At 35.0% G+C, this 288358-nt stretch overlaps 6 protein-coding genes and 4 long non-coding RNA genes across 23 annotated transcripts in view; 5 read left to right on the top strand and 5 right to left on the bottom strand.

The window, feature by feature from the left end:
- Window positions 1-9044, top strand: part of LOC127865908 (fibropellin-1-like) — a 68537-nt gene extending 59493 nt beyond the window's left edge. Inside the window, exons 16-18 of the mRNA XM_052405973.1 lie at window positions 5334-5447; window positions 5862-5975; window positions 8998-9044. Of these exons, the coding sequence (XP_052261933.1) occupies window positions 5334-5447; window positions 5862-5975; window positions 8998-9044 (275 nt within the window). The remainder of the gene's footprint in view (window positions 1-5333; window positions 5448-5861; window positions 5976-8997) is intronic.
- A 41177-nt stretch (window positions 9045-50221) lies between these two features.
- Window positions 50222-53090, top strand: LOC127864644 (uncharacterized). The gene is made up of 3 exons (XR_008042171.1): window positions 50222-50749; window positions 52007-52194; window positions 52581-53090. It is a non-coding gene; the product is annotated as an uncharacterized LOC127864644 (long non-coding RNA).
- Window positions 53091-54855: 1765 nt separating this feature from the next.
- On the bottom strand, window positions 54856-68108 carry LOC127864611 (EF-hand domain-containing protein 1-like). The gene is made up of 12 exons (XM_052404390.1): window positions 67941-68108; window positions 65843-66064; window positions 64958-65108; window positions 63698-63834; window positions 62762-62989; window positions 61661-61767; window positions 60921-61155; window positions 59307-59447; window positions 58524-58818; window positions 57596-57686; window positions 56915-57107; window positions 54856-55439 (listed from the first exon to the last, which is right to left on the bottom strand). The coding sequence occupies exons 1-12, from the start codon at window positions 67986-67988 to the stop codon at window positions 55362-55364; spliced, it is 1926 nt and encodes a 641-aa protein (XP_052260350.1). The 5' UTR covers window positions 67989-68108; the 3' UTR covers window positions 54856-55361.
- An 86-nt stretch (window positions 68109-68194) lies between these two features.
- Window positions 68195-92782, top strand: LOC127864623 (gamma-2-syntrophin-like). Its single transcript, XM_052404472.1, has 14 exons — window positions 68195-68346; window positions 72893-73048; window positions 74143-74301; window positions 75463-75598; window positions 76824-76846; window positions 79388-79506; window positions 81023-81152; window positions 82049-82087; window positions 83101-83217; window positions 85585-85656; window positions 87667-87819; window positions 90533-90625; window positions 91614-91724; window positions 92534-92782. The coding sequence occupies exons 1-14, from the start codon at window positions 68329-68331 to the stop codon at window positions 92633-92635; spliced, it is 1428 nt and encodes a 475-aa protein (XP_052260432.1). The 5' UTR covers window positions 68195-68328; the 3' UTR covers window positions 92636-92782.
- Window positions 92783-98649: 5867 nt separating this feature from the next.
- On the bottom strand, window positions 98650-224705 carry LOC127864615 (transmembrane and coiled-coil domains protein 2-like). Of its 13 annotated transcripts, none has more exons than XM_052404417.1 (19): window positions 224634-224705; window positions 213367-213502; window positions 201343-201479; window positions 147962-148169; window positions 142549-142729; window positions 139003-139144; window positions 135963-136040; window positions 134245-134289; window positions 132302-132334; window positions 130445-130524; window positions 128642-128668; window positions 127697-127763; window positions 125745-125765; window positions 121343-121390; window positions 115744-115969; window positions 113698-113829; window positions 108210-108299; window positions 103465-103643; window positions 98650-103120 (listed from the first exon to the last, which is right to left on the bottom strand). In XM_052404417.1, coding segments are annotated over exons 3-19 (1686 nt in total). In that variant the 5' UTR covers window positions 201345-201479; window positions 213367-213502; window positions 224634-224705; the 3' UTR covers window positions 98650-102993. The 13 variants fall into 13 exon arrangements, with proteins under 13 accessions (XP_052260377.1, XP_052260378.1, XP_052260379.1 ...); XM_052404418.1 differs by having other exon boundaries at window positions 224584-224676; XM_052404419.1 differs by lacking the exon at window positions 213367-213502.
- Window positions 141860-142499, bottom strand: LOC127864645 (uncharacterized). Its single transcript, XR_008042172.1, has 2 exons — window positions 142306-142499; window positions 141860-142143 (listed from the first exon to the last, which is right to left on the bottom strand). It is a non-coding gene; the product is annotated as an uncharacterized LOC127864645 (long non-coding RNA).
- On the top strand, window positions 162926-176933 carry LOC127864640 (uncharacterized). The gene is made up of 3 exons (XR_008042166.1): window positions 162926-163210; window positions 174949-175097; window positions 175686-176933. It is a non-coding gene; the product is annotated as an uncharacterized LOC127864640 (long non-coding RNA).
- Window positions 224706-230679: 5974 nt separating the features above from the next.
- LOC127864628 (uncharacterized) lies at window positions 230680-242954 on the top strand. Its single transcript, XM_052404481.1, has 3 exons — window positions 230680-231805; window positions 240015-240320; window positions 241740-242954. The coding sequence occupies exons 1-3, from the start codon at window positions 231556-231558 to the stop codon at window positions 242159-242161; spliced, it is 978 nt and encodes a 325-aa protein (XP_052260441.1). The 5' UTR covers window positions 230680-231555; the 3' UTR covers window positions 242162-242954.
- Window positions 242955-244116: 1162 nt separating this feature from the next.
- LOC127864605 (uncharacterized) lies at window positions 244117-254116 on the bottom strand. The gene is made up of 5 exons (XM_052404369.1): window positions 254057-254116; window positions 252836-253391; window positions 252110-252268; window positions 248241-248676; window positions 244117-247145 (listed from the first exon to the last, which is right to left on the bottom strand). The coding sequence occupies exons 2-5, from the start codon at window positions 252917-252919 to the stop codon at window positions 244495-244497; spliced, it is 3330 nt and encodes a 1109-aa protein (XP_052260329.1). The 5' UTR covers window positions 252920-253391; window positions 254057-254116; the 3' UTR covers window positions 244117-244494.
- A 10915-nt stretch (window positions 254117-265031) lies between these two features.
- Window positions 265032-285944, bottom strand: LOC127864633 (uncharacterized). 2 transcript variants are annotated; one of them, XR_008042157.1, is made up of 9 exons: window positions 285773-285944; window positions 285026-285093; window positions 283431-283519; window positions 280987-283346; window positions 280347-280416; window positions 280094-280141; window positions 277878-278005; window positions 274481-276920; window positions 265032-265828 (listed from the first exon to the last, which is right to left on the bottom strand). It is a non-coding gene; the product is annotated as an uncharacterized LOC127864633 (long non-coding RNA). The 2 variants fall into 2 exon arrangements; XR_008042156.1 differs by having other exon boundaries at window positions 280987-283519.
- Window positions 285945-288358: the final 2414 nt, after the last annotated feature.

Here is a 288358-nt window from a genome sequence, read left to right as displayed (position 1 = left end):
GTTGATCAAATGCTGTCAGTTGTAAAGCATATGAAATGTTCTTGTGTTAATATGTGTACATTTCACAACTTTTGTCGTTCATTCCGACGTTTCCATTAACACACCTGATTGTGGGGAGTTTTCATAGCATGCTTCAGAGGCTTGTTTATTAGCGATTTCATAGTCGCAAGTTATACTTGCCTTCCATGGCCGTTAGAACGTTTTTTACCTTGTTATAAACCTTTTCTATAATGGAACCTTCTAGACACTACCTGGGTTTTATGATAAAATATTGACCTCAACTTTTTTCCGGCCATGAGTTTGTAAATATCGTTTATGTTTTACACGTCTGTAAATTAGTGACTGAATTTCTTATAAATAGTAAATGTCACTGCTGGTTATATTGTAAATATTGTTAATTCAAGACAAATGCACAGGCTACCTTTATGCTTAACGTCGTCTCTCAGTTGTACATGTCCAAAACGTACAATGCCTTTAGACAGGTTTTGCTTGTTGTACATGTCCAAAACGTACAATGCCTTTAGACAGGTTTTGCTTGTTTTATATGTTTGCCTTTTGTTTTATCAGAAGAAAGTAAATTGAAGCGTTATTTTTGATATAAACAAATGCGCACGTGCCACGTGTAAAACACGTGATAAATGTTCACAAGTATGTTACTACTAATATCTATCAGCATGTTCAAACATCAATCTATGAGAGTTTCAGACTTTAGTGTTCCACATCTAATCCTTTTCTCACCATGGCTAACACTCAAACAAGGTGTTTCTATAAACATGTCCCTTGATATGGCATTCTATACCCCTTAAAGATGTCCCATGACATTCTCTTCCTTTAAAAACTTGTCATGTACACGTTCGGGAATTTTGTCCATTTATTTTACTTAATAGATGCTGAATTTGGAATTATTGAGTTTGTGTAGCAACACAGAAGTGTGTTAATATACGCGTATCTGATATAGCGGTCCATCAACGCCCCTTTCTGCTCGAATATACATAAAAAAGTAATACGGCCTGTCAACCCGTAATTTAACGTTAGCTTGACAGAAGCTAGTTTGTTAAAATTTAACACCACCGAGTAGTATTATACACTACCGAGACGTTGAAAACACCCTGAAATTGCTTGGCCACACACAAATAAACACACGCGCACACACACGCGCACACACTCACACACACATACGTGCAAGCGGGCTTGGCTTGAATGAATCATCCTGTTTGCTGTACAACAGGATCAAACGTAAATTTTTATTATGAACACAAATATCCACAATTTTAATTATACAATTTCAAGTGTGTTGTTTGTCTTACCATTGACTGATTGCTGATTACCATTTGCTAATTGAGCTGCATAAAAACTCATCCATATCATTTGTATTTCAAATTTTCGGCAAAAACAATAATAATATTGTCAACCATTATTAAATAATTTCGCAACATATTTTAGAAGTATAAAATAAATTGTTTAGTCCATGCTTACCGATTCTAAATCGAATTAAAATGTAAAGCATTTGAATTTAACGATTACACGTACACGATGTGTACAGCTAGTTTGAAACATATTATGAAGAACATGCGTAAAAATGTGTCTTTTTATTTTCGTTGTCGTTTTTCTCTTCATGTATGTTCCATAACAGATGTAATGTTTTTTTTCTGTGGTTAATATTTAATATATCTTAAAAATGCCTCAGAAAGACAACTATCCCAGTTTAAAAGCATGCGATTTAGATCTAATAGATTGTGATGGAATGTTAACTGCATAAGTTTGCATAAGTGACCATATTGGCTGACATTTTTGGTATAACTTTGAATGCTGATTTCATCAATTAATTTTCAATCAGAAAGCATCATAACAACATTATAATTTAGGTAACATACCTAGATACATGTAATTGATAAAGGCATGATTATATAACCACATATATATTTATATATGTATTTGTCAAAATACTGAAACGGGCGGTCAACTTGGAAATCGTCTTGGAAATCTTATGACTCTCAATGATACCAGACTGGCATCATTCATATTCATGATCGAGGATATGTTTCTAACTATTAATCCACTATTCACAACCAAATCCGGGTGTGTAACGTTTTCTACCGGATTAGCGATGTGTTGCTGTTTGTTCAATTTTACGCTTACATGGCGAATTTATATACATAATTTCATATGTGTCGATACGGTTTGTTCTGAACCAATAATGGAATCACGCTGATTAATTTAGAAACTGATTTGTGTTGTGTTTATCGTTCAGATACCAAAGAATGCGCAATTGCGCCGTGTAAGAACGATGCCACGTGCACTAATTTTCAAAATGCGTACTCATGCACATGCTCACCGGGCTGGCTAGGCAACAACTGTGGCCAGGGTATGGCTATAAACTGCTTGACAATAAACATACTTGGTTTATTTCATTTCAGCTACTTTTCTTTGACAAAATATAACATAGCATACGCAGCCTGTAAATGAGTGACCTTATTTATAATTAGTTTATATCATTGCATAAACTCTATCTATCTATAATGCCCTCGGCGGGGTGCAGAAACTTGCCAAAAGGAGGGCTTGAACGGAAGAAAGTGTGTATTAACAAGGCGATTCACGTGCCTTTCAAGCCATGTTATGTGCTTTTCATATCAATAAACTGGTCCACTCGCAGTTACTTCCCATTTTTAATTTGATTCAATGAAGTTATTATGAACTTTGTTGATAACTCCAGCCTTCGTCGACTTTCCAAGCATAAATAGGGAACTGAATAAGCACCGGTTTCCTCGTGCATGCAGGGATACAGGCAATGACTATTTTAATCCACTTTTCAAATTATACCATCTGCACTCTCTTGACAACAGCTTTATTTATTCGCAACGTCAATGAAGTTAAGGTTATTTACTCAACACGTTTAAAAGACTATGCTGTAAATGTAGATGTTTATGTACGTTCAACGTTCCTGCTGTTTGCTTGAAATACTTCAGTTACAATCTGTTGGCAATATTAATTTTAAAAAAATGGAACAAAATAAGATAGACATGTACGAAAGAAACATTTATGAAAACAATGACTTATTCTGACGATATATATATCCGTCACGACCAGTAACTTCCAAAATAATTCCTCATTTCTTCTTTTGCGCGGCTGCATTCTTTTTCGCGGCTGCATTTCAACTTTGCATTAATCCACTGTGGTCACTAGGGCAGGAACGTGAAAAACATATAGTACAGCAGATCAATCTATTACATAACATGTTATATAATGACCAACACGTCTACTTGTAATTGTTTTAGCAACCGCTTTGAAGTTTTTGTATCTGCGTGTTCCTGTTTCAGAAAGAGTAGCAGTAGGTACCAAAGTCAAACCATGTCTAATACAAAGTTAATGTCACATTCCTGGGAACTATTTTGTAAGCCAATCAATCTTGAATTGATAAGATATATGTCTTACACTTTGGTGTCTGAAACACTAAGGTGCTTTCTGGACACGAATTGGATTTCAACTTTATTAGATATTGTTAAAACCCTGGACGCACTTTAAGACAATTTTTGAAAAAGCGAAAAAATGTCCAATGTATTGTTTATTTTCCAGCAACAAATGTCACTTTAAGATAATTCACAAAACTGATTCTAGCCTGTATATGTAATTATATTGACTGGTCATTAAGTATTTAAAAAGTCAGCAATAACTATAATGTTGCCTGGCTAGACTGGGCAACAATTAAGGTGTGCAATAGTGAGTCATGCAACACAAAACCGTGGTATTAAATTAAACAATTCATGATACATGTAATGGTTAACATCACTAACAGAATGATTACCACTGGGGTATATCGATATTGACCCATACAAATGTTCTGGCCATGAGTTTTTAAATGTGTCATTTGGGTTTAAAAAGCATCTATGACTTGATAAACATTAACAGTCGTTGGTGTTATTGTTCCAGGCGGAATGTTCATCGTCCTTACTAGATGAATGATTTCGATTTAACGGATCAATACATTTTGTCAACTTGTTTGACTACTTTGCTTAATCCTCAGCATCTGCACTAATCCTCCCATGTTTTTGCTATTTGCTTCAGGTATAAATGTCCACAAATCTGTTACTACTTAAATCTCTCAGCTAGCCCAAACGTCAATCTATGAGAGTTTCGGGCTTTAGGGTTGCACCTCTATTCCTCTTGTTACCGTGGCTATAACTCACACAAGGGGTTTCTATAAACACGTCGCTTGATATAACATTTCATACCCTTTAAACATATCCCATGACATTCTCTCCATTTAAAGACTTGTCGAGTACACTTTTAGGCATTTTGTATTTATTGTACTTAATAGATGCCGAAATTTTCATTATTGAGTTTGTGTAGTAACAGAGAACTATGGTAATATGCGCTTAACTGATGTAACGGTCCATCAACGTCCCTTTCTGCTCAAAGATACATTATAATCAGTAATACGACCCATCAACCCGCTATTTAGACGAACGCCTGGCAGAAGCTTCGTTTGTTAAAATATAACACTACAGACTAATTTTATACACTAATGAGACATTGTATAACATCTTCAAACTGCTTGGCCACACACAAATACACACACACGCACTCACGCACGCACACGCACACACATACGTACATGCGGGCTCTCCTTGAGTGAACCATCCTGTTTCTTGTACAACAGGATCATGCTTGAATTTTACAATTAGCACAAATATCCACAATTTAAGTTATACAATTCCAAGACTGTTGTTTATCTTACGATTGATTGATTGCTGATTACCATTTGCTGATTGAGCCGATTAAAAACTCATCCATATCATTTTTATTTCAAATTTTGGCAAATACAATAAAGATGTTTTTAACCAGTATTGAGTAATTTCGCAACATATTTAATAATTAATATAACAAATTGTTAATTCCATGCTTACCGAAAAGTGTGTATAAGCGAACATATTGGTTGACATTTCGGTATAATCTTTAATTCTAATTTGATCAATTTACTCTCCAACCACATATATCACACTATAGATATATTTGTCAAAATGCTGAAACGGGCGGTCTACTTGAAAATCGTATGGGAAATCTTTGGGCTCTCAATGATACATTGTACCAGACTGGCATCATTCAGATTCTTGATTGAGGATATGTTTCAAACTATAAATCCACTATTCACACCCAAATCCGGGTGTGTGACGTTTTCTACCGGATTAGCGATTTTGTTGTTGCTTGTTCAATTTTACGCTTACATGGCGAATTTATACACATCTTTTAATATGTGTCGGTACGGTTTGATCTACATCAATAATGTAACCACGTTGATTAATTGAGACATTGTGATTGTTGTGTTTATCGTTCAGATACCAACGAATGCGCAACTGCGCCGTGTAAGAACGGCGCAACATGCACTAATCTTCAAAACACGGACTCGTGCACATGCTCACCGGGCTGGCAAGGACACAGCTGTGATCAGGGTATGGTTATAAAGAACCTGTGACCATCCGTGTTAAATTCCCTTTAAATATGTTTCCGGTGGCTATTTTTTCACACAGCTATTTCATACCCAGCCTGTAAACGGATGGCTTTTTATGATTAGCAAATTGTGCCATACAAGTCAATCGCGTATCGAATTGTATTACCGTTTCGTAACATTATACATTTGTTAAATACTTGTCTTGGCGTGTTGTTAAATGGATCGATGTGGCCACAAATGCATAGGCTACGTGTGGCGCTCAAAGTTATCACTCTGTTGCACATGCTCAAAACGAACACTGCGTTTGAAGCATTATTGCTAAATTTAATATGAACGCCCTTTGTCCACTATATTCAATGTAATATAAGCGTTTTTTTCCAATAAACATAATTGAATGTAAACGAATGTATTTCAGATATCAACGAATGCGTACCCGCCCCGTGTAAGAACGGCGCCACGTGCAATAATCTTCAAAACGCGTACGCATGCACATGTTCACCTGGCTGGCAAGGCAACAACTGTGATCAGGGTATGGCTATACATTGCTTGAAAATAAACACACTTCTTTGATTGCATTTCAGCTATTATTATTTTTCTATAACAATATCTTACAAAACTTTTGCATACACAGCGTGTAAACGATTGGCCTTATTTTTAATTATTAAATATTTCTATTGCTTATCAATGGTTTTGATAATGGTACTGTCATTTCACAACTTAATATAGGTGTTAAATTATGACCATCGCGTATGTGGTTTAAAGTAGGGAAATGCATTTTGTTATGCATTATGATGTCAGTTTAAATGTGTTATTCATATTAAATATGAATTACGGAATGGACATTATAGTGTTTTTTTAATGAGAAAGATGGCGTCCAAAATGGCTGCTTAAGTCAATATACCTCATCAAAACTTGCTGCCTAAACCAAGATCGTATCCCAAATTTGGCTTAAGAATAACGCATGTAGAAACATTACAACTGTATTAGAACTTAAGTGTAAAATACGTGTCTGATTAAATGAATGTTAATATAAACTGTGCAGAGTATAGTATTACATGATCATATCACCATGATCCTTACATAACGATATAATTTATATCTTTGTATAAAGCACACTCTATGAATATATGATTTATAATAAATGAAAATTTACCGGTGTTATGTCAAGGGGCAAATTAGCTATCAATTGAAATACCATAAAACGTATTCTTGTTTAACTTTTGTTCATTTAGATCCTGTAGTATTTGTGCGAGTTGATCTTGCGCTGTCAGTTGTTAAGCATATGGATATGTTCTTGTGTTAATATGTGTACATTTTACAACTTTTGTCTTTCATTCCGACGTTTCCATTAACACACCTGTATGTGGGGAGTTTTCATAGCATGCTTCAGGACCAACTAATTGTTTTTAATGAAAATTCAATACTGCTCCAGCAGCTGGAGTTTCACTTCTTTATATTGTTTATTAGCGATTGCATAGTCGCAAGTTATACTTGCCTTCCATGGCTGTTAGAACGTTTTTTACCTTGTTATAAACCTTTTCTATAATGGAACCCTAATGTTCTTTCTAGACACTACCTGGGTTTCATTATTAAATATTGACCTCAACTTTTTCCGACCATAAGTTTGTAAATGTCGTTGATGTTTACACGTCTGTAAATTAGTGACTGAATTTCTTATAATTAGTTAATGTCACTGCTGGTTATATTGTAAATATTGTTAATTCAAGACAAATGCACAGGCAATATTTATGCTTAATGTCGTCTCTCAGTTGTACATGTCCAAAACGTACAATGCCTTTAGACAGGTTTTTCTTATTTTATATTCTTGCCTTTTGTTCTATCAGAAGAAAGTAAATTAAAGCGTTCTTTCAGATATAAACAAATGCGCACGTGCCACGTGTAAAACACGTGTTAAATGTTCACAAGTATGTTACTACTAATATCTATCAGCAAGCTCAAACGTCAATATATGAGAGTTTCAGACTTAAGTGTTGCACATCTAATCCTCTTCTTTCCATGGCTTACAACTCAAACAAGGTGTTTCTATAAACATGGCATGTCGCTTGATATGGCATTCTATATCCCTTAAAGATGTCCCATGACATTCTCTCCCTTTAAAAACTCGCGTGTACACGTTCAGGAATTGTGTCCATTTATTTTACTTAATTGATGCTGAATTTAGAATTATTGAGTTTGTGTAGCAACACATAAGTATGTTAATATACGGTTAAATGATGTAGCGGTCCATCAACGCCCCTTTCGGCTCGAATATACATAATAAAAAGTAATACGGCCTATCAACCCGAAATTTAGACGTTAGCTTGACAGAAGCTAGTTTGTTAAAATTTAACACCACCGAGTAGTGTTATACACTTACCGAGACGTTGAAAACACCCTGAAGTTGCTTGGCCACACACAAATAAACACACGCGCACACACACGCGCACACACTCGCGCACACACTCACACACACACATACGTGCAAGCGGGCTTGCTTGAATGAATCATCCTGTTTGCTGTACAACAGGATCATACGTAAATTTTTAAAATGAACACAAATATCCACAATTTTAATTATACAATTCCAAGAGTGTTGTTTGTCTTACCATTGACTGATTGCTGATTACCATTTGCTGATTGAGCTGCATATAAACTCATCCATATCATTTGTATTTCAAATTTTCGACAAAACAATAATAATGTTGTCAACCATTATTAAATAATTTCGCAACATATTTAATAAGTATAAAATAAATTGTTTAGTCCATGCTTATCGATTCTAAATCGAATTAAAATGTAAAGCATTTGAATTTAACCATTACACGTACACGATGTGTACAGCTAGTTTGAAATTAATGATGAAGAACATGCGTAAAAATGTGTCTTCTTATTTCCGTTGTCGTTTTTCTCTTCATGGATATTCCATAATAGATTTAAATTTTTTTTCTGTGGTTAATATTTAATATATCTTAGAAATGCCATTCAGAAAGACAATTATCCCAGTTTAAAAGCATGCGATTTTGATCTTATAGATTGTGAGGGAATGTTAACTGCATAAGTTTGCATAAGTGACTATATTGGCTGACATTTTTGGTATAATTTTGGATGTTGATTTCATCAATTTATTCCCCAATCAGAAAGCATCATAACAGCATAATAATTTAGGTAATGTACGTAGATACATGTAATTGATTGAGACATGATTATATAACCACATATATAATTATATATATATTTGTCAAAATACTGAAACGGGCGGTCAACTTGAAAATCGTCTTGAAAATCTTATGACTCTCAATGATACCAGACTGGCATCATTCATATTCATGATCGAGGATATGTGTCTAACTATTAATCCACTTTTCACAACCAAGTCCGGGTGTGTAACGTTTTCTACCGGATTAGCGATGTGTTGCTGTTTGTTCAATTTTACGCTTACATGGCGAATTTATATACATCGTTTCATATGTGTCGATACGGTTTGTTCTGAACCAATAATGGAATCACGCTGATTAATTTAGACATTGATTTGTGTTGTGTTTATCGTTCAGATACCAACGAATGCGCAATTGCGCCGTGTAAGAACGATGCCACGTGAACTAATCTTCAAAATGCGTAATCATGCACATGCTTACCGGGCTGGCTAGGCAACAACTGTGGCCAGGGTATGGCTATTAATTGCTTGACAATAAACATACTTGGTTTATTTCATTTCAGCTACTTTTCTTTGACAAAATACAACATAGCATACGCAGCCTGTAAATGAGATACCTTATTTATAATTAGTTTATAATTGCATAAGCTCTATTTATAATGCGCTCAGGCGGGGTGCAGAAACTTGGCAAAAGGAGGGCTTGAACGGAAGAAAGTGTGTATTAACAAGGCGATTCACGTGCCTTTCAAGCCATGTTATGTGCTTTTCATATCCATAAACTGGTCCACGCGCAGTTACTTCCTATTTTTTTCTATTGGATTCAATGAAGTTATTATGAACTTTGTTAATAACTCCAGCCTTCGGCGACTTTCCAAGCATAAATAGGGAACTGAATAAGCACCGGTTTCCTCGTGCATGCAGGGATACAGGCAATGACTATTTTAATCCACTTTTCAAATTATACCATCTGCACTCTCTTGACAACAGCTTTATTTATTCGCATCGTCAATGAAGTTAAAGTTATTTACTCAACACGTTTAAAAGACTATGCTGTAAATGTAGGTGCTTATGTACGTTTAACGTTCCTGCTGTTTGCTTGAAATACTTCAGAAACAATCTGTTGGCAATATTAATTAAAAAAAATGGAACAAAATAAGATAGACATGTACGAAAGAAACATCTATGAAAACATTGACTTATTCTGACGATATATATATCTGTCACGACTAGTAAATTCCAAAATAATTCCTCATTTCTTGCGCGGCTGCATTCTTTTGCGCGGCTGCATTTCAACTTTGCAATAATCCACTGTGCGCACTAGGGCAGGAACGGATTTTTCGAGCGCCCTCGAAAACGTGTATTATTCCTATATTCATGGCTTTTCAAAGGGTTTGCTTATGGTACTGTTATTTCACAGCTTAATATATTTGTTTAAGAATAGTAATTGCGTATTTGGTTTAACGTATAAATATGCATTACGGTATTTATCATAATGTAATCGTGATAGTGTTGTACATATTAAACATAAACTACGGAATGCCAACTATCATACAAAAGGAGGAATATGGCGTCTGAAATAACTTCCAGAATAAAGATAGCTACTCAAAACGTGCTGCGTAAAACAATATCTTATCCGACTTTGGCTCAAGAATAATAAAAATGTACAAATAATACATTTTGTAGCACTTAATTACTAAATCCGTGTCTGATTTAATAAATTTCAATATAACATTCGCAGAGTATAATATTACATGAACAAAGCGACCTGATCCTGACCATAAGATACCATTTATATATTTGTATAAAGCACATTTTACGAATAAATCATTTTTTTAGATGAAAACATACCGGTGTTATATCAGGAAACACATTTGATATTTATTGAATGCCATGATATGTTTGTTTTAACATTTGCCCATGAAGGTTAAATAGCATGTGTACAATTTCATCTTATGATGTTAGCTGTTTAGCTTACGGTGATGTTCTTGTGTTAAATTAAATATCAGTTCATTTCACATATTAATTTTTGTCTTTCATACCATAGATGGCATAACAAAATACATTTAAACTAGTATACATGTAGCTGTCCTTTTTAAGGTATTTTATAAGCCAGCCATTTGGTGTCTTCTTAATGTAACATTGAACATGTTTGTATTATGTTAACCTTAACCTTTTGACAAACACAACATCTGGCACACGTAGTCGCACTTTATAACATGAGCACCGAATTGTTGAACATGGGTTATCGCTTTTTACATTTGCATTATATCATTTTAAACATAGTGGGTGGAGCTTAAGCAACACTTGATGCTACTGTAATGGTAAAATAGAGTGTGATGTCTCATCATTTCTCCAACAGTAAACATATTGATTCGGATTCGGGGGATTTGCATATATTGCATGTTTCCATAAACACGCCTGTATATGGGCACTTATAATATTTCCATTGCTTGCTTCCGAGGCTTGTCAGCGAGCGATTGCATAGTCTTAACCTACTTGCCCTTCTTGGCTGTCAACACGTTTTTTTTAATGAACATTCCCTCTGTACCAGGCTTTCCGTACCATGCTGAGACAAACCTGGTCGATTCCTTCACAAAGTCCTTCATACTAGCTGTCCTTTCGCCTACTAGTATGTTCAGAGTTGCTCGCGTTCATCATCTTAGTCATTTTACCTTTATATGTACCACAATATCCAGCAATATGGCTGCTTGCAGATATAGCGTGTGAATAGAGAGCAAGTCGGTCGCGAATAGACTATGCCTTTAAACCATTTTTCGAATTTTCAATGTAATCATGTATATTTCCGTCTATTGGTCAGTGAATTAAATTAAGTAAAGCAGATCAATTTGTTACTGAGCATTAGGTCTAATAAGCAAATTGTCGTTCAACCACTTTTACTTTTAATAGTGTTTTAGCACCCGATTATGAGATTCCCCTGTTTTAGTAAGCATAGCAATAGGTACTGGATTCAATTCATGGATTAGAATATAGTTAATGTTAATTTTCATTGAACTCTCTTGTTAGCCAATCACTCTTAAATAAATCCGATTTATGCCATACATTTTGGTGTCTGCAACCCTTATGTGCCTTCCAGACACACCGTGGGTTCCATCCGTATCAGATACATAACACATTTTCTGTCCATGAGTTTTAAAAGTGTGTCGTTGCGGTTTTTTCTAATATATATTGCTTGATCAACTTTAACAGACGTTGGTGCTATTATTCTAGTCGGAAAGTTCACTAGATCGGGTGGATGATTGCATTGGATCAAACCGATCTATACATTATGTCAACTTTAATGATTATCTGCTATATCTTGAGCACCTGCACTAATCGCCCTCCGCATTTCTTCTGTCTGGTTCTAAACAAAGTCCGCGTAACTGGCTCTACTAATATATCCCAGCTCCTATATCATCTTGCTGCACATATGGAAGCTCAAACTTCAAACCACCTAACTCTACTAATATATCCCAGCTCTTATATCATCTTGCTGCACATATGGAAGCTCAAACTTCAAACCACCTGGCTCTACTAATATATCCCAGCTCTTATATCATCTTGCTGCACATATGGAAGCTCAAACTTCAAACCACCTGGCTCTACTAATATATCCCAGCTCTTATATCATCTTGCTGCACATATGGAAGCTCAAACTTCAAACCACCTGGCTCTACTAATATATCCCAGCTCTTATATCATCTTGCTGCACATATGGAAGCTCAAACTTCAAACCACCTAACTCTACTAATATATCCCAGCTCTTATATCATCTTGCTGCACATATGGAAGCTCAAACTTCAAACCACCTGGCTCTACTAATATATCCCAGCTCTTATATCATCTTGCTGCACATATGGAAGCTCAAACTTCAAACCACCTGGCTCTACTAATATATCCCAGCTCTTATATCATCTTGCTGCACATATGGAAGCTCAAACTTCAAACCACCTGGCTCTACTAATATATCCCAGCTCTTATATCATCTTGCTGCACATATGGAAGCTCAAACTTCAAACCACCTGGCTCTACTAATATATCCCAGCTCTTATATCATCTTGCTGCACATATGGAAGCTCAAACTTCAAACCACCTGGCTCTACTAATATATCCCAGCTCTTATATCATCTTGCTGCACATATGGAAGCTCAATCTTCAAACCACTAGAGTTTCAGCTTTCAGTGCTGCACCTCTTATCCTCTTATTACCAAGGCCATACCTCATACAAGTTGTTTCTATAAACACGTCGCTCAAAATGGCATTCCTTACCCCCTTTAACATGCATAATAAAATGATCTCCCTTTAAAAACTTGTCAAGAACACGTTCAGGCATTTGCGCCATTGATTTTATATAATATATGCCGAATCTTGCGTTTTTGAGTTTGAGTAGGACAACAAAGAAATATTGTCACATGATCTTAACTGATGCCAAGTGCAACGGTCAACACCCTTCTCTTTCTGCTTGTCGATACACAATTGTAAGGAATATGGCCTTAAACAAACAACTAACCCACAATTTAAACGTACGACTGGCAAGAGCTTGATTCTCAGAAAATATTTAGATCATCAAATGAATGAACATTATTTTCAGTAAATACCTTTCGCAAAAAGTCCTCTTGCTTGTATTCCTAATGTCCGTACAGATGTGGCAATGTTTTCCCATGCAAGAATTGTGAGACTATTGACTCAATTAGCTCCTCCATCTCTCTATTAACCAAAATCGTGCCCACTGACCCCACATAATTCATCAGATAGTGCACGCTACCGAGACATAGTTTTAAATTCTGAAACTACCCCGCCATACACACATACACACACAAACATACATGCACACTCACCACACCGCTTGAATGAACCATTATATTTCCTGTTCATCAGGATCACAAGTGTTGTTTGACATTTGGCACACATATCCACAATTCATTGATAAACATGCGATAATGTTGGGTAATAAAATGGTATGGGAATATAAACTACTATATGATGTTGTTTGTGTTACCATTGACTCTACGTTAAAAACTCACCCATATTAGTTGTGTTTTCGGCAGAAACAATGTGGTCTTGTAAACTGTAATTTTCTATATTCGGAACATAATCAGTAATTAAACTGAATTTCATTTTGTAGTCCAGTCTTACACGGTGTAAATCAAATTTTCACATTCCTGTCAGTGGAGGTTACCGTAGGACGATAAGTTAATGGCTACATGTTTTACCACGCTTTTATGTATAACAATGATAGCGAAATACATTTCCTGACATCCCTGTAAAATTAGCGTATTCATCGACTTCATTTTAAGTGACCAATCGCAAGACGTTGTGTTAATCACATGTCTTGCATAACATACAAGTACTTCACAACAATACATTACTTAAATGATTTATACAAAATATTTGGGTAACAAAATATTTTTGAAAAGGCTCGCCTGTCGTTACCGTCCAGAAATCGTGTAAAACATAAAAATATACACTTATTACTTGTGTCACACCTAGTTATAGCTCAAGTGTTTTGCTTGAATTGGTTTTAAGTCAACGTTAATTTCATTTTTGTTTCCTATAGTTCATGAGAAATTTTAAAGACAAGAGAGCTTCTATTAGTTTAGCTCGATTGCATCGAAAGCCTTAGGCTTATTGAAACGCTCACGTGTACGTATTCCTAATTTGTTTTAAGATAATGAATGTTGTATTGTATTTGCACATTTAGTGCTGACCGTTTAGTATAATTTACTTATCATTAAGATTACATAATATTTCATGAAATTATTCAAGAAGGTCGGTACAACGTTAAACTATTAAATACTGTACTTATAGACATTGATTTAACTCTTTCAAATAAACTGAACTAAAAAAAAGTTTCCGATGTTGACCCCATCATCGCTTGCTATTAACATTCCCATAATATTTGTCAAGACACTATATACTTTTGCATGTGATCGTACCTCCACCAAGAGATAATTGTCAATACATGCTTAATACTGATATGAACAGGGGTTTAATCATGTATTCAACGAATGGTGAGCACCTGTCAAAAATAAAAAATAGCGGGTGTTAATAAGAATGTTTATGTTGAGTTTCAGAATTCCTATGCATTTAGAGAAATGTGTTTACTTTTTTTTCTTAAAACAAGTTGCCTTTGAATTAAAAGTCCAATAGGTACTGCGTTTGGATAAACAAAATGGTACGTAGAATATGTGTATGAATCTCACCATTCAGAGTTCCAAAAGCATATGTATCACAACCATATTTAATGCTTGCCACATTGACCCTTTCAAATGACTTATTTTTTTCTTGTCAAGTGGACTGAAGACAATCTGTTCCGAGGCTCATGGCTACTTGGGTTATCGACGTAATATTGATTTATGATTTTTACTGCCTTGAAAAAAAAATATCGCTTATATCGCAATTGAATAGTTGTATCCATGTTATAGTTCTAGATTGAGAAACTTCCGGTTCCGATTAAGAACAGACACGGAAATGTAAATTTAAAATAAAAAAGGAATAAAAGCTATTTATCGGTGTTCAAACTATAAATTTCATGGATTTATAATGTGTATAAACTTAAGCCAGAAGAACAAGTATGGTACTTTGTTTGTAAATGAAACAGAAAATTAAGTATTTATAAAAAAAGTAATGCCTTTTCATTTTTCGCCGGGTGGGGGGTTGGATTTATTTGAACTTGTCGGCGAAAACCGGTTCATATCAACATCCTAGTTGACTGTTATTTCGTCACGCATGATCAAACCAATTGATGAAATATGCGACCAACCCTCGAATGCGGCAAAGCGTAGCCAATCTACCTAATATGTTCACATTTATGTAAGCGATTAAAACAGTGATTAAATTACACTCTTATATCCAGAGCAAAGTGCAGCGTTCTGTGTTAATAAGAATGAATAAAAGGGCGTATTCTTCCACAGCAAGTGAAGGGGCGGCTAGTGACAGTAGTCTTTTGGAAACGTCATTCTTTGACACACCCAAGGAACCAAAACATAACCAAAAATCTAATAAAAAGAAGACTGACAAAGTTACATCTGGCCAGAAAATTATAACAGAATTCGTGACAACCAAACAAAATGAAATCCAACCAAACCGTTCAAAACCATCATCTATTGAAAAGCGACTGGATGAAATATGCTCCAAACTTTCAAACGTCCTCACAAAAGACGATACTGGCATAATAAGAAAAATCATAATATATACGGTTGAAGAACTCAAAGAGAAATTGCTAGGATCAGTCGTAAAACAAATAGAAACAATAGAAAGCAATATGTTTGACCAAGCGAAAGAATTGGCGTCGCTAAAAGAGAAGCTGAATGAGAAAAAACAAGGAGATACAAATTCTAAACAAGAGCACCGCCTTGCGGGTGCAGACCGCTCATCTATTTTCTTTTTAAAGGTGGAGGGACTCTCATTTTCAATCACAAAGGAGGGAGGGGTGGAGTGAAGAGGGGTGTATAGTGTGGGGTTGTGGACATTTAATACATTATCTTCTAAAAAAGCGTAAAAAAAAAAATCGGGGACGGGGGGGGGGGTGGGGGTGGGGGGGGGGGGGGGTGGGGGGGCGGGCGATGCGGGGGGGTATTTTTTGGGTGCGATGGTTGGACGGTATTTCAAACATAACCGTTTAAAAAAAAAATTGGTGGGTGGGGTGGGGTATAGTGTGAGGGTGTGGTGGTAATTTGTGAGATGATCTTAAAAAAAAAATGGGGGGGGGTGGGGTGAGGGGGTGGGGTGGGGGGGTGGGGTGGGGGTATAGTGTGAGGGTGTGGTGGTCATTTGTGAGATGATCTTAAAAAAAAATTAGGGGGGGGGAGGGAGGGGGGGAGGGGGGGAGGGGGGAGGGGGGAGGGCACGGGGGATGGGCGGAGTCTATTGTGGCATGTCAGGTAAGAGTAGTTTCGTCAAAGTATCAATCAAATCTAATCATAAATAAGGAAGTTATGGCAATTTTAGCAAAATTTAATAATTTGACCTTGAGAGTCAAGGTCATTCAAAGGTCAAGGTAAAATTCAACTTGCCAGGTACAGTAACCTCATGATAGCATGAAAGTATTTGAAGTTTGAAAGCAATAGCCTTGATACTTAAGAAGTAAAGTGGATTGAAACACAAAATTTAACCATATATTAAAAGTTACTAAGTCAAAAAAGGGCCATAATTCCGTAACAATGACAACCAGAGTTATGCAACTTGTCCTTTTACTGTACCCTTATGATAGTTTGTGAGTGTTCCAAGTATGAAAGCAATATCTATGATACTTTAGGGGTAAAGTGGACCAAAACAGAAATCTTAACCAAATTTTCAATTTTCTAAGTATAAAGGGCCCATAATTCCGTCCAAATGCCAGTCAGAGTTACATAACTTTGCCTGAACGGTCCCCTTATGATAGTTAATAAGTGTTGCAAGTATGACAGCAATAGCTTTGATACTGTAGGAATAAAGTGGACCTAAACACAAAACTTAATCAAATTTTCAATTTTCTAAGTATAAAAAGGGCACATAATTCTGTCAAAATGCCAGTCAGAGTTACATTACTTTGCCTGCACAGTCCCCTTATGATAGTTAGTAAGTGTTGCAAGTATGAAAGCAATAGCTTTGATGCTTAAGGAATAAAATGGACCTAAACACAAAACTTAACCAAAATTTTCAATTTTCTAAGTATAAAAAGGGCACATAATTCTGTCAAAATGCACGCCAGAGTTATCTTACTTTGCCTGCCCAGTCCCCTCATGATAGTAAGTAAGTGTACCAAGTTTGAATGCAATAGCATTGATACTTACTGAGAAAAGTGGACCTAAACGCAAAACTTAACCAAAATTTTCAATTTTCTAAGTATAAAAAGGGCACATAATTCTGTCAAAATGCACGCCAGAGTTATATAACTTTGCCTGCCCAGTCCCCTCATGATATTTAGTAAGTGTACCAAGTTTGAATGCAATAGCATTGATACTTTCTGAGAAAAGTGGACCTAAACGCAAAACTTAACCGGACGCCGACGCCAACGCCAACGCCGACGCCGACGCCGCGCCAAGGTGATGACAATAGCTCATAATTTTTTTTCAAAAAATAGATGAGCTACAAAATGCAACGAATCCTCCAAACAAACCTACGATGCCGGTATAAATGATCTTGAGCAGTACGGGCGCAGAAAAAGTGTCCGTATATCTGGCCTATCAAATGACGTTGAAAATCAATCGTCAATTGAAGTAACCGACAAAACGGTCAAAATGATGAGCCAACATTTAGACAGTCATCTTGAATGCAAAGACATTGATGTCTCTCACAGGCTCGGCAAGTACTTTCCGAACAAGAATAGACCAGTAATAGTGAAATTTGTGCGGCGACGAAAGAAAATTGACGTCATGAAGAGAGCCAAACTTCTAAAGGGCTCCGGAATTTACATTATCGAGGATTTAACAAAGAAAAACGCGGAAGTGATAGCATCTCTGCGCCTCAAAGAAACGGGTTGTGTTGAAAGGGCTTGGTCGTACGAAGGCAAGCTGTTCGTGAGGTATAGGGTTAGTGAGCGTAATGAACAGATACATTTTAATCATTACCAGAGCTGGCTGAGTAAACCATGGCAATCAAAGAACCGACCACATACGCTCAGAAAGTATCGCCTACTGTTGCAAGCAGCCGACCACCAAAACATAAGTAATAAGAACTTCGTAAAACTTGTGTTTCCTCCTAAAGCAGCAGCAGTCTTGTAAGCATTCATGTACCATATCGTGATGAAATTCGCATTTATAAATTAATGAATACTTTGTACATACAATAAGTAATAACTGAATTTACAAGTTTGACGATTGAAGTTATTTATGTTAATATTTAATTTTTACGATGATATTTTTAATATAGACTGCGCACTGTGCAAGTCTTCTGATTACATATGTGTCCTTATTATGTTTCCATGTACCTAACTCATTGTTTAGTTTTTGGAACTTACCTTTGCTAATACTTACGTAATTACCTTCCGGCTCCTTCCCCCTATTCATTCCACTCTTGCGTATATGCATATATACCTTCCAACGTATCTATATTTAATACGCAGTTACTTAATAATCGACCTGGCAGTGTGCTTATCTCCCTTACAAATCCCCTACACACACAAATGTTTTGCTGCGTACGTATTGTAAAATTACCCACCGTCTTGTTTACTTACACTAGATACCAGACGGTCTTTGCACCATTAACCTACCAGTTGTCCTAGGTAAATGTCTTCACTCGTACCTTCGAGCCTTTTTATAATTATATTTTATAACTTATCATTCTTTGTACTTACCGTCTTTATGGCTTTTAAACCATGCTGCTTGCATATATTTAAATGCTAATACCACATCGCTATTGCCCGTCATGAATTAATTATAATACAATTATGGTACGTATTTTTGTTTTTGATATCAATGGATTCAATACATAAGGTTTTCGCCAATTACCTTGTAAGCATAAGTTTTTTTATATCAAAATATGAGAGTATTTATAAATAAACAAAAATTTGTTTTGGTAATTCAGTACTGATAAAAAGTCTAAAAACTAAAAGGCCTAGTAATAATGCTCGCCAGTATAAATCTGGCTATGATCTTATTGTAAGAATCTATTAATGTGCCGTTACGACGAAGGCATTAATCTTGTTAACTGTAGGCGAGGGTAATCAATGGATTATTTCCTCGTGAATTACATTGTTTTCGCCACATAAAAATCGTGCATCACGTGCACGAACAAAACTGATCGTAAAAGAATAGAACATTTATAGTGCAAAATGCAAAATACAAGTGGAGTTCAAGGATGCCGGAAAATGCTTTAGAGCTGAACAAAACAATAGCCAGTGTGTACCTCCTTTTTTTAGTCTGTTCATAGAGGTTAAGTCTGCTTGATCGCAATATCAAAATTGTCAAATAGATTACAGTGGTTTGTCTTTATATTGTGTACTTGGTATTTAAAGGACATGTGCATGTATTTTTGTATTGTTGCGATGTGAGTTTTTTTTTTCTGGCACACGTTACGTATAGTCTAAAGAGCATGAATAATGTAATTTTATTGTTGCATTAAAGATAAATCTGTCACTAATCTTAATCAGTGAACATATAATAAGCACCCCAACGCTAAAGCAATAAAGTCGTGAATTACAAGCAATTTTAATAATCATATCTTACTAGGGTATTAGGTTATCGCCAACGAAAACTCGTGCAAAACGTGCAAAAATGAGAATAAATGGTATCATGTATGCATAAAATGTTAAATGCTAATGAAGCTTACGGGTGCCGGGTCAATGGTACTAAGCTATACACAACAAGTTTTCATTGTGAGTTGTGTTGTTGTTTTTTCTTTCGTGCGTTTTTCATATTGTTAAGGTTGCTTTATTGTTAGCAATATATAACAGTCCTTAACATGACAACGACTACTTTTTTGTATTATTTGGGCGACTTTTTCTGTCTCACTGTACATATATTTTCTTGTACACGTTGAAATATATATAGTTGGATCCGATTGTATCTTTATTCCTATTGATCTGTCGTGTCCATTCTTGTACTATTAATCTTTTTTATTTTCCTGTTTTTGTTTATTGTGTTGTATTTTTTTAGTCTAGATACTTTTCCAGTTAAAACAAACGTCCTTATTTATTTTAACTTTTCCAAGGCATGGGTAATCGATTCTCGTATCATTACTCTAACATTAATTTGTTTATTGCTAATGTACGAAAGTGCGTTTTTATGTCTCTATTGGGGGCCAGTCGTTTATTATTGTTTTTGGTCTCACTTATGTGATCATTTATTTTTACCTCTTCATTTCTATATTTATCGTTTTGTATCCCCTTTTTGTATTTTCCTTTTTGTTTGTATGTATGGACATCGTGTGTCTTAAAGGAACCAACTGGACATATTTTTTAAAGAAACTTACTGGACAAGCACACACAAATAATCATATTCATCATCCTACACCTCTTTAAATGATTACATTATGTACTTTGAATGTAAAAGGGCTAAACAATAAAGACAAATGCATAAAATTCGTTAAATGGTTAGACGAAAACAAAAGTATATGCCTATGACAAGAAAGTCACTTGGCACATATTTTAGCACAAACCTTAAAAGATGAATGGGACGGAGACATCTATCTCACTGGGCAGCATTCTAATAAACAAGGCATTACCTTTCTGATAAACAAATAATATAGGGATCACAGTCGATAACTTTAACGAAATAATAATTGGCAGACAAGCACGTATAGATATTAAAATACACGAAACACAACTAGCATAAATCAACGTTTACGGCCCTAACATTAATGATTCCACATTTTACGAAACATTACAATCCTTTATAATTAATAACCAAGATAAAAAATATATAGTCGGTGGTGATTTTAATAAACACAGTATTAGATAAAAAGAAGGGAAACCTTTATACTCATCCTAAAAATAGAAACATTTTAAATAACATAAACGAAAACCACAATATGATAGACATCTGGCGTACAGTTAATCCGAATGAAAGCAATTTCACCTGGCACCCAAACACAAAACCAACAATATTTTGTAGATTGGACTATTTTTTAATATCTGACTCTCTTTGCAACAGCATTGACACATGCAGCATAAAACCTGGATTCATGACTGACCACTCTCTAGTTGAACTTAAACTGCACAACATACAACCTGAAAGCGGCACAGGATACTTTAAAATTAATAACAGCATCTTATTAGATACACAATATCAAACGCAAATAAAACAAGAAATATTCAATACAGATCAAAATAATAAAGATGCGAACCCAAACACCTTATGGGAAGTAATTAGAGGAAATATAAGTAACAAGACTATTAGATATACATTCATTTAAACAAAAGAAACACACAAACTTGAAACTGAAACCATCAAAATCATTGAAACACTTGAAAAAACAATAACATGAAACAAACACAAACGACACTAACGCCATTGAAAACGAAATAACATTACAAAAACAAGTATTATAAGGAATTCATCATACATATCTCAATGAAATAATACTACAAGCACGTGCACAGCATGTTGAACACAATGAAAAAAATACAAAATATTTTGCAAACATCGAAACACTTAGAAGTGAACAAAAAACTGTACACAAATTAGTAGTCAATGGCGAAGATATAACAAGCAGAACTCAAATACTAGAAGAACAACGTTTATTTTTCGAAACCCTCTATAAACGAAAACATGTTGAAAATAACACCTTTTTTAAAATACACAGCATGCTTTAAATCAAGAGGAAAAACAACTGTGCGACGGATTACTTAATGAATATGAATTTGGATTAGCTCTAAAAGAAATGCAAAATAACAAAAGTCCAGGATCTGATGGCATCACAATCGAATTTTATAAAATATTCTGTAATGATATAAAAACACATCTTATTAATTCACTTAACTATTCATTTAACAACGAAAACTTAACTACACTACAAAAACAAGGTATAATATCACTCATTCCAAAACATGGAAAAAACTTAGAATCCTTATCAAACGGGCGCCCGATTAGTTTACTGAACAATGATTATAAAATTGCAACTAAAAGTATATCAAACAGAATAAAAAAAATATTACCATCAATCGTCTCAAGATCACAATCTGGTTTCATTAAAGGACGTTACATTGGTGAAAATGTACGTCTGATACAAGAATGCATTAATTATTTCAACCAACCAAACAATTCTGGCCTAATTTTCTTTGCAGACTTTGAAAAGGCCTTCGATTCACTAAACCATTCTTTTATGCTCTCTTGCTTAGAAAATATGAATTTCGGTGAAAGTCTCATTAAATGGAATAAATTATTTTACACCGATATTAACAGTGTAATTATTAACAATGGCATTTTCTCAAACAGTTTTAACATCGAACGAGGGGTAAGACAAGTATGTCCACTTTCATCCTCGCTATTTATTATATGCATCGAGTATCTATCTCACTATATCCAATCAAACAAACATATAAAGGGAATATCGCTAAAACCCGACGAAGAAATTAAACAGTTCCTATTTGCTGACGATACATCTTATTTCTTAAATGACAGTATTGACTCATTCGATAATCTTATAGAATCGCTAACCCTTTTTTATACAGCATCTGGTCTTTAACTAAACATGAGTAAATGCACTATGCTACGAGTAGGTAAATTTAAACAAAGTAATATTCATCTTAAAAAAGAAATAAAATTCAACTGGCCATCAGATGAAGCAACAACGTTAGGAATAACCTTTACAAACAATAAAAATGAAACAATTCTAAAAAACATATTACCTAAATCACAAAATTTTAAAAATTGTTTAAAATCATGGCAGCAACGTAAACTTACACTTATCGGAAAAAACACAGTGTTGAAAACGTTTGCACTCCCTAAATTAATGTATACACCAACAGTTCTCCCAAACCCACTAAATGATATTATTGAAGATATAAAATCAGAAATATTTAATTTCATATGGGACGGTAAACCTGATTAAATTAAGCGAACTCAATTAGTTCAATCAGTAGAATATGGATGTATCAGAATAACAGATATAGATTCTTTCCTGAATGCAATCATATGCAGTTGGGTCAAAAGATATTTAGATAACACCAATACGAGTAAATGGATATTATTCTACCAGAAAATCCTTAAAACATTTGGTGACTCCTTACTTTTTGAATGTAACATCGACAACAACATCATAGACGAAATTTCAACCAAAAACATATTACTATCGAATGTTCTATCGGTATGGTGTAAAGTTACTCAACTCAAAATTTAGAACCAAAATAAACAGTAAAATCATTTTAGGGAACAGTTAAGACAGAGACATACGACTACAAACAGAATAAACAACTTCTATTCCTTTGATTACTTATGCTACATATTCGGAGAACCTGCACGTAATTTCCTGATGTACTACACATTGATCAAAAGTATACCCAAACATATTAAAGCTGTTACCAATACAAATAACACATCATGTACTCAAACAACTTTCGTAAAAAACATAATTGCAAAACAAAACAAAACAAACAAAATATTTTACACACTTCAAATTAAAAACCCTGCCGAAATCTCTAAAGCTCAAACTCAATTGCCAAACCTTCTTCGAGAAAATGAATTTAATTGGAAACAAATATTCGTCATGCCATATAAATCAACTACTGATAGCACACTAACAGATTTTCATAATAAAAAATCCAGAGAATCATAGCTACAAATAAATATCTTTTTAAGTGCAACCTAGCTAATACAAATCTATGTGGTATGTGTAGTGAACATATTGAAACAATAGAACACCTTTTCTGGAAGTGTAAACATATTCAATCTCTATGGAATCAATTGATAAGCTTTCTAGAGAAACAACAATTAAATGTTAAACTATCTCTCTTAAACGTCAGTTTAGGGGTTTATACCTTCAAAATACAAGAGGTTAATAATGCTGTGAATTGCATAATTATATTAATGAAATATTTCATATTCAGTTTGAAATACAGACACATAACACCTACAATGAACTGTTTTATCAATTATTTAAAACTGAAAATTCAAATTGAAAAAGAAATAGCCCTAAACAATGATACACTTCATATATTTGAACAAAAAATGGAAACGCATTAAATTTTCAACACAAGTTCAGTATGCTTTCTACCCACGTCATACAACTCATCCTTATTCATAATTATTCTGTTGTTTTTCTTTTTTTCTTTTCTTTCTTTTCTTTTCTCTCTTCTCTTTTAAAAAAAGAATAAATAAGCGTATCTTGTATGACATGTTTGAACATTATTGTTGCTACATGGTATCAATTTGTTTTATGATCACATACATGTAAACATTGATTGTCGTATATTGAATAAATAAAAAAAAGTTATAGTTCTAGTATCGGCAACAACCGTCAGTGTTACCAGTTCCCGGTCATATTGTAAAAATCAACTTTGGGATCATATTTAACTATATTTTGTCGCAGTGTTCGATTTGTGAACGTATTTCGGTCACCTATAGACTAGTGGATATATAAAGTAACCGAATTTCGGTTAGACTAAGGCTAATTCAAAACCTCAAAAAGACAACGTCTATCACAGTGTACCGTACTAAGTAATATATAAATTTATAATCGTAGCGTTTGCATTAAAATCCTGAGAATTGAGTTATGTAAATTGTTAAATGTAGATTGTTCTTTAAAGTCATTTGATATATATAGTAGACGAGTAGTGTCATTGAAACCTGTCCGGCACAAAAGATAACTATTATGTACTGTCGACATTTTTTTAGACTACACTATCGTTTATTGACTTTGTATCAAACTGTGCACAACGCGTACAGATAACAAATTCGTATATATATTTAATGTTTTATTTTTCGTGTCTGTGCGAATTTGTTAAGTTTTGGTTGGTATTTTGATTCACGTTTTCATATTGACATGCTTTGGTCGATCGTCGTCCAGTAATCACAGTATGCAACACAACGTCATTATTTATTAACAATTTTAGCATAATTATGTAATTTAATAATTCATTTAAATAATCAGCTAGTATTGCCAAAGAAGAAGAATGAAAATCAGTTCACAAATGCAACCACTTGGCCTGGCGATTTATATTTGACCTTATTTTATAATATTCCGATGCCTTATTCCCACAACCCTCGGGTATGTTCTATACAATTGTACATAAAGCGATTTTCCCTTTACGATGTTTGTTAACATATTTCCAAAGTTGCAGCCCAATACATGGATTGGATTTTTTTAATCGTTTTGTTATGTTGTTACTTACGTGCTTTTTAGCGGCAGGGCAATATATCGTTGAAATCAATATTTGTTTTATCTCACTAAACACTTCAGCCGCGTCAAGAGGTCAAATCAATATATACATATATGTAATATCCCCACGATCTTAAAATGAAACCATCTACTGTGACCAACATATTGTTAATGACGTTAAAAAAACATGCAGCGTTGTGATTCCTTTATAGATCTAACGGTATGCCATCAAACAATCGATTATGGGATCGGTTACTAATACTTCAACTGCCTCCATCACATGTGTCTCTCTGTCAACGTGTAACAAATTTAATTATATTTAGCTTTCGCAAAATGAAAAACATAACACGTGTTCCAAAGACAGACACTATTGAAGCCTGAGAGAAATAGTTTTACTTTCGCAGCAATATGAACTGTTAACACACGCCTTTTTGAGTGTGTATAATAGCTTTTTGTTTCAATAACAAGGCCCATCGACCACTGAAACTTTGATATTTGTGTACATCGGCATTGGGCTCGGCGTCTTTGTGTCGGTTGTCATCAGCGTAGCGGTTATTGTCATCATTATTGAGAAGTAAGCTTATACGTTACTAGTTTATATTACATATATGTTGAATGAGAAATAATATATATTGTAATACGTATAAATGGTGTACTGTATAAAATTGCACTAAATACATCAGATGCAATTCAATTATAATTAATTCATAATGTGATGTACGACATTAGAATTGTGTACGTTCTTAGAAATTAGAGTGTCTGATTGCATTTGCTTATCTAAAAATAGTATGGTTTGAACGTTTTTAGCCTGCTCCATCATCTGCACGTATTTATCGGACCCAATAAACTTCTTCAACTCCTTTGTGTGTAATAGTAACGCCACCAAGCAAATGCGGGACGAATTCATAAGGGGTAGTTTTTGTCTCTCCTTCAAAAGTGACTCATTCGCCCCAGTAACTATGTATATTGTACAATAAAGGACAATGTGACCTCGGGGTTAGGTTCCTGTATCTATTTTTTCCGAGTCTACGATATGTGAGGAAAGTAACAATAGGTGATAAGTCAATTAATATTCTATATCGCTGGACTGTGTCCGCCATTTTCTTACGTCGGACAATTCCGACCATTACTATTTTTCCTGGAGGCACCAATGGTATCTTTAGCTTTGGGTTGCATTGCAAGTTACAGGAAGTTTGATTGCTGATGGTTATAAACTTTGAAAGTCATTTTCATGTGTTACTTTCTTCCAGAGAATATCTGCTTCTTCCTTGCTTTGTTGTGCTCAGTTGTTTTGTGTTATCAGTGATTTCAAATTATGTATTTATATATTTATTTGTAATTACTTAATGCATTATCTTTTGCATTTATTTATTTATATGTTAATGTATTTCTTTTTATTCATATTTCTGTAATTTACATTAATCCTATGTGAAAGAAGACGCCGGAGGCATAATACCCCAAGCTATCCGATGACATACTCCAGGGGCATGCCGCTACGCGTTCCCTCTCGATTACATGCTGTACGTTGCAACGCATTGATACAAACACGTTTACGTATATGATATTGCTCTAGAACATCCGTAATATTGATGATACAACACAATCGTACAATTATGAAAACAATTAGTTATTGGGGAAAGTCGAAGATAGTTAAAATGAGCAACTTTTCCTAAATATTTTGCTCACTCTCTCGTTGTCTGCCGAACTTGTTCTAGATGATCGCTAAAATACAAGGTTTGTTTAAAATATTAAGCGACTACCTAGCATGCAACGAGTAATTGAGCAAATATTTAGGATTTTTGTTGTGTTCATTCCAAATTTAAAACTTTGATCTGGAAATATGAAATGGTGTGTCTTTCGCCCAAACCACCATTTAACAAAAATAACATGTGTTACTGTAATGACCACTATACATAATTGACTGATTCGTTCTTAAACTAAAATATGCAAATATTGGAATAATCCATATGTAAATATATATGTATTGCACGGTTGAGTAAATGAAAACCAGGACTGCAGACGATTCTTCGCTCAAACTGTAAAATGACATCATTTTAGTATTCAATGATGATTGCCATCTGATAGTTTTTAATTGCTAAAAAAAGACGGTTTTAAAATAATTGCAATCAATACCAAGGTTGTGAATGTTCGAATTATATAGTATTTGATTTGGTAAGTATTCATACACGATGATATTTAAAAACCCAAAACGATACAAATCTTCCATGTATGTAAATAACCTAGAACCGCGATGAACATAAGCCATATCACACTTACCTTATTATGCAGGTGAGGGAGTATTAAACACTGGCAGACCGATGACTGCAAAGCTGTCAACTAAAACCAATGACTGCAAAGCTGTCAAGGGACATATCAATACCACTGAAATTAAAGGACTAGCAGTTACGTTAAACGAATGTCACTTGCAACATAACACCATTTCAACAGAGCTTTCAATGGGTATACATGCCCCGCTTAAAAAAGACAAGCGATTGTCCCTTCGCACAAACATCAAGGGCTTCAGCTGCTTCTATCTACATGTATGCAACCTTGTTAAGTGGGGAGGAATAGTTTATATTGTAAAAGATAAACATCACACAATGTTACTTATTTACATTCGTATATATGCATTAAATATCACAATAACTAATAATAAATAAAGATTTAATTGCGAAAAACATGTTTATTTATTTTGTATTATCTCAAAATGTTTGTTGATGTTTGCGACAAATTTTGTGTGTGGGCTTTTTCCGTACAGGATATTGTAACAGTAAATTATATTTTGACGTTTCCTTTCGTGATGTGAATTCTGTTTATATTATGTTTATTCTTGATGTACAATAACGCTGTACAATGTTCATGAATGCTGATGTATGTATATTTTACGTTTATCGCAATGCCATGCGGCAAAAATACTCAAAACAGCTGTCACTTTTTTAATTGATGACTTTCTTCTTTTGACAGAATGCGATTTTAGCGCACTTGTTTGCTGAATAAGGTAAACAATAAAGTTTAAAACCGGTTTTGGTATTTGCATTACTGAAATTAAAAGTTTACAGACTGTTTGCTTAATAGTCGTTGTCCGGATAGTGCTAGATGTTGGACGAAACACACACTAAATTTTGGCAATACAAATAAATTCGACCATTGTCACATGTAATTCATAATGAAAGCTGATACCTTATCAAGTGTAATTATTTCAAAGAAACAACCATTGTTTTATAATATGCATTATCGTTGTTTGTTATTTCCAATGGAAATATGTTTTCTAGAAATATGGAGTTCCAGAGGTCCGTTACAATTTCGAGCAATTTTGCCAAGAACTATTTTGCTGTTTTTATACGCTTTAATTCCTTTTTCCCTTTTCTTGAATTATTTAAGCCTGTAAGTATGGTTTTATTTCATATTGATTGATTGATGGAAGTTAGTATAGCAAACTCAAATATACAATACTCATATGAGTTTTGAGTATTCATGTATGTATCTGTATAGTAACATACATGTAAGTGTTATTCTTAGCGTGTCAAATTTAAAGGCGCCTTTTCATGTTTTGGTATATTGGCAAAATTAAAAATAATGTTGTTTCAGAATCGCAAATTTTCGTTTTAGTAATGATATTTGTGAGGAAGCAGTTATATTGAACATTTACCATGCTCTTAAATAGCCATTACGAGAGGCGCCCAGATTATATTTGAACAAAATCTGTATACACGTTTAGACAGTACCGCATGAACAACTCGTAAAAATTGCTTTTACTCTATCATGTACAATCATATTATTGATGTTTCAACATTGATATTTGCCATTTATAGCATTGTTCGTCAAACAATTAGTGAACAAGTGGAAGGTAGGCTGGTTGGACTTTTGAAGACTCAACACACGTATAGGAGTATTCAAAATTAGTTGAAAGCAATGGGATATTTGATTTCCTTGAGCTCCATCAAGAACATTTGTGATAATAATGGACATCAACGCCAAAATATCGATGCTGGCCTTTCTATGCCAAAGTTTAGATATCGTCGAAATATGGCCACACCGAACCTCATCAGAAAAATCGTATGATCGACAAAGTCAATCCAACAACCCAACGTGAAATGTCGTCTATGTTAGGCATCTCTAAAGAAACTGTATATAACATTATCACACAAATATTGGAAGCTAAACTTTGAAAAAAATGCAAAGGTCATCAGCTTAGCATGGTGCAAATTAAGAAGAGGAGGACTAGATCATAGCAGTTATACATGAAGTTAAGAGATGAGATGGAAGAACTTTGTTACTTCTGATGAGGCAATGTTCTATTAAGATGGGCCGTAAAGGCGATGCAAAGTTTGCTACATGAGAAAAGGCGAAACAATAAGCGACAAATTTAAGTTCGTTAAGCGGGACTCTTTCGCCAAGGTTTTCATGGCATGGGCTGGTTTCTCTTATAGAGGAAAAACCGAGATTCGCATTATCAACAAAGAAACTTAAGTTAATCGCGACTTCTATATCAATACGATATTGAAACCGTTTCTTCGAAATGACGTTCCGAAACTGTTTCCAGAAGGTCGGAAGTCAATGGTGTTCTATCAGGACAGTGCCTCAAGACACACATCTAAACAGACCCTCCAGTTTATTAAGAAGGAGAAAGTGAACTTTATTGATCGTGACGAATGGGTGCCGAAGTTTCCGGATGCTGCTCCAATGGACTTTGGTATATGGGGAATCCTTAAACGCCGTCTACAGAAGCGCCATGTTAACTCTGTAATAGTTCTTTAAAACGCTCTTAAGGACGAGTAGATAAAACTGGACCAAAATATTATTAACAAGACTCTTGAATCTTGGTTAAAAAGGTGTAGTCTTATTTACGCATGTCATGGATCTCATATTGAACACTTACTTCAAAAAAGGTTATTTTGCAATTCTTATTTTGCGTCATTAATTTTTGTGAAACATAATCTGGGCGCCTCTCGTATATGCATCTTTTGACGATTTAAAACCCTAAAATCTCTTGAATCTTGGCTAAAAAGGTGTAGGCTTATTTACGCACGTCACGGATCTCATATTGAACACTTACTTCAAAAAAGTTTTATTTTGCAATTCTTATTTTGCGTCATTAATTTTTGTGAAATATAATCTGGGCGCCTCTCGTATATGCATCTTTTGACGATTTAAAACACTAAAATTATAAAACGTTGCAACGCGAAACGATTAAATAATTTGGAGAGTTCTGTTGCTGTCCAAGTGGCCTAAGTGGTAGACTTTTACTCCATGAATCCAGGGGTCAGTGGTTCAAGCACTGTTGAGGGTTACTTTTTTTTCTTTTTTTAAACTGTATTCTTGATTTGTTACTATAGCTTTTAAGATCCAATGTCTACATTTATCAATATAAAGCATTTAATGACAAACTTCAATGAAGGCCAAAATCTGTGAAAAGGCCACTTTAAAATTGCATATTGTGTTATACATTACGAAAGTAAAACATGTTAATATAATTGTTGCGATTCGTCAAAAAGTTGTTTGATCAATGGTTTACTTACGAAAATACATGCGTGCGTACAAACTTGACTGAATCAATTATCAAATTCAGTCGTATTTTAATATTACACAATATTACTACTTTCGACTGATAGAGTGGTTTGTTTTTGCATGTTATTAAATACATATATTGCTTTGATAATAGTTTAATACCGCTTTATCTTTTTGACATGCATGATTTTGTTACACTTGATGAATGTGTTACGCAATATTAGAAGTGTTAATATTTCTATGTGTGTATTGTCCGAAAAAAATAGAAATTGATATCATGTTTATGTACAATAAATCTATATATCCTTCTTTTCTATCGGTTCGTGAATTTGTATTAATTCGTGATTTTTTATGACGTTTTTTTTAAGCTGTCCGTGCACTGCACGCGTCCGAATTCGATACAGTTACAACCCGAATATTTTTCACTGTCCACAAAATAAAAAAAATGGACAATGAAGGTAAGAAGTTGTGTTTTCACCATAATAATTAAACACACAATGTACACAAACACCAAATAAATGAAATAAATCACCTTTTATGTACAATATTTCCAATATGTACGTTTTCGAATAATCCGGGTTCCTGTGCTCGCATTTGTTAATGTCATTTTACTGTACATTATCGACTCAGATCGGCGTTGTCGTATAATAGAGGGGTTTATGGTATCCACACGAAAATCAATTAAAATTTTATAAATGCCACGCGGATTTTTAACGTTGTAGACCAAAAAGTGACATACAAAAGTTGCACGGCAACATTGTTAGAGAAGACTCTGATACCGTATCGGACACGGACACGGACGATTCCAAAAACTGTTGCGTATGTGGACAATTAAGTCCAACAAATCTGGACACGAGACCGCACATAAAAATCGTTAATTGGGGGCAGTGCGACGAGTGTGGGCATTGCGTCCACCTTTCTTTCTGTCATACAAAATCGTTGCTGCGAAGAGGAGACAGTTTCCTTTGACCACACTGTTGTTAAAATTAAAATGTGTTTTGCACCGTTTATGTTATGCATTCGTTAATAATTGTTAAATCGTTCAATGCTGACCATTAAAGATTCATTACATTCGCTTGAATGTATCATTTGAATGCGTTCAATGTTCATACTTAAAACGTTATGTGTTAAATAAGTTCATTATGTATAGAGGATAGAGTAATTGCAAGATAGAGAAATGAAAGACTCTGCGTTTGTCTCAGCAATTTCCCCACACAGAGCCTCACAGTAGAGCGCGCGCGTTCGACCAATCGAATTCACGAACCTATAGGAAAACGTCTAGGAGATATTGACTTCCAGCTGTCAACTTCAACATGTAAGTTGTTTATGTTACGCATGTTTCTTGACGATTTTTTTATTGTTTTATGAAACATGGATATTTTCCTTTTTAAATCTCACATTTTTCTTAGTAATGCAGACGTTCATAGTACGCATGCGCGAGTTTGAATGCGTAGGTGGCCGAACCAACAGGAAAAGTGGCTACAATATATCATGAACAGCTTATATATTCCTTTGATAAACGGACTGTATAGTGCACGTAGATTGCACGCACATATTTCTTTGTAACTTTTTCCTTAAAACAATGTTTTCATGTGCATGTATATCTCTAACGTATATATCGCCCAGCTAGTTTTTCCTAAGATATCTGAACATATGTTTCGATGTTATTTATCATTCAGATAACAGAACTGGTACAATGCTTTAAACTTTCTTTGTTATACATTATTGAGGCATAGATAAATAGTATATTGAGAAAATCGATTTCGATATCATTGGTAAAAGAAATAAATAATCTCTATCGAACATATTTTCTTGGATATATGAATGTGATTAATGTATAACTAACGTAAGTATTGAGATGTTTTCCTGATGTAAATCTATGTACATATTTGATGGCTCACTTTTCCTGACATGGATCAACTATTGAATACATGAATTTCGATTTTGTTTAGTTTTTGTTTTTCACATAAATACATTACATTATATTATGAATATGTATTTTGATTTTTTAAAATAATATAACTGTATAAATTTCACATGCATATTGTTGGTTTGGAGAAAAATGAAATGTCTATTGTGTACATATATTTTTACTTTATGTTTTCCTTCAACTAAATAATTGTATATTCATCAAATGTATGGAATATTGGTGTACATTTCCCTGATATGTAAAACTGTAAATGGTGCAAATGTATATCGATTGTATTCATGAGCTGTATTGGGCAAATATACATAGATATTATATTATTGTATATGATTTAGATGTAAACAATCTTAATTTAAATGAATTTAATAGTGCGCATATGCATTTCGATGTCGTTTGTTTTCCTGATGATAATTTAATCCGTTATCTACACGTGAACAGATGTAAGATGTTCTTGCAAAAATCTTGAGTTACAAATGCGTGTAAACTATATTACTTATAGGCTGCAGATGTTTTTGTATATATTATCAATCGTCTTTGGTTATATTTGCTTGTGTTTTAAATGACTAATAATTGTTTGATTGGGATTGACCATGAACTGCAGTAGTTTTTAGGGATAAGCTATTACTTATAATCGGAACAACAAAAACACTTATAGTGCATTAAAATTACTGTTCACACATGTTGAAAAAGCTACTGTTTTACCTTACATTTCTTTGTAGCATATACATATTTTTGCCTTAAGCTTATTTTATAGGTTTGAAATTAATATAAATATATGAACTCAATCGTGGGAACAATTACTTTATATAAATAAATACAGCTACAGCTGTAAATAGGCATTGGATGATCGATTTTCTAAATAATCGAACCATTCAATTTCTATCATGGCAAACAATAAAAAAATACAATAATTCAAATTATTATATAACATTTATTATCCTATCTTCATTAAACTAAATAAACTAAAAGTAAAAACGCACTGTCATATACAAATTCGAACCTTTGCGATAAAAAGGGTGAACGGGTTTCGTTTCAAAGCATGAGTAGTTTCATTTAAGCAGTGTATCATTTATGAGAGTGCATTAAGCTTGTGTCGCCTTTTCGAACACCAAGAGTGAGAAAACACATATACCAAATGTGTATGTAAACTTGACTTGTGGAATGCACAGGTGGTAACCGTGTGTCATTGATATTAATTAGTAAAACAAGAAAAAAATCAAATTAATATAACGGAATATCAATTTCTCTTAAAAAATATTTCACTATCATATATCTATAGCCTCTTGGAATAGTCCCCATACCCAAAACGCTTCATTGACAACAACTGACAATAATTAGTAGGATAAATAAATTGTTTAAAGAAAAGTAAATGGTTTCTATACGAAAACGTATTTTTAATCTCAGAAAAACAGGCTCGAGATCGGTGCGACGTACACAGAGTTTCCCTATTTCAGGGCAAAATACATGCCCACCTGAACATTATAGCCTGTCCCAACTAGTTGAAAGCAAATAGCACATATCAAACGTATGTGGTACGTGTATACATGTTTTTCTTTGATGTATAGCTTAGTAATGATTTAATACATGTCTTTTTGTCGAAAGTCTGTGCATACCTAAGTATTTATTTTTTTCTGTGTTACTTTGGATTTCTAATGTAAGCCAAAAAGCTGAATTTGACGAAAGACTATTTTAGGATTAATGTTTGCCATGCAAGCGTGAAAATATTGATCTATAAAATTATGGTATAGGTATTTTACATTTTGTTAAAACTAAGCACTTTTTAAACAAATTAATTCATACTTTCAGTATATGATATATACAAAGTTAACAATGATTTTGTGTTGAACCAATACATGTAAAACATATTCTGACATAATTACTTAACATTTAATTAAATTATTTTTTGTCTAACGTGTGTTGTGTACAACACTGACAGGGATATTATGTTTTTGAAAAAACACCTGTTAAACATGATTCGGTATATAAGCAACTGTATTTGTATTGTTTTCATGTTTAAACTCTTGTATTTCTACAAAACTAACATTGGTACTGTGTTAATAAATACTTGTTAATCAGAACCCCGGCTTATCACCAAATGCTCTTATATCGTTTTTTTACTTTCCTTTCATGGATAAAGCGTAAACATGTATATTCAATTTATGTATAATTCCTTAAATATGCTCTATAGTTAAAACATTGAATAACCATATTACATTGTTTATGAATACAAAGTAAATATTGATATTGTGTTTGACAATATTTGTTAATCGGAAACCGGCTTATCACCAAATGTACTTGTGTTGTGTTTAATATATATTTTCTGTAATGGATATAATACAAATATGTATATACATTTGATTTAAAAATCCTGAATATATATAATACATATACCAGTGTCACCTGTATTATGTATATACATAAACCACAAACATATTGTGTGTTTTTAACCTACATACCGAAAAGTAACGCCTTATATTTAGATTGACTTAATTTCTCAAAATTATAAAATACATACTCCAGTCAAATCAATATTATTACCCATATCCATTTTTTTCCTTTCCTTTAAACACACTGATGAAAAACAAATCACCTTTGACATTTAAGTAAGACATAAGCGAATAATAATTGTAAAGAAATATTAGTATTGTCATATGGGAACAAGAGTATAAAATTCACAGTTAAATCTTCCCAGGCGTTTGAAGTCACAGTACGGAAATTTAAGTTAATCATCTTTGATGTGGTACTGATACAAACACCTTAAACCAAGAGGCAATTAATATGTAAGCCACACTTTATCTTGTAATTGGGTTTCACAATCCGGAACAATAGCTGTTTGTCCAAGGAAGTTAAAGTTAAAAGTTACAGAGAAGAAACAATGATTCACTAACTTTGATCGTGAATATGTTGAATTTGTACTTTGATTTTCCACTTCTTTGCATGTGGTTTGCATGTAAAACACTGGTGATGGGGGATTATGGTCAAATTTTAAAAATAACAAATAAAACCTGCTACACACAATTACGATTAAAGGGTGTTAACTAAAATTCATTATCTTTGACCTCGGATTGAGACCTAGACCGTTGCTATTTCAGCATGAAGGTTGGGTGCAACACATTGTCTGATCCTGGGAATTATATTCAGAAGTTATATTAACATCCTCTAGGGAATGTAAATGTAACAGAACGGACATAAATCCAAACGACCAGATCCACACAAACAGACCCACCACCCAACCTCATACGGATCGTGCAACGACTATATGCGCTCATTCAGGGGCTTAACAATAACGCAACGCTTAAGCGCAGGATAATTTAAATTGCACATTTACAATGTCATTTCAAAATGAAGAATTAATGCAAGCCCGACTGTTTTCGTTTAAAAGTTTTGGAATGCATAGTTGGTGAAGTTTATGTCTCGAGACAGACGGACGGACAGACAAACATACAGAAACATACATAAAGTGGACAGACGGACAGATAGACAGACAAACAGACAGAATTACTGAAAGATAGACAAAGAGGCATGCATGTTTTGTTGAATGGCATATAATTATTGTGAATACTGAAATTACAGCGTTTGTTTACCTCATTTAACTGTCTACCAAATGTTTGAAATTCTTGCTTTTGAACCAACTTTAAAAAATTGGACAACTGCTTATTCCAGCGGCTTTTCGGAATTCTTTCGATGTGAATAAACTTCACCTTAATGTTGGTATCTGGCAAAAGGAATCTGAGACTCTTGTAAAATGAAGGAATGCGTTCGTTTAAATAATTTGTAAACAGCAATACCATTTAATTCTGCCATTACAAAGTGTGAAATCCATTCACAAAACTTAATATGCTTTCAAAGGAGAACAACTTCTCACTGGCGTTGCATTTTTTTCTCCTCAGTTGCTTTCCTATTCATTCGAATTAAATAAGAGATATATCGGTAGCAAACAGGCGTCATAAAATCCACAGCAATTAAGACAAATTAATCTTTGGTAAACGTGAATGATATTTGTTTTTTAATAAATGAAAACAGCCCATGTGTTGGTATGGCAATTTGGTTGCCTGTCTTGTGTGTCTGTCAGCCTGAAACTGCAACTCAGACCTTCTGTCTTTCAATTACGTTTGTCTATCGGTAAGACCGTATGTTTGTTCGCCGGCCCGACCAGGAGACCGAAAAAACATCCGCACGAACCATGCCCACCGGTCAGTCCACCTGCTTGTTTCCTACCTTCGCATGCTTCTTTATGTATGTGTTTATATTGTCTGTCTTATCACTCATGTGTGACTTGTCAAACAATTGTGTTTGTTGGTCGGTTTGTTCCTTGTCCGTCCGTCCGTTATTCCGCCATTCCTTCTGCCTATCTATTTATATCTCTGTCGGTTAGTCCATCCGTCTGATAAAAGTGTGTGTTTTGAGAATATTCAGTAAAATCATAATGAATACAATAAATGTAAGATATATACCTCCATATTTGTTTGAAGTGCTTGATCCCGCTTTATGTTCAACAACTTTGATGTAGTGAACTAAATGCACAATCTTCTGACAAAAACAGAGCTCTCATATTGTGTTGCAAAATAAGCAGTAGTTAGTTTATTATACAAATGCAAACATAACAGTTGTAATGGCAATATAAGAAATACTATATGTATGATTGCTATTATTCGTCGGGAAAATACAAGTACAAACCTTTTTCTGTATCCATGAATTCCGGAGCGAAGCTGAGCTTTAACTTGTTCGTGTCCTCGTCTTGTAGTTCTGTAAATTTGAGCAACCTAAGTTTTACAATAATTAAGAGTCATTGCTTGGCGTTCTAAAATAATTTTACGTTGTTTCAAAAGTTTTAAAATTTGGCACAAACGACAATCAAATACGGAGCAATATATTTCTGAGCAATGTACATTTTTCCTGTCTAAGCTTTTAAGTATTTGATATTGTAATACGAAACATTTATTTTTGTGTATGAGCAAAAATATTTACAAATTATTTTATTTTATTTTATTAAATTTTCGGACATGGAAGACACTATGCCATCGTAAAGAACCCCAATCCCCATAGGGGTTATTTTTTAAATGTATAAAACAAGAATATAATTGGGCATAATAATGCTGGCTTATTATAACGGCGGCTACAACTCGCTAAAAATATAAAAAGGAAAACGTAAATGAATTATGAGATATAAATCTTTAGATAATCTTGGGCCTGTTTGTATTTCCAGTTTTATAGGAACGTTAAAATTTATAGTAGTGTTTATATCAATATGTCTGGAAAGGTAAATTATCAAGTGAGAATGCGTGATTTGGTTAAAGTAAAGTCTACTGTCTTCTGTCTTTTTTTGTATAGCTGTTTATTCATGCGTTCCATCGCAATTTTTTCGGACTTCTTGCTTATTTGTTGTTGTTTTTCGCTCATTTTATAAAATTGATTCTGTTTTATCTTGATAAATATGTTTATGAAAGTGAATTTATATAACAATATAAAGTTTATACTTCAGTGGAAATCCAACTTGTCCTTGCCATAGACCATTTAACTATACTAATGTGTTGATGTGTTCGAAAACCGTACAAGATCTATTTAATTGGCGGATGTTCGTTTCTGTTCCGTTCGCTAAAACTATTTTAAAACACCATTATTTAATGTCAACTTAAAAATACGTGCTGGACCAAATGTAATGATGCTCTTCTCACATTAGAAAAATATATAAAACTATTCCAAATATAAGATGATGACCAAAATGGTGATGATGATTAAGAAAATGATCAGAATAATAATAAGATAATAAGACTGAGAAAATGAAAAGATGTTGCTGATGATTCGCGAAAATGGAGTATGTCTAATAGATTAAGTTGCATAAGCGCTTTCAACCAAAAATATAATTGAAACTGATCGCTGTTAGAGGCCTTGAGGTGCACGCGTGTCTTCAATTTGCTGTAACAAATACACTGAATAATATTTTTACGCGACACTTACATATATTCCAATAAAATCATTATATTCTCATTCACTATTCAAACAAAACACATAAGGCAGTTTTCAATTTATATCTTAATAACCAAGAAACATTCGCTAAAAAATGTGTGTACACATAACTGCAATAACACATTTAAGCAAGGTTTCTTAAACATTTTAGAAACTGATGGTAAATGTAAATTTTAATATTTATTGCATTTTTATTACTTTTCAAATGCTCAAAACACTAAAAAAGAATATATTTTTTGCGACTTTTCATTCAAATGTTACAAACACGTACTGACGCCTGATTATTTACTGGAACTGATTAAAAGTGATGAATGGATGAATAATATATCAATAAATCATTCAAAATTACTGCAACAATTGTTTTTGTTCTCTATGAATCCGAATCATTTATATTGATTTTACAACAAAACCGGTCGCTTCATAGTTTTCTTTTGATTCCCAAAGAATGAAACCATGTGTTTGCGTTCATGTTTAAAAATAAATTTTAAATGATGAAACCATTCAATCGCTGCAATTAAAAGAAAAATTGTAAAGTGCTTATTATATTTCAAGTGTTGACTGATTTTTACACAAATGCATTCAAAACATGAAATGATTTTTTTTTGAAGAATGATGTCAAATGCAATTTTTATATTTTATGCATAATGCATATTATAACGTGTATTGTGTGTATTGCTGTAAAAATGTTCAGTTAATTTAATGACACGTGCAGGCCTAAACACATCTTCATGCACAATTGTATAAATATTAGACTGTTTGAGCGGTACACTTTGGAATAATCGGTGCCTTTGAATGCTTAGAAATTTTCTGAGTATATACGTAGAGCTTCCAGCGACTCGGAGGGTTGAAGCTGGTTGTTGGATTATTGCAAAACATCTATTTCCGAAAAATATAAATAATTGCTTAATAAATGTTTTATTAATTAATATAGTAATTATAAACATTAATACTTACTCACTCGGTCATTTGTGTGTATCATTACAACCCGTGTATGCCTTCTATTCGTTCTATCAGGTTTGGTGACAGTCGCCATTCTTCGCCCTTGTAATAACTGTCTTGATGTCCTGCAGGTATCAAGAAACAATGAGCTGCTCGTGCAGCATCAAGAAGCTGGCCAGGCGGCCAGTGTTTACCATTACATCCGTCTATCCAGTGTTGTATTTCCGGAAGAGGTTTGAGTACGGGCAATGCTTTCACATAGTCCATGTTAGGAACAAAGCCGACAGAAAGTCCATTTTTGATTGCTTCTCATAGATCTTTTAGACAATGCTCGAAGTTTTGTTTCATTCGTTCAGCGCTCTATAGTAATTGTCCAGAATCTTTTCTTACACATATATCTAAACACAGACTGGTAATCGGTTCCGGTGTTTCCTTTCGGATGACTTGCAGCAAGTATTGCTGAGGTGGAGTGATGTCATCGTTGAGCATCAGAAGGTTTATTATCCCAGCCTTCCAGTCTCTCCAGCATATCATGAAATTCGCATAATCGTCACTTGATAGTACATCGATATCAGAAACGAGACCGGGAGTTGTCGTCCCTTCCGATTGGCTCCCAAAATGATAATTTTCGGAAGAGCCTCCTTGTAATCGAATTGCTATCGTCGACATACTCTCCCTCGACAGGTACGTTCGTCTCCGCTTCATTACGGTAGCTTTCCCAGCTCCACAGTCATCTAACGCTTCAGACATCCGGATCGACAATTATGTGAAGTTTTCTGGACTCTTAATATACACCTATTATTACACTTCTGATCAATATGAGTATTTCTGATATAGCAGTATTATGTTGGTACGAATATATTCTTCATAGTAATATAACATGGCTGATACAGATGTTTATGTCATTTGCTTAAATTGAAATAAATGATATAACATGTTTCTTGATTACTCTTTCCTAATGCTTCTTTTTTATTGTTTTGTACCAAACACGCAGTGGGTGTTACATATGAAACCAAATATATTCACAGCTTTTGCGATTACTTATTATTTTAAAGTCTGATCGTTGAAAAATAAATAGTCGGTAAACATGTACACTAGCATTCATAAAAAAAAAATGCACAGATAAACATAAATTAGGTATCATGCATTTGCTAATTGGAAGAAGTCTGTTTTAAACTGTGATTTTCTATGTTTTAAGAGAAATCAATCTTTGGTAAACGTGAAGGATGTTTGTTTAAAAAATAAAACAGCGTTTGTGTCGGTATGCAAATTTGGTTGCCGGCTTTGTTTTTCTGTCCGTCTGTCTGTTTGAAAGTCCCTTCTGTAACTCAGACTTTCTGTCTTTCAAGTATGTCCGCCTCTCTATAAGTCCGTATGTCTGTGTCAAATATCCCAACGATCGCCCGCCGTAATGATAGTGCCTGCACCAACCATGCCCATCCATCCACCCACCTGCTTGTCTACCTGTCTTCCGTCTGCTTCTTTATATATGTGTATATATTGCCTGTTTTGTCACTCAGGTGTGTCTTGTTGCAAGAATGAATTTATTGGTCGAATTGTTCCTGTTTCCGTCCGTCCGTTAATCCGCCATTCCTTCTGCCTATATATCTGCCTGCCTCTCTGTCGGTTAGTCCATCCGTCTGATAAAATTGTGTGTTTTTAATATGTTCAGTATAAACATAATAAATACAATAAATGTAAGATGTATACCTCCATATTTGTTTTAAGTGCTTGATCCCGCTTCATGTTCGACAGTTTTGATGTAGTGAACAAAATGCAAGATCTTCTGACACGAACAGAGCTCTCCTATTTTATTGCAGAATAAGCAGCAGTTAGTTGATTGTATCAATGCGAAATTAACCGCTTGTAATGGGAAAACAAGAAATACTATATGTATGATTGCTATGATTTGTCGAAAAGAAAACACAAACCTTGTTCTGTATCCCTGATTTCCGAAGCGAAACTGGTTTTTAACGTGTACACGTGTCCTCGTCTTGTTGATAACACCGTGTACTCCTTTCAACTTGTGCAACCTAAGTGTTACAAGAATTAAGAATTATTGCTTGGCGTTCTGCGATAATTGCACGTTGTTTCAAAAGTTTTACAAATAGGCAAATACGACAATGAAATACGGAGCAATATATTTCAGAGCAATATAAATTGTTCCTTTCTAAGCTTTTAATTGTGTGATATTGTATTACGAAAAATATAGTTTTGTATGAGCAAAATAAATTACAAATTATTTGATTTCCATTTTCGGACATGGAAGACACGATTCCATCGTAAAGGCCCCCATAGGGGTTATTGTTAAAATATATACAACATGTATATAATTCGGCAGAATAATGATGGCTTATTATAACGGTTACAAATCGCTAAATATAAGAAGGAAAACGTTTCTGCATTCTGAGATATAAATCTTTTGATAATCATTGGCCTGTTTGTATTTCCATTTTATATGAACGTCATCATTTATATTAGTGTGTACAAACATATATTGGACAGGGTCAATTATCAAATAAAAAAAAGTGGTTGGTAAAAGTCAAGTCTAATGTAATTTTTGTATAAAGATGTTTATTCGTGCGTTTAATAACCACTTTTTCTGACTTCTACCTTATTTGTTTTTGTTTTTTCTCATTTTATATAATTGATTCTGTTTTATCTTGATAAATATGTTTTTGAAAGTAAATTTATATAACAATATACAAATTATAGTTCAGTGGAATTCCAATTTTTCCTTTCCATAGACCCTTATACTATACTGATGTGTTGATGTGTTCGAAAACCCTAAATAATCTATTAAATTGGCGGATGTTCACTTCTGTTCCGTTCGCTTAAAATATTTTAACAATTCATTTTATAAATGGCAACTTAAAAATACGTGCTGCACCAAATGTAACGATGATGTTTTCACTTTAAAAAAAAATATAAATATAAATATATATAAAAATAAGATGATGACGAAGAAGGGGATGCTGCTGATGAAGAAGATGATAAGAGAAAGATGACAATAAACGAAGAAGAAAAGAAGAAAAAGAAAAGAAGAAGGAGAACAAGAAAAGATGCTGCTCATAATTTGCGAAAATTGAGAATGTGTACCATATTTAGTTGCACAAGCGCTTTCAACCAAAAACATAATTGAAACTGATCGCTGTTAGAGGCCTTGAAAGCAACTTGTGTCTTCGATTGGCTGTTGAAAATACACAGAATAACATCTCTTAGCCGACACTTACACATATTGTAATATAATCATTTCATTCTCCAATCACTATTTAAAACAAAACACATAAAGCAGCCGTTAATGTACAATTGACTACCAATTCGTGAGCATGTCCGCATATATTTAACATGATAACTAAATAACCAAGAAACATTAGCGAAATGATGTTTGTCCACAGAAGTGCAAAAACAAAGCAAGTTTTCTTAAAATGTTTAGAAACTAAAGGTAAATGTTAATATTTTTTATGTTTCTTTGTTTTCAAATGCTCAAACAACTAATAAAAGAAATATACTTCGAGAATTTTCAAACATATGATACAAACACTTTCTGTTGCCTGGTTCTTTAGTAAAGCAGATAAAACAAAAGATGACTGGATTAATACTATATCAATAATAAATTATTCGAAATTATTGAAACAATTGTTTTTGTTGTCTATACATCCGAATTGATTTAGATTGATTTTACAACAAAACTGCTTGCTACAATAGGTTTCTTTTGATTCTCAAAATATATTTCGCTAATGTTTAAAAATACATTTGAAAAGATAAAACCATACAATCGCTGTTATCAAAATGTCATTGTAAAGTGTTTATTATATTTAAATTTATATTTATATTCATATTATATTTAAAGTGTTGACTGATTTTACAAAACAAAACATTCAGAACCGGTAATGGACATTTTTTCGAAAATAAAAGTCCATTTCAAGATTTATATTTTATGCAATATGTTTTTATGTAAAGTTTTTATGTTCAGTTAAGTTGTTGGAGTATTACAACAACTTCTATTTCCGAAAAATATAAATCTTTGCTTAATAAATAATTTATTATTAAATATATTAACTATAAACAATAATACTTACCCGTTTGGTCATTTGTGTGTATCATTACGACCCATGTATGCCTAGTGTTATATCGAAAGTTGATTTGGTTTAGACGGGAAATTTTCATGACGCACAGTGGTTTGGGGTAATTCCCGATCACTTATGTATGTTTGTGAAGGTAACTTCAGCAGATTCAGTATCATACTTAAGTATTTTACATTAAAAGTAGATGCGTTTCTTCTCTGATGAATAAACCCTTGATTGTTACATTAAACATACGATCACATTATTTGTAAATGTTTAATAACGTCAGTTCTGTGTCATATCCTGTAGTTGGTGCTAAATCTGGGATTGTTCTCGAAACATTAGGATGAAATGTTACGTGGCACTAGATTTAGAGTAGTTGTAGACTTTAATGCTAACATGCTTCAACTGTAACCTTTATGTATGTTCCATTTTCATTGTAATATCAATTTCTGCATCCACATTTTGAACTGGGATTAGCGTTTGTACTTTTGAACACTCGGGAGCAATGGTTATTAATATTTTTCCAATAAATCACAAAACCAACATAAAACTTTACTTAAGTAAATACTCCTACATATCGTACACATTATTAAATGAATCAATGTTATTTTTACTTTTGTTTTGCTATGAGGTCATATGATTTATGATTTAATACCAGCTATCATCATATGTGCACTTATTAATTATAATACTTTACAACTTATAAATATGGCCAGTGTCAGTTACTATACCATCGTTTTTTCCCACAAAGTTGTTACGATGCAAAGTATGACACATGATCTCCAGAACAGACATGACGCAATTAGAAAGGAAACTTTTTAAGAACTGTCCGAGCTTCCTTTAAAAAAAGAATTACAAACAACCAAACTAATTTTTCTTCAAAGTCAGTCTCCGGTTGAGAAGAAACTGTTTATTTAATTTGATTTTGTATATGATTTTCCTATGCATTTTCTGTTTACCACCTAAACATTGACTTCATGTAAGATACTATGTCACTCCATACTATATATCTTAAATGTCATATTTTGTCCATCATCTGGTAATTTCTTTAATGACCAAATTGTAGTTGCATTGAAACAGCTTGACAAATATATGTAAATTGTAAACATGCATAGTCAAGTTTGAAGGCATATTGAGACACGCTCGAGTCCGTTTTCGGGGAGCCGTTACCAAATGCCTTTGCAGAAGAGCGCTGCCATAGAGAAAATCGAACTGTAAGATCCCGCTATGAGAGTGTTATAACACGAGACCAACATATCACTAGGCTGAGATCATATCTACTAACCATCATTACTCTAAAAATATCAGAGGTGTACAAATGAGTGTTTTTTTACCAAAAGCAACAAATTAAAAGCATACTCCTTTTCAAACTTTAACTTCGTGAATACATGCCCAGCTTACTTACAAACGTGTTTTCTATCCAATTGACCATAACGGTAGACGAATATATGACATCAATTGCAACTTTTAGAAAGTATAATTATAACAGCATATAACTGTTGTAGCGTATTAACAGCGTTCATGAAATATGGTAGCTTATTTATAAGGAAAGTCTGATGTGATTTTATGTTTCATTGGACTGACATGTTTGGGATGTTCAAAGAAATAAACAACCATTTTGACAATTTGAAACGTATATTGCATTTAAAGTTAAAGAGGAAAGGCATTATTTGTAACATATTTGTACAAAAAATGTGAAATGTTTTGTCAATGTACATAATTAATATGATTCAGTTCAATATACACAATATGCTGATGCAGATTTATACAACTGTTGTAAGGAAACATTTGCTCCAGCTTGCACCTTTAACTCGAATAAGCTTTTGTCGACTTAAATATTGTTCTGTCTTATTGCACGGTTTGTGAACATCACTGGGACGCTAAACGCATAATCTAATTTGAATGACCTTAGCATTACTTTTTAAATATTTGTATTTTAATTTTTGCAAATATAACTAATAGTCTAATATCGCTAACTGACTAATATTAGCATTTTGAATATGTTCGTTTACTTTGCGTTTTATGTTTTGCCACGTCGTATGTTTATTAAATTTAAGTTTGTAAATCGTTTTAATATGCATGTTTTGTTTCGTAAAAATAATGTATGATGAAGGTCCTATTTTATAGATGGGTGAAATGCCAACATCACAAATGTTGAAAAGGATTCTTATAAGTTTGTATTTGTTTTAATGCAACTAATTTAAAAGAAATCCCTGCCGGGAAAAATCGAAAACAACCATTAGTAATAATCTGGTTATACGATTTGCCTTAGTAAGGGTTTCTTTTAAGCATTACTGTGGCAGGAAAACTGAGGAGAACTTGTGTTTTCCCGTCAAGATTTGTAATGATTGTATACAAATGGACACAATAATCATATGAATAATAACAGGACATTATTGTAAACAAGTATGTGATATTTTAAGTTTTTTTTCGCTTAAAATGTAAATTGGTTGTTATTGAATGCATGAGCATCGATGCACTTAAAAGCAACACTAAGCTATCTGTCATGTACAGAGTATGCTGCACATAAAGGCAGCACTAAGCCATCTGTCATGTACAGAGTATGCCCATCGATGCACTTAAAAGCAGCACTAAGCCATCTGTCATATCGATGCACTTAAAAGCAGCACTAAGCCATCTGTCATATCGATGCACTTAAAAGCAGCACTAAGCCATCTGTCATATCGATGCACTTAAAAGCAGCACTAAGCCATCTGTCATATCGATGCATTTAAAAGCAGCACTAAGCCATCTGTCATATCGATGCACTTAAAAGCAGCACTAAGCCATCTGTCATATCGATGCACTTAAAAGCAGCACTAAGCCATCTGTCATGTACAGAGTATGCACTTAAAAGCAGCACTAAGCCATCTGTCATGTACAGAGTATGCCCATCGATGCACTTAAAAGCAGCACTAAGCCATCTGTCATGTACAGAGTATGCCCATCGATGCACTTAAAAGCAGCACTAAGCCATCTGTCATATCGATGCACTTAAAAGCAGCACTAAGACATCTGTCATATCGATGCACTTAAAGCAGCACTAAGCCATCTGTCATATCGATGTACTTAAAAGCAGCACTAAGCCATCTGTCATATCGATGCACTTAAAAGCAGCACTAAGCCATCTGTCATGTACAGAGTATGCACTTAAAAGCAGCACTAAGCCATCTGTCATGTACAGAGTATGCCCTTAAAAGCAGCACTAAGCCATCTGTCATGTACCGAGTATGCACTTAAAAGCAGCACTAAGCCATCTGTCATGTACAGAGTATGCCCTTCATGCACTTAAAAGCAGCACTAAGCCATCTGTCATGTACAGAGTATGCCCTTAAAAGCAGCACTAAGCCATCTGTCATGTACAGAGTATGCCCTTAAAAGCAGCACTAAGCCATCTGTCATGTACAGAGTATGCCCTTCCGTTAAAAGCAGCACTAAGCCATCTGTCATTTACAGAGTATGCCCTTCCGGCACTTAAAAGCAGCACTAAGCTATCTGTCATGTACAGAGTATGCCCTTCCGGCACTTAAAAGCAGCACTAAGCCATCTGTCATGTACAGAGTATGCCCTTCCGGCACTTAAAAGCAGCACTAAGCTATCTGTCATGTACAGAGTATGCCCTTCCGTTTTCAAGATCTGTTTGACGCTCCTCACCAGTGGTTATTTCCGTTGATCAGAAGCGAAATACCAAATTGAGTCTACACACATTTATATATTTAAAGTATACACATTCCAAAAACCTGTTTTTGTCCCCAAGATGCATATAGTGAGTGTTCCGTCCGTCCGTTTGTTCGTTTGTCCGTTTGTTCGTTCATTGTTCCATACACATTTAACACAAAGGGTACGTTTGTTATAACAACGATATTGCTTACTACAGAGATACGATAATGGCTTTGATGTTGTGTGTACACTATGAACACACGAATCAACCTGACCTCATTTTGACCTTTACATGAACCTACTTTAAGATTGCTTGGACTACACAGCTTTGAAAATTGCAAGGATGTTATCAATGAAAACTCTCAATACACCCATATATCTTGACCTTATTTTGACCGTGATATTGACCCACCTCTGGTCGAAGACTCATCCTTGCGGTCAGCATTCGTGATATAAATCACCAGCAATACCGACACATCAATATCACATCACCATCATCACCGCCTCATCACTATCACATCACCATCAACACTGCCAGATCAAAAGCACAACACCATCAATACCACCACAACAAAATCACATCACCATCAATACTGCCACATCAATATCACATCACCATCAAAACTGCTACAGCAATATCACATAACCATCAATACAGCCATATGTTAATTTTTAATTTGGGAAAAAGGTTACGATTTAAAAGAAATTAACCTTGAAAATTTTCCATTTCCTAGGGGTACACATTTGAAGGGGACTAAATAAGAACACCTTGTTCTATATAAACAATAAATTCCGCATTTCGTATTAGATTGTATTAAGGTTGCCGTGGCGTATCGGATATGGTGCACTTAAAATAAATATGTTTAGACTAATGAAACTACATTGGCATGCAAAATCATTTTGATTTTATTATTTTAATAATTTTACTGCAGTAACAGTAATATTAAAAATGTACATTAAACAGTCTCAGAATATTAACAAGTTAAACATATTAAGCTAAAATATTAACCTATAGTTCAAGCTATAATACTCACACAAATGTTAGCGTCGGTAAAGGTAAACGTGCATTTTCTCCATATTTAACTGTTCCTATGTGTATGTCTGTATATGAATGTATGTATGTCACTCTGTCTGTTTGTGTGCAACTCTGTTTGTCTGTCACTCTATCTGTCTGTCAGTCTATTTGTCTGTCTGTCACTGTGTATGTGTGTCTGTAGGTATGTATGTCACTCTGTGTGCAACTGTTTGTCTGTCACTCTATCTGTCTGTCAGTCAGTTTGTCCTATATATTCTTTTATTTTCTTAAAAGCGATTTATGGCATCTTCATGTGTAGTACATGTGATATGTGTCATACTGTTTGTAAATGGGTTTCTTGTCATAAATAGGACTACCTGTTATTATAAGGCTTTGTTCCTGTGGATGAAGCTGCATGTTAATATGGGGTAAAGTGATCGTGAGTCGGACAGTGTTTCAGTTTCGAAGGATTTGCATTCTATACATAGATGGCGACGTCACTTCGTTAGTGTCACCTCTATGCTAGGACGCATCACATTCTCCCTGATTTGGGGATTTGTGCTTCCGCCAAAATAGATCCGCGTAGGAATGAAGATTTTTCTATAATGAGAAAAACGGTGTTAAATATGTGTTTAAAATGGAATGGTGTTTAAAGAAATGTTATTTAGTATGTTTAAATGAGATTTTGAATCTCTATTAAGACTGATAGCGATTTTCAGAAGCACGATTATTTGACTTACTTTCGCTTTTACTTTTCACTTGAAAAAGAAGTGCTACCCACAATTCCTTGCGCGTTAGTACACAGGTCAGTAAGACCGGTGTGTACACAATGGAAGGATTTGAGCTATATTTAGAACTGTCAGGTTTCTCCATACTGGTACCCAGCCTAGTATTCCCGCTACGCGTTTCGACGGTTTTTGCAGGCAAAACGTTTTAGATTTCGCCTATATGTGTAGCTGTACACAGCTACTCCAGTTCGAGAGTGAGTCGGACAGTATTGATATTGAGTCGGACAGTGAGATATGTCAGTGTAAATGACCATATATTATATGTTTTATACTATTAAAAAAAATAAGTCAATAATGCAAATTATTATCTGTTCTATTTATGTCTGTCAATATTTGGTCTATATTGAAATGAATTAATCTAATGATTATACTAGTATGTAAAATTACTTATACTATTACGTTATCGACCAGTGGTTGCTACACGCGCTTGCAAGCTCAGCGACCCGGGTATGATCTCTGCTCCCTGTGCATACCAGTTCGATTGGTGGTCGCCATACTACACCAGCATGCTATGATAAATTTATTTTCCCACTATTTATCGGGTTTATATAGAGAATATATGGTTGGTGACTTTTGATATCATGTGATATAAGACGAGTCTGATATGGCGTAGGAAAAGGCGAGGCTTGCCGAGCCTTTTCACACGCCATATCGGACGAGTCTTATATCACATGATATCAAAAGTCACCAACCATATATTCTATTTATTATGCCACATTTTAAAGTAAATAAGAAAATATTCACAAAACAAACAACCGCTAAATTCATTGATGTAGATACGGTAATAAATATGCAAATTAGTAGCAACCTGATTACATCCGCTAGCGTCTATGCATATATATTTACACATAAAAAATAGTTCGAAAATAAGCAACAAACAATCAAATTTAAACGCACATAATACAAAAATTGAAGCGAGAAATCGAAACTTAAAAGAACAATTTCTGCACTAAAAACACAATACCAATATTTTTTAACACATAACACATTCGACATGTACTTCCAAGAGTGTACACACCAACCGCTATTTTCAAAGCGAATGTGTAGAGTGAACATTTCAAACAATAAATACAATAATCAAATGGAACGGGATTTTAACGTAGTGCGCAATTTGGAAGTGATAAGAGTGATTTATTTTTCAACTTGTCCATCTCCGTAATATACGTTTAGTTGTGAGATGTTAACAGTTTTCCCCAAAAAACAAGCCTTCACGTGCGAAGTCAAAGTGGGTGGGGAACTCGACTACTTGTGTATTTCGAGTCGCTGGAACTTCATAATGAAGCTGCTTTTGTGCAATATTCAGCGACGTTACCAGCTGTGTGTTAGACGAAACGAAAATGCTTTGGTTTTGCATCGTGTTTTGAGACTGTCAGGGTGATATGATGGATTAATTGGTGTTTGACTGACAATAAATGAACATGTTTGTGTTTGGAGATTGCTGAGGTTAATAATTGGGAAATCCATACATAAGTTGACTGCCAGTTTGACCACTGATCTGCATAATCAGCTTCTTCACCATATGTTTCCTGGCTGAGTGGTTGGTAAGTTTCATTGAATTTGTTATGTATACATGCTTAAACACACATGTGTCATTATTTGTGCCATTTTTTTACACCCATTCTCATGCTGATGAACCAATGATCAGTGCCAGTTGTTCTACTGTCGCGAACTGTTTATTCAAAATTGTGGAAAAATGAGTTGCAAACTGTTCGAAATTGTGAAAAAATGAGACATGCACTGTACCAAAATTTGAAAAAATGAGTCGCGCACTGTTCAAAATTGTGGGAAACATTAGTTGCCCACTGTTCATTCTGTTTTCAAAATTGTGGAAAAATTAGTCCCACACTTGTCATAAATTAAATTTTGAAAAGAATGAGTCACGCGCTGTACACAATTTGTAAAATGAGTTGCTCACTGTTCAAATTTTTGCAAAATAATAAGTCATGCACTGTTCATTCAAAAATTGTGGAAAAATGAGTTGCGCACTGCTCAAAATTGTGAAAAAATCATGTCACGCGCTGTACAAAATTTGGAACAATCATTTGCGCACTGTTCAAAAATGGGGGACAATTTTGTGGGGCACTGTTCATTCAAAATTACAAAAAATAAGTCACAAACTCTTCAAATTGTGAAAACACATAAGTTGCGCACTGTTCAAAATTTGTTAAAATGAGTCGCGCACTGTTCAAAATTTGGAAAAAAATGAGTCGCGCACTGTTAATTCAACATGGTGGAAAAATGAGTCATGCACTGTACACAATTTTAAAAAATGAGTTGCACACTGTTCAAAATTGTGAACAAATTGAGTCACGCACTGTTCATAAAAAAATCACTGTTGAAAACTGTGAACAAATGAGTTGCGCGCTGTGCAACTTTTTTGAAAACATGTGTCGAAAACTGTTCAAAATTGTGTCGCCCACAGATCAACATTGTGAAAAAATGAGTTGCAAACTTTTTTTAAATTGTGAAAATTTGAGTCGCGAACTTCTTTAAATTGTGAAAATTTGACTCGCAAATTTCTCAAATTAGGAAAACAAACACCTATTCCCTTAATAAGCAAAAAAAGCCCCGAGTCCATAATAAAAATATTTTAAGTTAAAAGAAATTCTAAATTATTTTTATATAAAGTGGAGTTTATACATTTTCATTTTGTATTAATAATATTGTGTCTATTAAAGTTGTAATTTGTTCAAGTTGTGCCATAAAAATGTTATTAAAACACTCTATTTTGAAATGTTATCTCCTGTTGGATTTGTTTTATTTTATTATAATATGAAATGTTTTTCTTTTAATGGCAGAAAGTTGCGACAACACATTCCATGGGTGATGATATCTACCAAAATTCTTGGCGGCACAGTTCTACCCTCGTCAGTTGCACTTGTCCGAGTCTTTCTCTGCCTCTCAACCAACTCGAGATATTCCCCCCCCCCCCAACTACATGCCGGCACAGCTTCACATCAACCCATCTAATTAATTTGTCGGAAAGGTAATACTTTTTGTCGACAAATTTATTTTTGAAAGTATTTATGTAATTGTTTTATCTGAACATGTTATAAATCTATATGTAACTATATTTATAAAGTTTAAATTTTAATACAAATTATATATCTGGATTTTTATTTTTTTACCATTTGCATGCTGGGAAATTTGTCTGCTAAAATGTCGTCTGCTGAATTTGTAAAATAAGCATTTTCTTAATTTTTTTTAAAGATTACTATCAGAATAGCAAACAAAATGTGGCGTCTCATCTGGATCCAAACTGTTTGCAAAGGCCTTCAAAATTCGGTTCCAGCACTGAAAGGGTTATAGCAGTTATGCAATGAATGTTTGATGATATTTTTTTTTCTTAAGGATTCTTTATTTTATTTTCAGGTTGACTACACAAATTTCCTGTTTGGTTGTGGAGATAGAATCATTTTTTGTGAAAGTTTGATTTTAGACATTTAAAAATTGAAATTGTCATGTATTATTAGGCATGTCAGGCATCAGCAAAGCATCTCAATCAAGTATTAATTATTTTACTTTGTCAATGTCAATTCATTGTGTATGCTATTCATCTGTTTGCCTTGCATTTTATAAGAATGACACAAACAAGGAAGCATTTGTAAAGTATTAGTTAATTTTTTTTATATATAATCTTTGACGAGATGTTTAGTGAATATTTGTCATAAATTCTTCTTTAACTTGATCAAATCTGTCATATTTTATTTAAAACGTGTTAAGTATATTTGTGTTACGTTTTAAATGTTTATCATTACTGTTTTACATTGTGTTCATCTGCAGCCAGTGAATGGTAGCGGTGCACATTTGTATTTGTTTAATTTTTTTCCATTGATTAATGCTCATTTAATTTATATTTCCCTATATATATATATATATATATATATATATATATATATATATATATATATATACTTAATAAGGTGTTAGTTTTGTTTAAAAAACAACTTCTTGTTTATTCATGTTCTAACTTCTGAATAAAATATGAATCGCTGTTTGTTTCCATTTAAATTAAAGAAGCGACATACCACGCCTACAAAAAAGTAGTTCTCAGAATGGGCGGGGCTAAAACATAGAACGCTAAAAAAATTCATTGAGTAAACCAAATATGGGCGGAGTTTTAAAACGGATATTGATGGGCGGAGCTTAAAACTGTTATCGGATGGGTATCCGATAACACTTTAAAATATCATGTCAGCGTCTCCAACGTAAAAGCGCTGTCGTGGCATAATAAATTGGGTAACTATATAGTTACGATGCCTTGCTTAATGCAGTACGCCTGTGGATATGAACGTCTATGAAGCCCCTGAGGTATCGAAAACAAGTTGAAGATTTGTGTTTTCAAGCTAAAGACAATTACAATTAACACCACAATTTCTAATTCGTATTTATGGGTAATCAAGTTACAAAGCCACCCAAACATGTATGTACGCGACTTTTTTTCTGTTAGTGCATTACATGTCATGGCCGTGTGCTGTTTGCTGCAGTTGCTTCAGGGCTTCGCAAGGAGAACTCCGGGTTCCGAGCTTTCAGCTTTCTCCACCACATATCCTCTAAGGAGCCTGTTCTTAATATTAAACCCTAGATTCCAGAGAGCATGTTCTAAAGACTAAACACTAGATTCTAGAGAACCTGTTCTAGAGATTAAACCCTAAATGCTAGAGAGCCTGTTCAAAACACTGAACCCTAGATTCTAGAGAGCATATTTCAAAGATTAAACCCTAGATGCTAGGGAGCCTGATCTAAAGACTAAACCCTAGATTATAGAGAGCCTGTTCTAAAGATTGTAAACTGAAATTCATGAACTTTGACCTTGAATTGATGACCTTTACCTTTGACCATTGAGCATGGAGGTTGATTTCGACACAGTGTCTTGTCATGGGGAATTATAACTGGAGGTTATATAAAAGTACCCCAAGGAATGGAGAGTTACAGAACAGAATTGAAATCTAGATGCCCGGCACACACCAACCGACCCATACACTCATACGCATGTTGCAAAAAGTATATGCACTCCTTCAAAGGCATACAATTGGCGCATTAATGAAGCAAAAATTAGCTTAGTATAAAAAACAATTGCTCAATCAGGATGTCATATCATAAGAAAAAATGCATTTATGTTTTTATGACGTTGGTTGAAAAGTGTAGGAGTACTAAGACAGAGTTTGTATCTATGGACTGACATACTTACAGACTGATATCTAGGTTGAATCCAGTATAATTATATTTTTATCATTTAAAACCAGTCACACTCAATCGTTTACTCATTTAATATCACAGAATATCATAAAGTTTTATAAATTATATTTTAGTGAAAAACATTCAACTCACAAATTAGCAAAAAAAAAATAACGTATAAATGTGTTATTGTTGTAGCATATTATCGCATTTACTTGTTTTTTAAAATAACCTGTAGTAACTATGGTATTAATACTATATACTCTGAAAAAAAGTATCAAACAAAATTATTTAGGTATGCATGTGTTCCTTACATGTTCGTTTAGTGGATCAATTTATATAAAATCCCACTAATTTGAATATTCATACATACCGCTACATAGTATGTATTTTACATACAAACATGTTTTTCAATCATGACATGCTTCATAGCTACATCAATTCACCAGTACTCACAACATAACAAATATTGGTTTTAAATTACCTTATATTATTTTGAAATAAAGCACATTCAAAATGTACAAGTACACACAACTTTATGGTCCTTTTTATAAAGATGCGAGAAAAATATTTTCATTATGTTTTGAAATTAACAAAGCAAATAAAATACAAAAAGTCATGTATGGAGACACACAGTCCCGGAATATAATGCAATAAAACAACAAATGCATCTGGCAGTAATGTTGCAAATCAAAGTCCCCAAATTAAGTTATTTTACCATTTAACAGGATTTCTTGATGCATTGCAATGTAAGGTTTAGAGTTAAAGTTTGTTTAATTAAAACCCTAGTACACATTAATAACATTTTGTCTAATTGTTTTTGTATTAAAGCTTCACAAAGCTTTAATAATCTTCAATAATAAAACAACCAGATCAGCTTTTCTTTTATATCAAGCATACATTTTAATACATATTCTGAGGAAAAAACATTATTTGTAAATTGTAAAAATAAAAAGTCTTTTCAAGGGAGATGATTCATGAACTTTCCACAAATCTTCTAAAATCCTCCAGGCTTATCTTCCCTTCAGGGTTGTCTGTGCATTCTGCAACAAGCTGAAAGGAAAACAAAAATATGCATCATCCCATACTTCCATAATATCTCAATGTAAAGATTTTGGCAAGACTGTTCTGCTCTTTGGATGTTTGTCCTTCTGTCTCCATAATTATATTGATAACTTCGGTAAAGTGGTGAATATTGATTGTAATAAATGTTTTTAACATGTGTATAATGTCAATTAAAGCTCTAATTTTCTTTTTTAAAAAAGAACGTCTTTGCTGTAAGCGCACTTTATGGAGTTGAAATAAAGTAATTGTATGGTGTCCCGTAACAAACTAAAATGTCTTTCCAGTTTTCATGACATGTCTAAATTTGGCCTGAAATTCTGGCATGAATAATAATACCTTTTTTCCAATTTAAAGCCAATAGTACTAAAATTCCCAAGTTCACAGGTCATATATGTTACATTCACATAATGGTGTAGACAAGAAGCTGGGTTCAAGAAATGCATGGTGGAAGCCATGTCAATATTAATTCATTGGCCCATTTGATTCAATGCAAGTCCAAAATTAGGTCAAGGTCAAATAAAGTTTTGTGAGATGTTTGTTTTCCAAGAGTAAAATGGAAGTTTCGAAGCTGTTAAGAAAGAAGTATTGAAGTTAAGAAACGCTCAATTTAGGTTTACCAATAATTGTCTTCCTCCTGAATAAGTCCTAAAGTAGGTCATTCTCGAAGTCAAAATGTGGTCAGGTGATGTGGGTGTATTGACAGTGTTCATAGATTATATGCATGCAAGTATTAAGCTTTTGTAGCAAGTAGTATTGAGATTAGACAAAATGCGTCATTTTGAAATTAACAATGAAAGATATAAATGAATTCATTGTTATTTGGCTGCCTTGATAGTGTTCAAGGACATCATCAATCTTGATAGTGTTCAAGGACATCATCAATCTTGATAGTGATCAAGGACATCATCAGTCTTAATAGTGTTCAAGGACATCATCAATCTTGATAGTGTTCAAGGATATCATCAATCTTTATAGTGATTAAGGACATCATCAGTCTTAATAGTGTTCAAGGACATCATCAATCTTGATAGTGTTCAAGGACATCATCAATCTTGAAATTGTTCAAGGACATCATCAATCTTGATAGTGTTTAAGGACATCATCAGTCTTGATAGTGTTCAAGGACATCATCAATCTTGATAGTGTTTAAGGACATCATCAATCTTGAAATTGTTCAAGGACATCATCAATCTTGATAGTGTTTCAGGACATCATCAGTCTTAAAAGTGTTCAAGGACATCATCAGTCTTAAAAGTGTTCAAGGACATCATCAGTCTTGATAGTGTTCAAGGACATCATCAATCTTCACAGTGTTCAAGGACATCATCAATTCAAGTATAGAAGCTTTGTAGGAAGCATTACTTATCTTGTATGAAACAAGTAAAATTGGGTTATTCTCATACAAACGGAGGAATGCGTAGTCTGTAAATGACTGGGACATAGAAAGCTATGGGACTACATACAGCATTAATGACATCATCATCCGCAGGCAGCTGTAGACGTCGGCACAGATCCCGCATGTTCAGTGCGTCGATGGCGCCAGTCCTGTTGCTGTTGTAGCGCAAAAACATCTCGTCGACTCGCGTTTTGTCTGTGATCGCGATTTTCTTCAGCTGAGCACGAACTTGTTGCACTAAGGTGGCTAGGTCTCCCTCACTGTAAAATTAATTTTAAATATTTTTTATTCAAAAATTTTAACGTATTTTTAAAGAATTTAGCTTGGAAATGATTAAAAGTTAAGTACAAAGTGGAAAGAATTTTATTAAGTGCCATTAATAAATTTAACAATATCATAGCAAAAAATAGCCCTACTTATTTGAAGGTGGCATAATAATTCTAACTTTTTTAACAATCTACAGTTCTCATTTGTAGTTATAAAGTAACCAGTTTTTATTAAACACAATTCAAAATAAAAAGTTGCGAAACATTTTTTAACACATTATTATTGCAACACATTAATACCATAAATAATTTAAAAGCACACATTATTTATCAAACTTTCTTTTAAAAAACACCTCTCTTTTCTCAAATCCCATTATCTTCACAAAATATTCCAAAACATTAATATTTCTCTGTTCATCCCTAAAATATTTAATACTACAGGAAAACTAAATAAAAACCCATTTAAATTCTTGTTAACTTACGTTCTCTTCACTTTCATTGGTGCGCCTTTCACTGTTTCACGCATGAGTGATCCCTCAGCTAACCTCTGTCTCAAGGACTCAACAGTGCTGCCTGGTAACAGTAATCAAACATTTCATATATAATTTTAAATATTTAAGCCTCGCTCTGGGAAAAGAGGGCTTAATGCATGTGAGTGAAGTGTCGTCCCTGATTAGCCTGTGCAATCTGCACTGGCTAATCAAGGACAATACTTTCTGCTTTTATGGTATTTTTCCCTTAATTGAGGTATCTTCTTAGCAAAATAAACTGGAGGAGGAAAGTGTCATTACTGATTAGCCTGTGCAGACTGCACTGGCTAATATGTAACCTGACTTTATGCACATGCATTTAACTGTTTTTACAGAGCCAGGCTCATATAAATAATATAACACATGACATAGAGTCATCAGTTAAAATGATGATTAATATTGCTACACTTCGAACAAATTAATATGTGCATAATATTATCAACAAGCTACTTTTATTGCCACTACTTGATTCAATTTGCATAGGTGCAGTGGATATGTCTGCCCAGCAATCAAAAGGTCCCAGAAAAAGGACTCAATAGTTTGTTAATTAGCCTTTGGCTTTTGGTGCCATCAAGCTAAAATAAATTGTTTCAATCCAACAACATAAAGAAATAAATAGGCACTGCAATTGATGGGTATTAGTTTCATACAGTATATAAACTTAATTACTCATGAGGTTGCCATTGCATAGTGGATATGGTGTCCGCCTAGCAACCTGGAGGTAACAGGTTTGATCCCCACTGTGGAAGAATTTTTTAGATCTCCCCCAAAGACACTTCATACTGGTTCTACCCAACAAACAGACTCCAGAGCCCTTAAATAATTCCTAGGGGTTCGATGGAATCGAGCTAAAATAAACAGAAACGTTACAAAAACTTACTTGGGAACTGATCTTTGTGCTCTTCCATGAATTTGAGGACGTATTCATCAGCATTTGTTATCACGAAACGATGGCGGAAAACTTCAATGACCGCCCCGATGTAGAAATCCTGGGGCCCGTAGAAAACTGGCTGGTCAGGTGGGCAGTTGGGTTTCGCAACACGGGTACGTTCAAGGAATTTTCCACCAATGATTCCAGAATTCCTGACCGGGGGCTCGTAGATTGTCATCATGTCGTCTGCTAGTCGATATGAAATGATGAACCTGCGACCCTTGTCCTCAGGTCTAACAGAATCCTTTAAAAAATATAGCAAAAAACTTAGTGCTTCGTTTATATTTTAGGACTTACTTTCCAATATTGAGCTTTCTACAACACCTTTAACATTGAGTCTCGTTCTCGGAAAACTGGAATTAATGCATGTACTTTATTTGTCTTTCCAGATAAGCAGTCCCATCAGGGACCACAATTTGGGTTTGTATAGTATTTTTCATTTTAAGGAAGTCTCTTCTTCGCAAACGTCCAGTTTAAGCAGAAAGTGATGACCCTGATCAGCCTGTGCAATCTGACCATCTCCTCTCACTCCATGACATGGGATATTAGTAATAATAAGTATTAATATTTTAGTCATGAGTAATATTTACAAAATAATATTTACAAAATCATTATTTACAGACTCTATTCAGATGGGAAAGTTGAGCTCAGACTAATTACATGTAAATTAAATTTCTTTCTCTTTTCAGCTAAAGATGTTAATTATGTTGAGCACAAAAAAGATGCACGCACCATCATGCCCTCAAATCGTAGAACCCTGTGGTCATTCTCCAGCATCTTAATGAAGTCTTTCTTCGGGGGCTGGGGAATCAGGGACAGACAACTCTGCAGAGAGTCTTCCAGGGATCCAAACTGATTGAATGGTGGGATTTCCTGTTAATCAGAAAGAAATCCACAATGTGTTAAATCTAGAAATATGTGGTGGTTCTCCAAAAATGCATTAACAAAACTTGAACAGAATAAAAAAAAGGACAAATGTTGACATGTGTAGGCTTGTTAAGTTCTTGCAAAAATGATTTTCTTAAAAAAGTCAATTACATTTCATCTAAGGTCAATACAGTATCATTACAAGGTTAATCGAATTTGGTCATAAAGATCAATGAAATCACAAAAGGTCAAAATAATCTATTTGTAGGGTTAAACAAATCTTCTTTGGGGTCAATCTAATATTTTCATAAGGACTCGATCAATTGTAAGGTAAATCAAATCTTGTCACAAGGTTAATCAAATTTTGATTTAAGGTCAATTATATCTTGATTTCAGGTGAATATCTTACAGTAAGGTCAATAAAATCTCGTCGTAAGATTGATAAAATATTGTTGTAAGGTAAATCAAATATTTTCACATGATCAATCAAATTATGTCATGAGGTCAATATCGTAATACGGCCTATCATAACTCATCATAGAGCCATTCAAATCTTGTCATAAGGTCAATTCAATCTTGTCATAAGATTAATCCAATCTTGTCATAACATCAATCGAATCTTTTCATAGGATCAATAAAAAATTGTCATAAGATCAAGAAATTCATGAAATAACGTCAATAAAATTATTTCATAAGATTGATTGAATATCATTCTATGTTCAAGCAAATCTTGTTGTAAAGGTAAAATAAAATCTTGTTGCTAAGGTAAAGCGTATCTTGTTGCTAAGGTCAAGCAAATCTTGTTGCTTAAGTCAAGCAAATCTTGTTGGTAAGGTAAAGAAAATCTTGGTGCTAAGGTAAAGCAAATCATGTTGCTAAGGTCAAGCTATTTTTGTGTTAAGATTCAGCAAATCGTGTCAGAGTTTGATTGACAACAGATCCCACAAATCGATCAATCTGCCTATTTGGTTATCTGTCTGACAAAGCTTAGTTTTAACTTTTCTTACAAAATGAAGGCCATAAAGCAATTTTTGATTGACTGATCAGAGATATTTTTGATTGACTGATCAGAGATATTTTATTGATTGATCAGAGATATTTTATTGACTGATCAGAGATATTTGATTGAAAGCTTGCAGGCCTTTTCATGGCGTATCTATGGGTCTGTTTAGCAGACCAATTCACAATGCAAAATGGTAGCACAAATTCCCAGTTGGAAAAAAACAAACAATTTGATTTTTTTTCCAAATCAAGTATAATTTCTAAGTGTAATATCTAAATTTTATTTTAATTATTTCTAACAAAGTATACAACTTTAATTCATATGATTTTTTTTTCGGTTTGAAGTATTACAAAGATTATGGTAACTTAGTTTTTCCCAAATCAGTAGACTTCTTAGCAAAAGAAAATTCCTGATCCCAAAACTGCATTTTTCCGGAAATGGCCAGGAAAAGGACTAGCTTGGGAATGGACAGTTACCATCTTGGGCAGATCTTTCAGCTTCTGTTTCACATCCACTGTCTGGAACTCTGTGACTCCAAATGTGTGGTAGTAGAAACTCTTCGTGAAGTTGTCGCAGTCGTAGATGAGGAAGCGACGACCATAGACCATGACAGTGTCGCCCACACGGAAATCTTTTGGCGTGAAGTACTGCTTGATCTCATGAGACGAGAGTTCCATCACGACCGCCGGGAAGGACGTGTCTACATTGTACCTGCATAAAGAATATTACACATGAGTCTTTCTTTAGCAAAACAGCTATAAATAAATGAGTGTAAAGTGTCGTCAAGGCTTGAATAGGCTATTCAGGGATGAAAATGTTTGCTTTAACTGGTTTCTTGTTAAGTAGATACTTCCTTTTAACGAAAAACATAGCATAAGAAAGCAAAGAGTTGTCCCTAATTAGCCTATGCAGACTGGGCTTTGTCCTGATAGAAAACTGGGCTAAATGCATGTGCTTAAAGTTTTGTTCCAGATAAGCCTTTGCAATCCGCAGAATCTAATCTTGTACGACAATGTTCGATTTTATTGTATATTTTTCTCTTTTAAATGAAAATTCTGCCTGTGTTATACAAAAAGTGTTGTCCCTGATAATGCTGTGCGTACTGATAGAAAACTGGGCTTAATGCATGTGCCTAAAGTGTCATCCCAGATAAGCATGTGCAGTCCATACATGCTTTAAGCCCTGTTTTCCCAGAGTGAGGCTCACATGTACGTACCTGTCCTTGGGCACCTTGTGTCTACCAATCAACACAGGGAACGGGTCGCGACCGTCGTTGGCCGTGTGCACCTCTCGTACCTCCAGAGTGTCATCCACAAGGAAATACTGGCAATGAAACCCAAACAAGGGAAATTATGGGGCCATTAATGCAAATGAGATACTATTTGCAGCATTTTGTTTAGAGAACATGACCATATTTGCCCCCCCCCCCCCCCTCCGACAGCGATAAATCATAACACCTGCATGGATGAAATAACACCCCATGGTATCAACTTATAAAATATGTACAAAAAAGGCTTGCTACATTATTTTATACAAAGTGTTGGTATATTTAACATGACCACTTTTGTTCCCTCTTCACAGTGACACTGCATAAAATGTATCCCACCATAACACCAGCATGGTATAAACTTTAAAAATATGCACACACAAAATAATATAACACCTTAATGAACCCCTCTTCAATATACAGTTGTTTTTTTCACTGTTTTGGGAATGGGGTTGGGTCCCTACGCCTTCGGATTGAGAAAATTTGCGGCGCTAATTGACTAAAATTGGGAAATTAGCGTTGTTGTTGTTTTGCTAATAAATGCTTAAAAATTGAGGATACAAGTGTGTCCAGTATTATATTTACAAAGGTTGAACTTAAATGGTTGGGAGATGAACAAAATATTGAGATCTAAAAAAAGAATTATTTTTTTTTTACTCTTCCATTTGGAATTTGTAGCTCCCATTTGGAAAAAAACAAAACTTTTTACCATTGGGAAAGGATCCGATTACCATACCCGATTTTAAATGAAAACAAAAGCTGTGTTTGTGAAACACTATGACCCCCACTGCGCCGCTTTGAAGCCATATATTTGACCTTTGACCTTGAAGGATGACCTTGAACTTTCACTTCTCAAAATGTGCAGCTCCATGAGACACACATGCATGCCAAATATTAAGTTGCTATCTTGAATATTGCAAAAGTTATGACTTACGTTAAAGTTTTGGGACACACACAATGACAGACACATACAATGACAGACAGACAGGCAATGAACAATATACCCCCAATCATTCAATCCGGGGGCATAAAAAACACTGATATACATACATGTATAACAAACGGACGCATCTCTCCGAACATGTTATCCCGGTCATCCCAAACACAATAAAAGCGGAGCACTTTTCTGTCAAGCTCAAGGAATTGTTTCTGTTTGTCGAAGGATGACGGCGTGGTGAAGGTCCTCAGAGCCGCTGCGTTCTTGCGTCGCTCTATGTAGGGGTCAGTTGGCAGGCCTTCGCTCGGGTTTACGATTATACCTTCGCTATCCAGGAAATTCTGATGATCACAGATGATATATATATATTAATATGAGATCATACAAATTAAGCTATTAATCATTTATTGATATGCAGTGAAATATAGAAGTTAATTTGTAGAATTAAAAAATATGATCATAAGTTTAAGTAAAATTATAAACAATATATTATTCACTGTGAAAAAAATATACTTAAATAAAATATATATTGCAATACTTTTTCTAAAACCACTATCAAATTTTCATGAAGTAAAGAATAAATAACTAATAATGTGAGTGTTACATGCTATTTGTAGGTAGTTTGTATCTTGATTGCACATACCGAAAACAATTAAAACTGAATTTTAATTCAAAGACCAAATGAGAAAATACACATTCAAAGATAAAATTATAAATAATTTCAACCCGTTTTAACTTCAATAATAAAAAGGTGGCTTTTTTAATGAATATTGCGTGCAGCCAAAGCCAAAAGTCTAATACACATGAAGACTTCATAATTTACGCTGGTGAATTTGGGGAGAAAGTTGAATACACGCTGAAGATTTCAGGGAGAAAGATTCATTAACATACAGACTAAGTAACTTACGCTGGTGATTTTGGAGAGAAAGGTTAGATAACATACATACTCAGTTATCCTTACCCTGGTGAATTTGGAGAAAAAGATTAATAAACTTTTAGACTTAGTTACACTTTCTAAGATTAGTTATCATAAAGACTAAGTTACTTACGCTAGTGAATTGGTCCATGTTGACGATATGGAACACCTTCCCGTAGAAGGTGACGTTGACCCCGTTGTTGAGGTCCTTCCAGTGCCAGTGGTCGCCCTGGTCATTCTTAGGCAGGCGCTGTCGCTTGATTAGCTTGCCTGCAAAGTGTGGCCACAAAATGAGCCCCGTTCTGGTAAAACTTGGCTTAATGCAAGTGGGTAAAGTTTTGTCCATGATTAACCTGTGTTGTCTGCATAGGCTTATCAGAGAAAACACTTCTGCCTACACAAGATTTTGGTTCAGAAAAGACCAACTCTCAACAAAAAGTGTTATGCCTGAATAAGTCTGTTTGTTCTACACAGACTTACATGGGATGACACTTAACGCACATGCCTTAAGCCCAATTTTCCGATAATATGGCTTTAATCATGAAAAACTGGCTGCTTCCAAATATAATAAGAATCCCTGTGTGGCAAACAGATACATCTTATAATGGCTGTAGCACCATGGTTCTTTTTTAGCAAATATTGACTGTAGGGTAAAATCCTTTATAATTGTATTGTCATGACATGAGCATTTGGGGATTTCTGATTTTAGGGAAAATATAAATTTGGTCTTTTTCTGATGTTTTATTGTTGAAGTCGTGTCATTTAACCCACCCAATTAAGAAAAATTAATGACCCATTCATAAAAATGATTTTACAGCAGCTTGCCTGAAATATAGTGAACGAAGTAGCCATAGCAAGCTAGGATACAGATTCTGTGCTATTTCTTGATCAAAATACTTAAAGCAATTGTAATTATTGTGTTATAATAGATATAGTTGTACTTATTGCATTTTTTGGCAATTATAAGCATGTCGGTTTAGGGCTTTTTTAGGTCCCTTCCCCCAAGAGAAAGGCCCCTTCCCCTCTGAAAATTCCTTTAAAATAAAACAATTTTCCCCCAGGTCCAGAGTGTCAATCACACATGGGACCTCAGATTGCTAGCTTGTCACCGCTATCTTGTTAGACACTGTTTTCTTCCACTGCAGGGCATTTTTTCTTGATTTGGGAAGGGCCTGGCTTTCCATTTTAGGGAAACAAATTAACAACAAAACTGAAAAAGGGGAAGAAATTTCCCAAAGCAAATCGAAATTTGGGGAAAATTGCATTATTTAAAAAAAAATCTTTCAGGGGAAGGTGTCTTTATCTTGGGGAAGGGGCCTAAAAGAAGGAAAAAAGGCCCTGTAAACCCCATTATCCCAGAGCAAGGCAAAATTTTATTTATTAAATATGATACCTTGAGGCATGCCACTGTTTTCTACATGGGGTTCAATAACTGCAATGCTGTCGTCTTCAAGGTAGTAGAAAATATCCACTGGGCGGACTCTGAAATACTCGTCTTTCGACTCGTGGACAGTCTGTTTGAAGTAGGCATTGTAGCGTAACACCTGCAACAGTAAGTTTCTATTAAATGATTTATGTTTATGCTTCACTACATTATTTAGTTTTCTGAAAACATACATGTTACAATCATGTAAACAAACATGCAGATTCACGAATTTTTTCAAGCAAGCATTACCCAAAAAAATATGGTTTTCAAATTTATGTTTTTGAAGGATGAATGAAACAACTGAGATCCTTGGTTCAATTGGATCCATTAAAAACATGATGTACTCAAGTTCACTTGTATGTTTTAGGGAGACACTGTGGTTTGTTCTGGTTAGCTCTACTGGCAGATGTCAAGAGAACTTTTCCCATAAAAGTTGCACAATTTCTACAACAGTGATTGAAACAAATCTTTGAAATTATTAATTATCATTCCTTAAAATAAGGAATTGATCTATAAAAAAATGTTAGAAATTTGATATTTTATAACATATTCACTGTGGTAAAAGAAAATAAATTATACTGCCTTGGTTCAATAACAAAGGAACAGAAAATATTTCTATTAGAAAAGGATATTATTATTTGTCTGGCTAGATACCAAGGGTTGTGATTTCAATTTAACTTATGCCCTTAGGATAAGTTCCAGCATTCTACTACATTAAACATATTTAATAATAATATATAATCAACATTGAGGGTTAAGCATGAAACTTTTGCATCTGTTTAACATTTCTATGTTAGATGCAATAGTTTCAAGCTAAACCAATTATCTTTTACATAATATTTGGGTACAAACCTTCTTGTCCCAAGCAACATGACCCGGCACAAAATCTTCCGGTGGGGCCTGCTTGGCCTGGCCGTATGTCAGAGTGGGGTTGAAGTTGGCCAACTCATCAAGTTCCTGTTCAGACAGCTGATTGTAGATCAACGGCTCGCCACCGATGCCTACAGTCGGGTGTGTTGGAAGCGCATAACCATTTTTATAGTTCAACGAGTGACTCCTGTGATATTTAGATCTCTGAAATATTAAAGAGGGATGTGTAATGATATTCTCTAGTAATGCTCTGATTTTTTAATATTTCAGATATCACACAATAAAAACTCAGCAACCTAAAAGAAATCTCAGCTATGGGTTAATTTGTTAAAATGCAGAAAACCCAGATTGCTGTGCTTTTTACATAAAGTATTGTTAACTTCTGCACAAGACACAAAATAAAGTTTGTTCGCAAAAATAAAATACAAAATTGTCCCAATTTTAGTCATAGCAACACATTTTTTTCCTATCCAAAAGGCAATGCAGCATTACCAAAATGATGAAACAATGGCCCTGCAAATACTACCAATAGAGAGGTACTGGTATTTAAACATTCACAAAGTGTTTTACCGGTTTTGATTACCAGAATATAGCCCCAAATATATAAGAAGGGTTAGAAGCACTTAATTTGTTGCATTTCTTCTGATTGATAAACAACACCTTGAGCCATACTGACAAGAAGAAAAAATCCTCAAATAAATATGAGCTGAGCTTAGAGAAAAGGGGGCTTAATTCATATGTTTAAATTAACATCCATATTTGTGTGTGTTGTCCACACACACTAATGTGGGATAAACTAAGTATCACCCAGATCGGATATTTATATAGAAGAGATTTCCTTTAAACAAAAAAGTATAAAAAAGAAGCATTAGAACAAGAGCTGTCACAATAGGATGACTTATGCCCCCTATAAACGCTCGATAGAAGTTTTGAGCTTTTTTCGAAACCTTAATGCAGATTTCGAAACCTAAACGTGGACCCTAAGTTCAAGGTCAATATCACAGGGGTCAAAATTTGTGTGGGTATGGAAAGGCCTTGTCCATAAACACATGCATGCCAAATATGAAATTGCTATATCTAAAGCGACATAGAAGTTATGAGCATTTTTCGAAACCTAAACGCAAAGTGTGACAGACAGACAGACAGACACACAGTCTGATCACTATATGCCCTCCTTCGGGGTCATAAAAAGTAAACTGATAGACTGCAAATGAAGTCTCCATTATCAACCACTAGCACTACCAGGTTGACAATATGTTGGCTACTGTTTAAAGACGCACAACTTTTGTTCCTGTAAATGTGCCCTAGCACACTAGTCATGGAAGTTAAATGTAATGTAGTGAAATAAGGTCACTTCCAACAGCCTTGCTGTTGGGCTAGCTCTTTAGCAACGTGGTTAAAGTGTCGGACTACCACTCTGGAGGTCCTGGGTTCAATCCCCGACTTGAGCTCAGTATTTTCACACTAATGGCGACGAGGTAAAAAGGTACTGTGAATGCGGGAGTCGGTCGATCTGAGCTGTTTAATGGTTTCTGGTAGGGCCATGCGGTAGCAAGACATGCTGTAGCAAGTGTGTCTGGGCCTTGAATCATTAAAAGAAGGAGGAGTGTAGTGAAATAAGGTCACTTCCAACAGCCTTGCTGTTGGGCTAGCTCTTTAGCGACGTGGTTAATGTGTCAGACTTCCACTCTGGAGGTCGTGGGTTCAATCCCCGGCCTGAGCTCAGTATTTGCACATTAGTAATGCGCCCATTGGTTTGCTGATTAAAGTTATGTCTTCAATACAAGATGTATTAAAAGAACAACGGTTAGCAACTGTGGTCTGAATGGTAAAAAAACGATACCTCTATCGGTAATTGTGAAGTAACCATACATTTGTTCCAGATCTAAATTATTACACTAGACCTACCAAAAAAAAGTGTTGATACTGTCAGATCGTGAAAAACCTCAGAACGTAACTTTAACGTGATCGGCAAGTGGGACTATGCACCAAACAATTCTTTCACACACAAGTGATCATTTTATTATTACATTACGTTTAAATAAACAAAAATATTGTGAATACATTTCATATAACATACCGTTGGGTCTGAGAAAGTGTTTCCAGGTAGAAAAGGCAAACCTTCCATGTTTACTGTGTGATTAAATGCTACTTCTTATGTTTACATGAGATGTTGTGGTACTTTTCAACACACACAGCAACGTTGCTAAGACGGTTACTATGCAAACAACAATCTCGTGCCTATTCGCGAGATTTAAAACCGGAAGTATCCGAAACTGATCTCTTATGTTTCAATCGCACATTCTCGGCCCTTTCCGTCAAACATCGGATAATCTGCGAGGGGTACCGAATGTCTTATGTTTATTTAATTGCAACAAATTCGGACAGCGTAACATTCTCGAATAACAAAATTACAAACAAGATAGTCAACAAAAAGTTCGCATGAGATATGCGAATACTTTCTAAAAATGGCTTCTCCGTCTGAGGTGATACATTATTTTCTTTTGATTTGCTTTTTTATGCAAAATAAACAAGGAAAGCCGACAGCGGCTGATGACTCATTAATGCAATCAAAAAGAGAACATTTATTTCGGACAAGACCATATTTCGGACGTCTAAACGTATTCCCGAAATAGCAGCAGTCAAAGATTATTTGTATCAAAATGAATTAATCAGAGCAGTGTTATCTGTGAAATGTTTATTTATGTTCATGCTTGTTCATTGCATTATTGCAACATTAAATGCACTTTATGAAAAAATAAGTTGCGAACTTGTCAGAATTGTGAAAAATTGAGTGGTGAACTTCTTAAAATTGTGAAAAAACGAGTAGAGAACTAATTAAAATTGTGAAATTCAAAGTTCAATGCATTAGTAAAGTTAAAGCATGTTAAACACTTGAATATTATCAAAATTTCATTTCCTTAAATAATGCAATAAAGGCATATTTTCTTTCTATTCACGATTTCGACATTGTTAAATCACGCGTAACGAGACTGCCGAGATAACGCGAGATTAAGGGTTCAGGGGGGGGTTCTGCCAGTATTCGCTCTACAGTATACACACCTTACCTATCCGCTATATTGACTTTATAAATAAAATGAAAGCGATAAATTGCCGATTTGTAACTAATAAAAGCAATCTTTATTTTTATTATAACGTTCAACGACCATCTGCTCGATAATAGTTCAGTACCATTGTAATTAGCGGCGCCGTAATTAACTACTGACAAAAATAACATGATCCACATTTCAGTAAACCTAAGACTACTTTATTGTTAAATATGTTTGATTTGTAAAACCTGACTGTAAAATGAATACTATCATTATAAAGATTTTGTTGTTGGGATGAAATATTATAAATTGTAATCTCTATGATTAACACAGAAAACATGAACCAAACGCTAATTCCTGTTGATGTAGCAGAGCCAAAAGACCTGGAAGTATAGATGGTTAATGCAGGTTTTTTTTCCACTTTTTGGGAAGAAAGCCCATGGCTTTGGAATTGGGAATTTTATCAGCATTTTCATGAAATTGGGAAAATAAATTCATTAGCCTTTTTTTCCACACGAAAAGTCCACTGATTAGGGAAATACTAAATTTGATTTAACTCTTTATAATCATTCAAATTAAAAGAAAAACATCATATAATACTTTGTATATAATACTTTGTTAGATGTAATTGAATTAAAATTGAGATAAAATACACATAAGACTTCTTTCTGAAAAAAAAAAAAAAAAATTTTTTTTTTTTGGCAATTGGGAATTTTTTGCCACATTTTGGGAAAAAAGTATACTTTTTGGGATTGGGAACATAGCCGAATTTCGGCTATAAAATCGGGCCAAAAAAAACCCTGTAATGGATGATGTTCCTTATGAAAGTACTAGTAGGTACTAGTTGGTTTGTCTGTTTGATACATCTAATAGTATATTTAATTTTTTTCATTAATAATATGGTGTTAACTTAGTTATCCTGCTCAGTGGTTGAATCTTCAGGAAATGTTAACATAAACACATACATTGTATTTGATACATGTATGTCGGTGACCCTCAAACAATTTGGGTTAGACAGGGTAGCCTAAGGTGTAATTATTTCTAAGAGATGAACCCGAGTTGAGGCTTAAACTTACCAACCCATGAGCGAGTCAGAGATCAGCACTCTACCGGTTGAGCTGGCTGTCGGTCAAAAGCTATTCATAGCTTATCTTATAATGTTTGTATACCATACCGACAATAAATAAATATTGATTTGATTTGATTTGGGGGACTTACTTTTGCTTAATAATGATCTTAAATAATATTATAGTTGTCAACAATATGATTTTTATGTATTTTAAAAACACAACAAGTTAGGCTTGCAACAGAACTAATAAAAAATATATAGATTATTATACAATTTACAAATCAAACATATTTAACTTACATTAGGCTTGCAACAGAACTAATAAAAATATATAGATTATTAATTTATTATAAAATTTACAAATCAAACATATTTAACTTAAGGCAACACAAAGCATTAACCCATGTTGTTTTAAGAAATGCAACACTTACAGTGTTACTTGTTACATACATGCCAGATATATTGATGTCCAAATCAGAAAATTCCATTAAAATTGTCGGGACAAAAGCAGGACACCTTAAACGATCTATCACCTCACCTTTACTGTAGTCAGTAATCAGTATATTACTTACCAACATCATCATTTCTGGCAAATATTGACAAAAAATGTGTTTAAGAATTTTATGAACACAGACGTTCTCCATTTTCTGGAAGTAAACCCACATGTGCACTTTGCGGATGAATCCATAACATGAAATGTGGGGCATGCCTCAATTTGACATCCATTTAGGACAGAAGCATGTGTAATTGTTCAACGCAATGAGTGCTCATCGAGCACTGTTTTTATTCAACATAAACTTTATATTTAGATTGATTCAATATTATATGTACAAATTATTTTCTGAAAATCAGTCAAAAATGATAGTAAATTTATGTGAAACATCAATGTGTATCGGTCAGTGCTGTACTTGTTTGAAACACAAAATTGGTGTTTTGACATGTTTTTAGCCTAATGTTGCATAGTATACAGAATACCTTATAATTCTTTTTATTATCATATCTTTGGACTTGATTTGGGCCATGAAATACAAAAGCAGTCTGCTTTTAATTCACTACGATGCATCTTTCGCTAGCAATTAGCGACCCCTATCATAAAAACACCATGGTGTGAATGTCCGATAAAAGCAATTATTTGCCAATAGATCGCTGATAAGGTGTCAAAAAAACACTGGATTGCTCGATTAGTAGCTATGGTTTGTTAATAGGGGGCAATATAGGGATTAGCGATGGTTATTTTTAAAAGCCGGACGGAGCTTGAATAGCGAATATTATTGTGAACTTATAGAACGTATGTCGTTTTTTTACGAATGTCTAGACAAACTGTGTCACATCGGGCCACTGGGACAAACACCCCAAAAGCAGGACTGTCCCGCTAAGATCGGAACGTCTGGCATGTATACTTGTTATTCAGGCTTACTTTGTTTGGCCATCTTACAACAGAAAGAACACTTCACAGCAACAAAAGATTTGTTTATACTTTATAAAGGATTCCTGAAATCACCTGATAAGCATCAATATTTTTATGCCCTCCATGAAATTGGAGGCAATAACCATTTCACTTGTACATACAAACATCCTGAAGCTTGCTCAAGCTCTTTAACTATGAGGTGGATTTCTATCAAACTTCCACCATGAAATGACCTTAATGTATAGATGATTGTAAAAAAAGGAATTTAGGCTGCAAACCGTTTTGACAGTATTATGGCACTTTCAGTTTTTCAATATTGAGAATGTCAGTCCCAAAATGTTGTGTTTTCATTTCTTTAACAACTAAGTGTACCTCGCTGAAACTTTCACAGCAAAATGACTCTTATGTGTAAATTATGCTTAAATAAAAGGGCAATTTGGCTGCGATAAGTTTTGGCTGCATTTTGGCCCTTTGTCAGCTTTCAACTGTTCAATATAATTACAGTGGGGATTTGTCCAAACAAGTGATGTGGGGTCATTAGTGTCTGTTACTTTTTTTTTAAATATTTTCCTCATATTGATATACTTGCAAAGATCATATTATTCCTTATCAGTGATTTTTGTTCCTTTTTTATAAAGTACCGGAAAACTGCACTTTCCCAATCTGGGTAAAGCTACAAATTTCTCAATTGCTGTCTGAAAAAAATACAATTGAAGGTTTAAAAAAACAACACCTTCAGGGCCCTCATTTGGCCGTTCATGGGGCTGAAATGTGGCCCCATTCCCCCATTTCGATAGTATACTTTTTTCCCCTATTTCAGCTAAAAATTTCCCCCTCAAAAAAAAGTTTATTTTTTATTTTTTACTTTTATACCTATGATACCAGCTGGTATCTTGCTACTTACCTTTGATTAAATGTATATTTATGTAAATTACATTAAAATATAGCAATTTTAAGTGTTGAATGGTTGGTAAAATTTTAAGACCTTCTAAAATTCCCTTTTTTCGCCCAAAACGACGTGAAATTCCCCCATCTAAGGGCACCTGCCTCAATTCCCCAAAGTGTAGGAATGGCCATGACCTTTTTTGGGGTTAATAAAATGCAACATTTACTTTAATTCCATATGCAGCTCTATGGCTTAAACCTGAGTAAATATAATATTGACAAATTGGCAATACTTTATTATCAATTTTAAAGTATTTTATAGAAAAAAATCGAAAACACTAGTTTCCCTTTTTGAAGAATTCACAACGCATATTTTTCCAATTTCATTTTTTTATTGCGCTTTAAATAATTTTTTCCAATTGGGCTGGTAGTGGTACTTTTTCCAATTGGACAAAAAACATTGCTGTTTACATGCATATATTGAAATTTGGTGCTCACTTTCATATTATTTTTGTTATAAATCTGTAATTTAAACTTTCATACAAAAACCATTCCAAAAAATTTTTTTTGGAAAAATTTATATTCTTTATTTGCTGAAATTATTATTTTTTTATTTGTAGGCAAAAGTTGGTTTGGCAACTTTATGTGATGGTCGATCATCAGGTGAAGTAATTCAGTTGAAGTTAACCCCAGAAGTTCTCGTCCTACTGAGAGAAGAGTATGTCCACAGAGATGCACCGGCTGAAGAAAATGGCAACAATTCCATTCTTGATGTGGTATGCTGCTTTTTGTCCTTCTTCATTACCTGATATATACCTTCTAAATCGACAACACAAAACCGTGCATGGAAAACATAGAAAATCACAATTTTTGTGTACAATAATACAGAGTCATCTTTTTTACTTCACTTTCTCCTTGTACAAATGTATTTACTGCCCCAAAATACTATTAGTATTATATATTAGTAATATATAATATATTATTACAGCGATTTTCCTCCTTCTTTATAAAGTACCGGTAAACTGCACTTTCCCAATTACGAAAAAAATACAAATTTCCCAATTGCTGTCCTTAAATTCCCAATAAAAGGTAAAAAAAAAAAAAAAAAAAAAAATATTATTATTTTTTTTTTTTTTTAAGCAACATTTTGTAAGTTTCCCTTTGCAGCTCTATAGCTTGAACCTAGGTTTATATAATATTGACAGCTTGAAAACACTTGGTTATCAATTTTAAAGTATTTGGGAGCAAAAAATCAAATACACCAATTTCCCAATTTGAGGTTTTCACGACTTGATTTTTCCCAATTTTGAGGGTTTCACGACTCGATTTTTCCCAATTGGACCGGTACGGGTACTTTTCCCAAATGGACAAGGAAAATCGCTGTATTATAATATATTATACCAAAGTTGCTTTAAATGTAGCTTGAATTGAATTTTTGTCTGTGTTATACGCTTTTAGGAAAAAAAATGTTTTAAAGAAAAAATGTATTTGTTTCTGTTTTATGCCTTTATTGATGCACTTTGTTATGTTCAGCTTATTTTGTGGGAATTGAACTTTTTGTGTAACGAATTACACATGAACAATGAAGCATCAATATCAAGGCAAAAAACAACATAATAATTACACTTTTTGAGAAGCCTGTAATCATGCAAGACAAAAACATCAAAAGGCATCGGAAAATTCACTTGTCTGCTCAAATCTAAAGTGAAGTTTTTTTAATACTTGTTTCAGTTACAATCCAGTTAGGAGGAAAGTGTCGTCCCTGATTAGCTTTTTCGGACTGCGTAGGCTAGAATAGTAGGACACTTTAAGCATTAAGCCCCGTTTTCCCTGAGGGAGACTCAAATAGAATTACGAATCTCTCACGTAGGTGCGCACGGTGGAGGTATGCCGGGACACCGAGGGAGGTCTGGGACTAAGCGTGAAAGGCGGCTGTGAACACAAGTTACCTGCCCTTATCTCCCGAATCATACCCGACCAGGCAGCAGCCAGAACCCAGCAGCTGTTTGTAGGGGACGCTATCTTGAAGGTATTGTTCACTCTTTACCACTTATATACTTATTTTGACGCATTTGTAGTCGCCTACAAAGTTGCATTTAATTTAATACCTTTCTTACTTTCAAAGGCTTCATTTCCGAACCTTAGTTACTGATGAGCAGCAGCCAGCATAAAACCTGAACAGAATGCGAGTTACTTGCAGGCTGTTCTGGTTTTATTTTGGTTGCAAAAGCCATTTTCACTTTGCTTTTAATGGGGGAATGGTTAAAGCAAAAATATAAGACTTAGAAAACACATTTTAATCTTCTTGATCATACACTAATACATAAATATCAGGCCTTTTTCTGGCCATTTTGGGAAAAATTCAATTTCTGGATTGGGAATATTTTCAGGCAAATTGTGCACTGACTTGGGAAAAACTCATTTAACAGAACTCCTTATAATAATTCATGTTATAAGGGAAAACTCATTCAAACTATAGTAATATACCTTGTTTGATGTAATTCAAATACTAGTGAGATATATCTGCTATTAATCATGAGACACTTTCTTAAATAAAAAAATAATATCAAATTGGGATATTTTTTCAAATTGTGAATTTGTTAACCATTTTACTTTGTCCGTTTAACAAACCTGTAGTCAAAGTGAATAAAATGAGAGCAAGGAATGTTAAATAAAATAAGAGTAACTACATTGTAGCTGGTTCAAGCAATTACAGCTTATGTCTTTGAACATGAAAGAGTTTTCAAAAGTACAGCAGACAATAACTTGAAATTGTATACAACACTGATTGATTTTCAGGAATTTCTTTTGTCCTTTTACTTGTGTTTTTTCATTCATCAACATATTTTCTGTTTTTAAAAAATATAACAATAATGTTATATATAACAAAATACACTGACAGACATAACATATCACTAAATCAAAAAATGATGCCTTATTACTGAACATTAAAATAACGTAATTATAACAAATGTTTACACGCCAACATATTGTCATTATGAAGGATATGTAAATATCTTAAATCAATTGTCAGATTGTAAAAATTCTGAATAATAAAACAATTTCTCAGCGTGAAGTACTGAAATTCTATCTGGTCTTTTGTATTTGATACCAAAACCATCTCTTTCTTAAACAATACAAATGTTAACCAGAGGTTGTTTGTGACCATTGACCCCATTTATTTCACCAGGTCAATGAGGAGAGCATAGAGGGGCTCTCACATGATCAGGTGATTGAGGTGCTGAAGTCGGCTGGCGACCATGTGACCTTGACCGTGAAGTATTTCAAGCCTGCTGCAGTCTTCCTGAACAAGTCACATGATGCTGGTAAAAAATAGTCTGCTTTGTCATTACATCCACTTGATTAAAGATCCTGCGATTGTTTTCCTTCTTAATAAAGTGAGAGTAAAAGGCACTTTCCCAAACAAGGAAAAATTACTGATTTCCAAATTTCCGATTTCCATCTTTAAAAAAAATATTGAAAAGATCGATAATTCCTAATCTGAAGATTTCATGACGCAAATGTTCCCACTTGCAGGATTTTCACACTTACAAATTTGATCGGTACGGGTACTTTTGCTAAATACCAGATAATGCACTTTCTTGGTCACAGTGTATCTCTACACCTGCAGTTGCGGGCAAACAATAAAAAAATGATAATAAAAGCATAACAATTTGATATTACATATCATTTAAATAAAGATATTAGAACATTGAGAATCATTCCAGGAAAGCTTGTTTGTGATTCAAATAGCTTATCTTTTTAGGTCCTCTGAGCATACTCGTATCCGGCCCCATTCCCAATTCTAAAAAGTAAATATTTTTCTCAAATGAGACCTAAAAATTCTTAATTGAAGGTTTAAAATTTTTTTTTTATTTAGAGCAACATTTTGTTAATCTCCCATGCAGCTCTACAAGATACACTTTATTAAAGTTAATTTATAAAACACTAATTTTTGAAGCATTTGTTAGCAAAAAAACAACAACACTAATTTCCCAACTTTGGTCAAAACGCCACTATTTTTCCCATTCCCAAAATGGTGAAAAAAAACACTGCATATATATTGCTCTAGGGATGTGATGTCAGTTTTCTGTCTGCGAGTGCTTGTGTGATAGTCTGTGAACTTTTTCTTCAAATCATTTCTCTTAACCTGCTATTCAGATTTTCATGAAACTTCACTGGCATGATCTTAGGAATACCCACTTTCAAAACGTCTGGTCTGTTATTAATTAGATCAAGGTGCCAATTAGGTCAAGGGGCCAAAAAAAGGTGTTGAAACGATGAAAACTTCAAAAAGCTCCCTTTTACATAATTGGAGTCGATAGATTATTTGTAAAACAATATATTGTCAAATTTGGCACCAATATTTAACAAATACTTGTTATACAGAAATTTTATTTGATTAAATAGATGTTAGAAAATCTGTTCGTTCTTTTTGTTAACGCATGGAAGCATATTTTACAATTGAAGTTTGGAAAGTTTGTAATATTATAATATAGAGTTAACATGTAACTTGTTCTCTTACAATGAATGTGATTATTTGTTTTTCAGAGCATTTTAACGACAATGAGAGGGTATGTGCATTTAGATTTTACCTCTTTATACTCATCTTGACGCGTTTGTAGACCCTTAGAAATCAAATTAAACCTGAGACATTCTTACTAAATTCAAGTTCTACAGCCTCCATTTCCAAACCTAGGGTACTGATGAGCAGCAAAAAGCATAAAACCTGGACAGACTGCGAGTTATTCACAGGCTGTTCTGGTTTTATACTAGTTGTATATAGCCATTTTCACTTTGCTCCTGAGCTGGAAATGGTTTACACATTCTGAGTTTTGTTCTCCTGCTGATAGAAGCCAGTCATTTGGTCTTGGTATTTCTTCACAAACATGATAGCCATCATGGGTCCAGTTGTTCGGAAATGTAACAGTTTTATTAACCATGGTTTAAAGCCGGATCTCAATTGCTTGATTTTGCGGTTGTAAAATGTTAACCTGCATTAACTAGTGGGCTGGGTTTATCTGCCTGTGATTTGCTGCTAACATTCAAGTGTTTATAAATAGAAACACGTGTTTGAGCAGACAGCTTTGTTAAAACTGTATCTACATGTAAACTTGATTTGAGTCATTTGCTAGCGACTGGCTGAGAGAAGTTCATAACTTTTCAAGTGGGCGGTGCTTTGCATTTGCAGGGAAATTTGAATTTCAAGCAGACAACAAAAAACTTTTTCTGTAAGTCAATAACTAAATAACTTTCAACCACCAAATTACACATACATATTGTTTGTATTCTAAAGTATATGTATGCCAAATTTAATTGGAATATATTAATTACAAACTTAAATATTATGAAAATAATCATTTTTGTTTTCTGCTGTTAACACACCAGTGTACAACTGAAAAGTAGACATTTTGTGAGTTTGGGGCCCTCCGGTGTTTAATATCTCAGAGATGTCCCAGGGTATCATAATTTCTTGGTGTGAAGCACATCATACACTGCACTAGAGGATATTTTAGTACACTTCAACACCGTTATTTCGAACACCGATAATCAGAAGTCACCGTTATTTCGAAGTATTTTTCTGGTCCCGATTTTGATACTTGTTTGTTTAATGAAAAATTTCATTGTTAATCCGAACTTTGTTAAACCGAAGAAATCGTTAATATTAAATTATTCTGTCGGTCCCAACACTGTAATTCCCACCTAATTATCAATCTTAAATCCAAAGTCATAACTGCAAAATACTGAGCGTAATTTCACAGCTTTGTCGTGGCGCGTCAAAAGCCGATAATTACACCTTTGTCGTCTGCGCAAACGCCGGTCTTCAGAGAGACATTGCGTATTATTAAAAAAAAGGTTAATTCATTTCTGAAAATGTATGCATATGTATGTTTGTCTGATAATTTGTGCTATTCGTTTTATTTTATATGTTCTGTAATTAGAGAAAAAAAAAAACAAGAAAAAGAATCGTTTTATTCCCCCGTTGGTTACGAGTAGAAATATATTGCTATCTGACTAGTTGACGTTTTTAAGTAAGCGTGTAACCGAACCATGCAAATTCTACAACGTTTTATTTTTAAGGAATCAAAGAAGTCTTCTGTCAAATGTTTATTTCGAATTATTGTTAATCCGAAGTTTTTTTACGGTCCCGACGACTTCGAAATAACGGTGTTGAAGTGTAGTACCAAACTATCTTAATGCAAGGTGTGTGTGTTTCACTGCACTGACTAAATACCAGTGCTGGTTTAGCACTGTGGAGGAACATAGGCAGTGAAACTTTTGGGGCCTGTGCAGGGGTTTTCATCTGATTTTGGGGAAAGGGCCTGGCCTTTTTTTAGGGGAAAAAATCACGCAAAACGCCAGATTTTGGGGGAAAAATCACGTGAAACGCCGGATTTGGGGTAAAAAAAGGAAATTCTTAAATAACCAATTTAACATATTTTACTGTTTTTAAACAAATTCAAGGCAACAGATAATTTAAGAATGCAATATTTTTCTATTTTCTACACTGGATCAGGTTAACTTATATATTTAAAGGTTTTTGGGGTGGGGGGGGGGGAAATAACGAAATCTAGGGGAAAATTAACCAGCTGAGGGGAAAAAAAATCTGAGGGGAAAGGGCTGTTTTTCGACGGGTCAAAAAGAAGGAAAAAAACCTGCTGTGTCCCAGGCCCGTAGTCGGCCTAGTGCGTACTAGAACGTCTGTGCCAATTCGATTTCTTTAGTTATAATTAAACTACCAGTGTCAAGGCTGGCAAGACATAAATATGACCTTCTAGTAATACAATTTCATAATATAGCGTTTCCAATATGACTCTATAATTTTTAGATTAAGAATTTAAGAAAACAATCACGGATTGTCACTTGGTAATATCAAAGACCTATAATACACTATATAGAGTCTTTGGTAATATTATTACCAAGCCTTTATTGGAACAAACAAATGATATATATTATTTGGCTTTGTAAAGTCATAAGATCAGGCTAATCAAGTAAGAATTATTTCGTCATGGTCTCATGGGGCTGCTAAAGGCCTCGGGGCCCATAGGCAGTTTCATACTCTGCCTCATAATGAATAATCTGGGAATGCTAAATGCTTTCTCATATATTTGTAGACTGCTTCTCCGCCGGGAGTCATTTTGCCTCGAATCGAGAAAACCTGGGTCGTGTATTCTTCCATTCCACTGTTGTATGCCTATCTGACCAGATACAGGTCTGGCACAGATCAACTGAGGTAAAAACAGTTACAAATAGGCCGTGCTCTGTGAAAAGAGGGTTTAATGCATTTGCGTGAAGTGTCGTCCCAGATTAGCCTCTGCAGTTTGCACAGTCTAATCAGGGACGACATTTTCCGCTTATATGATATTTTTATGTCCCCCACTATAGTAGTGGGGGACATATTGTTTTTGCCCTGTCTGTCTGTTGGTCTGTCTGTTGGTCTGTCTGTTGGTCTGTTTGCGCCAACTTTAACATTTTGCAATAACTTTTGCTATATTGAAGATAGCAACTTCATATTTGGCATGCATGTGTATCTCATGGAGCTGCACATTTTGAGTGGTGAAAGTTCAAGGTCAAGGTCATCCTTCAATGTCAGAGGTCAAATATATGTGGCCAAAATCGCTCATGTTATGAATACTTTTGCAATATTGAAGATAGCATTTTGATATTTGGCATGCATGTGTATCTCATGGAGCTGCACATTTTGAGTGGTGAAAGGTCAAGGTCAAGGTCATCCTTCAAGGTCAGAGGTCAAATATATGTGGCCCAAATCGCTTATTTTATAAATACTTTTGCAATATTGAAGATAGCAACTTGATATTTGGCATGCATGTGCATTTCATGAAGCTGCACATTTTGAGTGGTGAAAGGTCAAGGTCAAGGTCATCCTTCAAGGTCAGAGGTCAAATATATGTGGCCCAAATCGCTTATTTTATAAATACTTTTGCAATATTGAAGATAGCAACTTGATATTTGGCATGCATGTGTATCTCATGGAGCTGCACATTGGGAGTGGTGAAAGGTCAAGGTCATCTTTCACAAGGTCAAGGTCATCCTACAAGGTCAAACATCATATAGGTGGACATTGTGTTTCACAAACACATCTTGTTGTTCAAGAAAGTCTATTCTAAGCAAACATCAAGTTTTTGCGTAAAGTGTCATCCCTGAATAGCCTGTGCAGACTTCACCGGCTCATCTGGGACGACACTTTACGCAAACACATTAAACCCCTTTTTCACAGAGCACTGCTAAAATATTTTAATCGGGCTGTTGTTTTTAGCTCGCTTGAGCATGAAATGAATCAAGCAATTCTATTGGTCAATTTTCGTAATGATGTTATCTGTTTTGATATTGAAACTGTGTTATTTGTAAGATTCACTGTAAAAAGCGAATGTTTAGTGTGAAAATATCGTATTTAATATCACTATGTTAGGCAGATACAATAGTTTCGCACTTCACCCAAGAAACCTGAGCCTCCTTCTGCCAACCTTTATGCATGTGCGTAAATTTCCCTCCCATATTAGCCTGTGCAGTCCTCACAGGCTAATCATCGACAACACTTTATGCTTTTATGGAGCATTATATTTAAAGGAAGTCTCTTCTTAACAAAAATCCAGTCAAGGGGGAGATTGCCATTCATTATATATTAGTTTATGCAGACTGCACAGGCTAAGCTAAGATGACACTTTATGCACATGCATTAAGCCCAGGTTTCCCAAAACGAGGCTCATAAGCTCTCTGTCTGATTCCAGGAGCAATGCCTTCGAGCTGGTTGGGATTGACGGGAACACATCCGGGGTGCTCCAGTTTGATGACAATCATTCCCTCGCTGAATGGCTGGCCGCCATCACCAACAATATACACGGTCTGCTCAGTCAAATGGTAGGTAGTGGTGTGACACATTACAGATTTGTGTGACGCACGTTACTCAAAAAGTGTAAATTACAGATTTGTGTGACAGATTTTACTCAAAAAGTATAAATTACAGATTTGTGTGACGCATGCTACTCAAAAAGTATAATTTGTTTAAACCTATTTATTTTAGCTAGATTGCATCGAAAGCCTCAGGCTTATAGAAACCCTCTCGAGTCCGTTTTCTAGGCCTATAACCGGTACTTGGTGTCTTTCGGGAAGATCTAGAGAACGCTTCCCGAGTGGGGATCGAACCTGTGACCTCCAGATCACTAGGTGGACACCTCATTTATTACGCCACGATAAACTTTAAAAGTATAAAGTATAACTGCTGGAGTGATAAAACTTTAAAATATTTTAGCCCCGCTGTGGGAAAATAGGGCTTAATGCATGTGAATAAAGTTTCGTCCCAGGGGCTGATTAGGGTGATCCTTTGTGCAAAGACTGGATTTTCCTTTAAAAAAAAAATTCTTAAAAGGGACAAGTTTTGTCCCTGTGCTGACAGCAGGTGCTAATCTGGGACAACACTTTACGCACATGAAGTAAGTCTTTTTAATTTATAAGGATGGAAATTTGCTGATCAGAGTATTTATGTTCAATTTTATTTTGACACAATACAGAGTTTGGCCCTTTTTTATATAAAAAATACAACATTTTTTTTACTTGTGTTCGAAGTCCCAGAGATTCATAAAAGCAATCCAGATAGAATGATAAATCTGCATTAGGTTCATTGTTAGTATGTCAACTTGTTTTTTTTTAACAACATAAGCTTTGTTTTGTGACAATAAGCAGAAAGTGGTTTCATCTCTGTCCCACGGACTCATTCCTAGTGTAACTAGAAAACGTATTTTTGTTATATTCTGCAGATCAAAATGATGAACACATTGCTGTTGCCAGAAGAACAAGTGAGTAAAAAATGGGCTTATTAAAAAAGTTTATACACATAAGTGTTTGCTTTATTGGTATATTCTTAATAGTTTTTATGCCCCCGGATCGAAAGACCGGGGTATATTGTTTTTGGCCTGTCTGTCTCATTGTGTCAGTCAGTCATTGTATGTGTGAGTCACAAAACTTTAACCTTGGTTAAAGTTTTATAACTTTTGCAATATTGAAGATATCAACTTCATATTTGGCATGCATGTGTATCTCATGGAGCTGCACATTTTGAGTGGTGAAAAGTCAAGGTCAAAGGTCAAATATCATTGTATTTTTCGTTCCTAAAACTTTAACCTTCATTAAAGTTTGGTCATAACTTTTTGAATATTGAAGATAGCAACTTGATATTTGGCATGCATGTGTATCTCATGGAGCTGCACATTTTGAGTGGTTAAAGGTCAAGGTCATCATTCAAGGTCAAAGTTTATGGCTTCAAAGCGGCGCTATAGAGGGCATTGTGTTTCTGACAAACACATCTCTTGTTCATACTAGCTCCTGTAAAAGAAAATTCGAAAGTCATATTGATTGACTCTAACTTGAATACTCGATACTTTATGTATAACATGTTAACATTCAAGCTTATATATGTCATACATGGTTTATCATTTTTCAATTGTAAATGTTATTTTTTATAAATGGATATTTTATGTATTGAACTGTTGTATATGAGCCAAGCTGTAGGAAAACCAGGCATAAAGCATGTCTGTGAAGGCTTATCAGGGACGATAATTTCTGTTTTAATGGTTGTTTTCTTGTAAAGGAAGTATTTTTTGTGTAAAGAAAGTATTTTTGTGGGAAAAATTCCTGTCTAGGCAGAATGTGTTGTCCCTAATGAGCCTGTGCCAACTCCACAGCCTAATCTGGGACGACACTGTACACACATGCATTAAGCCCTGTTTTCCTAATCTGGGACGACACTTTACACACATGCATTAAGCCCTGTTTTCCCAGAGTGTGGCTCAAATGCATTCTTTACTTGCAGATACAGTTCATGGGTTGGAGTCAACAAAGGGGCTCCCCAGGCAAACGCACCCAACCCTGGACCCCTAAATATGTGGCCCTAAAGGGGCCAGATATATACCTGTTTGATGTGCCACCAGTAAGTGCAATAGGACTACTTTTACAGAGCTCCAGATAAGGTTTTGTGAAATTCTTAAATTACTACCAGATTTTCAAAAAGAATTCTTAACTCTGAAATTTTATTCTTATTGTTACTTAGTTTTGGAAAATAATTCTTATTTTTTATAAATGACCTAAAATTAAATAATAATTGTTATTTTCATGCAAAAAAAATAAAATAAACATACTAGCAACTTTATTTATATGAGTTCAACAGTGTCTTCAGTAGTATACAATTTTATTTTTCAAATACCTTCATATGCCCAAACTGTGCTTAGATTGCATGCCTTAGATGAATTTTTACATATTTCACAATTAAAACGGGTCTCCCCTTCAATCTTTTCAACGATTAGCCACGGGACTTGTCCCTTCCACTCGTTCAATGTTTTTGTTTGTGTTTAAATTTGAATCCGTCGTGTCACGTTTTTGTTTAGCTTTTCCGACTGTGTCGACAACTGAACATACAACATCGTATAAGATCATTTCTATAATTTCTTACTAAACATTTAACTTCGGCTCACTTTGCGTACAATATGTTAAAAGCGTCTTTTTTGGACGCTTTGCAGTTTTTTAGGACGCTCTCTGGGCGCCGCCATTGTTTTTTGACAGATAGACTGTATACGCCGCTTTTATTGGGAAAAAAAGCGCTTTGTTTAACAAACCCGATAACCATTCTATATAAGCACCACAAAGATCTTTAATACGCGAAAAGAACTCAATAAAAATCAATACGAACCGATGTAAAAATAATATTCGTAACTTGCTTTTGTAATTCTTTATGGTACGACAAGATTTTAAAATAAATACGTAACAGACTTGAAAATAATTCGTAATTACGGAAATACGACCCTTATCTGGAGCTCTGCTTTTATATATTTATTATTGAAATTATAAAAGGATACATTCTGATATTCTATATAACTGAATTAGCTGATTATTTGAAGATTTGTAAATGGCATTTTCGGATCTTCAGTGTAGTGGACTTGTATTTTAAGCAAATTATATACATTGTAAAGTATATAAATGTGAATTTAATTATCTTCTAAAAAGACAAGTATTGTTCAATAAAATGTGTTACGAAAAACATAATTTCAAATATATTTTGTTCTCATATTTACCCTTTGGCGAAATTCAATGGAGTCTATGGTATGCCAACCAGCTGGTCATTTCTTTTTTTAAATCAAAAGTATTATAAACATGGTTTAAAAACAGAGTAAATGTTAGTTTAATGAATTAGCTCATCACAGCCAAAACCTGTAAAAGTGTCCTTTTGATAATGTATATGGGCCGAGCTTTGTAAAAAGGGGTATAATGCATGTGCATAAAGTTTTGTCCCAGTTTTAATATAGCCTGTTCTGTCCGCACAGGCTAATCAGGGACAACACTTTTTGTCTAAACTGTATTTTTGCTAAGAAGAGACTTTCTTTAATAGAAAAATATCATAAAAGCGGAAAGTGTCATCACTGATTAGCCTGTGCATACTGCACAGGCTCATCTGGGGCGACACTTTACGCACATGCATTCAACCCCCTTTTCACAGAGCAAGGCTCATATATTTTTCTGTCTCTTTAATAATGTGCATGTATCATTTATACTCCTTGGCAGGAGATCGAGCAGTTCTCTAAAAAACACACCGCTAAGTTCACCTTGTAATTCACTCTTAGTAGTGCATTTCATTGCAAAACAAAGGCAGAAAATTTGTGTAGTTAATATAAGATAATGATTTCTTTTATGCGTACAGTAATTTCGTCATTGAAAAATTTAACATTTGAAATATAGAGAATAATAGGTGAGTGTTGATTATAGATCAGGTTTATCATGTAAGGTTTAGAAAACAAAAATCACGATCTATTATTTTATTTATCCCACTTTTTATTCAGTAAACCTTTTTATTTAAACAAAATTAGGTTTACTGGATAATTTTGCTGGATTTATGACGTCATTTTGTCGAAAAAATGCGTCATTTTGTGCTGTGGTTTATAGCAGAAATTTAATCAACGGGGCTTTAATCAACCGAATTCGTTGTAAAAGTGGGATGAAATTATTTGTCTGACTCTTAAATTGATGGGTCTACCCACACAATCAACAAAAATGAACCAGTTACCACTTAGATAGGTATTTTTACGCATATTTAGTCTGTTAGAAAGTTAAATTTAATTCAAGACCTCTCTTACTAGATTCAAGTTTTAAAGGCTTCAATTCCAACCCTTAGATACTGAAGAGCAGCAAACAGCATAAAACCTGAACAGACTGTGAGTTACTCGCAGGCTGTTCTGGTTTTATGCTGTTTGCACATAGCCATTTTCACTTTGCTTCTGAGAAGATAAGGGTTGTATTTGTTTTTCAGATGCAGGCTAAAGATTGGTTCAACTGTGACACCGTCTTCCATGTTTACGAATGCATGTTCAAAGTTCTGCAGGTAGATTTGTAATCAAGTTATGTGCACTTGATCTCCAGCCATTGAAATGAAACTTAAAAAATGTCATCACCACGATGTAAACATATCATAGACACTTCCACGTGACAGGTTCCTGAGTTATGTGCCCTTTAATTCAGCGATTTTGATGACAGAAGCAAAGATTTGTTTGTCAAAAATATGCTTCTTATTTTTTTCAAGGGATCAAAAGTAAAAATTGAAAAAGCCATGCTTTAAAAGTTTATACCGGTATATGCAAGACACTGATTTCATGCTCATTGATCTAGTGATGTCCCTGAGTTATGTTCCTTTGAATTCAGCTGTATTTATATATATGATATTATATGTGAGCCATGCTCTGCGAAAACAGGGTTTAATGTATTAACATTAAGTGTCAGCCCAGATAAGACTGTGAAGTCTGCACAGGCTAAACAGATATAGCATTCAACGCTTTTCCTGGATTTTTGCTGAAGAGACTTAATAAGTCAAAAATACCTTTAAAGCGGATAGAGTTGATCGTGATTAGCCTGTGCGGACTGTACAGGCTAATTTGGGACGACACTTTAAGCACATGCATTAAAAACCATTTTTCCAAGAGCCCAGTCCATATGTATAAATTTTAGTATGTTTATTGTGTTTGTTTTATTATGCCCCCCTTCGAAGAAGAGGGGGTATATTGCTTTGCACATGTCGGTCGGTCGGTCGGTCGGTCGGTCGGTCTGTCGGTCGGTCCGTCCACCAGGTGGTTTCCGGATGATGACTCAAGAACGCTTGGGGCTAGGATCATGAAACTTCATAGGTACATTGATCATGACTTGCAGATGACCCCTATTGATTTTGAGGTCACTAGGTCAAAGGTCAAGGTCACGGTGACCCGAAGTAGTAAAATGGTTTCCGGATGATAACTCAAGAACGCATATGCCTAGGATCATAAAACTTCATGGGTAGATTGATCATGACTTGCAGATGACCCCTATTGATTTTTGAGGTCACTAGGTCAAAGGTCAAGGTCACGGTGACCTGAAATAGTAAAATGGTTTCCGGATGATAACTCAAGAACGCATATGCCTAGGATCACGAAACTTCATGGGTAGATTGATCAAGACTGGCAGATGACCCCTATTGATTTTGAGGTCACTAGGTCAAAGGTCAAGGTCACGGTGACCCGAAATAGTAAAATGGTTTTCGGATGATAACTCAAGAATGCTTACGCCTAGGATCATGACACTTCATAGGTACATTGATAGTGACTCGCAGATGACCCCTCTTGATTTTCAGGTCACTAGGTCAAAGGTCAAGGTCACAGTGACAAAAATCGTATTCACACAATGGCTGCCACAACAAGGGACAGCCCATATGGGGGGCATGCATGTTTTACAAACAGCCCTTTTTTGGATTGTTTTTGGATTGAGATTTCAGGAGTATTTCAGTCTTGTAACAGCTGTCAGTTGACCTACTTACACTACTATCTGTTGTAACAGCTGTCAGTTGACCTACTTACACTACTATCTGTTGTAACAGCGGTCAGTTGACCTTCTTACACTACTATCTGTTGTAACAGCGGTCAGTTGACCTTCTTACACTACTATCTGTTGTAACAGCGGTCAGTTGACCTACTTACCCTACTATCTGGGTTTCCTCACATTCAGTACGCATTCTATCTTCATGCACGGACAACTAGGATATATGACGTTCCAGTTTTATGACATTTGAAACTGTGTAATGATGGGTACAAATTTGATTTTACTAAGGGAAAAGGAAGTAAGATAAAATTATCCTGAATATATTACTAACAAACTTTTCCATGTGAAGAAAACAAACCTGTGACATGACTCTTAACTAAAAAGAAAGTGAGTGGAAAAAAAGAAAAATTAAAAAAAACTATTTTTAAAGCCTAGCAAAGCTCGGACCGTTACAAAGGACTGAATATGAACATTTTTCATACATATAAAAATTATGCAGAAAAGTCTGTTTGACGTTTAATGAAATAAACAAAAAACTGTCATAATTAAGGATTCAGAACTTGTGGACGACAAGCAGCATTGCTGTTCAATACAGACCACAAGTCGAGAGATGATCTACCTCAGCTTGGAGAGTCGAGCTGAACTGCTGCAGTTAGAGAAGGCCTGGTACCGAACAAATCACACTGCAATCACACGATTAAAGGTACAAATTATGTGACACTAATGATATTACACGGTTGGAATTATGCCAAAATCATGATAATAAAGTCATTAATTATGCAACTATCATGAGACAATAGGTACAAATCATGGGGCATTCATGAGATTAAAGGTACAAATTATGTGGCAATAAGGATATTAAATGGTTGGAATTATGCCAATAGCCAAAATCATGAAAATAAAGGTATGAATTATGCCAATATCATGATATAATAGGTGCAAATCATGGGGCAATCATGAGATTAAAGGTACGCATTATATGGCAATAATGATGCTAAATGGTTGGAATCATGCCAAAGTCATGAGAATAAAGGTATGAATTATGCAACCATCATGAGATAAAAGGTACAAATCATTGGGCAATCGTGAGAATCATCGGTCAATAATGAGATTAAAGGTACGAATTACAATAATGAGATTAAAGGTATGAATCATGCCACAATCCTGAGATCAAATGTACGTAGTTACGTACCATGCCACAATCACAAGATTAGAAGAAGAAATACTAATATTAACTTGATTCAAATGTTTATGATTTGTGTCTTGTATATTATTGTGGGTATAAATGTAAGAAAATTTATTAATGCTTAATTCTGGAAGTGTATCAGAAAATCAGTGAATTATATAAAAACAAACATTTAAACATAACTTGTCTCTTACATTGACAACCATAGTCAGTAATATTAATTTTTATGCCCCCAAATGAGGGCATATAGTGATTGGACCGTCCGTCTGTCTATCCGTCTGTCCTTATGTCACACGTTGCGTTTAGGTTTCTCAAAATGCTCATAACTTCTATGTCCCTTGAGATATAATAATAATAATAATAACTTTATTTCACGAAGATAACACATTAAGAAATAGCATATCTTTTTTACAATGTGGTCTTCAAAAAACACAGTATATGTAAATATAACTCAACAATGTCTAGCATACTGCAATCAGCCTTAAAAAAAAATAAATTACAAAAGCATCATATAATGAAAATAATAATATTAATACAAATAATATTAAGAATATAAAATAATATTTATAAAATTACAATAATAATAATAATAAAATAATAATAACAATAATAATAATTATTATTATTATAATAATAACAATGATGGTTATTTCATTCTTTCATAACAACAGACAATCACAAAGCAAAAAGAAGAAGAATAAAATACCCAAAGGCGGTATTTTAATCCATACAACCCACAATATCAAAAAAGGTTTTGCGTGTAGCAAATGATTTTTAAGGTGCCGTTTAAAGGAAATAATTGTAGGTGCTTGTCTTATATTACCGGGGGTATTTGGAATAAGGTTCCATATATTTCTCGCACAAAAGGAAAAAGTACGCTTCCCGTAATTCGTTTTAAATGCAACATATGATAAATCGTTGTGGGTGGTGGACCTAAGAAAGTATGTATTGTTATTTGATACAAAAATAACGTCATCAAAATAAGGAGGCATTGAGCCATCTTAAACTTTGTACACTATAGTCCCAACAAGAAATTTACACCTATTTTCAAATGACATCCAGCCCAGTTTATTGAAAATCGGAATTGAAGGAGAGGAAAACGGCTTATTCATTATTATTTTTGCAGCACGTTTCTGTATCGAAATTACCTTCTTTAAATTTGATCTTGTGGCTGAGCACCATATTGTACAACAATAGTCCATATGTGGTAAGATGTATGAATTATAAAACAACTTCATTGTTTCATAATTTAGATAGGGTTTAATGCGTTTTAATAAGGCTAGCTTTGAGTTGAGCTTTCGACAGACGTTATTTATATGCAGTTTCCAAGTGAGATGTTTGTCAACAGTTATACCAAGTAAATTATGATGTTCAACTTGATCAATAACAATGTTGTTGATTTTGAGTAATAAGGTGTTTGCAGACTTTTTAGCACTGGAGAATATCATGCATTTAGTTTTGTTTGGATGTATTAACATATTGTTAAAAGAGCACCAATTTGATATTATATCTAAGCCATTTTGCAAAGTACTTTGAATGCTTTTAATATAACCTTCATATTTGGTATGCATGTGTATATGGACAAGCTCTTTCCATTCGCACAATTTTTTTTACCCCTGTGACCTTGACCTTGAACTTAGGGGGTGCGCTTAGGTTTCGAAATCTGCGTTTAGGTTTCGAAAAATGCTCATAACTGCCATGTCCCTTGAGATATAACCTTCATATTTGGTATGCATTTGTATATGGAAAAGGCCTTTCCATACACACACAAAATTTACCCCTGTGACCTTGACCTTGAACTTAGGGTCTGCGTTTAGGTTTCAAAATCTGCGTTTAGGTTTCGAAAAATGCTCATAACTTCTATGTGCCTTGAGATATAACCTTCATATTTGGTATGCATGTGTATATAGACAAGGCATTTCAATACACACACAAATTTTAACCCCTGTGACCTTTACCTTTAACTTAGGGTCCGCGTTTAGGTTTCGAAATCTGCGTAAAGGTTTCGAAAAATGATCGTAACTTCTATCAAAGCGTTTATAGGGGGAATATGTCATCCTATGGTGACAGCTCTTGTTTTAAATAGTTTTGCAGCAATTTAAAAAAATATTATTTTGTTGGTCACAACAATAGTATAGTAGTTCAGAAAAAAATTGCTTCTACAAGTAGTGTATTTCACAAGATGTCAGAATTCATGATGTGGGTAATAAGGGTTGTATGTAACCTACAGGTGAAGACCTTTGGATGTACCTACCAAGGTCGACTCTCTGGACTGGCGCTAGACTTTGATGTTGGGTTCTCACTGTATGACAGCCAAACTAAGGTACAAGTTGCTGACAATTAAACTAGAGTAAGTTAGTGACAGTTTAACCAAGGTAATAATTAGTTACAGGCAAACTAAATATAAGTTGCTGACAATCAAACTAAGGTATGATTTGGTGACAATTAAACTTGGGTAGAGTTTGTTACGGTTTAGCTAAGGCAATAATTAGTTACAATCAAACTAAGGTATGAGTTGGTGACAATGAAACTAGGGTATAGTTAGTTACAGTTTAACTAAGGCAATAATTAGTTACAATCAAACTAAGGTATGAGTTGGTGACAGTTTAAAAGATGGTACTAGTAAGGGATAGTCAAACTAAGGTATGAGTTAGTGACAATGCAATTATGAGTAAGTGATATTTTACTCAGGTACAAGTTTTTGACTGTCATACAAAGGTACCATTCAATGACAGCCAAACTAAGGTATGAGTTAGTGACAACAAAACAAGGGTGGAGTAAGTGACAGTTAAACTAAGGATGTGGTAAGTGACTGGTTAAACAATAATGTGACTTGGTGACTGTTGATTAAAGTATGAGTTAGTGACGTTCAAATTAAGAATGAGTACGTGTCAGTCAAACTAAGGTAGAGTAAGTGGCAGCTAAACTTAGGTATGAGTAAGTACCTGGTCAAACAATGTTATGACTTTGTGATAGTTAAATTAAAGTACAAGTTAGTGACAGTCAACAAAAGTACATTTTCTTGGCAGACAAACTTAGCTAAGAGTTAGTTTTTACTTAGACTGGAGAATCAGACTGGAGAGAGTTACATAAGCCTTAGGCTTTCGATGCAATAGATGTATTATACGTAAGTTTAAACTAATAACCAACCAAATAATCTGCTCTAGTTTTACATATTGGGCTCATATATAAAGAATATATCTTAATAATACCCCACCATCTTCATTTTGTGCAATTTTAATAAAATCATATTGTATAGTCTAATGACAAGTTTCTTATCTTTCATTCATTGTTAATTTTCTGTATTGTAGACGTACATGTGGACATACAAATTCTCGCAATTGAAAGGCTCATCCGATGATGGGAGACAGAAATTAAAGCTGCATTTTTCTTCCGACAAGCCTGGCCAAGTTGAAACCAGGGTAAAGCTGTGTGTAATTCGGCATTAACAAAAAATACTTGTTTTAAACCCCTCCCACTCAGAAGCAAAGAAAAATGGCTATGTGCAAACAGTCTTAAACCAGAACAGCCTGCGAGTAACTCGCAGTCTGTTCAGGTTTTATGCTGTTTGCTGGTTATCCGTATCTAAGGGTTGGAAATGAAGCCTTTAAAACCTGAATCTAGTAAGAAAGGTCTTTAATTAAATTTAACTTAACTTTCTAAAGGACAACAAGTGCATAAAAATACATATCTAAGGCGAAAAGGGTTAAATACCAAAACAGTGATTAAAGTTAGCGAAACCACTCAAGCCCGGCACTGGTAAATTCTCAACCTCTGATTGAGATTTTGAGCTTGATTGGTTTAACTGGCATTTTTAATGACTGCCAAATTACCCAGATATTAATTTTAAAATATATGAAAATCTGGATATGATATTTCTCTAAAAAAAAATTGTACTCATTAAACAGGGTGGGGATCCTTATTCTGCCCCAATAGACATGTGTTGTACAGAGGTTATTTGTGGAGAGATATGAAATCAGGGGACAGAAGTCTGTTGATGGGTACTATATCGCCCCGTTGGTGCAAAACGGTGCAATGTCACATGGTACCTTTTTGCACCCAGGGGGTGATACAATTTTTTCAGCTTTAAAGCTTTACAACTTTAATTAAGTAAGAAAGGTCTTTTGACTTAAAATTAATTATCGTTGTACAACAAACCACCTAAAGTTTGTTTCTGAGTCATAGAGGGCTTATGTAAACTTCTTTGCACAGTTTTCTGATGTTCTTGCAGGAGGTGGAGTGTTCAAGCCTTCAGCTGTTACTGTTCTGTATCCACGCGTTCCTGTCTGCCAAACTTGCCTCTGTGGACCCCACTTTCCTTGCCAACTACTGAGGCGTTCTCATGGTGCAATAGCAATACATTGCGTGAAAATATTGCAAATATGTGATTTACTTTATAAACCAGCATTGCAGATGGAAAATAGTTCTTACATGCCAGCATTGCAGATTGGTAGGAGTTCTTACATGCCAGCATTGCAGATTGGTAGGAGTTCTTACATGCCAGCATTGCAGATTGGTAGGAGTTCTTACATGCCAGCATTGCAGATTGGTAGGAGTTCTTACATGCCAGCATTGCAGATTGGTAGGAGTTCTTACATGCCAGCATTGCAGATTTGTGATTGGTCGTACATGCTAGCATTGCAGATGTAATTGATCTTATGTATTACAAATGCTTGATTACCCTGACATAATGCAAGGAAAAAATTGCGAAAAATGTAAATTACCTTATGCATGTATATTGCATTAGTGTGATAGACTGTAAAAATTCCGGATGTGTGATTGATCTTAAATATTGCTGATGTGTGATTGATCTTAGTTATTGCTGATTTGTGATTGACTTTATTTATTAGATGGGATATTGATCTTATTTAGTGCAGACGTGTGATTGACCTTGAATACTGCAGATGAGCAGTTGACCTTGGATATTGCAGATAGGTGATTGACCTTGGATATTGCAGATAGGTGATTGACCTTGGATATTGCAGATAGGTGATTGATCTTGGATATTGCAGATGTATCGTTGATATTACATACTGTGAAACCATTATTAATCGTCAGGCATTAATTTTCATAAATTTCGTCAGTCGACCGATCGGCGAATTTAAGATCCTAACGAACAATCATGCTCTATGTTTGAACAAAAACAAACACTAAGTTGAACAATATTTTAAAACTTTACCGTAGACATGAGGCATTAAATTCCAACATAATCCATGCACACATTCACTGCTGTTTCGTAATCAAGATTAATCCGGTTTTGACACAAAGGGATGTTGATTACACAAGGTACTTAACTGACACGTTACACTTCTTAAAAACGCGTGTGCAGAACAGCTGTATCGAATGCGTTGACTTCGTTTATGTAGAATGGTAATGAATTAGCGCTAATTGTTTATAACTTTATTACCCATTAGATGCATTGTGTTTTTCAGGGGTGTTGCATATTAGCCATTACGCAGCGAATGCCGATGAAAGACAATAAACCAAATGAAAAGATGACGATGTGTGATCAACATGCGTATTTATCACAAATTAATAAAGAATATTTTAATTGCTGTTTGTTGTTTGATTGTTTGCGTTTAACCACACTTATTTCTATTTTAAATGTATCAATTTATTTATTTTTAAATTATTGACATTATTGATTTATATACCGGTAGTTTATTTTTTAAGAACAAACACACGCATAGAGTTCATAATATTAATGTAGATATCAGAATAAAAAAGCATTTTACTTGGAAAAAAAAACACTTAACAAACTGGAACCTCTTTCGTATAACACAAACAGTTTTAAAACAGTATTGACAGCATTTTAATAAAAACATACCAACTAGAATTACGATTGTTATCAGTATGGCAATTATAATAATAGAAAAAGACTAATGGGCAATTGGCTTCGTTGTTACAAACACTCGTTAACAGTTATTCGATCCCACTTGTCCGCTAATCATTACAATGAACGTGTGAATGGCATACATTAAGAGGGTCCATTACTGTCCCTTGATAACAAAAGACTAGTTAATTGGCATGTGACAAACAGGCCCCACCTCTTGCAGTGATTCTCAAGTGTTTTCCCGAATTCGTACGATTATTCGCAACTGCGATTGATCGCGAATATGTATTACACACAAATCGGATATCGACTGACGCATTTTTTTTAAATTCAAAATCAGAAATCGGCGAATTTAAGTGCTGACTAAATCGTCATTTTTATAAAAATGACGAAATTTTGTGCTGTCGAAAATAAATGGTTTCACAGTATTGCACATGTGAGATTGACCCAACATTTAACAAAAGTGTGATTGAGATTATAAGAAGATTTGACTTTCAATATGTCAAAGTTATTGTTATTATCTCAACACTAGGTAATTTTTAGCTCATCTATTTTTTGAAAAAAAAAATGAGCTATTGTCATCACCTTGGCGTCGGCGTCCGGTCAAGTTTTGCGTTTAGGTCCACTTTTCTCAGAAAGTATCAATGCTATTGCATTCAAACTTGGTACACTTACTTACTTTCATGAGGGGACTGGGCAGGCAAAGTTAGATAACTCTGGCGTGCATTTTGACAGAATTATGTGTCCTTTTTATACTTAGAAAATTGAAAATTTTGGTTAAGTTTTGTGTTTAGGTCCATTTTATTCCTTAAGTATCAAAGCTATTGCTTTCACACTACACCCCCACACTATACACCCCTCTTCACTCCATCCCTCCCTCCTTTGTGATTGAAATTGAGAGTCCCTTCAACTTTAAAAAGAAAATAGATGAGCGATCTGCACCCGCAAGGCGGTGCTCTTGTTTTTCATGGTTTCATAAACAATATTTACATGGCTAATTCATCTGATTGATAAACTTCAAATCCTGGAACAAAATGTTGAATTTGAATGCTAATAGTAACACACTGAATGTTTGTGTATGTTATGCACACATATCTAATTATGCATAAAAATTGCCATACACCCATTACATGTTGTGCTGAAATATATTGTGGAAAAAAAACAGAAGTAATAAAGGGTATTAAACTGCAAAAAATAACCGTCTCGGTATTGACGTCGCCATCTTGACTATCACGTGATTACCCCCTCTGGATGATATCGGTGCTTATTTGAATGCAGTCAACAGTTTTTAAGTGTGTGATCAAAGCTGATGCTGTGGCCAGTAAATATGCTTTTTGTATTGAATTGTACATATTATACTGTTGTAGATGTGTGACAAATGAAAGGACTGCAACTTATAGTGTGTGTGACCAAACTGTTAGTAAAATGCTATATATTTATTAAATGTAATTGAATCATTACTGTTCGTTACCCCTTTTAAAGATTTTTATATTTACAGCGATTTAAAAATTGATTTTCTAAATGCCTTTGGCAATAAATCAGTATTGTCATGTGTTGTTTACTATACCAATTAATACATTTACGCAGTTAATTCATATTGAATAATTTCATTATATGAGTTGGGTTCTGAGAAAACTGGGCATAATGCATGTGCGTAAAGTGTCGTCCCAGATTAGCCTGTTTAGTCCGCACAGGCTAATCAGGGACGACACTTTCCGCTTTTATGACATTTTCTTTTAAATGAAGTCTTTTCTTAACAAAAATCCAATTAAGGTGGGAAGTGTTGTCCCTGATAAGCCTGTGCAGACTGCACAGGCTAATCAGGGGCGACACTTTCCGCTTTTATGACATTTTTCGTTTAAATGAAGTCTCTTCTTAGCAAAAATCTAGTTAAGGTGGAAAGTGTTCCTGATAAGCCTGTGCAGACTGCACAGGCTAATCTGGGACAACACTTTACGCATATGCATTATGCCCAGTTTTCTCAAAACACGACTCATATGTAGTTATTCAAAACCTAAAAGTCATTTAAACATAATTGACATTAAAAGGGCTTGTTTAAAGATTTTTTTATTTTTTATTAATTGATTTTTTATTAGTTCATATATTTGAAAAATGTCATTAATATGTTATTTAACAAATCTATGTTTCCAATAGACTTAAGTTATTATAATAGCAAGAGGAAAAGTTGAATAAAAATATTGCCTTGTTCGGGCTTCGAATTTGTGGCCTCTGGAAGCATAAGCTAGTGCGCTACAACGCAGGCTGCAGAAAGTATCAGCAATTTATCAATGCTTTCTTAGTACTCAGTTTCTTTACAAAATTATCAAAGAAGCGTGTTACAAACGATATATATAAAATTATCAAAGAAGCGTGTTACAAACGATATATATAAAATTATCAAAGAAGCGTGTTTCAAACGATATATATATTTAAGAAGCGTGTTACAAACGATATATATATTTAAGTTAGTGATCTCAAATCATCATCATTTATTAACTAACCACTTTTTTTCATTTTTTGTGAGTCAGGATTGGTTGTTGTTTGTTTAAACATAATTCTTTTTTTTTAATCTATAACAATTATGCTGAAAGTAGTGATTTTACCATACAGTGAAGAATTTCTTGTTAAAATTAAAAGTAATGAATGTTAAGATTGTTTTGTAACTTGTTAACATTAGAATACTATCCTTATAATACATACACTGTATATTCAGTTTGGAAAATAAAGGCTGATACTTCAGACATTTGAAATAAAGGAAATAACATATTTTATTCATGAATTCTCAATTAAAATGAATTATCCACTAATTATCCCCCGCCATAGGTGGAGGGATATTGTTTTGGCGTTGTCCGTCTGTCCGTCTTTCTGTCCGTCCGGCACTTTTGTGTTCGGAGCCATATCTTGGAAGTGCTTTGGCGGATTTCATTGAAACTTGGTATGAGTATATATATATATGGATAAGAGGATGATGCACGCCAAATGACATTGTACACCATCTGTAAATAACGGAGTTATATGGCCCTTTGTATCTTAAAAAAATATATTGTCAAATATAACACTTTTTTGTCCAGAAGCATATTGGCAGGGGATATCAATTCAATGAATTTGCTTGTTAATATAGTTTTAGTATACGATATTGAAGTATTAATTTTGGCTTCCTAAATATGATAACAATTTAGAATATTCCAATTAATAACTTGCATACATGTATTTAATTTATTTACTGGCTAATGCCAAATAAGTAATTATTTAAGAAACTGTATACATCAGTTCAAGAATATTTTACTGATAAATGTCAGTGTAAACTTGATAATTATGTTAGCTCTTTGCTTATGTAATTTGATGTATTATTTTTTTGTCCTGCTGCTGTAATAATGATTTGTTATACAATGTATATTGCTTGATTTTTAAGCAAGATCTGCACGTATCCAATATTGTTTTGATAAATAAATTGATTGCAATTGCAAGCTTTTTTTTATGAAATATATAACTTTCAGAGTATGGTGGTTGTTGGTGGATGTAATGTGGGGGGTGGCGGGTATATGGTGAAAGTGTTGTAGCCCGTCAGTATTTTACGTTTTTTAATAGTGAAGTGTAACCATTCTCTTGTGCTTTATTTTACTTTCATTGTGTCACATGACTTGATCAGGTGGTCAGTTACAAGAAAAATTTGAATGTTGAAAGACATCTCAAGTCTTTGTTTAGTCGTTCTTCAATGTTATTGGTTTGAAATTAGATGTGTTGATTATAAGCAGCCGCACATGTAGATGTGTAGATGAGCGAAGGAAAAGGTGTTTGATTCCCTAAATCGCTACCTATAAAGGCTTTCAACCACAGTTTATTTGGAGTCGATACTACTGTAACTCAAAAATAAGAACCCCTGTGAAACCCTAAACTGTCGTTCTTTGAAAAACATAGTTACAGTGTATGGGTGTTGGATGCATGGTGGTGATGGTGGATGTAAGGTTATGGTGATGGGTGTAGTTGTGGTGGTGGTTGAGGGTTGATGTTACCTGAGGGGTGGTGGGTATATGGAGATAGTGTATGGGTGTTGGATGCATGGTGGTGATTGTATGGAAATGGTGGATGGAAGGTAATGGTGGTGGGTGTAGTGTGGTGGTGGTTGAGGCTGAATGGTCTTGGTGGGTGTATGGTTATGTTGGTTGGTGTTTGGTGGTGGTGATGGGTGAATGATGGAAATGGATGTATCGTGGTTGAGGTGTATGTAGGGAGAAAATGGTGGGCATATGATGATGGTTGGTCTATGGTGGTTGTACAGTTGTGGAAATGGGTGTATGGACGTTGGTGGCATGGTGGTGGTAGTGGTATGTGTGTGGTGGTGGTAGGGGATGAATAAGTGTTGTTGGTGTATGGTGGTTGTGGTATGATGGTTTGTAAATTGTCGTGGGTGTCTATTGATGGTGGATCTATGGTGGTGATGGTTCTCCTATGGTGGTTGTAAGGTGTATGGCTATCTTTAAACAGGGGCATAATAAAATAACATGAAGAAAATATAGGGTTCATACATTTATTGGACATAAGTTTCAATGGTGAAAACATGACTTACAAAGTCTGAGACTGACGACAAAATGACAAACAATGAACGAGACCAAATCCATCAGTAACATGAATGGACAATTCGTTCTACAGTAACACATATTGTATTTACACTGTTAAAGTTGCACACTTAAATAAATGGAATATATAATCATTGATATATTGAACCTGGAAAGTTGATGAAACACCACAATATTCCAAACAAGAGAGCAGAGAGCCTTTAAGGACTCGTATGAAAACAAAACCAAATATTTTTTAAGCACACAGCAAATGGCCTTTTCACTGTAATAGTTATTACTGACAAAAGATACTGTTATATACATACTTTAGACATTTTCAATGCTATATTTTCACTCAAAATGTCTTGTATTATACATGTTTAGAGGAACAGTTATTGCCCTAAGCTTGACTACAGGTAACGTTTAATTACAAGTATAAACAGTTAAATATTGTATAACACATGGGATTATTCATGTATAAATAAAAGTTGTATTAACTGATATTAAGTGATTATTATTATCATTATATTATTATCATTATTATTACTACAGTTATATAGATTACAAATAATATTGCCATTAAATAATCAATAAATACTAATGTTAAGCACGCAGTTAATAAAAAAAGGATAGATTTCAATTAAACCATCCAAATATGGCTTTTTCACATATTTGAATATATGAAGTCATAATAAACATAAATTTAACCCTTTCCCACTCAGAAGCAAAGTCAAAATGGTTTTGTGCAAATAGCATAAAACCAGAACAGCCTGCGAGTAACTCGTAGTCTGTTCACGTTTTAAGCTGTTTGCTGCTAATCAGTATATAAGGGTTGGTATGAAGCCTTTAAAACTTGAATCTAGTAAGAAAGGTCTTGAATTAAATTTAACTTTCCAAGGGACTTTACACACACATGCGCCAAAAGAACGTATCTAAGTGGTAAAGGGTTGGTAAAGGGTTAAAGAAAAGTACTGATGTGGGGCAGAGACTAAAATCTGGAACTTATTTCCCTACACTAATGGATGTTTTTATCATAAATTCTACTGTTTAATGGTTAACAATTGAAACACAAATTTAACTATGAACTAAGACAAAAGAACACACACAAATAAAATCTAAACAAACAAGCAAATTCGTTGAATTGATAACCCCCGCCAATATGCTTCTGGACACAAAAATGTCATATTTGACACTCAAAAAAGCATTTTTTCAAGATACAAAGGGCCATAACTCTGTTATTAACAGATGGTGTACAATGCCATTTGTCTTGCATCATCCCCTTATCCATATATATACTCATACCAAGTTTCAATGAAATCCGCTAAAGCAATTCCAAGATATGGCTCCGGACAGACGGACAACGCCAAAACAATATCCCTCCGACAGTGGCGGGGGATATTTAAAATAATGTGGGTGTTGAACAAATATTGTGCTGGGCACATTGTAAAATTGACGAAAAAGGTACACATGAACAGCAGTGGGACTAGACAATATTTTAACTTCGCTTTGGGAAAACAGGATTTAATGCATGTCCATAAAGTGTCGTCCCTGATTAGCCTGTGCTGACTCCACAGGCTAATCAGGGACGACACTTTAAGCATGAACTGGATTTTGCTAAAAACAGAGTTTCTTTAAATAAAAATACAATACAAGTGAAAAGAGTCATACTTGAAAAGCAAGCTGTGCGAACTGCACAGGTAAGTAATCTGGAACGACACTTTATGCACGTGAATTATGCCTGATATGAAGATCATTTTTGTGCTTATTTTTTTTTAATGCGAAGCTTTTATTTTGCAGATTTGACTGATGAAACTGGATTGAAATTAAAATGTTGTATACATGTAACAATTAAATAAGCATGACAAATGATGACAAAAATTAGTTTCTAGTTAAGTGTATGCTTTGTTGAAGAAATCATAAAAGAATGCATTTTATTGTACCAAGGAAAGTTATTTTGCAATAAACATGTGAGATATTAACCTTTTGCATTTACAAATAAAATGTGAGATTTGTGTGTATATGATACTCAGAATCCGTAATACAAATCAAACATTCAATACTCATTTTGTATTCATTTAACATATTTGTTAAGTATATATAAAAATTTATTTGAGTACTATATTTTATTCATTTTCTTTTCAAATATCACTTTCAAAATATTTTAATTGAAAAAGCCGTTTGGAAAAACGAGTAAATATCAATCAATTTTAGCACAGAAGATAAGTTTAACAAGATGTGTTTGTGAAACACAATGTCCCCCTATATGATGTTTGACCTTGTAGGATGACCTTGACCTTGTGAAGGATTACCGTTGACCTTGACCTTTCACCACTCAAAATGTGCAGCTCCATGAGATACACATGCATGCCAAATATCAAGTTGCTATCTTCAATATTGCAAAAGTATTCATAAAATAAGCGATTTGGGCCACATATATTTGACCTCTGACCTTGAAGGATGACCTTGACCTTTCACCACTCAAAATGTGCAGCTCCATGAGATGCACATGCATGCCAAATATCAAGTTGCTATCTTCAATATTGCAAAAGTATTTATAAAATAAGCGATTTGGGCCACATATATTTGACCTCTGACCTTGAAGGATGACCTTGACCTTGACCTTTCACCACTCAAAATGTGCAGCTCTATGAGATACACATGCATGCCAAATATCAAGTTGCTATCTTCAATATTGCAAAAGTATTCATAAAATGAGCGATTTTGGCCACATATATTTGACCTCTGACCTTGAAGGATGACCCTGACCTTGACCATTCACCACTAAAAATGTGCAGCTTCATGAGATACACATGCATGCCAAATATGAAGTTGCTATCTTCAATATAGCAAAAGTTATTGCAAAATTAAAGTTGGCGCAAACAGACCAACAGACAGACCAACAGACAGGGCAAAAACAATATGTCCCCCACTACTATAGTGGGGGACATACAAATTATTGCTATTGTTAAATGCCATAGAGTCCAAGTACTTTTTATAAAGTTAAAAATTTATTAATGAACTTTTAATTGTTGATTTAAAGAAAGAAATTCAATTTGCCAATTTATACCTATTTATGTCTGCTGCATAGAAAACCTAAGGCTTGCTGAAATGCTCTCAAATTCATTTCCTGGGTGGAACCAGTACTTGGCATCTTTGGGGGAGATCTAACAACTGCTCCCACTGTGGGGATCAAACCCTTATCCATCCAGTTGCTAGGCAGACACCATATCCACTTAGCCATGGCAACCAATTTTGATAAAGAATATCAATTTTCAGTGTAATAAATCTTTCAGTGAAACCGATGCCCAATTAAGGTTTTCTTATTAAGTGATGACTCTTAGGTTCAAATAAATTACAAGCATTACAATAAAAATTAAAGACATGCAATAAACAATGTTGGTTTTCTTATCTTAACAAATAAATAAATTGCAACTTTTTTAATGTTCAAAGCTTTGAATTTTCAAACATATCAAAATGCATTAATTGTATTACAAATAGCACCGAATCACAAAAAAGCATGTAAACCCTATTAAAACTATGTATACATAAAAATCAATTCTAAAAAAAGGTTTTGTAATTTTTAAAAATCCTTTTGACATTAATAACAACTACTGGCAATTTATTTATTCTAAAATGCTCTTCAAATATCACATGTTACTTCGATACATTTACGATACACACTGATAGCACACATTACCAGAGTTGTGCACAAAACTGTTACATTTACATCAAAATTCTAAATGAAATGCAACAGTTTCACAGCACATCTTCAAAATTCCTATCACAAATTGTGGTTAACACATGTTTTAAATAGATTCCACCAGTGGAAAATCAAACGTATTTCGTTATAAAAATCACAATAAAACTTTTAAACTATAACAACAACCAAAATCTTCCATTCTATGAATGAATCAAAACTGCAGATTGAAACAAATCTTTTGTCTCAGTTGGAACATATTGTACTAGGAGAAATATAACTACAGGTATACCACAAAAGGGAGGTAACACTGGTATTATGTAATTGTACTAATACAGTCTTCAATTGTTGTCCATCCTTTCCACATAAAACATTCACATGTATTCCATCTGCTTGTTGGACAAACTCTTTTCATGACGAAGAAAATAGTAATTTCATGAAATATTGGCAGGAGACATTTTTTTTTCCGGCTTCTAAAATGAAGAACTACACAATGGAAAATATTTCCCAAAGGGAATGAACTCTTGTGATCAGTGATTTCTCTTCAAATAAGGGAGAGAACTGTGTCACACTTTATAATGGGAAAATGGAGAAATCACTCATAGCTACCTGTTGGGTAGCAGGTATCGTATATTATCCAACAAATAACTAAGGAAGTCACAGATATGTGTCCAATTGTTCCACGATAGGATGAAAGATGTGATCATTACGATGGTGGTCACAATTCTAGCCCTGAAAAGATAAATAAACAAAATTTTATAGACTACTTGTAGTATCTTATATAAATCAACTGTTCCAACAAACTAAATAATTACAAGAGCATTGTAACAAACAAAACATAAGTTACTGCATATAAACAAAATATATAAGAGTCAAAAATGGTGCCAGAATATTTGCAAACTTGGACACAAACAGCTAACCTAGTATTCACAAATAGTGCCAGCAATTTCGGTAAGTATCAGCCCACAAACAACTATACTAATAGTCAACAACGGTGCCAGCGATGTTGGTGCATGTCGACACTCAAACTACTTCCCTAGAAGTCAAAAATGGTGCCAGCAGATTTGCCAACTTACCTAGTAGTCAAAAATGGTGCGAGCAGATTCGCGAACGTGGACACAAACACGAGTATCACAGCCAGTAGCGCCAAGACGACGTTGATGAGTTTGGTGAGTATCGTGCGGAACGTCACGTTTTCAACCATCTCCATGGAGATGATCTGCTGCTGTTGCTGCTGTAACTCCATCTTGGTGATCTGCATGGAGACAAATGTGCAGTGTATTTTATAATGTTTTATAAAGTGTTTTATACGTGTTTTATAATGGCAGTGTGTTTTATTCTTTCAAATTGTTTGCCGTTATAGGGGCCCATTCCCAATGGAAAAAAGTATTTATTTTCCCAAATGGGACCTACAAATTCCCAGTTGAGGATTTCCCTTAAACATTTTTTTTTCTAAATAATATCTCACAACATTTGGTTCATCTCCCACCCAGCTGTGTAAGTAGATTTTGAATAAATATAATAGGGAAAACACTTTTGTCCTCAACTTGTTGTATTTGATGGCAAACAGGGTTTTTTTTTACTAAGAAAAATTCGGCGTCTTCCCCTACCAGAATTTTTCCCCAAAAAAATACTATATTTTCCCCTCAAAGATATTTTTTCCCTTAGGTCAGTCGACACTTATCCAATTTGTACCTCGATCTCGCTCTGTCTCTCCCGACGAACACACAGGAGGGAATCCCGTATTTTTTTTTGTATATATGCTATAATAGAAACAAGGAGTGCAACTTCATTTGCCGAAAAACTACACCATCTTTACTGTAAACCATGTAACTGGAACAATTTTTAACAAATCAACTACACACCGGTTGTTTTCGAAAGCTAATAAAATAATTTATCAGAAAAAAATAACATCAGTACCATTGATCCAGCAGTATTGATAAATTAGAAAGGTAACCAACTTTTTTCCCCAAGTTTTTCGGAGAAAAAGTGGGGATATTGTATTGATGTGCGTCTGTCCGTCCTGGCCACCTGCTCCTCCTACACTATTAGCACTAGAACCTTGAAACTTACATACATGGTAGCTATAAGCATATGTGCAACAGTGACAGTGACGGAATTTTTATCTGACCCCTGGGTCAAAAGTTATGGGGGTTGGGGCAGGGCTGGGTCAGAGATTTTCACTCATTTTTTTATGTTATTTTACATTAATTTCTTCATTTCTGCACCGATTTACTTTAAATTGATAGTGAGCCTCTCTTATGACAATAAGGTCAATCTCAACTATGCATGGCCCCATTACCAACCCTGGGGCGCCCCGCCCACATAGGCCACGCCCATAAAAAATTGCCTTTTACTATAATTTCTTCATTTCTACACCGATTCACTTCAAATTGATACTGAACCTCTCTTATGACAATACGGTCAATCTCAGCTATGCATGGCCCCATTACCAACCCTAGGGCATCCCGCTCACATAGGCCACGCCCACCCAAAATTGCCATTTACTATAATTTCTTCATTTCTACACCGATTCACTTCAAATTGATACTGAACCTCTCTTATGACAATACAGTCAATCTCAGCTATGCATGGCCCCATAACCAACCCTGGGGCGCCCCGCCCACATAGGCAACGCCCACATAGGCCAGGCCCACCCAAAATTGCCTTTCACTATAATTTCTTCATTTCTACACTGATTCACTTCAAATTCATACTGAACCTATCTTATGACAATACAGTTAATCTCAACTATGCATGGCCCCATTACCAACCCTGGGGCGCCCCGCCCACATAGGCCACACCCACCCAAAATTGCCTTTTACTATAATTTCTTCATTTCTACACCAATTCACTTCAAATTGATACTAAACCTCTTGTATGACAATACGATCAATCTCAACTATGCATGGCCTCATAACCAACCATGGCCACGCCCACCCAAAATTTCCTTTCACTATAATTTCTTCATTTCTACACCGATTTACTTCAAATTGATACTGAACATTTCCTATGACAATACGGTCAATCTCAACTGTGTAAGGCCCCATTACCAACCCTGGGGCGCCCCGCCCATAATAGGCTACACCCAGCCAAAATTGTCTTTTACTATTATTTCTACATTTCTACTCCGATTCACTTCTTATTAATACTGAACTTCTCTTTTGACAATACGGTCTATCTCAACTATGTATGTCCCCATTACTAACCCTGGGGCGCCCTGCCCATAATAGGCCACACCCAAATAGGCCACGCCCACCCAAAATTGCCTTTTACTATAATTTCTTCATTTGTACACCGATTCACTTCAAATTCATACTGAACCTCTCTTATGACAATACAGTTAATCTCAACTATGCATGGCCCCATTACCAACCCTGGGGCGCCCCGCCCACCCAAAATTGCCTTTTACTATAATATCTTCATTTCTACACCGATTCACTTCTTATTAATACTGAACTTCTCTTTTTACAATACGGTCTATCTCAACTATGCATGGCGCCATTACCAACCCTGGGGCGCCCCGCCCACATAGGCCACGCCCACCAAAAATTGCCTTTTACTATAATTTCTTCATTTCTACACCGATTTACTTCAAATTGATACTGGACATCTCTTATGACAATGCGGTCAATCTCAACTATGTTTGGCCCCTTAACCAACCCTGGGGCGCCCCGCCCATAATAGGCAACACACAAGTGGCATAAGTTATGCAATCTTCATCATAGGATGTGTATGCACAACTTTATAATATAAGGAGCACAGCTTACAAGTTTGAATGGTGAAGGCTGATAAATGTGGCAGTTCTTTGTCAGACAAGTTTGTGTCTTTGGACAGGCACCCATACAAACGTCCATGGTAATTATTGAATAACTCCCTTAGCCCTGCTCTGAATGAAACAGTGTTTGATGCAAGTCCTTAAAGTGTTGTCAAAGATTTGTTGACTGGGCAGTCTGCACAGGCTAATAGGGGACAACGCTTTCCTTAAACAAGAGGGCCATGATGGCCCTGAATCGCTTACCTCACTAACCAAATACAATCCCAACCCAGTTTTCATCAAGATAAACATTCTGACCAAATTTCATAAAGATTGGATGAAAACTGTGACCTCTATTGTCTACACAAGGTTTTTCTAATATTGACTTAGTTTTTGACCCCAGGTGACCCAAATACAAACCCAACCCAGATTTCATCAAGACAAACATTCTGACCAAATTTCATGGAGATTGGATGAAAACTGTGACCTCTATTGTGTACACAAGGTTTTTCTATTATTTGACCTAGTTTTTGACCCAAGATGACCCAAATACAATCCCAACCCAGATTTCATCAAGATAAACATTCTGACCGAATTTCATAAAGATTTGATGAAAACTGCGACCTCTATGGTCTATACAAGGTTTTTCTATTATTTCACCTATTGACCTAGTTTTTGACCTAGTGACCTAGTTTTTGACCCCAGATGACCCAAATACAATCCCAACCAAGATTTCATCAAGATAAACATTCTGACCAAATTTCATAAAGATTGGATGAAAACTGTGACCTCTACTGTCTACAGAAACAAATTGTTGACGGTTTTTTCTATTATTTGACCTAGTGACCTAGTTTTTTACCTCAGATGACCCAAATACAATCCCAACCCAGATTTCATCGAGATACACATTCTGACCAAATTTCATAAAGTTTGGTTGAAAACTGCGACCTCTATTGTCTACACAAGGTTTTTCTTTTATTTGACCTAGTTTTTGACCTAGTGACCTAGTTTTTGACCCCAGATGACCCAAATAATTCCCAAGCCAGACTTCATCAAGATAAGCATTCTGACCAAATTTCATAAAGATTGGATGAAAACTGCGACCTCTATTGTCTACTTAAGGTTTTTCTATTTTTTGACCTAGTGACCTAGTTTTTGACCCCAGATGACACAAATACAATCCCAACCTAGATTTCATCAGGATAAACATTCTGACCAAATTTCATAAAGATTGGATGAAAACTGTGACCTCTACTGTCTACACAAACAAATTGTTGATTTTTCAATTATTTGACCTAGTTACCTAGTTTTTTACCCCAGATGACCCAATACAATCCCAACCCAGATTTCATCAAAATAAACATTCTGACCAAATTTCATAAAGATTGGATGAAAACTGCGACCTCTATTGTCTACACAAGGCTTTTCTATTATTTGACCTAGTGACCTAGTTTTTGACCTCAGATGACCCATATACAATCCAAACCCAGATTTCATCAAGATAAACATTCTGGCCAAATTTCATAAAGATTGGATGAAAACTGTGACCTCTACTGTCTACACAAACAAATTGTTGACGGACGCACGCACACACACACAACGGACGCCGGACATCACACGGTCACATAAGCTCGACATGTCACTTTGTGACAGGTGAGCTAAAAACAAAACAGGTACAAGTAGATAGTGTTGTCTCTCGTGAGCCTGTGCAGACTGCACAGGCTTATCAGGGACAATACTTTACGCACATGCATTAAGCCTCATTTCCCAAATATCAAACATCTTACGACATTCTCACCTTACGATGCAATTTTCGAAGCTCCATAAATATGTAACCGTCACTTTTATAATTACTTTTGTTGAACATTTCCATTCATTTCTAAAGAAGCTATCAAATATCCATTATATTTGAAACATACAGATCATAATCACTTATATTTTTAAATTACAAAGTTAAATCGTAAGTTAACATTTTCGTACGATCATTGATAAAACGGACCCCAGATGACTCATATATAACCCCCTCTCTTGTGTAAAATGGGTATAAAAGTAGATGAGACCAACCCGAGTTTGGCAGTTCTCTAAAAGGTCATGGATGTCACCGGTTCTCTCCTCCAGCCGGTACTCTATCTTCTCCTCCATCCCAGAGATGTCCTGCAAAGAAACAAACAAATCTAAGCCTTGCTCTGCGAAAGCAGGGTTTAAGACAGCTTTCTGCAAAAACTGAATTTAACTTATCCCAGGATGTGTGTCAAGTGGTAAGCATGTAATTGGAATTAACATTTCTGAAAAGTAAGCTTGAACCTTGTAAAAATAATTAAAAGTAAGAAATGAGCCTCATTCTGGTAAAACAGGGTTTAATGCATGTGTGAAAAGTGTTGTCCCAGATTAGCCTGTGCAGTATGCAGAATTTCTATTTAGACTGGATTTTAATTTAGAAGAGACTACCTTTAAACATAAAATTCCATAGTAGCGGAAAGTGTCATCCCTGATCACAGGCAAACCTGAAACGACACTTTTGGCACATGCATAAAACCCGGTTCTCCTTAAGTAAGGCTCTTTTCTACTGTAAAGTGTTTCGGAAAAGTTTCAAGAGACACGCTAAGCTTACTTTTCAGAAATATTCATTCATGCACATTACACACTTTCCCCTTGTAAAACAGCTGGCACTTAGGCACTAAGTGAAATTCTGGTTTGCAAAAATTCAGAAATGTATATATATATACAGTCAGGTTAGTTGCAATTTGCTGGCTTTACAATGATTGCATTGTTCTTATAGAGGACTCATTATAATAATTAATATTTATATAATAATATAAATGTATAAAATAATATAACAAGAGGCCCATGAGGGCCTGAATCACTCTACTGCTATAAACACTGTGCAAGTTTGGAAAGAATAAGATGGAATCTGTGTACTTAATCGCGCATACAAGGAGAATTTTCTCAAATTCAAGGGGAGATTATTGTGTACTTATCTCTCCGATACTGCTCATATTCAATAGGATTCAAGTCCTCATTGATATAAAGATACTGTGCATATTTGGAAATAATTGGATGAAAACTGTGGAATTAATTGCGTAAACAAGCGGGATTTCAAAATGTTCTCATATTCAAGGGGAAGTCATTCTGGACTTATTGCTTCGATATTGCTCTTTTTAAACAAGGGCTGTTTGTAAAACATGCCCCATATGGGCTGTCAGTTGTAGTGGCAGCATTGTGTGAATACGTTTTTTGTCACTGTGACCTTGACCTTTGACCTAGACCTGAAAATCAATAGGGGTCATCTGCCAGTCATGATCAATGTACCTATAAAGTTTTATGATCCTAGGCCTAATTATTCTTGAGTTATCATCCGGAAACCATTTTACTGTTTTGAGTCACTGTGACCTTGACCTTTGACCTGAAAATTAATAAGGGTCATATGCCAGTCATGATCAATGTACCTATGAAGTTTCATGATCCTAGGCGTTAGCATTCTTGAGTTATCATCCGGAAACCATTTTACTGTTTCGAGTCACTGTGACCTTTACCTTTGACCTAGTGGCCTGAAACTCAATAGGGGTCATCTGCCAGTCATGATCAATGTAACTATGAAGTTTCATGATCCTAGGCCTAAGCATTCTTGAGTTATCATCCGGAAACCATTTTACTATTTCGAGTCACTGTGACCTTGACCTTTGACCCAGTGACCTGAAAATCTATAGGGTTCGAGTCCTCATTAATATGAAGACACTGAACAAGTTTGAAAAGAATCGGATGAAAACTGTGGACTTTATCGGACAAACAAGAAAAAGTAACCATTTTACTTTTTTTGAGTCACTGTGACCTTGACCTTTGACCTAGTGACCCAAAAATCAATAGGGGTCATCAGCCAGTCATGATCAATGTACCTATGAAGTTTCATGATCCTAGGCCTAAGCATTCTTGAGTTAACATCTGGAAACCATTTTACTATTTCGAGTCACTGTGACCTTGACTTTTGAACCAGTGACCTGAAAATCAATAGGGTTCGAGTCCTCATTAATATAAAGACACTGAACAAGTTTGAAAAGAATCGGATGAAAACTGTGGACTTTATCGGATAAACAAGAAAAAGTAACCATTTTACTATTTGGAGTCACTGTGACCTTTGACCTAGTGACCTGAAAATGAAAAGGGGTCATCAGCCAGTCATGATCAATGTACCTATGAAGTTTCATGATCTTTTTGCCTAAGCATTCTTGAGTTATCATCCGGAAACCAATTCACTATTTCGAGTCACTGTGACCTTGACTTTTAACCCAGTGACCTGAAAATCAATAGGGTTCGAGTCCTCATTAATATAAAGACACTGAACAAGTTTGAAAAGAATCGGATGAAAACTGTGGACTTTATAGGATAAACAAGAAAAGTCTAACACACACACAGACAGACGGACACCATGCCATCCCATAAGCTCTTCTGCCTTTGGCAGTAGAGCTAAAAACATAATTATTGTGAAGAATTTGAAAACAATCTTATCTGTTTAATTGTTATTTTCTAACATTGGATGCATCTGTTTCTGACATAAAACTACAATAGTTCGAGGTTTTAAATGCATTTCTAAGGAAAACACTTTTCTGTATTTGATCATATAACCTACCTACCAGTTTTAGATTAGAGATCAATTTCAGATTGGTCACCTACCTGTCTTACATTGTTGATCTGATGATGCTCTGTTTGACATTTGTGACCTTATGGTGGTCTACCTTTTTGAGACTGGTGATCTACCAATTTGACATATGTTATCTGCTAGTTAAATTGGTAATCAAAGTTACAGAATACCCTACAGCAGTTTGGCAGGGGGGAGCCCTTCTATCGTTTATGTACACCCTTTAAACAAATATTCCATCCTTTTTTGTCCCTCTTTATTGGTAAATGTTCTTGTAAATACAGACATATCTCTACTGGTGATCTACCTGTATGAGACTGGCGATCTACCTGTTTGAGGTTGGTGATTTACCTGCGTGAGGTTGATGATCTACCTGTTTAAAGTTGTAGATCTACTGTTTTAGGTTGGTGATCTACCTGTTTGAAGCTGGCGATCTACATGTTTGAGGTTGGAAATCTACCTGTTTGAGGTTGAAGTTCTACTGTTTGAGGTTGGTGATCTACCTATTTGAGGATGATGATATATTTGTTTGAGGTTGGTGATCTACCTATTTGAGGATGATGATATATTTGTTTGAGGTTGGTGATCTACCTATTTGAGGATGATGATATATTTGTTTGAGATTGGTGATCAACCTGTTTGAGATTGGTGATATACCTGTTTGATGTTCATGATCTAATTGTTTGAGGGTGGTGATCTACCTATTTGAGGTTGTTGATCTACTGGTGATCTTCCTGTTTGAAGTTGGTGATCTACCTGTTTGAGGTTGGTGATCTACCTGTTTGAGGTTGTAGATCTATTGTAAGATATTGGTGATCTACCTGTTTGTGCTTGGTGATCTACCTGTTTGACGTTCATGGTCTACCTGTTTGAGGTTCATGATCTGCCTGTTTGAGGTTGGTTATCTACCTGTTTGAGGGTGGTGATCTACCTGTTTGAAGCTGGTGATCTACATGTTTGAGGGTGGTGATCTACCTGTTTAAGGTTGGTGATCTACCGGAATAAGGTTGGTGATCTACCTGTTTGATGTAGGTGATCTACCTGTTTGAGGTCAGTGATCTACCTGTTTGAGGGTGGTGATATACCTGCTTGAAGCTGGTTATCTACCTATTTGAGTTAGGTGATCTACCTGTTTAGAGGTTGGTGATCTACCTGTTTGAGGTTGGTGATCTACCTGTATGAGGTTGGTGATCTACCTGTTTATGGTTGGTGATCTACCTGGTTGAGGCTGGTGATCTACCTGTTCAAGGTTGGTGATCTACCCATCTGTTGGTTATCTACCTGTTTGAGGTTGGTGATCTACTTTTAAGAGGTTGGTGATCTACCTGTTTGAGGTTGGGGATCTACCTGTTTGAGGTTAGTGATCTACTGGGCATCTACCTGTTTGAGGTTGGTGATCTACCTGTTTGAGGGTGGTGATTTACCTGTTTGAGTTTAGTCATCTACTGGTGATCTACCTGAGTTTGGTGATCTACCTTTTTGAGGTTGGTGATCAACCTGATTATGGTTGGTGATCTACCTGTTTGAGGCTGGTGATCTACCTGTTTGAGGTTTGTGATCTACCTGTTTGACTTTGGTGATCTACCTGTTTGAGGTTGGTAATCTACCTGTTTGAGGTTGGTGATCTACCTGTTTGAAGATGGTGATCTACCTGTTTAAGGTTGTTGATCTACTGGTGATCTAACTGTTTGAGAATTGTGATCTACCGGTTATCTACATGTTTGAGGTTGGTGATTTACCTCTTTAAGGTGGGTGATGTACCTGTTTGACTGTTTGAGATTGGTGATCTACCTGTTTGAGGTAAGTGATCTACTGGTTTACTAACTGTTTGAGGTTGGTGATCTTCCTGTTTTAGGTTGATGATCTTCCTGTTTAAGATAGTTATCTACCTGTTTAAGGCTAGTGATCTTCCTGTTTGAGGTTTGTGATCTACTTGTGATCTTACTGTTTGTGGCTTGTGATCTACCTGTTTAAGGTTGTTGATCTGCTGGTAATCTACATGTTTGAGGTTGATGATCTACCTTTTTGAGTTTGGTGATCTACCTATTTGAGTATGGTGATCTACCTGTTTGAGGTTGGTGATCTACCTGTTTGAGGTTGGTGATTTACCTGTTTGAGTTTAGTCATCTACTGGTGATCTACCTGAGTTTGGTGATCTACCTTCTTGAGGTTGGTGATCTACCTGATTATGGTTGGTGATCTACCTGTTTGAGGCTGGTGATCTACCAGTTTGAGGTTTGAGATCTACCTGTTTAACTTTGGTGATCTACCTGTTTGAGGTTGGTGATCTATTTGTTTGAGGTTGGTGATCTAGCTGTTTGAAGATGATGACCTACCTGTTTAAGGTTGTTGATCTACTAGTGATCTAACTGTTTTAGATTGGTGATCTACTGGTTATCTACCTGTTTGAGGTTGGTGATCTACCTCTTTAAGGTGGGTGATGTACCTGTTTGACTAACTGTTTGAGATTGGTGATCTACCTGTTTGAGGTAAGTGATCTACTGGTTAACTAACTGTTTGAGATTGGTGATCTTCCTGTTTGAGGTAAGTGATCTACTGGTTAACTAACTGTTTGAGATTGGTGATCTACCTGTTTGAGGTAAGTGATCTACTGGTTAACTAACTGTTTGAGGTTGGTGATCTTCCTGTTTTAGGTTGGTGATCTACCTGTTTGAGGAAGTTATCTACCTGTTTAAGGCTGGTGATCTACCTGTTTGAGGTTGGTGATCTACCTGTTTGAGGTTGGTGATCTAACTGTTTGAGGTTGGTGATCTACTGGTAATCTACCTGTTTGAGGTTGGTGATCTACTGGTAATCTACCTGTTTGAGGTTGGTGATCTACCTGTTTGAGGTTGGTGATCTACCTGTTTGAGGTTGATGATCTACCTGTTTGAGGTTGGTGATCTACTGGTAATCTACCTGTTTGAGGTTGGTGATCTCATTCTGGTTGAGCTCCACTATATCATTCATCTGTTCCTCCATCCTCTCCAGCTTGAACCTCTCCTCCTCCAGCAGGCTGCGCAGCACACTGGTCTCCTGCTTGCAGTCCAGCTGAAATATCAGCAACATGATGTGTCAAATCATGATCAGGCCACAAATTTTAAGCCAAAAAAGGCACCTCAGCAATTATGAAAACAAGCACCAAATCCCTGAAATTGGGCATTGCGTTGTAACATCTTCAGATGAGGAATTATGGATCCTTTAATTGCTCAGAACTTTATTGCCCAAACCCATCTAAATATTATTTTACATGACTTTTTGCTGAAACATTCAATTCAGTTCAATTTTTTTTAGTTGACTTTCAGATCATGCGATTTCAGGGAAAAAATGACACAACTTTCCTTCCTTTTGAGGATTTTTTGATGGCATTTGGAAAGTTAATAATTTTTCCTAGATTTGGAGATTTCCTTTTACATGTAGTTAAAAAAAGGAAAAAAATCAGCGCTCTGTAAAATGATGAATATGATGTGTCAAATGATAAACACGATGTGTAAAAAAGTTATACAAGATGTGTCAAATGGAACATGATACGTAAAGTGATAGCCTTGTTCGGAGAAAACTGGGTTTATTGCATGTGCGAAAAGTGTCTTCTCAGATTAGCCTGTGCAGTTTTCACAGACTAATCAGGGACAACACTTTCCTCCTAGACTGGATTTTTGGTTAGGACAGATATTGTTCAAGCATGTGTCAAATGATGAACAGTATGTGTCAAATTAAGAACACGATGTGTCAAATGATGAATATGATGAATCAAAAGATAATCATGTTGTGCCAAATGATAAACATGATGAATCAAATGATAATCATGGTGTGTCAAATGGTGAGCATGATTTGTCAAACGATCAGCATGATGTGTCAAATTAAGAACGTTATGTGTCAAATTATGAAGATGATGTGTCAAATGATAAGCTTGATTGTTAAAGTACAAACATAATGTGATATATGCCGAATATTATGCGCCAAATGATGAAAACGATGTGCCAAAAGACGAAAATGGTGTGTAAAATTATGAAAATTATGTGTACAAAGAAGAAATTGGTGTGTCAAATGATAAGCATGGTGAATCAAATGATGCATTTGATGTGTCAAATCATGAGCATGGTGTGGCAAATTAAGAATTTGATGTGTCAAATTATGAAATTGATAACTCAAATGATGAGCATGATGTGTCAAATAATGAACAACACTTTCCTCCTAGACTGGATTTTTGGTTAGGACAGATATTGTTCAAGCATGTGTCAAATGATGAACAGTATGTGTCAAATTAAGAACACATTGTGTCTAATGATGAATATGATGAATCAAAAGATAACCATGTTGTGCCAAATGATAAACATGATAAATCAAATGATGAACATGGTGTGTCAAATGGTGAGCATGATTATTCAAACAATCAGCATGATGTGTCAAAAGAAGAACATTATGTGTCAAATTATGAAGATGATGTAACAAATGATATGCTTGATTGTTGAAGTACAAACATAATGTGATATATGCCGAATATGATGCGCAAAATGATGAAAATGATGTGCCAAAAGACGAAAATGGTGTGTAAAATTATGAAAATTATGTGTAAAAACAAGCAATTGGTGTGTCAAATGATAAGCATCATGTGAATCAAATGATGCATTTGATGTGTCAAATCATGAGCATGGTGTGGCAAATTAAGAATTTAATGTGTCAAATTATGAATTTGATAACTCAAATGATGAGCATGATGTGTCAAATAATGAACATGATGGTCAAATGATGGGTCAAACAATACACATGATGTGTTCAATAATAAACATGATGTGTCAATGATGAACAAGGTGTGTCAAATGACAAACATGATGTGTCAAATGATTAATGATGCATGTAAAATGGTGAACAAATTTAATTAATCGATTAAGACATATTTTAATCCACCTATTGCAGTAAAGGCAGATAAGCCCATCTTGCTCCAAAGGGTTACACTCTACCAACCTTGTAAGATTCAAACTCCTCCAAAGTCTGCTGCAGTTTTTCCCGTAGGGCATTGCTCGCATCTTTTGTCTGGCGCAACTCCGCTCGAAGCGCATCAAAATCCAACTGAGACATGACTATTTGCTGTGAGGTGTTGGCGGAGTTTGACGGAGGACTGCTATGACCTCCAAGGCCCGACCCTGACTCAGCGATGCTGGAATTCTCTTCATCCGAGAGGTATTTGAAACTGAAAGCAGACATCAGAAACTTATTTGAGTCACGCTCTGGGAAAATGGGGCTTAATGCATAAGTAAAAGGTCGTCCCAGATAATCAGGGACAAAACTGTCCCATTTTTAGGAATATAACCTTGAAAGTTTTTTTCTACACAAAAATCCAGTATAGGTGGATGGTACTACGATACAAACAATATTCTAAGACTTCAGTAAACACTTTAAATTTATCGCAGGTTCTTAGATTCATTTATACTTGTTAAAAGTTGGATGGCAAGGAATATTACAATGTTCAACTTTGCTGTAACAATAACTCAGCGATTTTCCCCTTCTTTATAGAGTACCCGTAGAATGTACTTTTCCAATTGAGGAAAAACTACCAAATTACCAATTGCCATCTAAACAATTCCCAAAAGGAAGAAAAGATTATGAACCAGAACATTAACATGTATAAGCAAATTTACTGCAAACTATTTCTCACAAACAAGCTAAAGAAGTGTTTTTACATTGCTATGTCAAACTATATTATACCGGTGTCGGATATATAAGAACATCTAATATATTTTTAGAAAAAACTATTTAGAAACGTTATTGGTCTGCTTATAACAAATTTGTTTTTTTTTTTTTTTAAATCATCTGGCCATGGCCTAAGCATGTGTAAAATAATTGTGCGTTCTACTTTATGCTATTTTCCATATCCTTGAATGTATACAATTAAGACACATAATCAACAGCCCTCTATCAAGCTAAACGTTGCACAATATAAATGTAAAATTTACTAGCTGTGCAATATAAGTATTTAAAAAAGCATTTATTAGTGCATGCACTTTAGTTTTAACAACATTATAACAAAATATGAGGACTTGATGCCATAAGGTTTTCACCCGAGACCCCAAAAAATACAACTGTTTTGAGCAAGCTTTCATTGAAGACTTTATATAATCTATATGAAAAACTGCCCTGAATCCTGTTAGCAAAAATTCATAACCATAAGGCAATAAATGTGGCTCCCTGCCAGAGAATCTACACAATTTTCATTAAATTTTACTAGTGATCTAGGGTTTGACACTATGTGACCAAGTTTTTAACTCGACAGTGATATCTTTCAGAGAAATGTTCTAGGCAAGTTTCATATCAATATTACACTAGGGTCTAAAGAGTTTCCACAATATAAAGAAATGAAACTCCTGAGTTGCTGGAGCAAGGCAAATGCCGACCAGGCACAACAGGCGATACACCACCCACAGCTGATGACAAACAAAAATCCCTAAATTTTAATTAACCCTTCACCACTTAGGTACATATTTTGACACATTTGTGGTCCCATTGAAAGTTTAAATTTGATAAAAGACCTTTCTTACTAGATTCAAGTTTAAAGGCTTCATTTCCAACAATTAGATACAGATGAGCAGAAAACAGCATAAAACCTGAACATACTACAAGTTACTTGCAGGCTGTTCTGGTTTTATGCTGTTTGCACATAGCCATTTTCACCTTGATTCTTATGGGGGAAAGGGTTTTATGACCAACATAAGGCAAGAACAAAAGCTCACCATGAGCATGTTGTTCTCAGGTGAGCTTAATGAGGAGAAAAAATCCCTAAATTTTAATAAAAATTTAAAGTTATCCTGTTTGTTTTTGGATTGCCATTTAATTACTTGATGTTTTATTATTCTTAACTATCACAGCCCCCACAATATATCAAGAAACACTCTGAAGCTTGACTGCACAGGCTAATCTGGGACAACACTTAGCACACATGCAGATAGGGAAAACTGGGCTTAATGCATGTGTGTAAAGGGTCATCCCATATCAGCCTATGCAATCAGCACAGTCTAATCAGGGACGACAGTATCGGATTTGATATTTTTTGTTTAAAGGAAGTCTCTTCTTAAGACAAATCAAGTCAAAGGGAAAATAGTTTTCCCTGATTTGCCTTTATGCACATGAATTAAGCCCCTTTTTCCCACAGCTAGGCTTATATCATTTGGTGTTAGTGGACCCAAATGCTGAACCATTTCATGGTATCTTTAAGTGTATGGGTGCATGTTCAAAAAGATTTTAAAAAATTAAATGATATAAGTCCTTAAATACATATATTTCCAAGAATAAAGCGTTTCCTTATTTTAACATTAAAATGGGTTTCAAGTAGAAAATATTATCTGAAAATTAGCTTATGTACAAGGAAAGATTTCTCTACCGAATCTTATTCCTCCATATCTGGATGAGTGACTACAAAATCATGCACCCACTCAGTCCAACTGATTATAACTTGGATATTATGCACCTAGTTAAACTTCAACCAAAAGTTATTATAGAAGCTGACAGCATAGGCTAATCCGGGACGACACCTTACGCACATGCATTAAGCCCTGTTTTCACAGAGTGAGGCTCTAGTGTTTTCTCCAATGTAGAAGAAAAGCAGAAATTGCTACCCGAAAAAGCAATAATTATGACATTGACAATAATTTTAGGACCCAGGGTTAAAGATTTTGGACAGATTATAGACGCGGGTTATATAGGCTCCTTATGAGGGGTCTAAATAATTTGATGCTATTACATGGAATATTGATCCTGTAATGTCTAAATTTTAGCCAGAGAAAAAAACTGGACATATGATATTCAATTGTGATTTTTTCATAAAATAATTATTAAAATATTTTGCAACAAACACAAGCTAATGAAATGTAAACTGAAGACACAAATGCATCAAATTATTACATCCCAAAAGAGCAAAATAATCATGCAATTATCAATATATTATCAAGGTTTTCAATTAGAAGTGTGTTTATGTGACCCAGTGCTTCACAAAAATGAATGTAAATTTTGAGAGACAATTATTGCTAGTCCAATGTACGTGTGATGTGTGAGGAAAAATGTCTACAATTTCGGATACTGCATTCCCTTCGATAATTGGAAGACATGTCCTAATTCATTTGTTGAATTGATATTCTGCGCCATAGAGATTTTGTTTATAGACAGAAGCACTTTCTAAGCCTGCAAGACAAAATTCTTTGCATAGTTTGAGTTATTAATAGAATCATTCATTGATTCACTTCAATAAAGGTTTAATGAAACCTATAACAAGATGTGTTTGTGAAACACAATGTCCCATAATATGATGTATGACCTTGAAGGATGACGTTGACCTTGACCCTTCACCACTCAAAATGTGCAGCTCCATGAGATACAAATGCATTTCAAATATAAAATTGCTAGCTTCAATATTGCAGAAGTGACATTACATGAGCAATTTTGACCCATATATTTGACCTTGAAAGATGACCTTGACCTTGACCTTTCACCACTCAAAATGTGCAGCTCCATGAGATACACATGCATGCCAAATATCAAGTTGCTATCTTCAATATTGCAAAAGTATTCATAAAATAAGTGATTTGGGCCACATATATTTTACCTCTGACCTTGAAGGATGACCTTGACCTTTCACCACTCAAAATGTGCAGCTCCATGAGATACACATGCATGCCAAATATCAAGTTGCTATCTTCAATATTGCAAAAGTACTCATAAAATGAGCGATTTTGGCCACATATATTTGACCTCTGACCTTGAAGGATGACCTTGACCTTTCACCACTCAAAAATGTGCAGCTCCATGAGATACACATGCATGCCATATATTAAGTTGCTATCTTAATTATTGAAATACTGCAAAAGTGTACATTAAATGAGCGATTTTGACCCATATATTTGACCTTTGACCTTGAAGGATGACCTTGACCTTGACCGTTCACCACTCAAAATGTGCAGCTCCATGAGATACATATGCATGCCAAATATCAAGTTTCTATCTTCAATATTGCAAAAGTTATTGCAAATGTTAAAGTTGGCGCAAACCAACCAACAGACCAACCAACAGACAGGGCAAAAACAATATGTCCCCCTCTTCTATAGTGGGGGACATAAAAAAAGTTCTTACTGTAAAATAACAAAGTGTTAGATTAGCGTTTTTATGCATTGCAATTCTCTATACACCAATGAAGTTTCATGTTGAAATCTTGCATTGTATCTGCGATATAGACTTGCAAAATTACATCAAGGAAAAACAACAAAGGGCAATAACTCTTTTTTTAAGTGTAAGATTATGGTTCTTGTAAATTGCATTTTTCCTCCTGATATCTACACAACAATTAAGTTATATGTTGAAATCTTATATAGTTTATCCTTAGATATAACTTGTGACAAACAGATGTACTGACAGACGGACTGTCAGATAATTAACAAGAGATGTGTTTGTCAGAAACACAATGCCCCCTATTGCGCTGCTTTGAAGCCATATATTTGACCTTTGACATTTCAGGATGACCTTGACCTTTCACCACTCAAAATGTGCAGCTTCATGAGATAACACATGCATGCCAAATATCAAGTTGCTATCTTCAATAATGCAAAAGTTATTGCAAAACTTTAACCAAGGTTAAAGTTTTGGGACACACACAATGAATGAATAAATGACAGATAGACAGACAGACAGGCCAAAAACAATATGCCCCCGATCTTTCGATCCGGGGGCATAAAAACTATATCATTCCACCTTTGGCATGGAATAAAAACTCACAAACTGATGATTCTGGTGATATTCCTCTCTAGATTATGTTTTAAATATATACTTACTCACCTCATTGTCCATGTTAAACCCACACATTCAACAAAAATCTATAACACAAGAAACACGGGATTCCTTGGAGAAACCCCATCACATGTACATTATATTTACACAAAATCATCAGGGGAAGCCTGTGTCACAGAATTCTACTGAAATACATGGTGGAGCAAAAAATAATTTTTCTTTAAATATGCAAGGTATTTAGCTTTTTGCGTGCATTTATAACTTGATTTTCAGTTCCAAGCAAATTTCTCAGGAAGCAAACTCCAATAAGCCATTCAGCTTTGTACTCAAAGAAACCACAATATTAGAGACTGTAAAAGATCTCTTCTGAGAAAGTTAATTTAGACTAACTCCCTATGGCCAACATTATATAGACCTAATATTCATAAATTTAACAACATCTTCCAAAAAAGTCTTTGGTGATTAAATTATGTTTATCTATCCCTTGGAATTAGACCTCTAAAAGGTTTCAAATTTCTATAGGTCAAGCCACTGTTCTTGATTGGGGGAATGAATTGTAAGATTATGCATGCAATCTCCACAAAAGTCTATACAACAAGTACAGCATCAACTATCATAGGCTACACATCACAATATCATATGTTACACATCACAATATCATAGGCTACACACTACAATATATTGGGTTACACATCCCAATATCTTGGGTTACACGGCCATTTCCTAGCCTAGACTTCACACCACAATATCTTGGGCTACACACCACAATATCCAGCTTGCAGGGGAGCTAACTTACCTGGGTGTTTGTTCATCAGACTTGCCACCACTAGCAACATTAATCTCCCTGAAATATTGTAATTGGTGAGCTTTGGCAGGCACAACAGTCAGTGTTTTTACAGCATTTTTGGGAGTAGGGCCAGGGCCATTCAGCTTGGGAAAAATCCAGTGTTTTTTACGAAAATTGGGAAATTAGTGTTGCAAATTTGATCTTAAGCAAAAAAATTCTTTTTGCTTACAAGTACTTTAAAATTGAGAATGAAAGTGTTTTCAATATTATCTTAACTTAGTGGGTTCAACTTAAAGAGCTGAATAGAGAAATCAACTAAATGTAGAAATTTCATTTTTTAATGGAAATCTTCAATTAGCAATTTTAGGCAGTCATTTCGGGCAAAATATACTTTTTGAGATAGGGAATGGAGCCAAATTTGAAAAAACAAACACTGACAGTGGAAACCATGACAACAAAACTCCAGTAACTAACATTTTATAATGACAAAAAAGCATGGCACAGTGACATTTCTGTTAATTGACCCACAACCTTCCTTGTTAATTAATTTACATTCTCTTTTATTAGTCTCTGCTATGATTCTAGCCATATGTGCATCTAGTATTTTATAATTGATATTTATTTGATTCATATTTTATTTGATAAAAACTTAAAGATGCTGAATCTGTATCTTTCCAGAAATGTGTTTTTTTTTAATGGCACCGTGCGACAATCCAGAAAATATAAATAAATCCCTAATAACAACGAGTGAAAGAAACACGAAAAAAATACCTTTGAAGAAAAAAGATCTCAGCATTTCTTGCTTTGTTTATCTACATTGTGAAAGTATAAAGATTTTCTAAATAAATATTTCTGTACACTTAGGTGAACAGACAGATAACACCAAAGACTCTGGCATACATTGAAAATAACTATTGAAACCAGCAAAATGTAAACAGACGTTATGACATGTCATATTAATAGGCAATACAAATATTCATATGTTTTCAGATGACATCAAACCTTTCATCAATAGTCATTTTTATTGAATATCGTTTGATATGCATGTGTTTGTTTTAAAATAAGGTAATTAACCGATTCAGCATCTTTAAATTTCATATTAATTGTTGTGAATACTTAAACTAATAAAAACTAACACACAATCCACAATTTTTGCCTTCCATTTAACAACAGTAATTGAAAATACAACTTCTACACGCAAAATGTAATTTTTAACTATCAGTCATGTTTCCTCTACAGGATTTTCTATTAAAGAATAACCTATGGGAACTGTTTGGGAATATCTTAAAATTAAAAAAAAAAGAGAAATAAATTCTGCCAAACATTACAAAAATGTATATAAATTCTAAATATATTGAGCAAATGATGTTTTACTATAAGAATCAGGTATTTATGCAAAATGGATATTAACCATAATTCTCTGCAACAGAATCAAAACAGAGAAAACAAGGATATCAGTAAAACTGATGGATGCTCCCCAATGATGCTTTGTCAATATATGGGTAAATTGTGTGGAAAAAAGTGAGACCTTGAGAAAATATAATATTAGCCTCAGTGACCTTGACCCCAGTGACCTCAAACCTCATCAAAAGGTAGAGGTCCATGCAAGGTATCTACATGCCAAATATATAAGAGATCGGTCAAATATTGAAGGCGCTATGAGAAACTGTAATAAAAGTGTGAAGGAAAATCTATTATTAGCTTTGGTGACCTTGACCTTGACCCCAGTGACCTTAGGTAGATAGAGTTATGGTTCTTAGTCACTGCACTTCTCCTACTTGCCATCTGTTTATATTTCAAGTTTCAAGTAAATCCCTTTAGTAGATTTAGAGTTATGCTCTGGACAAAAATTTACTTTGAAATTAAATAAAGGGAGATCATTCAAAAACTAAGGTAGATATAGATATTGTTCTTAGTCACTGCACTTCTCCTACTTGCCATCTGTTTATATTTTAAGTTTCAAATAAATCCCTTTAGTAGATTTAGAGTTATGCTCTGGACAAAAATTTACTTTGAAATTAAATAAAGGGAGATAATTCAACAAGACTATTGCCAAGCAATAAAATTCCCCTCCGGCTCCACCATTGTCAGAAATTCCACCATTGTCAGAATATATTTTTTTATTTGTTGCCATAGCAACCAGAATTTTTGATGTAGGAACAAAATGAAATGACATGCATAATGTCCATATTGCCATCTATCCATGTTCCAAGTTTCATGAAAAAATATTAAGAACTTTTAAAGTTATCGCAGGATCTAGAAAACCACCATTTTCAGCATTATTTGTAGTCTATTTGTTGCCATAGCAACCAGAATTTTTGACGTAGGAACAAAATTAAATGACGTGCATAATATCCATATTGCCATCTATCCATGTTTCAAGTTTCATGAAAAAATATATTAAGAACTTCTAAAGTTATCGCAGGATCCCGAAAAAAACACCATTTTCAGCAGTATTTCTAGTCTATTTGTTGCCATAGCAACTAAACATTTTGATGTAGGAACAAAATGAAATGAGGTGCATAATGTCCATATTGCCATCTATCCATGTTTCAAGTTTCATGAAAAAATATTCAGAACTTTTAAAGTTATCGCAGGATCCAGAAAAAAACACCATTTTCAGCAGTATTTCTAGTCTATTTGTTGCCATAGCAACCACAATTTTTGACGTAGGAACAAAATGAAATGACGTGCATAATGTCCATATTGCCATCTATCCATATTCCAAGTTTCATGAAAAAATATTAAGAACTTTAGAGTTATCGCAGGATCCAGAAAAAACACCATTTTCAGCAGTATTTCTAGTCTATTTGTTGCCATAGCGACCACAATTTTTGACGTAGGAATAAAATTAAATGACGTGCATAATGTCCATATTGCCATCTATCCATATTCCAAGTTTCATGAAAAAATATTCAGAACTTTTAGAGTTATGGCAGGATCCAGAAAAAAACACCATTTTCAGCAGTATTTCTAGTCTATTTGTTGCCATAGCAACCACAATTTTTGACGTAGGAACAAAATGAAATGACGTGCATAATGTCCATATTGCCATCTATCCATATTCCAAGTTTCATGAAAAAATATTAAGAACTTTTAGAGTTATCGCAGGATCCAGAAAAGTGTGACGGACTGACGGACGGACGGACAGATACAAAACCATAAGTCCCCTCCGGTGAAACCGGTAGGGGACTAAAAACTAAGGTAGATAGAGTTATGATTCTTAGTCACTGCACTTCTCCTACTTGCCATCTGTTTATATTTAAAGTTTCAAGTAAATCCCTTCAGTAGATTAAGAGTTATGCTCCGGACAAGAATTTAGTTGGTACGGAAGTGCGGAAGGACAAACTGGCAACTATATGCTCCCTATATATATATATGGGGAGCATAAAAATTAAGAGCCTGATATTCGTTTTACCCATCCAATTAACTCAAATATATTTAGAAACTCAACATAAACCACAATGTTACACATAACTCTGTCAGCCCACATCAATATGAGCTAGCTCCACTTGTCCAAGTGTTACAAAATTATATAAATTAAGAAGACTTAAAATACATTGCAAAAAAATAAATAAATGTATTATAATGAAACCATCACATAATATTGTCTTTATATTTTTAAAAGTAATATAAGCAAATTCTAAAATAAAAATATAATGCAATCAAAGGAGCATTATTTAAAAAAACAAAACAAAAAAAACAATTGTCAAAATGCAAAAAGAACATTCGAAACCTAGCATGCAAAGATTAAGAACAACTTTTCAATGTTTCAATAAATTACAAGGATAAAAAAAGTATTTTCACTACCAGTAAAAGGATAAAACAAGTGATATCACTCCATGTCAAAGAATAGAACTTGGGTATTTATCACTCCATGTCAAAAGGTAAAACATGTGTATTTATCACTCCATGTCAAAAGGTAAAACTCGGGCATTGATCACTCCATGTCAAAAGATAAAACATATGTATTTATCACTGAGTCGAAGGATAAAAATGTGTATTATTATCACTACATTTACAAAGATAAAATATTATCAATTATTATATGCCAAAGGATTAAACACATGTACTTAAGAATGCAAGTCAAACGATAAGCATATTCATATGTAGAAATAAATGTATGTCAAGAGATAAATTACACAATTATCACCAAGCTTGTATTCTCTATATTTCTCATGACATGCCAAAAGATATTTAAAACATTTTCATATGTGATCAACACAACAGGGAAAAAAACAGCAAAGAAAATCCAGCAAACAAAACAGATAGTAGATTGTGTGCCTTGTTAAGTATGCAATAGTACAACTCTCATAATATGCCTCGTACATTGGTAGTTAAGCATCAATATATGAATTGTTATTAAATTCCATAACGATAACATGGGTCAAGTAAGAAAATACATCAGTACCTTAGATAGAGGGGCCGAAGTCTGAAGAAACACACAATACATAAAATTAACAATAAATATATTGTGAAGTGTGAAAAAGTGAGAAATTGTAAGAAATTTGTTAAAAGATCACAGACTTTCTAGGTCTGATCGCTCAAAACTTGAATTGCCAGTTAAGGTTTGTTAACCTGATAAATATAATTAATTTTTAAAGCAATTTTTATCATTAATCATTTAAACTTTATTTGAGCAAACACATTTGTTTAAAATCAATAAATATATTAAACAGTTTACAATTAAGTCATCCAAAAATTAACGCCCGTTGGCTTCACTGGCTGTTAAATTTTGGCGTCAGACCCAGAAAGCTAAAAAAGATGTAAGACGATCAGTCAAATAAAAGTTTGTTCCTCTAAGGCCTGTTCGAAAAGATGGATGACTAGCTTTTAAGCCTTTCAATGACCAAACAAAAATTACTGAAAGAAAAAAGTTATGTTTTAACTAAAAATTTTGAACGACTAAAATGGATGCCAAATTACTTCCACTGATTCTGTGTAAATAAATGCGGGTAAGCTCAAAATTATGGCGATTTATATGTCAGACTGATAGCCCACAGGATGTCTTAAGTCATGCTTCTTGACGCACAAACATGACATAATTGCCAAATTCTATTTAGAGCATTTGTAAGTCAATAAATTTTTATGACACTTTTCTATTTAAACAAGGGCTGTTTGTAAAACATGCATGCCCCCCATATGGGCTGTCCGTTGTAGTGGCAGCCATTGTGTGAATACGTTTTTTGTCACTGTGACCTTGACCTTTAACCTAGTGACCTGAAAATCAATAGGGGTCACCTGCGAGTCATGGTTAATGTACCTATGAAGTGTCATGATCCTAGGCAAAAGCGTTCTTGAGTTATCATCCGAAAATAATTTTACTATTTTGGGTCACCGTGACCTTGACCTTTGACCTAGTGACCTCAAAATCAATAGGGGTCATCTGCGAGTCATGATCAATCTACCCATGAAGTTTCATGATCCTAGGCATATGTGTTCTTGAGTTATCATCTGGAAACCATTTTACTATTTCGGGTCACCGTGACCTTTACCTTTGACCTAGTGACCTCAAAATCAATAGGAGTCATGTGAGAGTCATGATCAATCTACCAATGAAGTTTCATGATCCTAGGCGTATGCGTTCTTGAGTTATCATCCGGAAACCATTTTACTATTTCGGGTCACAGTGACCTTGACCTTTGACCTAGTGACCTCAAAATCAATAAGGGTCATCTGCAAGTCATGATCAATGTACCTATGAAGTTTCATGATCCTAGCCCCAAGCGTTCTTGCGTTATCATACGGAAACCACCTGGTGGACGGACTGACCGACAGACCGACCGACCGACATGTGCAAAGCAATATACCCCCTCTTCTTCAGGCATAAAAAGTCTATGAATGAATCCTTTAAATACTTTTTTGAAAATTAACATAGTTTTGTAAATTAAAGATACACCAGTAAGGAAACATCTGGATTTGAGATAAAAGACGAAATGTCACGCAAGGAACAACAATAAATAAACCAGCTATATAGCACTTAATGTTTCTGCAAATTCTGTTTCAGTGACTATATTTGAAAGCAATACCTTGCCACAACCCAATTGAACAGTCAGGCAACTTAACAAATACCCCCCCCCCCCCCCCCGGGCTGCATGTTATAATACTGAACCACTTTTACATCATTTAACATTTCTTATATAGGAAAATATGCAGTACACTCATTATTGGAAGATTGTCATTCTTCTTTTTTAAATTAGCACCATTTCACTTGCATCTTTTTCTACTCTCCCTCCCACTACTGTAGCAACTTGCAGATGATGCCCATACCAAAGGAATAGTTTCCTAAATCTATTTTTAGAATCAGGCTACACGCCATCTATATCCTTTCTACAACACAGTACTACGCCCTACTGAACCCACCTTGCAGGCAATGTCCCGCCACCATGTGATTTTTCCCCATCATCATGCTGATTTTCATCTGCTGTTTCTGAAAATTGTATCATAAATACATACAAATTGATTTCCATTGCACCATAGCTGATATTTAGTCAATATTAAAAATAAAAATGTTCAAAACTATAAATACATCACAAGGGGAGAAAATTACATGACTAAAATGTCAATGTTGTTTAATTTTTACAGCCCAGAAACCATTTCTAAGCAAGAGGGCTTGAAGATGGCCCTAGATCCCTCATCTATTAAAAAATGTATCAACATCATTGTAACAATTTATGAAATAATTTTGTACAACAAAGAACAACCTTTTACAAAAAGTACATGGTATAACCTTAATAATCATATATAAAATATTTTAGTATCACCTTGCTAACCAATTTCAAAATGGTTTCATATGATAGCAGTATTAAACCATTTATAAAATGGTTCATGAAACAGAACTGTCAAAGAGACTTTAACCAATGTCAAAAAGGACATGCTGAACTCCAATAAAAAACATAAGCCGCGCCCTTGAAAAACAAGGCTTAGTGCATGCCTGCACAGGCTAATCAGGGATGACACTTTCCACTTTTATGGTATTTTTGGTTTAAAGGAAGTCTTATCTAATAGTGGGATCATATGGTGCTTGAATTCAGTGGAATTGTTCACTTTTTGATAAAAGCAACACACTTTGCTTATTGGTAGTATAAAGTATTTAAGGCAAAATAGGCTATGGACCCAATTCATATTTTTCAAAATGGCCGCCATTTTCAAAATGGCCACCAACCTATCAAAAAATATCCAGTAGTGTCAGAAAAGGGTCATCCCTCATTAAACTGCAGTGGCTAATCTTGATCTACACTTTATGAACATGCATTAAGCCCCATTTTCCCAGAGCCAGGCTCAAATCAAATTCAACGAAATAGGTACCCAGCAATGTTTGGTGTATTTTGTGCACTGTCAAACAAATATTCCAAATTTAAAACTTATTCAAAACACAGATGCCAACAATTTGAAAATAAAGAATATATTTTGTGTTCTTGCTTTTTTGGTTTACATTATTAAGATGCTGAGCACAAAAGGTGAGAGTTACAAACAAGGTGTTGTAACAATGTATTTTAAAATTCAATCGCTGGTCTCACAAATCTTATCCCTTAACCTCTCCGACTAAACCTTTGATGTGTTTGAAGTCCTTGAGAAAACTAAATTAAATGTAAGACCTCTTCTACTAGAGTCTTAATAATTTTACATTCTTCATCACCAACCCTTAGATACCAATGAGAAGGAAACAGCATAAAACGAGAGCAATCTGCGAGTTCCTCGCAGGCTATTCTGGTTTTATGCTGTTTGCATATGGCCACTTCCACTTTGCTTCCGAGCCTGAAAGGAATATACACTTGCCATTTACAGACGATTGCAACATCTCAGTTACAAAGTGAGAATAGACTAGTCATACGCAGGAGTGGGCTGACATTAGCTGGCCATGTGTCACTTACAGGTACAATAGGAAATGTAATTACCTAAACCATTCATTTTCAAGAGCTTTGCATGCACAGAGCATAGATGAATGTTCATATGCAACTAGTGCACCTGACATATGCAGTGATTTTTTCCTTCTTTATGAAGTACCGGAAAACAGCACTTTCCCAATTGGGATAAAACTGGAAATTTCCCAATAGCTGTCCAAAAAAATTGCGATGGAAGTTTTAACATTTTTATTTGTCTTTATTTTTTATAAATAAAATTTACATGTTATTAGTTTCCCTATGCAGCTCTATGGCTTGAATCTAAGAAAATATTGAAAACCTGAAACACTTAGTTATCAATTTTAAAGTATTTGTGAGCAAGAAATTATCAACAATTTCACAATGTGAAGTCTTCATGACACGAGTGTTTCTGATTTGAGGGGTTTTTGCGCACATTTTTACAAATTGGGCAGGGCAAAAATCACTGATATGCAACAATTGATAGTGCTATAATTAAACAATAGACTCTTTCAAGAATGGGCTAGATGTGGAAAAAAACAATTGTATTGCAGGTATACACCCAATAGTGTTGGTGGTACAAACACCCTAGTGTTTGTTGGACAAACCCAACAGTGGTAGTGGTACAAACCCACTCGTGTTGGTGGTACAAACCGCTCATGTTGGTGGTACAAACCCACTCATGTTGGTGGTACAAACCCACTCATGTTGGTGGTACAAACCCACTCATGTTGGTGGTACAAACCCACTCATGTTGGTGGTACAAACCCACTCATGTTGGTGGTACAAACCCACTCGTGTTGGTGGTACAAACCCACTCGTGTTGGTGTTACAAACCAGGCTTACCCATTTTTTTTCCTTTTAAAATCGCAAAGCATATTTACTATAATTATCCACTGGCACATAAAGGGGTCAGCACCATAAGTACAAGAATATTTTCTTAGGTTTTTCCAAGTAGGGTGAGACCACATTATAACTGCTTAGGATGTACTCTGGGAAAACAGGGCTTAATCCACGTCACAGTGAAGATCAAATAAGATTTTTTCCCCACGTTGCAGATGACCGAATCACAACAATTTATAGACTTAGAAATGCAACTTGTAAAACATCTACATTTAAAATACAAGCCTTGATCTTCTATTTCATGAACATGACGAACATTGTTATGAATTTTCACATGCTATGCAACATGTGACAGTGCTATAATTAAATAATTCCCAGGCAAGACATTTTAAATTCAAACACCTACTTAGAGCTGCTATGTTGTCCGCACTTCCAAATTTGTTCTTTATGAGATGAGCAAATTCCCGAGGTTTCGATACTATGGATCTGTAATAAAGAGTTTTCAAAAGTAATTAAATGACTACATGAGCATTTAATATTCAGTAAATAAAATTTATCATAATAACATAAATTATTTGTTTAAGATGTTAACTAAATATTTGTTTCTATATAATTGTAACTCCTAGTAAATTCTGCAGAAATATGCATATGCATATACTTTGAGAATCTTTCTTGGTTTTAAATGATATAAGAATTATGGTGCGATGTGGAAAGAGGAAATTTTTGAAAAAAAAATTCTTAAAATGGTGTCCGCTTGCTGAAATAATCAGATTGTCAATAACAACTGCAAAAAAGGCACTTGAATGAGAGTTTCAAGGCTTCAACCTTTAACTAAATTCTGTCTTGAAACTAGACAGCAATTGAAGATTACAAATACCCATGTACTGGCAGATTTCAAGCAGTTTATTCGTCAAATTTACCTAAAAAATGTTGTGGTACCCTACTTCACATTAATTACACACACAGACAAAAAGCTTCATACAGATTTGAGCCGTGATCTGTGAAAAGGGGGTTTAATGCATGTGCGTAAAGTGCCGTCCCAGGCAGGTGGCACAAGCTTATCAGGGAAAACACTTTCCGCTTTTATTGTATTTTATGTTAAAAGGAAGTCTCTTTTAAGTGAAAATCTAGTTTAAGCAGAAAGTGTTATCCCAGATAAGCCTGTGCCAGGGCCAAAACACCAACTTTGGGAAAAGGGCCACAGCCTTTTTTCGGGGAAAAAAGTCACAATTTTCTGGCTTTGGGGAATGAAAAATACTGCGGTAGATTGGAAATTTAGAGAAAAATGCATGATTTTAAAGAAATTTCTGTAGGGGAAAGGGCATTTTTGGTTAAGGGGAAGAACAAGAATATCAGTGAAACTGATGGATGCTCCCCGATGATGCGCTTTGTCAATGTATGTGTTAATAAACACCTAAAAATATATATTATTAGCCTCGGTGACCTTGACCCAGTGACCTCAAACCTCATGAAAAGGTAGAGGTCCATGCAAGGTACCTACATGCCAAATATGAAAGCGATTGGTAAAGTATTGAAGGCGCTATGAGAAACGGTAGCAAAAGTGTGACAGAAGGAAGTCTGTTATTAGCCTCAGTGACCTTGACCTTGACCCCAGTTACCTCAAACCTCATCAAAAGGTAGAGGTCCATGCAAGGTACCTACATGCCAAATATGAAAGCAATTGGTTAAGTATTGAAGGCGCTATGAGAAACGGTAACAAAAGTGTGAAAGAAGGAAGTCTATTATTAGCCTCATTTACCTTGACCTTGACCCCAGTGACCTCAAACCTCATCAAAAGGTAGAGGTACATGCAAGGTACCTACATGCCAAATATGAAAGCGATTGGTTCAGTATTGAAGGCGCTATGAGAAACGGTAGCAAAAGTGTAACAGAAGGAAGTCTATTATTAGCCTTGGTGACCTTGACCTTGACCCCAGTGACCTCAAACCTCATCAAAAGGTAGAGGTCCATGCCAGGTACCTACATGCCAAATATGAAAGCGATTGGTAAAGTATTGAAGGCTCTATGAGAAACGGTAGCAAAAGTGTGACGGAAGGAAGGAAGTAAGGAAGTACGGAACTACAAACTGGCAACTATATGCTCCACCGAAAATATTTTCGGGGAGCATAAAGAGGCCCCTTGCGAAGAAAGGTTTTTTGGCCCTGTGTGCGGAGTGCACAAGCTAATCTGGGACATTGAAGCACATGCATTAAGCCTGGTTTTTCCACAGCAAGGCTTGTTAATAATATGAAGTCACACTTACTCTTTGGCACCTTTTATGTTCCCCACCACTCCTCTGAAAATGAAAAACAAAGCATTTTATTAAAAGAGCCCCACTGTCATTCTAGGAACTTTTGTTCACATCACAGCCCCACCACATAACTTGTGTGGGGTTAACTGATGATTGAAGATTTTTCACATAACTTGTGTGGGAATAGCTGAGGATTAAGGATTATTTTTACAGCCATTTCCCCCTTCCTCTGAATCGAAAAGGGCAATATTGTTAGTGTGTGGCACAGGATTTTTAAGCCAATAAGATTCACTACGACTGACGTGGAAAAGTAGGTTAACAGAACGTTATAATATAACTGAAATATTTAATAATAACGAGCATTTTGCATCTTGTTAAATCTATGTTACTATACCACATCTAGCGTTGAAATTTCGGCTATGCTGTAAGGAACATCGATTTGTGTATGGGTTAACTTTATTTTACAAAATATTTTGCAAAATATTAGTTGATTTTTAGTATTTTTGTAACTTTAAGTTTACATGGCAGATATTAAACAAGAAAAAATATTAAACCATCTTTTAGGCGGATGTTCGTTGTTTATTTAATTATTTTTTCTTTACAATTAAATAATTTTTTATACTGTACTATAAAGCATGTTATGATAATATTGTGAACATTCTCAAATAGCACAATACTGTAATGCTTTGAAGTATATGCATGAAACAAAATTTAAACTTAGAATACAACTGCAACAGCATTTAAAACAAAACAGTTTGTGTGTATAAGGCAAGGATGCCCACAATGTCCACCATTGTCTAAAAATCTACATAAGTCAAAATATCTTTTTATGAACAAAGCTCATGTTTGACCTCTAACTGTGACCTTGACAATTGAGTAATAAAATGAGTGATACCCAAGAGTCTTCTTATAGTTATCATTTGTGTCGTGTTCTGATAAAACTCTGATAAAAATTCATGTGCGTAAAGTGTTGTCCCAGATTAGCCTGTGCAGTCCGCACAGGCTAATCAGGGACAACACTTTCCGCTTAAACTTGATTTTCGGTAAGAAGGGACTTCCTTCAAACTAAAAATACCATAAAAGCGGAAAGTGTCGTCCCTGATTAGCCTGTGCGGACTGCACAGGCTATCTGAGACGACACTTTACGCACATGCATTATGCCCACTTTTGTCAGAACGCGAATCTTATGATTGATTGCATTTGTGCCAAGTTAATTCAAATTTATTCATTAATTCCATCAATATATAGCAATGTTATGGTGGAGACAGAAAATTTCTCACAGACAGAAATGGGGGTGGGGGGTGGGGTGGGGGGTTTAAAAAATACATTTCTGTGCAAAACCAAATGTTTGTTTTATTTTGGTGAATTTTTACACACAAACACAACAGCACAGGAGTAGAGAATGATAATAAACAGGAATGAAGAATAAGCACAGCACGCAAGTGTTTAAGCAAGCGCCTTCTGTGATCTCCTGATATGACATGACATGTGTCCATAGTGCATGGCTTACCACACATTCCACTCATGTCTCAAAACCCCACTCAACATGTAAAAAACTACCCATTTTATGCTCAAATTGACCTTTGACCTCACCTTGCCATGTGGACACATGTGTTGTTTTTCATTAGTTGTAGTTATTTGCAAATGTTTTTGGTTTTCAGAATAAAAAATAATATATTTGTATAATCTTTACTGTTAACTCACTATTTAATAAAATAACACAATTAAGCTTTCATATGCAAAAATAAGTTAGACCAATAAAAGATCTTTTAAGATACATTTTAAATAAAAAATAATGTTTTTCTTATTTAACTTCTACAAACATAAAAATAAACACTGTGGAGTGAACAAAAATTGGACTCAAAATAAAAAAAAGAGAAATCACTTGAGAGCCAAAACCAAGAACAGCTGCTCTAAGCCACCTCTTGAGTTACTATGACAACAAGACGGCTTACCCTGAGAAACCAGTAATTCCGTCTACAATATTTGCGCCTACGTCCCTACAAATACGGTGGCACATGTTGTAAAATTGCGAAGTGAAAAGATATAGGTGTAGAACTTTAAAAGTCAAAGCTAGTCATGTCAACATTGAAATCGGCCTATTGGCGAAGTGAGAGGAACCATTAAAACATGTTTGGTAGAGACCCACTAAAATTTAACAACATTTATGTCAAATAACTAGGCCATGTTTTTTTAACTAACCGCATTATTTTTTTCTAACTCAGCCAAGATATTACGAAGACACAATTGTTATTGGATTGAACTCGCTACCAAATAAGACATGTGACTTCAAATGGTTTTACTAAAGCCACACAAAGAAAACTTCCCTGCTGCATGTCCCAGTTTCCAACTTGCAGAGAATATAGTGGGACAAATGCTGTCTATGAAAAAGCTGGGAACATATACAAAAATGCCTCATAACATCTTCAACTTCCTGTAAATTAGTTTCTTTTAACCAAATAAAGGTTACATTTAGAGGGAAATTGATGAGTCATTAAAGTAGAAAATACTTCAACTTTTGGGAAGATATTCGAGCTGAATTTTTACCTAAATAATACCTAAAAAATAATTGCAAGCCTTTTGTTTTCACAAATTTTAATGAAGAAATAAATGCAGACTCAAGAGAATTCACAAGTCAAATGTTGCATATGATGACAAATGATGGACAAAAAATGATCACAAAAATTGATCAGTGAGATAAAAAAGCAGAAACATTTTTTACCATGTGCTACAATAATGATGGCAAATGCTTAATTCTGGTTTATGGTTACACTTAATTTCTCAGAATTTTGTATTATGAATGGCTTAGTTTTTTTAAGTGAGAAACAACTTGTTACTAGATAATCAAAAGAATTTATATATATATATATATATATATATATATATATATATATATATATATATATATATATATATATATAATTTAAAAAAAACACAAGAAATTAAAATGCCAAAATCAATACAATGCCTTTTTTAAGAATACACACAAGTTGGTCATAGTGACAATAACCTGCATTTAGAGTTCTCTCATTGACAAAACCCAGTCATATAAAACATGCTTCTTGATGGACCATTGCAGATAAGGTTAGCAAATGCTCAAAGAAAACTAAAGCTTTTCACCATAGTAACGAATATGAACAATCATTTAGCCGATTTTGTGTAAGGCTATATAAAATATAAGACACCCTGTGTGTGGCCAGTCGTGACACAAGGCTTTATAAAATGAATAATACCCTGGGTGGGGCCAGTTGAGACCCAAGGTCAGTCTACACACATTTGTTTAAGAGCTATAGCTTGAATTATTATGTTATTTAGGCAACTTATTAAATGTGCTACTTGCTTGACATTATAAAGTAAATAATTTTATATGGACCGTGCACTGTGAAAAGGGGGTTTGGTGTATGTGTGTAAAATGTCATCCCAGATAAGCCTATGCAGTCCACACAGGCTAATCAGGGACAACACTTTCTGCTTTTATGACATTTTCTGTTTGAAGACAGTCTCTCCTTAGCAAAAATCCAGTTTTGTCGGAATGTTTCGTCCCTGACTAGCCAGTGCAAACTGCACAGTCTTATCTGGGACAACACTTTCCTCACATGCATTGAGTCTGGTTTTCAGTGTGCTGCTCATATATACAGAGGGCTTGACGATATTGCACACGTTCATATCTTACTTGAGCCCTTGTCCCATATCTCTGAGCTTGTCCTTTGGCTGTCTGTGAGAACCATAGGTTTCTATGTCACTTAAAACCCTGCAAACAGTAGACAATATCAGCATTAACCCTTTTTCTACTCAGAAGCAAAGTGAAAATGGCTATGTGCCAACAGCATAAAATCAGAACAGCCTGCGAGTAACTTGCAGTCTGTCCAGGTTTTATGCTGTTTGCGGCTTATCAGTATCTGAGGGCTGGAAATGACTCTTTTAAAACTTGAATCTTGTCAGACAGTTATTTTATTAAATTTAACTTTCTAAAGGACTACAAATGTGTCAAAATACATATCTAAGTGGTAAAGGGTTAAACCTTTCAGTGCGGGAACCGAATTTTAAAGGCCTTTGCAAACAGTTTGGATCCAGATGAGACGCTACAGAACGTGTCGTCTCATCAGGATCCAAACTATTTGCTATTCTGATAGAAAAAAAAATCGAAGAAAATGCTAATTTTAGAAATTCAGCAGACAACATTTTAGCAGACGACAAATTTCCCAGCATGCAAAGGGTTAAACCAAGCTTGATCGGATTTTGCTTTTGAAACACAGCATTTGATTAATGTTTTATATCAAAGTAGAATAAAAACATGTAAAACATGTAATCACGCTTGTCTAAATGAAATGTCCCTCTTGTCAAAAACCTCCCTAATCCAAAGTGTCACTTTCCCCCAAAATATGAAGCAACAAGAGCTGTCACCATAGGATGACTTATGCCCCCTATAAACGCTTGAAAGAAGTTATGAGCTTTTTTAGAAACCTAAACCCAGATTTCAAAACCAAAACGCAGACCCTTAGTTCAAGGTCAAGGTCACAGGGGTCAAAATTTGTGAGCATATGGAAAGGCCTTGTCCATATACACATGCATGCCAAATATGAAATTGCTATCTGAAGCGACATAGAAGTTATGAGCATTTTTCGAAACCTAAACACAAAGTGTGACAGACAGACGGACGGACAGTCCGATCACTATATGCCCTCCTTCGGGGGCATAAAAAAACACTGGCACATTTATATGGAACATCATGCCATTTATAAATAGCTGGTGGCCCTGCAGTATAGGTGGCCTTTCACAGATTTGTAAAACCCTGCATTGTGTCACACTTCTCAAACTGAAAAGAAGGTGATCTAAATACATCAAATCAAAACGGTTGCTCTTATTCTCCTATGATGAAATAATTCAGATCGCCATGGCGCAATGGGTGTCTGCCTAGCAAGTGCAAGGTCACAAGTTCACTCCCCACTATATGAGCTTTTATCAGATTTCCTCTATACAGTACAGCCAAAGCGGTACAAACATAATCCGCGGCTACGCCACGGCCAGATTATTAGTCCGCGGCTGCCGAATCGTGTGTTCACGCGGCGTATCGCCGTGGCACTCGGCATCGATCCGCGCAACGACACCGAGTCTGTATTAACCAAGCGTACTTTCGCGGAGTAAATCCGCCGCATACGTACGCGCCGGATCGAGTGAAAAGATATCCACCTACATGTACATACATGTATGTGTAGCGTAGAATTAATTACGTGCAACTGTTTATGTTTCGTTCGATTATCATTATTAAATTTGTAATCCGAAACACACTTCCGAATTTTAATGCTAACGCGTCCTTTGGCAAATTCTAACATCAAATAAACAGTGCTAAAATATCCTTTGTTTCATAAAAAGCGCGCGAAAATTATGCAGACATGTAGAACGTCGTTTGGAAAGTTTGGGTGTATTTTGTGTTGTATAAATACATGAACATCACGTCAGGCGTAAATCGCGTGTTCAGTGGAGAAAAAAACGCCCCGATTAGACGTTATTTCATCATCTCTATAAATAGTAACAAATGCCAAAATGTATTTGATACTTAAGGAAATATCGAGAATGTTTGTGTATCGTAAATATTTACCAGCATTTGCTTTAAAACTGGAATATACGGGATTATCGGGTAATTAGTAGCGATATTAACTGTATAATATGAACAAAATAAAACGTGTTTATATACGCATATTCAAACAATAGTTATAAAAGCTGATAATTAACAAAACTACAAATACGTCGTCACCGTCTTGATTATTGATGTGGCTTCAAACTGCTAATTTTCTCAGCTAAAATATAATAGCGGAATCAATATGCAATTAATTTATAAATCCACCATATGCTGGAGCCTTGACCACTTGTATGTGCGAAAACATAATTACGTGACCTTGTTTATGTGTGAAATACATACGCTACGGGCGGGAAACAAACTTAATAATTGGCCAGACACATTAACTATGCTTACATGTATATGCTAATACAATCCGCGCACAATAAATTTATTATGATTTTAATTATTATTATAATTGTTCTTTCAAAATTTGTTAACTACATGTAACTAATAATTAAAAAAAAAAAAAATTTCATGATCGCATCGACTCGGCATCATGTCGCGGACCGCGGCATGCCTCGGCGGACAGATGCGAAGTTTCGCGGCGAAATGCGACTTGCCGCCGCATACTGACGCGGCTTCAACGACTGACGGATCGCGAAATACGTTTGTTCCGCTTTGGCTGTACTTAGGACACCAAGTAACGGATCTAACCAGGAAATGGACTTGAGAGCATTTCAGTAAGATTTTGGCTTTTGATGCAATCGAGGTAAAATAAATAGGTCAAAACTAATTTCTAATTGGTATGAACTTCTATACTTCTTTTACTTCTCCTGTTTTGTCTGCAGCGCGTTCAGGAAAGCCATCGATTACGTGAAGATAAACATTGTGACTAAGTTTCATAAAGATTGAATAATAAAAGTGGCCATTTTTTGTACTTCTCCAGTTTTTTCTGCAGCGTGCTCAGGCAAGCCATAGATTATGAGAAGATAAACATTGTGACTAAGTTTCATAAAGATTGAGTAATAAAAGTGGCCATACTTTTTGTACTTCTCCTGTTTTTTCTGCATCGTGCTCAGGCAAGCCATAGATTACGTGAAGATAAACATTGTGACTAAGTTTCATAAAGATTTAGTAATAAAAGTGGCCATACTTTTTGTACTTCTCCAGTTTTTTCTGCATCGTGCTCAGCGAGGCTGTAGACTTCTGGTTCTTCTTCTCAAACACCTGCTTGATGCGTATCAACTGCTGCTTGTCTGCCTCCCCGGCCACCTTAAGATATTCATTGACGTTGGCTGGAATTAAATACATAGAATAATTTATTCTATATCCAATAAATTCAACCAATGAGCATTCTTCATTATGTACCACGTGACTGTCCAATATGTTTTTTCCTTGGACAGTTGAGTACAATTGCACTAAGCAATTGTTTTATTAGGATAAAACTGTTACCGAGAAAAAGTATCGGAATGTAATCGATTCACAAAGGCGCTTGTCTTGAAAATAGCTTAACGGCTTGTCCAATATGACATAAAACTGTGTGCTCGTCCATATATATCTCCGTATTGTATAGCAAAACGTCTAATAACCTATAAGTACATGTATTATAAACAGTTTTAAAACCCAACATTTTTATGTAACAAGTTGTTGTGGGTGTTTTTTTTATACAACGCTATTCTGAGTGCTAATTTGCAAAAAAACTCATTGTGCCATCCAAATATGCATCTATATTATATATATATATATATAGACGCCATGTTTGGCATGACCAAATCCACTAACTGTCTTACATGGTTGTGAGTGAAACATGACCAAATCCACTACCTGTCTTACATGGTTGTGAGTGAAACATGACAAAATGCACTACCTGTCTTACATGGTTGTGAGTGAAACATGACAAAATCCACTACCTGTCTTACATGGTTGTGAGTGAAACATGACAAAATCCACTACCTGTCTTACATGGTTGTGAGTGAAACATGACAAAAATCCACTTCCTGTCTTACATGGTTGTGAGTGAAACATGACAAAGTCAGGTACAAAGAATAAAATGAAAATATTCCTGGAGTTTATTTGCTGGAATATGTGAAATATTGACATATAAGTAGTAAAGCTCAGATATTCTTTGACGTTTGCTGCAATGCAATACATGGAATAACTTAAATAGACATATACCGCATGACATTTTCTGCTTTGGAACAAATGGAATAATGTAAAGATATTCTTCAAGTTTGCTGTAGTGGATAAAATGGAATATACATGTATGGATATAAAGTTAAGATATTTATTAACGTGTAGATATTAGTTGGCATTTGATGCCATGGTTCAATGAAATACATAGAATAAATGTTACTAGAATTTGCAAAATAATCAAGTAAGGTATAAGTAATAAAAATATTGCAGACTGAATTACATGTGCATTACATAGAGAAGTGAAGATGTGAAGTATAATTTAAATCTGTAAGGCCTTCGCTGAAAGTAGATCTATAAAAAGAAGTTTCCTTACCTCACTTAAAGTAGATCTAAAAAATGTAGTTCCTTACCTCACTGAAAGTAGATCTATAAAAAGTAGTTCGTAAAATCACTGAAAGTAGATATACACTGTAACTCCAATATAGCGCGGTCAATGGGGTCAAAGCAGCTAAACAGCATTATAAATGGATCCGCGTTATAAGTTTTGAGCTCATTTATTGCAGGGGGCTATAAAAAACAGGTGTACTATAGCCTATAATATAGGTCCTTTTTATTGCCATGCTGTGTTGTCATCCGCACATACATGCATATAAACAGAATCCTATTGTTAACAGTATACAAACCGCTTTGCTAATGTGGACATTTATCCGATAATCCAATAAAGTACCATCACTTAAAAAATCATAATCTTGAACATTCATGACGATAAATATGTTTAGGAATTTCATAAACACAACCATATACATACGCCATTTTTAGAAGTGTAAAGAGAACAGTGCATTATGGGGCAGAGGTTTCATTAGACGAGCGATTTTAAATTTAGATTGAATGCAATACAATATATGTACAAAGAAATTGTTTATTGCGTCATAGGAACATGCAAAAAACATGAAAGTAAATCTCTATTAATAATACTGTGTTTAAGCATGTATTAAAATAATAGTCTGGATTATTTAATTAATTTCTCGTACACGAAACTGAAAGATTAAATGCCTAAATATAAGAATGATACATGTAATGAAATGACAGAAAAACTTTGTTTTATACTGTGCGCAGTATATTTCACAGCCGCTCTTTTAATATAGTCAAACTGCACTCATATCAAAGTAAGAATGTTTTAATCGTTTTGAATAACTTAAATTTGATAATTATCCCGTTTGCGCTTAACTTATTGAAATAAGCACACTGAATCGCTCTGATAAGGAATACATGTAATAAACATTGACACGCGAGTTTTTCACACCTTTATTGACCTTACACAACAGATTAACACCAATTAGCTGTCGGTGTTGTTTAACCTCGAAGCGATTAAAATCGGTTAAACGGGCGGTTGAATAAAGCAATTAAGTTGTGACCGTCGCCATCTTTGAATTTCCTGAAAATACATAAAGTTGCATAACATGAATTTGAATCAGAAATGGAAGGTTGGAAAAAAATGGGATCCAAGCACCACCCGCGTTAAATTAAATTAAGCTTTATGACGGAGCGCGTTATATTGGAGTTACAGTGTAATTATAAAAGAAGTTTTTTACCTCACTGAAAAAAAGTATATCTCTAAAAAGTAGTTCCTTACCTCACTGAAATAAGATCTACAAAAAGTAGCTCCTTACCTCACTGCAAGTTGATCTATAAATAGCAGTTCCTTACCTCACTGAAAGTTAATCTATAAATAGTAGTTCCTTACCTCACTGAAAGTAGATCTCTAAAACGTAGTTCCTTACCACACTGAAATAAGATCTACACAAGGGACAAAATTGTCACAAAACCAGGTTTTCATTGTGAAAAAAAAATCTGATAAAGGGAGAAAACTAAAACTGAACTTTTGAAATGACCAAAAAAAATTAACCCCCTTTGTAATTTTTTTTTTTTTTTAAATCTATTTTTAGTCGTGGCGACCTTGACATTGGAGATATTGACGTGATTCTTTCGTGGGACACACCGTCCCATGATGGTGAACAAATGTGCCAAATGATTTTAAAATCTCACAATGAATGACATAGTTATGGCCAGGACAAGCTCATTTATGGCCATTTTTGACCTTTGAACTCAAAGTGTGACCTTGACCTTGGAGATATCGACGTAATTATTTCGCGCGACACACCTTCCAATGATGGTGAACAAATGTGCCAAATGATTTTAAAATCTGACGATGAACGACATAGTTATGGCTCGGACAAGCTCATTTATGGCCATTTTTGACCTTTGAACTCAAAGTGTGACCTTGACCTTGGAGATATCGACGTAATTATTTCGCGCGACACACCGTCCAATGATGGTGAACAAATGTGCCAAATGATTTTAAAATCTGACAATGAACGACATAGTTATGGCCCGGACAAGCTTATTCCGCCAGCCCGCCAGCCAGCCAGCCAGCCCGCCAGCCAGCCAGCCAGCCAGCCCGCCCGCATTCGCCAATCTAATAACCAGTTTTTTCCTTCGGAAAACCTGGTTAAAAAAGTAGTTCTTTACCTAACAGAAAGTAGATCTATAAATAGTAGTTCCCTACTTTCTTTTGTTCCCTGTTCCTCCTTAATCAGCAGCATGATCTTGTCAATCTTCTCCTGTACCTTGACCATATCTGCCTGGCGCTTCGATGTCTCAGTATTGCCAGAGGTGGGGCCGTCGATAACATCATCAGTGATGTCACTGCCCCCTCCACTCCCATTCTCTTTCCTTGTTAGTTCCTCCTAAAGAATAAGAGTATTTTTATTTGTGGTAAGCAAACCATTATTGCAGAGGTTTTGGCCAAAATCATGATCATGATGACATCACAATGATGTCATAAGCTTTATATACTTGTTGCTCTCACAGTTTCATCATGATTGAGACACAACTGTGGCCATTTTCATGGTTAAAAGTTATTCTAGGATATGACCAGGTGACCTCGTTTTTGGACACAAGTGACTGAGATTAAAACTCAGCCTAAATATTGCAAAGATGAACATTCTGAAATGTGCCATCATGCGAGATTACTAGGCTTTTTCTAAGATTTTATCTGATAACCTAGTTTTTTGACGCAGGTGACCCGTAATCAACCGGACTCCGATATAGTCAGGATAAACATTCTGACTAAATTTCATCAAGATAGCGTCAATGCAATGATAACATTAAGTGACCTAGGGTTTGGAATAAAATTCAAAGTTGGCGTAGATTATGTGAAGATAAATATTCTGACTATGGTTCAAAAAGATTGAGTCCGATTGAAAATGTTGCCTTAAGAGTGATGACATGGTTTTTCTACGATTAGACCTTTTAACCTAGTTTATGGTCACCTATGACCTAGATAGAAACTTAGCTTTGATATTTTCAAGATAAACATTCTAAGTTTCAACAAGATTACGTCTTCAATGTGGCCTGTAGAGAGATAACAATATATTTCTAAGATTTAACCTAATGACCAAGCTTTTGGTTGCACATTACCTAGATTCTAGCTCGGATTTAAATAGTCAAGATAAACATTTAGACCAAATTTCATAATGTTTGAGTGGTAAATCACATGTTGCCTCTAGAGTGATATCAAGATTATTCTAAGATTTACAAAGCAAATTCGTAAATTGATATCCCTTGCAAAAGGAATTTTGTTTGGCTGGGTGCAAATCCCTTGATATACTGTAAAACTTACAAAATAATTAAGTGTAGGGTAATTGCTTTAATGAACTTATATTCTCCTTAGCCATATCTACACACCCATGAAGTGTCATGTTGAAATCTTGCAGTGTATCATCCTAAAATATAGCCTTGAAAAGTTACATCATACAAAAACAACAAAGGGCAATAACACTAATTAAAGAGAGTGTAGGATTATAGTTCTTGTGCATGGCACTTTTCCTCATTTAGATCAATACATGCATTTAGTTCCATGTGAAAGTCTTGCATGGTATCTGAGATATAGCGCTGTACATGTTACATGTACATCAAATAAAAAAGGACAATAACTCTTATCAAACAAGGGCTGTTTGTAAAACATGCATGCCCCCATATGGGCTGTCAGTTGTAGTGGCAGCCATTGTGTGAATATGCTTTTTGTCACTTTGACCTTGACCTTTAACCTAAATACCTAAAAGTCAATAGGGGTCATCTGCCAGTCATGATCAATGTACCTATTAAGTTTCATGATCCTAGGCCTAATTATTCTTGAGTTATCATCAGGAAAGCATTTTACTGTTTCCAGTCACTGTGACCTTAACCTTTGACCTAGTGACCTGAAAATTAATAGGGGTCATCTGCCAGTCATGATCAATGTACCTATGAAGTTTCATGATCCTAGGTGTAAGCATTCTTGAGTTATCATTCGGAAACCATTTTACTATTTTGAGTCACTGTGACCTTGACCTTTGACCTAGTGACCTGAAAAACAATAGGGGTCATCTGCCAGTCATGATCAATGTACCTATGAAGTTTCATGATCCTAGGCGTAAGCATTCTTGAGTTATCATCCGGAAACCATTTTACTGTTTCGAGTCACTGTGACCTTGACCTTTGACCTAGTGACCTGAAAATCAATAGAGGTCATCTGCGAGTCATGATCAATGTTCCCAGCGGTTTTTTTAGAGAAAGGGGAAGACGCTGGACGCTGGGTGAAAGGGGAAAAAAGAGTGCAAAAGAGACATATTAGGGGAAAAAATAAAAACTGTTCATTTCAGTGTCTATAACTCATCAAAAGAGGCTTGTCTCCGTCCTTTTTGTTCTAAAACACATTTAACACGTATTAAAGTCAAAGTCCTTAATTAAGTTGCAGGTGTAGATCTAATTATGGGAAATGTTTTCAACTATATTTCTGTACTGGGGCCGGGGGACGATGTCAATTTTGTGATTTCAATTTCATGATGAATGGGTTGACGATCTTGATCTGCTACAGTATTGGAAGGGAAAGGAGCAGCAGCTGCCGATTGTCTACTTTCACTTTCACAATGTTCGATGTTGATTACCTCAGAATCCTGATGGGTTATAACGGTTTTCGATGATTCTTTCTTAAAAAATGCCTCGATGCGTTCAGTATCTTCCAATTCCGAATGTTTTATTTTGTTTGTGTAAGAACGCCAATTGTGAGACATTTTTTTCTGTTTTCACGTTTATATCTTGGCTTGCACATAGCCCGGATGAAAATTCGACTGGTTTCTGGTAATTTATTGACGAAACACCCTTCTCGCGCAAGACCGGTATCCAGTTAAATAGTCACATGATTATTACGATTAGTTGCCCAGTTTACATAACGTTATTTAAGAGCTATATTTAGAATAACTGGGATTCCCAGATTTTTTGTGTTCGTCTGGAGAGAGAGAGAAAGATCGTTGTACATGGTGCAAATTGGATAATTGTCGAATGCCCAAAGGAAAAATAAACATTTCTTAGAGAGAAAATATTATATTTTGGTGAAAAATGATATTTTTGGTGGGGAAATTGTATTTTGAGGGGAAAAATTCTGGTAGGGGAAGACGCCGAATATCGGCGTCACTTTCTTAGTAAAAAAAACCCCTGGTTCCTATGAAGTTTCATGATCCTAGGTGTAAGCACTCTTGAGTTATCATTCAAAAACCATTTTACTATTTCGAGTCACTGTAACCTTTACCTTTAAACTAATGACCTGAAAATCAATAGGGGTCATCTGCCAGTCATGATCAATGTACCAATGAAGTTTCATGATCCTAGGCCTAAGCATTCTTGAGTTATCATCCGTAAACCATTTTACTATTTCGAGTCACTGTGACCTTGACCTTTGACCTAGTGACCTGAAAATCAATAGGGGTCATCTGCCAGTCATGATCAATGTACCTATGAAGTTTCATGATCCTAGGCCTAAGCGTTCTTGAGTTATCATCTGGAAATCATCTGATGAAGGGACCGACGGACGGACCGACCAACAGACGGACCGACATGTGCAAAACAATATACCCCCTCTTCTTCGAAGGGGGGCATAATAAAGTGTAGGGTTTTGGTTCTTATGCATGGCACCGCTCCTCATTGATATCTATACCTTATGAAGTTTCATGTTGATATCTTATTTAGTTTTTTTTAGATATTGCCCTAAAACATTTTGTGACACGGACGGGCGGACTTACAGACTGACCACGGACGGACGGACCGATAACGCCAATTCTATATGCCTCTGCCTTTGGCGGGGACAAAAAGGGATCTAATTTTTCAAAATATTCAAATATTTTCAAAATATACTTTGTGAGCAAACTTCATCAAATTTCGATGGAAAATGTGGCCTATGGCGTCATAACAAGCTAATAGTTTATGCCAAACAATGCATGACACATATATGCTGGAAGTCATACATAGAGCAATCATATTATACCTCCATGAGCACTTTGTGCTTATTGAGCTTAACAAAGCAAAACAATTTAAATGGCTGATCTATTTGCATAAATTTGTGTATTGACATTAAATGTCAGTATAAATATCTATACTATATTTTAAGTTTATTAATTCTGAAAAGGTGTACAAGTACATCTATTATTTTATTGTGCAATTTGTCTTCAACAAGAGCACATAGGCCTATCCACAACTACAACATGTATCACTATTTAACCGCAAGCTGTTGTCAATACAGCATTGATTTTCTGCGCCTTTATGATATCAAGCAGACAAACATTAGGGAGGCATAACAGGAAACAATAGAATCATATCTCAGATGCACATACAGGAGATCCATCCAACAGATGAACATGTGTCTATTGTTTCAAAGATACCAATCATCCTTGAAATCTTCAATAACAAGTAAATATTTGTTAGGAACAGGCAAATTAATGTGTTAAGTTCCTGTTTGTTACATAAGTAAAATATTTTCATAAAAGGGTTACAAAAACAAAATGTGTAAACTGGCTTGAAATATTACACTAAAGAACACTCCAAATCACCAAAAACGCTCTCAATATAACTTTTCTCCCAATATTGCCACTTCAAACAGCCAATGCCACAAACGCCTTCCAGATCATGTTCTCGCCCACTACACCAACATTAAAACACACCAAATCACTAAAATCACTTCACATTTACTCATGTACACTAGGACACCACAAGTCCTCAAAGGGCAACCTCACCTCATATCCCTCTCTAGATCATAAAAACTGTGTGTGAACACATTTAACAACACAAATCACCCAAGAACCCATTAAAATTTCCCTTTTCTCATCCTAGACACCACACGTCACCCAAAGACACCCCACTTCATGTTCCTGCTCTGGATTTTTAAGAGAACATAAACATAAACAAATGCACCGCATAACGGGTGCCACGCTCCGCTGCGGGTGCATTTTTGAAGAAATGAAAGCTTGTCAGAATTACTCTTTTTTTTAGAGGTCACAGTGACTTTGACCTTTGACCTAGTGACCCAAATATGGGTGTGGCTTGTAGAACTCATCAAGGTGCAGCTACATATGAAGTTTCAAAGTTGTATGTGGAAGCACTTTGATTTTATAGCCAAATTGTTCAAAACCTTAACAAAATGTTAAGGTTTTGCGGACGGCAGACACGACGGCCGACATGACGGCGGACACGACGACGGACATGACACGACACAACAAGCTGGCTTTGATAATACCTCGAGTTTTCTCCGAAAACAGCCGAGCTTAAAATCACCTAAGAACCCTCATGTTTCCTTTTCTAAGTGACCACCTGAAATTGCCAAAATATCTTCTTGTCATCTTAAACCGCTCAAATAGCCCAAATTCTTAAGCTCTAGCACCAAATTATTTAACCCCTCAAATTACTCATAAGTCGATTCTTGGTTCCTCTCTAGATCTGCATTATTACGTGTGAACCCCTAAAACACCACAAATCACCCAAGAAACATTAACAATTTCAGTTTTCTCAGCCTAAACACGTCAAGTCTTCCAAGGACACCTCACCCAAGAACACTTTACAATTTCACTTTACACAGCCTTAACACCAGAAGTCCCCCAAGGTCACCTCACCTCATGTTCTCTGTCTAGATCCTCAAGACTGCGTGAGACGCCCTGCTGTTGCCCCTCGTCTGGCACCTGAAGGGCTCCAGGCCCAACCCCCTTGCCCCTCCCCTGGGGCTCGGGAGACAGCTGACGTTTTGGAAGACTGGGGCTCTTGGCAACTGGGTTCTTGGTCCCAGGTGGTCGGAGGATCGGTAACTTATTATCTGACCTTTTCCTGAAAATAATAAGGTTATAGTAGGTTATAGTAGGGATGCAAAAGGTTAACTGGTTAACCTACCGAAACGACCAGTTAACCGGTTACATTTTCGGGAAAAGGTTAACCTGGACAAAATATTTTATTATGCTTTCCTGGAATAATTTGTACGAATTTACTTTTTCGCATGACATACTGCCAACTTGCGCTGGCCACTAGTTAGAACAACATGCCGCACCATCGACGGTAACAAATAAAGTGTCAACAATCAAAGTAATAAAGCAATTAATCAATACCTTTGTGATAAATAACGTTTTGATAACTGACACTATTGTTTTTTGACTTGCGAAAATTTAACTAGCGAACTGCGGTGAGTGGGAGCTATTAGCGAAGACGTAATTGATACGTTTATTGAACTCGCGATAAAAACAGTTGAGACATTGAAAGGCTTATTTTGATGTTTTGTTAACCAATACCCAACAATGATTGCTTGCGAAAATACCGTGTTTATAAGTAACAATTTTATCAAGATTTGCATTCGTAGTTAAAATCATGACAAGTTAACGTCGTTTATGTTTATAAAAAAATACCTAGGATAATTTACATCCAACGATTCCACCATTACCGTCCTATGCAAGTTTTATTTAAAAAAGCAAATTATCAACTAATTAAATAATTAAACGTCAATTAAAAATATTTAAAAAATAAAACCGTTTAATTTAGTATTTGTGTAATTGCTAAAAAATTGCGCGCAATGGTCCGTTGACAAACATACGTAACTATCAGTATTTGAGATCATAATACTTAGTTACTTCGCTTTTAAATAAATGTACTGATTATATAAAATATTCAACTTACATTTCTTTCAAAATTAATTTAATTTGCATTCGTGTCCTTTATTTTACCCATATTTTTTAACTGTATAATGAAAATCAAAAGATAATACATTGGCTACAAATGCTAAAATGCAAACAACAACAAAATGCAACTATTGAATAAGAAGAGTTGCGGATTCGTTCAACACACATGACCCATTTACGTCAAATTGAAAGGGAAAAAACATTTTCAAATTAAGCCAATTTGAGTTTTTAAAAAATTAAAACAGAATTAACAAAAGAACACACCATTTTTGTGAGCAATATGACGCAAACGTAATATAAGCGGCCCAACCAAAAATAAGTTAATAACACGTGAGAATGAACATTGTGTAGTTCTCATATTTTTTACTCATATGAATTTACGCAGGAAAATAAATAAAATATATCGCCCTATTGGTGCAAAAAGGTGCCATGTGCCTGCCAAATTTCAATGTCACATGGTACCTTTTTGCACAAAGGGGACGATATAGCATACATTAAAAACTTATTAAAATAAATTGTATACTACATTTTATTACCCATTATCTTCAGAGCAGTTCGAGCGGTATGCCATATTTTACGTACTCTAAATCATTTTAACTACTTAAGGCGTTTTGGTTAACCAGTTAATAACCGGTTACAGAAAAAGGTTAACCGGTTAATGATTTTTGAAACCTATTGCATCCCTAGTTTATAGAGATTTGAGTATTGATAGGGTTGATAAAGTAAGGTATCACCTTACTTTCTGATTAAATCAAATATAATAACAGAGATTTAAGTATTGGCAGTATATAGAGACCAAGGTAATAATTCCTGAAAATTCAGTTGCAGACATTTGAGTCTAAATCATAGTATACACAAAGGAAGGTAAAAATTCCTAAAAATATAGTTAAAGAGATTCTAGTATTGATAGTAATGAGAAAGCAAGGAAAAATTCCTAAAAATATAGGTATTGAGAATTTAATATTGAAAGTGTGGAGAAAGTAAGGTAATAATGAATTATTTTTCGCATTGTTTACGGGCATTTGACATTATTTGGCATTATGTCTGAATAAATCATGCTACATGTGAATTTTATGATGGACAAATCAGGGCTCGAAATTAACTTTTTTTTCTACTTGCAAAACATTGCGATCACTTTTAATACCAACTCGCAAAATCAAAAACAGTCTCGCAAATTTTGCAGAAAAAATAAAAAAGTTTGGACATTAATTTAGAACTATTAAAACAAAATAAAAAGTACTTAACATACACATTTTATTTCTGCAATCATACAAAGATATCAGTTCCTTGGACAATAAGGGTATTGTTTTCAAATATAAGTGTGTCGTGTTCACTCAGAAAACAAAGTTAAAGTGTCAGTTTGGGATATTTTTAATGGGTTTTCAAATATTGAAAAAAATCAGCAATGATATCGTGTGTTGAGTGCGACGTCACCAAATACAAATCAACGGTTAACTTTGCTTTATCTTTCGTATTTTTATTTCAGTTTGTAGGCAAAAAGAAACTAATTATGTTTGGCTTTGACGCCATGTCTTTTCAAGTTCAATGAACAAATGTGAATAGTCGACTGTTTCACGTTCTTTGTACCAATACTATCCGCGTATCTGTACTATAAGTGTACCAGTCTACATACAAGGTGCGCGCTTCCGCATACAGGTATTAAGACGTTCTATATATTGACCTACGGTTTAGCGTTCATGACGTCGAGTGCATTTATATTACTAGTTTTTTTTTCCCACTATTTCTTTACTCGCAAAAATATACTAGTGGCTTAAAACTTAACTCGCAATCAGTATTTTTCACTCGCATTTTGCGAGTGTGAGAGTGTTAATTTCGAGCCCTGGACAAATGTTGATGTTGTTGGATGGCTAAAACGTCAATGACAATGATCTCATAGCTGTCAATGGCTGCTGATACATACATAGATTCTAGTGCTTACACGGGTACCCGAAAATACCCGAAACCGCGGGCCAAAAAAATACCCGCGATTCGGGTCAAAGTTTTCGCAAACGGTACCGGGTCGGGTCAATATTTTTTCAAAAGAACGGCGTAAAATCAACTCTGTTGTTTTGTTCTGGCCGTTTTGAAATGTGCCGTTCTGACTTTCCATCTTGCTTCCAGATTAAATAATATAATTTAGTGGTTTCAAAGCTCATGTTTCTGTGTAATTATAAGTATTTTGCCAATCTTTGTGTATAAAGAGCAATGAAAACTATTGACGCGGTAAGGGGTTAGATTCGCCAGTATGGGCGTATTTCAGTTTTAAATCCGAAAACGAAAAGGACATTTGTGGTGTGATACCGACAAAGGCATTACTATTTGTAAAAATTGTAAAGTTGAACTTGTGTACAAAACTCGTTCTACTGTCGAGGTGGTGAAGCTTCCTGTCCAGTCGTTTTTCCAGTTAAGATTCTGATGATAACAACAACACTCCGAAGCTCTCTGGTGTGGTGTAACAACAAACTACACTTACTGAACTGTTTGGGGTTATCTTTTCTGAGCGTTGTTTTAGTGTTCCTGATGCTGATAAAGTATCAACTGAACTGAATGGTTACCATGCTGAACCAAATAGCAAATTGGGAAAAAATTCACTTCAATGGTGGAATTCCAACAAGGAGAAATACCCACAATTAGCACACATCGCCAAGAAGTATTAAATTACTCCAGCAACTTCAGTTGCCAGTGAGCATGTGTTCTCTACAACTAACTGGTTACATTATGTGTGCGCAAAGATCCTGAATGAAAAGTGAAAATGTTGATATGTCATTGTTTTTGAAAAAGAACTTAGTGATTTGACTTGTATAGAATTGTTTACGCTGAAGTTTTGTTATAATTTAAATTAATTAATAAAGTATTTACTTTCCCCAGTTTTCATGTCATCTTCCATCTTATAAACGTCTTAATTAAGTCTTGATATGGTGAGATAAGATATTGTTTACAGTTTGATACATCAAGTTACATTTGTTCAGAATTATTGTAACAAAGTTATGAAGGATTTGTTTTTAAACAGTCTATATTGTGCATTTTAGCCTTTTGATTTTGTTTGCCTAATTGAAAGAAAATAATACTTATACATATCGAAATAAGATAGACCTCTATTCCCATGATCTCTTATATTCTTTATTTGCTCTAGTCATTTTGATTCTAATAGATACACCTACATTCTTATAGAGAAAGCACATCATAGCAGTGTTTTTTGATTGAAAGGGTTATTTCGAGTAAAATACTAGTAAAATACGCACTATAAAAAACAGTGTCCGAAATCGGCCATTTTCGAAAAAATGAGTCAATATATTTTTGTGCTGTGAAAAAAGCAAATCAATTTGGTGCTGTCAACTATCTGTTACCCCGGAATATTGATCTGGATGTGTTATAGTGCTGTTGTTATGACAGTTGCGTAATAAATATCTCTGTCTATTGTTTATATTACCATTGATTGTTACCGATAACACACGCGGGCCCCTTGCTGACATCCGGGTCAAGCAGTCATAATTACAAAAGAAAGAAGCAGAGACGCTGTTTTTTGTTTTCACATTTAATTCAATTTGACAATATTCGGGACGATAATAATTATAATAAAAATAAAGTAATAAGAAGACAAAATGGTTACTTTATCCGTTTTTATAGTTGTCTAGATGAATTACTTTTTCTTTTTTTGAGTTACAAACTCGATACTTTAATATAACTTAAAATACAATTTATTTAAAACCGCTTCGGCGCTTGTGTTTTTCATGATCTAGTAAATTAAAATACGCTGCTGTCATTAAGGCTAGTTTGGGAATAATTAATTAATTATCACATTTCAATTTAATTCCACAATCGGCAGACAGGTGTAATAGACTCTATTAGCATCATAAAACTAATTATTTAATTACCACTCTTTACTTCAGATATGGTAAATATGCAGTAGGAAGATAAATAGTGGTCAGCTAAGAAATATTTATTTACGGGTATTGTCAGTTGTTGTTTTTTCATTTGCGAATCTCTTTATACGACTTAGCTTCCAGTCGCTATTTTGTATGCAGACGACGATATTAACTGAGTATTCAAAGTATACAGTGTCTGCGCATGGATGACCCAATATTATCCGATAGCTCCTCCTGTTCTCACGTTTCATTCGACAACGTCATTTCATGTGTAAGCGAGCTCAATGTTGATTGGCCAGCTACCTTGCACACTTCAATAACAATAAGGTCAAGCGATGTCTCATAATCGGGTTTCGTTTACTGTTCGAATTGCGAACACTTTCATTAAAATAAAGAGACAAATAAAGAAAACCAGTCCGATATAAATGGCGGATATTTTCAATGAAATTTTACTAGATTTTCGCATTTTCACAAATAAGATTTTTTTTAGCCAAATTCTAAATATTTTTGCAAATGGCGAACGACAGCGCGAGCCCTGTTGCACCCCTTTGATGTAATGGTGTAAATGGCTACTGCGAAGCGAATAACAGCGATTAAGTTGAAAATTTGCACAGGAAAATTTTTGTTCTGCTCTAAACTCGTATATTATACGCACCCCCTACTTGAAGAAAAAATCGGCAGGTAAAAAAGTGCGTATTATATTCGTAGATTTATGGTACTATAAAGAATGTGGTAATTCTACATAAAGAATACTTTTTTGTGAAGTAATTTATTTCACAACGGTTATTTATTAAATGTATCTGATATGTTTAACCTTAAAGAAAATAAATGTTTTATTGTAGTTTACAAAAAAATATTTATTTGTTTAATACCCGACACGACCCGAAATTACCCGTGCTTTGAAATTTTGACCCGCCGACCCGACCCAGACATTTTTTTACCCGTGGGAGCCCTACATGCCTAATAGATTCATATCATTCATAACAGCTGCTACACTCCCAGAAACAACAAAACAGGCAAACTAAGACATGATGACAAGATGATTTATGAACATAAAACTGACTATTTCTGCAGACAACAGGGATCAAAAGAAAACACTATCCTCTAATTGATCAGAATGAAATAGGAACCAGCCTATAAGGCAGTGATATATCCCTAGATGAATATCAGTTGCTAATGGATGCTGGTGTGATGGCCATTAATTGTTCAGGACTTTGAAACCCATTTGAGTCATGTTATGTTTTTCTTACATCATTTCCAAAGGGTAAACCTTGGAGCAGCAAATATCAATATCTACATAAAGAATAATGTTTCTATGTTTCTTTCCATTTTTTGTCTTCTACAAATTGATAATTCATAAACCAGACTGTGAGTGGTGTGTGACCACAAATTTGGTCAGGACAGTCAAATCTAATCAGATTCTGAATTCATCATAATCCATCCTAAAACCTGTCATGCCTACTTTATCCTACTACCAGACAGTAAAACAAAATCCAATTATACTAAGTTTCTTCCATGAATTGACATTTATATTGGGAACAGTATATGTGCAACATATCATGTCAAATAACGTCTCCTGTCAATGACAATGGAAAAGTCTTCTAATACATTGATCAGCGGATAATACTTTGTCAGAATTTGTTTTTTCATCTGCCATGAAAGTCAATAAACAAACATGATAAATGAGATTGTGACCTAGGTATAATATTTTTTCTGATGAGTTCTTATTATTGCATAATTGATAAGTACAGAAATGACAAAGAATAACTGTCAACCACAAATGACGAAAAAAGAAAAGTTCTAAAATACTGTATTTTTTTACAATTATCAGTTTATATTGATTAAAATATCACGACTGGTATATTACATTACTTGAAAAAATTTACATATTTTCAGTATATTCGGTAATACAATTTTGCAATGTGAAATAGAAAGTACATCGCAAAAATAGGTGACATAACGATATATACACTATAAATAACGCAAGTAGATTGATTATTTTACATATATAATATTACAATTCACAACGCACGGTTTGCATTCCTGGGTTTACCACGTGACGATGATGATCAATCTACTGGCGTTATTTATGGTTAACTGGTAGTTACCTGGTAGACATTAACCCAGTAAAATTTACTACCGAATACATGTGTATACTGAAATTATGAAAAACTAACAACTTTTTTCAAGTAATGTAATTTACCAGTCGTGATATTTTAATCAATATAAACTAATAATTGTAACGAAAAACGGTTTTTTACAACTTTTCTTTTCTTCGTTGTTGTGGTTGACAGTCCCTTTAAAGCAGAGTTTTTCCGATCATCAAATTAAGGAACCCACCCTATTAGTTCGTTGTCCCTACATAATAAACGTTGAGTGAACAGGCAGCCAAAATTTTCTTTTCATTAATATTGATGAGCCAACTAATGTCAAATATAATGACATTTAATATTTGGATACCCTCAAATGAAGTTTTGAGAGCAACAATGATGTGTGTGTATAAAGAAAAATATCACAAAGTAAATGGATAACAGTAAATACAGTAAATACGACCATATTTCATTTATTAACCCTTTTGATAAGTATTTTTACGCATTTGTAATTTCTTAGAAAGTAAAATTTTATTAAAGAGCTTTCTCACTAGATTCATGTTTCAAAGGCTTTGTTTCAAACCCTTAGATACTGATAAGCAGCAAACAGCATAAAACCTGAACAGACTGCGAGTTACTTGCAGGCTGTACTGGTTTTCTGCTGTTTGTGGCTGAACATTATATAATGTTTTCTTAAAAACTAAATATATAAGAATGTCATCATGATTATCTATAAAACAAGCAAATTCGTTAAATTGATATCCCCGGCCAATATGCTGCTTTATACAAAAGTTTTCGGGACAGATGGACAACGCCCTTTGACCTCAATGTGTGACCTTGACCTTAGCCCCTAGGATTTTAAGTATAAGGAATTTAATTTTCTTAACTTCATGACTATTGATTACATATTACTTTTGTTTAAGCACAAAATAACATCAGACAAGCCAGCTGGAAAATTAAAAGCCAGATGGGTGTCTGTTAGTTGCACAAATTCAACTCTCAGCTTTATAACCCAAAGGGTCCTAGAGCCACCAAAGCAAAAATCATCAAAGGCACTGGGAGTACGTTTATATGGACTAGGGTCTCTGTGCAGAAGATGTCAAGGAATATATCCTGTCTTTTATTACCCACAAGGGGAGTTAGACAGTATTATAAGGTAGATAGATAGATATCTGACCTTCTTGAGGAGAAGTTTGATAAGTTATTAATACCACACCACCAGAAAACACTAAGCATCTCTGCTAAATGCATGTGATATATTAATACACAGTTGTTTCAAATTGGACTTTGAAAATTTTAATTTTTCCAATTTACTTAAACCCTATGCAAGTTCATGCCAAAATACACAGCACTGTCCCCTATGGTATTACACGACTCACAAGGTATCAGGTTTCCTGGGGTGTATTTGTACTTGATCAGCAGCTGTTCAATTTGTGACATTAATACCACATTCACTGACTATCTGTGAAAAAAAGTTCATTACTTCATGAACTGTTCATGGACTATTTTCATCGTTTGTTAACTGTTCTGAGTTCTGATGACCTCACAATAAATGTTCATGAATTGTCTATGAAATTTGTAATGATCCCCCAAAGTAGTTGACCTTCTTGTTCCAATATATAAACTGTTCATGTACATGTACAGTACAGGCACCGTGTACTAAAACAAACGCCACTCGCCGCGGTGTTCATTTCACTGTGTTCGCTTACCAATATGAACCCCGCAATGGGTGTTCAGATCAAATGTCGCGGGGGCCTTTTGCCATAAGGCGAACGCCGTGGACCCATAATATCTACCGCGGTGTTCATCGTGTTCGCTAAAAATAAAATAATTGAACATAAACGTATTGTATTGATCCCTTTCATTTATAAGTGTTAATATTGACGACAAAAGTAAAGTATCAAATGAATTTCTGCATTTCTATTTAAAGATTTGATGAAATAAGCATCCAAACGGGACAAGGGTATTCCAACGTGCGTAAATCACTTAATGTGGTGTGCGCGCATCGTGTACAGTTTATGTTCTGTTACAAATTGTAGCCACAAATAAATACATATACTGTATATGCCCATGATATTTGTCCAGTTTTTGAAAAAGGCGCATGGGTGTTGAAATTTATACACAAAAAACTGTGAAGAGCAGACAACATTGTAAAAGTTTTGTTTTGAATTTCCATTAAAGTATCAATGTATCTCGCAAATGATTTGGAATTGGCATTCCTCTGAATAAAAAAAGGGCAAAAATGCTGTGTCAATATCATCTTTTAGTTCGTTCAATATTGCAGCAGTTATTGTACTGTATCTGATTGCAAACAAAGTGCCGTGTACAGTTTAGGAATATTCTTTTACAACGGCAAATGAACTGAGCGTCATCTATATTTAGATTTCATTCAACATGTATAAGTCATTTTTTGAAAATCATGAGAAAGTTAAAGCGATTTTTCGAAAATAAACCAATGTTTTTTTAATTTAATTTGTCATAATAATTAATATTTTGTGTTGTCTGTGTACGTTTGTTTGGTTCTCATTTGTTTTCAGCAAATCTTATGAAAATACATATCGTAATTTTAAATGTTTAAAGCAAGTCCCGTATCCGATATCATATATGAGAATTACTACATATGTTAAGTGACATGTACGTACAATCATTGTTTTGACAGGAGACACGAGCTTATATAAAGTTTGTGTTTCGTAATACATAGGATATTGGGTTTTCGGTGCTTGTTTGGGAAATAAAACAAAGACGCAGTCGGCAGTGTTTTCTATAATAGGCCTTTTGTACAGACCAACATAATAATTAATAGTGCAAGTGCTTATTTAACATTTAGGGATAAGAAACACAGGTTCTAGACACGTTGAAAGAAAGTCATCGCGTTGATCACGGATGTTCCCGTTAACGATAGCGTGCAATCGCAGCTATTTCGGGTGTTGGCTGAACACCGCAGTCAGTAGCGTGTCCGTCCCCCGCGAAATGTCACCTATTGGACAGGCGTTTTAGTACACGGTGCCTATAATGTAAGTGTAGTTCATTAAATAACAAGGGCTGTTTGTAAAACATGCATGCCCCCCATATGGGCTGTCCGTTGTAGTGGCAGCCATTGTGTGAATACGATTTTTGTCACTGTGACCTTGACCTTTAACCTAGTGACCTGAAAATCAATAGGGGTCATCTGCGAGTCACGATCAATGTACCTATGAAGTGTCATGATCCTAGGCAAAAGCGTTCTTGAGTTATCATCCGAAAATCATTTTACTATTTCGGGTCACCGTGACCTTGACCTTTGACCTAGTGACCTCAAAATCAATAGGGGTCATCTGCAAGTCATGATCAATGTACCTATGAAGTTTCATGATATTAGGCGTATGACTGTTCTTGAGTTATCATCCTGAAACCATTTTACTATTTCGGGTCACCGTGACCTTGACCTTTGACCTAGTGACCTCAAAATCAATAGGGGTCATCTGCCAGTCATGATCAATCTACCCATGAAGTTTCATGATCCTAGGCGTATGCGTTCTTAAGTTATCATCCGGAAACCATTTTACTATTTCGGGTCACCGTGACCTTGACCTTTGACCTAGTGACCTCAAAATTGATAGGGGTCATCTGCGAGTCATGATCAATCTACCCATGAAGTTTCATGATCCTAGGCGTATGCGTTCTTGAGTTATCATCCGGAAACCATTTTACTATTTCGGGTCACCGTGACCTTTGACCTAGTGACCTCAAAATCGATAGGGGTCATCTGCGAGTCATGATCAATCTACCCATGAAGTTTCATGATCCTAGGCATATGCGTTCTTGAGTTATCATCCGGAAACCATTTTACTATTTCGGGTCACCGTGACCTTGACCTTTGACCTAGTGACCTCAAAATCAATAGGGGTCATCTGCAAGTCATGATCAATGTACCTATGAAGTTTCATGATCCTAGCCCCAAGCGTTCTTGAGTTATCATCCGGAAACCACCTGGTGGACGGACCGACCGACAGACCGACCGACCGACCGACCGACATGTGCAAAGCAATATACCCCCTCTTCTTCGAAGGGGGGCATAAAAAGTTCATTATTTGTGTTGTTCATGAACTTTACTACATGTTCATTACCATTTGGTTCATAAACTTTCAGTTAATAAGAAATTATTTTACAAGAACCTTATGATAAATTAATTCAAGATTTGTGAAAACAGTTGTAAATGCTCATCATCGATGGGAAGTTGTTCATATCCAGTGTTTCATTACACTGTTACTGATTTGCAGTTTTAACTTACCAGCCTTTAAAGTATATTGTTTCTAATTGGTCTATATTTCACACTGTGTTTGGAGTGAAAAGCGTATATTTTATGGTTCATAAAAATATATGCTGTATATATGGACATTTTCAAAATCCATAGAAAATACAGATAAAATATGAAATAGTTGTAAAAAATATACTATTTGTGAAGGTAATTAAATGGGTCGATGGTATCACCATGATAAATTACAATTGATTCAAATTCAATGTTATTAACAAACATCAGTATTCATTTGATGCAACACTGATTACACAAATTTGTGTCTCTCATGGCCTGTTTAGTATAATCAAGGTAGTTCTTCTTTATTGGATTAATTTGATACGACACTGATAACACACATTGTTGTCTCTGTTGGCCTGTTCAGTATAACAAGGTGTTTCTTTTTTCGGCGTCAGCTGAATACGCCAGCTTTTCACCTTAGCCTGACCTTTGTTAGCGTCCAATAGAATTCAAATAAAACTTCCTGCGGCCAAGTACAGATGAATACACTTCATTGACTGCATTGGCTGATTTGATAATACCACTAGAACATTGGAAACATGTCCGCGTCTTTGTAACACTGTTTTACTGCGTGTTCAGCATGAAACAGTTTTATCTCTAATAAAAAGGCTTTATAGATAGAACAGTTTTACACTCAATCTCGACATCAATACAGTTTGTGCGTACATCTTTTATTTTCAGAGGATTTTCAGCGCGAGAACGTTGTGTACTTAAAGGCCATGTTCTCATATTTAGTACTGACTTCCATATTCCTGTCAACATGTTATATGTAAAAGTATAAAGAGCAGTGGAAGCGATGCCTCACTTTAATGTGTTGCATTTCAACCCGCGAGGTATAAGGGGTCAGTTCGCGGTTAGTGTGTTTGAATGTCAGAGTTTATATACAGGTCAGACCTTCTGTGCTGTTCGGAGTTCGCGGTCAGTTATATAATAGTTATATAATAAAGACGCTATAGCGTGAACTAGGTGAACCAGAATTTTCTTTACCACCAGAAAGATGTGAAATGAAGATATCCAGCGATATTATTTTATGGCATGTCAATAATAGATTCTTAATGTGTTTTCAACAATACCATGATAAATATTATTTTTAATAAATTAACAAGAATTATTCCATCATATTTACTAATGTATTATTGCAGCATATTGACTAATGTATTAAGTATGAGCGCGATGATTCTTGATACTGTTAATAATCGAATCAAATACACGTAGCAATTCCCGATAAACCACTCAAACAGGTTTGTTTGAAGAACGCGTGTATACATATTTAAAATATGTACGGAGACTTCGCGTGTGGCCGGTTGACTTTGTTTTTCTTTTTTGTATCTATAGGTTTATGACCAGCAATATGTAATAATGTAAAATAAGCCGCGAAAACTCCGCGTAACATCCCGTACTGCGTTTGATGCAGCTAAAAACTGCACAGAAAAAGATATTAGCTATCCTTGATCTCATTCATTTAAATCTTTACCTTCCATAAACTCCAACCACAATCAACGCCGTATATCTTTTTTAAAGATATTTCTTGTTATTGGATGAAAGACATATCAGACCAACAGTTAACTGAGAATAAATATTTGATTATTTCTGGCCATTCCTTGCTCAGAATAGATGATTTTCAGGAGCTGACAAGCTGTTGAGGCACGCAAGCATGAACAGAATGAGAAATTAAATCTACATCCATGAATGTTACTTCTGTCCTGGGGGAATAGTACAAAAATATTCTCATAATACAGAATGACAAATATATGATGGCATAAAGGTGACATGGGAAATATTTATAAACCCTTTACCACTTAGATACGTATTTTCACACATTTGTAGTCCCATAGAAGGTAAAATGTTAAGACCTTTCTTACTAGATTCAAGTTTTTAAGGCTTCATTGCCTTAGATACTGATGAGCAGCAAACAGCATAAAACCTGAACAGACTGTGAGTTACTCACAGGCTGTTTTCGTTTTATGCTGTTTGCATATAGCCATTTTCATTTTGCTGATGAGTGGGAAAGGGTTAACCCTTTGCATGCTGGGAAATTTGTTGTCTGCTAAATTGTCGTCTGCTGAATTTGTAAAATTAGTATTTTCTTCTATTTTTTTCAAAGAATACTATCAGAATAGCAAACAGTTTGGATCCTGATGAGACGCCACGTTCTGTGGCGTCTCATCTGGATCCAAACTGTTTGCAAAGGCCTTTAAAATTTAGGTTACAGCACTGAAAGGGTTAAGCCGGGTTTCTATTGCGTGCACAAATAATAGCTATTGCTTGTGCATGTAATAGCTATCGCTTCCACACATAATAAATACAGTTTAATAAAATATTTTCTATGTCACTTTATGCTACTGTACAAAAGTACTCGTGCTATGTTTGCAAAAAGATTGGGAAAATGGGGAGGGGGGGAGAGATGGAAGAGAAAAGGTGACCGTAGAGTACAGCTAATATGAATTGAAGTCATATGACACACAATGTCGCTCTGCAGTCTATGCGCACCTATCACTGTTATGGCGGTATAAATTCATCCCATTTGAAAGCTATGAAACATTGGTTTAAATGATCTGGTGTCTGGCTAGCAAATTGGTGGTTCCAGTTAACAACACATACACAGGCAGTGTACTCAGGTAAGATCTAGCTCATATGAAGACACCAAGGACTGGTTCTACCCAGGCAACAGACTCAAGAGTGTCTCTAAAGTAGAGGCTGTAACTTTTAATGCAATTGAGCTGAAATTACACTTATAGGTGTTAACAAAATGATGATTTCCAAAGTAGCCATGAATAAATGATAAAGTCTGCTTCATCAACATGTCTGTATCAGAGATTCCCTCAGCATAATTCCACACTCAATAGCAGCAATTGATCAGAATTACGTACAATATCAAGGAATATATTGGGAACATTATTTGTTGCTCATGTATATTGCATTCATCACTCAGTTCATATTCTTAATATGAAATCACAAAATAATCTACCTTGGTTTGCCTTAGAAGCATTAAAATAATAATATATTTAAAACATAATTATTCTTAAATTTCTTTATTTCCCCCATAAGATAAGCAAGTGAAAATTGCTTTTGCAACCAGCAAAAAACCAGTACAGCCTGCAAGAAACTCGCAGTCTGTTCAGGTTTTATGCTGTTATTTCTGCTTATCAGTCGCTCAGGGTTGGAATTTTATGAAGCCTTAAAAACTTGAATATAGTAGGAAAAGTCTTAAATGTAAGTTTCTAAGGGGCTACAAATGCGTGAAAATACCTATCTAAGTGGTAAAGGGTTAAATAGCTTAGTTTGTGGCTTGTTGGATTGTTTGGCTGTTTTAACTCTTTCAGCGCTGGAACCAAATTTTGAAGGCCTTTGCAAAAAGTTTGGATCCAGATGAGACGCCACAGAACGTGGCGTCTCATCAGGATCCAAACTGTTTGCTATTCTGATAATATTCTTTTAAAAAAATCTAGAAAATGCTAAGTTTGGAAATTCAGCAGACGACATTTTAGCAGACGACAAATTTCCCAGCATGCAAAGGGTTAAACAGTATTTCAGTCATATGATCATGGAGGTCAGTTTACTCACACTTTCCTGGTTATCTGGTGTACTGGTACTAAAGTGCACATACTAATGCAGTAACATATGGGATACCAAAGGGGTCGAAACTTTAACTTCTGCTCCAGCAGAAAAAAATGCTGCTCGAGCAGCATTTAAATGCTGCTCGACCAGCAAAATACTGCTCGAGCAGCAAATTTACTGCTCGACTAGCATTTTTCTGCTCGAGCAGAAAAATCCTGCTCGACCAGCATTTATTTTTAGATTATGGCATTAGCCAATCAGAACTCTTGTTATATTTGCCATTTGGTGCAAAACTGGTTTGTTTGGAAAAAATGGCTGCCGCCGTGATGGTGCCTTTTTCACATCTTCTGCAAGTTTATGTGACGATCTGTTTAAAGTTTAACATTGACACGCGGTAAGTGCTTTATATTTTGGCTGCAAACTAGTCGATCAAAAAATTGTTGCCATTCGCTTAATAAGAAAATCGATCATAAATGTCTAACGGCTGTTAAAACTTTTGCGAAAATCACGACGATGACTGATAAGAATTGGTCAATGGGTGGGTTCTCTGTTTCTATCGATTTACTTTCTTAATGATTCTTAATTATTGCTTCCGACACAGGTGCCGATTGCCTGTGATTGTGCCTTTCTGGTTAACATTGTTTACGTTTCTCGTTCTCCCCATATATGTATATCTGCTGTCCTAACTTTTACAATTATCCAAAATATCATGTCTGTTAACCAGTTCTCAGTGCCCCAGATAAGCTGCGTATCTGCGTCTTTCACCCTATTAAAATATTTAACAAGAGCACCGCCTTGCGGGTGCAGACCGCTCATCTATTTTCTTTTTAAAGGTGAAGGGACTCTCATTTTCAATCACAAAGGAGGGAGGAGTGGAGTGAAGAGGGGTGTATAGTGTGGGGTTGTGGACATTTATTACATTATCTTCCAAAAAAGCGAAAAAAAAAAAAAAAAAAAAAAAATCGGGGGGGGGGGGTATAGTGTGAGGGTGTGGTGATAATTTGTGAGATGATCTTAAAAAAAAAAAAAAAAAAAAAAAAAAAAATCAAAAAAAAAATTTGGGGGGGGGGGGTGGGGGGGGTGGGGTGGGGGTATAGTGTGAGGGTGTGGTGGTCATTTGTGAGATGATCTTATAAAAAAAAAAAAAAAAAAAAAAAATTAGGGGGGGGGGGGAGGGGGGGAGGGGGGGGAGGGCACGGGGGATGGTTTGGGTGAAGTCTATTGTGGTATGTCAGGTAAGAGTAGTTTCATCAAAGTATCAATCAAATCTAATCATAAATAAAGAAGTTATGGCAATTTTAGCAAAATTTAATAATTTGACCTTGAGAGTCAAGGTCATTCAAAGGTCAAAGTAAAATTCAAGTTGCCAGGTACAGTAACCTCATGATAGCATGTAAGTATTTGAAGTTTGAAAGCAATAGCCTTGATACTTCGAGTGGATCGAAACACAAAATTTAACCATATATTAAAAGTTACTAAGTCAAAAAAGGGCCATAATTCCGTAACAATGACAACCAGAGTTATGCAACTTGTCCTTTTACTGTACCCTTATGATAGTTTGTGAGTGTTCCAAGTATGAAAGCAATATCTATGATACTTTAGGGGTAAAGTGACCAAAACATAAATCTTAACCAAATTTTCAATTTTCTAAGTATAAAGGGCCCATAATTCCGTCCAAATGCCAGTCAGAGTTACATAACTTTGCCTGCACCGTCCCCTTATGATAGTTCATAAATCTTGCAAGTATGAAAGCAATAGCTTTGATACTGTAGGAATAAAGTGGACCTAAACACAAAACTTAATCAAATTTTCAATTTTCTAAGTATAAAAAGGGCACATAATTCTGTCAAAATGCCAGTCAGAGTTACATTACTTTGCCTGCACAGTCCCCTTATGATAGTTAGTAAGTGTTGCAAGTATGAAAGCAATAGCTTTGATGCTTAAGGAATAAAATGGACCTAAACACAAAACTTAACCAAAATTGTCAATTTTCTAAGTATAAAAAGGGCACATAATTCTGTCAAAATGCATGCCAGAGTTATCTAACTTTGCCTGCCCAGTCCCCTCATGATAGTAAGTAAGTGTACCAAGTTTGAATGCAATAGCATTGATACTTACTGAGAAAAGTGGAACTAAACGCAAAACTTAACCAAAATTTGCAATTTTTTAAGTACAAAAAGGGCACATAATTCTGTCAAAATGCACGCCAGAGTTATCTAACTTTGCCTGCCTAGTCCCCTCATGATAGTAAGTAAGTGTACCAAGTTTGAATGCAATAGCATTGATACTTTCTGAGAAAAGTGGACCTAAACGCAAAACTTAACCGGACGCCGACGCCAACGCCAACGCCAACGCCAACGCCAACGCCGACGCCAAGGTGATGACAATAGCTCATAATTTTTTTTCAAAAAATAGATGAGCTAAAAATGCAAAGAAATACAATATCATGAGTATTGAAAACGCAACCAATTTGACTTTTACGCAAATTCGTCAAATTAACGATACAAAACTTCGATTAAAAATGCTATGCTCATTTTAGGTATTTTCTCTTTGGAATTATTATCATAACGCGGTGACGCTTACACTCAGCAAGCTTAGCAAACGGTCATAGTTATTCAAACGCTATGCGTTTTCAATCTGACCTAATTCGTCGCTCATTGTGCATGTATTTGTAAAGCGTCTGTAGTTTCAGTTTCTATTACGATGCGAAATAAAAATAGCTAAGAGAGGTCGAAAGATGTCCGAGATTGTTGCGCCAAAATATCAGCCGATCGCAAACTTTTTCGAATCAAGAAAGCAAGAGCCAATAAGTGCCGAATCATTCGTGTTATCGATTTTGTTAGAAACTGTGCATAGAGCATTTGAGTTGACATCTAAAAAACATGATGGAAAGTCTGTGACTTAACAAATCTGTCAAAAGTATAAAAAGGCATGTCATTGGTTAGAAATTCTCGACATTTTTTAAAGTTTATATCATGGACAGTTTCAAGGATTAAAGATGTTACGAAACATCAGTTTATTAAAATTTATGATGATAGTTCTATTGAATCAATACAAGTGTGCAGCGTCAACGGAAGTAAATCAGCAATTATTTAAAGGTATGCATTTTTATTACTCATTTCACTCTATATGAAGAATGGAATCACCCTATTTTTTAAAATCAATGGTTGAAAACCCTATTTCCAGGCTTTTTCCGCTCCATTTTGGGAATACGCCACACTGGAATCTTGGGAATTTCGCGTCGTGAAAAACCCCCATTTTGGGAAAAAAATTATTCGCAAAATTGGCTCAATTGGGAAAAATTATCGCATGTAAATAGTGTTTCTTATATTTCAAAGAAGCCGTTAACTGGTAAATAACGACTATTTTGATAACTAATTATTAAAATTTTACAAAGTATTATGAACATGTGAGATAACTGCAGGTTTTTTAATCTGAATTTGGGGAAAAGGCCTGGCCTTTTTTGAGGTGAAAACAATCGTGCGAAGCGCCGGATTTTGAGGAAAATAAGGAAAGTCTTAAATAATAATAACATATTTTACAGTCTTTAAAACAAATTCAAGGCAACAGATTCTTAAGTTATGCAACACTTTCTATTTTCTACACCGGATCAGGTTAACTTATATATTTTAAAGGGGCCTTTTCACAGATTTTGGCATTTTTTTAACTTATTCATTAAATGCTTTATATTGATAAATGTAAACATTGGATCGTAAAAGCTCCAGTAAAAAATCAAGAAAAAAAAATAAAAAAAGGAAAAGAACATTGCCCGGAGCAGGTTTCGAACCAGTGACCCCTGGAGTCCTGCCAGAGTCCTGAAGTAAAAACGCTTTAGCCTACTGAGCTATTCCGCCGTGTACACATTCTTGACGTATTTTATACCTCATATAAGCAATCTTCGTAGTTTCACAAAATTTAACGACAAAAACAGAACTTTCCAAATTATTCAATCGTTTCGCGTTGCAACGCTTTATAATTTTTAGGTTTTAAAATCGTCAAAAGATGCATATAATGGCTATATTAGAGCATGGTTAATGTTCAGTATTACTGTTTCCTCACAATTATCATAACTAAAACGAAAACTTACGAATCTGAAACAATTTTTTTCAATTTTGTCAATTTACCAAAGCGTGAAAAGATCCCTTTAAGGTAAAAAAAAAAAAAAAATTTTTTTTTTTTTTTTTTTTTTTGGAATTGGGATTTTTTTTTTTCAATTGGGAAAAAAACTACCAGATTTGCATTGGGAATGGGGCCGAATTTCGGACCCGTGGCATGGGGCGGAAAAAGCCTGATTTCCCAAATAATTATCTGGGGCACTGAGTTCTCGAGGACTTTTCTCAATTTCAATGTAAATTATTTTTCACCGAGGCCTATTAGCTTGTTCAAAGCTAACAACAGGTAAAATGTGAGTTGTGTCTGAATTACAAGTTGTTTAATTTTTCATAATTGAAATGTTTACAATTTACTATTTATTGAATAACTTGGCAGTGCATAATTAAGTTCTGGGATGTTATTTTCAGCTCTGAACTGCGAAAAAAATGCATAATAATTACATTGGTGGCACTATACTGTAATGAGTTACCTTTCATCTGTCCTTCCATTATAATGTCCCTAAAGCAGACTTCCCAAACTTTGCAGAAAGAGATTAGGCATTGTATTACACACTCATTTTAACCATGGCATGCTATTGTACAACATGTCTTGACGGAAATAATTTCGATAAAAAAATATTTGCAGGAAATAATTTTTCCATTGCGAATCGTTTGTATCTTTTTATCTTTATTCTGAAATGCCCCTCTTAAGAATAATGTCATGTATAGCTGGTTTAGAATTAAGGATGATGATATGTCCTAACAGCATTTTGTCATGTCATTTACTGTACTTCTTAACCTACATGTATTTGAATATTCAGTCCCCATGTAACTACGCCCATATGTTGTGGACATTTTCATACAAGAATACAAACAGGAATATGTATTGGAGTTTGCTGTTTAAATTTACAGTCAATCGGAGGGTAACAGGTTTGTTTTTAACCAGAAGTGAGGAACTAAACGCAATTTGCAGGGAAAAAAATATCTCTTTATACCACTTAAGTATATTTGCATCACAGGAGCTCTGGTGTCGTGAGGTTGAGGAAACTAGTGTTGAATCTAAAACATTTAGCATCATGGACTCAAAAGTGAGAAGCCAAGTCAGACACCGCAAAATGTAAAATAATCTGTCAGATGTTTGGTCTGACAGGCTACGAAATTCTGTCAGACTGAAGGATAATTTCTGGATTCCACTTATTAGCATACCTGATAATAGCATATTTCTGTAATTAGCATATAGCAGTGCTCCAGATAACATGTGTAAAGGCGTAAAAACGAATAAAATTTCTTAAATAACGATTTAGATTTAAAATCTTTGCATAAAGTTACGCATTGAAAAAATAAAACACGAATTCGACATTTTCGAACGTGCGTAAAACTTCCAGTAGCAAATTATATATGGTAAACATTTCATCCCGGTTCTGACACGTCGAGGCGCTCAATTAAAACTACAGCTTTAAGTCAACGTCACTTTGCTGTTAGGAAGGGCCACACTTAAGAACGGTCGAAAGGCCAAACAGTCTCGATTCTGTTCTCCTGGTATTACAGGCGAGTCATTTCTGTTTATTGTACCTTTTTAATTACACTTATCGTAATTTTTATTCACAAGTAATAAACAATATACCTATTCAAAATGTCATTACAATTAAATGTTAAATATATTTTTTTGATATGACTTTAACGGCGACCAAAATGCCATTATGACCTAAGCCGAATTGACAGTTACTGTTTTAAATAAAAAATCAAAATGGCCAACCGAAGAGGTGTATCGAAGCGTGGAAGGCAAAAAAAGCAAGATGAGCAAGATAGATGTGGGGTCTTTTGAGCCAGAAAAAGCTGTCCGATTATGGGAAAGCAAGAAACAGAAAAGAAAGCCAGGCTTTTCCAAGACTATAAACCACAATGTTGGATTGTTGATGTGTCAAAAACAATGCATAAAAATTATTTGGTAATATAGTGTTAAGAATTAATTTTATAAATAGGGGGTAAAATAAGAATTATTTTTTGAAATAGGGAGTAAATAAGAATTTGACCAAATTTTTATCTGGAGCTCTGATATAGAATGTCAAAGCACAGATTAATTCTTAAATTTTAATGTATTTTTCTTCTATTAATAGCATAATTTTTAACCCCAATATTCAGAATTCACTTAAAGTCTTTATAGCATAGAACATTCTCAGAATGCCAAGAAAATATGCTTTAAATCTGCAAAAATATGCTCAAATGCAAATGCAAATACCTTAGAATACAATTCCATTTGATAAATAGTTATCTTAAACATCAATCATATACACTGTTGAATTTAAATTTCACTTTGATGATCAATTATTAACAGATTTGACTTATTGTATGCCCCCAGTTGGTATATTTATGCTAAAATGTGTGTTCCTGTTAATAGCATATTCCTGTTATTAGCATAATTTTTGCTGACATGGTATGCTAAGAACAGGAATCCACTGTAGCAACATATTAATCAAGAATTATGGTTTGAATCCGTGAACTATTATTTTTTATGGTGAAAGAAAATCTCCATGGCGCGTTTTCAAAAATTCCTAATCAAGCTTGGTAAAAGAACACACAGAATAGCAAATTTATTACAGCGCCAACTTCCGGGTAAAAATGATTGATTTTTTTTATATTCCTTAAAGACAAGTGCCGCATCATATCCTATGGGTGATTTAAAAAATAATGAAGCCTAAATAAAACATGCATTTATTTTCTTACCATTACAGGGGTTTTTATCTGATTTTGGGGGAAAGGGCCTGGCCTTTTTTAGGGGAAAAAAAACGCGCTAAACGCCAGATTTTTTGGGGAAAAATCACACGAAACGCCGGATTTTGGGCAAAATAAGGAAAGTCTTAAATAATCAATTAAGCATATTTTACTGTTTTTGAAACAAATTCAAGGAAACAGAAAATTTAATTATGCAATATTTTTCTTTTTTCTACACTGGATCAGACTAACTTATATATTGAAAGGTTAAAAAAAAAAATTTTTTTTGGAGGGGAAAATGAAATCTAGGGGAAAATTTACCAGCTGAGGGGAACAAAAAATCGGAGGGGAAAGGGCCGATGATCGGCGGGTCACAAAGAAGGGGAAAAAAACCTGCATTAAGCATGTTTGAGTTCTTTTTCTATCTTACAGAAGTGTTTCCATGTGATTAACTTAAATGTGAAAATTCTTCTCAATAACTTGCTTCATTTACAAAATATATTGAAAAATATCCTTAAAATTGCCCCAAGTGTACTGGTTTTGCGTGACATTTTATGTAAAAGGCAATTTTCAATTCTATACTTCAATAAAACTTTCAGAAATATTAGGTATTGCCATCATTAAATGAATATAAAAATGCATATGCTTTAAGAAAAATAAAACAATGCTTCTAACTTAGGTTGATATCTCTTGTAGCAAGTGTTCAAAGCAATGATGTTCTTGTCAATTTTGTGCCACAATTTTCAACTCTCTTCACATATATTAAGAGGTGGCATCATAAAGTGCTTCAATATTTATAGGCAAAAAGTGTCCCAAGTGTACATTTTGCAAGAAAGTTATTTTAAATTTTTCATAAGATAGAATTTTCAATGTTTTACATCATTTTCTTCAAACCATTAATGTTTATCACTAGATGTACTGAAAATTTGATGCCAAAACCTTGTGAACTTTTTTTGCAAGACAAATAGCGCATTGTCCCAAGTGTACGAAATTTTTATCATGTTTGATGAACAGGTGATAGCTTTTAAAAAATAAACAAAGGCACCAATTTTCTGGAAAGAAGTACACAGAAGGGTCCAATCTCCTACAGAAAAAGGTGGTTTCTTCACTCTGGGGGTGATCTACTCTTATTATATGGGTATGTCTCCATATTTTGTCTTCAGAAGAAAAATATAAGCATATAAATGATAATATGTGGGAACTTGGGAAGTATATTTGAATTTACCATAATATTATTACAAAAATGCATTTCCTCTTCTCAAATTAATGTCAATTTTAATCAAAATGTTTCTCCAATAATCTTCAATGTAAGCCTGAAGTTGGTTAACAAATGTTGTAAATGTACACTTGGGACACAAAATAAATGTTTTTCTTATAAACCTCCAGAAAGTGAAAACAAACTTACAATATAGCAGAATTAATGATTAAATTTCAATTTAATAAAGCATTCAAAAGCAACTGAAAAAAAAGCCAAAATAAAAGTTGAACATGGTCAAATGTCAAATATGATTGATGACAAAGTCTTTCAGACACTTATAATTAAACCACGCAGACTGTCACCCTTGTGGTACAATTCCTACACATCTAAACTAAAAACCATGTTAAAACCTTCGATAAACAAAGGTACAGCACTTATTATTATTTCATTCATTTTTGATGACACATTACCTAAATATATATAGAGGATATATTGTATTACAGAGGAAGGTCAAGTAAGAGGACATCGTGTTTAATGTATAAAGTTTAAAAAGAACAAGGTCTTATTTATAAAGAACAAGGTCCAATATATAGAGAATATAATGTTTAATATATAGAGAGCAAGGTCTAAATATAGAACAGTGAATTATATGTGTGTTGTTATGAGAAAACTGGGCTTAATTCATGTGCGGAAAGTCTAGTCCCTGATTAGCCTGTGCAGATTGCACAGGCTAATCAGGGACGAGACTTTCCGCTTTTACAGTATTTTTAGTTTGAAGGAAGTCCCTTCTTACCGAAAATCAAGTTTAAGCGGAAAGTGTCGTCCCTGATAAGCCGGTGCGGACTGCACAGGCTAATCTGGGACGACACTTTACGCACATGAATTTAGCCCAGTTTTATCAGAACAAGACACATATTATAGAAAACGAGGTCAAATATTATAAAAAAATTAAACATGTATCATAAAAAAGAAACTTCACATATATTTGAAGGCCATCCTATATTTTGATAAATCTGAGTTTTTACTTTTTACTTTTTACTGCTTTGAGGCCAGGAAAAAAACTTTTAAGAGTATAGTTTTGAAAAATATGTGTTAAAAAACATGAAAATTTCAATTTTTTCCATATTTTTTTTTTAAACACTTCTGATTTTGTATTTAAATTTTTCTTAAGAACATACTGCATGTTGACAAAACACACAAAATATTGATAACATGTTTTAATGGGATTTTATTAAGTGCAAAAGACATGTACATTTATAAAAAAAAATTCAAAACATTTGGTTAACATCTTTTGTTGTGAAAAAGTGATCACATCTGACAGAGCGGCCCTACTCATTTATAAAACTTGAACCCTTTCCCTATGCAATACAAACAAAACTGTTGCCATTACTTAACATCTAAAATTTGAGAAAAGTTTTCATTTAGGCTTCATTATCCCCACGCTTTTCGGAGAAAAAGTGGGGATATTGTGGTTATCTCCGTTGTCTGTCCGTCCTGGCCACTTTCTCCTCCTACACTTTAAGCACTAGAACCTTGAAACTTACACACATGGTAGCTATGAGCATCTGTGCGACCCTGCACTATTTGGAATTTTGATCTGACCCCAAGGTCAAAAGTTATGTGGGTTGAGGTGGGGCCGGGTCAGAGATTTTTACTCATTTTTATGCCCCCGGATCGAAAGAAAGGGGGTATATTGTTTTTGGCCTGTCTGTCATTGTGTGTGTGTGTGTGTGTGTCCCAAAACTTAAACCTTGGTCATAACTTTTGCAATATTCAAGATAGCAACTTGATATTTGGAATGCATGTGTATCTCATGGAGCTGCACATTTTGAGTGCACCATACTACACTGAATGTCTTCAAATTGATACTGAACCTCTCTTATGGCAATACGGATAATCTCAACTATGCATGGCCCCATTACCAACCCTGGGGCGCCCCGCCCACATAGGCCACGCCCACCCAAAATTGCCTTTTACTATAATTTCTTCATTTCTACAACGATTCACATCTTATTGATACCAAACTTCTCTTCAATGCGTTCAATTTCAACTATGCATAGCCCCATTACCAACCCTGGGGCACCCCTGGGTCAAACATGCGGCGTGGGGATACACGTCGGCCTCTGACGCGCCATTTCTAGTTTAATATTTTTGAAATCACCCATTTTTGTGTAAAGTTTGGAGAAAAATCAAGAAAAACATATTTTAACAAAGAAATACATTTAAGTTGTTTGATGATATTTTCATGTATTTCAACGTTTCCAATGTCCAGATAAATACCCTATTTGTACCCATTGAAAACCTTTAAAACTTTAATTTTGCATTGTTATTTTGTGTTGGGCTTGAAGAAAAAAGATTGATCTGTATGCAAATGTTTACATTATATCTCACAATCATAACAATTTCCAATTTATCGACAGTGGTGACCGGGTTTTATCATTATTATATGATTATTAGTGCTTGTGATCATATTTCAGATGCCCAGGGGCCTTTATGGTTGGGTTAGGGAGGGGTGCTCCCTCCCTTCCGGAATTGATTTTTAGCTCCACTGGCCAAAGGCCAGTGGAGTTTATGTCATGGTCCTGTGTCCGTCATGCGTGCGTCCGTCCGTGCCTGCGTGCGTGCGTCCGTCAGTTCATTAACTTTTCCTTTAAACATCTTCTCCTAAACTACTGGTCCAATTCTGATGAAATTTCTCAGTAATGTTCCTTGGGTGAACCTCTTTTAAATTTGTTCAAATTATGTGCCTGGGGTCAAATTTGACCCTGCTCTGAGGTTACAAAATTGAACATATGCTTATATAAGGCCTATTTTGTGAAATCTTTCAAAATCTTCGCATCCATAACCATTTGGCATAGGGCTATCAAATTTGGTATGTAGAGACATCTAATAGTCCTCTACCAAATTTGTTCAAATTATGCCCTTGGGTTCAAATTTGAAACTGCCCCGGGGGTCACGAAATTTAACATATGCTAATATAGGGTCTATTTTGTGTAAACTTTACAACTCTTTTTGTCCATAACCATTGGGCCTAGGGCTACCAAATTTGGAAGATAGTGACATCTTATAGTCCTCTACCAAGTTTGCTCAAATTATGTCCCTGGGGTCAAGTTTGACCCTGCCCCGAGGGTCACAAAATTGAACATATGCTTGTATGAGGCCTATTTTGTGAAAACTTAAAAAATCTACTTGTCCATAACTGTATGGCATAGTGCTACCAAATTTGGTATGTATTGACATGTATTAATTCTCTTCTTAGTTTGTTCAAACTATGCCCCTGGGGTCAAATTTGAAACTGCCCCGGGGGTCACAAAATTGAACATATGCTTATAAATGGCTAATTTAGGGTAAACTTTAAAAATCATTCTTGTCCATAACCATTGGGCCTAGGGCTACCAAATTTGGTATGAAGTGACATCTTATAGTCCTCTACCAAGTTTGTTCAAATTATGCCTCTGGGGTCAACTTTGACCCTGCCCCGGGGGGAGGGGGGTCACAAAATTGAATAAACGCTTATAAAGCGCCTATTTTGTGAAAATTTTAAAAATCTTCTAGTTGAAAACCATTCGGACTATGGCTACCAAATTTGGTTTGCAGTAACATCTTATTGTCCTCTACCAAGTTTGTTCAAATTATGCCCTTTCGGTCAAATTTGACCCTGACCCGCGGGTCACAAAATTGAACATTATATACACTTCTTTCTTGCTTATTTTGTGAAAACTTTTAAAATATTCTTGTCTTTAACTCTCGGATCTAGGACTACCACATTTTGTATGTAGTGAGATATAGTAGTTCTCTATGTGTCCAATAATTATGTTGATGAAGGTGGCAGTGGTAATGACTTGATATGTCTGTGAGATATGAATGCCAAAGTCTTCGTTTTACATAACATGAATTTTTATGTAAAAGTGGTGGTTCTTCATAAATTCTACATGTTCTTTGTAAATGATGACCTCTACAAAGTTGTTCCAGGAGTACCATATTGCCTGACAATCTTTTGTTTTATTGTTAACTTAAACTGTACTTGATTCTAGCATGCCACTATACTTCTTTGAAGTAATTTGAGTAAAGTTCTCACTGTTTAGTAATGTATACATTGTTTAAGGTACATTTTAATTTCACATTTTGTAGGTGGACTTCAATATGTATGATCTACTTATGCTGCAACAATGTAAAGGCAACAATCACTGGGTTTTGCTGGTTGCAAGTGTTATGTCCAGGACTGTAACCATTTACGACTCGTTGGGTGGTAACAACAAGGCCTTGTTCGATTTGTTCTGGTAAGGTTCAAAGCTGTAATTCATTTTTTGTCTTACCTGCTTGATATAGCAGTCACAGTAGCAGTTGGTGTATGTGCATTTTATGTGTGTCTCTGAGCTTATCCAAACTGTGATTCGATAATTGAATATGCAATTTTTAATATAGCTTACCACATATGTTCTCCATGTAGAGAAGCTGCAGAGCATGCGTTAACAAGAGATCAAAGGTCACATTTAGGGAGCTTTTTTGGCCAGTTCCAGTTATCATTCATCAGGCAATATAGCAATCAAGATATTCAAAAAACTTTGTAAATCTTATTTGTTTTCTATATTTGGATTTTTATCTTAAATATTAACTTGTAATGAGCACCAACACTTAAAAAATGATATAAATATATATAAATTTAAGCTTGCTTTCTTAGTTCATTCTTATTTATTTTTGTGTCCTATCTCTCACACTTATGTGTTTCAAATAATGTGTTAATAGATTCACATATATATATATGTTTGAAAACTGATTACCAAAACAATTTGGTATAGATAAAGTACCGCCTAAGTATATAGGCACATGATTTTTGTTGATTTTTACAAACAAAATATTTGTTGCAGCCAGTTCATGTGTCAACGAGCGCAAATTGTGAAAGATGGCTTGGAAAAAATCAGTTCAGAGTTAAAAGCGCCACCTTGCAACAAACAGGGCCACGGAAACAGCTGTGGAGTGTTTGCATTGATGGTAATAAATAAGCTTTATATTTCTATATAGGTGTCACTTTGTCGTACTGTCGGTCGGTCTGTCTCGAAATTTCATCCGATCTTCACCAAACTTGGTCACAAGTTGTATCTTGATGATGTTTAGGCCAAGTTTGAATATGGGTCATGCTGGGTCAAAAACTAGGTCACGGGGTCACTTAGTGTGTTTTAAACCGAAAGTTTGTCCGGATCATAACTATGTCATTTATCGTTAGATTTTAAAATAACTTGGTACATTTGTTCACCATCATGGAACGGTGTGTTGCGTGAAAAAAGTACGTCGATATCCCCAAGATCAAGGTCACACTTGGAGTTCAAGGGTCAAATGCTTGTCCGGGCCATAACTTTATCATTTATTGTGAGATTTTAAAATCATTTAGCAAATTTGTTCACCATCATGGGGCGGTGTGTCGCGCGAAAGAATTTCTTCAATATCTCGAAGGTCAAGGTCACACTTTGAGTTCAAAGATTAAAAATGGCCATAAATGAGCTTGTCTGGGCAATAACTATGTCATTCATTGTGAGATTTTAAAATCATTTGGCACATTTGTTCACCATCATTGGACGGTGTGTCGCGCGAAAGAATTACGTCGATAACTCCAAGTTCAAGGTCACACTTTGAGTTCAGAGGTAAAAAAAGGCCATGTGGATAACTCCAAGGTCTTGGTCACACTTGGAGTTCAAAAGTAAAAAAAAATGGCCATACATTTGGACTGCATGTCATGCTAAAAAATTCAAGAGTTCAAAGGTCAAAATGGCCATAAATGATAATGGCATTATCATTATTAAAAATAGCCATAAATGTGATTCTCTTGTTTTGTGAAGACAGCATGCAAAATAGTCTGTGTCAATTCGGCACGTGGGGGTATTTGTCACGTCTGTGACAAAGCTGTAGTTTGCTTAGTAAAGATCTGCATTAACGTTTATTCAACAAAATAATGGGAGAATGTAGAATATAATCATCGTACCTTTCTGTTGGTGCATTGGTTTTTAGAGCCTTGCATTTTCTTTTAATTTATAAAGGACATGATATTTCATATGTAATATCATAACCTGAGGATCAAACTGTGTTATAGAGTCTTTTGTCAAATAACCCTGAAAAAAGGTTAAACAAGAAGATTACTCATATTTTAATATATGAATGTGTCATATAATGAAAAAAAGCATTCTCTTTGCTCCATTATATTGTTTTGTATGAAAAGTTGTTTTTCAGTGTCTTAATGTGATTGTATATTTATGATGCATAAAACATGAATACTTTTCACTGTCAAACTATCGTTCTTGCAATTTTATTTTCAGAAATAGTATTTTTTGTGAACACTTAATCTAGTGAATATATATGCTTTTCTTATTGCAAACAACTGTTGTTGTTTTTATGCCCCCCTTGGAAGAAGAGGGGGGTATATTGCTTTGCTCATGTCGGTCGGTCTGTCGGTAGTCCACCAGGTGGTTGTCAGACGATAACTCAAGAACGCTTGGGCCTAGGATCATGAAACTTCATAGGTAGATTGATCATGACTCGCAGATGACCCTTATTGATTTGAGGTCACTAGGTCAAAGGTGAAGGTCACAGCGACCAGAAATAGTAAAATGGTTTTTGAATGATAACTCAAGAACGCATACGCCTAGGATCATGAAACTTCATGGGTAGATTGATCATGACTTGCAGATGACCCTAATTGATTTTGAGGTCACTAGATCAAAGCTCCAGGTCACGGTGACCCGAAAAAGTAAAATGGTTTCCGGATGATAACTCAAGAACACATACGCCTAGGATCATGAAACTTCATGGGTAGATTGATCATGACTCGCAGATGACCCCTATTGATTTTGAGGTCACTAGGTCAAAGGTCAAGGTCACAGTGATCCAAAATAGTAAAATGGTTTTCGGATGATAACTCAAGAACGCATACACCTAGGATCATGAAACTTCATAGGTACATTGATCGTGACCCGCAGATGACCCCTATTGATTTTCAGGTCACTATTTTAACACAAGTATGAATGACTTTTACTTTATTTCCAGACTGCCAAATGTTTGGTCATGAAAAAGCATCCCACAATGTTGCGACAGGCCCATAATTCAGTTTATCGAGACTAGTCGTGAGAAGCAGACTTCTGATTCCTGGAGTGCGGCAAACATATCTGTGCGACTCGATCACTCCACTGTAAAGACCCGCACGGCATTAAAATGGATATTATCAATATGTGTTGTTGCTCGAAAATATGTTTGTGTAGCAGGAAGTGCTTTGGGCTCGATTAATCTGAGAACTCAACAAAATATTAATAAAATCCTTCTGTGCCTTTTAGTTCTGAAAACAGAAGTAGCCAGTTGGTATTACACATCTCCTAAACAAGTAAAGCACGATAAAACTTAAGATGTTATAATCCTAAATTTTTATAACATCTTTATATCCACACAAAAATATTGATGATTGTGGTGCTCAGATTGCAAAACCACCTGTTTGGCAAAAATAATGCAGATGGTTAGATTATGATAAGTGCAAGAAAAAAAGAATAACTCTGGAGATAATAATTTATATGATAATCATTGCTTGACAGAATCACAATTGACCTAGATATTTATTTATGTAGTGGTGTATTTTTCAATGAGTGCCTTAAGATTCCAAAAACATATTGACTTAAAATAAATAATCCCGATGGCGTAAATGACTTATCTGCTAGGCGGTGAGGACTTTTAGACCACCTGATAAACTTCAACTTTATTTGCCCTAGTTCAGTAACCGACTAAAGATATGCTAACATAATACTGATGACTGATGAGTCTGTTGTGTCTTATATTCTCATTGCTACTTAAAATATTAAGTCTATTTCAACGTTTAGACTAATAATAAGCAAATTCGTTAAATTGATATCCCCGCCAAATAAATTTTGATTATTGATGGGTGCAGAACTAACAGAAAAGTTTATTTGAAGGGTTGTACCCTTATCTCACTTATTTAATAGTAACAACATAAAAAAACAATTGGCAATAAATCTTATTTAAGAAAGTGTAGGGTTATAGATTTTGTGCATGACACCTCTCCTCATTGATATCTTAACGTCCATTAAATTTCATATTTAAATCGTGTATAGTATCTGTGATATAGTCCTGTAAAGTAACATCAGACATGTACATATGTACTAGGGTTATGTTTCTTGTGCATGGCACTTATTCTCATTGACAATTATACACCCATGATATTTCATGTTGAAATCTTGTATTTATAGTTTCTGAGATAAAGCCCTGAAAAGTTACATCATACAAAAACAACAAAGGGCAATAACTCTTATTTAAGAAAGTGAAGGGTTGTGGTTCTTATGCATGGTTCTATAAATGAGATATAGCCCTGAAAAGTTACATCATAAAATAACAATAACAAGAAAGGGCAATAACCGTTATGTAAGAAAGTATACGGTTATGGTTCTCGTGCATTGATAATTATACACCCATGAAGTTTCATGTTAAAATCTTGTATAGTATCTGAGATATAGCCCTAGTTACATCATAGAAAAACAACAAAGCGCAATAACTCTTATTTCAGAAAGCGACGGGTTATGGTTCTTATACATGGCACCTCTCTTCAGCTATATTTATACACCCATAAAGTTTCATGTTGAATACTTATATTGAGTTTCTGAGATAGAGCACTGACAAGTTTGTGAGTGACTGCACTGACAGACAGACCAACGGTACGTTTAAGTATATTTAGCGTACCCGGGGTACATTAAAGTATACTTAAGAGTACACCGGGTACATTAAAGCATTACCCGAGCTGAAGCGACAATTGCCAATCAAGCTTATTGACATATTAAATAAATGATGATAGTGGTAACTATGATTGTATGAAATATAATAAAATAGTTTTCCTGAATTGAGTGTACATGTGAATTAGCTAAAATAATGATAAAAACACCGATTGGAATTATATATTTCTGGAACTGAATTTGGTTCATAATAAGTTTTTAACTTTTTTAAGCTGAAATAATATATATATATATTATATAATCTGAAAATATTTTCTTCAATCAATGTTATATCTTTGTATTAAAAAAGTGCAACACTCATGACTGTAAATTAGGCATTACCATATTTCTTTACAACGTAATGCATGTACATCATCGATATATATAACATTTAAAACGAAAATCGTTTTAAAATTCAAATGTTTGCATTGTGTTAGAACTACTGTTTCGATATCTTTGTTGTGAACAATGTGTTTAGGTTCAACGTCCGAAAAAAAGATGTCCGAAAATAACTGCAAGCTGTAAAAACGCGAAATTAAGTTGAATTGAAACAACAATGCGTTAAATATTATTTTTCATCAATCTGACATTTTTCACGGCGACTGATCGGAGCAATATCACGGAGGTACTGTGAAATCGTCAGATCTCACGATCTGACAATATTGACGCTACACCGGTCTATTTCGTTTCCGTAGAGATAGCTAATGTCGTCCGTTTGTAAGCTCAAATTTGATTGGCTGACGGGTTCAATGGTTTATTCTAAAAATAAATGCTGCTCGAGCAGCATATTGCTGCTCGAGCAGGAATTTTGCTGCTCGAGCAGCATTTAAATGCTGCTCGACCAGTAAATTGCTGCTCGAGCAGCAATATGCTGCTCGAGCAGCATTTAAATGCTGCTCGAGCAGCATTTTTTGCTGCTCGAGCAGAAGTTAAAGTTTCGACCCCTTTGGTGCGCCATAGTAACAGACCACTGCCATACCAGAATCAGAGGTGGGTGGAAGGCGAATTGCCATAGATGTATTTCATAACAAATCCGCACATAGGTTATTTGTCCCGACTGGGAATCAAAACCCGTCGTCCTTGCATTTGTATTCAAACCCACTACCAACTAATAGCATTCTTTCCATAAAGAAAACAAAATAATGACCATCTAATACATGATTGTAAACATTGAAATAAGTCAAGAGAATTCAAGCCGCATACAAGGATTACTGGGCATAGAACATGTGTGTAATTTCAGAGTCATCCCAGATAAGCCTGTGCAGTCTGTAGAGGCTAGTACTAAGGGTCAACACTTTCCCATTTTATGAAATCGTTTGTTTAGAGGAAGCCTCTTCTTAACAAAAATCCAATTTTGTCAGAAATTTAACTTAGGATTATCCCCAATTAGCCTGTGTAAACTGCACAGGCTAATCAAGAAGGACACTTTACACAAATGAATTAAACCCAGATTTCCATGAACAAGGCTAATTTTTTTTTAACAGGGAATATTTATTATTAAAAAAAAAATACCCAATGCAATTCTGCACTTAAGTTACCTTTCAAATGTGTAATATTATATCACAGACAAAAGATTAAACCATATAAATTGTATATGAATGTATGTTTTATAACTTCATGTATGCTGTACTCAAATAGCTGTACTTTAAATACTCTGTAAATAATATGCCTGCATGTATGTATGTTGTATCTTACGGAAAAAAACTTATTTTATGTACCCATCTAATACCTGTTCTTAAAATACTATGTTTAGTATATGCTTGTCTGTATGTCTGTATAAATATCTTAAGAAGAAAATAAAAATATATTTGAAAAAAAGAAAGTATAATTACCGAAAGGGGAAGCTACTCCGCCGAAGTTTATTCCGGTCCCAGACATTCATTCAGAATGTTTGACAATTTTCAACTCACAACAAAATACGAGTAAACCTCCTAGTCATGTATATCCTCAGATATTCGCTATTTTTCTATGAACATCTTTCAGATTTGCACTACATGTAAGATGCAAATATATAGCAAATATTATTATCGGTTAACAAACAAAAACTATAAAGGAGATATAATTCAAAATTTACTTTGATTCACGCATTCATAGTCATGCCCTTTGGTGTTGTTTAGGGCCACAATGATAAATTCTTTCAAGTCACATTACAATAATATCATGGCTGAATGAAGCAAGCATTTAATATCCACATTGATTCACATTCATATTCAGTTTGATGAACATTGTTCACAATTTGCTGCTCTCACTTATTTCACAGACATAAAGTGAAATAATTTCAAATTCAAAAGGCATTTCAAAATTTTGACAAATTTCTTTCCCTTTGAATATATTCTTTGTCAGACAAATTGTCCTGCACAAAAACATGGATTTTTAAAATCTACACTGATCAATAAATGTTGAATAGTTCTTTTCAAACTTATCTCCAATTCACATTTTCTTCCTAATTCACAGATCAAATTCGATAACATTTAAAATCCATCAGTTTTTGCTTCCTCCTTAATAATTAATATCCAATAAGTGTGTACATGCTTTTCACAACTATTACATTATGACTACTTCAAGTCCATTGCATCCATATCCACCTTAAGAGCAATTAAACTGCTACATGATATCCTACACAATTAATTGCATACCTTTTCAAAGCCCAATATACAAACATAAAATTACATTCAAAAAGTTGATGTGAATGACTTTTGTCTTTGAGTAGCATATATCAGTGCTTAATTGTTTTGTGTAAAATCCATTATGCATTTCTGGTATCTTACAGCATTATCACATTATTGCAATATCCATTATCTCCCAATAATGTCTGTCACCCAATAATAAAGTACAGTTATATGTGTCTTATTACAAAAAAGTTGGTTATTGTATTTTTTTAATAATGATAAGAAATATAGCAAAAGCTTTCCACCATGGGTATAACATACCAGTTATTTTGCAAAGCACAAAACAATTACTACTTGGTGAAAATTCAATAGCATCAATTAGCTAAACACCATCTAGAGGTCACATTCAGTTGATATAATAAGAAAATATAAACCACTTTTATACCATACATCACACCACATATGTTTTCCATAGTTAAAAAAAAAATATTAGTCTGAAAAAACAGATACCAGATTTCCTTATACCTTAACACTTTTTAAAGTTGTTATTAACATAAAATCAAATGAGAGAAATATTCAGTTCCGTATGATTGTTTCAAATAAATAAATATGTATTGAATACAGTTCAAGAAAATTCATAACTGCCATGCATAATAATACCAAATGAACACCGTCCTCATTGCTACAATCACTCCATACACAAAATGAATTTCAAATCTAGACAATCATAGTTTCGAAACTTATCATTTTAAAACTGCCTTCAATATTTGAAAGCATTCAAATTGTGCACACCCAGATTATAACTTGTTCTTGTCCTCAATATAGTTTATCATACTCATTGAGGAAGTTATCTTTTTACGGTTGTAATAAATAGAAAATTGATTATTAAGAAATGAGTTTCACATTTGGTGAACCATTCAAGTTAAAATTTGTGGTGCAGGTAAATAACCTTACTTGAAAAGCATCACTTAGTATTTGTAATCTGAGGATTTATGAAAAAAGCATTTCATCTACATAAAATGATACATTTTGACTGTTGAGTCACAGTGAAACTTATAAATGCACATTAAATGCATGTGTGTATTTTTGGTACTTAATTTTCTGCATGTTAACACACACACAATTATATTAATGCACCTGAAAATATTCTAAAAGCACAAATAACATTTGCTTGAGCGTATTTATTTAAAGGTTTATCTTTTTTTCAAAATTTGAAATTATACAGCTGAAATGCACATCAATGTATAAATGCAGGAACAATGCAGAAAAAAACAACTCTTTTTCTCTGTAAAAGTGCCATTTGTATGTATTTTCAATGGTGCAAGTTCCACTCAGTGTTTATCACTCATTACAGGGACTTTCATCAGAAATGCACATTTACCGGTATCATTTCCTATAACACTGATAAGAACAGTGATAAGAACAGTTCAACACTCAACTGCAAATAAACCCACCTCACCATGCATGCCACACCACAAACATTTCCCATGACTCATTGACTATACAAACAGTAACTTGAGGGCAACTGTGCACAATCAATGTAACCATTAAGGCAATGATCTAACAATTTAAAAACAAACACGTAATATTAAAGTGGTTTCCCAAATAAGTGTATGCAGTCAGCACACAGGCACTAAAGGATAACACTATTCGCCCATAAAGAATTTAAAGAAAATCTTTTTGTAACAAAACATCCAGTCTAGTAGGAGAGTGTTGTCCCTGCTTATATAGCCTGTGTGGGCTGCTCAGCCTAATCTGGGATGACACTTTACGCACATACATTAAGCCCCATTTTCCAAGTGCTTAGCCTCAAATTTTCTACAGATCCACTGCTTGACCAATGCAATCATCTCACAGGTGCAAAGCAAAGCCAGGCATAATTAAGGAAAACCGTCTTTAATCTATCATAATATGTTTTGTATATAAACATTGCATGAAGAATAAGGAAAACAAGTAGTGTTTAGACATTGTTCAGCTGGCTTGATGATATATTTTTCCGGCTTTACTTCTAATGATGACCCTCATCCGTCACAAACGCTTGGATGAGGGGACATTTAACACTCTATTATTGTCATGGATATTTTTATTTAGAGACTCTTCCACTTCAATCATTACTGTAGCTAGAGCTTAACAATGATAAAATGTTGTTTTTTAAATTGGGCAGACAAACACACGCATGGACAGTGTGTCATTTTTCAACATTTGAGCCAAAGGTGGCCAGATAGAACTTAATTAGATTCTGTATTAATTGAAAACATGTTTTATAGGAAAGAATGATTGCATTTTACATTCTTTCTTTTTTTTAATAAAACACTAATAAATTAATTTTCTACAAATCATAAAATTGTGCACACACATTGTTAAACAAAATTGATGGTACTATTTACAAAATGCCTCTTTCTTATGTCTGATTTTCGATACTTTTAAAAAAAATACAGCTTACACTTTGAGAGGAATAGGCACAGGTGAAAATGTTACCTTTTCAAATTAAAACTTCAAAATTGACTTTCAATAACTAAGTAGTAAATTTTTTATTTAATATGAAATTAAAAGCGCCTTTTATACATAAACATTCATCTTTTAATTTTATCAGATATCCAACAGTGTTCATTTTACCCACTTGTACAATCATTTAATTCCATGTCTAAAATCCTAAAATATCGAACACTTTTTCAAATACTTTATTTTAATATCTCTTAACATAGTCTTTATTTAAAATCTACACTAAGTTTAAAGATATTAAGAGCACTTTATCTGACCATCCAAAACTTGTTTTTTCATCCGCCACATTAAAAAAATTTCACCATCATTATAAATACAACACAATTTTAATAATAAGCAAACCTCAATATTTTCACACAATCCCTACTTCTATATCAACAACAATTGCACTTTAACTCCAACACCAAATATTTCAATAATATCAATTTTATCAATCAAAATACTAATTCATGACATTGAAAAACATTGAAAACACACCCACACAAAAAACACAAAATTAAAAAAAAATCATCTGACCAACAGTGCCTTTCAACTGATTTCAAAATGTGAACTAAACCAAACTGCCATTACTTCAGGATTTACCTCAGCACCAATCCTGATAAACAGACAGAAATATTGGACACAGTAATGAGTCAACTAGGAAATTCTAATGCCAGATAATGGCAGCAATAAAGGGGCATGTGTATGCTACATAAGGTTAGATGATGGATGTTGTATTACAAATCTGTAGGTTGCATTAATCATTCAACAAAGATCACAACTCCCCCCCCCCAATGAAAATTGAGGCATTCTTAAATGATAAAAACACACTTATACACATGCATGTGTTAAGTTATACACATGCATGTGTTCAGTTATACACATGCATGTGTTCAGTTATACACATGGATGTGTTAAGTTATACACATGCATGTGTTCAGTTATACACATGCATGGGTTCAGTTATACACATGCATGTGTTCAGTTATACACATGCACGTGTTCAGTTATACACATGCATGTGTTCAGTTATACACATGCATGTGTTCAGTTTTTAATACATGCATACGTTCATTATACATTCGCATGTGTTTAGTCATATATATGCATGTGTTCGGTTATACATATGTAAGTGTTAGCTAATACCTATGAAGTGTTCACTTATACATATGCATGTTTAAGTTATAAATATATATGTTATCAGTTATACATATGCATGTTTTCAGTTATACATATGCATTTGTTCAGTTAAACATATACATGTGTTCAGTTATACATATGTATGTGTTCAGTTTTACATAATGATATGCATGTGTTCAGTTATGCATGTGCATGTGTTCAATTATACATATACATGTGTTCAGTTAGACATATGTTATTGTAATCAGTAATACATATACATGTGTTCAGTTATACATATACATGTGTTCGGTTATACATATGCATGTGTTCAGTTATACATAAACATGTGTTCAGTTATACATAAACATGTGTTTAGTTATACACATGTGTTCAGTTATACACATGCATTTGTTCAGATATACATAGTGATGCATGTGTTTATTTTAAAATATTGTAAACATGTGCAAGAAAAGTGTATTTCCCTTTAAGACTTCAATATTGTTATCAGGTATGACCTCATAGAAATTTATCTTGTCATTAATTAACAAGACACAAAATTCATCTCACAATCCAAAAGCATGAGAAACATTCCCCATATTATACAAGATTCATCAATCTAGCTTTTTGAGTTGCCAAAATAACCAGATTTTAGTTTTCTCTTATTTTCCCCAAAAGGCCCTCTACCATACCATTTTATATCAACCATACCTTTTGATTTATAATCAACTGATGGACCAAGGGTAACATATTTGTTCAGTCCCCTTCAATGCAACTACTAGGAGACTAAAAATCTAAATCTGTATTATCACACAAATGTAATAAAGTAATGATACAGCGCTATAAATTGTACATAGATAACAGAAATGACATGTCACCACACTTAAATGGAAATGTCTCAGTACTAAGTAGTTATGTAGCACTTAAATAAATTACAAGGACTAATCTGGCAATCAATTATTTAAGACAATAGGCTTTATAGAGCACTATAGTTAATCGACTAAAAGCAAATCAGTACTGAAACACCACACACAAATGTCGCAAATTTCATGGCATTGGAGCAAGCAAGTGAGAGCCTCATCATCATCATCATCATCAACCTCCTCCTCCTCCTCCTCCTCCTCCTCCTCATCATCATCATCCCAATCACCATCACCATGTAACTTTACTGAAAACTGCACTCAAGAAAAAGACAAACAGACATACATGTATGTCATATCAATACAAGATTGAGATTGGAAAAAATAATAAATGAGCCGCAACCTGGGAAAACTTGGCTTCAGACTGGGAAAACTTGGCTTCAAACTGGGAAAACTAAGCTTAAGACTGGGAAAACTTGGCTTCAGACTGGGAAAAACTTGGCTTCATACTGGGAAAACTTGGCTTCAGACTGGGAAAACTTGGCTTCAGACTGGGAAAACTTGGCTTCAGACATGAATGTAAAGTGTTGTCCCAGATTAGCCTGTGCAGTATGAGCAGCCTAATCTGGTACAACAATTTCGCCTAGACAGGATTTTGTTTAAAATTTACTTCTTTTAAACAAAAAATTCCATAAAATGCATAAAGACTTGTTTTTTTGCCAATCAGATAATTGGTTGGATGTTATTAAAACAAGAAAATTGCAAGCGAAATTGTACATGAACTAGAAGAAAAGACTACTTTCCGGTAAATAATAAATATGATATATATTGAAAACATTGCGCGTTTAGATGATACAAGGTAAGGTTTTACAGTACTGGTATGTACAAGCTGTTAACTCATGTTTTTGTTTTTCCTTATCTTTCCATTTTCCATTATTTAACACCTAAACTAAAATACTCTAATACAGTCACTATCAAGAAGAAAAAGTTTAGATTTCAAAGCATGGTAAAAGAAGCGAATGTTGACTTGAAATTTAAGGAGTTAAATATAAAACTAAATGTGACTAACAATAGTTTCTTATCCAACCCTTAAAATTTAGTTTAGGTTAGCACTGTCACCTGATGTATTTGTTGCCACAAAATCTTTTACAAAACGTCTTTTCTACTGACAAATGATGGGGGAAAGAAAATAATCTTTTGGCACGCGAATTGCTTGTTCCTAACTTGAATCCTAGCTCAAGAATCAGATTGCAAAATACTTCCTTGTGGCTATCAAAACTGAAGATTACGATCTTCAGAATGGAGTTGCATAGCTGTAAAGAGTAGTCTGCATGCAATGGAGACATTTCGTTTGAAGACCCTTGAATGGCCACATGCAATTTAAGGAAATAAAGAGTCTTCAAAATGCAAATTAGGTCATTACCACAGGTCTTTCTAAACAAAACTCAATTATTTATTATGAAAACTATAATACATCCCTTTTTTAAGAACGGGCGTATAAAAACGCTGTCTTGCTACTTTAAGAAAACACACAAATCTGTCAGCAAGTCCTTTTAACTGTGAATTTGTTTCAGAAACAAAGTCCATTCCAGTTTGGCTCCAAACAACAATCAGTTTCCAGAAAAAAGATCAATATCAGATGGAAACAAAATGTCAACCTTATTTGGGCACAGATATGCAGATACGCAATAATGCAAATGGCACAAAGTGCATAAATAATAATTGGAGTATTTTTGTATGTCAAAAACAATCCAGATAGAATGCTTTCTTTTTCTGGACACAAAATCATGAGTTACAGCATATTGCATCAAGAAAGCGCATGACTGAAGCATCTTGGATGCAAACGTGAATCCAGATAAATATCCATCTTGGATGACATACAGTGTAATATTGACACCTTACAGATTGTAACAAAGAAATTGTGAATATGCTCATACCCTTTTGGCAGACATTTATGATTTATTGATAAGCCATTTTATTGTGCAATGTCAGAATAAATCTCAAGTCTCATAAAATCAGGGCATGGAACGCTGACAACCGATTTGGACTTCTTTCCCATGATAAGGCATAATTGGAGAAAGTTTTGAAATTGTGAGGAGTCGAATTCAACATGGTTTCATTTAATGAGATCAAAAGCTGACCAAAAGTTGTATTTTCAACTATTCAATATTATAAAAGATAATGTGAAATATAAGCAAAATATGTTTATAAAACATTTTATAACATGTTTCTACCCCCCCCCCCCCTCCCAAAACCCCTTCAAAAAGGGGCAAATTCGTTTAATTGATATCCCCCGCCAAATAAATTTTGTTTATGGATGGGTGTAGAACTAATTGAAAAGGTATAAGAGAAGGGTTGCGCCTTTTGTCTTCTTTTTTTTTAAACTCATTTGTACCTGTGATGGGATTGCAGACAATGAAATGCAGACCACTGCCTGATAATTGAGAACAAATGACATCAAGACATTTTGAGAATCCATTTTAGTGTGGTAGAATCCTTACCATTTTAATAAGGCATATTTAATCAAAATGTGTGCTTTTGACCTTTGTGTATGACTTTGCCCATGACCCTAGCAACCTGGATCTTATATTAGACACTCAGCTAGATAATGGAGAACAATTGTGGACAGTTTAATATTACAGAATCCCTTGATGCATAGTAAAGGAATGACTAAATAATGAATAATTCATCAAATTTGTGACCTTTGACTTCAATGTGTAACCTTGACCTATAGCCCCTAGGATTATGGGTGTTGAATGTAAAGCACCCCCAGATAATTGAAAACAACTATGGCAAGTTTCATGGCTCTGTCTCATGTGTTAAAGGTGATAAAGCTCTAAGCATATATTAAAAAGCATTTTTTCAAGATACAAAGAGCAATAACTCCGTTATTAACAGATGGTGTACAATGCCATTTGGCATGCATAATCCTCTTATCCATATAATACTCTTACCAAGTTTCAATGAAATCCCCCAAAGCACTTCCAAGATATTGCTCGGGACACAAAAGTGCTGGCCGAACGGACGTTCGGAAAGACGGACGGACAACGCCAAAACAATATCCCTTGGCCTATGGCGGGGGATAAAAAGGCTGGGAATGCCTAGGCTGGGCCCAATCTACGCTGGCCACATAAAGCATAAGAGTCCATTTTTGAGTGAAGAAGCTAAAATGGTGTATGAGGAAAACAGTTTTGCATGCTATAAACCTGTGACCTTGACCCTTTTAACTGTTGACCTCAAAATCAAAATAAGTGAACTCGTTTTCTCCAAAATTACCTTAATACATACTTACATACTCCTTAGGTCAAATAATTCTCTAGATATAGTGTGGAAACACATGCCATGTTATGAGAATATCACAGTGACCTTTAAACTGTTGACCCCAAAAAAGGCTCTTTTTTTTCTCCCATGTAAACAGCATTCTTTATTACACCATTGTATGTCAAATTGTTTCTCTATATCTTGTGCCGAAAGTATATGGCCTTTTGACAGACTGACAGACCATCTGACCGATGGAAATGTGCAAAATGTATAGCCATGAAAGCCTATTTTTTCAAAGGTCGGCATAATTATTAAAAGTAAAGTTTGGTCACTTCCCCTGTAAAAAAAAGGGTTCATGAAGAGTTCATGGCATGTAATGAGTTCATGAACAGTTCACAGCATCTTAAAATGGGATTTGAACAGTTCATGACCTCTAAAAAAATACCTTCAGTAGTTCATGAACTTTACCATACATTCATTACAGTTCTTGAACAGTAATTGAACATATAAAACAAAAGCAATGTTTTCATGAAAAGCCATTGGCCATTCTTGTTCATTCTTGAACAAAGTTCTTGAACTTGTTCATGAACTGTGTTTCAAATCTTTTTCAGGGGCAGTGTGACCTCACAATTTAAAGCAGCTCCACACTCAATTAATCCTTGATGAATGAAAATTCTAAACAAGAGATGTGTTTGTCAAAAACACAATGCCCCCTACTGCGCCGCTTTGATTTATTTTTATCATTTTTTTCATTGGCAGGTACAGATAATTATCTCCCTTTACAGCTTATTACTTCCCTTGGATATGTTTTTTTTGACATTTGACCTTGAAGGATGACCTTGACCTTTCACCACATAAAATGTGCAGCTCCATGAGATACACATGCATGCCAAATATCAAGTTGCTATCTGAAGCGACATAGAAGTTATTTGCATTTTTCGAAACCTTAACACAAAAGTGTGACAGACAGACAGACAGACAGACAGACAGACGGACAGACGGACAGACAGACGGACAGACTGACAGTGCAATCACTATATGCCCTCCTTTGGGGGCATAAAAAGGACAGTATTGATACCATTAACAAGCAGCATTCATGTGTAACCAGGTGACAATGTTTTTCTTCCCTTCATCATTCAGTATTAATAAGGCTGAAACGAACATTCTTCCGCAACTAGACAGGACACGAATAATACCTTTAGAAAGGAGCAAGTCATATTAGTTTGTATTCCTCTTTAGTGGGATTAATGGAGATTAATGTCTCTAGAGCATGTTTGTTTAGTCTCCTGCCAAACAGGAACTCAATTAATGCTCATCAACAGTAGCATATTATATAAAATATTACATACTTTCAGCAATGTTTTTGTCCAATTGGAAAAAGTACCCATACCATACCAATTGGGAATAATTAGAAAGAAAAACCTTGAAATCGGGAAAATTCACTTTGTGAAATATTCAAATTGGGAATGATGGATCTTTTTAATTGCTTGTCATATATTACACAAACCAATTCAAATATGAATTTACATGCATTTTGGCTTGAAATGTTTGTAAGTGCTCTTTTTTCACTTGCAGATAATGCACTTTTTTAAGGAAATTGACGTAATATTCCTTCCTTTAGGGTATTTTTGTGACAGCAATGTTTTTTTTCTAGTATTTTCCCAATTGGGAAAGTACCTTTATCGGGTACTTTATACAGAAGGAAAAATATTGCAGAGTTTCAGGGCTAGCTTTCTTTCACTAAGGTTATTTAAGGGAGTCATAATCGAACTTTTATATGAATAATTAAGTGGCCTTGAATTTAATAGTATGGAAACTAATGTATTCCATGAAATGGCATTGTATACATGTACATACTGTGATGTTGCTATGTTACTGTCATCTGTACACTGGGATGCTTCAGCACACGTCCCAAACATGAATACACCAAGATATAGTCAGCTTAAGAATACAATTATTTCTAAACAAGTGTACTTTCTTGAATTTTTATATTAAAAAGTCATGTTATAAAGCAATAACTTAAACATGGTACGAACATCCAACACTTGAAACAGTATTTGTATACATGTATGTGCAATTAAATGCATGTACATGTCATGCCATGCAGTGTCTACTTTCACTTCCAAATATGTACAGAAGAATAATACATTTGAGATGAAAACAGGCCTTGACACTAACCTTTTTGACAGGGTTCCCAGTGGGAACCCTACTTTCAACTTTTGGTGACCCTCACCCAAACTAGAGTTCCCTCCTGTTTTGACGCACAGCGTAAGGGCAAATCAGTACAAGAAGCATACTAGCACACCTTTTTATTTCCAATATTCAATTCAGTTGCCATTTAAAGTAGACCCATTTATAGCTTAAAAGCCTTGTTTTGTAAACTTTGGATATCATGTCATTCATCAACCTCATCATCATCTTTGTCATAATCATCTTTAGCAGTGAATACAATTTGAAATATTATAAACTGCACTGTCCGTATCATCGCATTTGTATTCGTCATTCTATTTTTGTATAAAGAACTTCGAAAATAAATTATCATCGACGAAAAATAATGTATCCGAAAACGACAGTCCGAAAAATGTGCAATTCGTTTGACTGCAGAAAATTAAAACAGGTACCCTAGCAAATATACAATTTGGTTGACATATTCCTTTACAATAGCATATTTTGTGGGTAAAAAACAACTTAATTATCACCTTTAAATTTCAAATGATAATCAGCAGAAAGGTGTAACATCATCGACATAGAACTAATTGTTTAATTATCATCCTTTAATTCAGATCAATAGTCGGGAGAATGGTGTAAAGTGATCAGCTTAGAAAAATGTATTTATTGTTATGCTTCTTTTAATTTGTTTATCTTTAAATTATTTTATCCACTATTTTCTTGGCGGACGACAATATCAACAGTGTATTCCAAGTTTACAGTGTCTGCGCAAGAATGACCAAATATTATGTGTGAGCAAACTCAATGCTGATTGGCCAGCTACCACGTGCGCTTCAATAACAATGAGGTCAAGCGATGTCTCATGCTCTGGTGCAGACCGGTTTTCGTTTATTGTTCAAATTGCGAACACTTTCATTGAAACAAATAGTCCCCCTATATGACGTTTGACCTTGAAGGATGACCTTGACCTAGACCCTTCACCACTCAAAAAATGTGCAGCTCCATGAGATACACATGCATTTTAAATATAAAATTGCTAGCTTCAAAATTGCAGAAGTGACATTACATGAGCAATTTTGACCCATTTATTTGACCTTGAAGGATGACCTTGACCTTGATCTTTCACCACTCAAAATGTGCAGCTCCATGAGATACACTTGCATGCCAAATATCAAGTTGCTATCTTCAATATTGCAAAAGTATTCATAAAATAAGCGATTTGGGCCACATATATTTGACCTCTGACCTTGAAGGATGACCTTGACCTTGACCTTTCACCACTCAAAATGTGCAGCTCCATGAGATACACAGGCATGCCAAATATCAAGTTGCTATCTTCAATATTGCAAAAGTAATCATAAAATGAGCGATTTTGTCCACATAATTTTGACCTCTGACCTTGAAGGATGACCTTGACCTTGACCTTTTACCACTCAAAATGTGCAGCTCCATGAGATACACATGCATGCCAAATATCAAGTTGCTATCTTGAATATTGAAATACTGCAAAAGTGTACATTAAATGAGCGATTTTGACCCATATATTTGACCTTTGACCTTGAAGGATGACCTTGACCTTGACCTTTCACCACTCAAAATATGCAGCTCCATGAGATACATATGCATGCCAAATATCAAGTTGCTATCTTCAATATTGCAAATGTTATTGCAAATGTTAAAGTTGGCGCAAACCAACCAACCAACAGACCAACCAACAGACCAACAGACAGGGCAAAAACAATATGTCCCCCACTACTATAGTGGGGGACATAAAAATATAGAAAACCAGTCTGTACTTAAATGGTCAATCAATACGAAGTGGTTCTATAAATTTAGGGTTCCTGGAGGATGACCCAGCTTGAAAGAACTGGTGACCCTCGCCAAAATCTGGTGTCCTCGGGTTCCCAGGACACCGTTAGTGTCGAGGCCTGGAAAATGGTTGATAATCTAACCAATCCTGTGGATGAGCATTTCAAAATTGCTCTAAATAATGCAATGTATCAACAATGAACATAGGTATGTCCTGCCAATAAATAGTGAAGGTGATTATGGTGCAAATGTAAGGTGGAATCAACTCATACGCATTATGGCGCAAAAAGTAAAAAGTACTACAGATTTCCCATTATATAACAGGTATAAGCACACAGGTTAATTTGATAAGCAACACCTGTAAACACAATTATGTAATACTGCTGCACTTCAAAATGTTCAACCATTATGTGTAAGACCTATTTTTCATAATATATAATTATAAACACCTATTATTGTTTCTCTATGCCTTTTTCATCCCTTAGTACAATTATACATAATTGTTTGACTTAACACACTGAAAAAATGCCTATATATTATATGCAACTATTAATGTTTGTCTCTATGTCTTTTTCATCTGATAGTACAATTTAAATATCCTTATTTTTTTCTATACACACTGGAAAATGTCTTATTTTCTTTGATATTCCTTAAATGTTTTCAGCACACAATTTTATGCATTAGATAGAAAACCTTCGATGTGCTGCATATGTTATTTTGTTCATTTCCATTTGCATTACATTCTTGTGTTATTGCTTATAATGTATATGTATTCGCTTGCAATTTCAAAATAAAATGTGTCGAAAAAAAATATTTATATATTCAACCATTATGAAGGTATGTGGCAGGTTAATCCTGGCAAGCTATACACAATTTTTTTTTATTAAAAAAGTAATTAATGGAAGTGTCAGTCTACCCAGTCGACAGTGCCCCATTTAAGATAAATATTGGAGTACTTTGTCATCAATTTTTCAGATGCTCTTAATGCTCCCTTGAAAACTACAATGGCTGAATACTCTCCATGTTAAAATATGCTTATCAAGGTATATTATCAAATCATACCAATGAATGCTTCAATCCCTTGATACATGAAATAATTTTTTATTTATTGTCACTACTGACTCAAATATCAAAGCATGTTATGATGGGTTATTTATATCAATTGATTGCATTCGCCACAAATAAACATGTTTGTAACTACAAGTGAATAACTAGAGCTTTGTCACAGACGTGGTATACCCCCACGTGCCGCATTGACAGTTTGACACAGGCTATTTTGCATGCTGTCTTCACAAAACAAGAGAATCAAATTTATGGCGATTTTTAAGAACTATAATGCCATTATCATTTATGGCCATTTCGACCTTTGAACTCTTGAATTCTTTCGCATGACATGCCGTCCAAATTTATGGCCATTTTTTTGCTTTTGAACTCCAAGTGTGACCTACACCTTGTAGTTATCGACATTAAATTCTTTCGCATGACACATCGTCCAATGATTGTGAAAAATGTACCAGGTATTTTTAAAATCTCGCAATAAATGACATAGTTATGGCCCGGACAAGATCATTTATGGCCATTTTTGACCTTTGAACTCACAGTGTGACCTTGACATTGCAGATATCGACGTAATTCTTTCGCGCGACACACTGTCCAATAATGGTGAACAAATGTGCCAAATGATTTTAAAATCTCATAATGAACAACATAGTAATGGCCCAGACAAGCTCATTTATGGCCATTTTTGACCTTTGAACTCAAAGTGTGACCTTGACCTTGGAGTTATTGACGTAATTCTTTCGCGCGACACACCATCTAATGATGGTGAACAAATATGCAAAATGATTTTAAAATCTCACAATTAACGAATAAGTTATGGCCTGGACAAGCTCATTTATGCCCATTTTTGACCTTTGAACTCAAAGTGTGACCTTGACCTCGGAGATATTGACGTTATTCTTTCGCGCGACACACCGTCTAATGATGGTGATAAAATGTGCCAAATGATTTTAAAATCTCACAATAAACGACATAGTTATTGCCCAGACAAGCTTATTTATGGCCATTTTTAATCTTTGAACTCAAAGTGTGACCTTGACCTTCAAGATATCGACGTAATTCTTTCGCGCGACACACCGTCCCATGATGGTGAACAAATTTGCCAAATGATTTTAAAATCTCACAATAAATGATAAAGTTATGGCCCGGACAAGCATTTGACCCTTGCACTCCAAGTGTGACCTTGACCTCGGAGATATTGACGTACTATTTTCACGTGACACACCGTCCCATGATGGGAAACAAATGTACCAAGTTATTTTAAAATCTAACGATAAATGACATAGTTATGGTCCGGACAAACTTTCGGTTTAAAACACACTAAGTGACCCCATGACCTTGTTTTTGACCCGGCATGACCCATATTCAAACTTGACCTATACATCATCAAGATACAACTTGTGACCAAGTTTGGTGAAGATCGGATGAAATTTCGGGACAGACCGACAGACCGACCGACCGACAAAGTGACTCCTAATTATAGCCCCCATTACCAATGGTAAAGGGGGTATAATAAATTTCAACATATCACATATTCAGAAAACTCCATTTTGGAGAATTTTAAATAGATTGACACTTTTTTACTAGGAGAAATAGCCTCATTTTGACTGTTAAAAAATTGGCTATTGTATGGTCCTGACACATTTATTAAAGAGAAACCTGCTTTAAAGATATAAATAAGTATTCTGGGAAAACGATGCTTAATGCATTTGTGTAAAGTGTCCCAGATTGACCAGTGCATCCCCACAGGCTCAGTGTCAGTGTTGTTTCTGCTAAGCCAGTGAGAACTGCACAGGATTATCTGCATGTAGAACAACACTTTACTCACATGCATTAAGCCCAGTTTTCCCAGAGTGAGGCTCGTGTCAAAAACATTAACAACCTCAATCCCCAGACTTCAGAACCATACATATACGTATCAGCTGGTAATAGAGAGCACACACAAGGCAACTGCCAATAACCTCTGGCAGGAAAATCAAGCATGAAGAAACTTGCTGAACTGTTCAATATGCAATCTCTGATTGCTGTAATTTAAACCACAGGAAAAACATGATATATTTTGCCATCTTTATTTATTGCAAGAAAAGATCCTGAGCAACATAGCCATTCAACGCATACATATGGCAAATCTTTGGAAATTAAAAGCATTTTTGAAAAAATTAATTGGTATTTGAAAAGAACACATTAAATTAATCAATTGCATGTTTTTAACAGCAAATTATTTTTAATTTGATAAAGAGTTAGAAACTGTCTTAACAAGAGATGTTTTCGTCAAAAACACAATGCCCCCTATTGCGCCGCTCTGAAATAAAAAAAATAACTTTTTTGACCTTTGACCTTGAACAATGACCTTTAACTTCCACCACTCAATATGTGCAGCTTTATGAGAACGCCGCTTTGGAAAAATAGTAATAATTGACCTTTGACCTTGAAAGATGACCTTGAAGGATGACCTTCACCTTGAACTTCCACCACTCACAATGTGCAGCTTAATAAAAACGCCGCTTTGAATTTTTTAATATTTTTTTTTACCTATGACCTTGAAGGATGACCTTGACCTTGAACTTCCACCACTCACAATGTGCAGCTTAATGAGAATGCCGCTTTGAAAAAAAAAGACCTTTGACCTTGAAGGATGACCTTGACCTTGAAGAATGACCTTGACCTTGAAGGATGACTTTGACATTGAACTTCCACCACTCACAATGTGCCGCTTCATAAGAACGCCGCTTTGAAAAAAATTAATTGACCTTTGACCTTAAAGGATGACCTTGACCTTGAAGGATGACCTTGACCTTGAAGGATGACCTTGACCTTGAAGGATGACCTTGACCTTGAACTTCTACCACTCACAATGTGCAGCTTCATAAGAACGCCGCTTTGGAAAAAAAAATAATATTTTTTTACCTTTGACCTTGAAGGAAGACTTTAACCTTGAAGGATGACCTTGACCTTGAACTTCCACCACTCACAATGTGCAGCTTCATGAGAACACCGCATTAAAAAAATATTATTTTTTTTTACCTTTGACCTTGAAGGATGACCTTGACCTTGAACTTCCACCACTCAAAATGTGCAGCTTAACGAGATACACATGCATGCCAAATATCAAGTTGCTATCTTCAATAGTGAAAAAGTTTAATGGCCAATGTTAAAGTTTTCGGACAGACAGATGCCATATATTAGACCTTGAAGGATGACCTTGACCTTCACCTTTCACCACTCAAATGTGCAGTTCCATGAGATGCACATGCATGCTAAATATCAAGTTGCTATGTTAAATATTGAAAAAGTTACGACCATTAAAGTTTTCGGACGGACGGACAAACTGAAATACTGACGGACAGATCAACTGCTATATGCCACCCTACTGGGGGCATAAAAAGAGAGTTTTTATAAGTGTTAATGAGAGTTTGAAAAGACTCTAATTTGGCACATGCAAATTTACCCTTTACCACATAGATACATGTAGGTATTTTGAGGCATTTGTAGGCCCTTAGAAAGTTAATTTTAATTAAAGGCCTTTCTTACTAGATTCAAGTTTTAAAGGCTTCATTTTCAACCCTCAGATACTCATAAGCAGGAAACAGCATAAAACCTGAACTGGTTTTATGCTGTTTGCACATAGCAATTTTCACTTTGCTTCGGCGTGGGAAACAATTAAGAAGTAACAAACTGCAAATTGATACATGCTGTCAAGAAAGCTATCTGTACCTTTAGGATATTCTGTCAGATTAATATGTTGGTTCAAAAAGAATACATTACACGATTATTAACGATTATTATACAATTTCTGATACTTCTCTGTGAATCAAGGGATCTTCAACACATGTAAGCGACATGTGCACACTGGTTGTCCACCTTAAGTCTGACATCACAGCTTTTTGGATGTATTTCATTTGTGTTTTTTTCGTTCAAATTTATGTCCTGTTGGGGGACCCATTCCAATGAAAACAAGAGCTGTCACCATAGGATGACATATGCCCCCTATAAATGCTTTGATAGATGTTATTAGCATTTTTCGAAACCTAAACGCGGACCCTAAGTTCAAGGTCAAGGTCACGGAGGTCAAAATTTGTGTGTATGGAAAGGCCTTGTCCATATACACATGCAAACCAAATATGAAGGTTATATCTCAAGGGACATAGAAGTTATGAGCATTTTTCGAAACCTAAACACAAAGTGTGACGGACAGACAGACAGACAGACGGATGGACAGTGCGATCACAGTATGCCCTCCTTTGGGGGCATAAAAAGTATATATTTTTCCCAAATGGGACCTGAAAATTAGCTATTGAAGATTTTAAAAAATATATTAATTTGATGCAATAAGTCTCAACATTTAATTCATCTCAAATCAAGCTATATAAGTAAAATCTTAGTGCATATAATATTAATATCACTTTCATTCTAAATGTACAGTATTTGTCAGTAAAAAAAATTAACAATACTAATTACCCAAATTTAGTCAAAATGACTAGAGTTTTCCCAATGCAAAGGGACCCAGCCACATTCTCAAAATGATGAAAAAAAAACTGTATTTCAAATATACCTGTATGACTTTGGACATAAGCTGTCATTGCACATAGGAATTTGTGGTTGATAGAATGCACAAAAATCCATGAAAATTAGTTTCCGACGAATATCAATGTTTCACAGAATACGTTGGAAAGTTTCATGGTTTAAAATCTTATACCGTAAATCTACGAATATAATACGCACTTTTTTACCTGCCGATTTTTTCTTCAAGAAGGGGTGCGTATAATATACGAGTTAAAAGCAGAACAAAATTTTTCCTGTGCAAATTTTTAACTTAATCGCTGTTATTCGCTTCGCGGCAGCCATTTTGAACTACACCATTACATCAAAGGGGTGCAACAGGGTTCGCGCTGTCGTTCGCCATTTGAGTCATTTGCGAAAATATTGAGAATTTGGCTCAATAAAAACCTTATTTGTAAAAATGCGAAAATCTAGTAAAATTTCATTGAAAACATCCGCCATTTATATCGTAACTGGTTTTCTATATTTGTCTCTTTGTTTTAATGAAAGTGTTTGCAATTGGAACAGTAAACGAAACCCGGTCTGTACCCGATTATGAGACATCGCTTGACATTATTGTTATTGAAGTGCGCATGGTAGCTGGCCAATCAAACTTGAGCTCGCTTACGCATGAAATGACGTTGTCGAATGAAACGGGAGAACGGGAGGAGCTATCGGATAATATTGGGTCATCCATGCGCAGACACTGTATACTTTGAATACACAGTTAATATGGTTGTCTGCTTACAAAATAGCGACTGGACGCTAAGTCGTATAAAAAGATTAGCAAATGAAAAAAAAAACTGCCAATACCCGTAAATATTTATTTCTTAGCTGACCACTATTTATCTTTCTACCGCTCATTTACCATATCTGTAGTAAAGAGTGGTAATTAAATAATTAGTTTTATGATGCTAATAGTCTATTACACCTGTCTGCTGATTGCCGAATTAAATTGAAAGGTGTTAATTAATTAATTTGTTTTTATTACTCCCAAACTTAGCCTTAATGACAGCAGCGTATTTTAATTAACTAGATCATGAAAAACACCAGCGGTTTAATTGTATTTTAAGTTATATTAAAGTATGGAGTTTGTAACTCGAACAAAGAAAAAGTAATTCATCTAGACAACTATAAAAACGGAAGTAACCATTTTGTCTTCTTATTACTTTATTATTATTATTATCGTCCCGAATATTGTCAAATTGAATTAAATGTGAAAACAAAAAACAGCGTCTCTGCTTCTTTCTTTTGTAATTATGACTGCTTGACCCGGATGTCAGCAAGGGGCCCGTGTGTTATCGGTAACAATCAATGGTAATATAAACAATAGACAGAGATATTTATTATGCAACTGTCATAACAACAGCACTATAACACATCCCGATCAATATACCTGGGTAACAGATAGTTGACAACACCAAATTAGTTTGCTATTTTCACAGCACAAAAATATATTGACACATTTTTTCGGAAATGGCCGATTTCGGAAACTGATTTTTTTAGTGCGTATTTTACTCGGATTTTCAATTTTTACCGATAAATTTTGACCAAACTCGGGGGTGCGTATTATGCACGAGGGCGTATTATATTCGTGGATTTACGGTATTTGACATTTGACAATAAAGTGTACATATAGCTTTGATCTTTTACCCAGGAATCTTGCTGGGATATACCATCCCACAATGCCTTACAGTTCTGCCAAGTTATTTGAAAATCCTTCCAAGCTGGACAAAGTGCTTGTCAAGATATCAAAGTTACATACAAGCATAAATCAGAACATACTCAGGAACAGGAAAACGCTTAATAGCCCTCCAACATTGATGATGGGGCATAAAAACACAAGATTCAAATCAGACTCACATGTTTTCTGTGCAGACCTAGCTATGGCTCTCGTCTAGGACTGTTTACAGTAACCTTTCTTTGTTGCTAGTGGCAACAAAGTTATCTTCTCTGTTGTCATGGTAGTCTCGTCCCAAAGTCGTCATCTCGTTCTAACCCTGAAAATAAAATATAAACAAGATATATTAATCATGGAAAACACTTACAGTTTTACAGATTTTTTCTTTTTAAGGTCTCTTCTGAAAATCCAGTGTAGGCTGAAGGTGTCGTCCCTGATTAGCATGTGCAGACTGCAAAGGCTAATCTGGGATGACTTTTTGTGCACATGCATTAAAGGGATCTTTTCACGGTTTGGTAAATTGACAAAATTGAAAAAAATTTGTTTCAGATGCGTTTTTACTTCAGACTAACTCCAGGACTCCGGGGGTCACTGGTTCGAGCCCTGGTACCGGCTACTTTTTTTTCCTGTTTTAAATTTTATTCTTGATTTTTTACTGGAGCTTTTAAGATCCAATGTTTACATTTATCAATATGAAGCATTTAATGACAAACTTCAAAATATGCCAAAATCTGTGAAAAGGTCCCTTTAAGCCCAGTTTTCCTAAACAGAGACTCAAATGATGGAAACAAACACTAAAAAGGTCATTTCTACGGACACCCTAACTTAGATGGTTGGCATACAAACAACTGAAAAATGCGATGTGCATAAATAAGGTTTAATGTGTTCCATTTGAATAAAAGGGAGGTAACAAATAAAGTACACAGTGAATGAAACAAACCACAGTTGCTTCCCCTGGCAACATGCAAGACCTACAAAATACTCTTTCAAATCCACTCATTTAATTATGCGTTTCAAATCGATAAGAAATCCAATAGAAGATGGGGCTTTTCTTGACTTCAATACTAAATTGACAACATGTCTGAAGGATTCTTTCCACATTTAAGGATTCTCTTGGGATAAATGCATGCCGACTTACATTGCAGAAAACACACATGTTAGCATTTTGTCAATCAAAATATAAAATCCTGATGATTTGAACCATGGTGAGAATCCAATGAAACAACTGGCACATAATTTTATATTAAGTTTATCTTATCTATAGAAACACTGTCTAACAGGGGTTTCATAAAGAGCAGGGGTGGTTTTCCAGAAACATCTTAAGTCATTTCTTAAATAATTTCACTTAAGTTCAAAATTACAATGTTTTGTATTTCTTTACTAGATAAGGAGTCACATGTTTCTTTTGGTATTCCTAAAATAACATCAACATAATGATGTTATTTTGATGTAATTCTTGATGCCAAACTATTGCAATTGGAAATGAAACACTTACGAAAATTTCCCAATTTAAGGATAAGCATAAAATGTAACTTAAGATGCTTCTGGAATACGACCCCTGTACTCACCAACTCTTCCTTAGGCTTAAGAATAAAGAATAGTCTTAGACTCAATAAAAATACATCAGAGTTTGTATCAATATACAGCCGTAAATTGGTGGTTATACCATTAACATATTGTTCTTAAAGAAGAAAAACATCATTGTAGGTGTCAACTACGATGCTCAACTAGAATTTCAAGAAGTTTTAGTACATTACAGTTTTAAGAATATTCTTTATTGTAAGACTTAAGTCTAAGAATATTGTAAGACTTAAGTCTAAGAATATTGTAAGACTAAAGTCTAAGAATAGTGTAAGACTTAAGTCTAAGAAAATTGCAAGACTTAAGTCTAAGAAAATTGCAAGACTTAAGTCTAAGAATATTGTAAGACTTAAATCTAAGAAAATTGTAAGACTTAAGTCTAAGAATAGTTTGGTGAATACGGGCGCTGTAAGGTGGGAAAATCTACTGACTGTTTTGACCATATTATGCAGTATAACACCCGACTACTATTTTTAATAAACAAGTTAATGAAGATATATTGAATGTAAGCTTATATTTCTATTCATACTTAACCCTTTCCCACTCCGAAGCAACGAGAAAATGGCTTTATCCAAACAGCATAAAACCAGAACAGCCTGCGAGTAACTTGCAGTCTGTTCAGGTTTTATGCTGTTTGCTGCTCATCAATATCTAAGTGTTGAAAATGAAGCCCTTCAAACTTGATCTAGTAAGAAAGGTCTTTGACAAAATTTAACTTAAGGGTATACAAATGCGTCAAAATATGTATGTAAGTGGTAAAGGGTTAATTATCCACTTATTCAATCACTTCAGAAACCCGGGTCTAAGTTTTAGTGTGTGTTTTCAAGTAAATAAATCAGAAAAATATATAATGGGCATGTTTACTAGGCTTTGATTAATCTGGGATAAATCTTGTTTCATTGTTCACATCAGCTGATATAGAGTCTATGAATCAACAATTTCCTTGCAACAGCTTGTGTTTATGTTCTGTTTGTGTATATATAAATAAGCATGTAGACTGTTGTAAAAGCCATACGGTTTGTATTGAATGAATAGCAAGATTGAAGTCAGGTATAAACAAAGTTGGTACAAGATTATGTATTTCACTTTTAACTCATTTATGCCTAGCAGCGTTTTTTCTCACCACTTTGGGACTGGTGCCGGTACCGGTCAAATTGGGAAAATTAGCATAGTTTTCATCAAAATTGGGAAATGTATTAATTATGCTCAAAACTTAATAAAGCATGTATACTAAACTTAAAAAATGCTGCTTGCAACCTCAGGAATTTCATTTAATGTAAAATCGAGTACTTGTGATGTTGACGTACATGGATGTGTTTTTGAATATGCCCCTGTGAAGCCGTACCTAGTTAGAGGGCTGCACTTATCGACCGCTATTTCGGGGGTTTTTCCTGCGATAATACTTTGAATTATGCGACGCCATCGTTGCTGGTAATTCATGAAAATGTGTTGCGTTTTGATTAAGGTTCGCCTTATCGTGTATGGGAGTGTTCAGACAACGGGAACCAATCAATATATCGTCATCAACACTTGCTGCGGTTACTTCCCCTGTTGGTTAACAAGCACTGATTTTAGTTTTACTCGATTTATGCGGGAAAACAAAAAGGTAAACATCGTCGATTTTTCCTGCGAATTGGGAATTTTTTATTTGAAATGGGAATTTTCATTTTGAAATTGGGAAAAATGGTTACATTGGGAATGGTGCCGATTTACAATACTAACTTTATATAGAGGAAAAACGCTGCCTAGCGTCTAGAAAAAAGGCCTTGGCAAACAGCGCAGACCCAGATGAGACGTCACATGATGCAGCGTCTCATCAGGGTCTGCGCTGTTTGCTTAAAGGAATTTCTGTAAGAAATATTCTAAATATAGAAATAAATATACTAGACATCCCTAATTTTGGAAATAAATTGATCCAATTTAGAAGGATGGGAGAGTCCACTAGGCATAAATGGGTTCAGAATGCTTTGAATGACTAAGTTGAAGTCTTTTCCTTGTAATTCTTGAATATTAGTAAAACAAAACAAAAATCATTTTCATGAACTTTTCTCTTGTCATAAATATTTGTCAGCAGTTTCCCCTGTTAAATGTTGCAGATGGGTCGAAAGCTAACCCTTTGCATGCTGGGAAATTTGTCCTCTGCTAAAAATTGTCTGCTGAATTTCTATAATAAGCATTTTCTTCGATTTTTTTGAAAGAATCCTATGAAAATAGCAAACAGTTTGGATCCTGATGAGACCCCATGTTCAGTGGCGTCTCATCTGGATCCAAACTGTTTGCAAAGGCCTTCAACATTCGGTTCCAGCACTGTAAGAGTTAAGAATGCTTTGAATGACTAAGTTGAAGTCTTTTTCTTGTAATTCTTGTACATTTAGTAAAACAAAACAAAATATCATTTTCATGAACTTTGTCAGAAATATTTGTCAGCACCACAGCAGTTTCCCCTATTAAATGTTGCAGATGGGTTGAAAGTTAAATAAGAAAATATATAAGAATAAAATTGCAAGCTTTACCGCTCTTAATATTTTTTACTGCAGTTTTATACAAGCAAAAAGATATTTTTCATTTTTCAGAAACATGTGGGAGGTAAAAAGATAGCATATACATGCAATGATAATAAAATGCATGTTTTGTTTTAATGAATAACTTTGTGTACATGTGTTTGTTATAACAGCTGAAGTATACCTGTGAAAGTTGTTCACAAATCCTCAAGGCAAATCAACTGCATCCATTGATTTCACAATCAGTTCATGTAATTAAATAAATGTTTTGCGCAGAAATTGTCTTGGTAATAGTTTTTCTTTATTCCATGTCGTTCAACAATTATTTCTAATTGTTTAGCAACCATGAAATAATAATTTGAAATTCTGAAAAGTTCAAGTTAATAAGTCCAAAATTTAAAAAGACCAACACATAAACAACAATATAATATAAACTAATTGTTTTTACTGTAAAACCATTAAATTTCGTGTGGTACGAATTTTCGTGGATTTTGTTGGTCCGCTGAACCACAAATTCAAGTACCAATGATTATTTATACATTTAAAATCTGAAATCGGTCATTTCCGAATGTCATTTCCGACATTTTCATTTCTGTCATTTATCCGAGATATTTGTTTTTTGTAATAGTTACTTCACTTCAGTAGGTCACATTACGCTATATCTATGAGTTAATTTTTCTTTTTTTTTATTCACCATTGTTTATGTACGTTTTATTAATCATGGTTAATAAATATTAATTATATAATACATAGCATTACCAATTGTGGAGAAAAACAAATCTCTTTTTAGTGACGTCGTCAAATTAACAGTTTGCAGATTTATCACATGTCAATTAGTGCCAATAAAAGTTAAAAGAGACATAAAGATTTTCACACATGTATTTTGGGGACCTTATTACCCCATTGTTACTACTAGGGGACTGATTGCACTGAGAATTGCAAATATTGTCAAAACAACATTGATGGCAATTAGCGAGCAGGGACCCACAAGTGCGCCGCTTTATCGCTCTTATCGACGTTTATCGGCAACACTTTCATGCTTCAGTGCACATAAACCTCATGTCTTGCTGTCAACACAGATTAGCCGATTATTCTTCGATATTACTCTGGTTGTTTTAATAAAAGTTTATTTATTATGACGGTTAGTCTTCCCCGAAATTTGAACTATACGAAATTACGTATTAACGAATTTTTTTTTTTTAATTTGAAATCCACGAAATTACGTGTCAACGAATTAGTTGTTTTTTATTAAACCACGAAATTTCATACTGACGAATTTCTATACGTTTACAGTATATGGCGAATAAACTATATATTATTCTTTTGAAGAAATTATTATGATTCTAACATGCTAAAAACAAGAGCACCGCCTTGCGGGTGCAGACCGCTCATCTATTTTCTTTTTAAAGGTGAAGGGACTCTCATTTTCAATCACAAAGGAGGGAGGAGTGGAGTGAAGAGGGGTGTATAGTGTGGGGTTGTGGACATTTATTACATTATCTTCCAAAAAAGCGAAAAAAAAAAAAAAAAAAAAAAAATCCGGGGGGGGGGGGGGGGGGGGGTTGGGGGGGCGATGGGGGGGGGGGTTTGGGTGCGATGGTTGGACGGTATTTCAAACATAACCATTTTTTAAAAAAAATGGGGGGGGGTATAGTGTGAGGGTGTGGTGGTAATTTGTGAGATGATCTTTAAAAAAAAAAAAAAAAAAAAAAAAAAAAAAAAAATAGGGGGGGGGGGTGGGGTGGGGGGGGGGTATAGTGTGAGGGTGTGGTGGTCATTTGTGAGATGATCTTAAAAAAAAAAAAAAAAAAAAAAAAAAGGGGGGGGGAGGGGGGGAGGGGGGAGGGGGGGAGGGGAGGGCACGGGGGATGGTTTGGGTGGAGTCTATTGTGGTATGTCAGGTAAGAGTAGTTTCATCAAAGTATCAATCAAATCTAATCATAAATAAAGAAGTTATGGCAATTTTAGCAAAATTTAATAATTTGACCTTGAGAGTCAAGGTCATTCAAAGGTCAAAGTAAAATTAAAGTTGCCAGGTACAGTAACCTCATGATAGCATGTAAGTATTTGAAGTTTGAAAGCAATAGCCTTGATACTTAAGAAGTAAAGTGGATCGAAACACAAAATTTAACCATATATTAAAAGTTACTAAGTCAAAAAAGGGCCATAATTCCGTAACAATGACAACCAGAGTTATGCAACTTGTCCTTTTACTGTACCCTTATGATAGTTTGTGAGTGTTCCAAGTATGAAAGCAATATCTATGATACTTTAGGGGTAAAGTGGACCAAAACATAAATCTTAACCAAATTTTCAATTTTCTAAGTATAAAGGGCCCATAATTCCGTTCAAATGCCAGTCAGAGTTACATAACTTTGCCTGCACGGTCCCCTTATGATAGTTCATAAATCTTGCAAGTATGAAAGCAATAGCTTTGATACTGTAGGAATAAAGTGGACCTAAACACAAAACTTAATCAAATTTTCAATTTTCTAAGTATAAAAAGGGCACATAATTCTGTCAAAATGCCAGTCAGAGTTACATTACTTTGCCTGCACAGTCCCCTTATGATAGTTAGTAAGTGTTGCAAGTATGAAAGCAATAGCTTTAATGCTTAAGGAATAAAATGGACCTAAACACAAAACTTAACCAAAATTGTCAATTTTCTAAGTATAAAAAGGGCACATAATTCTGTCAAAATGCATGCCAGAGTTATCTAAATTTGCCTGCCCAGTCCCCTCATGATAGTAAGTAAGTGTACCAAGTTTGAATGCAATAGCATTGATACTTACTGAGAAAAGTGGAACTAAACGCAAAACTTAACCAAAATTTTCAATTTTTTAAGTATAAAAAGGGCACATAATTCTGTCAAAATGCACGCCAGAGTTATCTAACTTTGCCTGCCCAGTCCCCTCATGATAGTAAGTAAGTGTACCAAGTTTGAATGCAATAGCATTGATACTTTCTGAGAAAAGTGGACCTAAACGCAAAACTTAACCGGACGCCGACGCCAACGCCAACGCCAACGCCAACGCCAACGCCAACGCCGACGCCGACGCCAAGGTGATGACAATAGCTCATAATTTTTTTTCAAAAAATAGATGAGCTAAAAATTAATTTAAAATACAATTTAAACTATATTTTACTGTGGTCAGATAAGAAACTGCTTTTTGCATTGTTAATCAATAAAAATTGTGTTCCCTGCCTATGGAAAAATCAGCCTTTATCATGGATCTATGAATCTTCAATATATTAACATCAATATTTATATTGGAATTAATAAATGCGGGTCAATAAGTAAGTAGAGTAATCCTAATAATACCCTGTTTATGTACATGTCTTTGTTACAACCAAATGTATTGATCAGAGAGACGAAAAAAGTTATTCATTCTTTTCTCTGTCAACAATGGAAGTGAATGCACATTCTTTGGGTGATGAAGAGTAACATTTATACGACTGACAAGGACATAATTATGGGTCTCTCAATTCCCTGATGATAAGAAGAAGAAAGCATAGACTGCCAGCCAGCTATTAGCCAAAGTAACTTTCCTTTAGACCTTAATACTGAGTATTTTTAAGATAAAATCAATCTTTGAAACCTACAACTTGTAGTAACGGTATCACATTTCTTAGCTAAATCTGAGCCACGTTCTGGGAAAACAGGGCTTAATGCATGTGAGGAAAGTGTCGTCCCTGATTAGCCTGTGTACACTGCTCAGGCTAATCTGGAAGGATATTGTACGCACAAGGAAGCCTAGTTTTCTCAGAACAAGGCTCATTTATTCTACAACTCAATTTTCTAAAAAATCTTGCAGGAATTATTTTTTCTCGCAACTATTGCCCTATCGGGTGGCTAAATGAGCATACACACATACAATGCATGGGTCTTTGGATGGTACCCCCAATTTTCACAATTTTTACGCATAAACTTGTGTTGTATGTATTGTCCTGTATTCAACCGTTATCATAAGGCCACCAATAAAAGACTCACTGGAATGGAAACAAGATTGTCTTTCCACGTGTTTGGAGTTTCATTTTTTTTGTAAACAAAATATTATCTATCAATTATAAATTAGGCTAGTATTCCATCTATCCGCATCTGTATCCGCATCCGTATCCGCATCCTTATCCGCAAAATCATAATACGGACCCTATATTCCATTTATCCGCATACGTCGAACGTATCTTTCTTTTTGGGGAAAAAATATATGAATAAAACTGAAAATTATAATTGAGATATTTATTATGAAGGGCAAGCGTGAATTTAAGTAGATATAAGGTACAAATCATTATTCTGCCTGTAAAATAATACAAATGGTAAATACTTGAAACATATTCTTCTAGTGCCTTGGCTATGCTTTTCCAAACATTTGAAGTGAAATCAGAGTCCCGATATGCAGAACTGCGTTGGTTGTATAATTCCGGGTAATTTTCCACGAATTTGATTAGTTTTTCAGTTGATTTTTGAGATTACAGTTTCCCTCATCATGCTAAATGCCGTCCTTATCTTGTCCGCATCCGCATTAGAATGCTCACTTGAGCGTTCTTTTGGGGACGCCTATTGCGCTTGCGGATATGCGGATGCGGATGAATGGAATAAGCGCAGTGCATTTCAACTTGTTCTTTTTTTTTTGCGGATGTGGATATGCCCTGGGTAGAACCAATACTTTGAAAATGGTAAAATAAACATTATTTTATTCAGATCTTGAGGGAAATCATTAATTAAACTAATACCATTCCATCTGATTCTCTCTGAAGCAAAACGCTGAAATAACATTTCTTCAGAAAACTCCTTTCTCATGAAGAAAGAACTTGGGGCTGTACACAACATAGGCAATCTATTTCTCAGAAATAACAGAAAAAACAACCCACAGAGAACATCTGTGCGCAATATGTACCGTGTATCTTGTAGAGCAACTCACAGGCACTGTACTGCTTTGCAGTTTGTAAGAGACTGAAAAAACTGCCTGCACATTTATCAAAAATGCACAAAGAAATTGCTACAAGGAAAGTCAGGCATATTCCAATATGTTTCGCCGGTGATTATAATTTATCAAAAGGCTTGCCAAATGGGTTCTTTTTTATACAAAAATTTTCCTTAAAATTTGATATCTGAGAAACAGTCTGTTTTGATAAATGCATACATTCTGGTGTTTATTATTTATTAATCAGTATGCCAAATAAATTTTTATCTAATTTCTTTTTTGTATGAATCTTAACTTCAAGCTGGATTTTCTGAGATTGCATAAACGGTCTGTCTCTGTTGTCTCTGTACAATAAAGCTGCACATAGAAATGGTAACATATAATTGCTGTCATGTTTTTACTTATATTAAATACGGTGCTCATTGCTTATTTTCAAGGTTTTGTTCTGAAATGACCTGCAAGTCCTGAATGACAGATCCTATTTGTTGTTTATGTACTGCAAATAATGTTTGTTGCTGCATGATGTGCTACGTATACCTTTTAATGTTGATGAACTACATACATGTAGAAGGTTTGTTTTTGATTAACTATGTATAACTTTTGTTGTTGATAAACTATGTATAACGTCTGATGTTGATGAACTACGTATAATGTTTGTTGTTTGGTTTTGGTTCAATATCTTAACTGTTATCTATGTGTACTGTGACTTAATAGGTTGTTTGTATTTGTTTTTTCATCATGTGTACACTGGTGTTTTAAGTTTCTTTATGATGTTATAAACCAGTCAAAAATACTGGAAAAGCAACTTTACCCGGTAACTTAAATTTCATCAGTTAGTTCATCGCGTGGCAGAACATTTTTTGGTTTTAAATGAAGATGCCCAAGCAGTTCACAAAATATCAATTTCAATTAAACATAATTTTAAGAGTACTTTACTTTTGACATGTTGTTCCTTTATAACAAATAGTTTTATTATGTCAGTAAAGCCAGTGACACATAATAAATACAGACTTAATATGATAATTCTACTTATAAATAATTAGCAATTCAAGAATTTCATCAGATATGATAATTGTGTCTCACACCCAGGAATAATCACATTTATAATCACATTTTTTGCACATTTACACTAATATACCAATAATGAATATTTAAACAGAACAAATGGCATAATAAATAATATCAATGGCACCATTCAGACGGGAAAATCACATGACGATCAAGATGGCAACATCCTTACCGAGACAGGTATTTTTCACAATTTTATACCCTTTATTACTTTTATTATTATTTATTATTTTTATTACTATATATGTTCTTATTGAAGCGCACTGCGCGTGTTTTTACAAGACCCCTGTGCGTTAAATTCGAACCACTAGTACCTATTCCTCACATTTGAACAGTGTAACATTTTCATTACCTGCCGCTTACAACATTGTTTAATCCAATCGTATGACATAGTCTGCTGCAAACCCGCTACATCGCGATGTCCATTTTAACGCAAATCGGACGTGGATCCCATTTTATTTTTCATCCACTTAAATATTTCCCCATTAAAAGGCGCTCATCATTAAATCCAGTTTGACCCGGTATTTCGCGCCTTCACTGCGTCTAGATAAGTATTAATAGTGTGTCAAACAATACACCCGAACGCTCAATACCATACAGTTGGTGTCATCGGCGTAAAGCGCAAGTGACACCCATGACAACGTCCTTTCCCTGCTGCCTAGCACTCAAGTTACACGCAGTCCTCGAGGAATATACATCAATAAAATATATAATCAACAAGAGCACCGCATAACGGGTGCCACGCTCGGCTGGGGGTGCAGTTTTGAATAGATGAAAGCTTGTCAGAATTATTTTTATTATATTTTAATTTTTTAAGAGGTCACAGTGACCTTGACCTTTGACCTAGTGACCCAAAAATGGGTGTGGCATGTAGAAGTCATCAAGGTGCAGCTACAAATGAAGTTTCAAAGTTGTAGGTTGAAGCACTTTGATTTTAGAGCCAAAGTTCAAAACCTTGATAAAATGTTAAGGTTTTAGCACGACACGGACGGCGGACACGACGAGCTGGCTATGAAAATACCTCGGGTTTTCTCCGAAAACAGCCGAGCTATTAATGAACAATTTAAATGGTAATTGCTTAACAGAAACAGTGTACTCGTTCCGTTTTGTTTAAAAAAATCAAATGCATTATTATTGTACGCCTACGTAGTATACTGGCACGGTAGCATGTTTATGGTGTCACCATGTTGCAAACAAAATGGCTGCATAAACAATGTTTTCAGATGTTATGTGCAACTCTTTAATGGACTACGGGCTACATAAATCTTATCTAATGGTTCCAATAAATTCCGATGAACCCTAGAAAAGACAGCCTGCGTGTCTATTAGGGCATGAGCGTCAATAAGGACGTATATGGTATATTTATTTAAGTGATTAGCGTTTATTCAGTACTAATATTCGCTCTATATCTTAATATACTCGCTACTGAATTTCTTAGCAGGATCTCAAAATTAGAAAATTCGTAGCGAGTAGAGTCAAGACATAAAGCAAATATTAAAACAAAGTAAATGCATATCACTTTTTTACTGATTTGAAATGCAGTGAAAATAACAAATCTTTGCAAAACTGTGGGACAAATCTAGGCTAATTCTTCTTTTTTTCTAATGTACATGTACAAGGATCAATGAAAATCTAGAAATATGTACGAGCAATTAATAATTGAGTAAAAGAATATAGGGATTTCTCACACAGATTGGTTTTACTCAGCAGTAATAAATCAGAGTTGTAGCTGGTCACTGTGACCTTACAAGCATGAAAAAATAACAAGAGGTTACAAACCACTATATGTTCTATAAAGTAGCTGAAGATCAAATTAATAGAATAACGCCCTCAGGTTGTTGTAGTTAATGTTCAGGTGTTGGCTAAAAAATGCTATGTACATTTACAAGCCAAGCAATTCTGTTAAAATGTCTAAATAATAACTATACAAGCACAACTTCCAAAATCAAAGGCTTGAAAGTTGAAACTACCAGTTTTCATAAGTTAATGAAAGCCTTGGGGAAACATATATGGCCACATGATTACAGGGTAAAATCTGAGTAAACCCACGATCAAGTAAGGTGTATATATCATTATGTACAGGTCAGTGACAAATTGGTCTGTGCTGCTAATAATCAATATATATAATTACCATTTTCCTGACCACTGTAGATATTATACCAAGAAGCTTGCAGTACGATAACTAATGATGATGATGAAAACGGCTTCAGGAATTCCTAATGCTATTAGCGGGGCTGCTCTTTATGTCAGATTCATAGGAGAAAAGTCTGAAAATTGAAAAATTGTCTACTTAGATGTGATAACTCAATAGTCAATTATAATATCGACAATATGGAAAGATTTCATATCAGTTAGAGATGAGCTTTTGAACAAACTTTCCGCCGCATTTTAAATATGAATAAATAGTGAGATATGCTTGTAAAGTCCACATTGACTGCCACATCTTCATTGAAGCCAGCCAATTTATCTTGGCCATGCGCTGTGAAAAAAGGTATTTAATGAATGTGGGTAAAATGTCATCCCAGATTGGCCTGTGCAGTCTGCACAGGCTAATCAGGGATGACACTTTCGACAAAAACTTGATTTTTGCTAAGAAGAGACTTTCTTGAAACGAAAAATATCATAAAAGCAGACTGCACAGGCTAATCTTGAGCGACACTTCACACACATTTGAGCAACACATCACACACATTTGAGCAACACATCACACACATTTGAGCGACACTTCACACACATTTGAGCGACACTTCACACACATTTATTAAACCCCCTTTTCACAGAGCGCCGCTCATCTTTATATTGGTTGAATTATAAAGATTTTATCTCCAGCCATGACTAAAAACATGTTTTATAAAAGGTTTTCCCAAAACTTCTATCAAACAGTGAATACAACATATGTCCTCAAACATTTTAATAATTGTCATTGAAAGCTCAAAAGCCAATTGAACTTTTGCTCGAGAATTGTTCCTCACAAAGCAAAAGGCAAATGTTGTTTTATTACTTAATCTTCTCTGAGTTATGTAATGTGTTTCCTTTAGTTAAAATACATGTGCATGATTTTAAACATTAGCATATTATATAAAGGTCTCACATTTAAATGGAATTGTTTTGACGTGTTTTGCAAAAAAACTTTTCCAAACATTATAAATGTTTAAATTGTATTTTAATGTCTAATAATCTAATTAGTTTCTATAAATACTGTTATATTTATATTTACAGATTTGTTGACACTTTGATGGCTGCTTAAAAATAAGACTACCGGTACATGTAACAAGAGATGCGTTTGTCAGAGCCCCCTATTGCGCCGCTTTCAAATAAAATTTCAATATACATGTACATGTATCATTTGGCAGGTTTAGAAATTTTCTCCCTTTTAAAGCTTATTACTTCCCTTGGATTGTATTTTTTGAATTTAGACCTTGAAGGATGACCTTGACCTTTCACCACTCAAAATGTGCAGCTCCATGAGATACACATGCATGCCAAATATCAAGTTGCAATCTTCAATATTGCAAAAGCTATGGCCAATGTTAAAGTTTTCGGACGGACTGACGGGTTGACGGACGGACAGTTCAAATGCTATATGCCACTCTACCGGGGGCATCAAAATTCCATGGGACATTACCAACATGTTTATCGCTTTAAACATTTACTAATTATTATTATGGGTATACAGGGTTTTGTTTTAAGAACCACCTCAGGGGAGGAAAATGGCCCACACACCCCCCCCAAAAAAAAAATTAGTATGACATTGAATTAGTGAAAAGCAGCTGCTGAAAATAGGAAAATCTAAACCCCTGAAATAACTTGTTGTGATTTTTAATACCAATCACCCCAGATCCTTAGATATATGTACAGGTGGTCTTAACAAACTGAGGCTTAAAACAACAAAGTGCACAAGGAAATGTTCTTGTAGTTTGTTTGTTTTCATACAAAAATGTATACATGTGGAGAATTAATGAGCTTAAAAGTAAAATATACAGAATTTTATGACCCTATTAGTATTACACATCAAACAATATTATTATTGTTTAAAAACAAATAAAACAATCAATACTTAAACAACTGCCTTTTATAGTCATTCTAAAAATATTTGTCTAACAAACAAAGTAAAAGATTGGGTGTAATCTATGCTTTGACATTGCTTCTTTTACAGTTTTGATGTCATTGTGCAAATGGGATATACTAATACACCAATACAAAAATCAAGAAAAGAAGGTTACAGAATGACACAAGGGTTACATATGCTTTTATTTCATTGATTAAATTTTTGTTTCAAAGCTTAACAACAAATTTAACTCTTTCCCACTTACATGTGCATGTACATGTACATGTAGAAGCAAAGTGAAAATGGCTATGTGCAAACAGCATAAAACCAGAACAGCCTGAAAGTAACTCCCAATCTGTCCAGGTTTTATGTTGTTTGCTGCTACATGTATTCAGTAACTAAGGGTTGGATTATGAAGTCTTTAAAACTTGAAATTAGTAGGAAAGGTATTTAATTAAACTTTAATACTTTCTAAGGGGCTACAAATGCGTCAATACGTATCTTAGAAGTGGTAAAGGGTTAAACCTCAGAAACCTTTCCCATTAATTGAGAACTGATGAAGATTCTTAATAAGTAAATTCAAAACGGCACACATTTTTATTTCCTACATTTACATGTCACAAGTTTCTGGAATGCCTTAAAAATGTTCCGACAAAATTTGTTTTTGTTATTTACAGACAATTTAAAATGAAATAAAAGATCAATGTTTTAGGACAAAATACCAATTTGTAATTTACTGTAACATCAATTTTCTTGCAGTTACTGCAACACAAATTGCACTTTTCTCAAGCATTTATGAACATTTAATAAGTTCCTCAATACTGATCTTGTCCAATGGACAAGTTGACCTTATCAATTGACTTGCCAGACTGTAAAATTACATGTGTCTATTCATACTGAAAACTTGGTAAATGCATGTATTAAAATTGTCTACTCTAGTGCACCTATTTCTTTACAAACTGAATAATTACAAACATTTAAAATACCCATAAAACATTGATGATTGAGGTTGTACAATCGTTTACGTCTGGTGTCTTGTTCCCTGCAGGTTGTTCATGCAGAATGTGCAAGTTCATTTAAAACAAGAATATTGCCAAGCAATAAAAGTCCCCTACCGGCTCCACCATTGTCATTAATTTAACCATTGTCAGAATATTTTTTATTTGTTTCCATAGCAACCACAATTTTTGACGTAGGAACAAAATGAAATGACGTGCATAATGTCCATATTGCCATCTATCCATGTTCCAAGTGTCATGAAAAAATATTAAGAACTTTTAAAGTTATCGCAGGATCCACAAAAAACACCGTTTTCAGCACTATTTCTAGTCTATTTGTTGCCATAGCAACCACAATTTTTGACGTAGGAACAAAATGAAATGACGTGCATAATGTCTATATTGCCATCTATCCATGTTCCAAGTTTCATGAAAAAATATAAAGAAATTTTAAAGTTATCGCAGGATCCACAAAAAAACACCATTTTCAGCACTATTTCTAGTCTATTTGTTGCCATAGCAACCACAATTTTTGACGTAGGAACAAAATGAAATGACGTGCATAATGTCCATATTGCCATCTATCCATGTTCCAAGTTTCATGAAAAAATATAAAGAAATTTTAAAGTTATCGCAGGATCCACAAAAAAACACCATTTTCAGCACTATTTCTAGTCTATTTGTTGCCATAGCAACCACAATTTTTGACGTAGGAACAAAATGAAATGCCGTGCATAATGTCCATATTGCCATCTATCCATGTTCCAAGTTTCATGAAAAAATATTAAGAAATTTTAAAGTTATCACAGGATCCACAAAAAAACACCATTTTCAGCACTATTTCTAGTCTATTTGTTGCCATAGCAACCACAATTTTTGACTTAGGAACAAAATGAAATGACGTGCATAATGTCCATATTGCCATCTATACATATTCCAAGTTTCATGAAAAAATATTAAGAACTTTTCAAGTTATCGCAGGATCGAGAAAAGTGTGACGGACAGACTGACGGACGGAGACAAAACCATAAGTCCCCTCCGGTGAAACCGGTAGGGGACTAATTAACATACTATGCACTTATGGAACTATTCCAGGGCTTTTTTGGACCAATTTTATAGCTGTTATTCGGTCATATTCCCAATAGCAAAAAGTATCTTTTTTCCCAATTTGAAGATAAAAATTCCCAATTATTGATATTTAGAGGGAAAAAATCTTTGAAATCAAAACAGATTTACCTTCTAATTATTAGCTCTAGATCAATATAACAGCACAGAATGTCCACAATTAGTAAAAATTATTGAATATACCCTCATTTACATTTGAAATTATCACCATTTAAGTAAGCTTCATTTTCCCAATTTTGACAAAAAGGGCGCTTAAATTCCCAATCCCACCGGTATAGGTCATATTCCCAAAATGACCAGAAAAAGCCCTGTATTCATTATGTTCATACACTATATAACAAGTTTGAGAATACAACATTAACAAAATCATGAATGTTTTCAATTGGACAATTAAATATCCTTCAGCTCATAAATGCTATGTTTGAAAGTTAATTGCTCATGATTTAAGTGATCATGTAACAACAAATTACATTGTACAAGATAAGAAGGAAATACTTCTACAAATCACCCATCTGCAAGCTCTTAATCTTCAAACACTAGACCAATTTGCAGTGCAGTGGTATACATGTGTATCTATCATTGTTTACCATATAATACATTTACTTTTATTTAGAGCACATTATTTTCACTGCTTTTGAAACGTTGCCGGAACCAATCCAATAGGGAATATTGCCAATAACCAATCCAATAGGGAATATTGCCATGTGAAAACATTGCAATTGGAAAACAAGGAAGAATCTAACCAATAAACAACTTAAATTTGTGTATTTTTGCTTGAATTAAATATTTGAAATATATTTGAATAGTCTTTGTCTTTAAACACTTGCATGTTAGTGTAACTGTGTTGTTGTTTTTTGCAAATACAATACACATTTTCAATGTATTTAGATTTTGGCATTTCTTCTTATTAGGAAAAAGTATTTGGCAGGAAAAAATGGATTTGTTAACACTTGAGGGAAAAATCTTGGAGCTAAATAATTTAAACAATGTGGTGTTGTAAAAATTATAACTTGTTATATTGTTCCAATCAGCATTTTGCAGACAAAATTTAATGCATACAGGGGTCAACCTAGAATCAAATTTTAGGGAGATTAAAGTCACTTCTCTCTTGACAGGAAATTAGGGAGAAGTCAGGACGGACAGGGAGAAGTGACATTTGCCCACTAGTTATACAAGACTTGAAAATATGCATGCCTTCTAGAAATACTTCATATGTTTATTATTTATCCAATGATTACAAATAAAATAAAACAATCTTTAATGTTTTATTGTTAATTGTTGTCATGCCCCATGAGAATAAAGGGCAGAGCCCCACACCCACCCCACACAGAGCCCTTACTAATTGTACTTTTTTAAATTAAAGTTTTTCCAATTGACATTTCTGGTTAATACAATTTGGAATATTATTAAACACACCATCCTTATCACTGCATGTGTACTCGAAATTCTATTTTTTCTATAAAGAACTTCGAAATCAACGAAAAATTACAGTATCCAAAAACGTGTCATTTGTTTGCAATAACTGATAGTTGGAAACATTCAGACGTTTTTTTTTCTGTACGCGCAGGCTAATGTGGGAAAACACTTTACTCACATGCATTAAACCCCTTTTTCGCAGAGCAAGGCCCATATATACAAATAGATCTTTGAATTGGATGGAGGAATATGCTGAGTAAGCACATAACTATATTGACTTTATCTTCAGGATAGGCTATGTACTTGAGGATAGACGAAATTACAATGGAGGCATTGATCACAATCGATAAATAAACAGAATGGGTCCATTAAATATATCTCCGAGCAAATATGTGACTTGAGTTCAAAGAACTGATTTTCCATTAAAAGTCTTTTTCATTAACATAAACATAGCACTTAAAGACATGTCTGGCGAAACATCGAAAGTATCTTTAAAATAAAATTAAACTGTAAGGCTGGTTTTTCAATAGACTTTGGAAATGAGCAGTTCAATTATACCCAATGCTTTAAAGTGGCATGGTTTAAGTGTAATTTTAGGGACTAAACTACTGAAACAACTGATAATGCACGGCTTATCTATATATTTTTTAGCATAACTAACCAGGTACATTTCTCCCACTCATCTCATCTGGCTCATTAAAGGTTGTCTCATCATTATTTTGTTACTTTAAAAACTTTAGTGCCATTTTTAATTATAATAGATTATATTGAAAAATTTCAAGGGTTTAACTTAACTACAATGTCATTATAAAGTATCATAAACTTAATTCCTTAATTGGATTGCACTGTTATGTTAACTATTGTGGACAATATTTTATAACACATTTTTAAAGACATTTTCAAAGTTGTCAACATTGTTGATAGGTTTTGTAGGGCCGCGAAAATAATGCAACAATACCAAAATAACATAACCCTTTCGCACTCAGAAGCAAACAGCATAAAACCAGAACAGCCTGCCAGTAACTCGAAGTCTGTTCAGGTTTTACGCTGTTTCCTGCTTATTGGTACCTAAAGGTTGGAAATGAAGCCTTTAAAACTTGAATCTAGTAAGATAGGACTCTAATTAAATGTATCTTTCTAAGGGACAACAAATGTGTAAAATTATATATCTAAGTGGTAATTTGGTTAACTAGCATACTGTTAAATAATCCCTAGAAACAAAACCTGTTTTTTGTTAAAATAAAAATTTTGTCTGTCAAATTTCATGTTAAATTTCAAGTGTTTAAGATCTGAAAATCGAATCCTGATACAGATATGTGTTTTCATGCCTCATTTCAGAATAAAATGAAAATACAATATAGTGACATAACAGTACCGCATGAAACAAAACAGCTCTTCTTGCTATTGGCATTGGTATTTTAAATTGAAGCTTATTTTATAACAATCAAAGTCCCTTCAAATTATAACTAGATACATGAATTTAAAAAGTCAATGGTGCTTATGTGGATCCAATTTAATGTGTATGCGTCTAACCAAATATATGAGATAATCTTTTACAACAAATCATTCTCGTCTGCATTACAAAGCCAATTAGTAATTTGATAACAAACAATGCACTTGGGGCTTGTCTGTATGCACTTTGGTGACTTAATATGCTATAGTTAAGTATCAAATGAGTTTCCTTGCAGTACAGATTAGCACAGTTAACAATAATGATGTCAGCAATGAAATTTAATTGACACCGTTTACAAATCATCCCAAATTTCACAAATTTGTCATATTTAGTGAGTATAGACAAGCAGAGTCATCAACAATGATGTCAGAAAATGAAATTTGCCACCGTTTATAAATTATCCCCACTTTTGCTAATTTTTAATATTTGGTGCCAAAGGCCATCTAGACTGAAACCATTGCACAATAAAGCTGTAAAAAATCATGCTAAAGCTGTGTACATTCTAAGCATGTTTAAGAAAGTTTATTCGTTTTCTTTTTTCATTTTTAAAGTGATCATACTATTAAAGTACAAAGTCTATTTTTAAACTGTCCTCACATGTCAAAATATCTAACATTTTCTGACAGCAAAAATGTAGCATTTTTCCAAATTCAAAAAATTCGTTCCCAATCTTTGTCTTGCAACAACACAGCATTGAAACTTATAAATTGTAATAAGCAGCTTTAATTAAGCCATGTTTAGTTCATAATTTTACTCGAGACCAAAAACACGCTGGGTTTGCGGATACTTTGATAACAGATGGCACTTCGATACCAGATAACAACAAAAGCCACGCGGGAGAGGTAAGTTCATCAGTTTTTTTTTTAATTATCATAAAGATTCGTTTTTTAGATAAGGCGCATGGTCAAGTCAATAAATGGTGTATCCTTTTCTATAAAAAAAAAACATTATTGAAGAATGGTAGATTTTTCCACAAAAAATAGAAAATTAGGTCGGAAAACAGCATAAACTGGATGAAAAGTAAACATTTCAACAAAATAAAACTACTTAGAAATATTGCAAGAAATTGTTTGATATTCCAGCATCTAGAGTAATCACTGTGCTTCAAATACTGAAATTTTGATAGTATTCAATGAAATTTAAAAAAAAGATAGAGCATCTTTTATGAGGTGGTAGTCATGAAGTTGCAGATACATGTACTTAGATTCCCGATATAGGGCACTTCGGATAACAGAGACTTTCAACAAATTGGACACTCTGATAACCAAGTTTTATTTTCTACCTGAAATGCATTTATGTATATTATGGCTATTCTTACCAAACATTTTGAAGTACCAATCAATTTGCATTGTCAAGTCCGACACATTACGAATCTATGCATAACGTAATTACATACACATGTAAACAAGGGCTGTTTGTAAAACATCAGCATGCATGCCACCCATATGGGCTGTAAGTTGTAGTGGCAGCCATATATAGTGTGAATACATTTTTGTCACTGTGACCTTGACCTTTGACCTAGTGACCAGAAAATCAATAGGGGTCTTCAGCCAGTCATGATCAATGTACCTATGAAGTTTCATGATCATAGGCCTTATCATTCTTGAGTTATCATAAGAAAAACCATTTAACTGTTTCAAGTCACTGCGACCTTGACCTTTGACAAAGTGACCTGAAAATTAATAGGGATCATTTGCCAGTCATGATCAATGTATCTATAAAGTTTCATGATCCAAGGCGTAAGCATTCTTGAGTTATCATCCGGAAACCATTTTACTATTCCGAGTCACTGCAGTGACCCTGACCTTTGACCTAGTGACCTGAAAATCAATAGGGGTCATCTGCAAGTCATGATCAATGTACCTATGAAGTTTCATGATCTACCAGTCATGATCAATGTTCCTATGAAGTTTCATGATCCTAGGCTGAAGCATTCTTGAGTTATCATCCGGAAACCATTTTACTGTTTCAAGTCACTGTCACCTGGACCTTTGACCTAGTGACCTGAAAATCAATAGGGGTCATCTGCCAGTCATGTTCAATGTACCTATGAAGTTTCATGATCCTATGCGTAAGCATTCTTGAGTTATCATCCGGAAACCATTTTACTATTTCGAGTCACTGTGACCTTGACCTTTGACCTAGTGACCTGAAAATCGATAGGGGCCATCTACCAGTCATGATAAATGTACCTATGAAGTTCCATGATCCTAGGCCTAAGCATTATTGAGTTATCATCCGGAAACCATTTTACTATTTCCAGTCACTGTGACCTTGACCTTTGATCTAGTGACCTGAAAATCAATAGGGGTCATCTGTCAGTCATGATCAATGTACCTATGAATTAGTTTCATGATCCTAGGCCTAAGCGTTCTTGAGTTAAAGAACGGAAACCATCTGATGGACGGACCGACCGACATGTGCCAACAATATACCCCCTCTTCTTCGAAGGGGGGCATAAATATAACCAATGGTGTTGTTTGTTTTCAAAAATCTTTTTACTATTTATTTATAAAATTAATATTATAAGTGCAAATTTTAAATAAGATTCTAAAGCTTATTTCTGAAGTAATATATTTGAAGTGACGACCGAAAATTATTGTCTGAACAATAAACTTGTTTTTAAGTGGTAAATTGAGATTAAGAGAATTGAAAATACAACGGATCATGTGGATCAACATGATTGTGTTCAATTGAACTTATAGCAGGACTCTACATGTAGATAATGGGAGCAAAGGGTCTTTAAGCAGCCAATACACCTCATAAAATCCTTTGTCATTGGTGCCCACTAGAATCGCATCATGAAGATGCATAGCCACAAAATTTTTAAGAGATTGGGAAACTCCCATTATATTGAGCTTTACACTTCCCTTTCCCTTTTATTATCATATTCCAAAGGGATAAGAACATGTTTCGGTAATTCGTTTTTAATTTACGTCAGTACATACATTTTTATTTTTTTCCTGCTTACTATAGTAGTATTCCACAGCGAATTCTGCATTTCTGATTCACTAAATAGAGTGTGTTATATCTGGTAAAAAGTGTCGAGTTATCTTGAATCGAAGTGCCATTGTCTTTGAGATGATCGGTAAACGAAGTGTCCATGAAAATTTGGCATCCGACTATGAAAACATTTGAATTTCCTCAAATATGTTATTCAACTAAAGTTAAACATGTTGTAACATTAATGGACATTGATCTTTTATTTTGATTAGTTGGCACGTTTTTGATTTATTTCCAATAATTTTTATTTTGTTGAAATACGTACTGATCATCAAATTCATGACCATTATCGATACAATTTTATGTATTTTTTATAATCCATTGTTTTTTTCCGCAATACGAAGTACTATACCATTAATTGACCAAACAATGTTACAAGTCTGAAAACCAAATGAACAGAACATAAATGCAAAAAAGATGAAGAACTAAACTCTCGCGCATGGCTTTTGTTTATTATCTGGTATCAAAGTGCCATCTGTTATCAAAGTTTACGAATACCGCGCGTGAAAAACAAGGTTTCAAGCCTGCTCATAAAAAAACTGAAAATCTGAGCAGACCTGGTTTTAAGTTTACAGTGGTCTTGTTGGCAGGTGCTAATTTTAATAACTACAAATGTAAGGTATTAAGTCCTGTCAAAGACATGGTGATTAAAGTAACTCTAAACCTTTTGATGCATCACAAAAAAGCTTGCTAATAATTTACTTTTGAGTATAGCTATCATTGCTACCAGTTCCTTTGTTACCTTTATCGGAATTCTGATCATGGTAACAAGAGATTTAAGAATAACTTATTTACTTAGAAATGTAACATTAAAGATCATTGTTTCAAGTTTAGATTTAAATTAATTACATACATTACATTCTGCAAAATTAAGCATGCATAAAATCATAGGCATTATGATCTAAACAAAAAATACAGATACTTATTTCAGTCTTGGTTTGAATATAATGCAATTGTGACAAAAATCATGCAGAGTAATCATGAAGAATATCATGATAGTTAATTGATGCATGGATTGAAAATGTAAAGCAAAATAACAGAAGCAAATAATCTTAACACATTTTCTCAATTAATATATTTGTGAAATATTTAATCCTGTTGAGCCAGATGTGTGAATAATATTATATGAAACGTTATCAATAAATTGAACAACCCCACCAATTCTTACAGCACCAGCAAACAGATTAACTTTTTCCTTTTTCACAGAAGTAAAATTATAAACTAAAATTTTTAAACGACAATACAGACACATAATAAAATGTCACAGTGCCAAACAACAGAATGTTCATAAAAATGAATACTAACTGTTATGCCATAGAATAAGTTTGCATAAGCACAAAATATTAATGAAATACCTAAAATTACGATGAGTTCATCAGCAACATTCGATCATTTTCATAACAATTGAAAACCGGAAGTGATTACCGTTCTTGACAGATATGAAGGACAACTCTTACAAAATATTCAAACATTTTGCTGAAATTTTCGTTCAGGTATGCTCCCTTACAAACGTGTGCGTTAAATAAAAATTAATACGTAAAAAACAAAGCACTGCATGCATTTTGTTGAAGTGAAATTATGCAGTATGGACGATTTGCCTTAATCCACTTTGATAAGTTTTTCGAATCTCTCGACGCAGAGACCTTTAAAACAATTTCATCTCTATTTAACCGTAATTATACTTAAGTTTCAGGACACCCTCTTTTTAACCCAAATCACATGTTGTTACAGCCCCGTCACACCGGACTGGCGTCCTTACGGCGACCTAAGATTGTGTTCCTGGAAATTTCTGATTGTCGTAGTAAGGACACCAATTACTTGTTCGGTAAAAATGCTGTTTTTCTCCTTCCCGTCACACCAGCGTCCTGGTTTATGGCGTTCTGCGCGTCCTCACGGCGTCCTTAACACGTCCCTCGCGACCTTACCGCGTTCGTACTGCGTCCTTACGGCGACCAAAGCCGACCATACGGCGTTCTTACTGCGTTTTTTATTGCGACCATAGTCGTTCTGATGACGCAATAAACATACAAATTACGTACTAATGTCGCAATAAGGTCGCCGAACGATCGCCTTGCAGTCAATGATCATTTTCTGTGGGTTTGAGCGGCGACCACACGACGTCCATGGCGACCTTACAGCGACCCTACCACGTCTCTACGACTACTGCATCTCTACGGCGTCCCTACGACGTCCTTAACAGAACGCCGTAAAACACCGGACTTCGGCGACTACTTAATTTGAACATGTTCAAAGTGGTTGCCGTGGGCTCGCGTCCCGAGCAATTTTTGGCGTCCTCACTGCGTCCTCGTGCGTCCTTACTGCGTCCCTCCGAAGTCCATGGCGTCCTCACTGCGACCTGGGTCGCGGTAAGAACGCAGTAAGGACGCCAGTCCGGTGTGACGTGGGTATTAGCTTGTGGCTATGTAAAATCATCATTTTAAATGAAAAATCAACAAAATATAACTTCTCTGAAAACAAAATTTCACTATCAAATACATATATCGCTATTTTTTGAATCACTATTATTTTCGGCCACACAGTTTTTTCCGTTATATATATGACTCTAAATGTGCGGACAGTTGCATTTTATCAAAACTTTTCCCTTTTGCGTTCATCCGTTGACACATCTCACACGTGTTTTTACAACCGGGTGACGGCCATGCAACCAGGCAGATAATTGCAAAAAGTCAATGGACCGTTATATTTGCTATATTTGTGTTCATAGGAATGTAAACCTGATATAACGTTACTAGAGCCTCATAGGCCACCGTGCACTGGTCTATTTCCCCCAAATTATATTTTTGGCGAATACTCGGGCAGCCGGTGTAAAATTTACATTTTTTTGGCTCAAGATTTACATTTGCCTATGAAAAGGAACACCGGCAGATATGTAGGAAGTCATGGAGACGCAGCGGGGCATGTATATGTAAATGAACTCTGACATGCTATGACGTACCATTTGGGTCGAAAGTCAACAAGACCTACTAGGTAAAAAGAGAAATGTACGTCGACGTACAAAAATTGTACTTCGACGTGCAAATATGAAATACACTTCGACGTATATATTTGTAAATCGATGTACAATCTGTACTTCGACGTACATTTGTGTACGTCGATGTACAAATTTTCTGAACAGCCAATCAAAACACTCGTCTCTTGAGCCGCTTTTCCTTCAGATTTATTCATAATAAATGTATCAAATCTCTTTTTTAATTGAGGACAAAATGAATAAAAATATCAAAATTGAAAAAAAAGAAGTAAAAAAAGAATTTAAAATAAGTATCTACTTGACAGTATTTATTCTAAAATCGGTTTAAGTAATAAATATTAAACACATTATTAGACAGCCGGCCGATGTCTGATCTATATGTCATAACTTGACGCTCAAAGGGATAAGATAGAGATCACCACAGCAGGTTGCTAATACACAGTGTAGACTTCCGCTGTTTTATTGTGGTAACACGATTGTTTCGAAAGCATAGGCCACATAATATGGATTCAAATTTTGAAATAAAAATCGTATAAAGTGTCTGAAAATAGCGCAGTGAATGTTTAACATGCGGATCAAAGCAACAGATGTAAGGGGTCTTCTGATTGGCTAACACTCAAGGGTCGGTAAAAATTGTACGTCGAAGTACAATTGTGTACGTCCACGTACAAAATAATGTACGTCGACGTACATATTGTACGTCGGCGTACATTTCTCTTTTTTCCTAGTAGGTCTTGTTGACTTTTGACCCAAATGGTACATCATAGACATGCACGCACGCAAACCTGATATGGGTAGATCATTGAACTAGCCACAGGCGCGGAAGGACCTTATAAACTTCGAAATTCACACGAAAGCGTAATGTGAGAATAGATTATTCAGTTGAAATGATCGTCGTAAGGAACTCATAAGTTGTGTTTAATGTTTTAAAGGTGATCTTTTTGTAAAATTTCTGGAACATTTGTTTGATGTCAATAAGTTCCAATAATGATAATACTGATTGCTTTTGGAGGTTCGTACTTTATATACTTCAGAATAATAAATTATTTTCACACGGTGGTCAAGGTTCAACCATGTGGTATCTGTCTGTAATTAATAATATTTATTAATACAACATATTTACATTTGTTTTTTAATGGTTTTTAATTTATTGCAAACATATTATGTTAGTATTTAATACATACTTATATACTAGCACACACTATTATTTTGACAAGTTTCTTCAAACAGAGGCATATCCAAACGTATATCTGAATTTTCGTACATGAAAAAATATTAATAAGCCTCCGAACACTCGAGTCGTGTTCTGAGAAAACTGGGCATAATGCATGTGCGTAAAGTATTGTTCCAGATTAGCCTGTGCAGTCCGCACAAGAAAAGACTTCAATTAAATGAAAAATGTCATAAAAGCGAAAAGTGTCGTCCCTGGTTAGCCTGTGCGGATTGCACAGGCTCATCTGGGACGACACTTTACGCACATGCATTAAGCCCAGTTTTCTCAAAACACGACTAACTGAATAAAATTAAGGTACACGTGAATTTGTTGTCATTAATTTTGAGCGAAGTGTGGAAGCTATACATCAAACAAGTTTTAGCTCCGCAGTGCTCTGCATGGACCATTCGGTGGCGATAACCCCAGCTTTAATCAATACACTCGTGTTTTGTTTGATGAATTTCAGTGATTGTACAACACACTCGGACGATTACCGGAAAATCTCCCCTGATAATGATTCTCCAGTTTCATTTTTTTCTAGACTACAACAAGATCCAAGATAATATTTGTTACAATAATAAACACGATGTGTTTGTGAAACACTATGACCCCATATATTTGACCTTTGACCTTGAAGGATGTCTTTGACCTTTACCTTTCACCACTCAAAATGTGCAGCTCCATGAGATGCACATGCATGCCAAATATCAAGTTGATATCTTCAATATTACACAAGTTATGGCCAATGTTAAAGTTTGACGCAAACAAACCAACAAACCAACAAACAAACAGGGCAAAAACAATATGTCCCTCAGTATAGACTGGGGGACATAAAAAGACAATTAAAAGATCGTCATAAAAGCACTAGCTGATATGCTATTGTCGTTAAGGGACCTACCGGCATTCAGAATTCATCGAACTTACGTAATTGTATTGCAGATTCGAAAAATAAGTAAAATAAAACATTAAGTATAAAAAACAGACAAATCAATACAGATGGGCTGACATTAATTAATACCTTTTGATGAGTCCATGCCTACCGGTACACAGAATTTATAAAGCAAAACGATGTAATAATTCGGAAAGTTTATGTGTTTTCGTTAAATTTTACTGACCACACGTGGATTCCGGTAACTACCATGAAGTTACACGTATTAAAGCTTTCAGTAAAAATCATAACACTTCCGGTATCCAGGTCTCCCCAACAACATTTCAATAGGACTTGTATAATAGTATACTGTATAGACAGTTTAATGTCTGTTCATGTTTAAAAAAAGAAAAGTTGAAAGAAATTTTTAGTTCAATCCAAATGATTAAATATTCAAACGTGTTGATTAAAATTGTATTATGGTTAATGTATATTTCTTCAGTTTCAGATAAAAAATATGAAAATCGTAAAAAATCTCAAACATAACTACGCTACAAATTTTTAGTACCTAGACAAACACATGCCGTTATTTGATTGGTATCATGGTCTACGTCATCAACAAGAAATGATATCCTGTCAGAATTAACTTTGTAGGAATTACATGCATTTTTTAAGATTTATTAGTGATAAATTATCTGATGTTCGGTGACATTTTATACCATATTGTAGATATCAAACTAGCCCATGTCATTCGTAAACTAAGTTCGCTGGAAGTTTTTTTAAGTAAACGAGTTTATGAAGTTTGATAGGTAGACGAGTTCAGGAGGAGTAATACGACAACGAGTTTATGAAGTTTTTAATGGAATTTTTAAGTAAACAAGCTCAGGAAGTTTGTTCGGTAGACGAGTTGAGACAGTTTGTGAGTTTTTAAGACAGAAGAGTTCAGAAAGATTGTTTGGTAGACGAGTTAATAAAGTTTATAAGGTAGACGAGTTCTGGAAGATTGTTAGGTAGCGAGTTCAGGAAGATTGTTAGGTAGACGAGTTCAGGAAGATTGTTATGTAGACGAGTTCTGGAAGATTGTTAGACGAGTTCTGACAGTTCGTTAGGTAGACGAGTTCTGGAATATTTTTATGCAGACAAGTTCAGGAAGTTTGTGAGTTTTTAGGATAGACAAATTCATGAAGATTGTTATGTAGACGAGTTCTGACAGTTCGTTAGGTAAACGAGTTCTGGAATATTTTTATGTCGACAAGTTCAGGAAGTTTGTAAAGTAAATGAGTTCACATGGAAGTTATTCAATATCAGAAGACTGCGGATATCAGTTTTGTTAGTATTGAAAATGGCCGTTTGGTTTCGTTTGCTTCCCTACTGATGAATTGCAATTAAATCCACGGCCATTACGAATCCATCATCATTATCAACATCATCATCATCATCATCATCATCATCATCATCATCATCATCATCATCATCATCATCATCATCATCATCATCATCATCATCATCGTCACCGTCATCGTCGTCGTCGTCGTCGTCATCATCATCATCATCATCATCATCATCATCATCATCATCATCATCATCATCATCATCATCATCATCATCATCATCATCATCATCATCATGTTTATAATCATCATTATCACCACCACCACCGCCACCACCACCATCATCAACATCATCATCATCATCATCACCATCATCATCATCATCATTATCATCATCATCATCATCATCATCATCATCATCATCATCATCATCATCATCATCATCATCATCATCATCATCATCAACATCATCATCATCATCATTATCATCATCATCATCATCATCATCATCGTCGTCGTCGTCGTCGTCATCATCATCATCATCATCATCATCATCATCATCATCATCATCATCATCATCATCATCATCATCATCATCATCGTCGGCGTCATTTCCGTCGCAATCTTCTCCGTTAAAAGTCATCGACGATAACAACGACTACTATCATATTTCCACGATTGGCACAACGACGATCATTATCTTTTAAATGAATTTTTAATTGACGATATAAAGTGAAAGAATCGCAAATGACTGACACAATCTTGAACAACGGTCCCAACTCGTAAAATCTCTATCGGCATCACGCTCCGGAATTCAGATAAGTCTTCAATGAGACTTAGTTTAATTGTAAAGCGCATTCTCTGGCAATTCAATAGTAGATAATGGCTTATCGTGAACAGAACATTTGTACATAAAACATATTGTGGTCAATGTAAATAAACGCGCTGAATTCAACAATTGATAATAAGCACGATCGGTAGAGTAGTGTATTAAAACTTGGTTTAAATCGGATCGAATTGATAACAGGCGTTTGAATTTGATTCAGTTTTTCGAAGCTATTTATGGCTTCGACGATTTTTAGGAGTGTATGTACTTATATTGTTTGGCAACTTGAGTAGTCGCGAACTATTATGTTTTTCTTTGTCTGTTTTGGTTTAAACGCGATTTGTAACGTATTATGGGACATTTAAAGGACATTGGATATTATGAAAATTAAAGACATCGACGTGAGCTTAAATTGCTTCCATATTAAATGCAGTAAATTTCATGGTAAATTTAACATAAGGCCGATAGAGCTTTAAAAGATCTTTTTTGAAAAAGCTGTTTAAAAAGTATACTTTTTCCTTGTGTTATATGACGGAAAAAGGAAGGGCATATAGAAAACGGACTGGTAAATAATGTAATTGGATACCAAGTCGAGGTTATTTGAAATAGGCAATTGGATAAATCGTATATGGACTACCGGTATATAGTAGAAAACAGTGGATGTGACATATTTGCTGCAGCTCTTTATTAAATATTGTTCGAAAATGTGTAAAACAATAGCATAATACTTGTGTTATTTAATTTGAATTTCTCTTTGCTAGAGATTGGTTTTATATTAAGGTGAATTACGATAAATCATGTCGGTAAAACTTCAAAATATATCTCTACCAAAATCATAATGGAGTAACGAATGTTAGTATTTAAAATCGACCATGCAACTTTAAACCAACGCCAATGCTAAGTAAGGCATTTTTTGTTCCGTTAAAGACAAAAGTTTTACTCCAATTTAACTTAGTAAAAAAACAGCAGAGTATAACGCTAAGTGTAGACATATTTTCAAATTGCAACTGCGTAAACAAGCGCTAAAACAACGCCAGAAAAAACGTCATCATGAAACAACAAGACACGCGGTTTTCTCAACAGGACGGCGTTGCCTCAAGCGTAGTCTTCGATGTAGACAACCGAAAATTGTACGCGTCGAAGGAAGTCCTGGCGCTCTGCTCTCCGGTGTTTAGGCGGATGTTCGAGTCGGACTTCCGAGAGCGTTCCGCCGAGTGTATACCACTTCCGGGAAAGGTGTACAGAGATTTTGTCGAGTTTCTACTGTGCCTGTATCCGGACACACAGAAAGCGTTGACAGGTTAGTATTTCGGCAAAATGTTACCAGGTGAACTTTTAGTGTAGTGTAACCTAAACTGTTTCGAAAGTATGTACAGTTGTAAGAATAGCATTTTATGGCGGTAGTTGGTTAAGGTGAAAAGGTAAAGACGTGAGAGAGGTGTGAAGGAGAAACGAGGTGCCTGCGTAGAGAAATGAACAAAGAGAGAAGTGAAGGAGTAGATAGAGGTGTATGAGTAGAACTGTGAAGAAGGAAGGGAAAAGATAATTAGCTTGGAGGTAAAAATGTAAAGAGATGTAAAGGAGAAGAGAGAGAGGTGAATGAGTATATAAATGTTAGTGAGTAAAGTTATGAAGGAGGAAGGAGTAGAGAGGGAGAGAGAGAGAGAGAGAGAGAGAGAGAGAGAGAGAGAGAGAGAGAGAGAGAGAGAGAGAGAGAGAGAGAGGGGGGGGGAGAGAAAGAGAGAGAGGAGAAAGAGAGAGAGAGAGAGAGGGGGGGGGGGGCAGGCAGGGAGTGAGTGAGAGAGGATTTGATGAAGTAAATGGAGTCGAAAATGAAGTAACGGGTGTATATATGGAGAAAAGGATGCAGGGAGGGATGGAGGGAAGGATGGGGGAAGGGATGGATGCATGGAGTGAGTGAGAGAGGATTGGATGAAGTAGATGGAGTCGACTGTGAAGTTACAGGTGTTGGATAAGGAACGAATATTGTCAGCGTAAAGTGAGCGAGGGTTTGAAGTTAACGTGTTGTTAGAGTTGTTAGTTTAAACATATTTATTTTATCTCGATTGCATGGAAATCTCAAGCTTATTTAAAACGCTCTCGAGTCCGTTTACTGGAACCAGAACCAGTACTTGGTGTCTAGGGAAAAAAGAAAGCGGATTCTTGTTCAAAAGGATGTAAGAATGGTGCCAACAGTGGGCTCTTAGAGCCCATGTAACTCCGTCCACTGGTCAGAGATGGAAATATCCACGCAAGCGGACTGTGCTGTATGAAGCTCATATGTTCCAGCTTTGAACTGTGCAGTACCCCTTTAATAGCATTAGTCTATATTTGTTACATTAAAGAATCATTCAGATAACATTGATTTTGACTCTAATTGAAACAGAGCTGTAAATAAAGGATTCATAACAGGTAAAGTCTCTTAAATAAAATGTATGCAAACAATGTATGAAAATATAGCTAGAATGAAATTTATCTTGTTTGTTTCATACGTTTGTTTAAAAATTAGCTAATTGAAAAGTAGATAAACATATTTCAAACCTTAAGTTTCGCGAAAAAAGACCTTATGTTACTGCAGGTAAAGGGTGTTAAATAACCGATTCGCGGTGAAGTATAACAAACAAGTTGGTCTTTATGGCGTCGTGGTCTTGTGGGTTCCAGGTTCGAGTGCCCACGTACTGTGTTTTTACAACCTGTCGCACCAGAATTGACAAGGGGGTGGGGTTGGGGGGGGGGGGGGCGCTCCCGATATAAAAAAGAATATTACTACTAGACGTGGACTTGGCTGATTTGAGTTATAATATTTTGTATCATTTTTTTTCTTCATTTTTTTATTAGTATAATATCTTTTATTATTATACTATAATGATTAAAACGACAATCAATGTTTGTGTTGTTATTGTTGATCAGTTCGAAACGCATATTTTATAGTTAACTTTCAATATTATTATTCAGTATGAAGCGGATATGGCATACATTGGTATATCCATTTAAAAACAGTATAAATAAGTAACGTATGAACAAACAAGGGACAAAATTGTCACAAAACCAGGTTTTCAATGTGAAAAAAGTCTGATAAAGGGAGACAACTTAAACTGAACTGATAGTTTACAATTAACCCCCTTTGTTTCAAAATAATTATATTTTTAGTCGTGGCAACCTTGACATTGGAAATATTGAGGTTGTTCGTTCGTGTGACACACCGTCCCATGATGGTGAATAAATGTGGCAAATGATTTTAAAATCTCACAATGAATGACATACATGTACTTATGGCCCTGACAAGCTCATTTATGGCCATTTTTTACCTTTGAACTCAAAGTGTGACCTTGACCTCGGAGATATGGTTGTAATTCTTTCGCGCGACACACCGTCTAATAATGGTGAACAAATGATTTTAAAATCTCACAATGAACGACAAAGTTATGGCCCGGACAAGCTTGTTCCGCCCGCCGACATTCGCCAATCTAATAACTGTTTTTTTCCTTCGGAAAACCTGGTAAAAAACACACAACAGCAATGCATTTATATCATATCATTTTGAAGGTTGATGTTATTAGACGTCAACCATCCATATTAAAAAATCAACTTGAACATCTACTAAAACGCACAAAACCAATTGTTACATTGCGCATAATAATATGTGTCCTGTTCCTGTTCTGAGAAAACTGGGCTTAATGCATGTGCGTAAAGTGTCGTCCCAGATTAGCCTGTGCAGTCCGCACAGGCTAATCAGGGACGACACTTTCCGCTTATGTGACATTTTCGTTTAAATAAAGTATTTTCTTAGCAAAAATCCAATTTAAGCGGAAAGTATCAGTCACACTTTTCTGGATCCTGCGATAACTATAAAAGTACTTAATATTTTTTCATGAAACTTGAAACATGGATAGATGGCAATATGGACATTATGCATGTCATTTCATTTTGTTCCTACGTCAAAAAATTATGGTTGCTATGGCAACAAATAGACTAGAAATACTGCTGAAAATGTTGGTTTCTGGATCCTGCGATAACTTTAAAAGTTCTTAATATTTTTTCATGAAGCTTAAAACATGGATAGATGGCAATATGGACATTATGCACGTCATTTTATTTTGTTCTTACGTCAACAATTCTGGTTGCTATGGCAACAAATAATTAAAAAATATCTGACAATGGTGGAAATTCTGACAATGGTGGAGCCGGTAGGGGACATATATTGCTTGGCAATAGTCTTGTGTTAATACATGGGCTTATTTAAAGTATGGGAACACAACAAAGCAATGGCATTACTTTTTAAAGAACGGAAAAACCTGGCATATATGCGCATGATTACTTGGTGAAAAAGTATGACTTAAATGTCATATGAAATCTGCTAATTATTTCCAGACTTCTGCTTACAGCGACAAAGATGTTTTAATATAAATGAAACACCTATAAATGACCAAGCAATATGCGTACCTGCATTCTTTATAAACACACTGCATATTAAGTTTTATCCAGTGGGAATTTTCCGTCCATGAGATTTCCTTAAACGTCCTTTTTGAACAGAGCGCTGGTCTGGCAAATATGGGTCCATCCGTAGTAGTTTGGTATGTTAGTGCCTGGCAAATTCTGCCGACATTTTACCTGTTATACGAATGGTAGTACAGAGATGACATGGTTTTTCTTCTGTGTTGCAACAATTGTAATATCTCGATGTTATGACTAAAATTACGCTTAAATCAATATAATCTCGTCGTCTTGATTTTTAAAGACATATGAATACATTTTGGTGCACGGAGAACATTTGTTATTGGCTTCGCACTGAAGAGCGGCGACTAGTATGTAATACGTTTTTTTTCGCTTATGGAAGGAGAAGTTATTTTTCGGATCAATGTATTTATTTTTGTTGTCAGAATATCTTGCATAGTGGTGATTTTTTGTGTAAATTAGTGTAAATAAGTACTGCATTTGTGCCTATTTCATTTACTAAAACATTTATTGCCAATAATGCAAAGCATATTCTTTTAATTAATAACTGATCACAGGGACTGGGTAATAATAAAAGATCACAGGGACTGGGCAAATATGCGAACCGGTGAAACTTTCTGGTTTTGTATAAAAACAAAACATAATCAAAATATGTTTTTTTTTTGTGGTTTTTCTAACAATAGCGCAGACTTTTGCTGTTCGAGTTTTGGTTAACGCGTATTTTCTTCAATTTTTACAAGACGACAGCGATTATACGGTTTATTGCTTTATTGATAACCGTTACACTACAGTCACTTATTAATATCTTAGTTAAAAAGTGATTTTTCAAGCGGTTCCGTAGTGTAGTGGTTACACGCTCGCTTCACATTCGAGAGGTCCAAGGTTCGAGCCCCAGTAGAATCAAATTATTTTATTTGTGTTCTATGTTAACTTTTTGTTTTGATGTAGACATTTTAAAATCCATTTTACTACAATTGGACATTTTTATTAAAATTAATGGATGCCGCGTTGTGACAACGTTAATTAAAATTTCTTACCTCACTTAAATATCTCATAAAAATACACGTGTTTTTATATTAACAAATACTAGTAAATGCAAACAACACATCTATTATCCCTGTATTTTTATGGTTGTCTATCATAGGCCCTAAGTACTATCCCTACCACGTATTATTGATTGTAACAATGAGTTGCGATAAAGGAAGCAACCGCTTATCAAGGAGGAGCTGTGTCCCAGCAACCCGTTTCCCTAGAGTCAAGCACTCCTCGGAGTTTTTTTAAGAACCACATATAGAGCGCGAAGCGCGACACGTATTACTATCCAGGTGGTATGGACCCTTTAGCATTATCCGACCATTACGTCCATAGTTATCTTCCTTAGAATTTGAGAAATTTTGAAACCCTTGTTCAAAGTCCAAAATTTGCATCCGATTCTTTCCAAACTTGCACAGTTTTTTTTATCAATGAGGACCCAACCCAAACCCTTTATGAGCAATATCGGACCATAAGTCCAGAATTATGTCTCTTTGCATTTAAAAATAAAAGTGAAAAACTGCTTGGGTAGGTGAATATGTCAACATTTTTCATCAGATTCTTTCCAAACTTACAGTGTCTTCATATCAATGAGCATTTTTACCTCATTTAAAATGAGAAACATCGGGACAATAAGTCCAGATTTTTTTTCTATTAAATTTGAGAAAATTAAGAATTTCCACTTGTTTAAAAGATTTCACAACTTTCGTCTGAATCTTTCCAAACTTGTTAAGTGTTTTTATATCAGTATTTCTCGAACCCTATTGAAAATGATGAATATCGGAGCAATAAATCTATTATGACCTTTAACTGAATTTAAAAGTATTGTGAAATGCAGCTTCTTTATGCAATTTACAGTTTTCATTCAATTTTTTTTCTCAAACTTCTACAGTGTTTTCATATCAATGAGTACTCAACCCTTATCGTAAATGAGCAACGTAAGAATAAGTTCAGAATCATCTTCCCTTGAAGGTGAGAAAAATATAAAATTACGCTTAGAAAATGAAGCAGAGTTTTTAAACCCTACACAGTTCTGTTCCATTAATGAAAACTGCACACGGATGCCAGTAAAAAAAGGAAACCAATGTAAATAAAATGAACTATTAAATATTTGGGGGTTACAACACAAAATCATAGATAATGGTTATTTGGGGGTTATAACACAACATCATAGATAATGGTTATTTGTGGTTATAACACAAAATCATATATTACGGTTATACCAGTATCTTTTTCTATTTTGTTTAAAATAATCGGCCAATATATAACTTTTTACAGTAGAAAAAAAAATCGTTGGATGTATCTTCATGGAGTGCCTTTTACACTGAAATTCCCGACGCCCTTTGATGCTTTGCATCAATACTTATCTTGTTGATGTTTATAACGAAGTGTTGTCCCTATACTTATCAGAACTTGAGAAGTCTTAGTTATTTTAGGACGATGTCTTGATTCTCATCAGTATAAGTTTTCACAAAATAATACCCTTGGTGATTGTAAAGTCACTTAGATATTTATTAACATAAGTCATATATTAATTATATTTAAAATTTCGTATAGCGAGCCTTATGATCGTCGTAACACATGATTTGTAATGGCATCCGATCTACGAACGGACTGGCAGATTTTAGATTAAATATATATGCAGGGTACTACCTTAAACTAGTATTTTATATAGGTGATTAGTCATAGCAGAGAAGTATTGGCGTTTCTCCAGAACATAGTCATAGTTGGATAAGACCTGTTTTGTGTATGACTGTTTGGCAACGTTTTCCTCTTCATAAATAACGGATGATCTGATTTATGAAGATATTTTACCTGCATGTGCAGCTGATGTTTCGTGCTATGTTTTACCTGCATGTGCAGCTGATGTTTCGTGCTATGTTTTACCTGCATGTGCAGCTGATGTTTCGTGCTATGTTTTACCTGCATGTGCAGCTGATGTTTCGTGCTATGTATATTTGTGTCTTGCTCTGGGAAAACGTCGTTTAAGTGCATGGGCATAAAGTATAGTCCCATATCAGCTTGTGTCGTTAGCAGAAACAATTCACGGAAGACACTCCGCTTTTATGGATTTGTTTTCGTTTAAAGGAAGTCTCTTCTTAACGAAAATCCAGTCTAGGCGGACAATGTGGTCCCTGGCACTACATTTTAAGCACTTAAAGCACATGTATTAAGCTCCGTTGTCCCAAAACGAGTCTAATTTTCATCCTGTATCCTCTCAAATTGTCCACATAAAGATGACATTTGAAACATGCATTCATATAATCTTTGCCCCTAAAATCGTAGACATACCACGTTTATTTTGGAAAACATACAACACAGCTCATTCAGAAGTCAATTTATCATTCTAAAATCTCTTTATTTTCACCAGATTACAAATACACGGTAAAGTTCTACACAAATAGTTTTATTAATGCATAAAATGTAAGTGCTTTCTCAACTTACCGGGAATTTCCATATATCAAAACACAAATACATTTCGTTTTATGACATTAACTGGCGGCTTCATGAAATGCAAATGTCTCCATAGGAAAGAAGAGACAATTTGAAAAACAAACATCAACAATAACTATCGATAATACATTTAGATCAAAGATAAGTTGTGTACTATCAGAGATCAAATTTCTCTTCAGGGAAATAGGGAAAAATAATTAGTACCAAACTGACACCAAGTCTGATACCATGTGAGCGATTCAATTCATGTTTCCTTACTGATAATGGTAGATTGTGCATTTTAATCAAACACATAACTTATAACGCCGCAAACTGTACAATTAAACAAGTTCTGCCTTTGTGTGGTGCAATTCGCAATATCGATTGCCTTTTGAGACAATGAAAGCATACTTATTGTTTACAAAAAGAAAACATTTAAAAACCTCCATGGCGTCTCGCTTATCGACTTTTTAAATTGAGGTCATACTCTACATGTATATGTTTAATAGCATACATACTTAACTTAATAACTAATAACTAGTTGAAGTTGTCTAGATGTTATTTGAACAGCATATTATTTCCGAAACTGACCGAATATTTTGTTACATTACCATGATTACTTAGTTAATAAAGAAAACTAGTGCACAACCTGTGTTAATTTGGATTCCGCAATATATTTTACCCATAGTCTTTTCGACATACTTTAGCACTATATGATTTATATGAGTAAGGAAGTGAGTTGTTTGATGTCTTAAGTGATGTAAGAAAATGTAATGGTCTACTTCCGTTTAAGATGCTCCGATGCTATATGTAGGGTGTGCACAATGTTTAAAATGTAATAGAGTAGGTTACACCCAACTTAGTCTTGTATAAGTAATTTATAAACGGTACGCGCATGGTACTTATGAGGATTGCAATTATGTCGTCCCGAATAGTGTCAAAACAATCTATTCAGTACTTAAAACACACCTAGCTTTGGATGTTCGCCAGTAAGTCAATGCGCGAGTTTCAGAAATCGTGCCTTACATCTTTGGTTATTTAACTCTTTCAGTGCTGGAACCGAATTTTGAAGGCCTTTGGAAACAGTTTGGATCCAGATGAGACGCCACAGAACGTGGCGTCTCATCGGGATCCTAACTGTGTGCTTTTCTGATAGTATTCTTTGAAAAAAAATCGAAGAAAATGCTAATTTTAGAAATTCAGCAGACGACATTTTTTAGCAGACGACAAATTTCCCAGCATGCAAAGGGTTAAAAGAAACACATTACATTGATGAGATACGCCCATCAGAATAGCAAATTTTCTAAAATGTACAGTGTAATCTTAGTCATGAAATGTAACAAATTATTAAATAACACATTAAATCGTGTATATCCAGCACTCGCAGGCTTCTGGGTTTTTACTTATCTTTTAAAACAAATATAAAGGATTTTTATTTACACAAGATTACTTTTCAAGGACATGCTTTATTGTCTCAGAATATTTTAGCTGTCAGTGCTTCAATGGCAACGATCATGATATTGATGCCAATGATTTTCGGCTTCTTTACAACAAAATATGTGTATGCTTATAATTTGTTGGTGTTGCAGACGACACGGTCTTCCCGGTATTTAGCCTGGCAGATGAATACCAAGTGGAAATTCTGCTCCGGAAGTGCGAGAACTATTTGCTGTCCAAGTGTAAGGATACAAACACTTCATACAGTTCTTTGGTCAACATCCTGTTGTGCGCGGAAAATTACAATATAAAGGACCTGTATAACGTCTCGTTCGACCGCGTGTCAAAGATTCATCCTCTCGAGGTCTCTGGAATTCATGAGTATTCAAAATTATCAGAAGAAACACGAACAAAGTTCCAGAAACTCAGAGAACAGGCATTGGACGTCAAATTGACAGGTTTGTAAGCTATTGAATAGATCAGAGAACAGCGTAAGATTATAATGATCAAATGCAAGTTATGTTAACATGCGTCGAAATTTTCTATATGTTTCATTCAGTTCGAAAAAAGTGGTTTTCTATTAGTATTGTTTTTCATTTGCTTTGACACTTATTTTATAAATATTTACAAACCTTTTATTGACATTATTATAACAACTTAATTACAAGTTGTATAAATGTGACACTCTTGGTGGTTTTTTCTCAAGAACCTATTGTAACGGTTGCTTCCTGCTGATGCAGATGAAGATTCAATTTGATTATATTTGGTATCTGGTCAACCTGCCATACATACGGAACCTCGTGCTAACAAAAATAGTCCTCTTTTGCTTCGTTGCTTACCTGGAGCTAGTTTTAACATTTAAATGTACTTTGTAAGGGGGATTTTGTTAACATAATATTGGCGAGGACTGACTAGGAGAAAAATTACTATACTCATCCGTTGGTCGTTATTTATGACAAGTGAAAAAATGAACCAGAAGATACACTTGAGATTGTGCGCATTTATGATTACAAAAGTTTGTTTTCATTTATTTATTTATTTTATTAGATTTGGGAAGAAAAGGGTTGGATCGGTTTGACTAAGTAACCATGCGATTTATTCTACCACTGAAATATAACATAAATTAGTTGGTTGGATCGGTTGGACTAAGCAACCATGTGATATATTTTACCACTGAAATATAACTTATCAAAATTAAGACAATTATTGATAGTACTGCAGCTACTGATAGAAGAGGCTTAAATGCCTCTAACATTTTGATTTTTTGCCTTTATTATATTAAAAGTTTTTTTATTTCATTTACAATTTGAATTTCATTATGCACCTTGGAGAACTGGCAATCTTGGATGCCTTTAACTGGCGTGAACTTCCAAATCTTGGCATTTTCCGTTCAACGGTGGTAACGCTATGTTTAATCATTTGTATATGTGTAAGGTTGTACTGAGTTTTATTGTACTGTATAGCTAATCCGTCACTTGCCTCAAGTAAAACGGATGGTCGTCCGAAGTTTTCTCGTGATACTATTTCGGGTGTTTCTTTATTAATATAACGCAGTCGTCAAGGTTTGTGTTGTATGTCTAAGCAACGGCGTTGGGTCACATGCCGTTAAGAAGACTCGATTGGAATTGTAGATGTTGGTGCTACTAAAAAGTATTCTTTAGTATACTACAAAGTACCCCAGGGCATGGCTGGGTGCCTAGAAGCGTTCTTTTCCGTACCCGGCGTCCATTGTAGTGTACTTAAGACTACCCGTGGTACCTGCACCGACACTAGTTCGTCGAGCGTAAATAAGAAAATGACGGTGGTCCAACATATTTAATTGAGACTCTTTCCGGGGAGTTTCATAAATTGTTTACTGAGTATTCAATTTGTTTCAGACGGGAACGTACACGAAGTTTTACGCATCGCCGCGGACTACAATGACCATGACCTCGTTTCGAGGTGTGAAAGCCACATGATCGCGCGCTGCAAGAAGGCCGAGAAGCCCCTGATGCACGGGCTGTGTAACATGTTGAGCGCAGCCGACAAACACAAACTCACCAAACTGAAAGAGGAAGTGCTCGAACTTGCGATAAAGCGGAAGTCGAACGAACTTGAGGCGTCGCCAATTTTTAAAACATTGACGCCAGAAACGCGGTGTAAGGTGTTGTCAAAACGGTTGCGAATATTCGAGGGGCTGTTCACGAAGTTATGCAAACTGAGGTGCCACTGTTGTAGGAAGCACGCGGATTACAGCTGTAAAATATGCTTCATCTCTACAACGAAAGAGTGCTTTGAGTCCGCAGGGTTGGTGTTTTGACGACACATCAACGAAGTGAACGCCCTACTCGTATTAATGTTCTACATTGTTTTCATTTCTTTCCTAATCATACGTGTTCTATGTTTCTTATTTGTGTGTGTCAGTTAGTTCTGACCGAATATGAAAGAATTAAAATTCCATCACAGGTCGCAGTGGTGTAGCGGATATGGTGTTCGCCCAGCGATCGAGAGGTCAAAGGTTCGATTCCCACTGTGGGAGCGTTCTTTAGATTCCCCCCATATACACAAAGTACTGGTTAATGTCCCAGGAAACCGACTCGAGAGCTTTTCAAATAAGCCTTAGGCTTTCTATGCAATCGAGCTCAAATAAATACGATTATTCTAAAATTATCAACGTCCAACATTGTTTTCATTTATGTCCTAATCATACTTGTTCTATGTTTCTTGTTTGTGTGTGTCATTGGTTGTGACTGAATATGAAAGAATTAACATGCCATTGACAAGTTTGAAGCTAGAGTTTAATACATTTAAGCTACAGATGAAGTGCCTGTGTGAATAAACTAAACTAAGTATGCGCACAATTACTTTATTTTTGGCATTGAACCCGATTCGGTATTTTGACAGCATTTATCTGATCATTATTTAAGTTCTTATCTTTCATATCTGTCAGTTTTTCAGATTATTATTTCATTAAAGGCAGAACGACACGAACATCGTAGGAAAGGAACCCGACTAACGAACCTTAGGCTAACGTTCCAATCCTATAAACTTTAAAATGTTTGTAACTTATTCTGCAAACACATTCTTGAATAAATATGTTTACACCGAAGCAACATGTGTTTGCAAGTATTTTACATAAATCTGTATTGCTTGGACCTTATGTAAATGACATAAACTCAAATAATCGATGTAAAACATGATATTGATATAATTAAGAATATTACAAATGGAATGGACGTTAAAATTCAAAAATTGTAGTAGAGCAAATGATTGTCTTAAACATAAAAAGCCCATCTCTTGATTACGATATGGACGTTTTTCACTATTACTAAATCTTCTCAAATACGTGGCGTCAAATAACAATATCTTCTAGCATAGTTTAAATAAGTTAATTAAATAGATGGACAGGTAGAAGAAACTATTTTACCACATTCTAAAGTATCACTTGTTATATGACCACAGACACATAATGATGATAGAAACTATCGTAGACTTTTATTATGAGCAGAAGACCAACTGTAAAACATGCTTCAAAACACTCTTACACCATAACTATTAAAGGGTCGTGTTCATAGATTGTTGAAATTACATTTCTTTTCATTTTTTCATAGATTCAAAAGGTACGTCAGGAAGCCAAATAACACTTATGACGTGGACTAATACTTAACTACACCTTTGCATGAGTTTTCATAATATGAATTGGTGAAAATTAATAAGCGATACATTGAGCACATGGTCATCTTCAACATCGTAAATTTCAATGCTTTTTCAAAACATTTACATCGAGGTTATATTCCTAAAACAAATCAGTTATGAAAATAATAAATATCAGTGTTATACTATCAAATAAACACGCAAACACCAATTTAAAATTAAAACAAAATTACCAATCGTTTCACTCTCTCTGATTCAATTAGGGCAGCTGTCATTTACAATGATATGTAAGTGAACATAGTACTGGTTGCCAGCTAGCCTTTGAAAAATGGTATTGATATAACTGACCACATTGATATTGCTGAAAATCGTAATAAATCGGAGAAAACTCTAATTAAACGAACACACGAACAGCAAAAAATTTCCTTCGAACCATCCGGTTTCTTGCATAATTGTGGCCTAATAAACTATTTCCACATTTATTTGTTTCTTAGTGACTGAATTGTATACATATGTATACGGACGCCTTTCACGAAACGCCATTAAAGTAGACCATAGAATAAAACAAAATGTACATATTCGAGAATAATCCTTCGAAAGAGATTTAAAAACAATACAGCATGCATATGAAATATAATTAATATAATTAACGAAAACGAATTCTACATGTTGAATAAATAATACAAAATAAACCACATAACTATTCCAACTTTAAATATTTCATTTCGTATGTTTGTGCATTATACTAGTTGTTAGTTGTTAATCTGTAAATTGATTTTTATATTTTGTTCTGTAGGCGACCAATGGAAATTTTTCTCATAAAATATTCCACCCTTATAATAAAGACGAACTTCATCATCATCGCCATACTCATTATCTGTAGCCGCTTCAGCCACAGTAGCAACAGATCTCCAGACATGACGAGAAACGGAAATATATTCTGAAGTCGCTGTAGTTGGAGCAGCGGTTGTAGAAGATCTATCAGAGGCATTTGTATCATCATTCACCAAGAACAGCAGCTTCAAAATCATCGTCATCATCACCATTTTCATCATCATCTGATCGAGCCGCAGCAATAGCCTCAAAGTAATCATTAAAATATTCATTTTCATCATCCTCATCATCCTCATCATCATAATAATGACCATTGTCAAGAGCGCCGAATGTGGTTAATCTCTCCATTAAGCCATATTCGGAGTTGGAGGTAGTATTTAAAATTTCATGTTCATTTTTAGAAACTTCAATATTTGGCATTTCATCCAGATCCTTCTTGATGGTTTCATATTTATGAAGCCCTCCGTTGTATCCGAACTTGAGCTTACACTCTTTCAAGTGTTGCAAGAACATCACATTTTTCAGCAGAAAGCGCACTTCGCTTGGCGACAGCACCGTGAACAAGTAATCAAATTTAACACACTTTACCGATTGTGGTAGTTTGATATCTAAGCATATTTTATCTGATATTATTTTTAGAGTTTCCACGTTTGTTAACGTTGGTAGCATGCGTAAGAATGCTGAAACTTGGTAAGGCGTAACACGGAATAAGTCCACACACAGGTCCGTCACTTTCGAATTACGAATGGCGTCAAACAAACACGGAACATTTGTGTCCGTCGCAACCAGCTCATTAACATCTACAGATTCTCCTGTTTTTATTATGTCAACAGATATGTTGGAAATTCTCAGCTCAAAGATCAGTACTGGAAATGTTAGAATGGTTTTAAAAAGTCGGCGTAACCATGATTGTGAACATGTATCCTCTGGCAATTTCAATACAATTTGTACAAGTGTAGGCGGAATAGAAGGAGTGTCTTCATTTTCGTCTTCATGTGTATAGTTTTCAAACAATGTTTGAAAACATTCCTGGAGGGAAGAGCATAAAATAATATTAGATAACTCAAGATGCGTTAGCTTCGTTGGATTAGGTAACGGTCGAGGTATAAAGTCCGCAGGGTCATAAAGAATGAGGGTTTCAAGATTTTCCAAATAAGAGACGTCGCAACCCTCTGAATCCCAATTATCACTGCGTAAAGAAATGACGTTGGATTTGTTTATCAGGAACAAGCAATATAATGCGTCCCTGTCTGAATCAGAGCAAGACGTGAAGTCAAACGAGCTTAATTTAAGATGTATGTCTTCATCTTTGTGCCCACTGGATTTAGCCTCTTTTAAGGCATTTATATACACATTTTGTATGCAAAAATTAGGGTCTTTGGTGAACAACCATACATAATCGATGCTAAAATGGTGCTTGTTGGCGTCCATCAAAATCGAAAGTTTATTTGCTGCATCGATATGTATTCCACATAGAAAAATAAATGCCGGCGCCATGCCGTAAAATGCATATTTAAATGCGTCCAGATACTCCTGTATCGTGTTCTCTATTGCGCTCATATTGTTAGCCATATAATACGCGGCTAGAAAGTCTTGGAAAGATAGATGAATAAAACAATATGATCTATCAGACCTACTTTTAACGCGTCTTTTCAATAGAATTCCTGTTTTTAATGCAAATTGCACCACGTAATTATTTATATACTTTGCAAGTTCTCGCTCGCTGAAAACTACTGTTGCTTTTTGTTTCATGGAAAAGCGTAGGTAAAATGCTGCTTTTGCCAACTCATTTATTTCCTTAATGTTAGGTTCAATGTATTCTGTATTTTCAAAGCATACACATTGCGGAGCATTCATTTGAAGAAAATAACCTTTTGTATCGTTCGCTTTTTTGCACAGACTTTCCAGCAGAACACTGTATAACTTGCATAATGATGGCCGCGTAAGCCGCTCTGCTAATCCGGTTTTAAACTTCAAAAGTATAATCGTGAGCATCATCGGTGTCAATATTATCTTTTGAAATCCATGTTCTTTTATGAAACATTTGAATTGTTCTACACTGGAATTCAGGTCGTCAACAGAGATACATTTTAGTATTCTTCTGCTTAAATCTTCTGAGTCTGTTATTCCAGTTAACTCTATCAATAGATCGATTTGAGAATTTTTTATACGTTCGTCCGTCATTTTCCACGGTCTTGTCGTATACAAAATAATACTCCGCTCTTTTGGAAACCCTGCCATTGAAGGTAATACTAGTTTATTGTCAGGATCCACCCATTCATCTATACCTTCTTCAACCACAAGACAAAGTTCGTGTTGTATAACATCTAATAGAAGTTTATATGCATTTTCTCGTTCATCTTTGGCATAGTTCATGTCAATTATTTGAGATTTTATCATCTCCGTGACGTCCGTCTGGTCTCCTGAATTTCTTAATGCAATAAAAAACAGGACATTGAATTGGCGAAGGGTTTCTAAGTCATCAAACGCTCCCATCTCTGGATTTGTCGAAAAAGACCGGTCTTCATTGCACCAATCTAATACTAACTTGGCAGCAAACGTAGATTTTCCTACACCGGGTTCACCTTGTAAGAATATATGTCGATTTAGAACTTCCTCCCCGCTGTGAAACAAGTCTTTGTATTTATATATTTGATCTTTATTTGTGCGTTTCCCGTCGGCTTCTATGACTACACGGTATATATTTGGTATAACAAAGAGATCCTGTAAAGGCTTGTCAAGCTGAGGATCCAGTACAGAAAGAGACACATGACTTAAAGTTTCACAATAGTGCGCCTTCATCCGTTTGATAAGTTCTGAAATAAAAAAGGCTATGTTGATACGAAGTCAAAAATTGCCTATGAAACGGATAAAATAATATTCTTCATGTAAGCTTTTCATAATATCATCTTTCAATTAAAAAATGATTATTCATCGTGTACACTAGTTTCTTTGTTGCACTATTGAAATTTGGTAAAAGTATTTGTGAAAATAGCCGATTTATTAAATATGTAAATATGATAAAACATTCGTTCAGTCTTTCTTGGATAACAAATGAACCATCTTAATACATACATGATTTAAGAATGCACATTTCCTTATTTTAAGGAACATAATGAGTAATTCAATATTTTAACATGTTCTCATTTATTGAATAATACATGAATTTATGTTTGTGGGCAAGTGACATTTACTTTTACTGCAAGCAAGCAATCAAAAGCTATACAGATGTGCATCGTATGTTTCTATACAATACCTCAAGTCCATCTCAAGTGTTTTATCGCACGCAGTATTTATATTCTTCGTAACAGTAACATTTAAATAAAATCTCAATATTTCATATGCAACTTGCTATATGTATTTTACAAGTATTTAAAGCTAAGTTCATATCGTCAAATGCGTTTCCAGATATTGAGCAGCAATCATAATCTATTATTGGTGACCTTCATTACAACCATACATTTAGGAATCCCGAGGAAGATCTGTTTCGGATGTTTCATGACAATATCTCAGGAATGTGCGAAGTTTTGTGTGAATTCAGGTCCTGCGTTTGTATGAGCTATATTTTCTAGGCTGGTTTGCTTTTAAGCGTGCATTAATTAGATATCACAGTTGCAAACCCTTTATTAATGTATTTCATACAAACATCTCTTACGATGCACAAATATGTAATAAACAAATCACCAAACCTGTGGATCTTTTAATTTTAAGAGGAAATATTTTATAATTTATAATGTTGTATGTCAAAACATTTAAGTGAAAAAAATGTAAAGATTAAACCTTAAAATGTTGCGAGTTGCTCAGGAGGAGAACTAATGAAGAAGAAATAAAGACATCTAGACAGCACACCCTAAGATACAATTGCATCATAAATTGCATTCTAAAGAGGCACGAGAAGTCATGAACCATACCTTTTAAGGCGCTATTATAGTCTGTTTTTTGCCTTTTCTGTTTTGCTTGCTCAATCTTCTCAATGCCATGTTGCGTCTCTTGTTCCAATTTTCGTATACACTGCTGGTTCGTGTCATTAATTTTCTGAGTACTTTCTTTTGTTTCCAATTCAATTTTCTTAGTTGCATCCTGTATCGTTTCTGTTACTTTGTGTTCTGCATCCCGCGCGGTATCTTCAATTCTAGCTTGACAATCGAGCGTCTCATCTTTTAAATATTTAACGCCATGTTGTGTCTCTTGTTGAATAGTCTGAATACCATGTTTTAGTTTATCGTCAATGATCTGGACGCTTTCCGCCAGAGTTCGGCTTATGGTGCTTTCTGCCATGTTCAAAGTTTGGTTGACGCTTCTCAGCAGTGCACCCAACTCGTCCAGAGATAGACGATCGTTTAGCAGCTATAAACACATACAACATCGTTAGTTTTCTTTTTTGTTTGTAAAAGTAGATATGTGTTTAGATTGGCAGTTGATCCTATAAACCTAAACTATTTAACTTATATATTTTACAGACACGAAATAGATATTTGTTAAGCAAGCATCTATACATGTATAACTTTTTATAAATGTCGTCAAAATGCTATTATAAGATTATACACGAATAACAATTGTACACATAGTTGTACGTTCATTTTTAAGTTACGTTCTTGTTTTATCATTGGAAATCAAATGGAAAATCCACGTTTTAAAAGAATATTTTCCAAACCGGAAATACATATGCTTTGAATGATTGCCTAACTCAACGATCTATGTTCATAAACGCCCAGTAAAATAATCATTTTGTAAACATTCATTTAAACACATCGCCAGCGCGCGAAACAGCGAAATATAAGTAGTTATGTTTTATATAGGATCGAATTATACTTCAACTTATTAATATATAAGTGTTGTAGCGCCGTTAAATGTCGCATCGCCGTTATATGTCGCTGGCTACGAGATTTGTCGCAACTCCTACTGACGATATATGTCGCAACTTTAACGATAAATGTCGCAAAAATTTCAACTGCCGATATATGTCGCAGAATTAACGATAAATGTCGCACACCTTTGTAAGTCATGTTAAAAACGAAAACTTGAAGTAAAATGACTTAAACTTTAAGGTTAGATTTTGATTACCCGACGAGGTTCTTTGAGCCGACTTCCACCAGAATGGTCAGATTTTAGTTAGTATTGTCCGAAACGGTCAATTGTGGTCAGTATTGTCCATAATTGTCAGTTGCGGTCAGTATTGTCCGAAATGGTCAGTTGTGGTCAATATTGACCCAATCAATTCTTATAATTCTTGGCTCGAGTAGCCAGTTGTTGATTTCCCTGTGCTAAATGGACTGCTGTTATCAAGATTGGCCAAATGTTGTAAGATGTGATAAAACTCTAACATTATTACAGCAACACAAATTACGATAAAATTGTATTGAATATTGTATGTTAGTTACATGACTGTTTTACATGTATCATTATCTTAGTTAATGTATTACTATTTTGCAGACGCACTGGTATATGCCGGAGTTTGAACTGGCATACTGATGAACTGACTGAAGAATAATATGTTCTTTATATTTTTTCAATATCGTCGCCTTCATTCAATGCTTAACATATAAGCAGCGGTATTCAATGTCGCCGATTCACTGACTCGCTGCAGAGTATCAATCTAGTGAAAAATACCTCATCCCCGTTTATCAGTGAACTTAGCCTTCTGTTAGTTATTTCCTTTACTTCCGTGAATATAATTTATTTTTAATAGTAACAGTGTCAAATATCACCCTCCGTACACAATAATTTTGTTTTATTAGATTCCCGATCCTTTTGGAATTTGAACTCGTACTCTTTAAACGAACCAATCACGAAAATGACCGCATTTACTTTAAACACACACACACACACACGCACGCACGCACGCACGCACACACACACACACACACACACACATTTACAGACATTTATTTTGTACAAATTTTTATCTATGGAAGAGCGCCATGAAATGTAAGTGATTTCAGCCAAGTAAAAATTGGGTCGGTTAAAAACGAAGTTTATAAAATTCAAAATACATTTGAGTTATATTATAAACTTAGTTTTCATAGCAAAACTATATACAGCAAAAATACCAATAATTAGACAGATTTACCGTTTACTTCTTTAAATAAAAATAAAAAATGCAACATGCAGCATTCGTATAATCAGCAGTAAATCACCCAATTTAGCCATAACGTTGTTTTAATTTTAAAAATTGAAGGATGTGCATCAAAATTTAACATATTTAACAATAAACATAGTTATATGCTATATTAAATCAAATTACGTTAGAAAAGAAATAAAACGCGTTGCAAAAAAGTATGCGATGACGACAGGATTCGAACCTGAATCTCAAAAGATTTCTAATCCATCGCCTTAACCATTCGGCCACGACAACTTCACAGTAGTGAGAGCTTAAATTAGATATCGATAAGTAAACAGGTAAAAAGGCTTGACGATCTTTGAAGAAATCGCGAAATCGTATTTTTCAGATGATATTTGGATCAAAGTCAATATTTATTGTGAAAATAAAGTATTCTAAAGGAATTACGTAAACATATATCAAAATTCGAAGTTTGGAAAAAATAAAATGCATCTCTCGGAAATAACCGATCATTGAAGATCGACAATGATCGTAAAATAAATCGCGGGAAATCATTAGGGGTGCGCTACCTTCATAAGAGAACCCGTAGTTCCAGGCAGTTTTCATAGAAAGGCATTTTCCTTTGCTGGCCCCATAATTACCCAAAGAGCTGAGCACAGAGGTTGGGATCAGAGGTCCCGGTGTGATCCTGGATCGATGATTCTATCCAAGAATATTCGCCTTCTGTCGCTGATTCAAAGATGGCAAAGCTGTCAGTCTCCAGCAGAAATACCGAGGCATTCACATGTTGTTCTACCCAGACGGTTCCTGTCAGACTGACCTTATATAACCAAACTTGTCGAAACGGCCTTAAACCCAAAGCAAAAACTTATGGGCCCCTCGCTTTTCCGATTTCCGACCAATTTAAAACAGGGATTTTGTCATTTTCGACTACAGCTTAACGTTTTTGGTCGAAAATGAATAAATATGACCGCTTCGATCGATCTTCACCGCAGCTGACAATTATGGACAATACTGACCACAACTGAACATTTCGGACAATACTAACTAAAAACTGACCATTCTGGTGTAAGTCGGCCCAAATAAACCTCGTCGGTTAATCTAGATCTAACCTGAAAGTTTTAGTCATTTTTACTCAACTTTTCATTTTAACATGACTAACAAAGGTGTGCGACATTTATCGTTAATGTTGCGACATATATCGGCAGTTGAAATTTTTGCGACTTTTATCGTTAAAGTAACGACATATATCGTCAGTAGGATTTGCGACATTTATCGTTCCAAGCGACATTTATCGTCAACGTTGCGACAAATCTCGTAGCCTGCGACATATAACGGCGATACGACATTAAACGGCGCTACAAGTGTCACTAGATGAATATCACATAAATACGTAAAAAGACGGAAAAATAATTGTTAAAACGCATACTTATATTTTAGAGGTACCGACGAATTCTTATATTTAGAGGTACCATCAAAGCGACCATGTATGCCTCTTATGGTGCGTATTGCAGTTGTTATATAACTATGTATGTATGATACTACTTTCTGTTGATTAATGTGTGCAATAGGCACAATATTATCAAGCCCCTAATCCTAAAAAAAGATAGTTGTTGATATAAATATCACGTATCGTTACAAATCTTGTGTTGTTAGTTGCATAATTCTTATCTGAAAACAACACTTCAAATATCAGGAACAAAAACAACAACAACTTACGTCACTCAGCTTAACTCGTGCATCTCTGGCAGATGGCTCGTTCCATAAACTTAATGGGTCAGATAATAGCGTTGTTAGTTTCTGGAAATAATCTTGAAGATCAGTGTCTGTTACCTTGCAGTCGGATGTATGACGTAATTTTCGGCTTACCTCTCGGACCTTGAAAAATAATCATTCATTTTTATGCTTTTTGAATGGTTTAATTCAAACATTACCATCATATAACTTACGTTTAAGAGACTTTGTCACCAAATGTCAAAATAACATTGTGTTATTTTTGGTCACAAATTCACAAAATGAAAAAAGGAAAAAAAAACACGATCATGGAGCGAAATACACTAACGGCGTAGACTTTTAATTAAAATACATTTAAGTTTCGTTTGTGAATAATGATGACATGTAATTGGTACAATTATGCAGCGTTACACACGCAAAACGTTTAAATATTTTTAAACGTTTCTTTACATTCAGTATCAACACGTGGATATACCATATACGGTAAAAAAAACGCATGACAAGTTTTAAAAATCTTGATTACCATGCTGTAACGGCGATAACATTTATATCAATATGACACTGGTTCGAGCCCCGATATGGACAAACTTTTTTAAATATCTTTAATATCTTTAAAACGTACTACTGTGAATATGTCCTTTTAAAAAAACATCGAATGAATATAAAATACGTTTATGTCAATCCGTAAGTTATCTATAATTTAAATATTACCATTTCCAAAGGGCACTGTGGATCAGGTGGTCTAGGCGATAAGCAAGACGAGAGACATGTTTCAAAGTGTTTGCAGTTTAGCATAATGCTTATAACGGCGTTGAAATCTGCGTCGTTAAGTGATTGCACGTCGCTATAACCATCTGGTGGGAGGAAGCATTTGCACACTTCCCAATAATCTGTTGCCCAACGTTCCGCCTTGGTGTTAGGCCAAGACGGTCCACAAAATCTGTGCACTGATATTATAGCGGCTTTCCCATGCTCACAAAGTTGGCATTGACGAGGTTTGTGCGACTTATGAAAAGAACACTTATTCTTCCTACATATGCCCTGTGTTAGGACATTTCAATACATTGGCCATGTTACAGGTGCCACAACTTTTGCCAACTGCTGCATGCACCTTCTTCATCTCTGTTTCAACAAACCAAACCAATCCGCCTTTTGTGACGGTCAATGCTATGCACGCCTTGACCCAATTGTTGGTTTGCTGATCTTCGAAAAGCCGTATGTTCCCATCCATTTTGATAAAACTTTTCAACGGTTTTGATGGAGCTTTCTGTAAAAGAAATATTCGTAACATTTATTGGTAAAGCCTGTACACGGTTAATCGGCTATTATATACTGTTATTTTATGAGTTTTATTTACTGTCATTTACTGTTAGAAATAATGAAACTCCAGGAACATGGTCGGGAGAGTAGGGTGCTGTTTCAATTATTTATACCGAGGTAATTTAGTAAATCAACTTGTACTGATAGTAATAATACAACTTAAGAAACAGTATCAGGAGACTAAGGGATGTTGCTCTTAATTTTCAGGGAAGATCCATTACTTGTTGTTTTGGGAAATACCACATCATGAGAACGTTTCCCGACTGAGGATCGACAATATATATCACAACCTGTCTCACATAGACCGAGGTTCAAATACAGAAGCACATTTTAATAGTTTTTACACTCTTATTGAATGTTTGAACTTGTTTTTCCATTTGATTTATTTCCTTAGTTGTAATTTATTTAAATTATTTATTTAGTTAATTAGGTAAAAAATGCGCTCTTAACAGCAAAGGTTTGAATTAAAAAATTGACGCACATTGTATGTATAGTCAATTTATAACACACGAGACTTAGAACATTAAAGAACATCAACTAATGAAATGTAATAATAATACATACACAATAAAGTTAACTAGTTAAGCTGAACATGAACATATTTAATGTTACCTTAGATACGACGGACTGTATCCAAACAACTCACAATCTTCTCTGTGCCAAACATATCCGCGAGACAAGATTGAAAATGGATCGATCGAACGAATGTGAACATTTCAAAAGCGCACTTTGAAGGAGTATTCAACTTACGCTATGTAGTACAAATGCTCTCTATTTAAAACGTCTGCTCGCCTTTGTAATAAAATGATCAATATTTGAAACTATATCCGTATTCACGGTATGCGATTTTTGTAATTTACGTTTTGTGTTTCACAGATATTCTTGATTTATCGAACAAAGTTACAGGTACACCGTCAACACACGTTACAGTATATAACAAGTTGGAAATTTTGCTCTTCATTTGTGACTAGAATGGCTAAGTTGAACACATTATATTCGCATGATAGAAATCACGACTGTGAGATTGTTATTTAATACATAAGACCTTCAATATTAACTCGTAATTTGTCAATATATCCATCTTCCGATCATAAACTCGACCCATGTCAATATGTCTCCTTTTGGCTAACCACGAATACGCACTATGTTACTATACTACTCGTCTAACTAAATTGAAGAAACTCGTACTGTGCCTCCTTTTGGTTAACCATTAACTCCTTCCTTTTTCAAAATTTCTTATTTGGCTTACTAGAAACTCGTATTTTTTAAAATATCCCATCATAACAATTAACTTGCACTGTGTCAAAATCTTCATTTGGCTGCTCTTAACATGTTCTAATATGTCACAGACACATAAGTAGTAGGACTACTCTACAAGTACAAGGGCTGCGCTGAGCATTAATTTTAAGTTCGTTATAAATGTAATAACTGGAAATGGAATAACAAGTTTCTCTGAAAATAAATCAAAGTCAGACAACAAGAATGTACTGACATACATATTTCTGTGTAAATTTTCATTCATTTCTCGAAAATTGTACATATTTACACAGTAACTCAGCAGTATAAATCATATTCTCTAATGGATACAAGTACACTGAAAGCAACGTCAGTCAGCATAAGGACAGGTAGCTACGTGTAGATTTATTATGGAGCTATTTTCATAGAATATTACAATTAATAAAAAATAAAGATACATATTGCAAGTAGAACGTACTAAACATACATTTTAAATAACACTTTGACTTACACAATTATGTGTCATGTTAACACAGGCGCGTATTAATGAGCCTATAGATTCTCGCTAAGATATAAATAGAAACCATGAAATAATGTTTTCCATAAAGAAAAGATCACTGGAAATTTGAACATCCATTAGCGGACAATGAAATAATACTTCAACTGATGCGTGTTATGAATTTCAATAGTTGTCCACCACAATCATAGGTTTTTGCAATGTAATTTAAGAGGTTCAGTTCAATTGTTTTGAGTATGATTTCAAAATTTTCGATGATTGCAATAACAAATTTACTATTTAATCTCCATGCCATTTATCTAATTGCTGTAAACAATGTATCCCATTGCCTGAAATAATGTTATATTTATACGATTGTCGATTTAGAAGTTAAGATGTGATATCATTGGTGTTCGATTTTTACGAAGAACAATGTGATATACCTCGTCCTAATAAAATTTTATACATGATATCGTATGCCGAAAACTGATTAAACAAAAAAGTATTAGTATGCGACTTAAATTTTAAATAATGAATACCATTAATAAATTTTGCTTGTTTGCTAAATAAAATTGCAGGAAACAATGTACATATATATATATATTTATTTTAGATTTATACGGTTTATTAAACTTCAACGTCTATAACAAAAAACATTCGCATAAATGATCGACAATGTTGAGTATCGTATTTCTGACTTGAAATCCAGGAGGTATGTATAGGACAATTTCTCATTGAATTTGGCGTTCGAGAACTTGTGATCTCTTCCTACGCATTTTAAAAGGTTTCGAAATTGATATGAGACATTCGATAACCAATTAACTTTTGCGGTATAGGATCATTTCATATCGAGAAGGGAGATCTTTTCAAACATTCAGTGTCTTTAGAATATCATTTTTAACTAGATGTATCATGTATATAGCGGGACAATTAAACGCTACTCAAATTGAGCCATTTCTTTTTAAATTTAGGCAATGAATGCTTATTGCAATTGGAAAACGTATTTCCTAATTTTGAGCATTAAATTGGGCATGTTTCAATAAGCGGTTTCAATTAAGGTATTTTATAAATTAAATTACAATCTAGAACTGAATAAAATTATGATCAATAAGTCTGTTTCCTGTTCTTAAGTAACTGACCGATATGATCAGATTTCGTGTACAATAATATAATAAAAGGAATATTGAGTTTATTGTGAACTCTCAGAACAAACAAAAATGTTAATGCTGAGAAATAAATTGGGTAATCCGGAGATGAAATGAACAGAGAGTCGGGATTTTTTTATATAAACCTATAAGATATTGTTATCGGAATCGTGGTTGAACTTTATAAATAATAATTGTACCTATTGAACAACTTTTTCAGAAGGCATTTATTGGAGTTTAACTTGTGTTGTTAAAAAAGAATTATCTTATAAAATCATGAGCAAATAAGTATTGAAAACACTTAAGTGGTATTTTTAAGTGGTATTTATATTATTTATCAATATCTACTCGGCATGATTTTTTGCAATACTTACGACAAGTACAAACTATCAGTACATGCATGATTTTGTCCTAAAAGCCACGTTACCTTATTTGGGTGGCATTTTCCGCATTTCCACTCGTGAGTATCAGAGCTTGTTGTTGCTGTTGACATCCGTCTGTCTCAAAATTTAATTTCACCTGTAAGGTCAAAGTGGCAGGTCTACCCATAGATGCGGTCGTCGAGTCGCAGCAGAACCTGTACACAAACTGTGGAAACTGTACGAGCCATTTTCCGGCGTCATTCCATATTGCAGTTGATGCAAGTGGAAGCGTCCGATTTATTTTATACGACCATTTATCACCGTCTGCGCTGTCTATGATCTTAGAAGACCTGTTCGTCCCTTTGCTTCTCTGTCGTCTTTATGTCTGCTGTTGTGATAACCTTCCTCTCTCTGCAGCGATCTAAAACTGCTGCTTTCCAATCGTCATGATAGCCAGTCACGTTTACAAACGTCTTGTTCCGAGGACAAATCACATCTGCATGTATTGATCCCGTTACGTTATACGGTTAAAACTACGTAATTCGGAATTAACATTGTGACTTCAATTTAAATGATTTTGTTTTAGGTTATATATTGTGCTTTTGTCGTTATTTATTAAGGATCGGACGCAAGTTGTCTTTTCAAACAATATTGTTTAATTAGGCTATGGATTTAATCAGTTATAAAGTCTTTCTTGGACAATGATATATTTAGTTACTTGCCTTTATTATGGATTATTTCCAAGCACCTAATAAGCAACAACGGTGAAGTCCTCTATGGCGTTATAACTGGTAAATGTATTTGTTCTCGCGAGAGTCACCGATGACATCTCTTGCAATAAGTATATCTTGCCATCTTGCAATCTTACAATAAATACATCTTGTCATCTTGCAATAAGTACATCTTGCCATCTTGCAATAAGTACATCTTGCAATCTTGAAAGAAGTACAACTTGCCATTTTGCAATAAGTACATATTGCCATCTAACAATAAGTACATTTTGCCATCTTACAATAAGTACATCTTGCCATCTTGAAATAAGTTCATCTTGCCATCTTGCCAGACGGCATACGTTGACATATCATGCAATAAGTACATCTTGCCATCTTGCAATTAGTACATCTTGCCAGACGGCATTCAAACTTCAAACTTGCACATTGAAACTTTTTTTTTCTTTTTTTTTCTTCAAGCTGAGTACATGATGAATACATAGTAGTTCTGTGTCGGAGATTCTTCAAGATATTGGTAAACTTTCAAATAGTGTGTCCCTGAGTTTTATTGCCACTTTCCCGCAAAACCTTTAATTTAAGTGCTTTCGCAAATAGATTACCTGTATAGAAACTTATTTAATACGCTGACATTTTGTACATATACATGTCACATCGGTCTTGTATCAATAAATTCAAATATGCCGACCGGACTCGTTCAGGTTATTAGAGCATATAGCATACATAACATGACGTCTAATGTGTCAAACCAAGATCGTCAATTACCGTCATTTCTATTAAGTTGTCAAACTGAAAATTATAATAATACATTATTGTAGGGCTTAAATATATCCACAAATTCATGTCCTTTTGATAACGTACCTGAAACACAGCCCGCATATAGCGTATTAAAGGGAAATACTTGTGAACTTCTGTTCTAATTTGAATATCAATGCTGATGTTTACTTTAAGGTATTTGTCTTGTTTAGGGGTCCGCATTTATTGAATTTTCTATTAATTTATTATCCGGATTTTTCTGCACGTATGTAACGACATACCGTTTAAAAACGATATAGAAGTTCAATTATTTGCGTTATTTATACTGTATTTATGCATTAAAGCTAACAGACAGACAGCCAAAATAGCACACGACAAAGCCCGCTGACAATAGATCTGAAAAACCAATTCATGCCAATTAAACACCAGTCATTTCGAATAGACTCGACCATAAGGAAAGTCTCACCGATTATACAATTATAACAGATATTTGTTCAAATTTGTATTAATTATACACAGTCTGTCGAAAACGTTGTAAACCGCCACGGTATTCCTAATTATATCAAATTTAATGCATCATTTAAACTCTCATACTAATTAAATCACTGTTTCTAACCAATTGCCTAGTCTTTACTCCAGTTTTATAAAGTAATTATCATCAACTGAAATCATTAAAAATTACAGATGACAAAAAAGGAAATCAATTAAAATTTTCAAATTTATTATTATGCATCCCTTAAATATTGGTCTTATATGGATTGCACATTCAAGAGGAAAACTATTTGTTATTAAATGATGGTGACCGTCACTTCCACCCAACCCACACCATTTGAAATGTATAATATCATAGCAATGGCTTAAATCAATCTCAGTTTAATAACTGATCACCATTGCTTTGAATCAAACCTGCAACAAAATATGCAACCATAAGCAGGGTCATTATATGTTTTAATGTATGCTATTGTAATAAACTAGCTCATTGTATTGTAGAGTAATTTAGCTGAAAACATGTTTATAATTTAAGTAAGTATAGCCTAGTCCCCACCAAACACATGCAATTACAAGAAAATTCAAGATATAAGGTATCCATTCATATATTCCTAAAACTGTTATTTGTGAGTTAATCAAAACATACTAGAACTATATCAAGTAAGCATGCAAGCATACATTTAAAATTAAAAAAAAATCACCAAACGTTCCACTACGGGTAACCTCTGATTCAATTAGGGCAGCTGTCATTTCAAATGATAAGTATTTAAACATGCACAAAGTACTGGTATACCAGCTAGCCTTTTAAAAAAAGGTATTGATATCACTGACTACATTGATATTGCTGTAAAACTTAATAAATCGGTGAACAATCCAAACAAACGAACGAAAACACGAAAAAATCCAGCAATTTCCTTTGAACCAACCGGGTTTTTGCATAATTCTTGCCTAATAAACAATATCCTGATTTATTTATTTTTTCAGCGACTGAAGTTGGTACATATATAAACGGACGCCTTTCACGAAACGCCATTGAAGTAGAAAATAAAATAAAACAAAATGTACATATTCGAAAATAATCCATCGAAAGAGATTAAAAACAATATACAGCATGCATATGAAAGTCAATCAATATAATTAACGAAAACGGATAATATATGTGTTGAAGAAATAATACAAAATAAACCACAAAACTATTCCAACCTTAAATAATTCATTTGTACAAAATGTGTGTGCATTATACGAGTTGTCAGTTGTTAAGTCAGAAATTGAGTGTAATTGCTTGTTTTGGTTTTTGACGCGACCAATGGACTTTACCTTTAGGCATATCATAAACACGATAAAATGTACGCGGCCAATTGATTTTTTTTCATAAAATATTCCACCCTTATAATAAAGACAATTTTCATCATCATCGCTATATTCATTATCTGTAGCCGCTTCAGCCACAGTTGTAACAGATTTCCAGACATAAGCAGAAACGGAAATATCATCATCATCATCATCATCATCATCATCATCATCATCATCATCATCATCATCATCATCATCATCATCATCATCATCATCATCTGATCGAGCCGCAGCAACAGCCTCAAAGTAATCATTAAAATATTCATTTTGGTGTGTATCATCATTTTCATCCTCCTCCTCATCAAAACAATGACCATTGTCAACATCCTAGTATGTAGGCAAGTCGGACATCCTTATAATCTCTCTCGGGAAATCATATTTCATATCATAATCATTTTTAGAAACTTAAATATTTGGAATTTCATCCAGATCCTTCTCGATTGTTTCATATTTATGAAGACCACCGTTGTATCCGAACTTGAGTTTACACTATTTCAAATGTTGCAGGAACATCACATTTTTCAGCAGAAAGCGCACTTCGCTTTGCGACAATACCGAAAACGAGTAATCAAATTCAACACACTTTACCGATTGTGGTAGTTTGATATCTAAGCATATTTTGTCTGATTTTATTTTTAGTGTCTCCACGTTTGTAAACGTTTGTAGCATTTGTAGGAATGCCGACGCTTGGTAAGGCGTAAAACGGGCTAAGTGCACATACAGGTCCGTCACATTCGAACTACGTATGGTATCAAACACACATGGAAAGTTTATGTCCGCCCCATTTACCTCATTTACCTTTACATCATCTTCGAATTTAAATATGTCCACAGATATGTTAACAATTTTCAGCTTAAAGATCAGACATGGAAATGTAAGAATGGTTTAAAAAAGTCGGCGTAACCAGGATTGTGAACATTTCTCCTCTGGCAATGACAATATAAGTTGTTCAATTGTACGCGGAATAGGAAGAGTGTCTTCATTTTCGTCTTCATGTGTATAGTTGTCAAACAATGTTGGAAATCATTCCTGAAGCGGAGAAAACAAAGTAATGTAAGATAATTCAAGATGCTTGAGCCTCGTTGGGTTAGGTAACGGTTCAGGTGCAAAGTCAACAGGCTTATAAAGAATGAGGGTTGCAAGATTGGCCATGTCAGAGACGTCGCAAGCCTTTATATCCCTATTATCACTGCGTAAAGAAATGACGTTTGATTTGTTCATGAGGAACAAGCTATGCAATGCGTACTCGTCTGCACCAAAACCAGACTTGAAGTCAAACTTGCTTAATTTCAGAAGTATGTCTTCATATTTGTGCCCACCGGATTAAGCATCTTATAAGGCCTTTATATACACATTTTGTATGCTTAATGTAGGGTTTATGGTGAACACATATACATACTTGGAGCCAAAATGATGCCCGTTGGCGTCCATCAATATCGTAAGTTTATTTGCTGCATCGATATGTATTCCACATAGAAAAATAAATGCCGGCACAATGCGGTAAAATGCATATCTAACATTGTCCAGATACTCCTGACTCGTTTTCTCTATTGCGCTCATATTGTTAGCCATATGATACGCGGCTAGAAAGTCTTAAAAAGATAGATGAATACAACTAAATATTCTATCAGACCTACTTTTAACGTGTCTTTTCAATAAAATTCCTGCTTTTAATGCAAATTGCACCACGTGTACGTAATTAGTTACATACTTTGCAAGCTCTCGCTCGCTGAAAACCACTGCTGCTTTTTGTGTAATGGAAAAGAAATGGTAAAATGCAGCTTTTGCCAACTCATTTATTTCCTTAATGTTAGGTTCAATGTATTCTGTATTTTCAAAGCATACACATTGCGAAGCATTCGTTTGAAGAAAATAACCTTTTGTATCGTTCGCTTTTTTGCACAGACTTTCCAGCAGAACACTGTACAACTTGCAATATGATGGCCTCGTAAGCCGCTCTGCTAATCCGGTTTTAAACGTCAAAAGTATAATCGTGAGCATCATCGGTGACAATATTATCTCTTGAAATCTATGTTCTTTTATGAAACATTTTAATTGTTCTACACTGGACTTCAGGTCGTCAACAGAGATACATTTTAGTATTCTTCTGCTTAAATCTTCTGAGTCTGTTATTCCAGTTAACTCTATCAATAGATCGATTTGAGAAATTTTTATACGTTCGTCCGTCATTTTCCACGGTCTTGTCGTATACAAAATAATACTCCGCTTTTTTGGAAACCCTGCCATGGATGGTAATGCTAGTTTATTGTCATGATCCATCCATTCATGTATACCTTCTTCAACCACAAGACACAGTTCGTGTTGTATAACATCTAATAGAAGTTTATATGCATTTTCTCGTTCATCTTTGGAATAGTTCATGTCAATTATTTGTGATTTTATTTATCTCCGTGACGTCCTCTGATCTCCTGAATTTCTTAATACGATAAAAAAACAAGGCATTGAATTGGCTAAGGATTTCCAAGTCATTAAACGCTCCCTTCTCTGGATGTGTCGAAGGAGACCGATATTCATTGCACCAATCTAATACTAACTTGGCAGCAAACGTAGATTTTCCTTCACCGGGTTCACCTCGTAAGAATATATGCCGATTTAGTTCTTCCTCCCCGCTGTAAAACAAGTCTTTGTATGTATTTACTTGATGTGTATTTATGCGTTTCCCGTCGGCTTCTATGACTACACGGTATATTTGTGGTGTAACAAAGAGATCCTGTAAAGGCTTGTCAAGTTGTGGATCCAGTACAGAAAGTGACACATGGCTCAAAGTTGTACAATAGTGCGCCTTCATCCGCTTGATAAGGTCTGTACTATAAAAGACCATGGTGATAAGAAGTCAAGAAATTCATATGAAATGTATAGAATAGTATTCTCAATGTACTCTATTCATAATATTTCTGCAATCTTTTATCAATTGTTAAATGCTAAATCATCATTTGTACTCGTTTCTCTGTTGTCATATCGGAATTGTGTAAATGTAATTTTGAAAATAAATCAAATATAATTAAACATGTAAACATGAATTTAAAACATTCCTTCAATGATCCATCCTTCCTTCCTTCCTTCCTTCATTTATTTAGTTCTTCAACGTGCATAAAAAAGTTGACTTGGATACTATTACGCTTAAAATGAACAATCTTAATAATGACATGGTTTGCTTTTTAGAATGTTCTCAATTTTGAATAATACATGCTTTTCTGTTTGAGGCATATATGGGGTAGATAGAGAATATTACGTGAGTTTTGGATAAAGATCAAGTTTATAATGCGAGGCTTAAAACCGATGTAGCGCGAGGCTTGACCTTCACCCTAAGTATTCCTTGTGCAACTTGATATTCATTTGAGACGTAGCTTTAAACTAAGATTCACATTATCTCAACTTGTTTTCCAGATATTGAGCAGGAATTATATTTAAATTTGAGTATCGATGACCTTGACTAGAAGCTCACATTTAGAAATCCAGAGAAATATCTTCATTTTAGTAATTTGAAAAAGATGTTCCATTAAAATATATCAGGTGTGTATCAAGTATTTATTGTGTGACTACAGGACCTGCGTTTTCAGGTAATATATTTTATGCTCGTTTATTTTAAGTGTGTATTAGCATACATTATCCAGGTTAAAGGCCAGAATCAATATACTGTATACAAATAATCTTTCAGTTTTGGCTAAAATATTTTAAAAGTCAATATGTTATATATCAAAACATTTACGTTAAACATATGCTTAGCTCAAACCATAAAATGGCGCATGCTGCTCAGGAAAAGAACTAATGAAGAATACGCTAAGACATGTAGGCTGCTCATCCTCAGAAACAATCGCATCATTAAGAGTCACTAGAGGTCATGCGACGTACCTTGTAAGGCGCTATCATCCTCAGATACAATCGCATCATTAAGAGTCACTAGAGGTCACGAGACATACCTTGTAAGGCGCTATCATAGTCTGATTTTTGAATTTCTGTTTTGCTTGCTCAATCTTCTTAATGCCATGTTGCGTCTCTTGTTCCAATTTTTGTTTACACTGCTGGGTCCTATCATAAATGATCTGAGTTCTTGCTTTTGTTTCCAATTCAATTTCATAGTTGCATCTTGTGTCGTTTTTGTAATTTGGTGTTCTGCATCTTGCGACGAATCTTTAATTCTAGCCTGACAATCGAGCGTCTCATCTTTGATATGTTTAACGCCATGTTGTGTCTCTTTTTGAATTGTCTGGATAACATCTTTAAGTTTGTCGTCAATGATCTGGATGATTTCCGCCAGAGTTCGGCTTACGGTGCTTTCTGCCACTTTCAAAGTTTGGTTTACGCTTCTCAGCTGTGCACCCAACTCATCAAGAGAAAGACGATCGTTTTGAAGCTTAAAACACATGCAACATCGTAAGCTTTATTTTTTGTTAAATCAGATATGTGTTCAGTTGAACTTTTAAACCCATTATAGTTAACTAATATATTTTATCGAAACGATATTGATATTTGTATAGCAAGCATCTATACCTGTATAACTTTTTATAAATATCGTCAAAATGCTGTTTTTATATAAACATAACACTTTTTAATATATTTTTACGTTCAGTTTGATGTAACTATCTAAATTCCTCGCCACAGATCTCAAAAAGCTTAAACAACGTGCAAAACCTTGTACGAAATATTCTAAGCATGTTATTAAGCAAAAAATGTTGTATTTATTTCGTTGTTTGTCGTCTTGAATAGCAAACACGTTAAAATAAAGTATGTTCTGACGATGTACAATTTTCATTGTTTATTGTTCCTGAGTGATTGAGAAAACTACAGAAATCTAAGAAAAACGACAAATTACCAGAGTACATAAGGCGACTAAGCGGGTACTCTGCGCATAGTTATAATTGATTTTGATAATATAAAATATGAGAATACCTTGATTTTCGTAACTTATCGAAAGCTTTTTCCGGCATTTTGTGCGTACGATGTACTTTTGTGATCACGTGATTCCCCGCAGTGAAATTACAGAGCGTTACAAACGCAAAATGTTTGGATATTTTTTTAATGTTTTTGATTATTTCGTTAAATTCTGTTACATCATGTAGATTAATCATATTAAGTACAGAAAACTCATTATAAGTTTAAAAAATGGGTTTTGATGACTATGCGGTTACGGCGATAACCTTTACATCAAAAGGACACTGATTTAAGCCCCGATAAGGACAGACTTTTGTATTTTTTAAATTCAAATCGAGCTTGGGAGCTCCGATGTTTTAATCTAACAATTTAAGGCATTTTATAACACAATTAAACATTAACCAATTTGGGAACTGTAAAGGAGCATAACAAGCATAACAAGCAGTTGAGCATAATGCTTATTACGGCATTGAAATCTGCGTCGTTAAGTGATTGCACGTCCCTATATCCATCCGGTGGGAGGAAACATTTACACACTTCCCAATAATCTGTTGCTCAACGTTCCGCCTTGGTGTTACGCCAAGACGGTCCACAAAATCTGTGCACTGATATTATAGCGGCTTTCTCTTGCTCGCATATTTTGCATTGAGGAGGTTTGTGAAAAGAACACTTGTTTTTCTTCCTAGCTTTGCATATACCTTGCGTAGGACATTGCAATACGTTGGCCATGTTACAGGTGCCACAACTTTTGCCAACTGCTCCATGTACCTTCTTTATCTCTGTTTCAACAAAGCAAACCAATCCGTCTTTTGCGATGGCCAATGCTATGCACGCCTTGACCCAATTGTTGGTTTGCTGATCTTCGAGCAGCCTCATGTGTCCATCCATTTTGATCAACCTTTCCGACGGTTTTGAAGGAGAGTTTTCTGTAAAACAAAATATATTGGTAAACCATGAATACGGTTAATCAGCTATTTTGCACTTTTGTTTGACGATTCCCATGTACTAGTTTTGACTGCTAGTAATAATTAAACCCATGAACAGTGTCGGGATAGTAGGGCTGTTGTGGCAATTATTTATACCAAGGTAATTTAGTTAAATAAACTAGTACTGATAGTAATAACACAACTCAAGAAACATTATCAGGAGAGCAAGGGGTGTTGCTTGATTTAAGTTCCATGGTATTGGATGCCATCGGCTTATAAGGGTACTATTAATTTTCAGGAATGATCCATTTCTTGTTGTCTTTGGAAAAACCATATCATGAGAACGGTTCCCGACTGAGGATCGACAATACATGTGTAGATATAACACCACTGAACCTGTCTCACATAGACCAAGGTTAAAATAAAGAACACATTTAAATAGTTTTACGTTCTAATTGAATGTTTTAAGGTATTTTTTATTTAATTTAATTTATTTCCTTAACTTTAATTTATTTTAACTATTTATGTAGTTAATTAAGTGTAAAATGCGCTCTTTACAGCCACAAAGTTGTTAATTAAAAAAAGGACGCACATTGTACGTATAGTCAATTTATATCACACGGGACTTAGAACATTAAAGGGACCGTCAACCACGTTTTACGAAAAAATAAAAGTTCTAAAATACCGTATTTTTTTACAATTATTAGTTTATATTGAATAAAATATCACGACTGGTGTATCATATTACTAAAAAAGTTCATATTTTCAGTATATTCGGTAATACAATTTCGCGATGTGAAATCGAAAGTACATCGCGAAAATGTGTGACATAACGATATACACACTATAAATAACGCAAGTGGATTGATCATTTATACATAAAGTATATACAATTTACTACGCATGCACACTTTGCATTCCTGGGTTTACCACGTGACGATGATGATCAATCTACAAGTTATGTATAGTTAACTGGTAGTTACCTGGTACCTGTACCCAGTAAAATTAATTACCGAATCTACTGAAATTATCAAAAACTTAACAACTTTTTTTTAAGTTATGTAATAAAGCAGTTGTTATATTTTAATCAATATAAACTAATAATTGTAAAAACACGTTTTTTAGAACTTTTCTTTGTGTGTCATTCCTGGTTGACGGTCCCTTTAATGTTCTAAGTCCCTTGAAATGAAATTGTTAAGTATTTGCGACGTCAACGCTATTTGCCGCATTATGTATGTTTTACGTTGACGTCATCATCATTATTGTCGTTTACTTTTATCAGACGTTATTAAAGGATCGAACCAAACAGACGTGTTCTAGTTCATAAGCGAAGTACCACTACCACTCCCACAATTAACATTGGTGCCATGACAAAACGATTAAATGAATCTTCAGAAATTACATTCGATTCGAGATGGACACCGAGGAGTTATTCAGCATCATTTGAAGAATATTGAAGATGCGAAGTCGGATTCGACGCTGATAGAGTTTTCTACCATTCTCGAAGCATTGGAGACGAAAATGAAGATTTTAGAATCAATCAATGAGAAGATCCTCTCTAAAACAGAAGTCGACGGTATTCAAGAAGAGATGCTAACGACGGAACAATACACGATTAACATGGAAATCAAATTTCGAAAATTAAAAGCATTCATGGAACAACAGACTCAACCCAAAGTACAATCATCACCGCCGTTATCGCTACGAGAAACCTCGTCCGTGGTTAAGTCAGTCAACGAAGCAGCTTCGCCCGTTGTTCAGTCAGTCAACTTCCGCTGGGACTCAGATCAACGAGAACGCTCTTCCGGCGACCAGCAATATCGTACGTAATGACTTACATTCGCAAAGACTTCCCAAACTTACATTGCCTTCATTTGACGGAGACATACTGAAATGGCAGGCGTTTTGGGATTGTTTTGAATCAACGATTCATTTATACAGTAACCTTACGGACGTTTCAAAGTTTGCCTATCTTCAATCTCAACTTGAGGGAGCTGCCGCACATACAATTGAAGGATTTGCGTTGACGAACGCCAACTATTCACGCGCTATAAGCCTGCAACGGGAGCAATTCGGTAGTCCGCACCGCATTGTACACGCCACCATGCAAGCTCTGATCCAGTTACCGGCTCCGTGCAACACGTTGAATAGCATGCGCAACATTCATAACAAAATGGAAACTTACATACGAGGCCTGGAGTCACTAGATCAGCATCATGACGGATACGGGAGTCTATAAATATCAGTCATTTAAGATAAGATGCCGTCGGAAGTAAGAAAGTGTCTTGCTAGAGAACATGGAGATTTGAATTGGCAATTGGGAGATCTACGACACGCATTGAACCGAGAACTCAATATCATGGAGGCCGGTAGTGCGTGTAATATACCGGATATGAGGGACTTTGTCAGCACAGAATCATTCTATGCTGGGTCAAACCCGAATGATTAACGCCAAAAACATCAAAAAGTAAGTCAAACTTCGATTTCTTATGATGTGAAATGTGTGTTCTGCGGTGGAAATCATAAACATAAGGACTGTGTGAGTGTTCCTGACGTGAAATCAAGATATGAACAAGTGAAACAGAAGCGACTATGTTTTAACTGTCTCGGACTGCATTTAGTTTCAAAGTGCACATCTCGAAAACGCTGTCAAGTGTGTAAGTATATGCAATAACTTGAATACCAGAAAACACAGGCAAGAACCGGAGGTGTTGCCAACCAGACCGGAAACAACTGTTCTCCATTCATCATCACAGAGACATAAACAGGGCGTTCATTTGAAGACAGCCATTAGTTCTGTCTACTTTGGTCATATGCACACCGACGCATGCATACTGTTCGATGAAAAAGCACATAATTCGTTCATCACTGAAGCGCTTGCGCGTGAACTTGAAGTGAAGCGAAATGGAACAGAGACCATTCAACTGGCAGCATTCGGCGACAAGAAAGATCGTATTCTGCACTTGGAGACAGCTACCATCAATCTGATCTCTGACCGGAAGGAGCGTATACCGATCAATGTGCAGATTGTTTCAACCATAGCTACCACGATAAGCACGTGTCTCCAACACACTGCTGCACGTTTGCCCTATCTCAGAAAGTTGAAACTTGCCCATCCAGTAAGTGAACGTGAAGATTTCCACATTTCATTGCTGATAGGCGCTGACCACTACTAGGACATTATCGAAGACGAGGTAATTCGCGGAGAGGGGCCTACGGCAGTGAAGTCGAAAATAGGATACCTGTTATCTGGACCATTCGGAGCAGGGGAAAAAGTTCGACATTCTCAACGTTATTACTTCGCGTGCAAACGAAGCAAGTTCACTTGAACGATTTTGGTCCTTAGAAAGCCTGGGGATCATTCCACCAATTTATGAGCCAAAGAAACGAGAGCTCTTGAATACATATCAACAGACGTCCATCGAATACTCTGATAACCAATACACGGCGTCTCTACCGTGGAAAAACGACCATGGGCCGTTACCATCCAATTACTACGTAGCTAAAGGAAGAACGGAGAGTACGATTCGAAGATTAAGCCGGAAACCAGAAATGCTTCAGAAATATAGTGACATCATTGCAGATCAAGAGGAACGAGGATTTATTGAACGAATAGACGAAAGCGCACCATCTTCTTCGATCGTACATTACATTCCTCACCACGCAGTCATGAAAGAGTCTTCTACTACACCCATTCGTATTGTATACGATTGTAGCTGTAAACAGTCACCCGACCAACCGAGCCTTAATGACTGCCTAGAGTCAACACCTCCTGTACTCATCGACTTGACATCAATTTTACTGCGATTTCGCCTTCATAGATATGCAGTCAGCACAGATATCGAGAAGGCATTTTTGCCTGTGGGCTTACATGAAAAAGATCGCGATGCTACACGTTTCATGTGGTTGAGTGACCCGAGCGATCCAGAGTCCTCTTTACGCAGCTTCCGTTTCAAAACTGTATTATTTGGCGCGACGTGCTCACCCTTCATACTGAATGCGACACTTCTCAAACATCTAGACGAGAACAAGACCAATCCTGCATCACACACTTTGAAAGAAGATATGTATGTTGACAATGTCATATCAAGCTTTTGTCAACAATCTGAACTTGTCGACTACTTTCTAAATGCCCGAGCTTTGATGAATAGGGCCAGTATGAATCTGCGGTCGTTGACATTCAACAGTAAAACCCTAAGGGACATCGCCGCAAGAGAAGGTGTGCTCGATGCAGATGAGGTGACAAAAGTACTCGACATGCGCTGGAAATCGGAAGAAGATACCATGTCATTCATACATCGTGAAATACCAACGTTGCACAAGTTGACCAAGCAAAATATCCTACGATACTCATCACAGATCTACGACCCACTTGGGTTATTAAGTCCTGTAACTGTGAGAGCCAAGCTTCTGCTTTAAAAACTTTGGAGAGACAAGGTCGATTGGGATGTGCCGCTACCATTGGACGTTCAAGAAACGTGGCAACAGCTAGCCGAAGACCTAAAGACTGTCACCAACTTTTCATTATCAAGCCACTACTGCAGTTCAAGTTCCAATGTGTGTCTCCATGTTTTCGTTGATGCTAGTATACGATCATACGGTGCAGCAGCGTACATTGTCAGCGAAACGGAAGCCAGTCGTGCTATGGCGAAAACAGAATTGCACCAATAAGAACAATGGCTCTACCGCAACTCGAACTGATAGCCGCTGTGATTGGTGCCCGACTCGCGACACACTTGCGGAAAGCCCTCAATATTTGCGATATAACACTCTGGTCCGACAGCCAAATTGTTTTAAATTGGTGGTCAACATCGAAGCCATTCAATCGATTTGTGAAAAACAGAGTTCAAGAAATACATTTGCTGACAGAAGACTATACATGGAAGTATTGCCCAACTGACGACAACCCCGCCGACCTTCTAACCCGCGGCATTCCTGCATCACAGTTTACAAACAACACTCTCTGGAAAAACGGACCATCTTGGATCACGCGTAAGGATGAATGGCCAGTATGGAAACGACAATCACGTGACCCTATGCCTCTACAAGAAGACAACGAACACCAATCAGCAATGACGTTCATTCAATTGAGCTGTCAATCACAAGAAGGAATGGTAAGAGTGATAAACATAGAGAAGTATAGCAAAAATACGACTTTGCTTCGCGTCACAGCCTATGTACGTCGATTTATTTCAAACTGTACACAATCAAGTACAAAAATCACTAGCGTTTTAACATCGACGGAAAACGAATTCGCCGAACAAAGGTGGTTGCTAGCCTGCCAGTGGTCATCTTTTGTTGAGGAAATAACAAGTTTGAAATCTCAGGCTCCCAAACGACATCCTCTTGTAAGACAGCTGAGGTTGTTCGTAGACGATACCGGGATTATTCGATGCGGCGGTCGTATTCACAACGCATCTGATGCTGACGTCACAAGATTCCCGTACCTGTTACCAAGACATCGTAAACTCACGAATCTAAAAGTAGAGGATGCCCATTAAAATCAGCTACATGCCGGGACAAACGAAACGGCCACGCAGATAAGACAAATGTACTGGATTCCCGCCATACGACAGTGTGTTCGTTCGGTTCTGCGAAATTGTGTTATATACAAACGCGTTCAAGGCAAATCCTACAAGCCCGTGGAGTCCCCGCCATTACCAAAGTACAGAATTGAAGAGTCTCCGCCATTTAGCGTGACGGGTGAAGATTTAACAGGTGCCCTTTACGTCAGAGATCGAGCCGGATGCCAAACGAAAGTATATATATGCTTATTTACTTGTGCCAGCACCAGGGCCGTTCAGCTTGAGATTGTTCAGGTTCTTTCACAAGATTCCTTCATGCAAGCATTCAGAGGATTTGCAAGTCGCAGATCACTTCCGAAAATCGTGATGTCCGATAACGCGCAACCAACTTCCTGGGTGCGTCACATCAGCTAAGGCGTCTATTTGAATCAGCTGCAGTCAAGGAGCTCCTCAGCCGAAAAGCGACAGAATGGCACTTCATTCCGAATCGCGCACCGTGGTATGGAGGATTGAGCCTTATCGGACTGAAGAAAGCTGCGCTAAAAAAAGTGCTTGGTCGCTCGCTCGTTAATATGGAAACATTGCGTACGGTTGTGACCGAAATAGAAGCCATGTTGAACGACAGACTTTTAACACAGCTATCATCATGTAGCAATGATTTGGAACCTCTAACACCATCGCACCTTGTTTACGGTCGGAGAATTACGTCGCTTCCATACAACGACATAGCGATAGATACCGAAAAGCAAATTGGAAGAGAAGATGGCAGTTTATACCGTAAACGTGTAAAACAACAAAACGAAGTCCTTAATCAGTTTTGAAAATGCTGGCGAACTGAGTACCTCACTGCTCTACGCGAATCCCACAAACTCACTGGGACGACGTTGCAGAGTATTGCTGTGGGAGATGTGGTGCAGATACACGACGAATGTCCCCGCAGCCAGTGGAAATTGGGAGTCGAACAGGAGCTCATCACCGGAAAAGACGGTCTAGCACGAGCTGCACATGTCCAAACCACCCGGGGAGTCACGACAAGGCCTATTGTGAAGCTCTATCCGTTGTAGATTACTTGTGACAATGAACATTAAATATACATCGATGCTAGACAAACTATGTGTATTAGTGACATTATTTAATTTCGGTTGAATTCTTTTCGCGGCCCCCAGAATGTTAAGTATTTGCGACGTCAACGCTATTTGCCGCAATTATGTATGTTTTACGTTGACGTCATCATCATTATTCTTGTTTACTTTTATCAGACGTTATTAAAGGATCGAACCAAACAGACGTGTTCAAGTTCATAAACGAAGTACCATTACCACAATCAACAGAAATACATGTTTATCAATACATATAGAAGGTGTGCAAAATTGTCATTAAATCTATAGCCTAGTAAGCAAGTTATTTATTTATTTATTTTTAAACCGAAAGTAGGATTTCCATACGTATACGTCCATTTCGACAAACGCGATTATTTTAAAGTTTCAAAGCGCATAAAAGACGGATTTCTACCTTTTAACCACCAGAAATATTCTAGTTTTCATAGATCAAATTAAATCTATAGCCTAGTTAGCAAGTAATTTATTTTTATTTTTTTTTAATTTTAAAACCGAAAGTAGGATTTCTATACGTATACGTCCATTTTGACAAAATAAAAACGCGTATCTTTTCAAAATATCCCAATTTAACAATTAACTTGTGTCCAAATCTGCCTTTGGCTGCTCTTAAATTAACATTTTCTTTGCCACAGACACAGAAGTAGTAGGACTACTCTAGAATTAGAAGTGCTGCGCTCAACATTAATTCTAAGTTCGTTATATATGTTATAAATGGAAATGGAATAACCAGTTTCTCTGAAAGTAATATAATTTCGGCAATACTAATGTATTGACATACGTATTTCTGTGTAAATTTCATTTCATTTCTTGAAAAGTGTACATATTTACACAGTAACTCAGCAGTATTTAGGATATTTCTGACTTGAAATCCCAGGAGGTATGTATAGGACAATTCCTCATTGAATTTGGCGTTCAATTATTGGTCATCTCTTGTTACGTATTTCCAAATGTTTCGAAATCCATCGGAGTTAAACGCTGGATATGCGATTTATTATTGCGGTATATACTACCTCACATCGAGATCGGAGATCTTCTTAAGTATTCGCTGTCTTTAACTTATCACTTGTGATCGAGACGTATTCATATAACTTATGCCGCGGGAAAATTGAACGCTGATTGATTTTTACATTATTTTTTTTTAATTTTGGGACTGCAAACATATTGCAATGTGTAAACCACCAGTTAATATTTTAGGATTTAAATTGCCATATGTGTTTAAATAAGTGGTAAAGATTTCATTCCTCAAAGTTACAAACTAGAACTGAACATAATTATGCTCGTGTTTCTAACTCAATGTCATGTAGATAAATATAATAAAGTAATGTGTATACTCGTAACGAACAACAGTATTAATAATCACACATTTATTAGGTATGGTATGTGCGCTATGAAATATAGATAATTCTGTATATTATGTAAGTGTCATTGTGTACTTGAATTTACCCGACGAGTTGAAGAAAGGGTTACACGGCGAGACTTGCCGACACAGTGTACACACAATGACACTAGTATGGTATTCATTATATCCTACACTATTTTTTGAAAAGTATAGAATTGTTTATCAAAATATAAGCGTTTAATAGTTAAAATAGCAAAAAGAGATTATATTAACTGAATCGAACCTTGCGTAGCAAAATTAAAATTATTCGTGATTTTTCCTGGTTGCGCTTCGCGAAATAGTCCTCAACAATTAAATGCAGAGTAGCACGACAAAATATCGCTATATGCCTAGATTCCAATTTACTCATGATTTCAAATGTTACACACTCAGACGATCACATAAGGTTTTGTTTTAATTTAAATATTATCTTCACCTAACCAAAATACCAAAAACAAAGAAGGCTGCCATGTTTTCAACTTCCAAAATGTCAGCCCCTAGGTCAAGCATGATGCAGCATTTATCCCCGCCGATATTCTTACTTTTATTCTTCAAACAACTCTTCTTATGACTTCCTTTTTACTTACTGTCACATGGTGGTCAAACCTTTTCTGGATAATGCATTACTCACCAAAGTTTGTGTTTATGTTCGTCCAGTTTTATTTGCTTCCATGATGAGTTGAAAATCTGCAGGCGGCATACACATAATTGCGGTTTATCGCAATATTCCTTTTCCGTGTCAAAAAGTTGACGTAAGCAGGCAATTCTTCGTGGATGGACATTAAACTAACAAAGAAACAACTTATTCATCGAAGAAATTAAAATTATACGTCCATTTCCGTCGAAAATTAAAGGAACAATGCACTTCAATAATAAGATTTATCACTAACACTATTCTCAATCGTTAAATATTTTATTAAATTGTTCAACAATAATGCATAGTTTATAACATCTCGTTAATTGGGTACGTTCTACATTATTAAAGAAATCCACGATGCAATTTCACCGGTTTTACTCCAGCCATATATTCAATCACTTTTGTTTACATTTTATTTCAATAATCCATCATTTTCACACAAAAACGTCAACTATTAATGCATCCGAGTCTCAAAATTCCCAGCCAATGGCGTCCTTGAACTAAATTCATGACACAACCCAGTAATGTTATGTCAATAGGCAAGCGCGTGTAGTTTGGCTATGTGTGTTGCTTTCAGTTAATCAAAGCGCTGAGGGCACTGAATTTGTTCGCTGTTGTATAATCTTAGACGTAACTCATTTTTCAAAATTATGTTATAGCTTTTTATATCGCAAGTTTGAAATGACCACAACCCATTCAAATTTTTAAAGAGTGTGTCTTAATTAGATTAGTATGTATATCATTATAATAGCTGAAATTGATCCAAGTTTATGTGAAGGCAAAACATTTGCAGATTATTTATACTTATAATGTTTGCATCAATCCCTTCCAACACACATTCAATAACAAGCCAAGTTCAAGATACAATGCCTACATTTATATATGGCATGCCACAGACATGTCATACTTTTACCTCCAGTAATGGAGCCTAGATTTAGCTCGACTTTTCGAAGAAAAATAAGAGGTATACTACTAGCCCCGTTGGTTTAAGTTTTTTTATGAAGTCAAATAACTTTAACGCTATCAGAGATAATAAACTCAAACTTGGAATACTTCTTTATGGCAATTGTGAAGGTCAAGGTGCATAACTCTGTCACCATTACTTTTAGAGTTATGCCCCTTTTAATACTTAGAAAATTGAAAATTTTGTTAAGTTTTGTGTTTAGGTCCACTTTATTCCTAAAGTATCAAAGCTATTGCTTTCATACTTGCAACACTTACTATCATAAGGGGACTGCAGGCAAAGTTATGTAACTCTAACTTGCATTTTGACAGAATAATGGCCCTTTTTTGACTTAATAACTTTAAATATTTTGTTAAATTTTGCGTTTAGATGCAATTTACTTCTAAAGTATCAAGGCTATTGCTTTCAAACTTCAAATACTTTCTTACTATCATGAGTGTACTGTAACTGGCAAGTTGAATTTGACCTTTACTTTGAATGACCTTCAATATCAATGTCAAATAAATAAATTTTGCCTAAATTGCTATAAGTTTTTTATTTAGGATCAGATTTGATTCATACTTTGACAAAACACTTACCCAACATACCACAATGGACTCCACCCAAACCTATGGCCTATGCCCCCCCCCCCACAAAATGCTTTTATCTATTTTTTTTGTCTTCTTAATTTTGAAATATCATCTAATAAATGACCTCACACCCACATTATTCCCCTCTCCGACTCCACCACAAAACAAATATTTTTTAATTATTATTTTAATTTTGAAAGACTCAAACCATCCCACCTAAGCTATTGCTATCAGACTTGAAATATACTACTCAAATTTTGCTAAGGATATTTTTGTTTCACATTATCTTCCAATTTAAATTATTTTAAATTGTTATTTTGCAGGTTTTTATATTAAAATGTGTGATTTTTATTTTATTTGTATGTATTGATTTATCATTGATGCGTGACGTTGGCTGAATCTAGCTAGGTGTGAACTTACAATTACACATACTATAAGTGATCCTTAGCAAATTTTGAGTATAATATAATCTTATTAGTTTGTTTTATATAAAAATATTCAATAGATTGTGGAACATATACCTGAACTCGATTAGTATGGACATTAATCGGGGTGTATGGAAAATACTCCAAGGGCACGTGAACGCTATAAGCCAATCGGATAAGTTCATTTTTGTAGTAAGTGAGATATAAGAACTATGAGCGAAACTATTCAAGATTCAAGATTTACAACACTCTCAAACATCTTTTTCATGCAAATAAACGTTATGATTTTACAAGTTGATGATTTGTCAGTCGCTGACACAAACGCAGATAATTAACAATTAGCAATAGGTGACGGTGTTTTTTATTTATGTTTTCAAGCATGTAATTAATCACTATTACAAAACAAATCGTGAGACAACATATGCACATGTTATCATTAGAGACAATCCGTTCGAAGAGATGCTGGAACTCTGTTGCTGAAAAGAGTAGAAATAATTTAGCTTCGTTTCAAATAAGACTTAATATTATTATCGTTCAACTTATGTATTTTATCACATGCTATACCCTGTTTCCCATGTAATATAACAATTACATATATTTTTATCTTACGCATGTGTACTATACTTTTTAAGCGTTTTCATTAGTTTATTTTTCGTTCATTGACCAATCGCATTTTGTTATTTTGCTGAAATGACGTTGCAACGTCAAATGACGTCACGAAATGTAAATATCATTAAGTTTGCGAATTTTTTTATTTAATATGCTCATTTAAAAGCATGTGATTAAAAAGATCTGACACTCGTTGTCATGTCATACCATATTTTATTAAACTCGTCCAGTAAATTCGTTAGTAAGCTCGCCAAAGGCTCGCTTACTAACAAAATTCCTGAACTCGTTTAATAAAATATAGTACGATATGACAACTCATGCCAGATCCTATATATATAATATATATATAAATATATAACTTAGGAAAATTGTACAACAGAAATGATATTACAATGAAAAGAACTTACCTTAATGAGACAATTATAGATATAACATTTATTCCGATGTATAACAGCAAGTTTGTGAGAAATTAGTTTCAATCGATTCATAATTTAACCCTTTCAGTGCTGGAACCGAATTTTGAAGGCCTTTGCAAACAGTTTGGATCCAGATGAGACGCCACAAAACGTGGCGTCTCATCAGGATCCAAACTGTTTGCTATTCTTAAAGTATTCTTTGAAAAAAATCTAAGAAAATGCTAATTTTAGAAATTCAGCAGACGACATTTTAGCAGACGACAAATTTCCCAGCATGCAAAGGGTTAATTAAAAGGCTTTCAGACGAATGGCCACGGTCGAACTATACTATGTAACGTTGTAAGTGCAAAGTTAACGATGTACCCATTATTTAAATTTATGCAATACTAAAAGTTAAAATTCGCAAACTTTTTAAACTTATTTCGTCGGTACTAGGCGGCGTCCAAGGAATTCTAGAAACCCGACATAATCCTCTGGGATAGATTCGCACCAGAATGTATGAGGGTTTTCATCGCTGATCATGGATAGGAGACTACCTACAGAAAAAAGCATATAAGCGTGAACGCTCCGAGATCATTGCATAGTATCGCTGTTTGTGGATTAGAACGGATTTGCAAAAGCAAATAAATAAATAATAAAAAAAAACATTATATAACAAGACTATTGCCAAGCAATTTATGTCCCCTACCATTGTCAGAATATTTTTTTATTTGTTGCCATAGCAACCAGAATTGTTGACGTAGGAACAAAATGAAATAACGTGCATAATGTCTATATTGCGATCTATCCATATTTCAAGTTTAATGAAAAAATAGACCTTTAAAAGTTATCGCAGGATCAAGAAAAGTGGGACAGACTCACGGACTGACGGACACACGGACCGACGGACACACAGAGCGCAAACCCGGTGAAAGCGGTAGGGGACTAATCAAGTGATAATAGCAAACAAGTACACCAATTTCGCTGGTAGAAAATTAGCACCACTAAACTTCACTTGGGGAAAGGTGCACTTGGGGAAAGGTGCACATGTCTACTACTGGTTTATTGAGAACACTGAAATCTTAATAGATATCAACAAAAATAAACTACAGTATTTTATTGGACAATGCATCATTTTTAAACATGTATGTGGACAGGTTTTAAAAGGTCATTATAATACAATAATGGTTACATGTACTGTGTCATTAGCAATAGCTTTATGGTCAGGATTATTGATTTAATGATATTGGAAAATAAATTATTTTTTCCAAGAGATTGACATATATTTGTTTTAAAAGGCAATATAATTTGGAGAAAACCTTCGACTTAATATTTTGGGGGTTAATTGAAAAGATAACAAACCAAGAGCTAAACTTTTGTAGGAATCATCTTAAGTACAACATTTTGTCCTGTCTACATAAATGAATAGACTAAATACTATATTAAATGTCATTCGATTCATAGCATTATGACGGGAATGGCGTGAAATGTCTTTCGTTCCGTGTCATACCACGTTATCTTTTTTCACAAAATGAACTTGTATGCAGACCCCTAAACAAATAAACGTTTGAAAAAGTGTTATGTTTTGTGCGCGTCAGACATCTGATTATGACGATTCTTATAGACAATAACATCAAATTGTCTTGTATCACACCACACTTAAATCATTTTATATAATCTTTCCTTTAGAACATGCTATTTTTCTAAGTTTTAGTTCGCAAATGACTAGATATGATGCATTCAATAAGTTTTAATTTGTTTAGCCGTCATAATTTTGATCTAAGAATGATTGTACTTTCTAAAATCATACTATAAATACATTAATGTAAACAACCTGTATCAAATTTCAATTTAATTTGCAATATCTTATAATTTATTTATATATTACGTTTAACCAGACATGAGTTCACAGGAAACGGGTGCGTTCATTTTTTTTTGCAAACTTTATGCCGTTAAAAAATGAACGAACAGTACCAGCAGATCCAAAGGTAACACGGCGGATCATAGGTTTGCATTCATTGGTATACGGCTTGCAGAAATACTTTTAGTTACGTGCTAGTCGCACATACAAAGGTAAAAAAGTTACCATTCGTAGGCGCATATTTCGTAGGCACAATATGAGCCTTGTTCTGTGAAAACTGGGCATGTGCGTAAAGTGTCATCCCAGGTTAGCATGTGCATTCCGCACAGGCTAATCAGGGACGACACTTTCCGCCTAAACTTGACTTTCGGTAAACAGGGACATCATTGAAACTAAAAATACCATTAAAGCGGAAAGTGTCGTCACTGATTAGCCTGTGCGGACTGCACAGGCTAATCTGGGATGACACTTTACGCACATGTAGTAAGCCCAGTTTTCACAGAACAAGGTTCATATACACTATTCAATTGCGTGTATATTTCCAGCCAATCAAAACAAATTAACATTCAGGTTTGCAATTTTAATATGTAACTTACACTTAATGTTATTTTATAATTATAATGTCAAGAATAATAGTTTTTTTATTGGCATTGCTATAAAATAACCATCTTGATAAGTTGTGTTTTTTTTTTGTCTAAATTGATGTCAGTTGGTGGATACACTATGTTGACGGAACATGCGGTTCGCTCATAACAAATAAGGATAAAAATGCAGATAAACTTACTCAAAAAATGCCCCGTATGCGCCATACCTGGAAACTTTAAGTTGTAACCTGGAACGACAACAAAACTTCATAAAAAACGATGTAAGCGAATATCGTTCGGACAATATAGCAATAATATAGCGATAAATAATTGTTCTTTATATAAAAGAACATACCTAAAAGATATCTTTAACACAGTTGAAACGGGATTAAAAGAAATTACATAATTATAGAGAATGACAGGTTACACTTTTTTAGGTCAAAAACTACTTACACCTAATAACTTCGTAATACTTGCTGAATTCATGGCGCAATTGGTCATGCGCCTCAATCATCAAATAGAACTGAAGAGACGAAAACATCGTGATTCAGCAAAGAAATACATGGCCAATCAAGAAGGGGTTCGGTAATTCGGAATTGCAGTCAAAACGTTTAATATAATTATCTTTTAGCCTTATTCAAGAAAAGACATTCCAAAGCAAACAGTTATAACCCATCACAGTCTGTGATTGGTTATTTTTTTCCAATAAACTCTTTTGAAATCATAAAATGGAATTGGTTTACTGCTCAGTTTTAAATGGTAAAACCCACAGATTTTTTTCCATTTGATGGAGGTAAATTGGCCTTCACGACGCACAAATATTTTGAACCAGATCTACACGAATTTAACTACAAATATTAACAAAGAAGGCATTTTAAAAGTCGCCGTGGCGTAGTGGATATGGTGTCCGCCTAGCGACCGGGAGGTCATGGGCTCGATCCCCACTGTGGGAGCGTTCTTTAGATTTCCCCCAATGACACCAAGTACTGGTTCTTAGTCCCGGGAAACGAACTCGTGGCGTTTCAATAAGCATTATGCTTTTAATGTAATCGAGCTAAAATAGATAGGCTGAACATGAAACAAGGCATTTTACCAAATAATCGCCCATGACGAACGTGGTGACATTCCCGCACACAGTCTCGTATAAACTAACCCATTTAGCTGAAAAAAGACGTCTTATTTTAGTTATCTTATATAATATACTGTGCATACACCGTCGCAAATTTGACGAGTCATATTCAATTTGACGAGTCAAGATATGAAATATTTACGATACGTTGAAAAAGGTATACCAACGATTTATTTCATTTGTCGAATAGAATATAGCAAATTAAATAGTTTTTCGCAACGAAAAAATCTAAATAAAACTATATTTTTTCCATAAAAGCATTTATTTAGTATCCACTATATACATGTAATTAACGAGTTCTTTAAATGCTTAGCGCGGTGATTTGTTTTAGCCTTTTATGCGTATACATGACATATGTTTAATTGAAATGAAAACGTTGCAAATCACGGATGTATTTCTGCCGACGGTGGTATAAACGTATGTGCTATTTTATTATTGCTGGTTTAAAGTTGCTGGGGCTGATTTATGTAAATTATAGCCGTTAAGATTATACATGCATGATTTATTTTAGAAATTCTGGTTCGTTACTGGCATCAATTAAATAAACATAATTTGATTTGTTACTGTGGTGTAAGTACTTAACATTTGAAATGGTTTGTCAACAACAACGTTTACCGAATGAACCTTCAGAATATCAGTTTTCTAAATTGTGAAGGCAGACAATAGGATGACCATGTTCGTAACTGCTCTTCAGTTGAGCAGCATTGGCATTATTAACCCTTTGCATGCTGGGAAATTTGTCGTCTGCTAAAATGTCGTCTGCTGAATTTATAAAATTAGCATTTTCTTCGATTCTTTTTCAAAGAATACTATCGGAATAGCAAACAGTTTGGATCCTGATGAGACGCAACGTTTTGTGGCGTCTCATCTGGATCCAAACTGTTTGCAAAGGCCTTCAAAATTCGGTTCCAGCGCTGAAAGGGTTAACATACCATATATTAACGTATTCGATTTAAATGTGTTATTCTATGTGTAAAAGTTTCTGTTTCACAAATCAATTTAAAGTACATTTCAAAATAGTAAAACCAAACAATAGAATTGCACTGAAAAAAACTACTTTAAAATAGATGCTTTTTTTTATAGAAAATCGTGGTGTATAAAAAGGAAAGTTTTGCCGGAGGGTGCGTACCCATTTGTCACGGTATGTCTACTATTGCTACGATGTATGCCATTTGATTAATAGAAGTACTTGGAATACCGGCGTTTGTGAATTTTATACATTTCAATACATTTATTTGAATATACCATTTTATCGAAATATAAATAAATAGCACTGTCATTCCGCTGATTATACTTTCTTTGACACTAGGGAATCTAGTTGGTGCGCTCCCTTCACCCCCCCCCCCCCCTCTCAAATTCGTCGGTCAAAACATGATCAAGTAGAAAACGAAAACAAAGGAATTCAACGCCGATTTTTTTTTTCTAAAACAATTTTTAATGCATGTAATTGACAGTACTGCTACACAATTAACGTATTTAACGGGTACTTGCAAATATAACGTTTAAATATCGTGCGTTACTGCAGTGTTCGAAACATCATCGTGAAAGCAAGCAATCGCGTTTGATCATAATATGGATATAAAATGCTTGGGTAAAATAAGTGTATAGATTTATGGTATAATAAAATGCCAGAATTGTATCGCTCATTATCACTACAAAAGAGTTTTCAATATACATATACATTCAAAGACAGTTCAATTCGCAAAATATGCATGTGTTTTTTTTTCCATTTGAATGCTAAAATTTATTAATATTTTCATTAAATGTAAACGAAACGAAAATTCATTCAATGTAAAAGAAAATTACAACTACATTTGAAGATTGTAATGTATTGCGCTATTTTAGGGCTTTATTTTATAACTGATTCAATGCACCTCTTACACTAAATTTCGATCGCTAATGAAAAATAACACTCGCATCCACACCACTTATAATTATAATAAAACTATTATAGGTTTTATTATTTTTGAAATATCTTTTATTTAAGTCTTAATCTAAAAAAGAATACGTAGTATTTATAGTTTTGTATTATGAAATTGTCAGTTATTTAATCTTCCGACGACCTTTCCTCTGATACAATGTTGTTATTCGCGATTTCCTCCATCAAAATCGCAATAAATTTTCTGGGAGCCGCCATCTTGAAACGTTCGCGCCGAACTTATCGTTCAATAAGACCGAATCGGAAACGAACGATTATTGGCGAACGTTCGCTGTAACTGAACGCACTACGGATTTCCAGTATTCATCAGTGTTGTTAGCGTCCGTCGAATTCATCGTGGAACCTGCGTCAGTATAGTTGGCGTCCGGCCAATTCATCGTGGAACCTGAACCAGTGTCGTAAGGGTCCGTCCAATTCATCGTAGAACCTGAATCAGTGTAGTTTGGGTCCGGCCAATTCATCGTCGAACCTGAACCAGTGCCGTAAGCGTCCGGCGAATTCATCGTGGAACCTGAACCAGTGTAGTCACCGGTGAATTCATCGTGGAACCGATTAAATCTGAAAAGTCAATTTCCAATTAAGCATATATCAATCCGTAAAAAATGTGAACGCTTTATTCCTACTGTTCTTTTAGCATTTCATATTATTAGCAACCGCAGTCACGCCATGCCTTCTGTGGTTATTTACTATAGCTTGTTTGTGTTTGCAACACTTTGCAACAGGTCATTGAAGAACAAGGGACAAAATTGTCACAAAACCAGGTTTTCATTGTGAAAAAAAACCTGATAAAGGGAGAAAACTCAAACTGAACTTTTGAAATGAACAAACAAAATTACCCCCCTTTGTAATTTTTTTTAAATCTATTTTTAGTCGTGGCGACCTTGACATTGGAGATATTGACGTGATTCTTTCGTGCGACACACCGTCCCATGATGGTGAACAAATGTGTCAAATGATTTTAAAAAATCACAATGAATGACATAGTTATGGCCAGGACAAGCTCATTTATGGCCATTTTTGACCTTTGAACTCAAAGTGTGACCTTGACCTTGGAGATATCGACGTAATTATTTCGCGCGACACACCGTCCAATGATGGTGAACAAATGTGCCAAATGATTTTAAAATCTGACAATGAACAACATAGTTATGGCCCGGACAAGCTTGTTCCGCCCGCCCGCCAGCCAGCCCGCCAGCCCGCCAGCCCGCCAGCCCGCCCGCATTCGCCAATCTAATACTAGTAACCAGTTTTTTCCTTCGGAAAACCTGGTTAATAATAAGTTAAATGATGGAAGTTTGTGGATATTGTGGTATTGGCCTTTATGTTGTAGAACTTTAAAAACACAAAACTGTTGTTGTTTAGTATCTTGATAAATTAAATTATATTTAATTGGATTTTTCGATTTAAGAAAGACCACTTAACCACTTACTCAATACTCCACTAAATAAATCGAAATCCCGAATGTCTTGTTCGTAAAACATAAGCCAATGCACAAGAAAAATACCGCCTTTTTAAAAGGCCGATATTTTTTTTTCAGTTTAAACAATGTAATTAACAGTATTAATCATTCACTATTATCTCACATAGATATTTTTGGAATTAAAAAATGAAAAGGATTTATTTCTAAAACCATCCGTCTGCGGACCTTGTCCTAACGCTCTTTGTGACCTTTCAAGGAGAAGTTGTGTGCGATTTATGTGCAAGTTCAATAGCCGTTGGCGGACATCGTCCTAGCGCTCTGACTTCGTGGCCTTTCGAGCAGAAGTGCTGTGCGATTAATGTTAAAGTTCAAAATCCGTTGGCGGACCTCGTCTTAGCGCGCCGACTTCGTGACATTTAAAGTGCTGTGCGATTTATAATCAAGTTCACTTTCCATCGGCGGACCTTGTCTTAGCGCTCCGACTTCGTGACATTTAAAGTGCCGTGCGATTTATGTGCAAGTTCAATAGCCGTTGGCGGACCTCGTCTTAGCTCTGAATTCGTGACCTTTCAAGCAGAAGTGCTGTGCGATTTATGTGCAAGTTCAATCTTATAATAATTACTTGGAAAGAAAACACTGCTTACCGTTTAAGAACTTGATCAATCGACCATGGTACGGCGGTTTCACTTGGGGGAAGGTGACGCTCTTTATCCTGTGAAATGTATGTAATAGAAACGGACAGTTTACCTCAATGTTCACTAGGACCTCATATATATGATGCAAGCCATATTCCTTTAAATTGTATTCGTTAATGTTGATTGCAATTGTAATGCATTGATAAATACTATTGTTAATATTCGCAGAAAAATGGTTGTTTATTGTTTGTTTAGTTGGATTTGTGTGTTCCGTTTTCAACGGTATTAATGTAATATCATCTATCTCACACTTTTCACGGTCATGATAGCTAGATAGCCATTACAAAGTACTTCTGATAGTAACTGACAACTTCTTAACGTGTATCAAGAGGTAGGGCGACAATAGACGTGCACAATACTTCATGACCAATGTCCAAACAAGTTGTGTGGCCGGGCAGGGGATCGAACCCATGACCGAACATGTAGTTCAGAGCTCTACCGATCGAGTAGGTTGGACGTTAACATAAAATAAGATACACAAGTCCTAGAAATCATAAAAACACATTAGTTGTAATACGGATTACCAGACTTAAAATATCTTATCCGTAGATAAAAAAACAACAACTCTGAATTAAGTACTATTGGAAATTTCATTAAAACTATGTCGTTCGATTTTGAAAAGAATTGAAACGGGTCAAGCGGTCCGATTTTAAGTGTTTTTCCACAAAATTTAGCATAATTCATTATTTTTCTTACCACATCCGGTTTAATGCGTCGCTCTGAATGCGTCTTCAAAATGAATCGCTTTTTGAGCGATATTTCTGGCATGTCAAAGTGACGCGGCGAGGAAAAAGGCTCCGAAGAACGTCGCTGGATCCTCGGGCTGGCCGCTACCATGGCGACGACGAGAAACATCAAGCAAAGGAGCAGTAATAAGATTAATAGCTCGACAACATTGACACGAAACGGATGAACCCAAAGCTTAAATTCGATCCATTCTTGAGATTTTATTTGTTCCTGCACGTGTTATACGAGTTTAATTTAATTACACAATAACTGTAAATGTAACTTGTTTAAAACTACTTAAATCTCAAGGTCGGATCACTTATTATATGCACTTTGTGGTTCATGTATATTCACATTTTGACAAAAGCTTTGAGGTCACGTAACTTAGAATGAACATTCACAACCTAGTGGGTTTAGGTCTTTGCTTTTTGTACCTCATGTAAATAAGTGGATAAAACAGTTTTCAGCGAGCTCCGCAAACCAGCTATTAAGTTGGATATTTTTCAGTTTACATGATTTCAATTTGGAAACTATAATAAAGTTATAGTAACAGTATTAAAAAAATATATATTTATTGTTAGTGTCAGATTAATGTTGCCGTCTTGGTTGGAGATCAGGCGAGAATGAACAACAGCCATATTAATCAAATGGATTTCAGACTGAAATATAAGACTATGGTGTATTTAACCTTGCATGACTGGTTTCTTTTTGATATTTGAGACCAGCTAGGTGAAACGTTTTTATCCCTTTTAAGTTTTTCAAGTTCCGTCAAATTTTGAAAAATCATTAACCAAACTATAACGCAAAAGTCAAAACAAAAGGAACTTTAATCGTTTTAATGTACTCTCGACTTCGCTCCCATTTAAAGCTTATCAAAACATTTCGCTAGAAATCACGAGCCAGCATCAGTTTTTCTGCGCATGCGCTTTGCACGGCTGACATAGAAATGGATTTTACTGGGGGATACTTTATTCGTTAACGCATTTTTTCCGTTTGCATCCTTATAGTTTCAAGACCTATGAAGCCGACATTTGGCACAACTAGCTAGGAAGGATGCTACTTTAAATTTTTTAATCTTTTAACGCTGTGTGTTCAACGCTTACAAAAACAGGCGTATGAACTAATTTTCAAAACCCGTGCGCTCGAGTTTACAATTCAACCAATCATAAACAAGTTTAAAGTTAACTTTGCTCAGAAATCTATTTTTAGAAAGGTATAGTAACAACTTTGAACCAGAATAAACATGCGTCATCAATTCAACCTTTTAATTCAAGATTGGAATCAGCCTTATGACCGTGCTTTGTGATAAGGGGGTTTAAAGCATGTGTTTTAAGTGTCATCCCAGAATAGCCTGTGAAGTCCACACAGGCTAATCAGGGACAAATCTTTCCGCCTTAACTCCAATTTTGGTCAAGTAAGAGTCTTCCTTGAAATGAAAAATGCAAAAATCGCGGAATGTGTCGTCCCTGATGAACCTGTGCTGATTGCACGCGTTCTTTCAATCTCTTTGCACAGAGCATAGCCCATTTATATTCTAACTTAAACAGCAGTACATGGAATTACATGCTTCACAAATTTCAATAGTCTGTAAAAAGCCATTTAATGTCGAGGTGACTTTATGGGGTTCACAAATGGATGTTAATGGATGTATACACTCCGGTAAGTGGTGCATTTTTTCAAATAACTGTTGAAAACATTTTTTTTGTTAAGAATTTCAACTAGTGCATAAAAACTGTTTTTTAATGCGGCTTATGGTAATGTGAAAAATAGAATTAACTTATTTATTAAGCACGTGTTCTTGGCTAAAAATTCGATGTGTACAAGCAGTCATACACGGTTTTATTGCACGCAAAGAAAAAATTGGGCACCGATTTCAAACGTATTCAATAATTTAGTCTGAAGATATCGATACAAACTGCAAGAAAAACGGTCTTTTATGCACTAAAAGACTTTTCAAACACATTTCAATAACTTGGGGATATTTTCAAAACTATGTTTTTTAACGGTGTGTTTTCCTTCTGTCCAGCACGTGCGTAAACCCATGTGAACCCCGCTGTACACCCTGATATAGGTCTTTCAAGTAATGGGATGCATAACCAATACAGTGTCCACACATGTACCGAAGGCATGAAGGCATTTAAACAATCGTTCATGGAATGAACAAAAAATTCGTTTATTAATACAAAGTAACACTAAAATAGAATCACGCATTTGCTAAAAGTAAAAGAAAAAAAATCCATAGTCACTGCATAACCATTCTTGATAGATATTTAAACTCCCATTGCAAACGGTTATAAATCTTTGTGACCCATACACGTTGTATAGAACACAGACTGAACCTACAATTACTAGAACTTGAACACGAAATACAATTAAAAGCATTGCTACTAACTAAATTAGTATTTTCTTAAATAAAATTTATGCCATTGTAAATCTTACCTTCATAGCGACTGCGTGTTACACTGCCCTTCCAAGGACTGACGATTGCTTTGGTGCACGAGGTGCCCATGCCTTTATATAATCAACTACGATAACCGAGGCCCGAGTTCGGCTGAC

This window comes from Dreissena polymorpha, chromosome 1 (genome assembly GCF_020536995.1).
Source record: "Dreissena polymorpha isolate Duluth1 chromosome 1, UMN_Dpol_1.0, whole genome shotgun sequence".
Taxonomy (NCBI): domain Eukaryota; kingdom Metazoa; phylum Mollusca; class Bivalvia; order Myida; family Dreissenidae; genus Dreissena; species Dreissena polymorpha.
Note: the sequence above shows the minus strand (reverse complement) of the source record. Positions and strands in the feature narration are given on the sequence as shown.

Excerpts from the sequence above, each read along its gene's own strand:
- LOC127864611 (XM_052404390.1), bottom strand. The coding sequence starts at position 67,988 with ATGGAAGGTTTGCCTTTTCTACCTGGAAACACTTTCTCAGACCCAACG. Across the intron at positions 62,990-63,697 it reads ACATGGACCAATTCACTAGC|AATTTCCTGGATAGCGAAGG; the intron begins GTAAGTAACTTA and ends TGTGATCATCAG. Across the intron at positions 57,687-58,523 it reads GCACAAAGATCAGTTCCCAA|GCAGCACTGTTGAGTCCTTG; the intron begins GTAAGTTTTTGT and ends TACTGTTACCAG.
- LOC127864623 (XM_052404472.1), top strand. Across the intron at positions 81,153-82,048 it reads ACGGTCTGCTCAGTCAAATG|ATCAAAATGATGAACACATT; the intron begins GTAGGTAGTGGT and ends TATATTCTGCAG. Across the intron at positions 85,657-87,666 it reads GCATGTTCAAAGTTCTGCAG|GATTCAGAACTTGTGGACGA; the intron begins GTAGATTTGTAA and ends GTCATAATTAAG.
- LOC127864615 (XM_052404412.1), bottom strand. The coding sequence starts at position 181,455 with ATGAATGTCTGGGACCGGAATAAACTTCGGCGGAGTAGCTTCCCCTTT. Across the intron at positions 134,290-135,962 it reads GATATGGGACAAGGGCTCAA|GGACGTAGGCGCAAATATTG; the intron begins GTAAGATATGAA and ends CCGTATTTGTAG. Across the intron at positions 128,669-130,444 it reads GGACAACATAGCAGCTCTAA|TGCACAAAATACACCAAACA; the intron begins GTAGGTGTTTGA and ends TTTGTTTGACAG.
- LOC127864628 (XM_052404481.1), top strand. The coding sequence starts at position 231,556 with ATGAAACAACAAGACACGCGGTTTTCTCAACAGGACGGCGTTGCCTCA. Across the intron at positions 231,806-240,014 it reads CACACAGAAAGCGTTGACAG|ACGACACGGTCTTCCCGGTA; the intron begins GTTAGTATTTCG and ends TTGGTGTTGCAG. Across the intron at positions 240,321-241,739 it reads ATTGGACGTCAAATTGACAG|ACGGGAACGTACACGAAGTT; the intron begins GTTTGTAAGCTA and ends AATTTGTTTCAG.
- LOC127864605 (XM_052404369.1), bottom strand. The coding sequence starts at position 252,919 with ATGCTAAACTGCAAACACTTTGAAACATGTCTCTCGTCTTGCTTATCG. Across the intron at positions 252,269-252,835 it reads CACAGTGCCCTTTGGAAATG|GTCCGAGAGGTAAGCCGAAA; the intron begins GTAATATTTAAA and ends TTATTTTTCAAG. Across the intron at positions 247,146-248,240 it reads CTATAATAGCGCCTTAAAAG|AACTTATCAAACGGATGAAG; the intron begins GTATGGTTCATG and ends TTTTTATTTCAG.